At 50.5% G+C, this 270460-nt stretch overlaps 4 protein-coding genes and 4 long non-coding RNA genes across 29 annotated transcripts; 4 read left to right on the top strand and 4 right to left on the bottom strand.

Annotated features, from left to right (window-relative positions):
- Positions 1-20000: 20000 nt before the first annotated feature.
- Positions 20001-25861, bottom strand: LOC309842418 (chymotrypsin-C). The gene is made up of 8 exons (XM_082686554.1): positions 25722-25861; positions 24524-24615; positions 24331-24428; positions 23360-23485; positions 22412-22548; positions 21527-21672; positions 20561-20713; positions 20001-20063 (listed from the first exon to the last, which is right to left on the bottom strand). Exons 1-8 carry the CDS (start codon positions 25759-25761, stop codon positions 20049-20051), a joined length of 807 nt encoding a protein of 268 aa, XP_082542680.1. The 5' UTR covers positions 25762-25861; the 3' UTR covers positions 20001-20048.
- Positions 25862-30684: 4823 nt separating this feature from the next.
- Positions 30685-46599, bottom strand: EFHD2 (EF-hand domain family member D2). The gene is made up of 4 exons (XM_082685489.1): positions 46207-46599; positions 34498-34645; positions 33519-33653; positions 30685-32449 (listed from the first exon to the last, which is right to left on the bottom strand). The coding sequence occupies exons 1-4, from the start codon at positions 46512-46514 to the stop codon at positions 32318-32320; spliced, it is 723 nt and encodes a 240-aa protein (XP_082541615.1). The 5' UTR covers positions 46515-46599; the 3' UTR covers positions 30685-32317.
- On the top strand, positions 39641-46303 carry LOC309841904. 2 transcript variants are annotated; one of them, XR_014299394.1, is made up of 3 exons: positions 39641-39859; positions 41842-41964; positions 42987-46303. It is a non-coding gene; the product is annotated as an uncharacterized lncRNA (long non-coding RNA). The 2 variants fall into 2 exon arrangements; XR_014299395.1 differs by having other exon boundaries at positions 41842-46303.
- A 12172-nt stretch (positions 46600-58771) lies between the features above and the next one.
- Positions 58772-187971, bottom strand: FHAD1 (forkhead associated phosphopeptide binding domain 1). 14 transcript variants are annotated; one of them, XR_014299377.1, is made up of 35 exons: positions 169148-169343; positions 162741-162947; positions 145539-145806; positions 136175-136284; positions 132494-132712; positions 130387-130510; positions 126683-126813; positions 124999-125088; positions 123746-123850; positions 119281-119388; positions 116609-116692; positions 115710-115862; positions 114610-114805; positions 103716-103786; positions 101960-102112; positions 99833-99940; positions 99487-99594; positions 96159-96266; positions 94223-94330; positions 91516-91623; positions 87265-87438; positions 85111-85336; positions 83856-83940; positions 83209-83315; positions 81256-81415; positions 79695-79827; positions 76339-76468; positions 75375-75499; positions 72745-72837; positions 72093-72313; positions 71411-71576; positions 66808-66888; positions 64224-64277; positions 60005-60217; positions 58772-59889 (listed from the first exon to the last, which is right to left on the bottom strand). XR_014299377.1 is itself a non-coding variant. In XM_082685439.1 (35 exons), the coding sequence occupies exons 2-35, from the start codon at positions 184139-184141 to the stop codon at positions 60101-60103; spliced, it is 4524 nt and encodes a 1507-aa protein (XP_082541565.1). In that variant the 5' UTR covers positions 184142-184155; positions 187831-187971; the 3' UTR covers positions 58772-60100. The 14 variants fall into 14 exon arrangements, 13 of the variants coding, with proteins under 13 accessions (XP_082541565.1, XP_082541562.1, XP_082541556.1 ...); XM_082685439.1 differs by lacking the exon at positions 169148-169343 and adding exons at positions 184049-184155; positions 187831-187971 and having other exon boundaries at positions 58772-60217; XM_082685436.1 differs by having other exon boundaries at positions 60067-60217.
- On the top strand, positions 81462-90560 carry LOC309841906. 2 transcript variants are annotated; one of them, XR_014299398.1, is made up of 5 exons: positions 81462-82053; positions 85689-85796; positions 85890-87138; positions 87627-87689; positions 87773-90560. It is a non-coding gene; the product is annotated as an uncharacterized lncRNA (long non-coding RNA). The 2 variants fall into 2 exon arrangements; XR_014299399.1 differs by lacking the exon at positions 81462-82053 and having other exon boundaries at positions 85356-85796.
- Positions 99647-102181, top strand: LOC309841907. Its single transcript, XR_014299400.1, has 3 exons — positions 99647-99779; positions 101161-101346; positions 101853-102181. It is a non-coding gene; the product is annotated as an uncharacterized lncRNA (long non-coding RNA).
- Positions 187972-204541: 16570 nt separating the features above from the next.
- TMEM51 (transmembrane protein 51) lies at positions 204542-259768 on the bottom strand. 2 transcript variants are annotated; one of them, XM_082685488.1, is made up of 4 exons: positions 259524-259768; positions 258832-258906; positions 207779-208327; positions 204542-205674 (listed from the first exon to the last, which is right to left on the bottom strand). In XM_082685488.1, the coding sequence occupies exons 3-4, from the start codon at positions 208120-208122 to the stop codon at positions 205260-205262; spliced, it is 759 nt and encodes a 252-aa protein (XP_082541614.1). In that variant the 5' UTR covers positions 208123-208327; positions 258832-258906; positions 259524-259768; the 3' UTR covers positions 204542-205259. The 2 variants fall into 2 exon arrangements, with proteins under 2 accessions (XP_082541614.1, XP_082541613.1); XM_082685487.1 differs by lacking the exon at positions 258832-258906 and having other exon boundaries at positions 259524-259765.
- A 454-nt stretch (positions 259769-260222) lies between these two features.
- LOC309841903 lies at positions 260223-268468 on the top strand. 6 transcript variants are annotated; one of them, XR_014299388.1, is made up of 4 exons: positions 260223-261204; positions 264872-265016; positions 265495-265690; positions 266196-268468. It is a non-coding gene; the product is annotated as an uncharacterized lncRNA (long non-coding RNA). The 6 variants fall into 6 exon arrangements; XR_014299389.1 differs by having other exon boundaries at positions 260408-261204; positions 265518-265690; XR_014299390.1 differs by having other exon boundaries at positions 260408-261204; positions 265487-265690.
- The last annotated feature ends 1992 nt before the right edge of the window (positions 268469-270460 follow it).

Here is a 270460-nt window from a genome sequence, read left to right as displayed (position 1 = left end):
GTTTGCCGCCTATGTTCTCTTCAAGGATTTTGATGGATTCCTTTTTCACATTGAGGTCCTTCATCCATTTTGAGTCTATTTTTGTGTGTAATGTAAGGAATGGTCCACTTTCATTTTTCTGCATGTGGCTGTCCAGTTTTCACAACACCATTTGTTGAAGAGACTATCTTTTTTCCACTGGATATTCTTTCCTGCTTTTTCAAAGATTAGTTGACCATAGATTTGAGGGTCTATTTCTGGGCTCTCTATTCTGTTCTATTGATCTATGTGTCTGTTTTTGTGCCAGTACTATACTTTCTTGATGATGACAGCTTTGTAATAGAACTTGAAGTCTGGTATTGTGATGCCACCAAATTTGGCTTTCTTTTTCAATTCCTCCGGCTATTCGAGGTCTTTTCTGGTTCCATATAAATTTTAGGATTATTTTTTCTATTTATTTGAAAAAAATTGATGGCGTTTTGATAGGGATCGCATTAAACGTGTAGATTGCTTCAGGTGGCAAAGACATTTTCACAGTTTTTGTTCTTCCAATCAATGGACATGGAACATTTTTCCATTTCTTTGTGTCTTCCTCAATTTCTTTCATGAGTACTTTATAGTTTTCTGAGTACAGATTCTTTGCCTCTTCAGTTAGATTTATTCCTAGGTATCTTATGGTTTTGGGTGTACTTGTAAATGGGATTGACTCCTTAATTTCTCTTTCTGTCTTGTTGGTGTATAGAGATGCAACTGATTTCTGTGCATTGATTTTATATCCTGACACTTGACTGAATTCCTGTACAAGTTCTAGCAGATTTGGAGTGGGTCTTTTGGGTTTTCCACAAAAAGTGTCATATCATCTGTAAAGAGTGATTGTTTGACTTCTTTGCTGATTTGGATGACTTTAATTCTTTTTGTTGTCTGATTGCTGAGGCTAGGACTTCTAGTACTATGTTGAATAGCAGTGGTGATAATGGACATCCCTGCTGTGTTCCTGACCTTAGCGGAAAAGCTCTCGGTTTTTCTCCATTGAGAATAATATTTTCAGTGGTTTTTTCATAGATGGCTTTGATGATATTGAGGTATATGCCCTCTATCCCTACACTTGAAGAGTTTTGATCAAGAAAGGATGCTATACTTTGTCAAATGCTTTTTTAGCATCTATTGAGAATATCATATGGTTCTTATTCTTTCTTTTATTAATGTGTTATATCACATTGATTGATTTGCAGATGTTGAACCAACCTTGCAGCCCAGGAATAAATCCCACTTGGTCGTGGTGAATAATCCTTTTAATGTATTGTTAGATCCTATTGGCTAGTATTTTGGCGAGAAGTTTCACATCTGTGTTCATCAAGGATATTGGTCTGTAATTCTCTTTTTTTGATGGGGTCTTTTTCTGGTTTTGGGCTTAAGGTAATGCTGGCCTCATAAAATGGGTTTGGAAGCTTTCCTTCCATTTCTATTTTTTGGAACAGTTTCAGGACAATAGGAATTAATTCTTCTTTAAATGCTTGGTAGAATTCCCCTGGGAAGCTGTCTGGCCCTGGGCTCTTGTTTGTTGGGAGATTTTTTTTTTAAAAGATTTTATTTATTTATTTGACAGAGATCACAAGTAGGCAGAAAGGCAGGCAGAGAGAGAGAGAAGCAGTCTCTGCACTGAGCAGAGAGCCCGATGCGGGGCTTGATCCCAGGACCCTGGGATCATGACCTGGGCCGAAGGCAGAGGCTTTAACCCGCTGAGCCACCCAGGCACCCCTGTTGGGAGATTTTTGATGACTGCTTCAATGTCCTTAGTGGTTATGGGTCTGTTCAGGTTTTCTATTTCTTCTTGGTTCAGTTTTGGTAGGTTTTACGTCTGTGGGAATGCATACATTTCTTCCAGATTGTCAAATTTGCTGGTGTAGGGGCGCCTGGGTGCCTCAGTGGGTTAAAGCCTCTGCCTTCTGCTCGGGTCATGGTTTCAGGGTCCTGGGATCGAGCCCCATGTTGAGCTTTCCACTCAGCAGGGAGCATGCTTCCATTCCTCTCTCTCTGCTTGCTTCTCTGCCTACTTGTGATCTCTGTCAAATAAATAAAAATCTTTTAAAAAAGATTTGCTGGTGTATAGTTGCTCATAATATGTTCTTATAATTGTTTGTATTTCTTCAATGTTGGTTGTGATCTCTCCCATTCATTCATGATTTTATTTATTTGAGTCCTTTCTCTTTTCTTTTTGATAAGTCTGGCCAGGAGTTTATCAATCTTACTAATTCTTTCAAAGAACCAGCTCCTAGTTTCATTGATCTGTTCTACTGTGTTTTTTGTTTTTTTTTTTTTTTTTGGTTATTATTTCATTGATTTCTGCTCTGATCTTTATGATTTCTCTTCTGCTGGGTTTACGCTTTCTTTGCTGTTCTTTCTCCAGCTCCTTTAGGTGTAGGGTTAGGTTGTGTATTTGAGACCTTTATTGTTTCTTGTGAAAGCCTTGTATCGCTATATATTTTCCTCTCAGGACTGCCTTTGCTGTGTCCCACAGATTTTGAACAGTTGTGTTTTCATTATAATTTATTTCCATGAATTTTTTCAATTTTTTAAAAATTTCCTGGGTAGGAAGAGCATCCTTAGTAGGATGCTCTTTAGCCTCCATGTATGTGGGTTCTTTCCAACTTTCCTCTTGTGACTGAGTTCTAGCTTCAGAGCATTGTGGCCTGAAAATATGCAGGGAACGATCCCAGTCTTTTGGTACTGGTTGAGACCTGATTTGTGACCCAGAATGTGATCTATTCTGGAGAATGTTCCATGTGCACTAGAGAAGATTGTCTATTATGTTGCTTTGGATGGAATGTTCTGAATATATCTGTGATGTCCATCTGGTTCAGTGTGTCATTTAAGGCCTTTATTTCCTTGTTGATCTTTTGCTTGGATGATCTGTCCGTTTCAGTGAGGGGGGTGTTAAAGTCCCCTACTCTAATTGTATTATTCTCGAGAACGTCAGTAGGCTTTTATAATATGCTAATCCTCATAGCAAATATTTATTCCTCTTTGACAGATGGGGCATTGAAGCTGAGAGAAATCTCACAACTTGCCCAAGACTACTCTAATGAGTAATTAAGATGTATAATATTTTACCACGTAAAAGCATTTTCACATCTCTTTGGTCATCTCTTTTAGTCTTTACCAACTGTCTTTCCATTTTACAGATGAGGAAACTGAGGCTCTAGTGTGGCTTGCTCAGGGTTACATAGCTAGTGGCTAACAGCTGGGACCAGAAGCTGAACATCTGGACCCTTCCCTGGCTGTTGCTGCCTCTGAAGAAGTATTTTCTGCCCCAGTGTTTTCTGCATAAATGAGCAAGTGTGCTTGCTATGCTTGTATCTTGATAAAGCTGAGACACCTCTCCCACTTCTTACTTCTGCTGAGTTTCCATGTGTCTTTGCTTTTGCAGATAAGCTAGTCAAGAGGGTGATATTAATTTATTTGTATGCATGCAGGTGGATATACTTCTGGAAAAATCTGATGATCAGAAGGGGTGGTCTGGACAACAGCCGCAGCAGGCCCTCCTCCTGGCCCCATCAGTGAGGGCCAGGAGGAACCTTCCAGACAATGCAGCCCAGCCCCCCCCCCCACCATGTGTCTGTCACCTCACCAGAGACCCAGAGTGAGAACCGCCCACTTTAGCCCACTCAGTTTTTTTTTTAATTAATTAATTTTTTATTTTTTATAAACATATATTTTTATCCCCAGGGGTACAGGTCTGTGAATCACCAGGTTTACACACTTCACAGCACTCACCAAAGCACATACCCTCCCCAATGTCCATAATCCCACCTCCTTCTCCCAAACCCCCTCCCCCCAGCAACCCTCAGTTTGTTTTGTGAGATTAAGAGTCACTTATGGTTTGTCTCCCTCCCAATTCCATCTTGTTTCATTTATTCTTCTCCTACCTACTTAGAGCCCACTCAGTTTTAAGTCATTAAGTTTTGGTGTGATTTGTTACACAGCAGTATGTACCCAGGAGGGTGACACAGGTGGATAGGACAGATAGTGATGGTCCTTTGTGCTGATGGGCTTCTCAGTTGTTGGTTTTTTTGTTTTTTTAAATTTTGTTCGTTTATTTGAGAGAGGGGAGCAAGCAGGGGGAGCAGCAGAGGGAGAGGGAGAAGCAGGCTCCCCACTGAGGAGGGAGCCCAACTAGGGACTCGATCCTGGGATCATGACCCGAGCTGAAGAAAGGTAGACACTTAACGGACGGAGCCACTGAAGGGCTTCTCAGTTCTAATGTCCATTCTCAGCCGTCCCTCCCACAGGGTCACTTTATGTAATCTCTGTTCCCGCTGGACTGCTCTGCTCCTTGCCCCAGGACCATGGTCCCTGCTGTGACCAGCCCCTTATCTTGGCAGTCCTCCTGACCTGAAGAGCCCCCTCTCCACTCTCTGCCCCCCACCTCCTCCCCATCTCTCAAGGCCTCCCCTGACACATGCTGTGTCATTTCATAGCATTCCAGTGTCTTGTCTGTATGTGTCTCACCTATTTGACAAGTCCCTTTGAGGTCAGGGGCCAGCTCGTGCCTCAGAGACCCCTGTACTCTCTGAGCCATTGTGAGCGTGGATTGCAGCGGGCTGACCTGGGGAAGGGACGCTGAGGGTTCCGGCCACAGGGCGTCCTCCTGCTCTCTGTGGGTCTGCAATGACGCGTCTTCTGGGAGATCCAGCAGAGCCGGCTCTCTGGGCAGCCATTCACGAGCGGCACTTTGGGCAACAAAAGAGGTCGTGAGTGTGGGTGAACCCCGCAGATCTGAAGGGATGGCTGGAGGTCCTTCTGGAACTGCAGACCTGCTCTCTGGCCTGGGAGGGCAGGCGTTATAGGCACCTCTGGGTTCTGGGAAGGGGATGTGGGAGACCTGGGAAAAGGGATGATGCTTAAAGGTATTGAGGGCCCGCTGAGATCAGGCTCTCGGCCAAGTACATCACACCTCACTTAAGGCTCCATTCTACATCTGTTACTTCGGGCAAGCTCTGTAACTTCTCTAGCTCACGGTTTCCTCATGTGTGAAGCAAGGATAATGACAGTACTTATGCTAAGTGTGCTTGAGGAGTAAGTTAGCTGGTTTACTAGCACAGGGCCTGGCATAGGAGAAGCACTGAGCGTTAGTTTGTATGATTGACAGCGAACTTACTGGAAAGGCATCCGGGAGTGCAGGGTTTCTGGAGGGTTGGCGACCCCTCCCCCCCAACATTCCCATCTATCCCAGTGGAAGACCCAGTTGGCTGGGCACAGATGCCAAGGTCACAGGGGCGTGGGAGTAGAAAGGGACATCCCCCTGAGCTGCAATGAGCTGCTCAGGTTTACGGGTGACCCTAAACTCACAGGGCTGGGGGGCTTGTGTATCTCCCTCACGGCTATCTTCCCGATGCCTAGAACAGGGCCTGGCACATAGTGGGCGCTCAACAGGTGTTTGCAGAATGAAGGCAAGAATAAACCCATGGGTCCCCATTTTGTTTAGTGCCACCTGGATCTCAGGATTAATGATCACGGAGGAAGCCTAATGGTCCAGCTAACATCCCTTGGCCCTACTATGTGCCCCTCCCTGGGCTGGAGCTAGAGACTCGGGGCTGAGGCAGGCACAGCCCAGTCCTTGCAGAGTCCTGGCTGCATCTCTAGTGCGGTGAGCCAAGTGCCTCAATGGGGCTTGTAGCATGACAGTGGGAAAGGGCAGGAGTGAGAGGTTGATTCTGCCCAGATTCTCTCTTGGACAGACGACCTTTCCCCTTCTCCCCATCCATCCTTTTCCCCACTTGTTGGGGGTCATTGCCCACTGTCTCGATGGCTCAGACGCACCCCCCAGTGCCCACACACCTGTACTGCACTCTTGCTGCACCAGCACCCGCTCCTGGGGACCCACAGGATTAGCGGGCAGGAGGCTCGGTGGCTCTGACAGTCTTTGCCTCTCTCTCTCCTGGTTCCTGGCCCCACTCCCACTCCAGGTGTCTTTGGGGTTGACTCTGCCTCCTTCAGAGAAGGTCAGAGCTCCTTCCCCCTCCCTACAGAAGAAGCAAGGGAGGGCAAGAGGTTGCACTCACTGCCTCCTGCAAGAAGTGTCCTCCTCCCCCCAGCCTCTCCTCCACATCTGTGCTCCTGGCAACCTAACCTACAGGTGCACTCAAATAGAAGGTACCCTTTCCACAACTGAGGGCAGTTCCAGTCCTCTGAACACTCCAAGTTTGGGGACCTTGATGCCAGCGAGCTGGGCTCATCAGTGGAGAGGCTGTGCCTGCCCAGCCCCAGGGGGTGGGGCCCGGAAGAGGTGGGAGAAAGGGGTCAGCAAGAGGGTCAGCTCCCGTGGTCCTTTGCTCTCTCTGGGCCCCCGTGGGCAGGGACACTCCAGAGACCCTGCTTTGGACAATGTTGGGATGGGTGCAGTAAGTCTGGGGATTTTTCTTCCCCAGGGACTTTCAGTTCAGTTCATTATAACATAATAATTCTAACTACATAATAATTATAACCACATCATACTAACTATATACTGTAACAGAAAATAAGATGACAATAATACAAACTCTCTGCTATTATGGGGAAATGAATTGGACACAAAGAAAATAGGAGTCATTTGCCCTCAGGGACATTTTCTAATTGAATCTCCGACCTCTCATTTTTAGGGGGGAAACTGAGGCTCGGGAGGAGTAACTGGTCCAGAGTCTCACAGATAGTTAGTGAGAATCCAGAACTAGAAGCGGGACTCCTTACTCCTGGCCTCTATTCTTTCCCTACCTGCTCCAAGAGCTCATAAATTAGGTGGGGAGAAGGGGCGACTCCGGCAGTTGGGGGGGGGGTCGCACTGACGTAGGTAAGCAGAGGTCATGGGGGGAGGAGGACAGGTGAACAGTTAATGTCGCAGAGTCTTTTCTTTCCCTTTTGGGTCTTTTTTTTAAACTTTTTTTTCTTTTTAAGATTTTGTTTATTTGTTTATTTTAGAGATTGAGAGAGAGAGAGTACAAGCAGGGGGAGAGAGAGAGAGACAAGCAGACTCCATGGTGAGCACAGAGCCCTGTGCGGGGCTGGATCTCACGACCCTGAGATCATGACCTGATCCGAAATCAAGAGTCAGATGCTTAACCAACTGAGCCACCCAGGCGCACCCCCCCTCCTGTTGTGGGTCTTTGTAATGGTGACCACTCACTTTCACTGAGCCCTTACTAAGTACCAGACCCCTTAATGCATCATCGCATTTAATCACAAGGGATTGTCTCAATTGTCTGCTTTTTTTTTTTTTTTGGCCAGGGATGACATCAACTCTTGGAGAAATCATTCAAATTGTTCACAGGGACCTATTTCTAGATCCAGAGACCACACCTAGTACCCTCAAGAGGACAGGACATGGGTCTTCTCCTAACAGTCCCCTCCTTGCCCTGGCCAGGCTCCAACTTGCAGAGAGGCGCACTGACTGGCGGGACCATTAGGCCGGTGTTTGGGGAATAGTGGTCCGCTGATGCAGCAGGCAGCTGTCAGGGCCCAGCTGTCGGACGGCCGAGACCTTGGGCAGGTGCCATGTTCCCACCACTGAGCTGAAGTGCGTGCACTCTGGCAGCCCCAGGGCGGGGGCGCTCTCAGCTCATTTGAAAAGATTATTTGTGGGCAGCAAAGTGTGGCCAAAAGAGCAAGAATTGAACCAAATGTAAAACCCCCACTTTCCTTCAGGCTAACTGGGTGATTTGGAGACATTTATATAACTTTTCTGAGCCCTCGTAACCTTATTTGGACAATGGAGCTCCTGACACCCACTGTGCAGGGCTCTCGGGATGATTAGTAATCACAGCTAATGCTTTGTCTCATCATTTGAGCCTGACCATGTAGGAGACACTATTCTGAGCTCAGGATGGGGATCAGCTCACAGCATCATTGCAGCAATCCTGGGAGGTGCTATTTTTGTTCCCATTTCACAGATAAGTAAACTAAGGCAACCCACGAAAATTTACACGATACGGTCCATGCTCTAAAGGCTGTTAGATATATATTTTTTAAAAGATTATATTTAGGGGCGCCTGGGTGGCTCAGTGGTTTGGGCTGCTGCCTTTGGCTCGGGTCATGATCTCAGGGTCCTGGGATCGAGCCCCGCATCGGGCTCCCTGCTCCGCAGGAAGCCTGCTTCCCTCTCTCACTCTCTCTGCCTGCCTCTCTGCCTGCTTGTGATCTCCGTCTTTCAAATAAATAAATAAAATCTTTAAAAAAAAAAAAAAAGATTATATTTAGTTGACAGAGAGAGCTCACAAGTAGACAGAGAGAGAGAGGAGGGAAGCAGGCTCCCTGCTGAGCAGAGAGCCCGATGTGGAGCTTGATCCCAGGACCTTGGGATCATGACCTGAGCTGAAAGCAGAGGCTTCAACCCACTGAGCCACCCAGGCACCCCTAGATATTTTTAATATAACCCACTGGGAAAGTTAAGTTGAGTTGCTCTGGTCACACAGCTTGTGGAAGAGGGATTCAAGCCCAGATTGTCTGGCTCCAGAAACGTGGTTTGGAAACTCTACATGTTACTTTAGTTCTAAAGCACTTAGCACCTATTTTTCGAGTGCCTGGTGGGTTGTAACCTAGGGCCACAACCCTGGGTGAGTGCAGAATTGCTGAACTGAGTTATATGAGTCCTGGCCTTGCTTAAAATCTTGGTATTTTGTTCATTGTTATGCCCCAGTAGTGGGTCCGTGATTAAAGGAGCGAGATTGATACAAAGCGAAGGTCAAGCAAAGCTTTATTTCACGCCAAGCATTAAGAATCTAACCGAGGGGCGCCTGGGTGGCTCAGTGGGTTAAAGCCTCTGCCTTCAGCTCAGGTCATGATCCCAGGGTTCTGGGATCGAGCCCCACATCGGGCTCTCTGCTCAGCAGGGAGCCTGCTTACTCCTCTCTCTCTGCCTGCCTCTCTGCCTACTTGTGATCTCTGTCAAATAAATAAATAAAATCTTAAAAAAAAAAAAAAAAGAATCTAACTGAATGTTCAGGGCCACACCTCTTACAAGAGAGGGCGACCCTTCTCTGTTTCACAGACTAGCTTTTAAGGGCAAAGGCCATGCAGCCGGGCCTGGCCACGCACAGGTGGCCAATGAGATTGTAACACAGGCAGGAAACTCCACAGTGATGCTAGGTGACCAATTGAGTTACAATTTACCCTAGTAGACATCTGAACCAGCCTATTACACCTTGATTGGGATTGGCGCCCAAAAGGCTCCCAAAGGGCGGGGCCCATACTCCTTGGTAACCAGGGAGACAGTATGTACCCCCCCCCCCCACTGATGGATGTCTCCACCTGGTCTGACCCACCTTTGTATCTGGGCTTTGTTACCTGAAGCTGGTTTATCCCCTGGGGGAAGGGGAGCAGGGACAGTTTCTAAATAGGTCCTTACATTCATCATGGGTTATTTTTGCATTAAGTTTGATTTTAAAATTACAGTAATATAGTATTAATTTTAGTTACTGAGTTGTGTGGTACCCCCTTAAATTTTGCCCCAAAATGAGTATCTTGCTGGTCTCATCCTGGTCCCCACCTTGCTTGACCTGCCCACCCAGCCCAGTTAAAAAAAAAAAAAGTCTCCCAGGGCAGCAGAATCAGGGAATAGAGAGAGGCTCTTCCAAGACTAATTGGTTCCCAAGGCAAAGATTAATTTGTATGAGCCGTGCCAACTGGTCCAGAGGGTGGGGCAGTATTTTCTTGGGCAGCAGTGGCTGGTTCTCAGCACAAAGGTGACCTCTGCTATGGGGGTGGTGGGGCAGGTAGATGGCTCCTTTCCCAACTTCCCAGAGAAAAATTACTGTGGGAGCCTGAGAAAAGGAAGAGCGCGGGCACACACCCAGAGCCAAGTTCTGCATTGTGAAATATCGAGCCTCATTCTGGGGCTGAGGCCCTCTCATGGAGAGGCTGGCCTAGAGGTTGTCCACTCACCCCCTTTCGGCTCCTTTGTTCCCAAAGGGCTCCCACTGTCCTTATGTAAATTGAGTAAGCATGTAGCCAATGAAACGGGAGTTCCAAAAGCGAGTTGTGATTTATGCAGAAACGAAATGAAACGCTTGGAAGAGACTGGATAACTGTGACCTTAAGAAATCGCTACCAGATTAGGTGTCTGTGAGAAAGCTGAAAGCCTGGGAAGGAAGGTCGTAAAAACCTGAAAGAGCTCATGCAGATTGCTTTACGAGGGTCTCAAAGTCATGGTGCTACTTTAAAGAAATGGAATTATGGGGGCGCCTGGGTGGCTCAGTGGGTTGAGCCTCTGCCTTCGGCTCAGGTCATGATCTCAGGGTCCTGGGATCGAGTCCCACATCGGGCTCTCTGCTCAGCAGGGAGCCTGCTTTCCTCTCTCTCTCTTTCTCTCTCTCTCTGCCAGCCTCTCTACCTACCTGTGATCTCTCTCTGTCAAATAAATAAATAAAATCTTTAAAAAAAAATGGAATTATGGGTGACGTATGACGGCAGTGGTTTATAGAAGACAGAAAGCGAAGAACTCAAAGGATTGGCAGACGCATCTATTTATGAGTTTTAAATTAAAATAAATGCTTAATTGTAATAATTTGTAATGGGTGATTTGTAATAATTTCTCTCCAACCAACTTTTCACTTACACTGTGTCAATCATATCAGATAAGAGAGATTTTCCTGTATTTGTTTATGTCAATGTCAGCCTCCATATATCCTTCGGGTATCCCACCAGTAACAGGTCCTAGTAACTTGTGTCTGTGCCGCACCCAGCATTTTCGTCTCAATGTCACTATGATTATTTCACAGCAAGGAAACATTTAAGTTCATTGGTTTAACATCAGTTAGCCTATAGTTGAGAAGTCATTTGCATAAGCAGCACTGATTGGTTCCTTAAAGCAAGGAACATTTGCATCGGTGGTGTGAATGGTCCATAGACTAATAGTACATTTGTAAGCCAGTCTGTGGTTGGTCACCAGGGTAAGACTCTACTTGTGAATTTATGCCTCATGGGTAGTGGAGTGGGGCCGTTCCTTACCCAAGATGGAGAAGGCATCTCTTCCTCCAACTCCAAGGTTGACCAAGGCCACAGAAATGTATTTTATGGGTGAACTTTCCTGACCTTTGCCAGTGCCGTAGACCCCGTGGTGGCGGGCAAAGAGGTTATGTGAGGTCATTAAGTGCAGGGAGGGGAGAAGTGGAGTGTGGGTTTACTCATCTTCTAGGGCCAGTTGTTGGCTCATTCCCCATCTTCACTTCCAACCACCCCGGGCGGTTGGGGCCCCTGAATGGGGAGCCCACAGCTTAGAGTTCTAAAAAGAGAAAAGGTTTTGGGTTTAGGAAGTAGTGACCCATTCAAACAATATAACCTACACTTCCTGCATTCCCAAACCCCAAAGAAAAAAAATCCTTGCTCTGGAAGGATCCTAAGAAGTCATAGAGTCCTGCTTTGAAACTTCCATCCAGCTTTCTTTTAACCACAGGACTGAGTCCAGTGTGGGCAGGGAGGGCTCCAATCCACTGGAGGACTGGGAAGGTGTCTCTGGGTGACAGGGCTTACCTCCAGCCACCAATGCAGACAGTGGTAGGGGCCTGATCACGGAGTGTCTGTAGGAGTCCTATAAGTGTGGTTGGCCCAAGACTCTGGCGTTATGAGTGGGCTTGGAGGCCAGAGATATATTAGGAGTACAAAAATTGGGGATTTTCTCAAAGCCAAGTGGAACAAAGGGCCCGTGTGTGCAATTTTTCCCCCCATTTCTCTTCCTACCTGTCATCTTGGAAATACTTTGAAAAAGATGCCAAAGGTGGATATTGAAATATGGGTTCTATTTGCTATTAAGAGATTATTTGCTAAAAAAAAAAAAAAGGAAAAATATTGGTTGTCGGTCCTTGGGGTTTTGTTTAAAAAAAAAAAAAAAAAGAGGGGCACCTGGGTGGCTCAGCGGGTTAAGCCGCTGCCTTCGGCTCGGGCCATGATCTCAGGGTCCTGGGATCGAGCCCCGCATGGGGCTCCCTGCTCAGCAGGGAGCCTACTTCCTCCTCTCTCTCTCTGCCTGCCTCTCTGCCTACTTGTGATCTCTCTCTGTCAAATAAATAAATAAAATCTTATTTATTTATTTATTTATTTATTTATTTATTTATTTATTTGACAGACAGAGATCACAAGTAGGCAGAGAGGCAGACAGAGAGAAGAAGGGAAGCAGGCTCCCTGCTGAACAGAGATCCTGATGCGGGGCTCGATCCCAGGACCCTGGGATCATGACCTGAGCCGAAGGCAGAGGCATTAACCCACTGAGCCACCCAGGCGCCCCAAAATCTTAAAAAAAAAAAAAAAAAAAGATACCTCTCTTAAAAAAAAAGATCAGGTTTGCATGCTGAAGAAATGGCACCCTAGGCGATTCCCAGTGGGGCTGACATTCCCCACCAGGGAACATCCAGCCATGTCTGGAGACATTCAGTTGTCATGGCGGGGTCTGGGGCACTCCTGGAATTTAGTGGGTAGAAATGAGAGGGGCCCACAATGCACAGGGCAGCCCCTCACAGGAATTATCCCACTCCCAATGTCAATGGCGCCAAGGTTGAAGATTTTGTTCTAGGCTGAGCCCGGGCTCGCCGTGTGACCTTGTGTGAGTCACAGAAGTCTCTAGGCCTGGGGCCTGCCCCTTGGTGAAACAGAGAGAGAAAGAAATGTTGCAACATTATAGCAAGGATTTTAAAAACACAGGGAATGCGTTTACATGAGAGGAATATAACATAGATTTGCACAGTTGGGGGTTGGCAGCGCCAGTCTTGGGGTAAAAGAGAGCGTGCTGGCAGAGGAGGGCTGGGTTGGGATGGATCAAGGTGTGTTTCACTGTCTGCTCCCACCACAACAGCAGTTTTGCTCCTTCTCTGATACCTTCATCTGCCAAATCGGGTCAAAGCAGGACTTTCTTAGAAAGGGAGCTGACACTTGCCAAACACCACATACAGATGTCAGATGTGTTTGCATGTCTTATATAAGCTTTACAAAACCCTGCAAGAGGGTTCCATATATGAGACAAGGAAGCTGAGGTTCAGAGAGGTAAAGTGACTTGCCCAAGGTCACACATCTCCTAAGGCAAAACAGGAAAGCCATCCTAGGCTGATTTGTTTTCCGAGTCCCTTTACTTGATGCCACTGGTGATGGCTTTCTGAGTCGTCCTGCAATAAGCCCCTTGTTTTTGGTGGGGGAAGGGTGTAGAGCATGAAGGGTTTCCTCACTCTTCCTTTTAGACTCTCAGCCTCCTTGCTTGTGGTCAGAGCCTGGTGCCAGGCAGGCCAGTGACCATAGCCAGAAAGTAAGTAGACGTCAGCAGTGAAGACCTGGGCTTGTCCTCACTGAGTCAGATTTGAATGTTCTATCTTGGACAATTCACTCATCTTATGGGCCTGAGTTTCCTCAGTCACCGTCTGGGTCCCATTACCCGTATGAAACTCCTCCGCCCTCTGAGCTCAGGATGGATCCCCTTAACTCAGGACTGACCTCCTAAGCTCAGAAAGTCCTAGAGACTTCGACCTGTCCGTGTCATCTTTTAGAAATCAACTAATGAATTGCAGGAACAGGAAAAGAAACGTTTAGGGAACACACCTGCCCATATGAATCACAAATTCCCTGACAATTACCTCAGCTTCGTTAGAATGTTAAAACCCTCTCTGAATATTCATCTCAAGCCCTAATAAAAGGAGCCTGCTGGGGAGTCCTGGCTTTGGAAGCTATTCCCCAAGGACCTCCTTGTTTGTACAAATAAAGTGACCTCTGCCTGGTGTAGTCTTGGTCTCCAGAGCACCACGGAACGGGCCCACTTGGGGCCAGCAACAGCCCCAACTGCAGGATTGCCCTAAGGCTGAGAAAACCTGTGTGTTTTGTCATCACGCAAGGGTCACCTGAAGGTGAGGGAGGCTGGGGTGCAGACTCCCGCTGGACAGGAAATCAGAACACCGGGGTTCTAGTTCCAATGCTACCCCTAACTCCTCCTAACAAAACCCCAGGCTTCGAGGGAATGGAAATTAGGCCAGTGGAGAGAAAGTGACCCCACAACCCGCTTTCCTCTCTGGAGCTCACTTATTTACATGTTGTTGGACAACAAGGCAATCCAGAAACTTCTGAGCTGGGCTGGGTCCTTGATGTCTCCCTGTGGACAGGCAGATGCAGAGGGGACCTTCTCATGGGGTTTATGACTCATTCAGAAGGGTTCCTCTGAGAAGCCTATAGTTCTGTGGGTAGGGACTTCGGTTTACGTCCCCCATGCTTCTGTGTCCTGACTCCGTGGTTTGGATCCTTGCTCCTCAGAGAGAGTGGTCTGGACCACCACCAGCGGCAGTGGCGTAGTTTAGGATCTGGTGAGAAATGCAGACCCTCCCCCACTCAGACCTGCCGATTCAGCATCTGCCGTTTTTGGAACAAGACAGGGGGTTCTTCTGCATGTTCAAATGTGGGATGGGGGCACCTGGGTGGCTCAGTGGGTTAAGCCTCTGCCTTCGGCTCAGGTCACGGTCTCAGGGTCCTGGGATCGAGCCCTGCGTCGGGCTCTCTGCTCAGTAGGGAGCCTGCTTCTTCCTCTCTCTCTGTCAGCCTCTCTGCCTACTTGTGATCTCTGTCTCCATCAAATAAATAAATAAAATCTTAAAAAAAAAAAAAAAAAGAAAAGAAATGTGGGACGAATCAGGTTAGGGCAAGCAAATGTGTACTAAAATGTTCACTCTCCAGGATTTTACAATTTATTTATTGTTTGAGAGAGAGAGAGAGCACACAAGCGAGTGGGAGGGGGGAGGACAGAAGGAGGGGGAGCGAGAATCTCAAGCAGAGATTGCGGCCTGACGCAGGGCTCCGTCTCACAACCCTGAGATCATGACCCGAGCTGAAGTCAAGAGGCTTCCTGACTGCATCAGCCAGGCCCCCCTGCAATGTTCCCTCTTAAATTCTCAGACCTGCAGGCCTCAAGTGTTAGAAGAGCACAGCATTCCTCAAACTGTTTCATCAAAGAATCCTAGTAGATCGGGGCTGGCAAACTTTCTGCAAAGGACCAGATCGTAAATATTTTAGGCTCTCGGACCATACGGTCTCTGCTGCAAGCAGTCGGCTCTGTTGTTGCAGGGGAAACGCAGCCATATGGCGTAGCTGTGTTCCAATAAAACTTTATTTACAAAACATACTTGGTTCGCAGGCTCTCGTCCTAGTGGAGCAACGATTTGGCGTCTAGCGCTCCGCAGTTACGTCCCAAAAGTTCTCAGAAGTCTCGTCTCTCATCTGGAAAGCTGAATCTGAATTTTGTAGCTGGCTTCATGGCATAGCTGGGTTTAATATAGTTTTTTTTTTCCTTCCTACCCAATCTTCATAGGAAATTGATGCTTTAGGAAGAGGCTTTGCCTTTATTCTCTGCCTTTATATCCCCCGCCGGTCTGCCAAGGAGCAAACATTCAGAGACGCTGGCCCCACACGCCTGCTGGGAGTGAGGCTTTGTCTCCTAAGGAATGAATCCTGATTGATTGATTAAATCGTCTTAATCCTGTCTCCTAAGGATTGAAAGCAAGAGAGAAGAGCTGCTCACAGGGCCCAGGTGTGCAGTTGGTAGTACTAATGATGCTTATCACAAGCCTCTGTTATTTAATTGGCTTTTGACGGGGATGGAGGGCAGAGGCCCATTTTACAGATAGGGAAACTGAGGCTCTGGGCAATTAAGTGACTCAGCCACTGCCCCTCCTTGTCAGTGGTACAGTTCAGAGCTCTGGCCCAGTGAGCGCCCTTCCTTCTGCCCTGTCACAGTTTGTGCTCTTAATTTGTGCCAGAGATAATGTGGATGGGCTGAATTGCCTCTCTGGGCCCGATTCTCAAGCCTTCCCTGTACTCATGGCTTTGGTCTTGTCACTCTGCCGTGTCCTTCTGGGAGGAAGGGGAGAGACACGTGGAGCTGAGCTGCCCCAACCAGACCTGCTCAGCGGCCGCAGAGCCCTGACTTGGAGTGATTCCAGCCAACGTCCCCAGGGCCACCTGACTCCCGGCTGACCTCAGACATGTGAAAAAGAAATGCTTGTCATCGGATGCCACGGAGGGCCTGTGGTTGGTTGTCACACAGGGCTGTTATTCACACCAGCAATAATTCCCCTCTCGAGGGGACGCCTGGGGGGCTCCGTCAGTGTCTGCCTTTGGCTCAGGTCCTGATCTTGAGGTCCTGGTATTGAGCCCAGAACAGGGCTCCCTGCTTGGTGGGGAGTCTGCGTCTCCCTCTACCTCTGCCCTGCTTGTGGACGTGGGCACATGCGCTCTCTCTCTCAAATAAGAATAAATAAAATCTTAGGAAAAAAAATAAATAATTCTCCTCTCGATTTTCTATCAGGACTCTGCCAGCTTCCTTGAGGCTTGTCAGCACACCCACGCTGCACCTGTCCCCAGCAGGGCCACTAGGGGGCTGCACTGTGCCGGGGTGGGGGGCTGGGGGCACAGTCCTTTAAGTCTGGGCACTAATGGCAGAATAACATAGTTGTTAGCCACCCAGGCTGGGCTTAGGTTGTGGCACCCGCTACTTGCTGTGTGACCTTGGGAGAGTTTTAAAACCTCTCTGAGCCTCAATTTCCCCATCTGTCGAGGGGGAGAATAATCAGAGTTGTCGTGATTATTAAGGGAGTGTGCACCTGAAGCCCTTGAGTGGCACTTGGCGCACAGATCGAGGCTCAATACCCAGTGACTGCGTTATACTCCCAAGAGCACTCAGTGGTCCTGGGCCTGTGGGGCTCTGGGCCCTCGGGGCCGGGGGTTCCGCTGCTGAGGTGGAAGGTGAATGGGCGGGTCAGCGCCTCAGCGCCCACTTTCCCTCACTTCCAGCCATTGGTTTGTGGCCTCTTGACAAAGTCCCCAGATCCTTGCTGTCACCCAAGGGAGTCCCTCATGACCCCTCCCTTGCCTCTCCTTGCACTCCCATGGCTCACTCCAGATTCTGCCGGGAGGGAGGAGGGACGGGGTAGTTATTTCCTATTGCTGCCTTAACAAATGATCGCAAATCGTTTACTGGCCTAAAACCCGTAGAATAATTATCTTGTAGCTCTGGAGGCTCTCGGGGAGAACCCTTTTCCCAATCTTTTCCAGCCTCTAGAGGTCGCCTGCCCTCCTTGGCTTGTGACCCCTTCCTCCCTCTGTAAAGCCAGCAGCGGAACATCTTAAAATTGCCATCTGACTCTGACCCCCTGCTCCCAGCCCTATCCCCCCTCCGCCTCCAAACCGCCTGTAACACAGGACTGGGTAATGGAGGATACTCCCCCCATCCCGAGGCCACAGAGCAATCACGTCTGCCAAATCCCTTTTGCAGCAGGAGGTAACACATTAGCAGGTCCCGTACATGAGGACGTGGACGTCTTAGGAGGGCTGTTACTCTGTTTGCCACAGATAGACATGCACACGGCAGTGGCTCTTGTCCCCAAGTCTGAGAATTGTACACTCTCGCTGGGTGAACAGAGCCGTGGCTTGTGTTTTATCCTTTATTAGCTAATAAAAAGCAATCTGGATAATTCAAACACATTCATGAAAGTTTATATAGATTTTAGACAGGAGGGGGCAGCTCAGCGACACAACTCAGATGCCTCTTATGTCAGCACTGAATTATTACTGAGCTACTAAACCCCTCTCTCTGTCATTGCCTAGGTCGGGCCATGCTGATTTTGTCCCGGTTCATTGCATTAGCCTCCTGGCTGGCCTCTGTGCCTCCACTCTTGCCTGCTCCAAGTCACCCTGCATACAGCTGTCAGATGCATGCTTTGGGGGTACATATCTGAACCCAGGGGTCCTTTTCTATCCACAACCTTTCTCTGGCTCTCTACCACCCTCAGAATAAAGTCCCAACAGTCCCTGCCACAGTGCAAGGCTGTCCTTGAAAGACTTTTGCTCACTTTCCAGACACATCTCTTGCCGTTCCCTGCCTGGGTGGCCAATCATCCCAGTTTGCCTGGGACTGTCCCAGTCTTAGCTCTGAAAGTCCCTGCATCCTGGAAAACTACCCAGTACCGGAATTGCTGGTCCCTCTTTCCCTGCCCCGCACTTTATGCTCTAGCAGCACCCGTTGCTTGGAGATATCTTCCAAGTAGCTGCCGTGATTCTGTTCACGCCCTTCTCTCAGTTGGGAAAGCCATCCCTTAGGTTATTCCCCCCAGGTACCACAGAGGGGTGTGCCGAACTGCAGATAACTGACAACCTCATTACGGTGGTTAAAACCAGTGCAGGTTTATTATTATTATTATTATTTTCACATAATAAGACATTCAGAGCCTGGTTGCTGGCATTGGATCTGCAACTTAGTGATGGTGGAACTCATGGCTGCAGTTTTCCTGGCTACAAGATGGCTGCTTCAGCTCCATGCATCACATCCATATCCATATTCTTGCAGGGCAGTAGAGTTGTGGTGGTCAAGAGCATGGGTTCTGGAGCCAGATTACCAATGCCTGGATCCAAACCCCATCACCTCCTAGTTAAATCACCTTGGGAAGTCACCAGCCCTCTCTAGCCTCAATTTTCTCATTGGTGAAAAACCTCATAGGGTCGTTTTGGAGATTCAGGGAGGGAATGCATGCAAAAACCTGTAGAATAGGGCCTGGCACATTGTAAGTGCTCAATATGTATTAGCTTTTATTTTATTAATAAAATTAGCTGCAAGGGACCTGAGGGCAGCAAGTATTTAGTGTTTGTAAACTCTAATAGACATGGAGACAGGCACAAAAGGAGGCAGCTAGAAATGAAGTTTGGGTCAAGCCACCAGCAGCATCTTCTATACTTGGGTACCTTCTATTCACATTTTAAGACTCAGCTTGGGCATCACCACCTCCAGGAAGCCATCCTAGACTTTTCCTGCCAACCAACACTGATTGCAGTGTTCCCTTTCTATGTTCCTGCTCTGTACTCTCCAACCTCCATACTCACACCAGGGAATTCAGGAATCTGTTGGTTCATCTCTTGCCGAACAGAGATCTTGTCTGAACCATCCCTGGATTCCCAGGACTGAGCAGATGCCAGGCTGCTTGAGGGCCTCTTTGCTTGTTGAGTAACTAAAATCTTTCCTGAGAATCGCCCTGGCCTAGTAAGGTATGGGAGGTGTGTCTGGTCCTCATCTCCAGGAGCCAAACTCTGATGGGGGGAAAGCGGACGGCTCAAGGCCAACCAGAGGCTGCTGTAGCTGGGGACTCTCCCAGCAGGGGTCCAGACCTCGGGTGGGAGCACTCCCTCCATAGATGAGTGCATTCTCGGGAACACCATGGTCAAGGGTCTGGGGCCCCACTTGGACACTGGATCACCCTCTTTTTTGGCCCCGCTTGCCCTCTTGTTGGCCTCAGGAGGGCTCCCTTCCTTCCCTAAGCCTCTGTGGCTCCTGCATTACTGGTCATCCTGAGCTGGCTCAGCTCTGTCTTCTCTCTGGGCCTCAGTTTCCCCACCCACCCTTCTGGTACAGTGCAAGTTTTCCAGCTCTGACCTGCTGGGATTACGGGTAGAAATCACTCTTTTCCTCAAACCTATGCCCCCTGAGGGAGGCTCTGGGGCCTCATCTACCTCACGATGCCCTGCACAGGGCTGGCATAAGGACAGGGCTCATGAAACACTTCCTGGCTGAGAGAGCCCAGGCTAACAGCGGCTACGGGGTCTGCTGCTCCAGTAGGGGCCTACTGGGGAGCCTCTTTCTCCGGGACCCAGTGTAATGGGCACCCTCCCATGGCCAGCATTTCCAGGCTGGGGAGCTGCTCTTGGGGAAACCCCATCCCCCACCTGCAGTGGATGGGGGCGGCCTGAGGCCCCACCAGACTCCTCTGTGGAGGAAGGATCAGGAAGGTGGTGATCTGATCAGGAGACTGTGGGTCACAGCCTGTGAGATGCTGGGGCGAAAGCGGCCGGTGTGTCCTAACTCCTAGCCTCTCAGGCCACCATGGGGCTTTCTGAAATTCCCCTTCCCGTAGCACCCCACCGGCTTCCCCCACAGTCTCACCAGGCTGGCAGAGGGGGGCTCTCTTTGCATCCCTGGTGTGGCAAGGGGCAGCCCCTACAGAGCCCGGGACCCCCCAGGGGAGGCACACATCAAGAATGCAGGCAGCTTGAGTGGGGAAGGAGGTTTATTGGGGTTGCAGGCTCCCAAGGATGAATCACTGCTGCATTTTCTGGAAGAGAAGAGAACAGAGTGAGGACTTGGTGGAGGGGAGTGTGTGTGTGTGTGTCCCCTTCCGGAGAGAGCACCACCCTGGACTATAGAAACAGGGGTCACGGCAGGCAGCCATGTCTCACCTCTGCCCAACGGGTCTGAGCCCCCTCGACACTTCAGACCACTGGGCAAACGGGGCTCAGAACACACCCTGCCCCCAAGCACGAAGGCCCGGAGCCCAGGGTGACCTCGGTTCCCCCCACTGTCCATGCTGACCCCATCTCCCCTGTTGGGCCCTGCTCTCACGGGGGCCACGTTACCCCTGGGGCCACGGGTGTGGTGTCTGGGATGGAGCCGTAAGGAGCTCCTAGGCCAGCGGATGAACGTAGGACATCCGTGTCGGTGCCCCTCACCGCCGCCAGCTCAGCAGCGGGTGCTTCCGGGAGGGGCGCGTGCCTGCGCAAGCGCATGCGCGGGCCGGTGGGGCGGGGGCGGGGGCTGGGGACGGGCGCCCACCTCGTTAATCCAGTCGATGTAGGCGGACACGCGGGTGAAGACCGTGGGCTTCTTGAGCGTGTTGCAGCCCAGGCCGGAGCCGAAGCTGACGATGCCCCGCACCTCCCAGACACCGTTCTCAGCCTGGCAGTTCAGCGGGCCGCCGGAGTCCCCCTGTGCCGGACCGGGTGGTCATTAGCCGCGGGGCCTTCCCCCCCCCACCCCCCCCCAGGCAGGCTCGTGAGGCAGGGGCGAGCGGGTCACGGTGGGGGAAACGGGCTGGCGCCCCCTGTTTTGGCCTCCGCCTGTCCATGGTGGAGGGTGGGCAGAGGAGATGTGGTTTGGGGGTGCCCGACTAGCTCTTCGGTTGCTGTGGGATCTTGGGACAACGATAGCCCTGTCTGGGCCTCGGTTTCCCTAGCTGTTCAGGTCACCGTGTCTAAGGCTCTGCCCAGAGAGGTCAGGCTGCCGGGAGCCCAGAGAGGTGTTAGAGACCTGAGAGATGAGGAAGGTGGGAGTGGGCCAAGGGGCTGTGTTTGGAAAAAGGACAGTTTCTGACGGTTCTCGATGTTTCTGTGTCAGACTCCCTAAGTCCTGGGCCTCCCTGGGTGGATGGAGCTGATGGCGTGAAGGAGCATGGCTTGTCAGACTCGGTCCCCACACCAGCCCTGTGCTCGCTGCGCGTCTGTTTTATAGATGGGAAAATCGAGGTGCAGAGAGGGTCAGCGGCCTGTGCAAGATGGCGCGGCCGGGCGTGGTGGGGCTGGGACTCCAGCTCCCATACTCGTGCTCCTTGGTTACTTCTGCCCTTGCCACAGTGCTGAGGCGTGGGGGGTGACAAGTTGCCCCTAAGCCTCCTGGGCCCAAGCAGGGGAACGGCTCGCTCGTGTGGGTCACCCACTCCCACCCTCCTGTGCCTCCTCGCTGCCCCCTTCGGCTCGGGCCCCCTGGAGGAGGAAGGGACGGACGCAGGGCCCAGACACTCACGTTGCAAGCCGAGATGACGCCGTCGCCCCCGGCACACACCATCGTGTCCTTCACCATGCTGCCCCACCAGTCCCTCTGGGTGCACGTGGCGTGATCTACCACGGGCTGCAGGCCCTGCTGCAGCTCGTCGGCAATGGGGCCGTTGGCTGGGGGGAGAGCACAGACAGGGGTTCCCGGGTCAGCCAGGCAGGACCAAGCCTTCAGGAAACAGAGGGCTGCCTGGGGCTGGGGCAGGACCCGGTGAGCTCTGCCTAGGCTGTGTGGGACCCACATGTGCGCCCCTAGTTGAGAGGCATGACTCTGTGCCTAGGGTCCTAAAGTGTGGGTCAGGACCCCTCTTAGGGTGGGACGGGGGAGCCCACCGGAGGCAGAACCGATGTGTAGAAAAACCTCGAGGAGTATCTTTAATTTTGATTCTGCGGTTTCTCTCGTCCGTCACATCGGTAGGTCCTTCCCATTCCAATATTGTCCAAGTATTGACCCGCATTTTCATCGAAGTCTCCTATACTTCCACTTACTTGCATGCAACCTTTTAACTTAGACATACGGTTTACCATAAGCTCTACTCCCCTACCCGCAGTGGCTCATTTAGGTTATTTTGTAGTCTCTTAGATGGCACTAAGTACGCGTCAAGCACTATTCTAAGCACCTGACCAGTTCTAATGCGTTTATCCTCACAACAGTCCTTCTGTGTGCTTGTCAGGGCATCTTTCCCGCGCTGCATGCTTAATAAATATTAGCTGTTATTATTACAAAGTTAAAAATGGTGAGAAGTTTAGACAGGAAAAGTGGTGGGCGAATGTGGGTGGCATGCTTATTGCGGGAGCCGCTTCCTCCAGGAAGGCTCTCAGGATATGCCGGGGAGGGAGGAGGGACTGTACTCACTCCAGAGGCGGCCCCAGCCAGTGACGTAGCAGGGGTAGTCTTGAGGCAGCAAGGAGCCCGCCTCTGGCAGGCAGGCCACCTGGATGGTGTCGCTCAGCTGCACGGGCTCCGCCAGCTTGATGAGAGCAATGTCGTTGCTGGAAGCCCAAGTGGAGGTGGTGAGTGTGTCGGAAGGTCTAGGCTGCACAAGCCAATGCTAAGCCGCCCGGACTGTCAGCTGGGAGTCAAGCCTAGGGTGACCAGGAGTCCTCCGGTCTAGGATATGCACGGAGGACTCCTGGTCACCCTAGGCCTTCTAATGCCGTGGCCCTCCCCTCTGCCTCCTGTGCCTTCGGGTCCTATGAGGCCTTACAGCGGGGAGGTTGGGGCTTTCCGAGACACTGAAGGCTAGATATCAACCAGAAACTAAAGCCAATTGGAAAGGATTAAAGAGGGGCCCTGGCAGATGCAATTTTTAATATTTTCATGTAAACAGAATGAAAGCTGGTGACCCTAGACAGACCAGTTTGATTTCCCGTTCTGCCACGCACCGGGCTGTGTGGCCTGGGGAATGTATCTTACTTGGCCTCTCTGGGTCTTAGGTCCATGTCTAGGGGTGTCGTGAGGATTAAATAAGTCACGGCATATGAAGTGCTTATTGCCCTGTGGGTATATAGTAGGCACTCCATAAAGGTGAGTCCCGGCTCAGAGACTTCAGGCCAGACACCGTGGGGGCTTCAGGGTTTTATTCCCTGTGTCCCTTCTGGGAGCCGTTGGCCAATGATGGAAATGGAAAAGGAGTCTGTCTACTTGGCCTTTTCCCATTTTGCATAAAGGGGTCATCTGCTGGCTCTTCAGGGTGGGGATGGGGTCCAGGCCCAGGTTGGGGGCAGACTCGGCAGCTCCATGTCAGGGACCCCCTCCTTCCTGTGCGCTCCCCTCAGGGGCAGGGGCACGGTCGGCACTCACCGCACCAGGAAGGAGTTCCACTTCTCGTGGACGACGATGGATTCCACATTCGCAAACACGGAGCCTTCCTCATCCTCCACCACCAGGTTGTTCTTCCCCAGGGCCACGCGGTAGGTCAGGGTGTTGCTGAGCAGAGGCAGGGGGCTGGGTCAGCGTGGCTTCCTGCCCTCGCCAGCCGGTGGGGGAGGGTGGGAACTCAGGGCTTTGGTGACCCAGCCCTGTGGCCACCGTGGGAATCATTTGTAGAGGGTGTGGGAGAAGGGAGCATCTCTCTGCTCTAAGCCTTTCCAGGGCTCAGGGTAAAGACCCTGCTCTTGGAGTCAAGTCGATTTCGATTCCTAGGTGGGTGGTCTGGGGCCTCATTTCCCTCATCCGTACAGTGGAGACAGTGTTGGGGTCCCTTCCCAAGGCAGCTGCGAGGTGAGCTGGTCCAAGCCATATGATCTCTGTCACCCACTTCCGGTTCCCCTCACACACTCCCTCCTGCCACCCGCACTTCCTTGTTACTTCTCCAACCTACCAAGTGGGTTCCCTCCTCTTGGTCTTTGCACTGGCTGTTCCCTCTGCCGGGGACACCCTTCCCTTACTTTCCTCGGGGCTTTGCTCAGATACCCCCTTTTCAGAGACATTTTCCCCTGGGCACCTCATTTAAAATAGGACCCCTTAGGCTTTTTATCCCGCCTTATTTTTCTTCCCTGCCACTTGATACGTTATATATTTACTGCTTCAATGGCCTGTTGCTCTTTTGCCGGAATGTGAGCTCCCTGAGAGCACAGCCTTGGTCCTCACTGCCGTGTTCCCTGGCACACTGGGGGCGCGCGATAAATACGTGTTGAATGAACTAAGTTACTGGACGTGAGTAGCTTATTTAGCCCAGGGTCTGGAGTGTAGTCGATGCTCAGTCAAAGCAGCTTTTAGAGCTGCCCCACCCCAGGGCAACAGTGGGGCCCCAGGGCGCCAGCCCCGTTCACCTGATGCAGTGGGCAGCGGTGAGCACGTAGTTGTCGGCAATCAAGGTGCCGCCGCAGGTATGTCTCCACTCGCCGTTCTTGAGGTACTGGAGAGAGATCTGGAGCAAGGTGCGGGAGAGCCACGCATCAGCCCCGGGGCCACACCCCGCCACCCTCTCCAGCCAGCCTCCCCCCCCCGCAGCGGTGTGCTTACCTGCCAGGGCCAGCTGTGAGGCCTGGCATTGTCTCCTCCCACCACTCGGGCCGATAGGTTGGGCTGGAAGGTGGGGGCCCCGCAGCTGGAGGCTGGGGGGCCCAGGAGAGGAAGTACACAGGTGAGAGGGGCCCCCCCGGCATCCCCAGCAGGGAAGGGACAGGTGGAAAGAGCACAGACTTCGGGGGTGGGGCGGACACAGGTTCAGGCTTTACTGCATGGCTTTGGGGAACCTGTCTAGCTCTCTGGGCCTCAGCTTCCCTTTCTGTGAAATGGGAAGAATGGCGTCAACCTGGTGAGTTTATCCTGAGGACTCAAACTAGACGATGTATAAGAAGAGCCTCGTGTTTAACACATCGAAGGACGTACAAAAGCCGGGGTGGGTGTGTGCCCACGGGTCTGGCTGCGTCCTTCACCCTTTGGTGGTCCCTTTTTAGACCTCAGCGTAATGGGGATGTGAGAGCACTGAATCCTGGGGTCCAGCCTGTCCTAGCTGTGCCACTGTGTGCAGCGGTCAAGAACAAGTGCTCTGCATGAAGACAGACCCGGAGTCAAACTCCGGCTCTACCACTAACCAGTCACGTGATCTTAGGCGAGATGCCGAGCCTCCCCGAGCCTCCCGCCTGTCTGTGAAGTGGAGATATTCATAGGCCCTGCCTCTTGAGGATCATATCAGCTCCAGCATGTAAAGGGCTTAACACTGTGCCTGGCACATAGTAACCATGGAACAAACAGGTGCTGCTATTATTATTCATGATTGTTGTTGTTGGCCGGAAGGACTCTTTGTCAAGTGCTCTCATTTGTCCTAAGAGCCAGTGGGGCTTAGAGAGGTCACGGGGCTAGTCGAGGGCCCGCTGAGAGTAAGTGATGGTCAAGCCAAGTACCCCGATTCCTATCTGGGGGAAGGCCCCCAAAATGCATGAGCACAAGCATCAGTCCCCGGGGCAGAGATGCCGACACCAGGAAAGCCGAGCCGTTACGGTCCCTGCCGCTGGGGACCGAGGCTGGCTGGTTACTGTGTCCCCAGGCCACATCCTCAGCCCTGTTCTACAGATACGGAAGCAGAATTGCCCAGCAAGCAAGTGTCTTATCTGACATGCTTGTCTGGTCACCCCAAAACTCCTTTCCTAGGCCCCCTGCTCCCCTCCTTGTCCCTGGGAGACAGCAGGCTGCAGCCAGTCCCCAACCCAGAGCTTACCATAGGCCAGGAGTGCGGCGAGGACAGTGACACCCAGCATGCTGCTAGCGGGACTGGCTGAGGAGCGAGTGGCTGTTGAGACGGGTTGGAACACACTTATAGGCGGGGATGGGGGTGGGCGCACCTGCTCAAGGTTGAGCCGCCTCTTGGAAAGCAACCTGTTCGGACAAGGCCCTTTCCCTGACCTTGGGTGGTTACTGTTTAATTTGGGCAGGAGCTGGGGTTGGCTCAGTGGTGTGGATTCTCCAATCTCCTGAGACCGCAAATTCTGAGGCTTTCAGGTTTGGGGGACCCCCCCACCATCTCTCTGCCTGGAGCCTGTACTCATCCTCTCTCCCTAACTCACTCTCTGTAGTTACCATCTATTAGGCATTGGGCTTGGTACTCCTTGAAGTCACTCAATTGTCCTAGCAACACGAAAGTCACGTTTTTTTGTCCGCTCAAGAGAGAGGAGGAAGCAGAGACTCAGAGGGTCAGCACTGCCCAGGGTCGCGCCGCGGGGCAGCCCCAGAGCCGAGGGCTGAAGTAAGGACTTCGGACACCGGGCTGGGGTTTATCCTGTCGTGAGACGCTGTTTCCTTCTCTCTCTTCCTCTCTTTTTTCTCCCTCATTCGACTAATAGTATCCGGTCCTGGGGTGTCGCCTGCCTTCCTGCCCTGGATGGAGTCTAAGGTCCAGGCAGCCCCTGAAAGGCGCCCAGTTGGCCAAATTCCTCCCCAGAGTCAGCCCTGTCAGAGTCTCCCCTCCCTTTGCTTTCTATTCACCGATGCTCCTTGGAAGTTGTTTTGTGAACGGAGCCCGCAGCTCACCTTAGGAATTATTTTCTAATAAAGCAATTCAGAAAACTACGCTCTGCTGTTAGTGGTGGGTGTCCAGGGGTAGGGGAGGACTCTAACCTAGGTACCTTGCACAGCTCGGATTCTTTAAAAAAACAAAACAAAACCAAGCCTGCTTTACTTTGGTAATACAAAAATCAAAACCATTTTAATAAAAAGAGACATGAAGACGGAGTGTAAGGGTCTGGTTAACGGGGTCTGATCTGCTGTGATGATCTCAGGCCCCAGGCCTGGGCTGTTGGTATCTCAGACTGTGAGGAGCTTTCTGTTGCATTCGGGAGGCCGGTCCTGACAGCGGGGGCTCTGTGGCTCCTGCTGGCCCATCTCAGACCCAGAGCACATGGTGGGCACATGGGTCTGCCTGGCCTGCAGACGGATGTCAGACACAGAGATGGGGACTGAGCCTTGTGGCAGATTTGGGGGTGAAAGGGCTCGGGCAGCTGGAGAGAAGGCTCTAGGTTTCTGGCTCACTTAGGGACCTGGATCTTGGGCAGGATCTTTGGGCCTCAGTTTCTCTCTCTCGCTCTCTCTTTAAAACTATTTAACTTATTTGTGAGAGAGAGAGCGCACTCAAGCAGGGGGGGCGGCAGAGAGAGTGAGAGAAGCAGGCTCCCCCCTGAACAGGGAGCCCGACGCGGGGCCCCAACCCAGGACCCTGGGGTCATAACCTGAGCCAAAGGCAGATGCTTAACCAACTGAGCCACCCAGGCGCTCCCGGGCCTCAGTTCCTCTTGAGCAACCTGGGGAAATGATGAACCAGTCTTCCATGTGTGGGACTTTGCTGCTTTCTGCTCGGAGACAGAGCAATCTCTTGTCATCTCAGTCACGTGTGTGCGCCCATAGTTTCACAAACACCCAGGGACAGGCAGACAGACAGATAGACACGCACGCACACCTGCCCCACCATCCTCGCAGACGTGCACACACCGGGGTGGTACATAGGGAGCGCTCACACCCACAGATGCGTGCAGAGCCACGTGCCCCACGTTCAAACATGTGCCCAGACGTAGAAACAGCCGCAAACGCTCAGGCGCACGAGGAGGGAGGTACCAGACAAAGAGTCGTTGATTTTTTTCTTTTGGGGAATGTTCCCAGAGAAACTGACCCTGTTTGGGGAGAGAGGGAAGCTGCTGGCAGCTCTGAAGGCATAGACAGCACCAGCTCTAGGGGTGCTTCTTGTTTTGAGGGCTTTACCCGGTGGGCCTTGACATGAGGCAGTAAAGGCAGTAGCAGCAGTGGCCCTTGGAGAAAACCTGGGTCTCCTTAATCTGCCTCACATGCTGAAGATGGGAGGTTGCATGCTTTGCCAACTGTTGGGAGAGGAAAGCCTGTCTGTTCTGGCTGTGTGACCTTGTGTTAGTGACCCAACCTCTCTGTGCTCTCATCGATAAAAGGAGGGGAGTGCCTGGTATGCGGCAAACTCTACGTGAGTGTTGGCTGCCGTTCCTGCTGTTGTCTGGTTCTTACGAGAAGGCCTGAGTCTGGGCACCTCTGGGCCCTTTGCCCTTCCTGGGCCCCTTCCTCCATGAAAAATATTTATAAAGTACGTTTTCTGACTGCATAGGTATAAAGGCTAATGTAATCCAAGCTGATATAATAGAAGACCTGATTGTATTCATTCTTTTCCTGATGATTTCATAAGAACCCATAAGATTTTCTTGGGGCCTAAGGGTGTTGTGGCCCCAGCTCTGTGGCCGCAGTGTGGATGGGTCAGCCAGCCCTGGCCATACCCCCTCATCCCAGGTTATGTGCGACTAAGTACCGGAGTGAGGTTTTGAGGGATGTTTTGTGGCTCACCGGAACCACCTCTGGGCATTGGAGGTGCTTCGAGCTGCGCCTTGGATAGCCAGGGAGAAACCTGTGTTCTCACTGAGAGCAGGTGGGCAGCGGCAGTGGTTGGTGCCAGTCCCTGCTGACCTGGCCCTGATGCAGGGCGCCTGGTCTGGGGATGCCATGACTCCAGTGGTCCAAGCTGCCTAAGTTACGGTGCCGACGAGTGGGTGGCTGACCTGATTCGCTGGCCGTGGTAGGTCACCAAAGCAAGAGAGGCCGCCATGGGTGGGGGGCGGGGGGCTGTGGGGAGCCCCATTGGGTGGATGTCCTGGATTAACTTGTTTAAAAACTTGACTATTTTGTTTGCCTAGTCTACAAGGTGCGGACCTACGGTGGACCCAGAAACCATCCACCTGTCCATCCGTCCGTCCGTCCGTCCGTCCATCCATCCATCCATCCCTTCCTCATCTCGCATTGGCAGGGACCATATGCCCAGGCTGGAGCCGCAGAGGTGAGACCCCGCTCAGCACCCCTGGAGCTCCCTGCTGGGCCTGGCAGCGAGGGTTCTGGGTCAAGGCCTGGGACTCAGTGGGGTGCAGATGAGAAAGGATTACTTTTCACTTCTCGACAGATTCCACGTCCTCAATGAACTAGAGGATTTGAGGGTGTGAGACGGCTGGGCTCCCCATTCTCATCCCTTGGAATGGGGGCCTCCCAGGGCCTGGGCTGCACAGTCTCCCAGACACTCAGAGCCAGAATGTCCTGGAAAAATAATCAAAGGTGACTTGGCAGAGGCTGAGCTGCTGGGGGTGGGGGGTTCCTTAGGAGAAGCAGTGCCAAGGTTGCGAGCGCGAGGGTGGTGAGAGCCTGAGAAACAGGGCAGGTGCCGCTGACTGGGTCCCATGGTTTCTAGCGGCTGGGACAGAACTCTCAGGTGGCAGCTGTTTCTTGGGTGAGAGCCACTAAGGGGCCAGCAGGGGTGACGGGGAGGGGCTGGCACTGCTTCTCCTTAGAACCAGATGGAAGTGTTGGGGGTTCACAGGAGCTCTGGGGGCTCACTGGGGGTTTCAGTGTTTTGCAGTGGGGTCCCAGAGGATGGGTCCTGGGGGGGGGGGATCAAGGAACTATATACTTTCCCACCCCTGGGGCCTGAGTCACTCGGCCTTTCCATTCCGCAGCCTGACGCCTCTGCTGGAGTGCGGATCCCGTGCAGGCCGAGGCTGAGGGCCCCCTCCCAGCTGAGACCTGTGGGTGTGGTGGAGGGTCCTGGCGTGGGACAGCTGTCTGTCACAGCTCTCACATAGGATGGTGTCAACCAGAATGGGGACAGCTGGAAGGCGGGGCTGGAGAGCTTGAATTTTAGTCCTTCCCCGAGTCCTCTATCCCTTTGTTCTAAGACCCTCTGAGCTCCGATGTCAGGGTTTCTGGTGTTCTTCCCTTGGGGAAGGTGTACCGAGAACGACAGTGCTTAACCGAGCATGCTGTGTTAATGATGGTGACGTCTTAGGGATTGGGCAGCACACGGGGGTGGCATTTCACAGGAAACACCCTCCCAGGACAGCGAGCTGTGCTCCCGTCGCCTGGCAGGTGAGGGAGCCAGTGGTTGCTGCAGTACCACGCATGTCCACCTGGGGGCAGCGATGCCCAGCCTAATCCCATACTCCCCGCACCAAAACCCAGGTTGCACCCTGAACCTGCAAACTGCAGGGCTGGGAAGACCCTAGAGACCCTCGCTTTGAACAGACGGGGAGACTGAGACCCAAGAAGAGCCTGATCTGTCCCATGCCACACAGGTAGCACCAGTCCTTCCTCATCGTGCTACCACCCCAGCCTGTCTTGTGTGCGTGGTGGTGGGGGAAGGCTTGAGGGGCCTCTGTATGGGGGAGAATCTTGGGGTGCTCTTGGGTACATGCATGCACCTAGAATGCCCACAGTGGTGGTACCACTTCCGGGGCATGCCCTCCTCTGCACTTGCCTGGGGGGGTGACTGGATGGGGAAGGGGACGGGCTGCGGGGTAAGGGTCTGGGTCTGTATCCAGTTCCCCACCTGGCTCCGTCTCCCCACAGCGCATGTGCCATGTGCCTTTCTGGGAAACAAAACAGCACCCCCTTATGTGCTGGTCGTGAGGGTTACCTGAGTAAGTATATGTAAAGCACTAAGAGCAGCCCCTGGCGATAGGGCGTGGGCATCCCGCTCAACCTCCCCGGTTAGGAAGAGTCTCTCCGCCGGGGGCCTCTGGCAGGAGGGGGGAGCCACCTGAGCAAGTGCTGCTCCAGCACCGGGTGACCACGTCCCCTGCCTCCCTCTCCCCGCCCCTCCCCTCCCCCACCAACCAACAAGAACCACACACACATAAGAATATAGACTTTTATCTTATTTTAGTTAAAAAAAATAATTGTACCACCAAATGAAGAAGTAGCTTTCTTTGGGGGAAGGTGAGAAGGGAGGGGGGAAAAAGCAAGAAGCCAAAGAAAAAGCGCTTTTTATATTCATCTGTATAAACACATCCGCTAAGGCAAACGCAATCCGGGCCAAGGCTGCCGCACTGGGGTCAGTACCTCCTAGTTTCTGCAGATTCTAAGGCCAAAAAAATAAAACCTCTGCAAATCCGACAGGAGTTTTGTGGACTCTTGGGGCATTTTACTAAAATAAAGAGTTATCAAGTTTAAAAAGCAGTGACGTCATGACACACACGGAAAGTTGCATAACTGTGGCCTCGGCGGCCATTCACTTGTTTGGCTGAGTGACGGGCACAGTTTCACGACACGGCAGCGGACACAGACGCGCACACACACGGACACGCACGCACGGAAGAGAGCACACTGGGAGCTGCGTGGGACTGGGCTGGTGGCACAAGCGTGGCCACCGCCCGTCTTCAGATGGGCACAGGGAGGCCTGGGGTCCCCATGCTTCCTCGGCTAGGGGGGGTGTGTGTGACGGGACGGGTCCCGTCGCTGGTGACAAGGCGGTGCCCATCACTTGGGGGAAGGATGGCTTGAAGGGGCCCAGCAAGGCCCCTGCTCCCCACCGCCTGGTCCGTGCAAACCACTTAAAGCACTTCTTGGATGCGTCCTGGAGAATGGAACCAGGCGCTGGTTTCCTTCCCGTGAAGGGGCCGATCCCTCCTCCTCACCCTGCTCTCTCCAGAGCCCCTGGGACCCCCGGGGGGTTGCAGGGAGACTGGGGAGTGACCTTTCTGCCCCCGGAGCCTTCCCTGCCCATGATCCATGGCACGGCCGGCAGAGTGTGGGCCCGTGAGGTAGATGGGCACAGCTGCCCCTCACCCTTGCCTGGCCGGGTCCCAGAGTGCCAGGGTCTCCATGTGAACACGGGAGACCGGGGCCTGGGTCCCTCTGCCAATACCGAAGCCCCCCTCTCCAACCCTGCCCCCAGCAGAGAGAGGAGGCAGGGCTGGAGGAAAAGTCGTCGGGGATGGGGAGCCCCAGTGCCTTTGCTTAGCCCCTTCCGTCCCGCTCTCCTACAGAGCTGGCGCCTGTCACCTTCTTGCTGTCCGCCCTCCCCCAGTCTTGGAAGCTGCTTGAGGGCCCCAGGGGCTGCGTGGCCTGCAGGTTAAGGGCAGGCCGCCGGGCGGGGAGGACGAGAGCGCACGGGGGGCAGGCATGGAGGGCAGGCACCCGGAGCAGGGAGGCCCTCAGGGCCAGGGGCTGGGCTCGGAGCAGCTGCAGCGCTGGTGCAGGCAAGGGGGGCGGCCGGGGGTGAGAGACGCGCAGGAATCTCCAGGGAGGAGGGCTGGGCCGGGCGAGGAGCCGGCACGGGTGGCCCGGCCTCAGGAAGAGTGGGAGGGAGCAGGGGGACCGGGCCACCTGGGGCGCCCCTCGGCTGGCCCCGTTCACAGACTTGGTAGGTTTTCAGTAGGGTCCCTGTGGACAGAGCCCAGGATTCAGACTTGGCCTCCAGTCCGCCCGCCCCCGCTGGCTGCACTGGGCGCCGGGGCCGGGGCCAAGTGGTCAGGCCGCAGCCCCTGGCTACTTGAAGGTGGACTGCAGCTCCTTGAAGGCTGCCTTCCGCTGCTTCATCTCCTCCGCCTGCTTCTTCCTCTCCTCCTGCTCCGCCTTGATCTCCTCCTCGAAGCGGCTGGACACATTGATGGCCTGGACCTGCAGGGGTGGGGGGGGGGAGACAGGGGTCAGGGCGGGAGGGGCGTCTGTGCCGCCACCGTGGGCTCTCGGACCCCTGCCCCCTGCCAGCCCACAGACTCTTGCTACCTCTCTGAGCCTCAGTTTCCCATTCAGAGCCTGCTGCTCTGTAACTGACTCATGGATTCGTTGAAGGGATTGGAAACTAGAACCTACACTTGGTAGCGGCTGCCTAGTGGGAGTCCCGGAAGCGGGGGCTTCTTTATTTTAATTTTTAACTTTAATTTATTTATTGTGGGGTGGAGAGCATGAGTTGGAAGGAAGAGCAGAGGGAGAGGGAGAAGCAGACTCCCCGCTGAGCAGGGAGCAGGACACAGGGCTCGATCCCAGGACCCCGAGATCATGACCTGAGCCCAAGGCAGACGCTTAACAGACTGGGCTGCCCAGGCGCCCCTGGAAGTTGCTATTCCTATCTGCTTCCCGTCCTGGGAAGCCCAGATACAAACAAGTCCCACTGAGGAACCCTGGGACACCCCATCAAGCCCAGAAGCCCAGAGAGAGGAGGGACGCGGCCTTCAGAAACAATGTTCTTAGTTAACATGCGGAGAAGGAGAAACCAGGAAAAGCAGGTGCTCTGGGAGGTCAGGATCCAGGAGCTCTGTGGGTCCCGTCCATCAAGTGCGTGCGGCACTGGAAGGGTGCTGTGCACGTGGGTGCCTCTGGGACCCATCCTCCCTCTGGGCGAGGGCTGCCCCGGTTTCTGGGCCTGCCCTGCCATCTCTGGCACCCCATTCAAGGACTAGTCCTTTGTGGGTAGTGGTTCTGTGGGCTGGGGAGAGAAAGGGGGAAGCTGGAAGGGACCCCAGCCTGGATGGAAGCGGACAGAGCCAGGAGTGCTGCGGACCTCGCGCAGTCCGGCCCTCGCATCAGTGCCGCGTCTCCGATCTGTGGCCCCAGCAGGGACACGAAGGGTGAGCATAGACCCTGGGGCTAACTCAGGGTCCTGTCCTCCCCCCCGGCACCCTTGCCCTTGAGCCGGGGGGTCAGGGTGCTCCCCACCCCGGGCTCCACACAGCCTCGGGTTCCTCACCTTGGCCTCGAAGAAGCTCTTGGCCCCCTTGACGCCCTCGGTGGAGACATCGATCTCGGAGAGGCGGGCGAGCACGTGCAGCCCGCTGTCTTCCTGCAGCTCCCCAGCCGCCGCCTTGCGGAAAATCAGGAGGAACTGCGGGACGGAGAAAAGCACGTTGTCAGGGAGGGACGAGGGGCCTTGGTGTGCCCATCTGTCCAGTGGGAGGCCAGGGGGCCCATCTCCCGCTCTCCCAGGATCCGGGGCTACTGCAGGCCCGTGTGCCCACCCTTGGCTCCCAGGCAGGGCCCCAACCGACCTCGTGTCTTTGTTCCCACTGTTCCCCCAGCCAATTTACTGAGTCCCCAAGGTATAGGATTGTGCCCATTGTACAGACTGTGGAAGACTCGGAGACCAGGAAAAAGCCCTGCCCCGAATCTTAGCAGCAGCAAGTGACAGAAGGGGGTCGGAACCCACGTCCTGACTCCACACCATCACGGCCCGCGGCCCGCATCTCCCTCCCTGATGCCTCCTCCCCACTCCCCTGCTCCCGCCCTGCCTCCTCTAGGCTTCCGGGGAGCTTGGCCAGGGAGGCCACCGCTGTCTTTCACCCAAGGCTGCCTGGGGTCCAGTACCATTGTTTGCTGGCTGTGGGCCTCCATTTCCTCCTCCAAGGAACAGGCTTGATCATGGCTCCTGTTCCAGAGTGAGGACGGAGACCCGGAGGCCCCCAGCGCAGAGCCCAGCCCCTCCCAGATGCAGTGCCTGTCACCCCCTCCCTGTCCCCTCATCTGAACATCACAGCACCCTGTCCCTTCACTGTCTAGGCATCTCCCCCTCTACACACCAGGATCCTAGCAGCACAGGGCTTTCCTCCGGATTTCCAAAAGCCCCCCAGGGCTAAGTATACAGCAGTCACTCAATAAGTGCTGACCGTGTAAAGGACAGATGTCCCTCCTCCCTCGAGGAGCCTCAAGTCCCCTGCGGGGAGCAGACTCACCTCCCGGAAGCTGAGCTTGCTGTCCAAGTCCTCATCCACCTCCTTGATCATGTTTTTTAGGCCCAGGTGGGTCTGCGGGGCTCCGAGCTTCTCCATCATCAGCTTCAGCTCCATCAGGTCAATGAAGCCGTCCCGGCCAGCGTCGTATCTGGAGGAGCCAAGGCAGAGGCTGAGGACCTCCTGTCTCCTCCCAGCTCACCGGTCAGAGCACCATGGGCTGGCCCGTGAGGCGCTGGTCACCCTACTGAAGCTGGAAGGGACCCTGGTCCAGGTGAGGTCCTGAGGTGTGACTGCTGCTTGGTTACCTCTGGTAATGAGGAGCTCCCCACATGGTCTGTGGCCTCTGACACGTTGAACAGTGCTAACCTTTGGAGCAGTGTGATGCGTAAGGAAGCTGAAGCCACAGCCTGCCTGGGCTGGATGGGATGGGGACCAGCAGGGACAAAGAGCTCATGACACCATGCGGGTACAGGTTCTTGGGGGCGGGGGCAGCCGATGACTCTGATGTTCTCTCCAGGGCCAGCCTTGCATCCCTACCTGCCCTGCGTCTCCCCAACTCCTGCTGCCACCCAGGAGGGAGACAGAAAACAGCACATGTCACAGGGCAGGGCCTCAGGAGGGAGGCCCACTTCTAGTTTGCTGGGAGGCGGCCTGGGGTGAATTCAGGGAACAGTGTTACAGGGCGCGCCTGCTGTGGGATGGGCGGGGCGGGGCCCGGGGAGGGTGATATGGCTCTGTGGCTGGAAAGGGCCGGAACGATGATTTAGGTGATAAAAGTGTAACTGCACATTGCGGGTCCCTTTTCTACCACCAACTGCCCAGCAGACATGGGGGTGTGGGGTAGGGTGTGGTGTGTGTTGTCGTCTAAAGGTCCCTCTTGCTGGCCTCTTTGTGGTCAGAGCTTGGGTCAGAGATGGCCTCGGGGCCTGGTCCCCGCTGGGGAGGTGCTGCTGGTGCAGACCACGTCCCATCAGGACGGATGTGCGCCCTCTCATCAGGCTAACCCAACACCTGCGCAGACTGCCTCCCGCAGGGAAGGCAGGGGGGGCTCTCAGGGCTAAAATGGGCTAAAATGGGCTTTCTGAGCCTGGAGAGGCCTGCGTAGCCCCAGGCCTCACGCTGCCTGGATGAGTGTTGGTGACAACAGAGTGACACAGAGGGGCTGAGCTGCAGAAACCCCTATTGCCCTCTTGGTGCTCCTGTGTAAACACACACCTCGTCTCTGTGCCTTCCTCCGGGCTCCCCAGCTCCCTTCCCCCATCTCAAGCTCTATATAAGCCTTGCATGACCTTGAACAACGAACAGAAACCATTTTTTTGAAATCTGTCTTTATGCTGGGAACCTCACATCATTTATTGTATTTAATCCCTGTAATAACCTTATATAATGGAGGCTCAGAGAGGTTAGGCGACCTGCCCAAGGTCACAGAGCAGTAAAGGAAGAGGGCAGACGCCCAGCTCCCTGGCCTGCACATCTGCTCTGAGCCAGCCTGCTTCCAGGGGTCCTGGTGAGGCCCCAGCACAGAGCTGTCTGCCCTGAGCCGGGAGCAGTTGGCGTGAGGGGTATAAATAGTTCACAGACAAGTCAGTGGTTGGGAGTGACGCAGCACGGGGAGGATGGGGTTCTGGGAACCCTGCAGGGAACATGGTCCTGAAGCCTTTCTCCCCATGGGGCTGGGCTGGGGGGGTGGGAGCAGGAGCAGATGGGCCGGAAATCCCTGTGGGCAGTGCTGTGGCTGGGCTGTGAGCCGCCGTGAGAGGGTGTGGTAGCGGGCTCTGGGCCTCCGGAGGGCCAGGCAGGCTCACGATCCCATGCTCCAGGCTCCCCTTCAAGCCGGAGGGGCCCCGTGGGGGGCACGGCAGAGGCCCCTCCTTCTACCTTTGGAGTCTGGGAAGGGGGCTGGGTGGCTGTGGGGTGCCAGGCCCGGTTCTTGCTGGGGCAAACCATGTGGGCGCTGCCCTTCCGGGAAACCCCACTGCTTTCTGGATGGAGTGAAAGTCATCAATGAACAGGGCTGGAGCAGACCACCTGGGTTCTGGGAGACCCTGCCTCTTGAGCCTCCGGACGAGGTGTGGCGGTGACTCTCTCGCAGGGTCACTGCGAGGACTGAGCCCGCTGCTGCACAGGGCGCGCTTAGCCAAGGGCCCGGTACACGGAGCGGACTCCAGCAGTGGCAGAGTGAGGTCCGGCTGCCTCCATGAAGCTCCTTCTGTGTGCCAGGCAGTTTGTTCTTTACAGCATCTGTGCGCGGCAATCCTGGGCGGATTATTTCCCCGTGTGACTGTACGTTCCCCCAGGCAACAAGGATGGTAGGGGTGAGGGCACCGGCCCGCTGGCCAGGACTCACCCCCATCCCGCGGGTTCCCACACTCTACTCTCCTGTCCCAGCTGCCTCTCCTGAGCCCCAGCTTTATTTACTGCTCACGTGCACGGGTTTCTCCCGCAGCCGGGGGTGGCTTAGTTTCAGAGGAAGTGCACGGATCAAGTGTCCGAACTTGGACAGAGACTTTGGCTCTGTGTTTGTGGGTCTCTGGCAGCTCCCGGACCTGGCCGGGCTGCAGCTTTATGCGCGGCTTGAACCGCTGCCTGCGTCAATCAAAGGTCAATCAATTACCGGGCCTGGGCTCTCTCCCGGGCGGGCTCTGGCCCCCAGGGGGACAATGCAGGGGCTGGTCACAACGCCAGCAGATCAATTGCCACGGGAAGGCGACAGAGGTCAGGAAGAGGCCAGGTGCTGGGGTGGGAGCGGGGTCCCCCAAAGGAGGGACACTACGGGGGAGAAGGGCTGTTCCCACAAGGCTCCGGGGGAGCAAGCAGCTACGATGTCCCCTGGGCTTGGGGCACTGGATCAGCCAGGTCCCCAGGGGGAACATGGCTGAAGATGACTTTGAAGGTTCTATGCCCACATCAGGTCTGCTGAGACGGACTGAGGCTCAAACCCCCAATCGGCCACTTGACTGGCTGGCTGGCTGATTCCGGTCAAGTCACCTGACCCCACACACCCCAGCGTCCCCATTTACAGCGTGGAGATCAAAGGACCCATCTCAGGACAGAGGCAAAGGTTCAAAGAGACCAGCCACGTCAGTCCCTAGCACAGAGCCCGGCCCACTTAACGGGCACCCACGGACAATAACGCCAACGGCCATAATGATCAACAGAAGCACCGCATCGCTAGCAACCCTTAGGATTGGAGATTAAAAGAGATGATGAACATAAAATGCCTAGTACATAACAGGTGCTTAAAGCCTGCTAATTTCATTGTAATAGAGGCCACTGAGCACTTTCTGTGTGCCAGACATTACGTTAAGTACTTCGCACATAGAACATAAAAATGGCGCTGATAAGAATGATAATGGTAAAAAACACAAGGGCGGGGGTGGGCGAGGTGATCTATCGCTGCCCCCAGCCTCTCCCCTTCCTCTGAGGCTCCCACTACTTCCCCCGCTAGGCCTAATTCAAAGACCCCCCGACTTGGGGAGGTGGAAAGACAGCAGGACGGAGCCTCAGCCCGGATTGCTCTGTCCCTCCTCTTGTGGGAAGGAACTGATAAGGGGGGTGGGGGGGGTCATCGTGCCACCAGCAGGTGGATGACCCGCCAAAGAGGAGATGCCCCTGGCTGGGGAGCCCCTCTCCTCCATCAGCTCTCTCCCTGAGCTGGAGCTGAGGGTTCAGGGGCTCAGAGGGACCCGGAAAAGAGCATCAGTGCACAAGGTCTGTCCTCATAGCCTGGTCTACTTGCTTCATGTTATGTGATGGAAACTGTGGCCCAGAGTGGGCAGCAGACCAGCCTGGGGTCACACAGCCGGTGGACTGCAGGATCCCCAAAGCTGAGACGTTCCTTCTTCCTGCCTGTCTGCTTCCTTCTTCTTCCCGGTCCCATGGAGGGTCCCGAATTCTCCAGCCTGCAGGGCTGGGGCATGCTGGGTTGAGAGCCCGGCCTGGGGCCTGCCTGGGAGGGCCAACGGCACTGGGCAGGAATGGCAACAAAGCTCGCAGGCTGGGAGCTCAGCACTTTTCTCCGGCACTGGAGGGAGGCTGCTGCACCTGGCATTGCGCCCACATTCCTACCCTCCTCCCCCCGAATAGTTCCCGACAGGCAGGGCTCGGCAGCTGCCGCCCCGGATGCCGGTGACAGAGTCCCTCCCATCTAGCCTTGAGAGGGGAGCAGTCCGCCACCACCCAGGCAGCCTTTGCCCCCTTGGGCCCGGCAGGTCCCACCCAGCTGGCGCTCCTCCTCCCCTTGGTTCTGATAACCAGGAGTCATGGGGCCCGGGCAGTAGCCGGGCCCGACAGCGTGCGGTATCAACACCTTGTCTCGTAACAATATTACCCTCTGTGGCTACTTTTTGCTGAACACTCTGCCAAGTAGACCCAATCAGGCCTTCCCAAGAACCCTCGGGAGCAGGCCTAAATGGCCTCATAGGACAGCTGAGGAGATGGGAGGCTCAGGGAGGAAGTGACTTGGCCGAGGCCGGAGCCGACAAGGACAAAGCCAGGACCCGAACCCAGAGCTGATGAAACACACACACACTCTAAACTGCTACGCTGTGTCCTGAGGCCCGCAGACCCTGTACGAGTCTCAGGTTGGGAGGGATACTGGAGGCCACTCATTCAGCCATGTGTGAAGGTCAGATTCCCAAGGCAGCTTTTCTGTATGTTTCTGGAATACCTCTGAGCACAGGAGGCTCACTGCTTCCCTTAAGGCAGCCCGTGTTGGCTCTGGAACTACTAGAAGGTTGTTCCTTGGGCACGAGCCTTCCCACCCACCTGCCGTGCTGTGGAGTCTGATGGCAGAATGAGTTACTACGGCTGCTGCACAGGGGCAAGGTGGAGGCATGGAGACCCCGATTCTGTCCTCGAGTTCCTATCCCAGGCCTTTGCAGCTGACCCCTCAGCCCACGGGGGTCCAGAAGCAGCTAGAGAGGGTCGTGTTTATGGATCAAGGATCCCGCCAGCCTTACCTGGCTTTGGACCTGACATTCACAGACCTGGTCCTCCCCTCCCCTGTCTCCCCCAGTGGCTCCGAGGCTTCTCTACTCTTTGTCCTATGAACTGGGAAGGCAGGTCCCTTGGGGTAGGAACGTTCTGGACAAGGGAAAAATTCTGGCCTTGTTCGCTGGTGCGGCCCTACCCACCTCCCTCCGCAGGTGGCCACCCACCCCCCACACGCGCTGTAACCATTGGCTGGGCGGGGTGGGCCGGGTCCCACCCCCCAACCCCCAGACTGCCTGACTCATGTGGCGAAACCCAGTCGCTCGCCACTTCCTCCAGTTCTATCTGCAGATCGGACGCTGGATCTGTTGCCGTCAGCCACGGAGAGGGTGTGCGTGCATGCGGCTCACGGCTCCCCCACAACTTTGCAGTGAGTCTAAGAATCAAGTGGGAGCCCCCCGTCCCCCCAAGCTGATGGCACTCTGCTGGGGGGCTTGTCTGGGCTCAGGACCTCCCCAGCTTGGGTTCAACCGCACGCTGAGCACCAGGCCAGGGGGCACGTCCCCAGGCCTGTGATGTTGGCGACGAGGGTCCCGCCTGCTCTTAATAATACGGATCGTTACAGCAGTGATGGCCAAGAACGTTCACGGAGTGTCTCGTCCAACCTAGTCATTATTATTAAACCTCATCTTCCCCCCTTACTGCCCAGACGAAGGAACCTGCCTTACCGGAAGGAAGTGTGGGGGGACAGCTGTGCGTGGCCGGCTGCTGCGGACACAAGTGTGAAAAATGCGGATTCGGACCCAGTAGACCCGGGGTGGAGCTGCCTTTCTAACAAGCACCCGGCGCTGCTGCTGCCCTCTTTGGGGCCCTTGGGAGCCAGGGACTTGGAGTCAGACAGACCCAAGTTCACACGCTGTCCCTGTCATGTAAGGTCTGTGAGACCCGGGGTTCTCCTTTGCAACAAGAGGGACGGTGAGCTCACAGCATGCTGTAAAAGGATTAAGTACGAGATAAAGTGCCCAGGATGGGGTAGAGGCAGACGGCGTCTGGGCCACAGGAGGGTCCTCATGCAGCTCAGGAACCCCAGGCCTGGCTCCCCTCCAGCCGCGTCCCGCTGGCCTGAGACTCTCGCTTCTCTGCCGTCCTTGAAAAGCGGAAGGCAGCCAAGGAGAAGGCCGCGCAGCACGCAGAGGGAGCTCACTGCTGGAGGCAGTGGGGACTGTCCCTGCTGAGGTCTTCCGTCTCCTCCTTTCCTTCCTCCTCTGCCTAGGCCAGCCTTGCAAGACGGCCTCCCCAGCGGGGCCCGCTTGAAGCCAGGCCTCAGACCCAGAGGGTCCAGACCGGAGGAGAAGGCAGGAAGGTGCAAAGCCAAAGGGGAACCAAAAGTCCCCAGGCAGGGGGGCGGAGGGGAGGGGGGAGGCGACTCAGAATCAGAAGGGAAGTAGAAAGGGCAGAAGGGGAGCACTGAGTTTGGGGAAATCCTCCCTCCGCAGGGGTGTGGCATCTCCCCAGAAAGCCAGGCTCCTGGCTGCTGCAGGTGGAGGGACCCAACCTCTCTGCCCTCCGAGAAGGCTTCCCCTCCTGAGGCTCTGAGAGCCCCCCTTCCCCAAGTCCCCCATCCATAAACTCTGTCCTCTCTTGGCCTCTGGAGCTCCCTGCAGGCCAACCTGCCTCTAATCCTGCCGCTTATTATAACCTTCGGACATGACTCAATCTCCTTGAGCCTCAGTTTCTTCATCTGGCCAATGGGGGTGAGGATTTACCCACCTCACTGCGCTGTTGTGGTCAACTCGACCTGGGGGTTCCAGGAAATGAGGCGAGGGCGTGGGGGCAGGGGCCGGTGGAGGAGGGTGTCTGAGCGCGGGACCCTCATGAACGCCCTGGGTCCTCACGGCGGCGATAAAGGAATGGAAGTTTCCATTTCTAGCCGCATGGGCCCATCCCCTCTACCCCCAGAGACCCCTCTATGCCACTGCTTTTCATGAGACTTTAAGCTTCCTGAGGGCGGGAACTTTCTTCTTCCCTTGATTCTCTAGAACTTGCCCACAGCAGAAACTTAGTATGTGTCGGGTGAATGATTATATGGATGGATTTTATGTTTTTCAAAAGCTTCTATGTTTTTAACAGCCCACGGGCTGGACATGATGGTGGACTCTTTGCCAAGGTCCAGGACTCTTTACAATGAACCCTCAGACCTTTACCAGGGAAGGTCTTCAGCCCAGGGTGAGGCCGCAAAGCTGAGCCCCCTTCCCCGGGGTCTCCCGGCTGCCGCGCGGCGGCTGGGTGCTGGGGTCCCCGTCTGGAATCACCCCGGGAAGCTGTCGCTTGCTCTTTCCTTTTTCCTTGCCACCTGCCTTCCACGTAATTAAGTGATAACGAATTCGTTTCTCCATTTTTGTTATTGATCAGAGCCATATATAGCTGCCAACCGGAGTGCCGTTCAGCGGGAAAAAAGGGGGTTTCTCATGCTGGGTCCCCCAACAGTTGAACCCAAAGCATGAGGTTTTCGCCAGCCGGGCAGCTCCCTAGGGGGTAAGTGGAGGCAGCCAGGGGCTTTGGCGGAGTAGGCCGGGGGATGAGGGGACGGAAGCTTCCCAGGGCTCGCTTCGTGCTGAGTACTCAGTTAAGTACCTCACAGCAGCCCTGTGAGCTGGGTGCTGTAACTCTGCCTGTTTTGGGGTGAGGAACTGAGGCCCAGAAGGTTTAAGGGCCTTGGGATTCAAACGCACAGACTCCAAAGGCCCTGCTCGTAACTACTGTGTCCTCCTGTCTTCCAAGAAGGATGCTGGGGGAGCTGCAGAGGGGCAGGGTCTGGGGAGACACGGCGGCGGCGGCGGCGGCGGAGGAGGAGCGAATGGAGAAGAAGGGAGGGCCGAGGCGTCCAGAAGGAGAAGGAAGCCTGCCGCTCTGACGCACGGGGTCATGAGATGCCGTGTCTGAGGCCTCAGCCGGCCAAGCAGGGAACTAGGGCATCTTCCTCAGATTCCCCGGCAGGTTCAGAATTACGTGGCTGCCGACCTCGTGGGCAGGTCTCGACTTACAAAACCCTATAAAGCCTCACACACGCGGCTGCCAGCCCAGAGTTGGGCCCCCTTGAGGCTCTGTGGGGGTCACACCATTCCCCCTTTGGCTGGAAGGTTCTAGAGAGAGCCCTGAATGGATGGGCCGACAGAGGTGGGGGGAGGAGTCAGAAGTGCTGGGGCCGCCTGAGGCCGCCTGGGGAGGGAGGGCTGAGGTTCCGCGGGGGCCAGGCCTCCAAATGCTGGGCACGGAGTCTGAGCTCTTTGACACCCCCCCCCCCCCCCCCGCCCAAGCCCTGCCTGATCAGTCGTACAGACAAGGGCGCTCTGGTTCGGCCACTGAAAACTTCCCGGTGACCCCAAGCAAGTCACCACGCCTTTCTGGGTCTCAGTTGCCTTCTCTGTAAGATGGGGAGACGGGCTGGAGGTCTCTCCCGGCTGGAAGGGGCGCGTCTGATGCCGAGGTCAGGGACGGCGGGCGGCCTGTCTTGCCTCCCTCAATCCCCTTGATTTTCCTTCTACCTCCCTCCTCAGGACGGATCCGCGGACGGACACTGAACGGATGAGCCAGAAGAGCCTGGAAGGCAGCCTGTCATCCCCAAGGGTTCAGGACCCCTCGGAAACAAGGCGGCCATTCCTAAGTACAACCTGCTCATTTTATACATGGGAATTAATTACTAAATAATTCAGGGGCAGAGGCAGGACTGAGGGGCAGGCTCTGTAGCTCCTGCCTTCCAAGGCAGGCCAGCTCCCAGCTCCCTCGGCCCTCCCTATCTCTTGTGCTCTGCTGCGGGGGATGACTTCCCGGAGGGCTGGGCGCCCCTCCTCCCTGCGGGAGACGGAGCCCCGGAGCCCTGGGTGGAAGTCCGTCAGCAGGGCCCCGCTTGGACCCAGGAGGTGGCGGCCCCATTAGGACAGCAGAAGCAGAACAGGGTTTTGTCCTCCCAAGAGGCTGTGTGTTGGCTGTTCGCAGCCGGGGCTCGGCTGGGTTCGGCTTGGCTGGCACAGTGAAGCCTTGTTTCCTTGAATACAAAACCTGCCCCTTTCTGTCCTCGCCAGGGCCCCGGCGGGCGGCACTTCCTTCCCTAGAAGTCCAGCTCCCTGGCTCCTTCCTGCCCCCTACGCCACCCCTTCCAAGGCAGCAGCCGCTGTGGTGCCAAGAGGTGGCCCGCAGGGGTGTCCGAAGGGGTTCGGCTCCCCCCAAACTTCACCGGAGTAAACCCTGTCAAACCAACACCCCAAACAGCCTCCCTAGAAGGTGAATGTTCCCGCAAATGCAGCTTCCAGGCCATTCCTCTGGTCACACGCCCCTTCTGATCAAGCTGCGGCCCCCCAAGTCCCTACTCACTCGGGGTGCCTGCATTCTCCCAAACAGCTCTATCGTTTTTTGTTGTTGTTGTTGTTGTTGTTGTTGTTTTGGCTGGGTGTAGCAATGCCGTGGAAGCCCAGGAGAAGGAGGATTCTGGCAGAAAGACACAGGCCACTGGCGGGTCTGTGAGGTGGGAAATCAGCCGTGAACACAGAAGTGGGTATTGAACGAGTGCGTCTTCCCACGTGGAAGCAAGTGTCTGTGACGGCTTTTGGAGTCACAGACCTGAGTTCAGATCCCGGCTCCATGGTTTCCTAGCTATGTGGTCTTGGAGGGTTAAATTTAACCTCTCTGTGCCCAGACCGCCTAACTGTACAATGGTGATGGTGAGAGTTCTACGTCATAGGGATGCTGGGTGGAATCCAGGAGCTCCTTAGCACCTAGATATCATCAGTGCCTGGACTCTATCAATCACTGATGCATTTGAACAATCTCCCCGGCATTGCCTCCCCCACTCCAGGGTGTGTGTGTGGGGGGGGGGGGAGGGCAGACTCTACAAGGAAGTTCCAGATGGTGAAGCTGTCTCTACCTAGCCCTGGGCTCAAGAAGCTTTCCATTTTCCATCAGTCTGGGCTGGAATCCTAGAAATCCTGCTCTCCCAAGGGTGACAGTCTTTGGTGGGGAAAGAAACTTTACAACTCCCAACAAAGACCCTGGAGCCAAAGAGGCAGGCTCCTCAGGGCTTAGGGACTTCCACACAGTGGCGCAGAGGAGGGTTAAGGACTCAGTTTCCCCCCAGGCTGACCCTTGGAAAAGTATGGGGCTCCCAGCCGTCCAGGTCTGGGAAACAAAACCTTCTTCCCCTGTGTGGGGGCCGCAGGCAGAAGCAGCAGTGACAAGAAGTGGGGAAAAGCCTTTCTCAAGCTGTGGGGTTGCAAAACACCCCCTTCCTGGGCTTCCTGATTGTTGCTTGGGTACACAGCCCCATCCCGCCCTGTCCTCGTGCCTCAGCCAAGGTGGGTCAGCACCTCTCCACTCAGACCACACCCCTGGGCTGTTCCCCCTTCAGGGGCCAGGGGCAAGGGCATGGGCAACAAGAGGTGGCGAGGGGTACCACAGGGAAGGGGGCTGTGAGCTTTAACACCCCACCCCCCAGCCTGCCCCCTGCACAACCGTGGTTGTGAAGAGTTTGGTTGTCCATCGCAGTCACAACTTGGTGGACTCAGGGATGGACCCGAAGGGGACCATTTAGTCCCCATCACAGAGATTTTAAAGGTTTTTGGTAAGGGTGGGTGGGGAGGGCTGAGCCACAGGCCTGGGGGTGTCTGTCCAACCTGCTAAGACACAGAATATGGAATTGCACAGAGGAAAAGGTAGGGGTGAGAGCAACCAGGCAGATCAGACAGGGAGGTGTGGGGTGTCAGAATCCCGTGTGGGAGGAAAGGGGGCACATGGTGGGGGTCGGCAGGGACTGTAAATCTACTGTCGTGGGGGGGCGGGGGGGCGGTTAGGGCAAGAGGAGGGAGGAACAGTGTGTGGAGGGAGAAGGGGAGCCCTGAAGGGGCGATGGGTGGTATATACCTGCGGGGGGGGGGGGGCGGGCAGGGTAGAGGGATCTCTCCCTAAGGAGACCACCTGAGGGTCAAGGATTGGGGACCTGGCTAGCAGAGTGGGTAGGGGTAGAGGTAGGGGTGGCAGGGTCTGGAGGGTCTTTGACCACAGTTTGCTAGCAGATGCTTTATAACTGAAGGGGAAGGGGGGGGGTCTTTGCCCAGAACCTATGTTGAGGGGAATGTGAGATAAGCAGAGAAAATGAAAGGATCCTAATAAAAAGAATGGGTACAGCATAGGGTACAGGGAATGGTAACCTTTGTTGAGGCGCTGGGGGTGTGTGTGTGGATGTTTATGACCAGGGTGTTTGGGTGGGGGTGGGGAATTCGAGTAGCTAGGGAGAGGGAAAGGGAGGCCCCGGGGTCCTCAAATCTCAGGGTGCGTGGGTGTCTGGTGGGTGGTGGGGGAAGCTTCACTAACACAGGGATCCGAGGCCAGAGCCCCGGAATCTTCAGACTCATGCGTATGGTGGTAGTGGGGGCTTGAGGGGCCTTGGGGTTACCTGGAGGGGCCGCGCGGTCCTCCACACCGAGAGTGCGCGCGTACGGTGTACGGGGGGGGTAGGTGGGGGGGGAGGCCCGTCACCGTGAGGTGGGGTCGCGTGTCAGGGGCTCGGGGTTGCCAGACTCACACGCGTGGTGGGGAGGAGGTCCTCAAGCCTCGTGATTAAATGAAAGGGGCCGCGGGGTCGCCCACCCCCTTGGGGTGCGGGGGTTCAGGGGCGCACGGCTGGCGGCAGGGGTCCCGGGCGGCGCGGGGTTCGGAGGTTCGGGGGTTCGGGGCCCGAGGCCGGCGCGCGGGGTGGGTGGGGGGCCGGGTCGGGCGGGCACTCACTGCTTGAACATCTTCTCCATGTCCTTGATCTGCTTCCTGGAGAACTCCTTGAACTCGGTGTAGGGGTTGAAGACGCGGCGGCTGGGCGACTGGGGCTCGCCGATGCCCTGGTTGAGGTCGGCGCGCCGCAGCAGCTTGGCGCTCAGCTCGCAGTCCGCGCTGCCCAGCGCCTCGGCCGCCTCGTCGGGCGCCCCGGCCGCCGCCGCCGCCGCCCCGTTCAGCCCGGGCTGCTCCGGGGCCTCGGCGCCGCCCTCGTCCTCCATCTGCAGCCGCCGGTTCAGCTTGCTGGCCAGCTCGTCCGTGGCCATGGTGGCCCGCGCGGCGCTCGCCTGGGCTCGGCCCCTGCTCGCCGCGCGCCCGCACCGCCCGCCTCTGGCCGCGCTCTTCCTCTTCCTGACACTCCCCGGCGCCAGGCACCGCCCCCGGGGGTGGGGCTTAGGCCCGGCGCGGGGCCCGCCCACTGCCCGTCTCCGCCCCCGCGCCCGTGCGGGTGCCCGCCCCGCGCGGCCGGGGAGCCCTGGGGTTCCGCCGCTCCGGCTCTAAGGCGCGGGTGGGAGGCGCCCACCACGCCGCCATCCCCCGCCGTAGGGCTGGGGGGCCCCGTTAAAAATCCAACCCCTCCTCCGTGCTCGCTGTGGCCGCTGAGCGGCAGAGGTCGGGCTAGGGGTCGGGGACCCGGGCGGGAGCAAGGGGATCCATCCCTTCAGTTTGGGTGTGGGTCAGGGCATCCAAGGGACGCCGCCTCCAACCTCTTCTCTGGAATCCCCACGCCGAGGAGTCGTAATCCTGAGTCTGTGACAACCTGTCGGTTGCCATGGAGACGACTCGATGTTCACCGGCCTTCTCAATGAGGGTTGCAGGGGTATGAAGGTGGATCCGGTGAGCGGCACCCGCCCCCCGCCCCCCTGTTTAGATCTCACTGCGGCTGAAGCCGCAGCAGCTTTTGGAAAGGGCTGGACCTGCGGTTGCGAGGGAGATGGGGCGGGGCCTCAGCTCGGACCGATCTCGGTTCGGATACGGGAAGAGCTGAAGTGGGGAAGGGGCTTGTCCTCACCCCTGGGCCAGCGCATCATATGAATGACTTGGCAGAATAGCTGCTGGGCCACGGCTGTCCCCTGAGACTCTGCCTTAGGGGAACTGGCAGGGAGCTTTGATGCTGTCATTTCGGCGAGGGCCCCAGGGGAGAGAGATCCTTTCCAAGGCCCCATGGAATCCGGCTTCGGGGAAGAGGCCCGAGAGGGTTTCTCTCTGTGGTCTGGTGTGTCACCTTTACACTGCAAAGCTGTGGACCTCCAATATCACAACCACTGTTGGGGAGGGGGAGGGCTGGCGGATAATACAGATTCCCAGGCCCGCATCCAGACAGATCTCTGCATGGGCCTCAGAAACCTGCATTTTAACAAGCACCCTGCATTTTAACTGCTCCCTGAAGTTTGAGTCTCTAATCCAGACGGAGGACTGTGCTTTGTGCTTATTCTCTAAAATGTTAGGACAATGCTGAGGCTCTTATGCAGAAACTGCTCTCACCCGTTCTTGCAGAGAAAAGGCGGATGCCGGGCTTAAAATCCCTTGGTCTGAGGCAGAGAGCGCTTGAGAATGTAAAGCCAGCAAGCTGTTACAGACTGATTTGCATAGAGCAGGATCCTCATTGGTATTTGTCCGTTTGCTATAGTTCAAGAAAATTGTTAAATTAATTTAAAACGTATTTTAAAAGGAATGAAATGGAGGGACAAAAATCACTTTAGGTTTCGGAAAATGTGATGTTTTCGTTAACTTATTTTTGAGAGTGTTTTTGAGTCTAATAAAGATGTTCGGCTTAAATGGCATGATTTTTTTTTTTTTTTTTTAACCTCAGAATTAAGTTTCTGTTTGTCTTGGGCAGTTTGGTTCAGCTAGTTGCAAAAGGCTGGTGTCTGTATCACGCGTATGTGGTCTTGAAGGACCCAAGAGAAGTAAAATAGTCTGTTTTTTTATTGAATGCAAAAGACTAGGGATGAGGTGTAGATGGAAACCTTAAAAATTCTGTCTGCCAGGGATGTCTGGGTGGCTCAGGTGGTGCAGCTCCCCACACTTGATTTTGGCTGAGGTCATGATCTTGGGGTCATGGGATTGAACCCTGCATCGGGCCCCACGCTGAGCATGGAGTTGGCTTGTCCTACTTTTAAAGATCTGGTGAACCTCAACCTGCCCCAACCTACGATTTAGAATGCGCCTGCGTGAAATAGGGCTGCCTTCATTATGCTTTGGATCTCCTTGATGTGGGAGCAAACTTTTAATAGTAATGAGATTATGTGGGGGTTTGCCTTCTTAAAAAACAACTTTCCATATATGTGAAAACCAGATACGGTTTTGGTTTGCATTATTCAGGTGGGCTGTGTCTATCAAACTCCCCGGTTACTTACCCCTTTGGCTGATGCGGGCACAGCACTCAGGAGGCTGGGGAGGTTCCATGACACAGTTGGGGAATCCTGGTTCACCTATTGCGTCTTATTTTTTTTTTTTTAAGATTTTATTTATTTTATTGGAGAAAGAGAGAGAGCATAAGCATGGGGAGAAGCAGGGTCCCTGCTGAGCAGGGAGCGCAACATGGGACTGGATCCGGGGACCCCAGGGATCATGACTTGAGCTGAAGGCTGATGCTTAAGGCCAACACTTAACCAACTGAGCCACCCAGGCAGCACACCTATTGCATCTTCTAGAAGGGGAACAGATTGCCCAATTCTTGTTGCTGGGTTATACTCAGGCAGAGCTCAGGAAATGCTGCCCTCATGGGTGAGCCCTGTTAACACTTCTTGGGCTGATTTTCTCACAGGTTCTTGGGGTTTAAGACAGGATGAGAGCCCATGACGCTCCGTTCTCTGCCTCTATTTCTGGGCCCTGCCTGTAGACCTAGCTGTCGATCTGCTAACCCCTGAGATGCATGCCGGGGGCTGTCTTTTACTTGAACTTGTTCCTGGCTGCTGGACTTGAGGAAAGGGAACCTATTCAGAAGTGAAGCAGGGGAGGAGGAGAGGCGGGGATAGCCCATGAGCCCTGATGGTGAACCTTCCAGGAACAGTTGCCAGGAACAGTTGCCTGTTTGTTAGGGGGAATTATTTCTTTTTTCTTTCTTTCTTTTTTTTTTTTTTTTTTCAAGAGGAACACTTAACATTTCTTTTTTTTTTTTTTTAAGATTTTATTTATTTATTTGACAGACAGAGATCACAAGTAGGCAGAGCAGCAGGCAGAGAGAGAGGAGGAAGCAGGCTCCCTGCTGAGCAGAGAGCCCCATGTGGGGCTCTAACCCAGGACCTTGAGATCATGACCTGAGCCCAAGACAGAGGCTTTAACCCGCTGAGCCACCCAGGTGCCCCAGGGAGAATCATTTCTGAATGACCCTGAATACTGTGCCCCAAGCATGGATTTGGGCAGAAGGAAATAATCTGGACTGGTTACATATTACAGCATTTGGTCATGTGGAAAGAATGATCTTCAGGAAAATCACACCCTCCGCAAAGGATTTTTACAGAGGCATGGTGAGCCAGAGCCAACTCTGACAATATTCCAGCGGCAAGGGAGTGAGGCAGACTTAGTCACCATTGACTTATGTTTCTCTTCTTCCTCCCACAGAGACTTGTGTAACTATCTCTCGGGGAGGGGCCCAGTAATATTAAGAAAAACAACAGCACTTGGAAGAAGAGTGGGGGAGAAATGGGAAAGGGTTGGGAGGATCTTTTGGGTTTGGGGGGCCAGTATGGAGTGGACAAGGAGAGGCATTCCAGAGCCTCGCAGAGCTGGGTGGTCCCTGAAGCCTGAGATGCTGGGGAGGAATTAGGGAGGCTGTCAGAGATAACGTTGACTCATAAACCGCACCACTCACTTAGCACTTTATAAATACCTGCGTACTAATTAATCATCACAAACGCTCCAAAAGCATCAGGAAACCCTTGATGGATTGAGAAAGATACACTGAGGTCAAGGTTCAGGAACAGCCCAAATACTCATTTGAGTGATTGGGAGGAGTGAGGGCAGAGAATGGGGTCACAGCCTGGTTGGTCTCAGGGGCTTTCTTGCCTCCTACAAAGTCTGGAAGCTGTATACAGGACACACTGTGGGGTCGGGACTGGGAGGGCATTTGAAACAGGTGCTCCCGGGGCTGCGGAGGACAGGGGCATCGGACACCAGCTGTGGGTAGACCCATTTGTAGGTCATTAGGACCCAACCTGTCTATCTGTAGAGCTCTCTTTTTGTGGTTATCTCGGATGTGATCGATCTATTTGAAAACCAAGATCGTCTTTCAGAATAGTTACGGATGCCCAGCTGCGCAGGCTGGGAAAAAACACACAAACAAACGGAACAGGTTTCCTGCTTCTGTGAAACCCCAGGCAGTTCAGTGTCCACCTTGAACACCGGACAGGCCTTCGTGTTAACCCTATTTCAAACTCTCAAAATATGTGTGTGTGTTTTGTGGCTTATACTCTGGCAATGCTGCAAGCCTAGTGTCCTCCTGGACCCTTCTCAAAGATGGTAATTGTATGGGCTGCTGATTTTGACTTTCGTCCTACTTTGGTGAAAACTTTGTGAATCTGCATCCAGGCAGCCAAGATGTATTTATCACGTATTTTGGGAATGGGGCTCTGGTCCTGGACTTCTTCTGGTCAAGGGCTAAGACGGAGGGGCAGGAGGAGCAGCACTAGCCAGTTTGAGATTTGCTGGACCCCATGCTGGGGGACAGAGAAAGGACAGCTGTCATAGCTAGTCTGTAGCACTTACTACCAACGCTGGGACTCAGCACTTACTACAACCCAGAGAAGCTCTTCATAAAATATCGAAAACCCCTTTTCCCCTTCCTACTCCTGAGACAACTTCCTGGAGGAAAGGACCTGTCTGTCCGGGTCCACTTTGGCTCCTTAGTACCCAGGGTCGTCCGGGGTCCAAGGTACTGCTGGAGAAATCCTTGTGGAATGAATGCATGATGGTCTGCGCTGCCCAAGGGCTCGGGATGGACTAGGTATTTTCTCAGTGGCCCCTCTCGAGCATCTGGTGGCCCATTTTTAGGTCTCAAGGTCACTGCCAAGAAAGAGAAGCTGCTAAAATGACACCTCTTTGCACCGACATGACTCAACACAGAAGTTAACAGGAGCTCTTAAAAACAAGGCTCTCGAGTGTCTGTCCCCTACTCTGCTGAGGACAGCATCAGCGGTATCAGATAGGAATTGGGGCCAGGCGACCTGCTGGTCCTTGGGCATCAGTGTGGCTTGGAGGTCATTTAGCAGGTCTCTGCTCAGCAGACAAGGTGGAAGAAACAAATTGGAAGGGACCGATCAGCACAGCGTGGGACCACTGCAGGGACACCGAGGATTTGGGAAACTGGGGAGGGGAATTGTGAAGTTAGCACCGTGCAGAGGAAAGCTGGCAACGGCAACTGAGAGAGAGAGAGAGAGAGAGCACAGTAGTTAGGGCAAGGACACCAGACCTAACATATCAACTGAGGGAAGCAGGCGAGTCTCTCAAGAAGGGGCCGGGAAACCCAAATGCCTGGAGCAAGGGCTGTGTCCTGAACATGTGGTTCTTTCAGTTTCGGTCCTGCAGACAGCAGGCTTTCTGGCCTCACCAGCAAAACTCCTTTCTCTCTAGCTGCAGGGTACTGGTGGCGAAAGGTGATGTGGTTTGGCCTTTAGGAACTGGGTTTGAAAATCCCAGTGAGGTGACCTTCGGTAAGTTACTCTACCCTTCTAGCCTCCCTTGTTCTGTCTGTAAAATGACAGGAAATATCTCCTCCCACGGTCCTTGAGATGATAAAAGGAGAAAATTTGTGTAAAGTGTTTAGTGTTGTGCGTGGTGCATAGCAAAGCTCAAAATGCTTTCCGTGATGGTGATGATGATGGTGTGACTTCCTGGGAGCCAGGTGGCAGGCAATAGCCGTGCAGATCTTAATAATCTGGTGTCGGTGAGCGTTGAACAGAGGGACTAGCAAATCTGGCCCACTGACACTTTTCCCTTAAAGATTTTATTTAGCATACGGCGCTGGATCTCATGACCCTGAAATTCGGACCTGAGCCACAATCAAGAGTCGATGTTTGACTGACTGAGCCACCCAGGCGCCCCACCACTGTCATTATAAATAAAGTTTTATTAAGACACAGCTATGCTCATTTCTTTAGATATTATGCTACAGTGCCAGACTTGAGTAGCGGTGACAGAGATCCCATGGTCCCTGAGGTGAATGAATGGCTCTTTATAAGAAAATGGTTTTTACTCTCTGGCCCTTTGTAGAAAAAGTGTGCCAATCCTATCCTCATCGAGTCGTAAATAACCAGCTGGCTTCTGGATTTCCCAGAGGAAAGTGATCCAGTAGAGAAGTTAAGGGTAAGAAGTCTGAGTTCTGACGCTCTTGCTCGTGGGCAAGTTCCTTACCTACTCATGGCTTTCACAGGTGACGCAGGAGTGATACACAGAGTGAGGGCGAAGTGGGATCGTGTCTGGACTGTGCTTGGCATAGTGGGTATTTGATGTTCGGCAAGGACACTATAAAAAGTTTGCTATTATTAACTATCAAACTTCAACCGTTGAGAGGGACAAAGAAACTTCCAGAAGAGGGTCACCACTGCTGCATGCAGCGCTCTCTACAGAATGCCCAGCAGTAATCCCTTAGAAAGCCCAAAAGGCGGATGTGAGCATCAAAGGTGAACTCTCCCACGCAACATACCCAGTGAATTAATGAATCCAGCTCCTTTCCAGGAGAGCAGCAGATCGGAACATGAAAGCGGAGCAGAGGTCAAGGCCATGAGGTCCAGCACAGTATCATTAGTCTTTGGCACATAGTAGGTATCTGGTATTTGTTGCCTGAATGAATGGCTGGTTCATTCATGGTTCATTATGGTTCAAACCATAAAAGTGATTTTTCAGTCAGAAAGAGAAATTAAGAAAACAAACCATTTATAACTGCAGCAAAAGCAATAAAATACCTAGGAATACATGTAACCAAAGAAGTGAGAGACCTATATTCTGAAAACTATAAAACACCAAAGAAAGAAATTGAAGATGACGCAAGGCTATTCCATGCTCACGGACGGGAAGAACACATATTGTTAAAATGTCCGTGTTTCCCAAAACACTCTACAGATTCGACGCAGTCCCTATCAAAATACCAACAGCATTTTTCACAAAACTAGGACAAATAATACTAAAATTTTCATGGAACCACAGAAGACCCCTAAAAGCCAAAGCAATCTTAAGAAAAATAAAGCTAGAGGTAACCCAATCCCAGATTTCAGACCATATTACAAAGCTGTAGTAATCAAAACAGTGTGTTGCTGGCACAAAAAACAGACCCATAATCAACAGAATAGACTAGACTAGAGAGCCCAGAAATAAATCCACAATTAAATGGTCAATTGATCTATGTCAAAAAAGCAAGAATATCCAAAGGGAAAAGATAATCTCTTCAATAAATGGTGCTGGGAAAACCAGACAGCTACATGCCAAAGAATGAAACTGGACCACCATTTAACACCTGACACAAAAGTAACTCAAAATGAAATAAAGACCTAAATGTGAGACCCGAAACCATAAAAATCTTAGAAGAGGGCACAGCCAATAATTTCTCTGACATCTTCCATAGTAACATCTTTCTAGATACATCTCCAGAGGCAAGGAAACAGAAGCAAAAGTGAATTATGGGGACTACATCAAAATAAAAAGCTTCTGCACAGTGGAGGAACCAATCAACAGAACAAAAAGGCAACCTACTGGTTGGGAAAAGATATTTGCAAACGACCCATCATTTAAAGGGTTAGTATCCAAAATATGTAAAGAATTCATACAACTCAACACCAACCAACCAACCAACCAACCAACAAACAAAAAACCCTATAAAATTAAAAAATGCAGAGGACCCGAGCAGACATTTTTCCAAAGAAGACATAGAGTTGACTAACAGACCCTTAAAAAGGTGCTCAACATCACTCATCCTCAGGGAAATGCAAATCAAAACCAAAATGAGATATCACTTGGCACCTGTTTGAATGAATAAAATAAAACAAGGCAAGAAATGATAAATATTGGTGAGGAGGAAAAGGAACCTTGGTACGTCATTGGTGAGAATGCAAACTGGTGCAGCTGCTGTGGAAAACAGTAAAATCCAAAAATTCCACTACTGAGTACCTACCCCAAGGAAATGAAGACACTAGTTCAAAAAATATTAGTACTCCTATGTTTATTGCAGCATTATTTATAATAGCCGAGATATAGAACAACCTAAGTGTTCATTAATAGACAAATGGATGAGAAAGATGTGGCATGTGTATAAACAATGGAATATTATGCAGCTGTGAAAAGGATGAGACCATGCCGTTTGAGACAACATGGATGGACCTAGAGGGTGTTATGCTAAGTGAAATAAGTCAGACTGAGAAAGAAAAAAAAAACATATGATTTCACTCAATAGTGGAGCCTAAAAACAAACAAATGAATAAAAAAACCAAAAATCCCAAATAAACACAGAACCCCCCCCAAAGAAAACAAAAAAAGCAGAATCAGCCTTATAAATACAGAGAACAAGCTGACGGTTGGCAGAGGGAAGTGGGTGGGAGGTTGAACAAGATGGCGGAAGGGGAGTGAGAGATCCAGGCATCCACTTATGGACTGAATAAGTCGTGGGAATAAAAGGCACAGCATAGGGAGTACAGTCACTGATAAGGTAATAGTGACATATGGCGACAGGTGGCGGCTACACTTGCAGTGAACACAGGCATAATGGATAGACCTTGTCACATCAGTATGTTGTACACCTGAGATTGATCTAACATGATGTGCCAGCTATACTAAAAAAATGTGATTCATCAGCCAAAGGTCACCTCTGAGTTCTATGATGATAGACCAGAGTCAGCCAGAAGATTAAAATTTCTGCCTCCATTATCTTAGGGTCTTAGGAATGAAGTCATGTGCTACAGAGAGAGGACATTCAAAAACAGGAGCTTTCAAAGTCTTCCCGCCACAGGGTGCAGGCAGAGGCGTTGTGGTGGATTCCTGGGGAGCAAAAGGCTTAAAAACAAAACCAGGCATGTAAGGCCACGAATCAACCCCCCAAAACCTGGGACACTGAGCACACGGGTGCAGGCAGCACATCTTGATGGGAATGAGGCCAAGGCTGCCTTCACCCTGTGCCCCACCTCCTGCTTCAGGACAGCCTCAGCTCAAAGAGGAATTCATTAGCATTAGCAGGTTTTGGGTTTCCTCTCATCGTTAGTGTATTGCTTTCATTCCTAAGACCCAGAAAAATTGGAAACCACTCTGGCTTACCAGGAGCACACTTTGGAATGCAGATCTGGAAGCTATTTTTTTCTGCAGACACTCATGACTCTGGTTTTCACAACAGCAGGCATTGGCGTCTGTGCCAAGCTGCTAGAGAAGGGCATCTTATCTGCAAAGTCACGAATCCAAGAATCCAAATAGGCCACCATTGGCAAAGGTGGAAGGAAGTTGTTTGTCTTAGCTTCTTGGGGGATCCGAAGATTGGGAGGCCTTGGGGGCCGTAGGTACCTTGTTGTACCTTGATACCAACCCAGGGAAAAGGTTGCCGGCAGGTTTGCAAAACTACCCGGAGAGGCAGTGTCTTAGTAAAGGCCATTTTGGTGGCAAATAACAGAAAGTCAAACCAGTGGAAGCGAAAAGGGGGCATGTATGGGGAGGGAAAGCCGTTTTCTGACTGTCCTGAGCTCTTCAACTGTGCTTGTCCTTTAATTCTTTAAGCTTTCTCATTTCCTTTGAATAAACTGCCTTTGAGCCACAGGAGGTTTCTGTTACTTGCAACTGAAGAATCTTGAGTGATACAAAGTGTCCTAGTGGAACCCAGGGGCGGGCACTGAAACTGGCCTTCCCAAAGAAAGAAACTAGGAAGCAGAAAGTCCTCGGGAATCCAGCTAACTCATCTGTGTCGCTTGGAAAGGCTTCTGCTTCCAATAACAGAAAACGGACCGTGGATAGATTGTAAAAATTTGGAATCCTTCCCAAAATGTCTCTGGCCGCGTGATTTGCTTTGTTGATGGGATATCAACAAACACAAGGCAGGGTCTGCCTTTGGCTCAGGTCATGATCCCAGAGTTCTGGGATCGAGCCCCGCATCGGGCTCCCTGCTCAGCGGGGAGCCTGCTTCTCCCTCTCCCACTCCCCCTGCTTGTGTTTCCTCTCTCGCTGTGTGTCTCTCTGTCAAATAAATAAATAAAATTTTAAAACAAGCGCGAGATTGAGAGACTTGGTAAGTGTCTGTGGGTTGGGGCTTGTTCTCTCCTGCTGCTCTTGGGCACCTGAGCAGACCGCCCTGGGAAGGAGCCTGGTCTAGCCTGCTCCGTGATGAGAGGCCATGCTTCCCAGAGACAGACCGTCCCAGCTGAGGCCTCTCTAGGCCAGGATTCCTCATTCTTGGTACTACTTACATTCCAGATCACATGAGTTTTTGCTGTGGGGAGCGTATTCTGTGCATGCTAGCATCCTTGGCCTCTATCCATGAGATGATCATAGTACCCCACCCCCCAAGTTGTGACAACCAAAACTGTGACTGGACATTGTCGAGTGTCTCCTGGGAGGCAAAACTGTCCCCGGTTGAGAACCGCTGCCTTAACCCAACTTGCTTACCAGTGACTGGGCACGCAAAGGCGGCCGGCCACCTTAAACCATCCGGCCCCAGCCAAGCCAGCCCAGACCAGTACAAGTGCCGTGGGATCATGAGAAATACTAAATATTTGTCATCTTGCATCACTTGCATGTTACCAGGTCATTTTGAGGGCTTTGTTCCATAGCATAAACAGGTACCCCTGGCTACAGTGGGTTAAACAGGGGTTTTTACACAGTAAGAAGTACAGAGGGAGGCATTTCAGGGATGCTGCCAGACAGCCGCCAGGTCTGTCATGTCTTTAGTTCCATCGGTGCCTGGGGAATACTGAGGACGGCTGCCCCGGCTCCAAGCCTGAGCTCCTGGCGTGAAATAGGAGTCTGGTCAAAGGACAAAGGGCAAAGTACTTTCTCCTACTGTTGAAGACTTGCTTTCTTCTTCCTCCTTTTCTTCTTCTTCGTCTTAAAGATGTTATTTATTCATTTATTTTAATCTTTTTTTTTTTTTTTAACAGAGATCACAAGTAGGCAGAGATGCAGACAGAGAGGAGGAAGAAGGCTCCCCGCTGAGCAGAGAGCCCGATGTGGGGCTCGATCCCGGGACCCTGGGATCATGACCTGAGCCGAAGGCAGAGGCTTTAACCCACTGAGCCACCCAGGTGCCCCTATTCATTTCTTTTAGAGAGAGAGAGAGATTGAGAGTGCGAGTGTGGGGAGGGGGAGGGACAAGGCGAGGGAGGGGGAAAGAATCGTAAGCAGACTCTGTGCTGGGCACGGGAGCTTGATGTCAGAATTCTGAGACCATGACCTGAGCTGAAGCCAAGAGATGGGCACTTAACGCACAGAACCACCCAGGTGCTCCAAGACTTGCCTTCTAGTAACAGAAGGTAATCCCTCCCCCCATCTTCGCCTCCATGTCACTGGCAGGAACCGAGTAACGTGGCCAGCTCTAGCGGCAGGGAAGGCCGGGCAATCAAGGCGTTTAGGCATCAGTCCATACAGTAGAGGAAGGTGCTGACTAAGGGGCTTGTAGTGTGTGCTGCACCGTTCTCTGGGAATCCCGGTCTCTTGTCTTTCTTGTGCAGTATCTACCCCGCGCTTCTCTTTCTGAAGACTGGCTTTTGTTTCTCCAGCACACACGTGCGGGAACCAGCCACCCCAGCCCTGGAACCGCATCAGGACTCTCAGCTCCAGGACCACCAAATACCTGCGTGGCATCCTAGTGGCAACCTTTCAAATGCCAAGGGCGAAGACGCTAATTAGCCCAGCTTGAGTTAGAAGAGGAAGCTGATTGGTCTGGTTTGGGTTGGGTATGTACTGCTCAGCCAATCAGGTGTGGTCAAGAGAGCAGCATGAGGTAGGGCAAACCGGATTGGTGGAGTAGGTGGTGGTGTATTCTCAGGGAAAAGGGGGCGTGGCTGAGGAGACAGCGTTAAAATGATACACCCAGTTGGAGGAGCGGTGAGAAGAAATTGCCATCATGGGTTATAACATTAATAGGATAAAAATGGACACGTCCGGAGCACCTGGGTGGCTCAGTGGGTTAAGCCTCTGCCTTTGGCTCAGGTCGTGATCTCAGGATCCTGGGATCGAGCCCGGCACTGGGCTTTCTGCTCAGCAGGGAAGCTGCTTGCCACCCCACTCCCTCCCCCAGTCTTCCTCTCTGCCTACTTGTGAGCTCCGTCTGTCAAATAAAATATTTTTTAAAAATTGACATGTCCTTGGAAGATGTAGAATATAGTGGAGTAACATGGGCATTGTATTTGACTTATCCAAATGCAAAAATACAACAAAAAACCACCTTTCCCACATGATTTGGCTTTCAAACATGAGCCACTTACCTGAATGGCTGCCTACCTAAGTGATCTCTTCTGGTGCTGGAGAAAAACTTGCGGTTTTGGACTTTGGGGATATGGTATGGTATAGGTAATACCATGATGTTCTTTATAGATATTTTCCAGGATTTTCAAAAGTATTTTTTTAAAAGATTTTATTTATTTATTTGACAGACAGAGATCACAAGTAGGCAGAGAGGCAGACATAGAGAGAGGAAGGGAAGTCTCTCCCCACTGAGCAGAGACTCCAATGCGGGGCTCGATCCCAGGACCCTGGGATCATGACCTGAGCCGAAGACAGAGAGGCTTTAACCCACTGAGCCACCCAGGCGCCCCTCAAGAGTATTTTTAAGGTCAGGTAATGCTCACTTTCCCCACTGACTTTAGATCTTAGCCCTGGGTAAAATGTACCTTCAATGAGATACCACATCAAGAACTTTTCCTATTTCCTTCTAGTTTTAATCAGTATAAAGCATCCATTTGGTTTTAAAATAGCAAAATAGGTTTATTGCGGCTTTTTAAAAATAAAAAAGCAATGATATTCATGACTTTTGGGTCTTCCTCCCATTTCATTCGGCAGTCCTGGCCACACCAGAAAGGCAGGAAGAGGACAGGTGGACGGGGTGAGAGCAGAACAGGGGAGAGAGGAGGAGGAGGGTCTCTACAGACACGGCGAGGAAAGGGCGTGTCCACCTGGACAGCGCGTTTCCTTCCGGGCCTGGGTACTTGGGTCCGGCCTCCTCGGGAGGCTGTCATTGCTCCCCTCGTGCAGTCAAATGGGCAGGAGGCGATGGGAGTCCGAAACTGGGTTCGGGACCCAGTTTTGAATTTAGTAGCTGCCTGATTTTAGACAGGCAGTTTAACCTTTCTGGGCCTTATCTTCTTCCTCTGTAAAATGGGGATCAAAATACTATTAACCTCCCAGGGTCTGGGGGAGGATTAGGGGAGAAGCATTTTGAAGACTGCAGAGTGCCACATAAATGTCAGTCATTATTACGGAAGCGATAAGAGGACTAGGTGTGCTAAATTTATTATAATAAACTTAGATATAAATGTGCTTCACCATGGCCTCGGCCTCACCCTGAGGTTGCCGTTCCATCCGGCGGCCCCAGGACACGTCTCGGGTTTTGCCAGTGGTGGGTTTCTTGCAGCTCCGCGGGGGTGGATGTGTGGGTATGCCACAGCTCAGGTGTGACGCCACATCATCGTGTCTACCAAGCCTGGGAGCCTGGGCTTCAACCGTACATTCTTCATATGCCTGAGGATGTAAACATCCGTGAGTCAGTCTAAAAAGAACCCCTATCCCTGCATGCTCCGTGATACAGCATTGTGTGAACACCAGTCTAGGTCTAGCAACATGCTAGGATAACAACCTTTAAAGTCCTATGAAAGCGGCTTAGAATTTTGACACGCGAGAGTCACACACGTGACTCACGGAGGATCACGCAGGGCCGGACAGGATGACGTTTCTAGTTCCTGTCGCCAGGCTTAGAAAACAGAAGGCTCTGGCTGGATTTGCTAGATGAGTCTCTCTTGGGCATCTCCCTCACTTGGTCCATCTTTGGGGCGGCTTTTCTGGTTCCAACCTTCAATGAGCAAGAAGAAACAAATGCACAAACTCTATAATTGTGGCAGGATCCCAAAATGGTCCACTCGGATAGTTTTTTTTTTTTACTCAAAATAAAATGTTTGCTGTAAAAAAGAAATTATATATATGTGTAATTATAGAGAGAGAGGAGGAGGGAAGGGGAAGAGAGAGAAAAATGCGTAAAAAGAAGCTAAAATGATCCACAATGACCACTATCACCCAAAGGTAAGCACGCTGCCAGATACACAAATAAGTTTCCCTTTTTACATTTTTGTGCTTTTGAAAGCAGGCGCTTCTTATGATGGGTGTATTCATTGTAACAGAGTATCTTTCTCCTGGAAAGCTCTTACTGAGCGTGTCTTCCATCTAGGCCTTTTCTGAGCACCGCCCCTCCTCCCGGCTGCCCCCCACCCCCCATGTGATGCTGCCCCTGGTCTCAAGTGATTGGATGCTTGGCACAGGCTGTGCTTTGCAGATGATCGCGCCCAGGACTTGGGGTTACAGGCTCTGAGATGCTACTGGGTCCCTGGGCGGGTCCTTTAAATGGCGGGATGGTGAGGTCATCTCTTCCAGTGAGATCACTGGAGAGAGAAGAGATGAGCAGGTGCAGGGAGACCCAGAGAGGGTATATGGTGTGTGAGCTTGTGCGTGCGCGTGCGTGTGAGGGAAGGGATGCCTGGGACCGTGGGCTTACCAGTTCTCTTTAGAGGCAGGACCACTTTCAATCCTTTGTTTTCATGAGCCAGGGGCTCCTGTACCCCCTATAAAAGCGTCCCTCCCTGTTTCTGAGCAGGTTTCCCTTAGTTGCAGCTCAAAAGAGTCTCCTTCTCACACGTGCCCATACTGTTCATGGGATCATAACTCACATGTTTCTTTCCAGCAGGCTCCAGATCCAGCCCGACTTCCTGCAAGTGTCAGACTCCAGTCACAGAGTCTCGTACCCCTGGGGGTACCCCTGGGGATGGTGGAGAGGGCTAGTGGGTTGCCAAGTTTGAGCTCAGCCATTTACTGCATGACTCTTAGTTTCCTCATCTGTCAAACAGGGACCAGAATATCCATCCTGACTTCCTCAGGGGCCCAGAGAAGATTCTGGGTAGATTTTATTTTATTTATTTTTTTAAAAGATTTTATTTATTTGTGTGTGAGAGCGAGCGAGCGAGCGCACAAGCAAGGGGAGCGGCAGGCAGACGGGGAAGCAGGCTCCCACTGAGCAGGGAGCCCGATGCGGGGCTCGATCCCGGGACCCCGGGGATCATGACCTGAACCCAAGGCAGACACTTAACGGACTGAGCCTCCCAGGCCTCCCTCTGGGTGGATTTTAAAGGAAGGGACTGCCAGGACTGTCTCTTGAGCCCCTTTCACTCAGAAAGTATAAAAATCACCTTCTGAGGCCTGTGCCAGCAGCTGACAGGGGGCCTTGAATGTGCTTTGAGACTGCATCCAAAATCATTTGAGGGTGAGAAGGGCTAGCTTCTCTACACGAGCCTGCGAAATCAATCTTGGTTGGAGTGCCCAGTGAAAATGAAAACAGACAGCGAAGGCCAAAAAACCTCCCCCAAATCACCCTTCCTTCATATGCCTTTTTATTCGATTTTCCATAAAAGGGCTGGCTACGGATGACTCCCAAATTCCAGTGCCCTGACCAGGGGAGAAGCCGGCCTTCAGAGCTGGAGCCAGGGGGCTGGTTAAAAATAAAGAGTACCCAGGCCCAACACCCTGAGCCCCCAGGTCTGCCAGGAGCATGGGGTGGGGGGTGGAGGTCACAGAGGGCAGAGGGATGACCTGGGAAGAGGAGGACGCGGGGGGGGGGGGGGGGGGGGCGTGTCAGGGGAAGGGCTGGGAAATCCCGCAGCTAGGGGCTGATCAGGGGCCAAAGGGGAGTGCCAAGCCTTCGGTTTCTGCGTCTGGGAGCCACACGCCTCACCCCTGGAATGGAAGGGCAGGGATGGGGCGCCTGGGGGGCCCAGTCTCAGCTTGTGATCCCGGGGTCCTGGGATGCAGTTCCGCACTGGGATCCCCGCTCAGGAGGGAGTCTGCTTCTGCCTCTCCCTCTGCCCCTCCTCACCACTCGTGCTCTCTCGGGCTCACTTTTTCTCTCTCAAATAAACAAATTAGATCTTAAAAAAAAAGAAAGGTCAGGGATAGAAACTGGGTCATTACACGTGACACCCAGGTGGGAATGGACTCAGGAAGCACCGGAGAGGCTGCTTCGGGGACTGCGAGGTCCAGAAAGGCCCCACCCAGCCTCAGGGCTTGGTTTAAGCCGCTCCTTCCGGGGAGGCCTCTCCTGGCCTCTGGACCGAGTGTGTCCCTGTGAGATCGGCTCCTGAGCGCAGGCAGCTGACCTTTGGTCCCAAAGCATCGTGTGCGATGATTAATTCATTACTGTATTTACTGGAAAAAAAAATGCCCAATAATGGAAGCTAGAAAGGCAGGGCATTTTCCGTGTCTCTCCTCTGATTTAAGCCCGCATTGCTCCCCCTTGTTCTCATTATTGTCCCAAACTAAGGAGCCTCCTCAGACTCCCATTTCCTGTTGCTCCCGTCCCTATTAAATTTTGACAGATACGTATGCTTTGCACATTACAAAAATTATTTTCGTCCTCTCAGGGCGGATCCTGCCCCCACTGAGAATTCCTGATTGAACCCAACGCCGGGACAGTACCCACCATGTTGCAGGCGCTCAGTCACTGTTCCTGGAATGAATGAGGGCTGGGACAGGCCCGGTTTTGTCCGCTCCTCCTTCCCCCGCCCATGGCCGGTGGCATGGACTAGGCAGCCAACAAATACAGGTTAACTACAAGATGTCCTCTTCAGCATACAACACCCCCAAACCACTATAAACTCCTTTTAGCTGCCTTAGAAATCAATATACAATCACTGAATGGCATTAGGAAGGACAGAAAACAGAGACCCAGAGCCTTTCACGGAGGAGGAGGCTTGCCAGGCATGGAGACTCTTTCTCTGAGAGGCAACAGTGAAAAGCAGATTTTACGTGTCCTGTCTTCTCCAAGGGGCTCATGGCGACCGCGATCCTCTAAAGACTCCAGGGACACTGTAGAGGAAGGGGAAGCCGAAGCCGCACTGGGTCAGGACCATGAAGACCCTTCCGTACCGAGGAGATCCTAGTTACCAAACCTCTCAGCGGTTCCTTCCTGCTCCCGGCTCAACCCTACTGGGTGGGTGAGTAAGTGACAAACCTGTCACTCATTCCCACCTGGCAGGCTGGCGAAGGTCTCTGAGCTAGGGGAGCCCTTAGGACCCTCTCTCCTCCACATCCTGCTCTGGGTGGTCACCACCTCCCCGAATTAGAAAAAGAATGTTGGCTGAGAAGAGGTTTCTATTTTCCCAACATGGCCCTTACCTAGAATATCTTCAGGGTTTTTTTACTGATAATTTTGTAGTCTCAGAATTATCGTGACCTTTTTATCTAATGCGAATGTGGCTCCTGCTTCTTATTTCCCTGCCGCGTGGTTGGCTCTCGAGCCTCCTGAGCGCTCACCTCCACTTTCTGCGACTTGGGAATGCGGTTGGGTCAATTCCAGCTCCAGGGCTGGACTGTGAATGGCAGAGTTTCAATATGTTTAACATTTCAGAGTCTTGATTCCCAGCTCTTAAAAAGAGAATGTTGTACGGATCCTTCCTTGCAATTCAAGAGACAAGGCGCCTGAAATGTATCAGGTTTATTAACCAGAGGGCGATCACCTAAAGGAGGGGAGGCAGGGCTCACCTGGGTGTTCAGATCAGCAACGAGTTCCAGCTCTCCTACCTAGCTGTGCGGCTCTGGACGAGGAACGAGAAGTCTCTGAGTTTCGGACACCTCCTCTGCTAATGGGGGACTAACACAATGCGTACCCCTAGTACTGTTGTGAAGACTGAGAAGCGCTGGTGCCTGGCCGTACGTACTAAACGCTCAGTGCGTAACGGCGGGTGTGTGTGGGGGTCTTATTGTCAACCCGGGTTTCCCGCGGAAGTCCTACTGCTTCCTTTCTCCTCCCGGCTCACCTGGGGACTTGAATTCTGCATCTTGCTCTTCACTGTCTCTACAAACTTTCGTCTCTTGAACACAGAAAGAATATTGACAACGTTTAGCTTGTTTTCTTCTTTCCCTTTTGCATCAGAGGAAAGTGGTTCCCCCGCCCCCTCCACTTTCAGATGTTGCCCATTTGGATGGACTGTTGGGCCTTCCTAGGGGTGGGGCATGGGGTGAGCATGTGCCTCTGAGGAAGGAGGCCTGGTTTTCCCGTGGCCACACCGTCCTGCTGGGCTCCTTAGGGATGTCTGTTCCGGATTCCAGAGGATTCTGAGAGGGGGAGCCTTGTCAAGCAAGGTTCCCGTTCCCTGGAGGATGACTGCCATCCTCCTGGGGGGCAAGTCAGCTTTGGGTAGAAGCAGAGCCTTCTAGATCAGGGGAGGGGATGAAGACGTGGGTTTCTAGCTAGGATCCCAGCGGCCCCGGGCATGAGGAAGCCGCAGTGGCTGACCTCCCTGTCAGGGGCTGCGGGCGCCTGCTGGGGAGTCAAGTCTCCTGGCGAATCTGGAGCTCGCCCTTTCCCTGGGGTTTCATGACTGCTGCTGACCCTGGTCTCCTCAAGACCCTGCACCTCAGGACAGTTCGCTGAGAAAGGAGCGTGTCCTAGGCGCTGGGCACCCGACAGAGCGCGCGAGCTGGGGCCTCCCTCGCAGACCTACACTCCAGTAGGTGCTGGGGCAGGGGTGTGGGGAAGGGGGTGTCTCTCAGAGAGTCCTGAACCCCGCGGGAGGCTCCAGCCAGACGCCTACAGGGGCTGGGGAACTAACAGCCGTGGGTGGAGTGAGCTGGGCGGGGCGGGCGGCAAACCCACAAGCCCAGGGCCTTTCTAAGGGGCCTGGAGATGGCGGCGGTGGGACTGCGGGCCTAGAAGCCCCAGATCTTCAAAGTTGCACAGAGAAGCCAGAAATCTATTTTGTGAAAGTGCCCTAATTAGAAATATTACTTAAAAAAAAGACCCCCCCCCTCCAAAAGAAAACCCATGAGCCAAATGAAACGCCTCTGTGGGCCGCCATTCTGTGGCATCTGCTTCGGAGCCTGCCTCCTTGGCTTCCAGGGGGGGCTCCGTCAGAGCGGCGGGCCGACTTGCCAGATGAAACACAGGGTGCCCCGTCAAACTTGACTTTCAGAGTGCAAAGGGATCATCTTTTTAGTCCAAGTACGTCTCATGCAGTATTTGGGGTATACTTTTACTAAATAACTATTTGTTGTTTATCTGAAATTCCAGTTTAACTGGGCGTCCTGTTTTGTTTTCTTGCCCCTAGATCTGGCAAGTCTACGGGGTATTCACAAAAGTCATGGAGGAAGTGTGCAGGGAGGCCCCAGCTCGCCATCTTTCGGAGAGGGCATGGGGACTTGGAAGTCTCTTCCATTCCCAGAAAAAGGGTGCCAAGTTGCCCTTAAAGCAACTGTCTAAGAAGGCTCAGGGGCTGTATTTAACTGAGTCGCCCTCTGGCCTGCAGCCACTCAGCATTCATCACAGGCTCCACTGAGAGGAGCTAAGCTTAGAAGACAGTCACCAACCAAATCCCCAGGCAGCTGTAAAGCAGGGATTTTTAAACCAGCAGCCTCCCTTCCTTTTTTCCATCCCCACCCCCAGCAGAACGCTTTAAGCAAAATCCCATGAGGAACTTGGCATATGAAGCAGGTAAAGGAGAACTTTTCTGGGGGAAACAAGAACAATGTTATGTTGGGGGGTAAAGTGGGGGGGGGATGCTGAGAATCACTCTCTTCTATGGCACCCAGGGGCTCTAGGGAACCCCACTTTGAGCACTGCTCCAAAATGTTTTCCTTGGATTAAGTCTAGCCAGTGGATGGCTGGACACTGAAGGGCAGATCCTGGCCCCCCTGGACACTTGCTTTTCCTGAACTCACTGGGCTCTAATGACATCAGTCTGCCTCAAGAACTGTCCTCAGACATGGCCCCGCCAACATGACACCGTTCTTCTCAGGGATGTTGTTCCTTATATCATAGACTGTCCTCTCTAGGGGAAAATCCACCCTTATTCTAAGAACACTTCTGAGCATTGCCTCTGTGTAGCTCACGGACACCGCGAGCTCGGGGTCTGTGCACTCCAGCTCCCACTGGCTGCCGGAAAGCCCAGTCAAGTGCAGCCTCCCCCTTGGCAGGTAAGAAGGTGGTTCGAGTTGGCACCTTCCTCCTCACTCCCGGCTCTATTTTGTGCCCACTTTCCTCCCCTTCTTGCACCAACTTATTTCATCCTAAGGGCAGAGGGCTTCCTGGGACTCCCCACTCCTCTCTTCTTTTCTTATGACCTGGCTCCAAGTCCCCGGGTCACTTAGTGCTCAGGGAGCTTGCTCTGCCAAAACCACACTTGACCTTCCCCAGGCCTTACCTCCAGATAGTGGGCTGGAGGCCTGCCTGTGTCTCAGGTTCATTTGCTCAGACTGCAGGCAAGGGAGGGGCAGGTGTGGGGGAAGGGGAGGGGGTGGAGGTGTGTGGCACAGCACAAGGGGCTCGTACCCCCACCAGGTTCTACGCTGTGAACATGCTGTATCTACCTTGTGTCGCTGTGAGAGCAGAAGACCTTTCCATACCTGCCTCTCTTTCTCTTTGAAGGAACAGTTGCAAGGTGTTGATTCTTTTGCATTTCTCTGTTCGTGATCCTCTAAACGTTCCTGAGTGAAAATAGCAGGTGAGCAAGAGAGCATTCAATGTGTCTGGTCCTGTTCCATTCTGGGACGCACCTCCGAGGTTTCTGGGAGACCCTGGGGCTCACTGGAGTTGGGGCAGTGAATGAAGGGTGGGAAGGGCCCCCACCCCCTATCCACCCGCAGTACCGCCCTAACCACGTTTTACTTTCTCGTCCTCGCCTGGGCCAAAGGGTACCACCCCTACCCCTGCCTACCCCGGTCCCCACACTACACGCGACCTACCGATTTCTAGTTCTTGGTCAAAATCAAGCAAGTGACACTGAGCTAATCTGGGTCTTGAGGATGCCTGGGCCCAAGGCAGTTTTGGAGGATCCTGATTTAAATAAGATAGTGATGACATCGATGACGCATGTTGAGTAGTTCTGTGTGCTAAGGACCTCGTACCCACTCTCCCCTTCAAGAGAACGCACTAAGCGGGATGCCGCCTTTACTCCCACCTTCCAGATGAAGGATCCGAGCTAATTAAGCACAAGGAAGGTCCAGCCCCACCAACGTTTTGGCCACGCCCCTTGGCCAGGATCTGATTGGCTGTAGGCTTGATTGGCAGGAGAACTGAGGAGCTTCCGCAGCCAGACTCCAGCCTTTCTCACACTTGAAGCCCTAATAAAGGGCCGGGAAGGGGTTTGTGTACTTCCAAATGGCAACTTCTGTGCATTTAAAAATTTCCTCTTGAAAATTCCAGCTTTAACCCCTTCATAAAAAGGATCTGAGCTTTTCTTGGCCGTGGCCCTGGCTGTATTCACCAGTCGTAAAGGAGTTTCGCAGAAGAGCCGCTGGCTCCAGGCGGCCAGGGAGAGGGCCTTGGGGTCTGTGGCCAGTGTCTGGGGCAGGAAGCTCTCGGACAGAAATGCGTCCGAAATTGTTTCTCTCCCCCATAGTAACCATGCTTGCTAGCACTGGGATCTGTCGACATTATGTCACTTAACCCTCTCCATCCAGTTGTTATCGTTTTTGGCGGTGGTTGTCCCGGACTCTGAGATCCAAGGGTCACTCCGGGCCAGAGGTGGGGCTTAAACCCTCTTTGTCAGACTCCCGGACTCCCGAGGCTGCCTCTGAACTGAGAGTCACAGCTGCCTTATCTAGTGATGTGGGAAGTGGAGGAGACTGAGCATCGCCTGGGCCACTGTCATTCTCCCCCTGTCGCATGGAGGGAGCTCGAGTTCAGAGTGGGTGAACGCAAGGTTCTCTGGGAATGCCCAGCCCTGAAGCTTTCATATCAAGGCTCACCGCCACAGCCAAAGGTATGAGCATGGAAGTGTGATTCCAGAAAGTTCAGCTTGGTGAAGAGATGTTCAAACATGCAAACTAAAAACTGTATCTTACTTTGAAAAACATTTTTTTTTTTTTTGAGGGTACTGGTTTGGAACTCAAAGGGAGTAATTTCATTACCTAGTGGTTCAACCACAGCTTCTCTATGAATGGGTGAACTTTTATACATGAGACTGGAAACATTAGGGGTCCTTGTGAAAATGTTGGGCGTAAAACTTAAAAAGGAATCCTATTTTCCTTGAACTTCCATTTAAAGGACGGCTATACTCCTTGGCAGGAACTGCGGCCAAGACAGACGTATACAAGTCCCCTCTCGAATCCGGACGTATACAAGTCCCCTTTATGGGTTTTTATTTCCCGACACACAGGAATTTCTGACAACGTATTAATAACAAACCTTAAGTTCGAACCCAAGTGCTGGAATGAAAAGTGGAGGGTGAAGGGGGGGCGCGCAGAGAGCACCAGGTGTGGAGAAGCCCCTGGAGCTGGGGAGGGCACGTGGCGCGGAGGTAGTCCCCTTTCTGTTGCGGGGTAGCGAGGTGACGCTGCTCTCTGCCAGCCTCTCTGAATGGGCGGCTGGGCGCCAGCATCCCTCGAAGGGTCCATGGGAGAGATGAAGCGTGCAGTGTGGGGCAGGTGCCCGCCACTCGGGAAGTGCTAGTGAACGGTGCCATCAGCGCGGCCGTGATTGTGGCTATAGTTTTCGTAATGTTTCCCTAAACTGAAGTCCCTGAATTTGAATGTTCCCAGGTCCAGCTCTTCTGGGGACACAGAGGCAGGTTCAACTTGGCCATCTTAGACCCTCCCGCACAGAAGGATGTCTAGTGTCCGACAGGCTGGCAAGGCCCTTGCATTGTGTATGAATGAGGCAGCTCATGAATAATGCATGCAGAGCCTGATTATGTAAATCCTCAGGTTTCCTTACATTTTTAGCCAGCACATGACAATGGCCTTTTTTGGGCCCTTTGCTGTCCCATTCTGTGGTCTGGTGTTTCGCCTTTGGGGACTAGCCTGCCAAGTCCTGGGGAGGACCGGGATGGGGAGGGAGACTGAGGGAGGGGTGACCTCTCCAGAGTGCACATCAAAGGAAAAGTCAGAGCTCTGTCACTGGCCCAGCTCTCCCTGACTTTGCGTGGTGTGAAAGGAAATTGTCCTTGCCTGAAGCCTGTGATGTTTAATTCAGAGCCATGGATGCTAGGAACCCCGCATCTGGGGCTCCCTGAGAGCAAGGTGGCTGCTTTCATTTCCAGGGCTATAGGCCAGGGAGCCTGTTGTCTGGAGGGTTTGCAGGATAGAGGAGGGCAACTTCCTGCAAGGAACTGATCTAACCGGAGCCTCCTGGTTGTGGGGGAGGGCATCCTTCTAGAGCCTTCTGCGGCTTGGCCTCCTTAGAGCTTATACAGGCAACACACACATAAACATGCACACATGCAAACGCACATACAAATATACACACAGAAACACACAGCGCATATGCGTGCACACTTCTATACTCTTGCCCACACGCCAGCACGCATGCACAAATACACAGCCCTGAGTCAGGAAAACCAACATTTACAAGAAGAATGGAGAGAGGCCAGCAGAGAACACAGGAACTAGGGTCAGAGGTCCCGGGGCTGGGTCTAGCTCCACTTACCAGCTACAATGTGAATTTGGGCAAGTCTCTTAACTTTCCGAGGCTCGGTTTCCTCATCTGTAAAAGGGGGGGGTCCTCAGAGCAACCCGGCCAAGCTACCAAGGCATTAGTAACCCCGATTGGGGCTGCAAGGCCCAGGGAGCCCATGCCTTTGCATGGTCATGAGATGGCAATTGTGGTAATTTTCCTTGTTTGCCTGATCTTAGCCTTGAGACCTGCTCTACCTCTGGCAAGAGTTAAGAATGAGGGAGAGTCTGGTTGGGAAATGGGTGCAGGAGTGAGGGCTCCTGGGTATAACCTGCAGAGAAGACAGGAGAGCCACTCTGCCAACCACCGAGCCGGCCCAGGTCTGCTGGGGCACTTCCAAAGCGTTTGTTTGGGGGCAGGTCATGGTGCCTGGTTGTCAGCCACGACTCTCCTGGGTCTGAGGCAAAGCCTGCCCCGGCCACCACAAGGGCAGGCCTCTGGCCACGTGGAGGACAGCAGCGTCCACCTGCCAGGGCCAAGCCCTGGGCTGATGCTTTAGAGGCAGCACAAGTGTCCCTCAGCTTCTGAAACCACATGGCCTGTGAGTTCACACTGCAAGAGCTTGGACAGGGAGGGTGCCTGCCTCGTGAGCAGCCTTCCCAACAACCCTGCAAGGCAGGTGCCCTCAGCTCCAGTTCCCGGTGAGGAAGCAAGGCTCAGAGAGGGGACTGGATTTGCACGAAGCCACAGGGTTAGCGAGTGGGGGGATGTGAACCCAGGACTGACTCTCCTGTGCCGTGTGAGAGAGGAGATAACAAGGCAAGGGGTGGAGGTGGCTTGGGCGGGATCATCAGCCTGAGTCTCGAATCTTGGTTTCTCAAGGCGATGTTTCTACCCAGTTCATGTTGCGAGACAGATCTCTCCTCCTCCTGTCTTTCCTCTGGGGTTCCCAGAGCCCGGAACACATACCCGCCCATGCCTCTGGTACACACACTCTGACTCTCCTTTGCAACTTGGTGTAGGAGTCACCACTTGGAAAGCACGCGTGGAGTGCTCTGGGCTGGATGGGTGCCCGCCTCTGGGTGCCGTAGCCTGAGCACCCGTTAGGCAGGGACTTTCAATCCTTAAATCATCCTGAAGTCAGCTCTTTACCTGTCTGTTCTGCACTAAAGGATCTGGTCTTCAAGGACATCCATCCATCATCCCCCCATCCTCCATCCAAACATCCGATAGTTACTGGATGCCACCGACGTTCCCAGCACTCAGAACAGTGAACCCAAATCTTAATTCACAGATCTCTTGTTCATCTATGTATCCCTACCACCTGGAAGAACCTAAAAATTCAAACAATAGCTGCGATTTAAAAAGATACAGATGAGCTAGATTGTGAGTTTCAGAGAGGTTGAGGAACCCACCTGGGGTGACACAGTAAGTGGTAGAGCTAGGATCTGACGCTAGGTGCATCTGAGATGCTAAAGCCATTCTGTCATCTCCCTTTGCCTTAGTAGATGCGTTCTGTGCTGCCCGCACCCCCTGGGCCCTCCCTTCGCTGTTTCTAAAGGGAGCCAAGGGGCCGCAGCCTCTGAGGTTCGGCCCCAGGCCAGGAGCCCTCACCTTCTGCTGCCGGATGGCCCTGTTGATCCGCTTCTCCTGGTGCAGCTGGTGCTCCGTGCGCTGTAGAGCCTCCTTCAGCAGAGCCTTCTCCTCCGCCTCCTTGTAGATGCTGTCCTCCAGCTTCGCCATCTGCGACTGGTACATCTGCACGGACACTTTGCTCTGCCTGAGCGCACGGGACAGACACAGTTGGTTTTCCCCTCCTCTTTCTCAACCGTGTCCCCAACCTGGGAGGGTCTCAGAACGCTTCTGTCTGCGGCTAACTTGGTGGCTTCATGGCGAGCAGATGTGGGGCGTAGATAGTAGAACGAATAGCCCACTGGGTACCTAGTGTAGCAGGAGGGTATGCTGCCAGACCCCCCCATTTCCCAGGGAGGGCACAGGGGAACTGCGGCCACTGGAATAGGGCGAGCTGTGGAAAGTACCTAAGGGGAGCCCTAAGTCGAGATTCATAAGAGGTGCAGCTAGTTTGTAGAGACAGAACGAACACTGAGCACCTTGGCCGCCGCTTTCTCATGGACAGACTTGCCTCTGTCGGGCCCTAGTCATCGCCCCCCGCACCCCCAGCCTCTGCTCCCCTCCCCCAAGTCCTCTGCCTGCCCCGGACCTCTGTCTGTCCCTGCCCTGAGGTTCAGCCGTGAGAACGGACAGTTGGCCCTTTTTGCGCGGTCACCGGCAGTACCTGAGCTGTTCAATGTCTTTCTCGTATCCTCTCAAAAGCTCCTCTTTTCTCTCCAGCCGGTTCTTGAGTTGGGTGATCTTATCGAACACCAGATCGAGGTCCCTTTGTCGGAGCTGGTTGACTCTCTCTCTTTCTTTGGCGGAGAGGTATTTCATGGATATGTGACCGGACATGTCCTTGATGTTCATCAGACTCCCGAGGGTCTTGCTCATGTCCATGTACTGTAAGGAAAGCGTCGGCTGGTAAAGGGCCTGGCCCAAGGCTGCTGGTGGCTGCTTTGAGGAAGCCAACATCTAATTCTGTGTTGTTCATTCTCTACAACTGCCGAGAACACAGCTGTGCTTGGAAGCCAGAGCCACTGGGCTTTGCAGTAAGTCTTTCATTTACTCCACATCCCTTTACTCTATGCCTTTTTGAGAACCAGGAGGAAAAGTGACAGCAGGCGTAAACATTCATTCTAACTGCCTAGTTTTTCAAGGAATTGGACTATGCCACGTCTGACCCATGCTGGGAGAGTAGATAGGTCTTGCGGAGCTATTATTACAACTAAATACACGTGTGAGGCTGCTGTTTAGTTATACTCTCCGGAGGTTAACAGTGACTGCGGGGGACCCAGCTTGGGACAGGAGGGGACAGTGCTGTAGGTACCTACCAGCTTTTCACTGAGATCTAAAGCCTCAGCCACATCCATTTTCCCTGACTTTTCCATGGGCGGGATGGCTGAGTTGGCAAGGCCACTCTGAGGCTGAAATGAAAAAGAGGTGAAACTCCCTTGGCAAGCCATTGTGAATGTCTCTATCCTGGAGCTAAAACACCGTGGTTACCAAAGAATGACTCGAGAGAGCTGATTTTCGTTTCACTTCCTGACCAGCCTGTCTGATTCCTCTGTCAACTGCTTTCTGGTAACTGTGCTCCCACCCTTCAGAGCGGGAGTCTCACTTGCCTTGTTCTCTGGTTCCTTACTGTCTGTCTTCCCTCTGGACCAGCAGCTCTCAGTCAAGGGTGATTTCGTCCACCCTCCCCTGCATGCCCCAGGACCTTTGTCAATGCCGGGATACATTTTGGTTGTTGCAGCTTGAGGTGGGGAGTGCTACTGGCATCCAGAGGGTGGAGGGCAAGGATGCTGCTAACCATCCCACAGTACATAGGATGGCCTCCCAAACAAAGAATTACCTGCCCTCAAATACCCATAGTGCTCAGGTTGAGAAGCCCCAGTCTAGATGACAAGCTTCATAAAAACGGAGGTCATGTTGCTCCTTGCTCACTATTCCATTTCTTGTGCCCAGCATGGCACCTGACACAGAGTGGCCGAGAAAATAGCTTTCCTCCTTTTATTAAAGGAATCTCATTTTTTAGGCAACAGAAACTATACTGTCACCAAATTTGGCCAAACCTTCTCCCAGTGCTGGAAGCTGCCGGCCAAGCATCCCTTCAGACCCACTCCAGAAACAATGCCCAATGGTGTTCCCAGCTGTGCACTCACAACCACCCTCTCAGCCAGCTGGCTGCTGAAGGTCCCTACTGACTGGACGGAAAAGCCACCAGACCGATCAGGGAGTCTGAAGGACCACAAATAGCTATAATAAATCTCCCTAAAAAGCAAACTGGGTTTTAAGTGCTTGCCACGAGCATCTCTTGGCCCACAGCATTTGCTGGCACTCTACTGTAAACCTCTGAGATAAAAAAAACCCAACTACAAAAATGTAAAGGCTCAGAAAGTGATTATGACAGACAAGCGTGGGCTATTTGTCTCTATGTCTGTAGCGCTGAGCATGAAGGAGGGGATATGACAATGACAGAGCATGAACTACCACTCAGCATCCCCACCCCTGGGTAGTGTCCTCTGTACCCCGCTCTGGGGTCCCCTTCTTTTCCTGGTGGTGACCTAAGGCAGAGTCTGATCTACAAGGTTCGATCACACAGTCCCCGTGCCCTTCTCTGCAGACTAGCAGGGAGCTAGACACAGGCCTGGGTCCATCAGACATTATGCTGTGACCTTGGGTGACATTCTTGGCTGCCTGAAGTCTTAACTTTCCTTATCTGTAGAATGGGCATTATGATAGTAACCCCAGCACAAGGCTGTTGGGAGGGCCGAATGATAAATGATGGCTTAGCCCAGATGTCAGCGAGCCTTCCTCCTACTCCTTCTCTTCTTTTAATTTCCATTATTGGCAACCTTGGAGGATTGAGGTCTTCTGAGCAGGTTGGGGGCTCTCTTGTTCTGTGGTGTTGGTCGTGGCATAGGGTCAGTGCTAGGCGGGAAGGTAAATCTTGGAAGCAGGTCAGGATATGAGAGCCTGCTGAGCTCCCACCTGGAGACTGCTCCTCTACTTCTACCTTCAGAGAACGAGAGCTTATCCAGAAAGCCAACACATTCCTGAAGACCCACATCCCTACAAGTGTGCGGAGAGATTGTGCAGGGGAATGCTGGGACAGCATGATGACTTTGTTACGGCTTCTGAAAGCCCCTGCCCGGTTTAGGTCCCGCTGCGGCAGCAAGCCAGGCCCAGCGGGTTCTGTGATTGACGCTGACCTGAGGTGTCCATTGTCAAGTGTCAATCAATCAGGCGCCCATCAAATATCCAGTTAGGGTACAGGGCATCTTCAACATAACAGTCAAATCACTTCTGAAAATCCTAGCAAATAAAACTATTTCCCTTAAGAGAGGAAGCTTTTCTCAAGGGACACTATTTAAATACCATTAAACAATCCTAACAGCTATCACTTATTGTTTGCTGTGAGCCAGACGTGGGGATAAGCACTTAGCTCAGACACCTCTAGGTTCTCAACAGTTCGCAGCTGGGAAGGGGAGGCCCAGGAAGGCTAGGAGCCTGCCCGAGGTCACGCAGGTGGCCAGGCTAGCATTCTGACACGGGTCCCTCTGTCTCTACTGCTACTCTTTATGTGTTCATGTTTCTCAGTTTGCTGTGAAAAGCAAACTTCAGGCAAACTCATGGCATAACGTTAAAAATCAGCCTGTTGAATATTTCCTGCAGGATATATATATAACACATCACGTGGAAAGGAGGGCCCGCCAGACTCGGGACCACTGTCAGTACAATGATTTAACACGCTGGGCATGAATGGAAAGCAACCTCTCTGTTCAGACCTGGGGCTGCTGGTTCAGCAAAGCCCCGAGCAGGCGGTGCAGACACTGGGCTCCCAGGGAGGCCTGGCCCCGAACCACTGACGTGCACGGCCGTGCCAGGGCACCCGGCTAGCGTCTGCCCTCGCGCCCACCCTCTCCACGTGTCACTGCAGAGAGAAACGTTCTTTGGTTACCGCTGCGATCTCTATTCTTGAGAGAGTTGGCATATCAGGTTTTGCGTCCAATAATTTCTGGACATTTTTTTCCATTCTGACCGTCTTTAAGTCTAGATAGGATTCAGTCAGCGGGTCCTTATGATCTATAAAATAAATAATTGAGAGTCAAAAGAAAGGGTCAGGAAGAAGTTATTGCATGTAATAATCACAGTTGCCGGGGCGCCTCGGTGGCTCAGTGGGTTAAGCCTCTGACTTCAGCTCACGTCATGATCAGGGTCCTGGGATTGAGCCCCGTGCTGGGGGTCCCCGCTCACAGCCGGGAGTCTGCTGCTCCCTTTCCCTCTGCCTCTCCCCTCACCAGTTCATGCCCCCCACCCCTCTTAAATAAATAAAATCACAGATGCTGTTTCCTGGACCTTCCTGCAGGCCAGCGCTGATCTCCCTTGGCAGGTGAGAAATAGGCCTAGACGGGTAAATGGCTTGTCCAAGGTCACACATAGCTAGCAGGCGGTTGGGGCCTCTCAGGAGCCAGTGCTGAGACATGGAGGGTGAACTCTCAGCCACAGGAACAAGGATGGAACTTGAACCCCGGCTTCTGGGTCCTAGCCCAGCACTACCCCCAGCAGCAGGTGCAGTGTCTTGAGAATGCTATCCCTTCTAAACAGAGTATTCTAGGAGGTTCCCCAAGGCTGATCCTCGAACTGTTAGTCCATGACAAAGTTCCCACCAGGCCACAGCGAAATAAGAAAAAGGACAATGTAGTGAGTTTTTCACGAAATCCCATTTATTTAAGATCAAGGCTTGCCCTTGACTCTGAGATCATGCCTGCCATCTTTCCTTGTATTACAACGTCCTTTCGGTTATGAAGTGATGGGACAGAAGACGGTGGTCCTGGCCGAATGTCAGTGCCCAGAGTGACCTCTAGAGCCTGGGGCTCAGGGATCTGAGCAGGGAGAAGGAGACCAGCAGGGAGAGCACTTACTTGATGAGCAGGCCTTCTCGAGCTCCTTAATTCGTGCACGCAGTTCAGACAAGGCCTTTTTCTGACGCTGAATGATTTCCTCATGTCGGGACCCTTTGCACTTGGCCCCGAGATCACTGAAGGATTGTTCCTGTAGCCAGAAAGGTGCAGAGGACAGCTTTGTTAGGGGTCAGAATCTCTCTATCCCTTATATTCCGAGAAACACGTACAACTCATGACTAGCAGAGACCCTGTCACTTAGTACCTTGGAAGCTACTGTAAGGGGAGTCAGCGCAGAAGGAATTTAAATTTTTCATTTCAAATATAAAGTCACATCTAGGAAGATTTCCAACTCTCTTACCTACTTAGCATATCTATGAATAAATCCATTCTCTGTGTTCCCTCCCCGTGTTTTATATTTTCTTCTAATATTCTTCTAAGCTTGGGTTTCCATTTGTTGTCCTTTGGGTCTTGCCTCAGAATAATCACATCAAATTCTGCTCCAGGAGGGGCATTTTTAGATAAGAACACATGGTTACTTTCTTCTTGACTGCCAATAAGGATGGCTCTTTAATATTTGCTAGGGGGAATTTGATAGATTGGCTCCCGGTTGGTCTGGAGAAAGGGAGACCTTCCTTTGAGACTTCTGGACGTCCTACTGTCCAACAGAACTTTCCGGGATGAGGGGCGGGTTCCACTTCTTGCACTCTCCAATATGCCGGCCACCAGGCACAGAGCTAGCATAGAGCTTATGAAGTGCATAGACAAGGAGAGGTCTTCTCTCTCTTTTAAGGGTCATGTGCACCTTTCAGATTTAGAAGAATGGAAGGTTGCAACTTTTGGAAAAATTCCCAGAGTCACAAAAATTTGCATATAGGGGTGTCTGGGTGACTCAGTTGGTTGAGTGTCTCACTCTTGATTTTGGCTCAGGTCATGATTTCAGGGTCCTAGGACTGTGCCCTGCATCGGGGTCCTCACTCAGAGGGGAGTCTGCTGGAGGATTCTCTCTCTCTCTCTCCCCGCTGCTCTCTCTCTCTCAAATACATATTTAAAACATTTGCATACAGATTCTGGAGGTTCAGGGCCTCCCGAAGCCCAGTAATAGACTCTACGTGTCACATGGGCTCTGTGAGAGCCAAGTCTTTTGTCTCCATTGGAGACTGTGGTGTTCCCAGGGCCCACACTGTGCCCGAGCTTAGTAGTTGGTTAACAATTATGGAGCCTGAATGAAATGAGGTCAGAAACAGGAGTGGGAAGGAGCTTGTTCCGGCTTTCTGGCTGGGACCAGGGCTCAGCAGCAAAAGGAAGGGGGTTCTCCACCCGTGGCTGCATTCAGTAGGACCTCACTTGACCCTGACACTGTCTTCGGCCTGCTGAGAGTCTCCGTGGCTGGTCCACTCTTCTCGGGTTGATTCTACACAGACCCCGCTGTCTTTGAGGATGTATGTTTGCCCCAGAATGGGTGTGTGTGTGTGTAAGAGTGTGGAGGGGAGGGGAGGGTCCACTGACCTGTGGGTGGGGCAGCCACAGCAGCAAGGCTCGGTGATGGCTGTTATTCTATCTGCAGATTATGCCTGAGCTTGATGTGACCCTTACTCAGGGCTCTTCTGGGAATTTGTTTATTTAGAGAAGAAAATGGAGATTCTTTCCCATACAACTCTGAAGCCCTCTGACCCACTCTGGCTTAGGAAGGAGGAAGTGGCCTGAGTTTGGAAAGCCGATCTGAGAAAGAACAAATACTTTTTTCCTTTTATCTTGCAGCCTCCCTCCCCCATCCTCTCTGGTCAATGCTGCCTCATAGGGAAGCTATCATCTCGGCATCTCGTGGACAGTCCGTTCTAGCAAACTCGTGCGGAGTTGGAGGGAGTCTGGTGTGAGCAGGAGCCCTCTGCGGCCTCCGCTGTGCCCAGCCCTGGGCCTGGCATACAGCAGACACTCAGTGGTTGTTGGAATGAACAAGTATGGGCTGGGTCCTGCGCAGAGAGCTTGGGAATCCGACAGGTCTGAGGCAGGGGCGAACCTCACTCCTGGCCCCGCAGAGCGCAGGGCTCGGGACCGCTGGTGCTGCCCCGAGCACCGTCAGCTTCTGTGAAGGTGCTCTGGACAGTGATGGTGCCAAGGACAGCTGGCGGGGCCACCATGCCCTCTCATTCATGCTGCGTGCAGCCCCGGCTCACTGCTGTTTGGCAGGGGAACGGCATCTTTGAGAAAGCAGGAAGGCAAGCTGACACATTTGGCCCTGTTTCCAAGTGAAAATCCAAAGCCCATTACTGAAATGCCCTGTTCTCCAGTTTCATAAAGCAAAGAGGAAAAGGATGTCCCTGGACTCCAGGAAAGCGGAGGCCTCGAGGAACCACTGCCCCCCGCAGTCAGCCTTCCTGGGACCACGGGAGGCATCACAGCCCCCGCTGCAGGGCAGAGTGGGAGGGCCACCTTCGGGTGCAGCGTGGAGAAGGCTGCTCTCACTCGGAGACACGCTCCCTGGGTTCTGTGTAGTCGAGACATCCAGGCGTGCAAAGGCTTCTGGGCAGGCGCCCCGAGAGGAGCCACCGCAAGACAGGCATGGAGCAGAACTGGTACGGTTCTTTGGGAAGATCGTCTGGCCCTGTCATGCACAATTTGGGATGCCCTCTGGACCCAGCATTTTCACATCCGGGAATCTGTTCTACATACACACCTGTAAGGACGTTAACTATAACAGCATGGAAAGTAGACACAGCATCATCAATGTCCATCAATGGGGAACCCGGCGTGGACAAGAGGGAATGCAGTGAAATTCTATGCACCCAATTAAAAGAATGGCTCTTTGGCTTTTATACAGTGTTCAGTGGGAAAAAAAAAATCACGTTGCAGAATATATGTGGCTTAATACCATTATTTTGCAAAAAGTTCTATTGAATAAACATGCATACATAGATTATGTGTGTTTTGTGCATAAATAAAATTTCTCTCTCTACAGCCCCACGTGGTGGTAGCTGACATGACTCCCACTTTCCCCGATGAGCCAGCCAGCGTACCATGACCTCCCTGGGGTCAGAGTTTCTGGGTGCAGGAGTCCCACCCCGGGATGGAACCCAGGCGGCCTGGAGCGGAGGCTGACCTTTGCACACTGCAGGGTCACGCCTGTGTGAGGAGGGTGGGCGGTCTCTGTGAGGAAAAGGACTGCTGGTGCATAGGCCGAACTGCCGATAGCCGTGACCTCCAGTGGCTGTGTGTGTGTTGGGGGTGGGGACTACCGCTGTTACCGTGCGTATTTCCCATAAGCAAGCCACATTTTTGGAACTTAGAATGAAAATACTTTCAGAAGCAAAGACAGGCACAGTCAGGCTCTTTTTTAACGCCACGCCCCTGTGTGGCCAGGCCCCAGCGGCGCTCACCTCTTGACTGCTCAGGAGAATTTCCGTGTGGACCGGTTCTATCTGCACTGAGATGTCACACATCTTGGCCGCATTCCTGGGCTTCTGTTCCTTCTCCTTGTACAGCTGGACTCTGTGTTTCTCTTGGGAGGCCCTAGGGGAGAGAAGATGAGTCACTGGCCAGCAGAATGGCCAGCAACCTGAGGTTCCAGGAACCGCAAGCGACCTTTGGAACCACTGGCAGAACAGAAAAAGGAATTCCATTTGTATAGGTCACTGAAGCCTTCAGGTCTGCGAGTGCCCTGCCCACAGATTTCTAGAGAACTTAGTTTCAGGGGACTTCTGAAATCCTGGCTAGGGCAGCAGACACCTGTCCACCCTTGTTCCCACAGTAAGCCTGCGGGACACCTGCTGGGGCATTTACTGGGGTATCTACTGTGTGTCTGTTCTTTCTAACACTTTGTATGTGTTGACACATACAACACGAACAACACATGTGTTGTATGACAGTCCCATGAGCTGGGGGCTCTTGTTGCCTCATTTCACAGGCAAGAAAGCGACACAAGCAATTTGCCCATGGTCACGAAGCTTGCCAGTGAAGGTGGGCTGGCTTTGAATCGGGGCAGCCTGTGTCTTTAACCACCATGTGAATCTGTCTTGGCCAGGAGCCATGAGGCATATGAAGCTGCAGGGTAGTCACAAGATGTGGATTTTACTCAACCTTTCTTGGAGAAAACATTCCTCTTATGTCAAAATAAGGATAAGTTGTCGATGAAACTGCAAAGTCACATACAGTTTTTAGCCTAATCCATGAATGACAATGAAATTTCACATTTATTTTAAGCTGACTTCTTTTACCCCAGTTTATACATTTGTTCAATCAATATTTACAAAGTTCCCTCTGGGCCTGCCAGGCACTGTGTGAATGCTAGGGAGTCAACAGCAGGCAAGGTCTCTATGGGGGTCCTTACAGGGAAGGCAGACAGCTAACCAGGCCACAGCACCCCGGCTGTGTGAGAGTGTTGGAGTGCAGGGACTGAGAGACCCCGGGCAGTGTCGGAGCCCTTGGCTGTGTTTGGTGAGGGTAAGTGATGACGGGCTTCCTGAAGAAGGGGCATTAAGCTGAGACCTGTCCTCTGGAATACTCGGCAGGAATGCTTGAGAGGCACAGAATTAAGCAAACTCTGTTTTTTTTTTTTTTTTTAAGATTTTATTTATTTATTTGTCAAAGAGAGAGAGCGAGTGAGAGCGAGCATAGGCAGACAGAGTGGAAGGCAGAGTCAGAGGGAGAAGCAGGCTCCCCGCGGAGCAAGGAGCCCGATGTGGGACTCGATCCCAGGATGCTGGGATCATGACCTGAGCCGAAGGCAGCTGCTTAACCAACTGAGCCACCCAGGTGTCCCAGCAAACTCTGTTTTAAATGATAAATGAAACACATGCTGTCCGTCCATCCGTCCATCTGTCTGTCTGTCCATCCATCCATTCATCCCTTCGCCTTTTACCCAGTGACCTCCATGTGTGAGGCTCCCTGGGCACTTGGGGGTGTCTGGGCTCCCTACACCAGGAGGGCCTTCCCACGCACCTGAGCGTCTCCTTGAGGACCCCCAGCTCCCTGTCCTTCCTTTCCACCAGGCTGGTCAGCTGCGCCATCTTTTCCCTGAGCGCTCTCAGCTCGCTGCTTTGCTGCTGGACCAGCGCCACGTTCCGCTCCAGTTCCATCTTCTGCTTTTCATTAAGCTCCCCTGGGAGAGAAGGAAAGCTGGTGGGGGGTGGGGGATGGTCTCCTGCCCCGGGGCTTTGCCAGGGCCATAGCCGATTGGCCAGGCCTATAAGAACCATGCGGTGGGTCCCCCATCCAGGAATTCTCATGGTGGTGGGCGGCGTTAGTGACAGCCATGGGGATCTTCCTGTGTCTTCACAAATGACAGCAAATCTCTGCCCGACCCCGGCGTTCCAGAAACTGTCAGGGCCCTGCCTCTGCATCTGTGGCATTTCGGGGCTCCCTGGTTGACCTTCGGCTGTCTGCCTCTAGGTCTATTTGCCTAAGGGTGTTCTTTCTATGGCCTCTGGGGTCTGCTCAGCTCCTGGGTCTGCCAGATGCATCAGCCTCCACCTGAGACAGGTGAGACTGGAATTCACAGCCCGGTTCCCTCACCCCTGCAGAATTCAGCTCCAGCTGCCCGCTCTGCCCCTGCCGGACAACATAGCTCTCTTTGGCTTCGTCCCTTTCCTGCCTCTGGTCCATTTCCACTGCTGCTAGTTCCCGGGATCACCTCTCAAATACACTGCCGGCAGCAGCAGCATGACCTCAGGGTCAGCCTCTGGCAAAACCCAAACGGAGATACCTGCATCACCCCAAATTTTCACAGCAACCCTACAGGTGAGCTACTGGCCATGCCCCCACTTCCCAGAGGCAGAAACAGGCTCAGAGATGTAAAGGCACTTGCCGAAACTCATGGGACTAAAAAAAATAGCAGATCAGAAATCGGGTCCAATGTTTCCCAATTCTAGAACTGGACCTGCTAGCCTCTCTACTCCACTGTTTCATACTTTAGTGTGAAAATCACTCTTTGGGGCACCTGGGTGGCTCAGTAGTTAATTGTCTGCCTTCTTCTTGGGTCATAATCCTGGGGTTCTGGAATTGAGTCCCGCATCGGGCTCCCTGCTCAGAGGGGAGCCTGCTTCTCCCTCTCCAGCTCCCCCGCTTGTGTTCCTCTCTCGCTATCTCTTTCTGTCAAATAAATAAATAAAATCTTTAAAAACAAAACAAAACAATCAATCTTTGAAAAACTCAGCCATAAATGTCCTGGGGGCATTGAGAGTATAGCCACAGGGGGAGCAAACACCAGTGAAGGTTTGGGGGTGCACAGGGGTTGAGACGGGCACAAGAGGAGTCTCCTCACCCTCCCTCCACTTCCCCAAACCGAGTTCTGTCTCCTGACTTCCGCCTGCCTGTGCCTTTTGGCTTGATGGAGGCTGGGGTTGGGAAGGGGAAGATGGCTCTAAGAAGCAAAAGAGGGGAGGCAGAAACAAAAGGACAGGGCTGGGTGGGGAGCAGAGAGAAAGAGCAAAGTGGGAACCTTCAGCTAGACTGGTTCATGGTCTTTGGTCCCCAATGTAGGTGGCTGCTGTGTCCAGCCAGCTCTAGGAAGCAGGCGTGTTGTAGGTGGTTTTATACCAGAGGAAGGGGAGGCGAGGAGAGAGTGCCTTGTTCTAGGTCCCAGAGATGGGGGGTGCTGGGCTTTGTGCCCTCCCTCCCAGACTTTGCCTCCAGAGACAAATCCTCTGAGGCAAAAGGGGATTTTTCCCAAAAAAGAAAGTTGCATTTCAACGCAGAAGTCTGAACCCTCTGAGAATGGTCCCCGTGGCCCCCTGATCGGGCATCTGTCCTGCTGACTGAGGTACAAATGCTCCAATGCTGTGACCACCCAGGAAAGCAGGTCAGCAGGATTTTTAACACTAAGCTTTCTTAAGCCTGTTCTTTCCTTTCTCGAAGCGGGTCAGGAAGTCAAGAGATGCGGGCAATCATACAAACCTCTCAGATCTGACATTCGGTTGTGAGCTTCTGTGAGGTTTTTCCTTAACCTCATGATGACCTCCTGCTGAGATAGGATTTCCTTCTGAGCGGTCAGCAGATCCCCTCTGAAACTCACAAAGACAGGCAAGTCAGCTCACCTCAGGCCCTGGGATGTCCCCAGTGCCTGGAAGGGGCCAGCTAGAATCACCAAGTGCTCCTCCTTCAGTGTGGGGCCTCGGGATTCCAGTCCCAGCAAGGGGGAGAAGCATACTCTTTAAAAATTCTCAAAGCAAAAATTCATTTCCATGTCAAAAAAAAAAAAAAATTACAGGGAGATAAGACAGAGGATCCCAGCTGGGTTCAGTCTGAGGCTGAGTGATGACAAATAGTGGCTTACTTCACAAGCGATTAAGTTAAGGTGCACCAAGGGGGTGTGACTTGCCCAGAGCCACACACCTGCAAGGGGCTGAGTTGGCATCTGAACAAAGAGCCACCCAGATCTTTCCATGACACCATCTTGACCTTCTAGAGGATAGAGAAATTCAGATGACAGTGAGAAGACCCCAGACTCGACTCCTTTTTTCCAGGTTCCGATTACGTGGCCGGAAGTGGGGGTTGGGGGGCTGGTCTCTGGCCCGGTGTGCACACACCCCTCAGGTACTCACATCAAGGTGTCACACACTTCATCTTTGACACTGCTGTCCACTGGAGGCGTCGGTGGGGGGTCTCGCTGCATTACCTCCTCCTGGGCTGAATCAGAGGAGCCCGTGAGGGTCATTATAGTCTGCAAGCAGCCACTGCTCTCCCTCCCCGGGGCTTATAAACACATCTGCGTCTTTTCCAACTTAGCCACCCCCGCTACAGCCTGCCACTTTCTCTGCCTAATGAGCCCCACCATGGGTTCTGTGGGACAGGATGGGACCCCCAATGCAGGAGCTCATGAAATCTTTCCAGCTACTCAATGAACAAGGGATCATGAACTCCACTTATAGGGGAGGAAAGGGGGATAGGAGAGACAGAACCTGGCAGTTCTGGGAAACTGAGTCTCGCTCCATGCCTGGGCCATGGTGCCCTCTTCCTCCTGGGTCACCTGTCAGGGCCATCATTTGATGAACAGCAGGGACCCTGCCTGGCCAGTCCATACGGAATCCCCAGTGCCTAGAATAAGCTTGGGACCTAACAGATGCTCAACAAAGAGTGACAAGTGAATGAAAGCATGAAGTGAGCCCTGCCAGCTTGTCAGCTGGCTGGAGACCAGGACCATGTTTCTCAATCAGGGCTGATATTGCCTCCCTACCCCCAAGGGGACACCTGGCAATGTCCGCAGATGTTTCTGGTAGTCACACTGGGGTGGGGAGTGCTGCTGGCATTTGATGCCGTGGCTGAGCAACACTGGCCCGAGACCTCAACTTCCAGAACTCTTCCCCAAGAGCTCAGCATCTCCGCAGTACATAGCGTCGCCTTGGTCATTTAGGGCAAGTATGTGCTCACAACCCTGAGTTCTTTTCTTAAACCCTTTTGGATTTCTTTTTAAAGCTGGTTATGAAAAGCTGTTAGACGAAGTCGCAAACTCCAGAGGGCAAAAAGAAAGGCCCTGCACGGGATGTTTTCATGCGGAAAAGACACTCGGTGGCATGCCGCTTTGTCGCCCCTCGGCAGCCTGGCAGCCTGGGCGTCTCTGCTGGCTCACTGGCTTGGCACAAAGGACATCCCGTCCGGTTGCTGTGACCTCTGACTAACCTGGGCCTCGAGGGCCCCAAACCTTGTTGTGTAATGGGAAGAAAATGGTGTCCCAGGGGAAAATGGAGCATTCAAGCGAGGTGTGGCCTTTTCTGGCCCATCATCAGCGTGTGGGGACCCACGGGATAATCAGAACCTGCCCTGAACGCTATGATTTCTGCAGCTTCTCTTTGGACTGACCTGGGTCGCTGTCCTTCAATGTTGCAATCTCTCCTTCTATTTTTTTATGGTGCTCGGTCACTTTTTGGAGTCTTTCTTCGAGGCTCACGATCGTCTGGGAGTGCTGTTTGATTTGCTCCTTATATTCCCTGATTTCTGTTTCAAATCCATGTTTCTGGGAGTCCTGTTCTTCCTGGAGGGCCTTCACTGTCTGCTGTTGCAGCTGTATCCGCTCCTCCATGACGAGCTGGGGAAGCAGGGAAGTCATTAGCATGGTCTCGGGAGCCGGGCATGATGCCAAAGGTGACAATACCAGTATGCCCCCTTTGCACCTACAGGCATGGAACCGGACCCATCTCAGGGCCTTTGCACATACTGTTTTCTCTGCCTGGTACTCTCCTCCCCCCAGCTCCTTGCATGGCTGACTCCTTCTCGTGTTTCATGTCTCAAGTCCAATGTCATCTCCTGAGAGAAGCCCTTCCTGGATTGCCTATCTAGAGGAGAAGACTGAGACACTTTCTATTCCATCTTCTGCTTTCTTTTTCCATGACGTGCTTATCACCATCTGAACGATCTTATTTATTTACCATTCCCACTAGAATGGGAGCTCCAGGAGAGCAGAAACTTACTTTTCCTTATTTATCAATGTACCCACAGCACCAGTGCCTACATCCCTGCCACAGTATCTAGACCTAAATGCTCAATAAGTATTTGTTGACTTAAAGAATGAACACCTTTAAAAGAAACAGAGAATGAATTTGTATTTCTTTCTTTAATTTCTTTTTATTTTTTAAAGTCAGTGCCATGCCCAGCTTGAAGGCCAACACAAGGCTTGAACTCATGACCCTGAGATCAAGATGGAGCTGAGATCAAGAGTCGTATGCTTAACCGACTAAGCTACCCAGTCACCCCAAATTTCTATTTCTTAAAAGTCAAAATTCCCAATCATCACCAAGAGGGGAGCTGGACCCCTTCCCGCAGCCGCCCTGTCCTTCCTGAGGCTCTTCTTGGGGCTTCTCAATGCCTCATCCTTGCTTCCCTCCTGCTGCTCCGACCACTCATTCCCGGCTCTCCTGACACCATACTCCTGCTCCTTATTCCTGGATGACATATTGGGCCGCAGCCCCAGATCCTGAAACTCAGGCCCACACACCGTTTTAGTGATCACGCCTCCTCTACGTTGAGATGTCGTATCTTGCTTTCTCCCCCAAATCTACTGGACCACCAAAAGTTTGGGGCACATTTGGACTTTGCTGCCCCACCCTCGCCTCAGTCTGAATTCTTTCCCCAGAAGACAGACCCTCCCCGATAAAAGCCACTCTGACCTCCATAGTCCTGTCACCATGTCACCCACAGGCCATCCATACCCTGGGTGCCCCGGCTCGAAGCCCAGCCCCTCCCTCTCCTTGGTGCTCAAGTCCCCTCCATCAGCTTTCAAGTCCTGCCATTTCTCGTGTCTGTCCTTATGGCCACTCCTTCCTGCCCGCTCCTGTGCCACCCCGAGTCTGCAGCTCCTTATGACTCGGGCTATAGACACAGCCACCATGTGCCACAGCCCAAGCTGGCCTCCCCAACTCCAGTCCCTCTCATATTCACTTTGTGCATTTCGGCCAGATGAGTCCTCATGATGTCCTTGCCCACAGACCTGTTGGTTGAATGTATGGATGATAAATGTGTACAGTATTGAGCCCTGATGGTGGAGGGCCTTGAATGCCGAGCTAAAATTTTAAAACATTATCTTAAAGTCTGCGGAATAGTCGCTGATTACCAAGGTCTGGGGCTGCTCAGCCCCTCAGTCTGATCCTGTGAGGACCCTGTATTACAACATCTTAGAATGCCTGGAGAGAGAGCACTGTAGCCTCTGTTTGCCTTTCCTTTGAGACCAGTGCTTCTCAGTAAAGGGTGATTTTGCCCCCAAAAGGACATCTGGCGAAATCTGAAGACACCGTGGGCTGACAGGTGTGGAGGGAGGATGCTACTAGCATCGAGCAGGTAGAGACCTGGGGCGATGTTATGCACCCCGAGCTACACGGCTGTGCATGAGAAAGGGTGAGTCAGCCTGGGGTACCAGCAGCAGCCGGGCTGAGAGCCCCTGGGCTAAGTCCCGGGTCCTCCTGGCATTGTGATCCTTCATTGAGGGAAAGACTCTCCTGTCCCCGGAAGGCACCAACTCACCATTTTTGCCTTGGTGGTTTCCAGTTCAGCTAACGTTTCATTTAATTTCATGCTGAGGTTCTCTGCTCTTAGGCTCTCGGCTGTCTTGCTTTTCTGAGTCTCTTCTACCATGGCCAGTGCATCATTTAATTTATTATTCAAAACGCCTTCTTTTTGCACTTTTAAATCTATTTCCTGGACAAACAGCAAACATCAAATTAGCAGAAATTTGGGAATGAGTATTTACCCTAGCTGTCCCCGTCCTGGCCCCCCGTTTTCAGAGAGGAGGTGAATTCTATTCTGTTAATGTCCCTTTTTCAGCGCAAAGTCCATGTTTTCTTCTGGAAGGTTCCAATTGTCACAGAGCTCTCTTTTCTCTCCAGCTGAGGCTGTCTCCTTGTGATTTCTGGTCTCTGAGCTCAGTTCTGTCACCTGGAGTGCACTGAGTAAGTTTTATTTCTCTTTTATGAGGCAGCCCTTTAAATATTTGAGGAGGGCTGTCGTGTCTCTCTCTAAATCTATTTTCCAGGATAAATGTGCCGAGGTTCTTCACCCTTTTGCCCCAGGATCTGCCCACAGCACCCTTCCCTGCATCCCTCCCTGGCTTCGGCGGGAAGGCCTCCCCGCTTCCCTCTGGGCTGCAGCAAGGTCGCCCTTGCGCACTTCGTCCCTCCTCCTGGATCCACTCTGCCGGCCCTGGACTCCCCAGATTCTACTCTCCTCCACGAGCCCTCCTCAGACCACAAAGAATAGAAGCTTTGTGACTGGTCCTGGGTGTGGGGGGGGTTTCATGAACTTTCTTTACTTACTTGACTTTATTTTTAAAAAAGATTATTTATTTGAGTGAGTGAGAGAGAGCACGTGTTCATGAGCGGGGTGGAGTGTGGAGGGGCAGAGGGAGAAGCAGTCTCCCGCTGAGTAGGCACCCCGATGTGGGGCTTGATCCCAGGACCCTGAGATCATGAGCTGAAGGCAGACGCATAACCGTCTGAACCAGCCAGGCGCCTCTACTTGATTTATTTTGAAAGAGCAGTTTTGGGCTCACAGCAAAATTGAGAGAAGAATACAGAGCTCTCTTATTTGCTCTCCCCCCACAATGGAAGAGTCCCCATCATCAACATCCTGCACCAGATACCTTTGCTCCCACTGATAAACATGCACTGACATATCACAGTCACTAGAAGTCCACAGCTTACGCTAGGGTTCACTCAGTGCTGTACACTCGACAGGTCTGAGCAAATGTACAATGACACATTTCCACCCTTCTAGTATCCTGCAGAGGAATTTCACTGCCCTGAAAATCCCGTGTGCTCCATGTTGTCCTCCCTCCCCTCCACCAACCCCTGGCCTACTGTCTCCATAGTTCTGCCTTTCCTAGAACGTCACAGACTTGGAATCATACAGTATGAGGGTTTTTCACAAACATTATTTCATCTGATGTAAAATAGTAGTCCATGAGATGTAGTGCCGGGTCCGCTCAGCCTCGGCTGCTGGCAGGGTAAACCGGTATGACCTTTTTTGGAGGATCATTTGGGAATGTGTGTCAAGAGGCCGAACAAGTTTACACCCTGTGACCCAGCAATGCCACTTTTGGGAATCCTTCCTAAGGACGTAAACTGCATACTTTCATAAGGACTGATACGCAGGGCTGTCCAGCCAAGCATTTTTAACTTGAGTGAGAAACATCCCCGGGGCCCAAGCATAGGGGACAGGTCAACAAATTGGGGTCCACCCCACACAGTGCAAACCCCGGTCAGCCAGCCGTCCAGGGCAGGTCGTGGAAGAACGTTGCATGCCGTGGAGACGTTTCGGTAATGCATTCGGTTAAAATAGAGCATCCAGGTCCGTGTGCACAGTGGAACAGGGTCAACCACTGTCATAAATGCAGGTGCTGATGTCTGTAATAAGGATCAACGTGTAGATGGTCTGGGAGGAAGCAGATGAAAATGTCACTGGGGGTAACTCTGCTCAGTGGAAATCAGGGAAATCAGTTTTATCTTCTTCCAAGCGATTTCCTGTAAACGGTTGCTCCTTTTATAATTGGGAAGGGAAACGGATTTAAACACGAGAAAAAGCTATTTCGTCACTGGCTTCCTGTAAGCCTCACCTGGGAGCGGCTGCGTTCCCGGTGTATCACCACTGAAGTCCATCTGGTTCTATTTCGGGGCCTTCACGTCACCGTGGCTGCGGAGAAAACCTGGTGCAGACCGTGGGCAGCCCTGGCCAGAAGGTGCCCCTCCCCCGCCCCCGGGGACGCTGGCAGGCATCCCATGGAGCCGCCTGTCACCTGCAGCACCCAGTGGAGCCCTCCAGCTGTCCCCGAGAATCCACAGCAAACAAACGGTTTCTTTGATGGCCATGAAGCTGCCCAAGGGCAGAACGCACTGCCTGGGGTCCTCGCTCCTTGCCAGCAGCTCAGCCGGACTGACTCAAGGACAGGACACCCAAGTGGGCTGTGCCTGCAGGCCGGGTGCGTGTTTCTCTCCCCGCTCTCCCCCTCTTCTCCCACGCCCATTGCTCTTCCACGCAGAGGAGCAAAACAGCACGTGAATAAGCAACTCTCTGTTTTTTTTTTGGGGGGGGGGTCCTTGACCTTGTCCTTCCTCGGTCTTTCCTGGTATATGGGGACTTTCTGGGAGGGGGTCCCCATTTCTCCTTGTCTACTGTGATGCCCCTGGGCTGCCTGGAGGGCTGTCACAAGACCTTGCGCTCTGATGGCATCTGTCTTCCCTGAGGCTGTCCAGTGCACAACAGAGCCCTCTCTCTGGTGCTCCGCAGGAGGGATTCTCTCTGGGTGGAGGACGGGAACAGGACTAGCCACGAGCCACCCATCGGTTCATTTCCTCTGCAGAGCTGCGAAGCCACCCGAGCACCCCACCTTTCACTGTGACCGTTAGAGTGAAAACTGACTGCTGATTTCAGTGACAAACTTTTTTGGGAGGGGTCATTATTCTCATCCCTGCTCCATCACATGTCCTGACTACTCCACTTTAAAAATGTTAATGTCGCCGTTCCTCCTGCCCGACTGAAGTATTTTATGGAAGATCCACGGTGAATCATTTGGGGGAACAAGGCTGTGTGTGAACAGATTGTGCCCTTGGGGCTACGAGGACCCGCAGCACTGGCTTGCCCTCCCTCAGTGAGCCGGCCTCGGCTGGCAAGTCCGGCATCATGTCCCCCAGCTCCGACTCCGGCCTGCCTTCTCCCGGCATGCTCCAGCTGGTCAAGGTCCCTCAGAAAGCGGTGCCTGGGGTTGATTCATAATGCAGACCTGGTTTGCTGACGCTCATCTCTCCGGGGCAGCAGTGTTCCAAGCATCACCTGGGCTGCTGGTTAAAGATGTAGATTGCTGAGTCCGACCCTGAATCTGAATCTTTGGGGGTGAGGCCTGGGAAATGGGCATTTACATGCCACCCCACCACTCCTGCTCCATGCACGCTAATGTTGAGAATCTTGTTTTAAAGAAAATGATCTAAGATTGATGGGAATAGATGCAAAGAGCTTTCTTGTCCCATCTGGTCTTCAGAGTCCTCTGAAATTGTATTTACCTGCATTGAAGTTTAACCCCCTGTTGTCAGGTTGTGCATTTGATCCCGTGACTTGACTTTCATGATATGAGCCATTGTATGTGTGTCCCTTGTACTGTCGGGACCAAGGAGGAGTGAATTCTGTCCTATACAGTGCAGAGGTTCCTAAGACAGGGTCCCGTACAACAGCCTGTGCTCCTCTGGTGTCTGCTCCTTCCAGGAACAACTGTAAATGCGGTTTGACTGGGCAGGTCACAACACCCATGGGGACAAGTTCTGGCGGAGACGCTGCGGTCCAGGTGATGAGAAATTCAGGCGTCCACCTCCTGAAATCCCCTCTGTGACCCCAGGCAGCTGAAGCCATGCACTGTCCAAGGATAGTAAGGAGAGGAGGGGGACAGTGTGGGGTTCGATTGTGCCTCCACTTCCCAGCTGTTTACTCATAGTAATAATAATCATAATAATAACAGCAGGCAACACACAGAGCATTCACTGACTGCTGGACACTTTCCCATGTGTTTTATGAGCTTGTTAGCAATCAAGCCTCACCACTCAATTGGGTTGGTCTACTGTGTCATCTGGATTTCATAAGCAGGAAAACACAGGCCCAGAGATGGTAAGACACCTGCCTCAGGTCGCATGGGCAGAAAGCAGCAGAGGTGGGATTCGAACCCAGACCACCTGTCTCCAGAGCCCTGCTCTTAACCGCGCCAGGCCCCTCTGTGGCTGCCCCTGAGACTCTCACCTCCTTCTGCTTGGTGATGTAGTTCTCCAGATCTTGCACCTTCTTCTTTTCCTGCTCTATGGCCTCTTTGGCTTTGTGTTTCTCGTAGGCGAGGCTGCTCTCTGAAATCTGGAAGCGACAACTGGTCTGAGGGAGTGTAGCGAGAAAGGAAGGGAAGGGGCACCATGGGGGAAGCCAGGATTAGCAATCATGGAGACCCAGGATTAGTAACCACGGAGACCGGTGAGTCAGGGTTTGGAGCAAGGGCTCAGGGAACAGGACGCTCACGGGAGAGAGGGTGGGCATCCTGGCCTGCCAGCCACGACGACGCTGAGAACCTGAAGGTCATGTGTGGTTAGTCACCGCATAAAAGAGAGGATTATTCATCGTTCAGGATTTCGGGGTTGTGTTCGGGAAGTGACGTGCTGGTGAATGTTCAAGTCAAGGCATTTGGCACTGAGCCAAGCTGGAATGCGGGCCTTCCGTTGGGAAGTACCTGGCTTCTTGGGAGGTGGGGCAGGAGAGTCAAAGTAGAGAGGAGAGGCCTCCTGTACCGGTGGACCTGCCATGCCTGTGGCTTCAGGCTCTCTCCAGCCCTCAAAGGCTTGGGTCCAAAAACTGATGTCTGGGACAGTTTGGAACGGAGCACATGAAGCCCTCAGGTCTGGTGGCGTTGAGATGGGAACTGAGGACCAGCCTCACCCACACAAGGTACCCCCAGAAGGTACACAGAGCAGGGCGATTGGAAAACTCAATTTGCAGCTTGGAATCCTTGTGGTGACACTCCCATACAAACACAGAGTTCACAGGCACATATTTTAAGTATATGCGTGTGTGCACAGACAAAGGCCTGAAGAGATACGATCTGAAATGTAAGTATCGGTTATTTCGGGGGATTGGAACTATGGCAATTTACATCTTCCTCTTCTTGCTGGTCTGTGTCTTTTACATTTTCTTGAGTGAACACACATTATTTGGCAAAAAGAAAAATGAAAATTATGCTAGGGAATGCGGTGCTGGGGGTAGGATGAGTTTTTGGGGCTGCGTGGCCCTGGAGAAAAAGATGGTCTTCCCAGCAGCCCGGCTGTTGGAGCCCAGTGTCCATGGCTGCCACCCCCCTTGCCCTGTTCTGCACAGGCTGCCTGCCCCACCTGGGCTCTGACTCACCTCCCCACACGAGTCTGGCATTTACCTGCTGCCAAGTCTGCTAAGACGGTCCAGCCCCAACCCTGCCAGTCGGAAGGGGCTGCCCCCTTCTGCCTGTCCTGTGGGATTCTGTGCTGCTTGGCGTGTCGCAGCTGAAAATAATGCTTGTGACACGTGCACCGGGCACCGGGCACCGAGTGCGTCAGCGCATCTCAGCAGAGCCCCAGAGCGTGAGCCCAGCAAGCTGCATTCTGCCGGGGAGGACACGGCAGCTGTCACCAAGGCAGTATGAGGACAAATAATGTATGGAGGTTACACCACACCATTGCCCAGCCCTAACCATGCAGCCACTGAGCTTCCGGACCTCCTCATTAAAACCTCTACCCTCCCCAGAGGCAGAGCCCTGCTTCTATGCTCTTACTTAGTTGGGCACAGAGTCCCCTGCACCATGCAGGAGCCCATGCCTCAAGACCCTACCCCCCGGCCGTCTATATAAGGGACCCTCTGGGCACAGCTGCTGACAACAGCTTGACCTCACTCCTGCTAAGGCTGACACAGTCCCACTGCCAAGGTCTTTGCTGGACTGTCTGCCATGGCCCCGCCGCCACCCCTGCATTGGACACACGCATTCTCCCCACCTCACCTGGCCACTGCCCTCACCTGGGCAGGTACTTGATAATGAACACCGCCCCTCCTCTAAGGGAGTCTATGTACACTAATGTTTGAGAATCTTGTTTTAAAGAAAATGATCTAAGATTGATAGGAGTAGATGCAAAGAGTTTTTCCATCCCATCTGGTCTTCAGAGTCCTCTGAAATTGTATTTACCTGCATTGAAGTTTCACCCCCTGTTGTCAGGTTGTGCATTTGATCCCGTGACTTGACTTTTGTGATATGAGTCATTGTGTGTGTGTGTCCCTTGTACTGTTGGGACCAAGGAGGAGTGAATTCTGTCCTATACAGTGCAGAGGTTCCTAAGACAGGGTCCCGTACAACAGCCTGTGCTCCTCTGGTGTCTGTTCCTCCCAGGAACAACTGTAAATGCGGTTTGACTGGGCAGGTCACAACACCCATGGGGACAAGTTCTGGCGGAGACGCTGCTGTCCAGGTGATGAGAAATTCAGGCACCCACCTCCTGACATCCCCTCTGCGACCCCAGGCAGCTGAAGCCATGCACTGTCCAGGGATATTAAGGAGAGGAGGGGGACAGTGTGGGGTTCGGTTATGCCCTCCACTTCCCAGCTGTGAGCTTACAGTAATAATCAATAATAATAATAATAATAGTAATAATAATAACAATAACGGCAGGCAACACACAGAGCATTCACTGACTGCTGGACACTTTCCCATGTGTTTTATGAGCTTGTTAGCAATCAAGCCTCACCACTCAATGGGGCTGATCTACTGGCATCATCTGGATTTTATAAGCCGGGAAATGTAGGCACAGAGATGGTAAGACACCTGCCTCAGGTCGCATGGGCAGAAAGCAGCAGAGGTGGGATTCGAACCCAGACCACCGGTCTCCAGAGCCCTGCTCTTAACTGCGCCAGGCGCCTCAGAGTCTGCCCCTCTGAGGACTCTCACCTCCTTCTGCTTGGTGATGTAGTTCTCCAGATCTTGCACCTTCTTCTTTTCCTGCTCTATGGCCTCTTTGGCTTTGTGTTTCTCGTAGGCGAGGCTGCTCTCTGAAATCTGGAAGTGACAACTGGTCTGAGGGAGTGTAGCGAGAAAGGAAGGGAAGGGGCACCATGGGGGAAGCCAGGATTAGCAATCATGGAGACCCAGGATTAGTAACCACGGAGACCGGTGAGTCAGGGTTTGGAGCAAGGGCTCAGGAACTTGATAACGAATATGTTGACTTCTCCCAACAAACCTCTAGGTAGTTCAGTTACTAGACCCATGTTACAGATGAGGGCACAGAGACAGCAAGGCACTTGCCCAGGGTCAAACAGCACGGCGGGACAGAGCTGGGGTTTGAACCAGAATCAGCACTTTTCGCCTACTAGGCTTTCATGCTTTACCCCTTTGCACCTCCCTCTGGCTTTCTTCCCCGGACCCCTCATCCGGCTTCATCTTGTCGCACTTTCCTTCCTTCCTCACACTGCTGCCCTGTCCCTGGGGCTAAGGGAGGTCCTTGGATTCCGCAGCTGGGCTACTTTACTCATTGGCATTTTCTCACCCTAGATGTTCCCTTCAATCTTCTTCTCCCCCGCAGGTCTCACTCCAAGGTCACCTCCTCGGAGAGGCCCTCCTGCCTGTGGCCACTCTCTAGCCCACCCCTTTGATCTTCTCCCAGGTTTGTGGCCCTGGAGTTATTGTGGGCACCTGATTCTGTGGGGTCTGTCCCTCAGCCTAGAGTGGGAGCACTGAGAGGACACAGCTCTGGTCCTTCTTGTGCACTGTGGTGTCCCCAACGCCCAACAAGGCCTGGCCCATGCTAGGTGCTCGGGCGCATTTGTGGGTGGACGAATGAAACAGAAGTGAAAAATTCACGGAGTCAGTACTGTGTTTCTGGGAGTTCCCTGAGGCCAGGCCAAGTCTGCGCCGCCTGCGTCCTTGGAGCCCAGCTCATGGAGCTGCCGCTATAAGTCACTGAGTTCTCTCCCTGGCCTCCAGCTCCTGAGAGCCCTTTTTTGACGTCTCGGGAAAGGGGCGGTTGGCGTGTTTGGGTTAGCCTGAGTGACACCTCTCCTCTCAGCCTTGGGTCTGCCTTTCATGGCGGCTCCAGGCCAATGTGGCTGGTGGGCCCAGTCCCTAGGCTGGTGGAGGTGGCTAGAGGTGGATGTCTCCAGCGTTCCCCAGGCATGGTGCCCAGGCCTGCCCAAACCACTGTCACCCTCTCCCCAAGGGCATACTTCTTCTCATCTACTCCGGACCTCGGGCACTTACCCGTGGAACTGCCACGCAAGCTTATGTACCGGTCTCTGCCATCTCGCTCCACAGCTCTTTGTGTCTCTACAAAAAGTCTATGAAACCAGGAGACCAGAGCTGGGAGCGAGGGTCTTTCTACTGTGCCCGTGCTGGGTTGTCGTAAATACCTTTCAGTGAGGAGGAGGGAGAGGCTGGCTGGGGGACCAACCCAGACCTGGACCCAAGGGTTCTCTCCTGGAGCGCATCCCTCTGCCTTCAGTGGCTGAGCGGGGAATGGTTATGTAGAGGGCCCTCCAAGTGCAAGGTGTAGTTCTAAATGCTCTGTCTTTTTTAATTCATTTACTCCTGCCAGGCAGGGTCTGTGACCACACCCATTTTACAGAGGAAGCAACTAAGGCCCAGGAGGTCAAGTGACCTGACCTAGGTCATTCAGCTAGTGAGTTGTACTTGACATTGGTCACTTCTCATGGAAGTGCTGCTCAACATTGGCCAGCCATACTCTCCACAGGGGCACAGAACCTGCTGCCCACTGGCCAGCCATACTCTCCACAGGGGCACAGAACCAGGGCCTCACGTCTGACCTTGGAGTTCGTTAGTTCGTTCCATAGGGGTTTTTGGCTGCTATGGCCCATTTCTCTGCTCCCCATACCTCCTTCTGTTGGGTCAAGTGGTTCTCCAGATCTTGAACTTTTCTCCTTTCTGTCTCTAAAGCTTCCTTTGCTCTCCTTTTCTCATAGGCCATGCTGTTCTCCAAAATCTGAAAATCAATGACCAGTCTTTTTGGTTGCTTGTGCATTTCAGGGGGAGACTGCTCATTCTGGCCATATTACTGATAGTGGTAGCAGCTCCCATCCTGGGGGGTGGTAGGGGTGGGGTGAGAATCCCATGCTGGGGGCCCATGGCCAGCTTGTCACACACAGTGAACCCTATCACGGTAACCCTAGCGGGCGAGTTAGTGTCCCCCATTTGTAGATGAGAAAACCAAGGAACAGAAAGTTGCACAAGGCCCAGGGGTCATGCAGTCTGTTGGAGGTGAGGTTAGGATTTGGGCCCACTGCGGAGGTCGCCCCACTGCCTGTGCCCAGAGGCCCTCGCCCAGGACCACGTGAGCAGAGGGAATTGGTTCGGTCTATTTTGGAGTCTGAGCTCTTAGCACTGCACCAGGCAGCCGCTCTGATAAGAAGAGAGAATCTCATTAATAATGGATACCCTATTATTAAAATAAATCTCCTACAGAGAGTCAGGTTTCAAGATGTGGACAGTGTGTTGAACTCATGAGCCCCAACGTGGCAATTTCTAGAAGGGGGGGTGAACCTCACACGTGGAGCTCAGAGAAGGCATATGGGGGAAAGTGTGGTTCAGTGCTTGTGCTCAAGGAATTTTATTTAGAAATTAAATGGCTGACGCCAATCCCAAAGGATCGGAGTTGCCCACGAGGCCCCTGTTTCTAGTCACTGCAAGAAAGGGCACCGTAGCTTTCAAATGGGTTGAGTTCTAAGCACTGGCTTGATGGTAAGATGTCTGGAACTTGGAGCATGGTTTCCATTGTAACCCATGGTTAGGGCTCAGATTAGACTGCCCAGATGAGCCTGGCTGAAGTGCTAACTATTTTGCAGTGAAAAGTCATTAAAAAAAATCCCAACGCTCAGCTGCTCCAGTAGCAGCCCCGAAGAAAGCAGAAGGGCGGCATCACAGGCGGCGGCACACTGCTCCTGAACACTGGGGGGTCGGGGTTCCCGGAATTTGTGAAAGAGACTTCCCAGCACTTCAAGGTGATTTAGGGTGGGCTCCACCGCATTGAGCTAGCATCTACACTCACGACTTTGCTCTCGGCAGCTCCTTTGCAGCGGAGGGGGCACTCAGGGGAAGACTGTCCCTGTGACTCAAGACACACGGGCCCTGGCCCTCTCTCTGCTGCTCTGCTCCCAAGTTCCCAGGCATTCATTACCTAATGGGAGTTCACCTTTCACGTCACCTCGAAACCTGCAATATGATCCTTTTCCTTAAAGATTCATCTGATAATGTGACAGAAGGTCTAATAAGGACAAAAACCCAATAGCCGTTTGAGGTTGATTAAAGTCTGTGTCTGGGACTTTTATCTCAGATTTGCCCGTCAAGAAAACACAGAGAGATTCTGCTGTAGGTAGGCTGCCGTTTTCCTAGGCTTGTGGTGACCTGGCCACAGCTCCTCCCTGCAATGAGGCTGACCCCATCATGCCTTTTTCCTTAAATCTCTCTCCTGACGTCCCCTATGACCTCGACATCTCTAAATTCAAGGGCCTTCTCTGGGCCCCTGAGCTGAGCTATTGACCTCTCGGTGGCATTTGGCCCCTGTGAACCCTTGGGAGACTCTGTTCCTCGTCAGCACCCCTGGAAAGACAACTCAGGGCAAGTCCTCAGTGACACTGTTTACATGGGTCGCCGAACACAGCCATGCAGGTGACCCCAGGTAACACCCGGCACATAAACATCTTCCCTCCTTCGATCAGATGGCATCACAGAGGCTCTGCCTGGCCCAACTTCTTGTCTCTCCCGCAGCAGTGGGTGGGCGAGGACATCACTGAGCAGTGAGGATGGGGAGGTCTACACGGGAGGATGTACCTGTTATCAAAGCTATTCACACACAATTCTGTGCCTATTCCAACAGCTACACGGGCTGAGCAACAATTCAGGGTCAAGCACTGCACTGTGCATGGCTGCCGGCCCTCACAGCCACGCTTAAAGTCAGGAGATCCTGAGCGATCTGCTGAGGCCCATATGTCGTCAAGCCAGGATTTGAAACTGCGTTGCACGTGGCTACAAGGCCTGAACTCTTCAGCCCTCTGAGCTGCCTCAGGGTGCAAGAGCTCATGTTAACAGTATGTGAAAAAGACTTTGAGGTCCAAGGGAGACCACAAATTAAGCTTGTGCTGATGATGTCATAGAGCTCTCCCCAAAGCTGGTTTGGGAGCATCAGTACAAGCACAAAATCTTCAACAGGGGAGAAGGGTCCTGCCCTGGGTCTGGTTTTGGCTACAGCACTTCGGGAAGAAAACAGAGTTGGGATTGCCAACCCAGATGTCTACAAGGGCTCGACAGGGGCCAGCAAGGAAGTGGGCTGGGATGAACGCGACAGGGAATGGTGGGGACGGTGGGAAATCGCTGCTGCTTGTGTGCGCTCCCGTCGCTTCTGCCAAGTGGAAATGGGGCCAGATTTTCCGACTTCTCAGGAGAGGATGGAAATCTGGATTTTTAAGTAAATGTTATGAATTCAAAATAAAATGCTTGGGGACCAAACATAACATGCCCCTGGGCCCTTTTAAGCCAGGGAGCTGCCAATCTGTGCCTTCTAGAGAGCAGAGCAGGCCAGAGGAGGGGACCAAGGCCAGGCTCCAAGAGAAATAAGGACATCTGGATCTGAAGAGGAGCAGGTATCTCTATTTTCAAGCCTCTAAAAGTTATTATGTGGACGAGAAGGTAGACAGGACTTGCAGGAGCCCAGGAGGCCAGTGGGGGATTGACGTCCTTCTGGGACAAAGAGTTTGCTTGTGCTCAACCTAAAGGAAGAATTTTCTGCCAGCCTGAGGCATCACCAGTGGGTTGGACCGGCTTGGCCTGCAGAAAATTCCCAGATGGCAGAGCTGAAGGCTGGATGGAAGGATATTGCTGGAGGACTGACACAGCCCTAAAGTCCCAGAACTCTGTACCTCCTCCACGTCCGTGCTTTGGCACACAATCTCCATGCAGAAGATGCTTGTGTCACCAGCCCCAACGTGTCTCTCAAGTCCTATCTATGTTTGTACTTTTGCTGTTTATAATTTTTCCAACTGGGTTGTCCAAGTTAGGACTCCAGGGCTCTCACCTCGAGCCCCACTACTTCCCAGAGTAGCCGAACCCTCTGCCACACTCTTCCCACTCATCCGTGGTTCAGAGCTCACTGCCACATGGCCCGCAATCCGGATTTCGGCTCTAGCCGACAGTCCCCCTCAGCTGCATACCTCCTTCTGGCGGGCTAAGCGATTCTCCAGCTCTTGGACCCTCTTTTGTTCTTCTTCTAATGCTTCCTTCACTCTGCTTTTCTCTTGCATAATGTTTTCTTCCCAGACCTGCAATCCAAAGGCCATTGTTTAACAGACATTGTCGCCATGGTAGGAACCCAGACTCTGTGCCAGGAACTGTGCCGGTAGCCCTTCGTTGCTCTCCACTACCCACGGGGGAGACCGCAGGCAGCAGGGGCAAGGGATCCAGAGCGGGCAGCCTCGGATTAGAGCCCCAGGTTGGTCCTCCCAGGGTGAGTGACCCCGATTTGGGTTCAGGCCGACTCTGTCTCCCCCAGCTGCCTACCTTCTTCTGGCGGGCTAAGCGATTCTCCAGCTCTTGGATTCTGTTTTGTTCTTCTTCTAATGTTTCTTTTGCTCTGTTTTTCTCTTGAGTAATGCTTTCCTCCAAAGCCTGAAAGTCAATGACTATTGTTTAATAGACAGAGTTTCCATGGCAGGAATCTGGACTCCTTGCCAGGCATTGCACGAGCTAGCTCTTTGCTCCTACCATAAGCCCACTGGGGAGACTGCGCGTAGCTAGGAGCAAAGGATCCAGAGTAAGAAGGCTCCAGATCAGAGCCCCAGGTTGGGCCTTTCTGGGTGCTTGACCTTAGGAAGGTGAGAAGCAATAGACGCCCAGTCTCCCTATCTGTACAACAGGGAGGGTAACAGTGCTTCCTTCACTGGGTGAATGTCGGGGGCAGATGACAGGCTGAACACAGACCACTTGGCAGGTGACCATCGTTCATTAATAAGGGTCGGTCATTTCTTCTGTGATCTCCACTTTGCAGAGGAGGAAACAGACTTAGAAGGATTAAGGATCCGTCAAATTTCCTAGCAAATCACACGAGCAGGGATTCAAATCCTGGTCCATTGACTCAAAAGCCTCTTTTCTAAGCCAGCAGTTGGCAAACCATGGCCTACCAGCCAAATCTGGCCTGTTGTCTGCATTTTGTAAATAAAGTTTTATTGGGACACTTCCCTGCTCACTGTTTGTAGATTGCCTATGACTGCCTTTGCACTTACAATAGCAGAGCTGAGCAGTCATGACAGAGCAGCGTGGCCTGCAAAACTGAAAATATATACCATTCGGCTCTTTATGAAAAAAGTTTGCTGACCCTGATCTACACCATGAGTGTGCACAAGTCAAGTACATGTTTACAGCTCATATTAAATAAGGGTTAGCTTGATAAAGCAACTTAGAATTTCTTACTATTCAAACAGTCCTCAAATGAGCTGGGATTCATGAGGAGGAGTTTAATTAATGAGTTTTGACACATGTATTTTTTAGAAAGGGTGAAGGTGATGGTGTATTATGGTCTAAGGAAGGTTCATTTAAAATTGGGACCCCCACGGGGCTCCTAGGTGACTCAGTCAGTTAAGCATTAGGACTTTATTTAATCTCCTAAATGACAAAAGGACATCCAAAGTCATGAGCCTCTGATGTAGGGTGATGGCAATGAAGTACTTAAAAATTCATGGCAATCCCTGAATACAAAAAAGGGCCAACTCTTGGACAAAGATGAGAATGAGTTCATTATATGCAGTTTCCTGGCCTTCTCTAGAGATTCAGGTGTAGTGGTCTGGGCTGGGGCCAGAGAATCTGTTTTTTTTTTTTTTTTACAGAGAAAGAGAGAGAGAGAGAGGTAGGGGCAGAGGGAGAAGCAGACTCCCTGCCGAGCAGGGAGACCGATGCGGGGTTTGTTCCCGGGACCCTGGGATCATGACGTGAGCCGAAAGCAGCCACTTAACCAACTGAGCCACCCAGGTGCCCTGAGAATCCGTATTTTTAACAGGAGTCGAGGTCGTGCTTATCAGGCAACTCTGGGAAAACCACCCTCTAAGATTTGCTGCTGAAAATGTGGTCTGCAGACCTGTGCTGCCAGCACCAGCTGGGAGCTGGTTGGAACGCAGGAGGCCAGTTTCTGCCCCAACCTTACCGAGTCAGAATCTGCATTTTAACAGACTCCCCAGGGGCTTCCTGGGCACTAGTAAATTTGAGAGGGGCTGCTGTAAAGTGTCTTGTAACTGGTTTCGTTTTTAGAAAAGCAAGTGGCAATCTTGGCCATTTGTTTCCTATGATATGTATCGAGAGAGAGAAGACGAAAATAATGTGAGGCTGGTCTTGCAAGCACTGAGAGTCTGTCAGTTACAAACCAGGACCTCAGTAATGACTTGAACTTGGCAAATTGACTGTGGCATTTGCGCTAATAAGGTACCATTTCCAGGAATTTCAGTAACTTTGCTGTTTCAAGTTGAGTTTTAGAATTCAAGCTTCGTGTTACTTCCTCTGTTACTCACCTATTTAATTAATTTACTTCCAGAGCATCAAACAAGGAGTTGCTGAGATTTCTCCTCCCAAGTACATGCCTGCAGAAGAGGCCCTTCCATCAGCTTCCAGGAGTAAAGAAAATGACAGGGACCACCTTACCGCCTTCTCATCCATAAGCCGCTTGATTCTGGCTTTCAGCCTCTCCTCTTGCTGCAGTCTGTCCTCAGTCAGCTTCTCCTTCTCTGCCAGATGCTCCCGCAGCTTCTCTTGCATGAAAGACTGCTGAGTTTCCTGAGAACTGTGGATCTTGATCTGAAATGAGAGGAAAGGAAACTGAAGCTGATGAGGGGGACAGGATGAATTAAAGGAGTCATTTCAACACTTTTCTTTTCCAAGTTCTTTTACCTTTGGGGGTACAAAGGTTTACGCAATCTTAAAAACACAGAGAGACTATGCTTAGTCTAGTTTCTGCTAGGGAACCTGTAGAGTTGAGTTGTCAAGAACCCAGACTCTCAGTGGTCAAGAACTCAGAATCTCAGGTCTACTTCTTTCTAGATGCTTTTTCATTTAAAAAATGGGATAATAACAGTATCTGCCTCTGAGAGTAAGGATTAAGTGAGATCATGATGGATGGAAAGCTTTAGCACAGTGCTGAGCACATAGCAGGTGCTTGGTTAATGGAAGCTAGAACTGTTAGTTATTATTTGCTGAGTGGAAGAGAAAAAACAGTGAGCTAGGGTCAGAAGGCCTGAGCTTTTTCTTGATTCTTCCATCAACTAGCCTTGTGACATTGAAATAGTCACCTAGCCTCTGAGGTTCCATGTTTTTTTCTGTACAATAAGAAAAATGGGCCGATCAGGGGTTGACAAAGTGCTGTCTACAGGCCAAATCTGGCTCACTGCCAATCTTTATAAATAAAGTTTTATTGGAACAGAGCCATGCCCATCATGCTCATTTACATATTGTATATGGCTGCTTTTACTCTATAGCAACTGAGTTGAGTAGGTGTGACAGAGACTGTATGGCCTACAAGCCTAACATATTGACCATCTGGCCCTTTGCTTTAGAAAAAGTCTGTGGACCCCTGGGTTAGATGACCTGTGGGGTTGATCATGATGGTGGTCCCAATACTTTACTCTCCACCACGTCTTTGGCCATGTACCTTGCAGTGCCCACCCATACGCTGATCTGACATTGAACTCAGCCACGAGCCCACTTGGGCCAGTGGGATGCTAACACACCAGAGAACTGAAAAGCATTTCATGACTGGGCTGCTTTTTCTCTTGTACTTCCGCATCACCATGGGGACACGTGCAGGCTAGCCTGCTGGAGGATGAGAGACAGGTGGGGCAGAGAGAAGCTGCTCCAGCTGAGTCCAGCCTAGACTGACCGAGGGCCAGCCAACACCCAGACACTTGGGCAAGCCTGTCCAGGACTGGTGCACCCACCTAGTGGCTGACCCCTGGTATGTGAGCAGTGAACAGTAACTGTGGAATGCCACTGCAGTTTTGTAGGTGCTTATTACAAAGCATTGTTATGGCAATACCATACCAGAGAGGTACAATCCCTAAGAATCCTTTGCCCCTAAAATGGGGACTTTATGTGACTTTTGGTAATTCTACTCCCTACTCTGCAGGTAGCTGTGTATTTAGTAAGCATAAGCCTCAAGATCTGATGGCATTTAAAGTTTTCTGATGATTTTGATACAAGACAACAAGTATCCTGTCTTTGCCCTGGCCCTCCTGGGAGACCTTAGCCACCCTGTCTGAATCTTTTTGTGTCAAGTGAGGATATCATGTCATGTCTTGGAGAATGTGGATGGACTCGTTAACAGAGAAAAAACAGAGTTAAAATGCACAGTGGTATATAAACACTAAGGAGGAGCTGAAATGAACTTTCAAAGTCAAAGTATTACCTGAAGTTCCTGGGTTTGGCTTGTAATTTTTTTATAATATACCAGAAGATATTCCAGATACAAAGACAATCCTTGAAAAGAGAAGCAAGAAGGTTAAATATCCATTCAATTCCCTTCCTTTGCTTTCCCAATAATGTCATAACAAAGCTTGCTCGCAGGTGGACGAGGGCACCATGGCCCTCCCATCAAGAAGACCTGAGCTGGGGCGCCTGGGTGGCTCAGTGGGTTAAGCCGCTGCCTTCGGCTCAGGTCATGATCTCAGGGTCCTAGGATCAAGTCCCGCGGCGGGCTCTCTGCTCGGCGGGGAGCCTCCTTCCTCCTCTCTCTCTCTGCCTGCCTCTCTGCCTACTTGTGATCTCTCTCTGTCAAATAAATAAATAAAATCTTTAAAAAAAATAAAAGGAAGAAGACCTGAGCTGCCATCCAATGTGCGTTTTTAAAGTGGCTGGTCAGCCTTGGATGAGCTCAAATCCAGTTTCTTTTTGAAGGTGGAAAATAAAACCCATCAGCAGAGCACCTATCAACTAAATGTCCACTGTGTGCCAAGCCATGAGCTAAGTCTGGTGGGGGAGCGGGGGGGTGGTGAAGCTATTCCTCGAGGTTCAGTCTGAGACATGGGGTCTAACTGTGTGAGGAGAATAGGTAGTGGCTCCACGTGGCACGGAAGTGACTGCTGATGCAGGGCAGGAGGGTGAGAGTTTCTGAGGGGAGGTCATTCGCCTGGAGCAATCATAGGGGGCTACTTGGCCGAGGAGCCAGTGGGCACTGCTGGGTAGGCAAAAATCAGAGTTGGGGGGGAGGGCATTTGGAACGCAAGAGGTGGAAGGCCAGGCTACATGGTGGTCCCCAAGGATACCCACGTCCTAATCTCTGGAGCCTATGAACGTTACCTGACGGGGCAGAGGAACTGTGCTGATGTGACCAAGTTAAGGAACTTGAGATGCAGGGAATTAGCCTGGTTTTTTGGGCAGACCCAGTATCATCCCCCGGGAGGATCTTACTCCAGACAGATAGAGGACAGGTGATGTAAGAGAAACAGAGCCTTGAAGACGCTGCACTCCTGGCTCTAAAAATGGAGGCAAGGGCCACAAGCCAAGGAACGCAAGGAATAAGGTTTTAGAGACTGGAAAGGCAAAGAAATGGATCCTTCCCTAGAGCCTTCAGAAGAACCCAGCCTTGCTGATCTCAGGCTGTCGGCCTCCAGGACTGTATGTGAATGAGGCGCCGTGTCTGTGCCACATGTGAGAGCAGCCGCAGGAGACTAACACGAGGGGAGGCAGGTGGGCAGCTGGGGAAAAGCTGTGCGTACCCCGTGGGGTGCTGTGCTTAACTGGGCCGCACACACGGTGCGAAGTAGGGCTCGGAAGGTGGAGCGGGAGTGGAAGGCTGGGCCCGTGTGTGGTGGGGCTAGAACAGTAGCCTAAGATATGTTAACCTGATATAACCATCTCCGAAGTGTACTGGCCTGTACTGAGTGCCAGGCTCTCGGCCAGGCTCTCGGCCAAGCGCTCAGCGCATCACCCCACTGTACCACCGGATCGCCCTGGTTGACAGGTGAGGCCGCGGGGCTCTGAGAACTGTGGCGGCCGAGTGCCACAGGCTGGCAAACAAGTCAGTGTGACGCCAGCATTGGAGTCACTGGGACTTTAGTTGCTGTTGGAGCAGAGAACTGCCCTGATAAAGAGTGTTTTTTTCGTTTAGCTTTTTAAAAGAATATTTTCAGAAAAATAGCTGGGATGAATTAGAGGTGGAGGAACTAGCTGGGTTTCCTAACCGCAGCTCTATTGCTAGGTTGGGCTAGGCAATTCTTTGTGGGGGGGGGGGCATCCTGGTGTGGCATCCAGGTGTGGCAACCAGAATGTCTCCAGACACTGCTAGGTGTCTCCCAGGGCTAAATCCCTTCCTGTGAGTTAAGAGGCTGAGAGCCCATGGATGTCCAGATCTTCAGGGGTGAAGCCCTAAAGAAGGCTGGGAGACATGGGGATAGAAAGGAGAGAGAGAAAGCTCTTTCTAGGGACTGGATGGTAGTCCCAGTGTCAGACAGAAGAGACAGGTTGGGTGGTGTGGGGGCTGGAGAGAAGGGAGGAGCTGCCAAGCTCATTTTCAGACATGTGGAATTTGAGGTACTGGAATGACTCTCAGGAGGGGTGGTCTGCAGAGAGCAGGAATAGCCCGGCTCACCCAGGGCCTTCCTGAGATTAGGAGGAAGCAACTGTCTTCTCCTGGTGGACGTGGCCCAGCCAGGCATTCCACCTGCTGCCTTACATGGCACCAAATCAGCACTACCATTCGTGGCAGCACGGACATGGAGATGTCCACTTGGCCACTGCTGCCACGGGAGGGGTTGTTGAAGTACCTGGATAGAGACTCTCTTCATAAGAAAGGAGGTAAGAGTGAGGGGAGGACCAAGGACTGCCCTAGAGGAGACACTCAGGCAGGGGCAGGAATAGGTGAAAGGGGCTGCTGAAAACAAATGGAGAAGGTCGGATGGGCAGGGTGTGTCAGTTCCAGGAGAGCCAAGGGTGTAAGAGTGTTTCCAGGAAGAGATCCAAGAGCGTTGGGTGTGCCAGCGAGAACACAGGCTCGGGAAAGATGGCGGGCCCGCCAGGGCAGGAGGGCTCCGTGTCAGTTACACGCAGGGACAAAGCAAGGAGGCAAAGACACAGTAGAACATTTGCAATGAAGACAGACGGTGTAACACGCTTCCTCAAGATCATAGGTGGGACAGGAGTGTTAGTAGTAGAAAAAGAGCTAGAGAAGCAGCAGGTTCCAGGGAAGGGCTGTCATCTTGAGAGGTGTGTTTGATGGCCAGAGGAGGAATAAAAGGAAGAGAAAGGATGTAGGTGCCAGAGAAGGAAGTCATAATTCCAGACCCTGTGCACAGGCTCCCCTGAGAGGGAGAGAAGGAGCGACATGGAGGGATGAGCTGTATCTGGAGAAGGCACTGAGAATATGGTGGGAATTTGGAGAGAAGGGAGAAAAGACGGTCGAGAGAGAGAAAACAAGAGAGCTGAATATGTTCATGCCTGGAGCCTTGATCCCTGGCAGAGTAACTTTCGGAGAATTCCCAGCAGGCAAGAGTAGGACAATAATATAATAATAGCTACTGAGTATTAAGCACCTGCTGTGTACCAGGCACCATGCCAGGAGTTTGACGTGTGATACTTTCTAATCCTTATAAACAACCCAGCAAGGAAATGTGTTTGCATTTATAGGTGAGGCAACAAAAACTCAGCAAGATGGGGCTATGGGGCTAGTTAAGTGGTAGGATCAGAATCCAGACCTCGGTCTGTCATTCTCTTTCAAGCGACTGGAGGTGTGTGAGTAAGGGTCGGGGTGGCTAATATGAAGGGTGCCCTGTGGAAAGGGGCTCTGTGGGGAGATCAAGATGGCAGGCATGGGGGGCGGTGGCCTGGGTGATGTTGGCATTAACTCTAGGAGCACACAGATATGGGGTGGCTAAAATGGGGTTCAACCCGTGACCCAGGAACCCTAGGGGAAGGAGCAAAGCATGAATAGGATCCAGAGAGAATTAAGGAGAGGAAGGACTCGAGGATGTCGAAGGGGAAGAGGGAGTGTGTGATCATGTGTCTGGGCGATGATGAGCTGTATCATAACGAGATTTTTCTCTTCCCAAGAAGACGAAGCAATTCTTCATTATATTTCTGGTGATAAAAGTTATGTGTCTCTTGAACAAATCCAAACGTTACAGACATCCACGACATGGAAAGTGTTCACTGCTCTAGCTTCCCTGGCAGGTCTGCCAGAAAGAGCTGATGAACCACCATGTGAAAGCAAAGGTCCCACGCGATCCCACCGCGCTGGGTAACACGCCCAACGCGTGCGTATCTTTTTCCTCGGCTTTTTCTTTCGGTTGGACACTGATACTTAGAAGTGGGAGCACACTATGCATATTGTATTACAACCTCCTTTTTTTCATTTAAAAATGCGTATTTTGGATATCTGAGAATGAGTGATTCTTCTGTGCATGCTGGGAAGCCTTTTATTTGTAACAAAGTCTTGCAGAAACAGACACAAACAACTGACCTTGCCAGAAAAAAAATGCAGGCCTTTCTTCCCTTTATCAAGAGAATTTGAGAAACCAGGCAGGAGGAGTGGGGGACTAATTTTCAAGGTCCCTCTTTAGGCATTCCACATCTGCCCAGCTGGACCACACAGCAAATCTCTCACCAGTCAGGTCTTCAGGGCCAACACCAACCTTCTGGTCCCCTGGGTCGCTAGCCAACAATACTTCAAATAGTTCCCCTTTACATGACTTGATCTGCAATGCCCTGGGCAATATACAGACCTAGCTGTTAGGTGTTCTTTACCTCTTAGGACAGGCTTTATGTCTTGGAAAAGGCGGGTGGTGTTGTAGTTAAGAGTAGGGGCCTGGAGGTCAGAAGGATCTGAACTGAATCCCAGCTCTACCACTTGGCTGTTGGGACACTCACCCCCTTGTCATGACTCTAGGAAGGAGACCTGGGAAGGGCTCTTTTGGGTGCAACCCAACTGAGTGCCCATGGCTACAAAAATCCCATTTGTTGCCAAGTGGAGATGGGGTTGCGGGTCGATTTACCTCGGTGTGAATAAATCAAGCTGTACCGCCCATGCGTGTACCTATCTGACTCCTGTTTAGGTCAGATTAGGTCAGTAAGTACTTCACGTTGGTGATCACGGCACCTCCCACTTATTGAGATTTAGTGTGGCCCAGGCTCCATGACCGGTGTGCACACGTCTCAGTGTTTAATCCTCACTACATCCCAATGGGCTCTTAGCCCCATTTTATGAACAGGAAAACAGGGCACACAGAAGTCAAGTAACCTGCTCACACAACTAGTCAGCACACAGTTGAGATTCAGACTTTGGCAGCTGTTCTCCAAAGCCCACGCTCAGAACCATTCCACTGGTCCTGGGCCTTCCGTGGGCGTGGCTCATGGTGGGCAATGGAGAGGGGAGCTCACCTCGGGGGGTGAGTGCTCTTAGCTCTTTCCCTGCCCAAGTTGATGACAGAACCTGTTTTCTAGGAATTGGGTGTATACCTGGTACTTCTCTGGATCTTCAGAGAGAGGGCGGGGTCACAGAAAAACACCGGTATTGGGATCACAGTGACCTGACTCCTGACCTTCCCAGGTACCAGCTGTGTGACCTTGAGCAAGTTTCTTAATGCCCCGTGACTCAGTTTCCTTACCTGAAAAATAAAGACAGTAATAGTACCTCGCTTGTTGGGATATGGGAGCATAAAAGTACACGACGCATATAAAACATCTAACACAGTGATAAGCACCCAGGAGGAGCTAGATAAACCATGGTCCCCACCCTTCTCTCAGGAACTGGGACACAGAAGGCCCTCAGGAGTGTTTGTGGAGGGCAGTGAATGACTGCGGACTCCCTGCTGGCCTCAGTAATGTGAAGTACCTTGAATCTCCTTTTCATGCTGGAATACTCACAAAAGCAGTTTTTGAACCAGTTTCTTCATTTCTTTTTTTTTTTTTAAAGATTTTATTTATTTTTTGACAGAGAGAGATCACAAGTAGGCAGGGAGGCAGGCAGAGGGGGGGGGGGAAGCAGGCTCCCTGCTGAGCAGAGAGCCTGATGCGGGGCTCGATCTCAGGACCCTGAGATCATGACGTGAGCCGATGGCAGAGGCTTCAACCCACTGAGCCACCCAGGCGCCCCAGTTTCTTCATTTCTAAAATGAGGGTAACAGTACCTGCTTCACAGAGTTGTTGTGAGGATGAACTGGGATAATGTATGGAAATGCCTGGAACAGCATCTAGACTGGGAGTGCTCAGTAGTAAAGGATGAGCACCATCATCAGTCAGCCCTGCCATTATCACCTTCACCACCATCCTCCTCCTCACCATTACCACCACCACCACTGGATCACTGCCATGATTGTCATACTCAACACCACTGTGCTCCTTATCACCGCCATCATCATCCTCATCACCACAATCCTCCCTACCATCATCATCCTCATCACCATCCTCCCCATCATCATCATCATCCTCCCCACCATTCTCCTCCTCACCATCACCATGCTAGCCACCCCCATCATCATCCTCATCACCACAATCCTCCCCACCATCATCATCCTCATCACCATCCTCCCCATCCTCATCACCCCCATAATCATCCTCACCACCACAATCCTCCCCACCATAATCATCATCACCACCATTGTCCCCACCATCATCGTCATCCTTACCACCACCATCATCATCCTCACCATCACCATCCTCATGGCCATCACCATCTTAGCCACCCCCATCATCATCCTGATCACCACCTCACCGTCCTCATCACCACAATCCTCCCCACCACCATTATCATCATCACCATCCTCCCCACCATCATCGGCATCCTCGCCATCACCATCCGAGCCACACCATCCTCCTCCTTGTCACTATCACCATCCTCACTGCCATCAGTCATATCACCATCATCATCCTCACTTATCCTCACACCCACTGTCCTCATCACCCTCACCATCTTCACCATTCTCAACACCACTACCATGGCTGCTGCCATCTGGGTGGAGATGGTTCTGTGCTAGGACTGAGGTGCAGCAGTAGCTAACACAGAGAATACAGGGAATTCTCTAGCTCACCCCTTTCTTTGAGCCCTTTGGGGCCTTGCCATAATACTGCTTCTACTGGAAGAGAAAAATAACATCAACTCCTCCTGCCAAATGAATGAAGGATGGTCCCTACTCACTGACCTTTCTGTTATTACCCTTCATGCTTCCTCTTTGACTTCTCAGAACCGAATAGTCGTAATCACAGAATATAGTCTGTGTCTCCCCCGCAGGTGTTCCAGAGAGCATTATTCCAAAAGATATTAGATGCAAGATGCAGGTGAAGACAGTCAAAAAGGAGAAATGTGTTTTGGGAACACTGCATTCTTTACCCCATTTTTCTAGATCCATAGTGCATATTAGTATAGAAGGGACTCTGCATTGAGATGGCAGGTCTGAGAAATGTTGCCTGAAGTGATTCTTTCTCAGTCTTTCTAGAATTGCTGGCCTGAAACTTAACTCTCTAATCCACGTTTCTTTATGATAACATAAATGACTACATTTATGGACATAAGCTCTAAGGACTAAAATGCTCTTGGACATGGGGATGGAATGTTACACACAAAGCTTATCCCAACTATTACTAAGACAGAGACGATGGTCTTTGTTTCAGTTCTAATCTTGGAGAACAGCTAGCACTGTGACCCACATTTTACCCAATTCCACGTTTGCTCAAGATTGCTAAGATTACAATAGTAACACTGGGATTGGAGAGCCACTGGGTGGTCAGGAGAAGGCCAGTTCTCCTGTTCTCTGTGTTATACATGAGGGGCAGATAGTTATAGAAGTTAATCTTCTTTTTGCTTTTGCCTTCTTTTTGAAAGAACTTTATACCACCTTCAGGACTATTTTGGGGGAATCATGGCTGGAGATGTTGAATAATAAGAGTTGAAAATCCCTCCTCTATTCTCATTTATTGCTGTAGGAATGTCAAATTCATGTAGCCACTATCAAGGGTGACTTGGCAAGGTGTAACAACAATCTCCAAAATGTCAGAGTTCCTCAAGATGTAGCCCTGGGCAATCTCCCTCATATACTTTCTTCCTAAGTGAGAGCATTCACACCTATGGCTTTAATCATCAACCTAGTCACCCATCCATCCACCCATCCATCTATTCATTCACCCATCTGTCCATCTGTTTGTCCATCCACCCACCCATCTATCCACCTACCCCTCCATCCCTCCCATCCACCCACCATCCATTTGCCTATCCATCCACCTACCCTTCTACCCACCCAACCATCTATCCACTAACCATCCATCCATCCCCCATCCATCCATCCGTCCATCCCTCTCTCCCTCCCCCCACCACCCCCTCACCCATCCCTCTCACAGTTATTTATTAAGCACCCACTAAGTGGCCCATGCTTTTCTGGCTTCTGGAGACACACCACACTAACTTCTACTTCCAGACTAGACATACAGGGTGATAGCCGCATCCTTGGCACCTTATCTTGAGGCACTTCCTTCAAACCTGGTCTTCACGCAGTGTTCTTTATGCTGGATTTTAGTGAAGGAAGCATTGTCTGTCCTTTTACACAAGCCAGAAACCTGGAGGCCTGCAGACCCCTTTCTCTGTCACTTCCCTTCTAACTATATCCAATTCCACAACCGAGGCCTGTTGATTTACCTCTTAAATGCCTGGGAAACCTCTCTCTTTCTCTATCCCGCCCTTGCCTTGGAGCTACCATCATCTCTTGTGACAGCCTCCTAACTGGTTCTCTGGTGCTCTGTGATGGCCATTTTCCAGAAACATTTTCCACTCACAGCCAAGAGGATTATCTCCAGAAGCAAGCCTGTTCCATCAGTTCCCTACTTAAAATCTTTTGTTGGCTTCTCACTGCTCTTAGGTTAAAGCAGACCGTCTTAGCAGGGCCCCGCAAGCCCACAAGGCACAGCCTCTGCTGCCCTTCCCTGCCAGTCCTGCCCCACCTCTGACCCCCATTTCTTTTAGTCCCTCGTGTTCTTCATGCTCCCCTCCCACTACCATGCAACTCTTTTTGCCCAGAATTTTCTCCCCACACTTCTTCTCCCCTCCCCTCTTTGGAAAATAAATTCTGTGCATCCTGCAGATGCCCTGCCCACCCTGACCAGGTCAGAGTCCTGCAGGTCTCCTTTGTAGCACTTGTCACATTCAAATTTTATGTCTGAGTGATTTTTCAATTTGCACCCACCCTCCCCTTCCCAGACCACAAAGTCTTTGAGGGCAGGAATGGTGCCTATTTTCCCTTCAATATTGTAATGTGGCAAATTTCAAACGTACAGATAAAGCTAGAGGAATTTCCCAGCTAACACGCATACACTCATGACCACGATTCCACCTGATCCAACCCACTACATCTCTGCCCCACACAGGGCTGTTCTCTAGTAGGCACACAATAAATCTTCGTTGAATGACACTGGTTCAATGTCCTTCCACCTCTAAAATGATAAATATAAAATGAATAGGTATATGTTCGATAGCATTCACTTCAGTATTATCTAGAAGTATGGAGAACTGGAAACAACCTAAATGCCCATGATAAAAAAAAATTAAAAGAAAAATGTATGGGGGAGGGCGCCTGGGTGGCTCAGTGGGTTAAAGCCTCTGCCTTCATCTTGGGTCATGATCCCAGGGTTCTGGGATCAAGCCCCGCATCGGACTCTCTGCTCAGTGGGGAGCCTGCTTCCCCCTCTCTCTGCCTGCCTCTCTGCCTACTTGTGATCTCTCTCTCTGTCAAATAAATAAATAAAATCTTAAAAAAAAATGTAAGGGTAATGCCTACTCTGTGCCAGATACTACTTTGAATACTTTACATATACCAATACATTTTAATCTTCACAACAATCTTAAGGGGTAGGTACTCCGTATTATCCTCATTTTACAGGTAAGGAAACTGAGGCATAGAGAGAATAAGAATCCTACAGCTATTTCCATGGGAAAATGCTGTGAACGTTACAACTGAACTCTATGAGTTGTGACAACATCAAATGCTGGCAAAAGACGTGGAGCAACAGGAACTCTTGTGCATTGCTGACGGGAATGCAGAATGGTACAGGCCCAATGGAGGACAATTTGGTGGTTTCTTTAAAAACTAAGCCTACTCTTGGGACGCCTGGGTGGCTCAGATGATTGGACGACTGCCTTCGGCTCAGGTCATGATCCTGGAGTCCTGGGATCAAGTCCCACATCAGGCTCCCAGCTCCACCGGGAGTCTGCTTCTCTCTCTGACCTTGTCCTCGCTCATGCTCTCTCACTGTCTCTCTCTCAAATAAATAAATAAATAAATAAATAAATAAATAAATAAATCTTTGGGGAAAAACAAACAAACAAAAAAAAACTAAGCCTACTCTTACTACGGGCTCTAGCAATCATACTCCCTGGTATTTACCCAAAGGCGTTGAAAGCTTACATCCACACAAAACCCTGCACATGGATGGTGATATTAGCTTTATTCATAACTGTCAAAACTTGGAAGCAACTAGGATGTCCTTCACTTAGGTGGACGGATAGATAAACCATGGTCCATCCGGACAATTATTTGGTGCTAAACAGAAGTGAGTTATCAAGTCGTGAAAAGATATGGAGGGAACTGAAGTGCATGTTATTAAGTGAAAAAAGCAACCAATCTAAAAGGTTGTATGATTCCAACTGCATGACGTTCTGGAAAAGGCAGAACCACGGAGGCAGTGAAAAGATCGGTGGTCGCCAGGAGCTCGGGGTTGGCGGAAGGATGAATAGGCAGAGAGCAGAGGATTTTTATGACAATGAAACCATCCTGCATGATTCTATAATGGTAGATACATGACACCTTTATTCAAACCTAGAGAACATGCAATGCCAAGAGTGAGCCCCGATGTGAAGTGTCGTCTCTGGGTGTAATGGAGTATCAGTGTAGGGTCACCACTCTGGTGGTGGGGGATGGTGATAATGGGGGACTGGGCATGTGGGGGGCAAGGGGTACAAAGGAAGTCTCTGTACAATACTTTCCATTTTGCTGTGAACCTAGAACTGCTCTAAAAAGTCTATTAAAAATTATATATATATGCATATATATATAAAATGCTAGTTGCTTCTGAGAGATAGGATTTAGCATAATTTTGCTTTAATTTTCCTTTTGCTTATGTCACATCTCATTTTTCTTCAGTAATCATGTCTCACTTTTTTTTTTCTTACCCCCAAGGAAAATCACTTCTCAAAGAAAGTCTACAGAAGGGACTACTTGGCCACATACCTAAGAAGCTTTCCTCAACAGATGTCCCATCACGATAAGATTTAACACGACATTTTAGAGTCATGCAACTACGTGAGGAAAAAAAAAGGTGACAGTAACCTGTGTCGGAACTGGATAACTGGATGCCGACGTCCCGGAGGAGACGCTCTGTTTCCTCCAGCCAGGACAGCGACAGACGCAGGATGTCCAGCACCACCTTCTGGAGCCCTGAAACAGGTGGGCTCACCTGAAGGTTCTGAAGCATGTCCACCTCTTTCTTCAGGTCCTTGCTACAGCAGGACATTTTCATGCATGCCTGGGAAGACACGAGATCATGAGGAGCCCAGATCCTGTCACTGCAGACGGCACCTGAAGAATGACGCTGTCACTTTTGCCGTGAAGCAGACCGTGCGCCAGGCTGGGCGCACTGGGACAGCTCCGCTTTTGGGGCAGCTTTCGCTCTTTTTTTTTTTTCCACTCTAATTTGGACTTTGGATGGCCAAAGAGACCCCACTTTTAGGTATCTGTGGCAAATTGCCAAGGACCTCTGGCAGCAACGGGAGCCAAGTCTGGCGACTTCCGTTCGTCAAAATTCCTGTTGAGATCAATGTCTCAGCTGGTCAGAAAGCAGGGTTTCCTGTCTCAAAAGGGTGCTGACAAGCCAGCGTTTGCGCAGGCTCCCCAAATAGTAGCTGCTTATTTCCAGAGAAAGCAGAAGCAGCTGCCTGTTCTGGAAGGCTCCATTTCGGTGTGGGAGCCGTGGGGGTTTAGGCAGACTCCTGGGCCCGTCTCTTCCAGAATCAAAAGCAAAAGAGGCACACACACACACACACACAGACCCCAAAACAATAGCCTTTCCACTGCTGGGTCAAAAAAAATATATATATATTAAATAATTTAAATAAAACGCAGGAATGTTCTTTGATTTCTCTGGAAATAACAGACTTACTTATTCATTTATGCGTGGGTCTGGGGCCTCCCCAAGTCTGTCCCAGAAGCGTGTCAGGCCTCTTTCCTTGGCCATACTAAATTCATCTGGGAGGCATTTTTTTGAGGCTCTTTGTTTTCTGCTCCCAAACAGATTTCTCCAACAAGAGAAAAGGACAAAAGAGAGCAGAGCTTTTCTGCCTGACCTGTTCCACGAACCCTGGGCAATTTCCCAAACCAGCAGCACAAGAATGAGATGAAGGGGACATTTGTAAAAAGCCGAGAGAGGCCACCTGACAGCTGTCTAAAGATGCCTTCAGCTTCTCCATGTTCTCTATGATTGCCTCCTGTTTGGAATTGCTGAGCTGAGTCTCCTTCTGCAGCGTCCACTTTTTTTGCTGAAAGTTGATGTTGTCCTCAGTGACCTGGGTAATCTTCTCTATTAGCTGGTGAGAAAAAGAAAAGAGAGATTTACAGGACAGGGTGGCTCTGGGAGGGGAGCTGGGAGCATTACTTCAAGCTCCCGGGGCCACAGGTAAGCAGGGAGGCCCTGACATGTCTTGGTGATGGCTCTGGAGGAGGATATTGGCTCTGTCTCCAGGACATGTCTCCCGCCTTTAAGAGCCAAAGATCTATAATGTTGTCATGGGTTTGTTCATGAGTTTGTTCTAGATTCTTCTGCATGGTAGCAGTGATTTATAACATGGAGCCTGATGCTGTGGGCTCGTGAATAGCAGGTCAGTGTCTGCAGCCAATGAAAGCGGCCCATGTTGGGTCTTCTCACATATGCATGGACACGAGTGTTGGAAAGAAAATCAAAGAATGACAAGGCAATCATTATGGCCAGAAGTCCACCCCCATGACCATCACTTCCCTTCAGAAGGAAGAAGTGAGAATGCCTCGTCTAGGGAGAGACAGCATCCCCCTTTGAAGGTGCTAACGAAGGGTAAATGTGTGTGTCTGGAGACCAGAAATAGGCCTGAGTGGTTTAATTTGATTTTCACAGAAACATTTCAAGGGAGTTTAACTGGCTTTTACTTTAAAAGCCAGGAAATCCCATAAAATCAAAACAAATCTTTATGGTGTAGCAACAGTGTGAAAAATATATACCACCAACAAAACACAGTAGCATATGCTTCCAGTGTCTGGAGTCCCAGGTCCCCGAAGGGGGAAGTAACAACGCGAGACAAACCTGTTGATCAGTGATGGGCTTGTCCAGGAACGGCTTCACTCGTCCGTAGGTGGCCTTGATGACTTGACTTCTGAAATGCTCCAGCTACAGCACAAAGGGAAGGCGACACAGTGAGCGGGGCTGGTGGGAGTCCGCAAGCCTGGGTGCGGTGTTTCTAGCGCCGGGGGTCCAGGAGGGAGGATGGTCCTTGCACCGCTAACTATCATTATGGGTCACAAAAATCTTCACTTCTCACTGGAAGGGGCAGTGCTGACAGAAGAGAACAGAGCAGCAGATTTTAATTACTTTTTAGGTCTGCCTGCCGAGCCCAGAGGACCCACGTGGGCAGCGTACACACGCCTCGTGCCCTTGGAAGAACCACTTGGTGCCAATTATCCAGTGGGAAGTCTGGGGCCGGGAGCGTTCTTCCCTAATTGTTAAGTTGGCTCCAGACTGTGAAATAAATATTGAAGCCGTCAGCCGAAGTAAATGGTGTCATCAGCTCGGGTGCCTGGCGAGAGGACAACATGCTCCCTTCTGCCATTCTGGGCCTCCAACCGTCCATGTCCTGAACACCGTGTCTATTGTCTTCGTCTCCCCAGAGCCTGGTACGGTGCCTGGCAGAGTGGGCGCTCAATACATATTCATCAGATGCTCGTATGCAGAGACATCTGTCCGAAAACCGGGTCCTCTACTTCGGTTCCACCGGCTTCTATCCAGTGCCTCCTGGGCGCTGGTGTTTTCAGATTACGGCTGATGAAACAGCACAGTTAAATCAGGGCACAGAGAAGTTCAAGTTCAAGGTGTCTGGTTCCCAGAGAAGTGAGAGGCAAAGAAGCCCCCTTTCTCTGAGAATTTACTAACACAGCCTGGGTTTTTGGCTCACTGGCAAAATACGGTCATTGACTCTAAAACAGAAAATTACTAAAAGAAATTACCCTGAAAATTATAAAAAAATGAACACACAAAACAAAAATAATAACAACAACAACAAGTAAAAATGAGCCCTGAAGGGAACATAAATGCCACTGAACCAATTTAAAAGTCAGAAGGTCCTAATATGCAGGGTTTACTATATTCCGTGGGCCTCTGGGAACACAAGAGTGGACTGATGAATCTCCGAAGGACCCCCATGCAATCAGCCTGCCCAGCGCTGACCAGGGTGGGAGGTGTCTCGAGGCATTCCAGGCCACTCTCTGGATCCACACACAAAGGATCGAACTAGCCCAGGAAGAGGTTATGTAGAGAGAGGGCCCTGTGGATATGCACCCCATGACCACCAGAGGCACCCAACAGCACTGCCTGGGGACAGGTCCTCTTGGTTCATGGGCTCAGTCCTGGCGCCACTTGTCTGGGGAAGTGCAGAATCTCAGACAGGCAGCAGGGCCATGGAAATACAGGGGCGGGAAGGGAAGGTGGCAGAGACAGGACTCATCCTCTATCTCCTGGGTCTAGACCTGGAGGAATCTCAGTGTCTCGTAGGGTCCTCCCAAACGACTTCTCCCTAGAGCCATAACCTGGACCTTGGTACTTGGGCAAGTGACACAGATCATGCCTTCAGGTCAGGTTTGTGTTGGGGGCTGCAGAGCACAGGAGAGGTGAGGGTCTAGTGCAGGTACACAAAGGGAGGCCCAGATTGGCAGGCTCTCTGCCTTTGTACTGTGTTCGTACCCTGCAGAGATGACACTGGGGGGGACATCTGTTGAAGGGGCTTTAAGATCTGTCCAACAGTCAGCATCAATATTTAACTTGTGTGTGCCTCTCACAAAGCCAGGTCATGCTGCCCTGTGAAGGCTTGGAAGGTCTTTGGGAACTGGGTCTCGTGGGATAGAGGTCTCCTTTAAGGTTTTCTTGGAGGTTCACAAACCCTTCTGAGAATCCAATGGGTGACATGGTAGACCTTCTTTCCCAGAAAAACAAAAGTATGCGTACACACACACACAATGTTCTTGGGTCCCCAAAGCTGTCCGAGGTTGCCAGAAGACAGCCCCTTGGGGAGAAGTCCAAGGTGGGCTTCCCTCAGAGGGCCCCATTCTGGAGGGTCAGTGCCCCCCTATCCTGGCTTCCCATTTGCTCTCCCTTAGCCTTTGGTGAAGTCTTGTTTGCATGTTCTGGACCTTGCATCTGTGTCACACATAAGAGGAAGGGCCACTGGGCCACCTGGGGCCAGGATATTAGAGAAATGGCAACCCCAGATGGGCCTGTCCGAGCTTACTCACCACCCTGCCCAAGGACTTCCCCATCCAGAGAGCGTGCTGACATTCTGGGATTTTACTTTATCTCAAGGACACTGACTGGACACTGACTGTGACATCTGCTGGTCAACAGAGGAAGTGAGATCATGGTAAATATCAGAACAAAAAATGTGAGGAAGAAAGTACTAGAAACACCATGGGATCAAGAGGTTCAAATTCCTCCCAACAGGGAACCATGAAGCAGGTTAACTGGGGCGGACATGGAGCTGGGAGGGGCTGCCTGGGTCTCAGACAGTGGGGAACTGCTTCGGTGAACAGCTTCCCAGAAGCCTGTTCGAGGTGTCCACTGGGATGCAGAAGCCACACACGGCTTCTCCCCTGGGATAAAAGGGAGAATTCAACCACGGCCACTGTCCTCATGCGTCCCCACCAGTGGCTTGGGTGCAGAAACCCCCCTGGGAATGTGGGCCTCTGAAGGGGGCTCTGGAGCTGGCCTACCTGACCTACTGCCCTTTCCAAATTGACTTTAATGAGGTTCTCTCTGTTCCCCATTTCTTGTAGCTGGAGCAATTTCCTTCTGGAATCCTCCTGAAGCTTCTCTTCAACCTGAAATGACGATGAAAGCATATCCTTGCCGCTAATGTGATCATAATGCACTCTGGGGAACTTCCTCCAAGAGGGCTAATGGCCATGGGGGAGTCCCCGGGAGGCAGGGGGTGCTGCAGCCCAGGTGGCAGGGGTCACAGGCGAGTGCAGGGTGGAGGCAGGCTCGCAGAAGCCACCCCCCAGGGTAGAGGGCCACGCTCTGCATGCCCAAGCTCAGGGTCTGATCCCCTCTGGGTCCCCGGCAAGCTGTGTGACCGCCGAACAGTGTCCTCATCTGTCAAATAGGGACGATGACCCCAGGTGCGCCTCACAGGGTTATTGCGGGGACTCAAAATGTTTCATAGAGTAGTGCCAGGACTTCCTAAGGGCTGGTGCATCAGGTGCTGTAATCTGTAGAAGAGGACAGAAGGTCCACCAGGTGGCGTCATTCTAATGCTGCTAGGAACTGCCCCATGCTGGGTACTTGATAGATGTCATTGTTACGCTTATTATCCTATTTGTCACTGCCACTTTTAGCACACTCACCAGTGGAAACCGGTCTAGAGGCTTGCTAAGCAGTATCTTTTAAGAATCGCAGATCGCAAAGAAGGCACTGACCGGGTGGGGGTTAGGTGGTGGAGAACCTGCCCCTTTATTCTCTGGTAATGTTCAAGGCCAAGTGAGCCTGCAGGTGCTCGATGCTGCCCTCTGCCGGCGATTATGCAAACCTGCAGCTGTGGCCTTCTTTTCCGAACAACCACCTTTGGAAGCACCTGTTGAGCTCAGGGCTCTGGCACTACTGGGAAATGAAGCAAACTCCCCAAAATGAACGTGAGGATTTTGTGCTGAAACAAATTCACAAGCTGTTTCTTAGGGGGCGGAGGGGAGGGGGAGTCACAGAAGTAGTACAAGCCCAGAAGAACCCCGTAGAGCTTTCTTCTGAGCAGTGTGGCACGGGGGCTGTAGCGAGGGCACCTTGGCAAAGCGATCTAACCTTAGCTTCTTCCATGTACGTCCTCCCCCCACCCCCCACCCATCTAAACATGCTCTGACGTCTATTTCAGCAGACTTTCTCATACGCTGCAAAAGCCAAGTCCAGCCTGGATTCTGCCTTTAGCTACGCTCCCCATCTAACGAACAGCTCCCCCCCACCCCTGCCCCAGCCTTTGGGGTCTTCCTGCATTGCCACTGCACTCCGTCTCTCATGCCCAGCAATCCCCAAGCCCGTGGCTCTGACCCCTCTCATCTCCAGGCCTCACCTCCGTCCTTCTCCTGGTGAGCCCACCACCCCCACCGCCAGCACTGGGGACCTCTGGCGGGTGATAAGTAGCCTCCGCCTTCTCGTTTGCTTCCTCCCACCATGTTCTTCATGGTGCTGTGCCAGTTACCAGGCTGTGGAGCAGCTCGGTCTGCCAGAACTTTCTGCTGTGATAGCAGTGCTCTGCGTCTGTGCCGAGTGGTAGCCGTATCCGGTTCTCAGGCCCTTGAAATGCGGCTGGTGTGACTGAGGAACTCAGTTTTGAATTTTACCTAATCTTGATTAACTTCAGTGTGAAGAGCCACATGTGGCTAGTGGCTATGCCCCAGTGACTGAAGCCAGACCAACACGGCTTCCGGTCTAGGCTTCACCTCCTACTGACAAGGTGGCTGGCCATGGCCTGGTTACCTAACTAGTGACTAGGGACTTGATTCCCTCATGTGTGAAATGGAGAGGATGAATGTTGGAGAGAGATGAAATATTTGGCATAATGCCTAGTGCACAGGAAATTATAGCTGTTGTTTTCATCATCATCATTATTATTTTTATAGGTTTTTACTTATTTATTTGGTCGAGAGAGCAAGAAAGAACACTGGTGGGGGGGGGGGCAGAGGGAAAGGGAAAAGCAAACTCCCCACTGGACAACGATACTCATGTGGGACTCAATCCCAGGACTGTGGGATCATGACCTGAGCTGAATGTGGACGTTTAACCAACCGAGCCACCCAGGTGCCTTTTACCATTATTACGGATCACAATGTAATCACACCAGTGCCCTGTTCAAAAGCTTTCAGCAGCTTCCCGCTTGCCTGTGTGGTAGGTCACCCGAGTGCCACACCAATGCAAAACACCCAGTCAAGGACTCAAGAAGTCCATGTGAATGCCAAACAATGTAAACAAAAATGAATCCACACCTAAATAATCATAATAAAGCTGCTAAAAATCAAGAGAAAAGAAAATCTTAAGAGTGGCCAGGGAAACAGATTACACAAAGGCACGAGAGTTAGGCTTCTAAATGACTTCGAAGTAGAAACAACAGGATCCGAGAGACAAGAGAATGATGGACCTAATGCTACCTGTAATACGCAGGGAGAGCGTCATTGCCAATGCAGAAGTCGATCCTCAGTCAAAATGTGTTTTAAGAATGAAGGTTAAATACTCATTTCCAAAGATGCATATGCAAAAATCTGAGAATTTGTTATCAGCACAGCCATGCTGGAGGAAAACAATTAAGGGTGTCCTTCAGACAGAGGAACAATGATCCCATATGGATGGTCAGAGATGCAGAAAAGAGTAGAAGGAAGGTCATGTGTGGACATGAATATTGACTATAGAGAAATAGTGATAACGCCTTCCAGACTTAGTCTATGGGACACCTGGGGGTTCATTCAGGTAAGCATCAGACTCTTGATCTTGGCTTGGGTCTTAGTCTCAAGAGTTGTGAGTTCAGGCCCTGCACTGGGTTCTATGCTGTGCACAGAACCTACTTAAGAAGAAAACAAAACAAAATAAAGGGAATAGTTTAGAAAATGACAACAATGTCATACAAACCTGGAGGGGGTGATCAAAGTTAGCGTTCCATAGCATTGCCTTACCAAGGAGAAGGGGATAATTATCAAGGAATGTCAGATCTTGATAAGTCAAGAATGCAGATTATAGCCATTAGATTGACTGTCAAAAACAGTTAAAGAATGAGAAACTCAATTACTACTGGATTTTGGTAAGTCAAGGCTGAATGCTATTGTCTTGCTATTACTAAAAGAGTAGTAAAAGAGGAAAGAATTTCCAAGCTAATGGAGAGAAAAATGGAATGATAGAAAACCACTAACTCAAAACAGGGCAAGAAATAAAAGAAAAAGGAGCATCACACAGATTGTACAGCTGGCACTGAGTAGGAAGGTAGATTTAAACCCCAGGAAACCAGTGACCACATTATATATAAATGGACTAAAAAACAAAGATTGTTGAAGTGGATTTTACAAAGATGATATGGTATTTAGAAGAGATGTGTCTAAAACTTAAAACAAAGATTTATAGAAAAATAGGAAAAAGACATGCTATGAAAATTCTAACCAAAAGAAAAACCAGCATGGCTACCAATTATATATACATATTTAAAGATTTTATTTATTTGAGAGGGAGAGAAGAAGAAAGGGATGGAGAGGGACAAGCAGACTCTCCACTGAGCGTAGAGCTTGATATTGGGCTTAATTCTAGGACCCTGAGATCATGACCTGAGCCAAAACCAAGAGCTGGATGCCAACTGAGCCAACCACATACCCCACTGCCAGAATTATATTAATGATAAAGTAGATTTTAAGGGGAAAACACTACTTGAGATGAAGAGGGATATTTTATGATGATCAAAGGGGGTTTTTCCCCCCAAAAGAAGTGTTAAATTCTAAATTTATAGGCACCTAGTAACACCGCCTCAAAATATACAAAGCAAAAGTTGACAATACTAAAAGTAGCAATACACAAATGCACAGTATATTTAAAAAATATATACACTTCTTCAATGACTGATAGAACACATAGCCAAAAACATCAATAAGAGCATTTAAGTTTGAACATCACTGGCAAATCCGATTTTATTTTATTTTATTATTTTTTTAAAGATTTATTTATTTATTTGACAGACAGAGATCACAAGTAGGCAGAGAGGCAGACAGAGAGAGAGGAGGAAGCAGGCTCCCTGCTGAGCAAAGAGCCCGATGTGGGGCTCGATCCCAGGACCCTGGGATCATGACCTGAGCCGAAAGCAGAGGCTTTAACCCACTGAGCCACCCAGGCACCCCGCAAATCCGATTTTAATGGATCAATTCTCTTCTGGATAAATTTTACCAGTTAAGAGTTGAAGTCAAGACTAGTCGAGACTGGTGGAGACATACAGGAGCACTGGAGTCGGACAGACCCGAGTTCACGTTCCGAACATGAACAGCTACTTAATCTGTGAGCACTTGGCTAACATCCTTTCCCTCTGCGAGCCTCAGTTTCTCAGCTGTCAAGCGGGTTTAACACCAGTATTGACCACACGGAATCGTTGTGAGATTCATGGAGATGATGGGTGTAGAGAGCCTGGCCCAGAGCGGGCACTGGGCCACACTGTCCTTGTCTTACCTTGCTCTTTTCTCGCAGCGTCTTGGAGATCACATTCTGTTCGGTAGAACTCTTCTTCAGCTCCTCCCTGAGCTTCTTCATTTCTTTCTCCATGTCTTGGATTTGCTGAAAGAGTTTCAACAATAGGAAATCAACATCCCTGATGGGAAGTAGGAGTTGCCTTCTGGGCTGAAAATTCTGAATCTCTGTAGCTCATTTCTTTGGGTTCATTAAGGCAGAAACCTAGTCTAGTATTAGCTTAATTACTTCCCTTGGGGGAAAATTTTATATCCGTGGGGCAAAGTAGGTATTTTTTTTCAATGGATATATGGGAAACTGGGTAAAGGAAAATGATTAGCTTCTTTTGAAAATCAGCATGGATCCTGGATTAAACAGTACAAGATATCTATCAACTCATTAGAAGCTCTTCTCCGGGGGTATATTTTTGAGATCAATCTAAATAAGGGCTCCTTGGACCAAACAACGGACGCGGTTTGGAAGGACAGAACAACAAAATTTTTCTTTTCTCCCATTTCGAGGCAGAGAACAGCAATGCTCCTGGCACAGAGAACGGGCGTCTCCTCCTCGTATCGAAGGCTCCCTACTTCCCCATGAATGGGAACTCACACCAGCTGCTGTGCAAGAGGATTCGGTGGGCCCAGGGAATGCACATTTTCATTTTAGTGCTCGTAGTTTATTACTTATTTCCAAAGTCATCCTCTAAGGCAAACGACACCTTTTCTTTTCTTTTTGCACATTTTAATTAATTTATTTTTTTAAAATAAACCTATCGTGTATTTTTATCCCCGGGGGTACAGGTCTGGGAATCGCCAGACACTTTTTCTTTTTGTTTTGTGTTTAGGAATTGCTGTAACATTGGTATATTTCCACAAAAATATTTCTGGAAGGACTCTGTGTTGTTAACTGTGCCCATGCCTTTGATAAACTCTGACAGTGGAAGATGACGCTTTGGGCACCCCGGTTTCCGGGGTGCGTCCCCCCGCCCAGCCCCAGCGGGAAGGCACCCACTGCCCAGAGAATGCTGGGAGAGTGTTTTTTTTTTTTTTTTATGGTATTTTCAGCCATCTCTTCCTTGAGGCTAGAGGCAGCATTTCAGAGAACTAGATGGCTAGGTTAACACTAAATCATTAAGCCCCACAGCTTGTGCTACCTAATGGGCCAAGGAATCCCTTCCCCGACCCACCCTCAAGAACCCCTGAAGGTCGAAGTCTAGTCGGTCTGGGGATACCTGGCAGTGAGGAGGCTCAACTCACGATTTTGCAGAGTTTTAATTCTTTCCCTTGGGCTTCTTGGTACTCCTTGTGCGCATCTTCCTTCCGTAACTCTTCTTTCAGCGCGGAGCACTGTGGAGCGAGCGGACAGCAAGACCCCGCGGGGTTGTCCGTGGGTCCCTAGTCCCCGTATTTGCCCCGACAGCGTTTCCTGTTGCTTCAGCCAGTCACTCCCCCAAATTCTCAGAAGCGAGGCCGCTTGCGTCCAAGGGACGCCCGGGACCCTGCAGCAGTTCCTAGTCACCCTTCTCACGAGTTCTGGGGGTAACGTGTGTAAATTCTTCCTCAAGGGGCGCCCGGGTGGCTCAGTGGGTCAAGCCCCTGCCTCGGGCTCAGGGCATGATCTCAGGGTCCGGGATCGAGCCCCACGTGGCGCTCCCTGTTCGGCGGGGAGCCCGCTTCGGAGCCCTCGCCTCCCAGTTCCTGCTCGCTCTCTCTCTAACTCTGCCCCCCCCTCAAATTAAATGAATAAAAACTTTACAAATATATAGTAATGTGGATTTCTAGGGTAGCATTTTCTTTCTTTTCCCTCCAGTTTTGCTTCTCAGTATCACCTACTTCTTTTTCCCTAAAATTCACACGCATGAGGGCTGCCCAGGGCCGCCAGCTTGGGGGCAGGAGCCTCTGTGCTAAGGGCGGGCACAGGCTGGCAGAGGGCAAATACCTCATCCCGAGGTCAGTGAGGAAGGGGAAACGGGGGGAAAAAGAATCCGAATGTACTTCAGGAAGCAGAACAGTCCAAACGCGGACGCTCTGCCGCATCTCTTCCCCTCAGCACCAGCTCTGCAACCCGCCCTCTCTCCAGTACGCATGTGCACGCACGCGCACGCACGCACGCACGCACGCACGGTGAGACGCACGCACGGACGCACGCATGCGCCCCACAGAGAGCCGTGGTCCGGTGGACCTAGGGAGTCCGTGTGCTGGGTACGGTCCGGGCTCCGCCAGGCGGCTGAGCAGGTGCAGAGGCCGAAGAGCCCAACTGAGGTCAGCCTCTCAATTCTCCGAAAATGGTTTTGTTATCCGCATTTCGCAGATGTGGAAGCAGAGGCCCAATACGCTACGAGAAAGGAAAGCTCTGGGATTGGCTCCTGGTCCCTCCGACCCCAAAGCTCGTGCTCTGCATCTTCTCGGTCCCACACTGAGTGTCGGACTAAGCGCCTGATGTTACTTCCTGTGCCTTTTCTTTGGAACTGCGAGTTCTAGACCCCCCACATCCCTGCAGACAGAGCTACCGGACCAGGCAGCCGCCGGAATCTCTGAGCTGCCTCCCCGAGATGACAGCTGCTGGGTTTTACCTCGACTCGTGGCAACACACAGATCACATGCATCCTGAGACGTCTTCATCTACAGGCTCAGGGTTCCAAAGTCAGGACTGAAACATCATTTGCAGAGTCAAAGTTACACTTTAAAAGTTCTTTACTTTGCAGAGAACCTGGCCCGTTGCCTTTAGTCTCTCCAGGAGGGCCTTTGGTGTTCGGGCCGCCCAGCAGCTGTCCTCCCTGTGCCTTAGCTATGCCCTTGGGCACCGGCATGGTCTTGCAGTGATGGGAGAAATGGGAGTGACATTGAAAGCCGGGGTCCGGGGTACGTGAGATAAGTCATGGGACTCTGATCTGCTTTTCTGGGACAGCTTCAAGGATGGTGAGGGCACCCCGACACTCACCCTGGAGCTGAGGGCTTCAAGCTGGTGATCCTTTTCTTTGTTCTCGCTTTTTAGTTGGTTCACCTCCTGTTTGAGTCGTTCGATTTCCTCATCCTTTGTTAACAATTCTTTCTGCAATGATGATACCATCCCTGTAAAAAAATAAAATAAAAAATAAAGACTCGCCGAGGTCAAAGACGCAGGATGGATTACTGTTGCCACAGCTGTCAGCCAACTTGAGGCCGAATCCCTTCTGAACCCAGGCTGTCCCTGGTCCTTGCTTGCAACTGAGGAGCTTGTGTCCAGGCTCCCAGAGCTGGGCCAGGGATGACAATGAAATTCGTGGAACAGTGGTTAAGACCTCAGTGAGAATAAGAAGTCAGCGAATGTTGCCAGGAAAAGAAAAGCCTGTGGGTTTGGGCTTGGCAGGAGTGTCCACACCATGGACCTGGAGAACAAAGGCTCAGTGCAGGAAAGGACCAGGAATTTTTCACCAGAGGCCATAAAAAGTCTTGTGGCAGAAGGAGGGTGTGAGAAGGGTGGCTGGATTCACACTCAGACCTGAGTTTAGAACACATTTCAACCACTTAGTAGCATGGCATTCTTGGACAAGTTATTTCTCCTGTAAGTATCTTTCACTATATCTCCCCCATGGAGTTGTTACAAGGGTTAAAGACCTATAAAGAACATAGGAGAGTGGCTGACCCATAGCATTTGTTACAGGTACCTATTATTTTTTATGGTAGCCGGCTTCTAAAATGGCCCCAGTGATCTCAGCCTCCTGGAATTCCTGCTCTGGCACAGCCCCCTCCCACCATGAGTAGGGCTGACCTGTGGAACCAGTGTGATATTGTGGAAAAGATGGACTGTGACTTCCTAGATGGGTCATAAAAGACATTGTGGCTTTCTCTTTGCTCTCTGTTGGATCACTCACTCGGGGGAAGCCAACCACCATATTGTGAGGATGCTCAAGCCGTCAGGGGAGAGGTCCACATTCTGGGGAATGGAGATGTCCAGCCAACAGCCGCGTGGACCAGCCATTCTGGAAGCAGATCCTCCAGCTCCTGCTGGGGCTTTAGATGAGGTGACAGTCACCCCCGCCAATGTGTTGACTGCCCCACATGGGAGACCTTGCAAACCAAGTCACCCCACATTCCTGAGCTCCACAAGCTGGATGAGATGATAAATAGTGGTTGTTGTTTTACCCGCTAACTTTGGGGATAACCGGTTATGCAGCAGGAGATAAGTAATACATTACTGGACTTTTATGAGTAAGGACACGTGGGAAGAAGGGTGAGAAATGCTGTGGGACTGGATGAGCTCACGTGTTTCTCTTCTCGGAAGAACGTTATGCCCAATTTTATTGGTAGCTGTCAATCAGAAAAGTATGTGAAGTAAAGGACAAGTGATCCAGAATTTCATTTGAACAGTAAGCTCTGTCATAGGACATGGTGAGGTTACTTTGAAACAGGTTGATCCCTTTGGGGCTTGCCTTCTGGCTTTGTGAGGTGGGACTGGAGCAACCTTTAGTCTAGAGGTGATGGGGCCTCATGACTAAGCCAACATCTTTTTGACTCTCTACCAGATACCCTGTGTATTATGAGGCCTCTCCCTTCTGGAGGCTGGGAAAATGAACCATTCCTAGCCTGTGTGAGCTTCGAGATGGTTCCCTCTGCTCCTGTTGGGTTTTCTTTCCCTGCCCACATATGTGTGCTGCTCGATACTCAGCTGAACACTGGTGGGGGACCCTCTAAAGATCACCGGGGCTCCCTCTGTATGGCTTCTCCTTTCTGGTACGCTGCCCAGCGCCCTGTAGCTGTGTTAGCTTCTCCAATGCTATCCCCTCAACATGGGGGGCCCTCTGGGCTCTGCCTGGGGTCTCCTTCCTGGACTGTGGTCTGGAACCCCTCTGTGGGCACTAAGCTGGGGCAATCATAGGGTTCCTGGTTTGTTTCCTCTCTCCTGGATCATGGTCACATGAAAATAATTACTGCAGATTAATTTTTTCTTTTTTTTTGGTTGCTTCAGGCAGAAGAGCCTGGAACCCAGTCTCTGTCATTCCATCTGCCCTGTACGTCTTTCCTGCCTCTCTCATTGCAGAAGCAGATGTTGTGATGGCCTCTGTGAGCCTGGTCCCTGAGTGGCTACAATGAGCAAAGCCCCGGCTAAGCCAAGATGGACACCAAGGTGGAGGCAAGACACGAGCCTGCCTGTTACAAGCCACTGAGCCTCAGGGCCCATTATTGCAGTGAAACCCAGCCCTGTGCTTCTGGAACTTGAATGTGCATATGACACCCCGGCGATCTCACCAATGTGCAGATGCCCCTTCAGGAGGTCCAGGCTGGGGCCTGAAACTCTGTGGTTCTCCCCAGGACCCAGCGCAGGAAGGGTTCAGGAAATATCTTGAGGACCAGGAAGAGCATGAACAGGCCTGGCAGGTGGTGGCGGTAGGGGCGGGAAGTTGCAGAGTGAGGCGGAGGAAAGCCTGGAGGTGAACCTGCCGGGGCCGGGCAGTCCCGGCACAGGACGTCGAATTCATAAAGTGATGGATGGCCACTCACCTGTGCCTCAGCATTACACTCGCTCGGCCTTTGCAGCTCTGGATGCGTTTCCTGCTGTGTAGCAGGTGCTCTGAGAGCACTGTGCTCCATCCAGACTCACTGCCTGCTCCCCCTTGCTTGCCTCACTCCCTCCCTTCTTTCTCTGTTAATGGCCCTATCCTTCTCAGGCATGTGATTTCTCTCTAAAAACCCCAGGGGCTCCCCATCCCCCTTAGAATAAAACCCAGACTCCTCCCTGTGACTTGCCTCCCTCTCTGACCCTGCCCTCCGCCCAGTCCCATGTTTACCCCACTCCAGCCACACTCACCTTTAGCTCCTCCCATGCCGCCAGCTGGCCCCAGCCTCAGGCCCTTTGCACTTGTGATCCCTGTGCCTGGAACACTTTTCCTCTGGCTTCCTGACTGTTCTTCCCTTTCACCTTTTCAAAGACCTGTCCTTGCCTGCCGACTAAGCTCTTCTCCCTTCACTTTCACCCCTGAGGCACTTCGCTCCCACACTGGCCAGTTTTCTCTGAAACAGGCTTATTTACCTGTTTACTTTTTTGGTGTCTCTCCCCAACTTGCAAATATGAGCCCTAGGAGCACCGGAACATTGTGCTCAGGGCTGTCTCTCCTGGCACCTAGAACAGGGCCTTACACTAATTGAGTAGGTGCTCAATTAACACGTGGAATGAATGACAGCATCTAGGGTAAGAAAGGGCTGGCCTCTGGACAGTGTGTTGTTTCCCAACCAAGGTCTATAGTGTGCAGCCCCCTCTGCTGGCCAGTTAGGAAATGTTCTCACCCGGGCCCAAGGGCACCAGGTGCCCTAATGCGGTGACCCCGCTTTGTTCACATTCCAGCTTGTACTGAAGGCAAGCTGGCTTCTGGAACTGCCTGAGCCACAGGGTGCCCTGTGCTCTCCCTGGTGAGCCCGGCGCTTGCTAGACATAACAAAGTGATAACCTTCCCTCAAATAGTTAAAAAGGCCCTGCCCTAGGAACTGGATGGCAAAAATCCTCTCTTGAGGGCTGCCTCCAACTCATAGACACAGGCCACTCAGAAGACCTCTCAGACTGCACCCCAGATCAGTGAGCAGCAGTGCGGTGGTTGATTGGTGATGTCTGCTGTGGACAGGAATTAGAAGGATGGGGCAGCTCTCAGGCCCACATCAGAGAGAGCTCACCTGAGGTGATGGCTTTGTCCCTCCTCAAGTTCTCCCCCTCGTTCTTCAGGGATGTGATTTCTGAGTTCCTCTCAGACAGCGTCTGGCACAGCACCTGGCTGTAGTTTTTCTGCAGGGCACTGATCTGTGGGAGGAGGTGACACGATCAGAGGGGGCCAAGCCCGGGTGTATGGGATACGCGGGTACTTCTCCCCGGTTGGACAACAGATTTGGATTGATCTTTGGTGGGGAGCTGGGGACACCGAGCTTTTTAGTTTTAACTGGTAGAAGGTACAGGAGAGGGGCTGTTCTTCAGCGACCACCATGTCATATGGGATAAAAGCGATCTCTAATGTGCCTTCCTACCTCCTTTGGACTCTCGGCCAGAAAAAGACCAGCTGCTGGTCCCATCCAGCACCGACCAGATGCAGAGCAAAGCTCACGAGAAGGAAGCAGGTTGTAAAATTAACTTCCTCGAATGAGAACAATGGTAGCTTGTATCTCACAGAACACTCCATAGCTCACTAAGCCCTTTTCCAGATGCTACTACTCCCATTGCTCCTCACAGCATCGCAGGAGGCTGAGGGTCCCCCACCAATGCTCCCATTTTGCAAGCGAGCAAACTGAGTCTCACAACAGTGAGGATCCCACGGCTGGCACAGATGGAGTTAGGATTCAGCTGGTCTGCAGGCACCCGGTTCCAACCTTGCCGGATGGCTCTAGGCACTGGAGTGCGGGCTGCAGGCTGTAAAGCACAGCATGGACTTGGGAGCCTGACTCTGGGTGTCTGTTGCTGCTCTTACAGCTGCTGATGAACACAGGGAGGACACCAGATTGTGTCTCACTGTTTCATTAAGTGGGGTGATGGCAGTCCCAGTCAGAGAGGATTGTGAAAACTATTTTAATAAGTTAGCTTATGTACAAGAGCTCGGATCGTGCCTGGCACACGGCAGACAGGTGGTAGCTGTGACTGTCCTCTGACCTCACTACCCAGTCAACCCTCTTATCCTGCTGGGGGTGGGGGGGCAGCCTGTGAGGGCGCAGAGACGTTTGCCAGCAGATGGCGCTCAAGGTCCTTGTTTTCGGCTTCAGTCCCTGAAAACCTTGTCATTCTCACTCTGGGAGAAAGAACAGACTGAACAGGGTTCACAAGTTCTGGCTCATTTCAAGCACCATCATTGTTCAGATTCGATGACAGCTGGGTGGGGTGGGTACACGTGCTTTTCCCCCGGGGTATCTGAGATATTGGGAAGAGGACACCTGCTGGAAGGTGGTGGGGCACGCGTGACTCTGATCCCCACCCTCCCCAAGGCTATACTTTCGCATGTTTGTGCTTTTGAAACTTGGAGTGAAAATGTTTCTTTCACCTCTTACTGTTCTCTGTGGGGGACATGCAGCTTTCCCATAAGAGGTACTTGGGATAATTTTTAAGAGTGTTACTAGCTCTTCTCAGCTTCGTGCTTTTAATTGCAATGATACCAGAGGCACAGCGCAAAGAGAAGAGCTTCTAGAAGGGCTTGTGTGGAGGATTTTTGTTTGATGAAGTTCCCTACAAGTGAGCCAGCAACTGCCTTGGGGGTTGGGTTTGGAAGACGGGGATTCCTTGTCCCCCTCCCCAGCTGACTGCCGGAGCTCTTTCTGGCTGGGGCTGGGGTGGGGGGTGAGAGTCACTGAGGCAATGGAGCTGGGTAGAGACAGCAGGCAGAGTGAAAGCATAGGGTCTGTGAGGACGAGGACGCACACCTGCGTTCAACCTGTCCCGCCCCCTCTAACTTGCTGTGCGAACTGAGCAAGTTCCCGGAAGGCTCTGAGCCTGCCTCGGTCTCCTCATCTGGAGAATGGTACGTGTCAGAGGGCCGTGGGGTTTAAGTGAGCCAATGCATCTACCAAACTTGCACCAAAGCTTGCTCCTTGTAGGTGCTTAACAAAAGTGAACGTGGTTCTCCTGGGCTGGGAGCCTACCACGCCCCTGATTCCTGGGATGTGTGCTCAGACCACGGGGCACTGCTCTGACCTTCCCTTTTCTATCTGGGTGACTCCCCTTGGTGCTTCCCTGGCTCTCCCCGACAGCTGTCGCCCTGGGTCCCGACTCCAAGGCCTCCACCACCTTGTCTCCGAGTCTCCCTACCTGGTTTTTCAAGCTCTGGATCTCTCTGTGTTTGGCATCGATGTCCTCATCCAGATCCTGCAACCGACTCTGCTTGGACGAGGTGGACTCCGACAGCCTCTGGCTCAGGCTGGCCACTTCATTCTGCAGCTTCGCTATCACCGCATCTTTGTATTTGGATTCAAGTTCAAAATCTGAGAGGCGGCTGATTTCTTTCCCCAGCAGCAGAATGATTTCATCCTGGGTGGCGGCCAGATGGGGTGTTTACTAGGTGTGGGTCTGCCGCAAGGGTGAGCCCATTTTTAAAAATGCAGGGAAAACGCGGTGCGATTCTTTTGGAAGGGTGAGGGCAGGTGGGGAGGGGAAAAAAGCAGACTTTCAAGGTTATCTCCATCACTTGGAAAACCTCCCAGAGACAAGAGTTTGGGGAAAATGATACACTTGTATCCAGACTCCTGTAATAGGTGTTTATACCTCACAGGGATTGAAAATTTCCTTTCCTGTAAAATTACACTTTCATGTTGAGAACAACCGCCCCACCTGGGAACTTTTGTTGTTAGGGAATTTATTTATAATATTTTTGTTTATAATATTCAGCCTAGCGCAGTGGGGACCCAGGAAAGGTTGCGAGGAAAACAATATTCTATTTGACCACATCCTGTGTATAGTGAAGACTATTTTTTAACTTAAAAAATTTAATAAATTCTGAAATATTTCTTTCCCCTTTCCTCCCTTACGGTACTTCCTGCCTCTTTGCATTATTGACATAAAAATTTACTCCACGTAACTGAGTCTGTAGAGTAAATAAGCAGGAGTAGGGATTTATTCGTGTGGGCTTATGTCAACTTTTAGTTGGGGAAAACAAAATTGCCGACTGACTTTACCCACAGGTATAGTTTTTTTCAAAGATTTTATTTATTTATTTGACAGACATCACAAGTAAGCAGAGAGGCAGGCAGAGAGAGAGAGAAGGAAGCAGGCTCCCCGCTGAGCAGAGAGCCCAATGCGGGGCTCAATCCCAGGACCCTGAGATCATGACCTGAGCTGAAGGCAGAGGCTTTACCCACTGAGGCACCCAGGCACCCCTACCCAGAGGTATAATTAACCCAGTTTTCCAACTACCCCCCCAAAAAAGAGCTCTGCCGCCAAAGAATTTGTTAGGCTTCTCCCCAAAAAGAAAAAAAAAATTCCTCTAACTTCTTAACAGAAATCATCAATAAAATGTCAAAAAAAAAAAAAAAAAACCCCGAAACACAAGTCCCCAGGTGTATCTGCAAATATAGCTACAGAATTTCTGCTTTTAAAGTAGTCCCTGCTCTTCCAACAATTTCCCACTGGTTGGAAGGAGGTAAATGAGTAATTTGTAGGCCAGCTCACTTCCTGGGGAGCTTTACCCAATCAGCTCCACGACCTTCCAGCTCCCCAGCCCAAGGAGGGACTGGGTTTCTGCTGTGAGGAAGCTTCTTTGGCATTGCCAGTTGCCACCAAGGATCTTTCTTTGAATCCCTGCAAATGCATGTGGCAAAATTTCAGGGCAGAGCATCAGACAGATCCCATACTGGGCAGCCGTTCCTCTTTCACCCAATTAATTCATGCAATAAATGTTTATTGAGCAGCTACTATGTGCCAGGCCCTGTACTGGGCTCTGCAGTATAAAGAAGCCTGTAAGGTGGGCTGTGCAGATACAGTTGCTGCCTTTCTGTGAGGCCCCCAAGCTCTTCCTTGAGAGAGGGGTCCCCCCTTCCATGTAGTCTTGGTAGGACTGTCAATCATGTGCCCTGCTCTTTCCTGTCCCCGCCCTCCTGCCCCTTTCGCGTGACCCAAGCTGGTCAAGCAGGGTTTTCTCAGAGATTTCACACATCCATTACAGAGGGAGAGGATCATGCCTCCTTTTGGGACACAAACTTTAAATTTATGGGCGTATGTGTCTGAGTTTTTCTTTTCCAGTGTGCTGTAGAGAGCCAAACACAGAGGGAAACAGCAGAAGAGATCAGTAGTAGGGACTGTTTTGATCTCGCTTAAGGTCCTGTATTTAGCCATCCCTGAAGCTAGTAGGCTTTTAAATTTTCAAGAAGATGAGTCAATAAATGCCTTTTTTTTTTTTTTTTCTGCTTAAGCCAATTTGTTTATTGGCACCTGCATTTGAAACAGTCCTGGAAAGTGAGGGCATAAATGGCTTATAAATAGGAAAAAAAATTATAAATGCGGTTGCGTTCTATTTCCAGTTTAAAACTGGGGAGGACTGAAAAATGACCACAAATGCTTTGCAGCTTCTGCGCTTAAGAGGTAGAATCGACTTCCCCATTCCCTAGGTCTGGGCCGGCCCTGTGTCTTGCTTTTGACCAATAAAATGTGGCAGAAGTGATGGGCAGCAATCTCCAGGCAAGTTCTTTAAGGCCATATAGCGTCTGTTCTGGCCCTCCGGGAAGCCTGGGGCCACCACGCTGTGAAGCAGTCCCAGATGATAGACCATGTGCAGAGAGAGGCCCATCACTCCAGCCAGGTTCCAGACATGGGAATGAGGCCATCGGAGTGGCTGGGCCATGCCACTGGCTGACTACAATTGCATGAACGAGGTCAGGGGACACTAGCAAAAGAACATTCCAGGTCACACTGTAGATTCTGGGAACTAACAAATTCCTGTTTTTTGGTTTTTGGGTTTTTTGGAGTAGGCTTCACACCCCATGTGGGGCCTGAACTCATGACCCTGAGATCAAAAGTCACATGTTCTACTGATTGAGCCCACCATGTGCCCAATAAATTGCCACTTTAAGCCAATAAGTTTTGGGGTAGCTTGTACACAGCAAGAGAGAACTGGTAACAGCGTCCCACGAACCTGGCTTCGTGCCTCACTGCAACACTTCTCCAAGGTCTGGTCCTGAGACACCTGCCACTTGAGGTTGCAGATTCCCATGTCTAGCCCAGACCGCAAGCGGTTCTGCTCCTCACAGACTCAGAGAACTGCTGCAGGCTCAGGCCCTGGCCTTTAAGGAAAGTAAGATATCGCGGGACTGCTTCTTTTAGGATAATTTTAGTTTGTGTCGATGCAGGGAGAAATCAACCTGGACCCTTCCCGGCAGGGCTTGAATTCACTTGCTCTGGCTCCCATTCCCGTTTCATTCTAAACCTCTCCCGTCCTTCAACAAGCCGCTGTCTTCGCTCTGTCCTCGGCCTCGTTGCTCACTTCTTCCTGCCAGGGAACACGTTTTCCCCGACACTGTCCTACCACTCATGGCTGACCAATCGGTCCCTGTGTGGGAGTTAGGAGCACCAGCTGCAAGTTAAACAGGCTCAGTTTTGAATCCCAGCTCTGTCCCTCACACTGTGCAACCTTGGGCCACTTGCTGAACCTCTCTGAGCTTCGGCTCTCTCCTTTGTAAAGTGAGGGTGATAACATTTATTTTGAAGATGGTGAAGATTCCTGAGCTGATTGAATGTCAAGGGCCCAGGACACGGTCTAGCACACAGTAGGTGCCAATACTTTGCGCTCGTAGATGTTGTTATTTGGGATAAAAGGAGCAGTTACCAAACCTTTGGTTGAATGCCCCGGGAGTAAAAGATGGTTTCTTAGAAGTAGTCAAAAAAAAAAAAAAAAAAAAAAACAACCAAAAAAGGCACTTCTAGACCATAGAGAACAAGAGGTAATCCCTTGGCAGTCTCTCTTGCTGCTGTAGCTCTGTCCTTCCCCAGAGACCCCCTCACCTTATCCTGCTGGGCTGTGTCCTGGTCCACATAAATATCCCTGGAAGGTCCTGCCCTGGGAATTCCATCGACCACTGACTGTTCCGACAGTTCCACAGCGTTGGTCCACACTAATGCACAGATCAACAGAGAGCACACAGGACATTGTGAGTGTCCTTAAGGTCTAGAAGGATCTTTCTGGACTATCTTCATAATTCTTTTCCTGCTGTCATTAAAAATGGCAAAGCAGTCTATGATTATTGTAAAGTGATGAAAAAGGCATTATAGAAGTATCAAAAAGGGAAAGAACTGCCTCCTCCCTCTTCTCCAGGGTTAGCTGCGCTGATTTGCTTTGGTGCTATTCCATGTAAGAGCTGGTGACCTTGGGCAAGTCATTTACTCTCTAAGCCTTAGTTATATAACTTACATGTTACAGTCTCTGTTACAAAGGGCACTTGGAGGATTAAATGAAGTAGTGGTGTAGAGCAGGGGTTGGCAAACTATGGCACTAGGGACAAATCTGGCCCCCCAGCTGTTTTTATAAATAAAGTTTTATTGAAACACAGTCGTTCATTTACATATTGTCTATGTCTGCTTTCCAGCTAAAAAGGCAAGGTTGAGTAGCTGTGATGGAGACCATATAGTTCACAGAACCTAAAATATTTACCGAAAAAGCTTCTCTTTACAGAAGCTTCCTGCTCCTGAGCACTATATTAACATTAAACACTAAATGTTAGCGGTTTTTACTGCAATTATATCTTTAAAAAAACAAAAAAGGATTTCTATTGCAAAGATTTTTTTCCCTGCTTTTTCACTTGACAATATATCAAAAACATCTTCCCATGTCAGTATTTGTAGCTATGCTATGTTTTTCTTTAATAACTAGAAGTTCATACTTTTAATCCTCTTCATTATTTATACTGTGTTCTTTTTTAAAAGATTTTTTAAATTTTTTAAAAGATTTTATTTGAGAGAGAGAGAATGAAAGAGTGAGCATGAACTTGGGGAGGGGGTAGGCAGAGGGGAGGCAGACTCCCCACTCAGCAGAGGCGGGGCTCCATCCCAGAACCCCAGGATCATGACCTGAGCCAAAGGCAGATGCTTAGCCGACTGAGCCACCCTGGTGTCCCAAGATTTTATTTTTAAGTAATCTCTGCACCCAGTGTGGGGCTCAAACTCATGACCCTGAGATCAAGAGTTGCATGCTGCACTGACTGAGCCAGACAGGTGCCCCTATGCTGCATTTATTTTTAATGGTAGTGTTGCAGTCCATCATGCAAATGTGCCAAACATATTTAACTTGGACCCACTTGATAGACATTTAGGACTTCCTGATTTTTTTTTTTTTTTTTTTTTTTGCTTATTTCCCCTCAATATCACAAGGGTTGTTCGTGACTTTCGGGAGTCCCGGTGTTGTTCTGTTTGGAGGCCCCCCTCTGTATCACATCAAACACACCACGATTTACTCACATTAACACTGAATATATATATATATATATATATATATATATATGCACATATATGTATATATTTATATAATTATATATATATATATATATATATATATATATATAATTTTTGTTGGAGTACAAACTTGAAAAGATTTCTCTATTTCTGTTTTTGAGATCATTTGGCTCTAAGAGGCATGTTTTAAATTTCCAGCTGACTGATTTCTGGGCAATCACTGCACATTCTCGTCTTCTTGTGAAGTGAGAAATTGAACCAATTGTTTTCAAAGGCTATGAAACATTAATGAATGTTAGCATTAACAATTAATGAAGTACACAGCATCACATTTGTGGACATTTACTCCGTCATTTATTCCCTTTGATTCTGCATTTTTTATTTATGCATTTCAGAGCCAACGATGTCCTCCCCCAGGTCTCGACCGTGTTTGCGGACTCCAGAAGCAGGAGCGGACATAGTCAAAGGCCTGTGGTGCCTGGCAAATGCGTGGCCTTGTGTGTTGGATGAGTGGCCCGGGCCACAGTGTTTCCTGGGTGCATGGAGGGAAACGGGCCTGGGCTCCCAACCACCCTCCCCACATCTGCACCAGAACAGTCTGGGATAGACCTGCTGCAGCTGGACCTTGGGTCACATCCCCTCCCTGGCTAACACCTGCCATCACTTCCTGCTTTTTACAGGGTCTCAGGCCACGTTCCTCCGGGAGTGCCTGCTTCAGCCACACTGCCCCATGTCTCACACTCATCCCACCCTCCGTCCACCCTTGCCACTCACTGTCCCTTCCACCTGGAATGCTGTACCCTCCCCTCTGCACTTCGTGAAGGTCACTTGCCTTCCAGTGCTTGGCTTGAGTGTCACCCCCTCAGGACACCTTGCTGATCCCGCAGCTAAGTCGGGGCCTTCCAGTGCTGAGCCCATGGGGTACGGGGCATCTCTGCTCCCGGGTGCTGTCCTGGTTACCACTTCAGAGATGCTGTTCTGTGATCCTTTTGTCAATGTCAGTCTCCCCGACAGAATGGTAAGTTCTGTGAGGTTGGGAACCACGTCTCAGTTTGTGCCCCATCAAATGAATTGACTAATCCCATCTGACAGATGTGTAAAAGGGTACAGAGAGAGAAAAGCTCTGCCCAAGCACACAGAGCTGGAAAGAGGCCAAGCTCCTACGCGAATCCCAACCTGTCCCCGTTCCGTGATGCACTCATGGACGGGAAAGGTGCTCAGGAGTGTTGTCTAAGAGCAAAATGCTCAGGGCCTGGCCCACTCAAGAACAATAACTCACGAAACGCTTGTTGGTCACCAGTGCCTTCCATATGTCTATCCGGGGGCTCGCAAAATCCGCTGTGAGGCGGGTGTTATTACAGCCCCATGGAGAAGCCCAGGTGTGGAGACAGAGGCCACGCATCTGGGAAGGGGCAGTCAGGTCTGACCCAGTCGGTCTGGCTCCAGAACCAGTACACACACCAGCGGATAGGAGGTCCTCCCTGGTGGTGAACCCATGAGTGAGGCAGTGAGTGAGAAATTTAGGGGCAGGTTCCCATGGCAGACCCATCAACGAGGAGCAGTTTTGCATGAACCGTGCCCCATGGAGGGTCTCCCTTCCTGCTGATTGCCAAGGACTGGATTTGGGATTCACTTGATGGAGTTTTAGCTGCTGCCTATGAAACTGGTAAAGTGACCAACTGTCCTGGTTTACCAGGCACCGAGGGGCTTCCTGGGATGGGGGGCTTTCTGTACAAAGCCAGCAAAGACCCAGGCAGACAGGGGCCAGTTGGTCTCCCTAGAAATAGTCGGGAACCAGAAGCTTCCTATTTACCCACCCACACACCCACTTGGTTTCCTGTCTCCATGGTGGAGGCCAACAGAGCTATGGACAGAAAGGGCTTAGGGAGGAGGTCCTGCTGGGGGCACTGGCCTCACAGCTGGGACAGCAGGTGTGTTCATGCCACTCCTGAGCATGGGCCTTCGTGTTCTGTCAGTATTCTGTGTATGGGGAGCGGGCTCTGGGCCTGGAAGCCCAAAACACCAAGATGGCGGCTCCCTCTTTCTGAGGAATACTCCTCCTGCTTCCTCCCCGGGAATTCTGGAAGGCAGCTGATGCTAAGGGGGTGTGGGGTCAAGTGAGGAACAGAATAAGGAGCAACAGAAGGGCTGGGGAATGTCACTGAGCAGGGCTGTCTGATAGAAATCTGATGAGAGTTGCTTTAAGAGAATTTAAACTTCTCTAGTACCAGCCATATTAAAAAAGTAAAAAGATGAAACTGACTTTGAGATACATTTTATTTAACCCAGTACATGAAAACATTATTATTTCAACCTATAATCAAGACCAAAACCATGGAGGTATTTTACATTCTTTTCCTTTGGGCACCAGGTCTTTGAGATCCTGCGTTCCTTTTACACTTAGAGCGCCCCTCGATGTAAGCTGCATTTTCAAAGGAAGACTTGATCTGTATTTGGGCCTCTCCAAAACTTGCTATTGAAGAAGTAGATCTGCATTCTCAAGACATTCCACGCATACTTTAAACCTTCCAGTAACTGAATCAGGTTTCGGTTTTGAAATTTAAGTTAGTGCAAATAAAACATTTCATTCCTCTGTCCCAGTAGCCGTCTTAGCTCAGTCTGCATATGGCTGGTGGCTACCCCGTCAGAAAGCACAGGCCTGGGACATTTCCCCTTTTGCTCTTCCTTACTTGATATCTCTTTTCTTGCCAACATCTATAACTGGACTTTTTTATTTTTAAAGGAATATGGGAGAAGTGAGATTAAAAAAAACCAAACAAACAATAATTCTATGGCATGGGCTTTGATTATAACGTCCAGCCAAGTTCTGGATGCCCCTGTGGCACGTTAGTGGCTGTCCCAAAGCCTGTGGCTTATTTTTTCAATATTTACCAGAGCCCGTTTGATGCTATATATGTGCACTTTGTTTACCTTTCAGCCTCGGGGCCATCAGTCGCCCCAATCAGGAGTCCCCATACCTGGGATGCCTGGGCAGCATTGCATTAGAAAGGCCATAGTACAGAGGCAATTATGACACCTGAGTCTTTCCTAATTAGCAAACTGAAGGCCAGAGATGGTTTTTATTGGTCAGATTGGTGGCCCATGACCTTGTACGCTCTATGTCAGAAACAGGTTCCCAATGGCCAAACGGAGGAAGGTACTGCCTGCGGGTCAGCTGAAAGTCAGTTCAAGTACGGGAGAGCCCTCCCTTGCGCTCAGGAGGAACCTGTGTCCAGTCTTGGTTTAGATCTCTGACATCTGATACCATTTCTGGGAGTAACTCCAGATGCCCCCGTGACTTTGTCCTGGCTGCCTTGAGTGAGGCTTTTCTACCAGGTGATTGCTGGAGCGCTTGAAGGACAGAGAGCCGGGACTGGATCAAACCTACAGGACAGGCTGAATGAGGTTTGGGACCCCTTTGCTACTGAAGGCATGTTTACTGGAAGTCTGCATGGGGGTAGAGTTTATCTGAGACTTGCTTTCCTTATACCCAGGCAGGGAGGAGCTGGAGCAGTACCTCCCCACCCCCCAGACGTCTATACTGGCTCCTGTTACCTTCAAAGTGAACCCAAGGACCATGCATGACCAAACCAGCTTAACTCAGTTCAAGACACACCCTCCAGCTGCTGGATCATTCGGAGGTCCCAGTGGGGAGAACCCTGAGGGAGGGATGGATGACTGGGGCAGGGGGATGGCAGGAGTGGGGATGGATGTATTTTAAGAAGCTTTAAGCTACAGCTGTCTGCCAGACGGTTCAATATTTCAACAACTGTCTGGCTCTCCTGGAACTTATCAGATAATTACCAGTCTTCACCAGGGACAGCATGTGTGTACCTGCCTTGTGTCTTTAGGATTTGGCACACTGGGTGCCTCTCATTGTGTGGTGCCCAGCCTCCAAGATGGAACCAATGCTTCTTATCTCCTGGTATTTATACCCTTGGACAGTGCTTTCCAACAGTGGATGGACTTTGCAATGGTCAGCTCAGTGGCCATGATGAAATACCGTAGCCTGGGCTGCTAAGCAATGGAATGATATTCCTTACAGCCTGGAGGCTGGGAGTCCAAGATGCCATCACGGTTGGTTTCTCCTGAGGGCTCTCTTCATGGCTTGTAGATGGCTACTTTCCGTGTCTTCTTAGGGCCTTTCCTCCATGTGTAGGCATCCCTGGTCTGTCTATCTGTCTGTCTGTCTCTTTTTCTCTTCTGATAAGGATCCTCGTGATGTGGCAGGAAGTGTTATAACACATGGCCTGTGTTGCTGTGGAAAGCAGAAAATGTTCCTGATGAACTGGGTGATGGAGCCCAGGGAGACTGCCACCTGCCTCCTTCCTGGCACTTGATGTGATCTGAGGGAGGGAATGGAGGCCAGCGGAGGGACTGCTGAATCCCAAGGAGCTGGGATTCCATTGAGCTTGAAGATTCCCTGCCTGTCCACATGACCAAGGAAATGTAAGACATAAGTTCTGGGCAAAGATCAAATCCAGGGCACTCTCAGGAAAACAGGCTCTGAAGAGGGAGTGGAGTGTAAGATTGTACTGTCCTTTGTCAAGCATGAACAACAATCTGATCCAGTGTCTCAAGAGACTGATTTGGGCAAAGAACAGGGCTTCTAAGAAGTGCTGTCCCTCCCACTCTTGGCAGAAGCCCAGGGCAGAGGAGTGCATGTGTCAAAGGAATATGTGGGCATGGTTTTTGCCCAGTAGGGTGAACCTCAATAAGGAACACTACTGATGTGGACTGCGGGAGGCAGAGACCCACGAAAGCAAAAGAAGCCAAAGAAGCCAATGCACCCCACACATCTATAGGAAGGTAGCTGACTATAAAACTATGCAGTTGCAAACATGTGATGCCTTCCCTGGAAAAGATAGGAGGACTCAGAGGGCCGATCCAAGGAACCAGACGGCAGAGGAAAGAGCCATGGAGGGTCATTTCTGGGCAAGAATAGGTCTAAGTCCTAATCAGGGAACTTCCAACACTTTCCTGGCTGGATTTTAGAATTGCTTTGGGCCAGGGACTCCTGTGTGTTTGTTTTTGCTTTTTCAACAGAAAGTTGAAAAGCTGTGTCCACAGCAGTCTGCTATGTCTGCCCTACCAGGGTATGTTGGGTGTGTGATGGACAGATGACCTGTCTCTTTAGTTCATAGGTCTTCAGATTGCTGGAAGTGGTACTTGAGAAGCTGAATTCAAGGAACTTCACCCAGTGAGCCCCATCTGTACCTAAACTTGATTTAGATGATGAGATTCTTGGGGCACCTGGGTGGCTCAGTGGGTTAAAGCCTCTGCTTTTGGCTCAGGTTATGATCTCAGGGTCCTGGGATCGAGCCCCACATTGGGCTCCCTGCTCAGCAGGGAGTCTGCTCCCCCCCCCCCTCTGCCTGCCTCTCTGCTTACTTATCTCTCTGCCTACTTATGATTTCTGTCTGTCAAATAAATAAATAAAATCTTTAAAAAAAAAAGATGATGAGATTCTGGAATTTAGGCTGATGCTGGAATAGGGTGAGACTTTGGGGGAACTTGGGAGAGGGTGAGGGAATTGTACAAGTTGGGGAGGGGTGAATCATTGAGGACCAAAGGCAGACTGTGGTAGCCAGCCTCTAAGATAGGGCGGCCAATAATTCTTGCCTCTGGCATTCAGGCCCCTGGGTCTTCTCCCACATGGGATAGAGCTGACTTGTGTAATGACAAAGTGGCTTCTAAGGCTTGGTCCTAGGAGATGTTGCAGTTTCCATCTTGCTGTCTTGGATCACTTGCTCAGGAAGAGCCAACTGTTATTCCATGAGGATTCTCCAGCAGCTCTCTGGATAGGTCCATGGGGTGAGAACCTGGGGCTTCCTACCAATAGCCATGTGAGTGCGCCATCTTGGAAGCAGATTCTCCAGCCCCAGTCAAGCCTTCAGATGATTGCAGTCCTGGCTGACAGCTTACCTGCAATCTTAAAGTGACCCTGAGCCACAGCCACCCAGCTAAGCTGCTTCCAAATTCCTGACCCACAGAAACTGATTCAAATAATACGTGTGTGTGTGTGTGTGTTTGCTTTAGGCCACTAAGTTTTGGGGGAATTTGTTATACAGCAATTGATAACTTACATACATCGCATGTTAGTTTTACACCAAAAAGACAAAAACTCAGGGCGCCTGGGTGGCTCAGTGGGTTAAAGCCTCTGCCTTCGGCTCAGGTCATGATCCCAGGGTCCTGGGATTGAGCCCCGCATCGGGTTCTCTGCTCAGCAGGGAGCCTGCTTCCTCCTCTCCCTCTGCCTGTTTCTCTGCCTACTTGTGATCTCTGTCTGTCAAATAAATAAATAAAATCTTTAAAAAAAATAAAGACAAAAACTCTTGAACTCTGGTTACTGTTATATATATTAACATATTAAGGGGGAAGACGACAGATGTGTGCAATTTATTTTGAAATACATCAAAAATTAAAATGGATTAATGAATGAGTAGAAGGATGGTTAGATGATAGGCAACAGAGTATAGGCAAGTGTTGATGAAGGAGCTGGGTGGGAGGTTCTCTGTCAAATTATTTTTACTTTGCTGTATGTTTGAAAATTTTCATATTTATAAAATGTACGGGGGTAAATGGCTGAGTAATTTCATTCAATGTTGATGGCACATAGGGGTTCGTCTGATGATGATAATGATGAACATGATATGACTGCATTTCATTTATTCCTCCGTTTGTATATTTCACAACAATAACTGTTATTTGAATGGCTGAGGGAGGTGATTAGGTGAATGGTCTTAAGGGACACCAGGGGAGGCTGTGGAGCCACAGACACACCTGAAGACTTCAAGGGGCCTGGGGCTGGGATGCAGAGGACAGAGAATGGGATCTTCACATCGCAGGCATGGAAGAAACCAGAATCATGCCAGGGACTAAGTCAAACCTTCTGGTGAGGTCAAGAGGGCAGTGACAGGCAGGAAGTCCCTTCCCCAAATGTCATGAGGCCTTCTGGGGAAGAGGGCTAGGGCAGGAAATCCTGAAGGCTGGTACCCCAGAGTGACCAGGCTGTGAGTGACAACGACAGTGACTGAGATAACTACCTTAAATTTGGCTGAAAAATGTTAGATTGGGCTAGATTGAGTATGTCATGTTTGGGAGGTAATTTTCCTCAATAAGCCTCAGCCTTCTCTTACCTGCAAAATGGTAATAAAATATTTAAAAACTTCCTAAGGCTGTTGTGGCCAAGAGGGATTTCAGGTGCCAATATTTCTGCATGAGCGAGTCGAAGCTGTAAGTTTTCAGTCCTGCTACACATTCATGTACAAGCACACACACACACACATTGACACACACACACACACCACTCACCACAGGGGCACTGATGTGTGCCTACGTGCCGAGCACAAAGTCTGAAGGGATATGCTCCCAAAAGCCAACAGGGGATATTGGGTGATGAGGGTGACAAATGATCCTTAACTATTTTCTTACCTCTGTTTATCCCTGATTTTTATAAAGATTATTTATTTATTTATTTATTTGGCAGAGAGAGAGAGAGATCACAAGTCGGCAGAGAGGTAGCCAGAGAGAAAGGGGGAAGCAGGCTCCCTGCACAGCAGAGAGCCCCATGTGGGGCTTGATCCCAGGATCCTGAGATCATGACCTGAGCCGAAGGCAGACGCTTAACCCACTGAGGCACTCAGGCGCCCCCAATTTTTTTTTTTTTTTAAGTAGGCTCTACCCTGGGCTTTAACCAACAATGTGGGGCTTGAAACCACCACCCTGAGATCAAGACCTGAGCTGAGAGCGAGAATCAGACACTCAACTGACGGAAACACCCAGGTGCCCCTATCCCCCGATTTTCTCATGGTTAAGTATGTTCTACTTTTAGAATTAGAGAAAATAAGCCAAAATCAAGACCCATCTCTGTGGCTCTAAGCCCATCCCCAAAGCCACCAGTGGAAGAGCGTGTGAATACCTTGTTTGATGACGGGAGGCCTGTGGGTACTATCCACCACAAAGGAGAACATCTTCCCACCAGCACTCACGGGCCGCCGGTGGGGGGCAGGCGGGACCATGGTGGGTCTGGGAAACCCCTGGGACCAGCTCCTCTGCACTGGGGTTGGCCGGATGCCCGGGTGGAAGGGTATCTGTGGCGGCGAGGGTGGCTGTTTCGACTGCTGTGTGCCTCGTGTTGGCTGTGCTCTTGGCCAAGGTACCGAGTCACTCATCCATGGGAAGGAGACCTGTCGGGGCAGACAAGAGGGTCAGAGGAGGTTCCGATCTGCTGGGGGTTGTCCCTACCCTTGTCTCAGCTCTATAATTGTGGCTCTAGGGCTCAGCTTATAAGTCTCTTCTGTCAGGAAGCCCTCCCAGACTCTCCCAAAGTTTGGGATGGCGGTCCCCACCGTGGGTCACATTTGCATCACCATTAATGGGAAGCGGCCTCTATGCCAGGCATCCTGTCAAGAGGTTCACGTGCATTGCCCTATTTAATACACCCAATGCTCGGTCATGAGACTGAGGCTGAGCAAGACCTCGTGATTTTCCAGATCGCAGATTTGCCGGCGAGCGTCTGAGCTGGTAGAATGTCACTTCTAAGAGAAGAGGGCTTTTGGTCTATCTTGCTCACCCCTGTATCTTCAGCACCTAGAATAAGCACCCGGCACATACAGAGCAGACCCTCAAATACTGGGTGAAAGAAGGAATGAACAGACCACTGAGATTCACACCCAGCTTTCTAGGGTCCCCAGCCTGCTTTTTTTTTTTTTCCATCCACACTGTCCATCTCTTGGGCACTTAAAAAAAATTATTCATTTATTTGACAGACAGAGATCACAAGTAGGCAGAGAGGCAGGCAGAGAGAGAGGAGGAAGCAGCCTCCTCGCTGAGCAGAGAGCCTGATGCGGGGCTCGATCCCAGGAACCTGGGATCATGACCTGAGCCGAAGGCAGAGGCTTTAACCCACTGAGCCACCCAGGTACCCCTCTTGGGCACTTCTATGCCATCTGGCCTCTGAAGCCGAGAGCTCTGGGATGGCATGGACCACAACTGTCCCCTTAAGCTTTGATCCTCAACACCTACCACATCTGATTTTTGGGAGAGGCCCCGTAAGTATCTATCAAGGGAATCTTTCAGCACCTGACCTGTGGAAGAGTCTGCAGCTGCTGTCCTGGGGAAGTACACCCAACTCCACATCCCACAGACAAGCATATGCTGAGAGGGGCTGACTCCCGGCTTGGGCCTGGGTTTAATGCCTTGGTGGTAGCTTCTCCCGGTGCCTAGCGGCGAAACAATAACACTGGGGCGGGCTGTCATTTTTGCTCTTTCCTTATGCATTCCTCACAACAGCCCTGCAGGTCTCCTGATTCCTGAGCCTACCAGGCTCAGGTAGGGGTAGTGTGGGGTGGGGGTGGGGGGACTGGGATGGAGGTCTGATGATCCCCCTCTCTGTTCCTCAATCCTTCCTTACTTCTCTTGAAAAAACACACTAAGTTCAAATGTTTGTCACCTAGGTAAGGGCACACACCTCTCCCCCACCCCCCACCAGCTCACATTTCTCCTTCAGCAGACTGGAGAGAATATGAACTCAGAGGCACAAAGAGAGAAACAGACACTTCCAAAATACGAGCACCAGCTTGCAGAACTTCAGTTAGATTTTGTTCAGGAGGAAGGTTCTCTGCTCACTCGGGCGCCTGCACCAAGCTTTTAGCTCCAGGCTTTCCCAACAAGTCAAGGATCCTCTGCGTTCCCTCTGAAGATTCTTCCTTGGAGTTGGCGAGAACAGTGTTCGGGGAAATCAAGCTCCACGCTCCAGCTGCCTGGAGACATCTGGCCCAGCATTCCTAACCATACAGGCCCACTTTACATCTGCTTCAGGAGCAGACTTGGCAGGACTCCGAGACTCTGTCACCTTCTGCGCAGTTTCGAGTTTCTCTCCACTGTCAACACCTTAGTCTCTGCATCTGTGCCTTCTTCCTGTCTTCACTGTCAGCAGCCGACGTGTCCTGCTCCTGCTCTGACTTCTCCATCCATCTTGTCCCTCCCCTTCCCCACCTCTTGCCTCGATCATTCCTACAACCTTTTCCCCTCACTTTGATAAATATTTATTGAACGAATGGGCCGAGGGTGACAAAGTGCAAATTCTACTGTGGTTTACCTCCAGCCTGCTGGAGAACAAATCTAGAGGTGACTGGTCATGGTGGAGGAATTCCCTTTCATGCTGGGGTCCTCAGGGAACCTGCTCGCTGCCAACCAACTGCAAGGATGGTAGCAAGTGTGAACACACGGGGTGGGGGAGGAGGCTCGAGTGCTCCATTTGCCTAGTGCTCAGGCCAGAACCCGCTCAGGTCTTTTGGAGACTGGGGGGGGGGGGAAGTGGGGGGAGAATCCCCCACCCAATCACTGAGCTACTTGTTGTGGGTGGGGGTACAAACTCAGCCAATCACATCCCCTGCCCATCGTGATTGGTTGAGTGGTGGGGCATGAGATCCAATCAGGGCCAAGGAGACCCAAGGGTCTGAGGCTGGGCACCAGGACCTGGAAGGACCTCCCAGGCTTGAGAAAGGAGCCCCCCATGAGGGAGTGGGACCCCGGCAAGGAGAGATGGGAGCTGTTGCTGTTTTAATTTGGTAAAGCACACATAACATAAAATGTGCCATCTTAACCATTAAAAAAATTTATGTTATGTATTTATTTGACAGACATCACAAGTAGGCAGAGAAGCAGGCAGAGGGGGAGGGGAAGCAGGCTCCCCGCTGCGCAGAGAGCCAGATGCGGGGCGATCCCAGGACCCTGAGACCATGACCTGAGCTGAAGGCAGAGGCTTTAACCCACTGAGCCACCCAGGCGCCCCATCCAAACCATTTTTAAGCGCAGGGTGCAGGAGTGCGACAGACACGCACATTGCTGGGAGACGATCTTCAGAAAGCTTCCATCTTGCAGAACTGAAACACTGTCCCCATGAAACACCACCCCCCCTTTTCCCCTCTCCCCAGCCCCTGGCGCGCCCACCATTCCACTTTTTGTCTCTATGAATTTGACTCTCTAGGTCCCTCAGGTCAGTGGAATCACGGAGCATTTGTCGTTGGGTGACTGACTTACTTCGCTGAGCAGCCCGTCCTTCAGGTTCATCCACGTTGTAGCAGGAGTCAGAATTCCCTTCCCTTTTTGCACCCATCCCATTTTGTTTATCTATTCAGTGTCAAAGAGCTCTTGGGTCGTTTCCACTCTGGCTTTTGTGACCATGCTGCCATGAACATGGACGTGCACACGGGGAAGCTGGCTTTGAGCCCTGGGTGCTGCCCTGAGCTGCTCAGCCCCATGAGGCCAGCGAGAGCAGCACAGAACCCTAACCATAAGGTCTCTAAAGGGGGAGGGGCCAGAGACACGTAAATGCAGCAAAGACTCCAATCCCAGCTTTTTGGGTTCAAAAATAAAATTATAAAGCTCCCCCCCCCCCCGCAAGCTTGTTGATTGCGATGGCTTTCGTTGGAAGTTTAAAGTTGATTCCCCCCCCCCCCCTGGTTTGCATGCTTGCTCTATAATAAGCAAGGTCAAGGTTTTCTCAGAAATTGCAGCTGGTAACTATAAGGAAACAGGCAGGGGTAAAGCAAACACAAGAAAAAGGCTCACGTTAAAAGCTGGTTCTGGGCTGTGCTCACATTAGAATGTACACAGAGCTTGGGGTCAAGGTCAGTTATCAACAAATCTGTTTTTAGAAACTTGAGTTTAAAAATACACGCTAATGCCTTTCTTGTCCTGCTCCCACTCCCAAGTCTCCGACCATATGGCACTTGAATGTTTTTTTGTTTTGTTTTTGAGGCAGCATATGCGATGGTCCTGATTTCCTCCACACTCTCTCTGAAAGAGCAGGTTGTCAGCCACCTGGATTAGCCCTGACACACCCATTGCTGAATTTATATCAGCTTGAACAAACACCCGTCAATGATTTACTCAAGAAAACACAACCCATTTTTTTTTCCAGGTTATCTACCTGTCCTTTGTGCTATGTTTCCAATATGTGCTTCTAGTCCTGTAAAAGGTAGCACGGACACCCTAAAATAATCAAGGTAGTTTGCATACAGAGTGCCTACAGGATACACATATTCTGCCAGACAGCCCTGGAGGCTGGGTACAAAGGGAAGTAGACCTTGTCCTTGGAAAGCCTGTCACGAGCTCTGCTGTTTGTAATTGCCAATACCTCTACGGCTATGAGCCACGATATCACAGTATCGAGAAGGCACACATGTGCCAGAGACTGGGCTGTGCACTGAACAAATGTGTTCTCATCTAATCACCAGGATAATCTCGGAGGTGGTGAGGCCTTTCTACCCTCATGTTGTGGATTAAGAAAGTGCAGATCAGAGAGGTTAAATGACTTGCCCGAGGTCCCACAGCCAGGAAGCAGTGATGCTATTTGACTCTAACACCCTTGTTCCTAGAGCACTGAGGCTATTTGAAAACATGATTTTATGCCTGCTTTCCATACTCACAAAACGGTCTTAAATGATTAGTGGGGAATCAGAGATTTTCTGAGTTACAAAAAAGAAAATTATAAAGAACCACAAAACGTTGCAAGAGGTACTTGATACAGGATTTTCTAGGAACACTGATAACTCTTTTATGGAAATGTTATTCATATGGTACACACTGGATGCTACTCAGAGGACACCAGCCCTGACCCAAGCGGGAGGGGGGCATGTCCTCTGTACCAGAGGTGTCCTGCTGAGGCCAGCCGCTACCGGCTCCTGAAAGCCAGTTACTAAATGCCCAGGAATTTCTTGAGCTGGTTGATAAACACAGCCATTAATAAAAAAAAATCAAATTACATAAACATACATTTAAGTGATATTGGAAAGAAAGGTAACAGTTAAAACTCATCCTTCCTAATTATTTCACTCTATTTTATTATTATCCATGCTCTTGAGGTTATTTATCTCTACATATGCATGTGCTACTGCTTGTCTCACTGTATCTCTGTATTCAATGATGTCTCACTGGTCACTTGACATTGGCCTTGGTGGAAGTATTTATGTCCCAGAAATTAGGGAACACTGTAAATCAGAGCTTGATCTTTTTTGTTTTGATGATTGTCTACACTTATGGAGGTTTTGGCAAAAGCATTAACAATGTGGGGCGCCTGGGTGGCTCAGTGGGTTAAAGCCTCTGCCTTCAGCTCCGGTCATGATCCCAGGGTCCTGGGATCAAGCCCCACATCGGGCTCTCTGCTCAGTGGGGAGCCTGCTTCCCCCACTCTCTCTCTCTCTGCCTGCCTCTCTGCCTACTTGTGATCTCTGTCTGTCAAATAAATAAATAAATAACAATCTTTAAAAAAAAATGTTAACAATGTAAATTATATAAAAGCATGTTGTGTCTAGAGCCATTAAATTATTAGTAGCATGTAAAATTGATGACATATTCTTGAGGAAGTATTTGAAAACTATTATCTGGTATAGCAAAAAGATCACTGATAAACACGTGAAGTTCTACCGTGTCTTTCTCATTTCACTTTTGTCTTACTTGTGGATGCAAACAAGATACCCACCCACGTCCAGGTTGGGAAACTGCCCTCTCGTCGGTTGTGAAGGTAAGTTGGCTGTGGCCGGGGGCACTCAGCCCAAGTCAGTGAAAGTGCTTTATGAGAGTCGATCGGTTATACGCAACTTACTTTAAAGATTTTATTTATTTATTTGACAGAGAGAGATCACAAGTAGGCAGAGAGGCAGGCAGAGAGAGGGGGGCGGGGAAGCAGGCTCCCTGCTGAGCAGAGAGCCCGATGCGGGGCTCGATCCCAGGACCCTGAGAACATGACCTGAGCCGAAGGCAGAGACTTAACCCACTGAGCCACCCAGGCGCCCCGCAACTAACTTTAAAGAGAGGTATATAGTTCATTATTATTTGCAGAGAATGGGTTACACATTCTCTCCATCAGTAAGCCTTATGCTCTACATGCACACTTTACTTTTTTCAGAGCCGGGTGGTAAACATTTTCTAGCGGAGCACGGCTGGGCCCAACACCCCATGTCATGCCTGGGACACGCGGCAGGCATCGGCTGGCTGAGCTGAAGGGGACAACTGGCAAACGGCACAAGTAGAAAGGCCTTTGGCTGATCCTGGGAGTGGGGCGGGAAAAATACACTGCGAGCCTGGCTCATCGTATAATAGCGGAGAGTGAGGAGGCCCTCCAGAGCCAAGGGTGGGGACTTCTCAAAGGACACGCAACCAACCTCAAAGAGCTCCCAATGGCAAGGCTGGGAGTTATTCCAGCAGCAAGACAGGATGTGGGATTGGATCATAACCCAAAGTATACAATGAATATACACGAGTTCATACTGATACAAAGACACGATTCAGGAAATACAGAAACAGGGAAGGAGAGACAATCTTCCTTACAGAAGAACTGAGCACCTGTAGGTAGGCTGCCTTCCAGGAGGCGGGGCTTGAGTTCCACTGTCTGCGCCTTCCTCCCCTCTCCTTTGGGGGTGGACAATACTCAGGACCTGCTTCCAAAGACTAGGGGATGGAAGGGGGAAAAACAGTAACTTTCTGATGGAGAAACCTGGCAAAGACCAGCTGAGTCAGGGAAGAAGTTAACGTCCCCAGGGAAGTCATGTGGGTAATGGGTTCCCCCCTGATAATGCGACAAGAACCATAATCCCAGTCTAATGAGAGAAGAGAACCAGGCAAATAAGAGATGAACACAATCCAATCCAGTCAGCCATCCTGGAGAATGACACCTGGCCAATACTCTTCAAGACTATCAAGGTCATGAAAGACAGACTAAGAAACTGTCACAGACCAGAGGAGGTTAAGAAGACACAGTGATGAAAGGCAGTGTGGTGCCCTGGGCTGGGTTGAGCCTGAAGTTGAGTTAATAATCACGGGCCAGGGGGCACCTGGGTGGCTCAGTGGGTTAAGCCGATGCCTTCGGCTCAGTTCATGATCTCAGGGTCCTGGGATCGAGTCCTGCATCGGGCTCTCTGCTCAGCGTGGAGCCTGCTTCCCTCTTTCTCTCTCTCTCTGCCTACTTGTGATCTTTCTCTGTCAAATAAATAAAAAAAAAAATCTTAAAAAAAAAAAATCACGGGCCAGTGTTGGTGCCTTGGTTTGGAAAACTGTACTGTGGCAACAGAAAATGCTTCAAATGGGGGAAATGGAGGGAGACATATACAAGAACTCTCTGTACTATCATTACAACTTTTATATAAAGCTAGAAGTTATTCCAGAATGAAAATGTTAATTACTAAAGCCGGGGAGGAGACTTTGAGTTACCAGGAGAAAACCATACAGAATCCTTACACAACTCCTAGCGTAGCTTACTCATGGGAGAGCTCTCGGGGACTGCTTTCAGCCCCAGAAGTTTACCAAATATAGTTTACTGAACTTTGTTCTTTCAGCTACACAACAGTAATGACCGGAAGGGACGAAGGTGGAGAAAAGAGTGACCCTGCCAGGAGCAAGGAGGTTCGACTGGATAGACTAGAAAACACAGACATTGCTGCCAACGGCCAGCAGGGGGCGCCATTTGGCACCAGGGCCAACAGCCTTCCCTACCTCAGCAGCTCCTGGGGTGCTGCGCTAACTCTAAGTGGGGTGCTAATTCTAAGTCCTCCAGGAAAGGAGAAATGGTGTCCAAGACTTCTAGTGTGAGAAATCAGGATTATACATTTGGAACAGGGACCTGACACGTTATATATGATTTTCGGAGCTTCAGAGAGCAGGTCGTTTTGTGGGGTTCAGAAGAAACATTCATTTGGATTTTTAGCAGCTGGGTTAAAAAAGAGATCAGTTCCATCGAATTTCCCCATTGTCTATAAGTCTTCTAGCCTACAGTTTCCCTCCCCCCCTTTTAAAAAAGATTTTACTTATTTATTTGAGAGAGAGAGGGAAAGCATAAGCAGGGGAAGGGCAGAGGCAGAGGGAGAAGCAGGCTCCCCACTGAGCAGGGAGCCCGACATGAGGCTCAATCCAGGACCCTAGAGGATCATGACCTGAGGTGAAGGCAGATGCTTAACCCACGGAAGCACCCAGGCGCCCCCACTTTCCCCTTTCAAGTTCTAACTAGCTTCCGGGTCAGTCCGCAGAATGGCAAATAGAGTCTAATGAGAAAAGACCCAGATTTTTGCAAGTAGTCTTTGCAAGTAGACCTAGATGAGGTCTACTTCCGGTCAGCCTTTCCAGATTGAGAGACTGAAGGGGGGAATGAATGAATGATTTCCCACTAAGTTAAGAAAAAGGAAGCAGCCACGTGGTTCTGGTGTGGTCACAAAGAGTGTGAGCAGCCAGAGGGCACTGGAAGCAGCCGAGGCTGGTTCCTCGGTTCCTGGGCTGGGTTGTTTCATCAGGATGCCAAGCCTTTGCCTGCCTCTCCCCTCTGCGTCCCCGCCCTGCCCGCCGATGTCATCTGGGGGGCCTGTAGACGTCTGATGACAACACAGAGACTTCGAGAGTCCTTTTGTGTGAGTTCTTGCTGAGGACACCCTGCCCGAGGCGTGTGCTGCCCAGCCCCTCCACTCCACGAGAAACACCCGGCCTCAGGGCACTTCATCACATCAGCGGGTCCCCACAGAGTCCTTAAAGCACAACTAGGAGATCAGGTTGGCGAGGACAAAGCTTGTCTAGCAAGACGTTCATTCTGAAGAGTTCCATTTGGTCACTGGTCCCTCAAGCCTGGGTACAGGCAAAGCAACATCGTCTCAAGAATGGGATCTATGCAAAGGTGCTGTGAAGATGGAAAGACTACCCTTCCCCAGGATGGACCAATGAACTCCCGGCTCGGTGAGCTTCTCATCACACCCATTCCCCAGAGGGGAGGAATGAGCTAGTTGGCTTCCTTGGGGATCAGCTTCGGACTTTTTAAGTGGAAAACGGAGAAGCGGATTATTCCTCATTTTCTTCCCTCTTCCCCCAAATTCCTACTCTCAGTCGTGTTAGGAACATTTGGTTGAGGCAGTGGGAATGCTTCCTAATGTCATGGATGTCTGGCGTTTCTTTGTTGTTTGTTTTGCCCACCCTGCATCCATTTCTCCATCTTCTAGATGGATACCTTAAATTTTGTGGAGCAGACAGCCTGTCTCCCCCCCACCCCTCATAATTCTGAGTCCATGCAATTCTGGTAAGGCTGATCCCTTCTGCTTCAGGGGAGAGATCGTGACCCAGGCCTGCCAATCAGACCATTCCATGTCCCTGGCCTCAGTGATAGGTTCAGGAATAGGCACATGGTCCAAGTCAAGCTAATTAAGAAATTTATTCTTTTCTTAGAACGGTGCTGGGGATGCTGGCTGCCACCTCACTACAGGTGAGGCAAAAGACTGCCTGAGATAGTGAAGCTAACAAAGGTAAAAAGACAGATTCCTGGCCATTGTTTGGGCACCTGGATCCAGCTGGGACTGAAGCTGGTTCTTTTGGCCTTTTCAGTTATAAGAACTCCTTCTGCCCCTACCCCCGCCTTAGGCTATTTTGAGTTGGGTTTCTGACACTTGCAAACAATAAAATTTCCTGGAAAATAAGCTTATTGCGACTTCACCACAACCATCAGGACTTAGAACAAGAGGTGTTATGCGAGTTGTGATATACTTGGATACAACCCACCAGACTGTAAACATGTACCACATTTATCTTTGAACTTGTAAAAGTAAAGCAATGGCCCAGAGAAGAAGTGATTTAAAACCAAGGAATCAACCATAAGACCAGTAGTGAAACAGGACATAGAGAAACTTTGAACAAATGAACAGTTCTCTAGCTACAGCAGACTTCAGACTAAAGTTCCAAATATCTTTTCAAAAGTTATACCAGGAAGAACCTTCCAAAGTTTTCAAAGAAAACTTTCCAATTGAAGAAACACTAAAATGTATAATACGCATCTGTTGTGTATGTTCTATATTAACGTCTAGCGTACTTATCAGATATATCTGAATGTGATTATATCACATGTGCAAATGCATATATATGTATCTATATATTTAGAACCACATATTTTCAGCTTTTTCAAAAAAGATGTGGTGAAAAGACTGTTCAAATCTATTTCTTCAGCTCGCCAATTTTTGTTTTTTTTATTCCTCAGTTACCAAGAAAAAGCAACTAAACGGCACAGTTCCTGGAACACAGTAGGGCTCGAGCGGTCCTTCTCCCTGTCCTCTCCTCCATTTTCAGCTCCTCTTTCACAAAACTAAGTAAAAGAGGGAAGTCAGTGGAGCATGGGGTTATAAGCAGACACTGGTCAATGTTTTCCATGGACCCAGACAGCAGATGTTTCCCGGTCTGCGTGCGGTACGCTCTGCCCCGCTCACTCTGCTGCCAAAGCACGACAGCAGGTGTAGCCACACCGTCGTGAACAGGATGGCTGGTTTCCCATAAAACTTTATTTACAGAAATAGGTGCTGGCCTGGCTTTGGCGTGTGGGCTGTAGTTTGCCAGCGTCGGGGTAGGAGCATGGGATTCAGCATTACACGGAATCAGGTGCTGCTCCCTCTTTGTCCCTGACCTTCGGTGTGACCCTGACGATGTGATCCTTTTGTGGCTCGTCTGAAAAATCAGGATGGCAACAGCTGCTTCTTCGCTGGTGAGAAGTGAACAAGCTAGTGCGTGTGTATCACCCTTAGAGTACTTCCTGGTAGGTAGCCCATGCATACTGAACAGTGTGGGTCAGACATGACCATCACCAGCAAAGAGGAAGAAGAAAGGGCGTGACACAATTTGCCCTGGAGCTGCAGCCACAGCGGGTAAAATGTTAGTGGAGGCAAGTAAGGAAGCCAATAAATGCAATTGCGTTTTCTTCTACTCTTGGTGGCTTTTGTTTTTACTGCCGTGATAATCTTTCCCATCAGCAGGAAGCATGACAGATTGGCCTGGGGCTCGCCCTTGACTGCCCACAGTGAAGGACTGTGGCACTCCAGGCACCCCATGGTTAGGAAAAGCCTCTAGACCCCCAAGGACATGGGAGAGTGGCCCTTCAGTCCCAGCACTGGCTGTAGCCTATACATAAACTCAAGGAAGTTGCAGGAAATCTTTGAGCACCATTTATACAATGACGGGGTGGTCCCAAGGGCCTCTACAGAAATCCTGAAGGGAGAAGGGGGACCTGGGATTACTGAGTATCTGCTTGGCAGAAACTGGAAACAAAAGCTTACAGAGGTGACATTAGCAGTAGCTGGAGTTTGAACTTGAATCTATCGAAATCCAAAGCACTTGCTTTCCTTCACTATATCTGCCGAGATACCCCATCACAGCGGGGAGCAGTAAGGGGTGGGGGCTGATAGAGGCGTTCTCTGTGTGGGGTAGGCTGTCAGGACTTGCAGGAAGGAAGAAGGAGGTATGCAAGTCACATGGGACAGTGTGGCTGGCCTGGGAACAGGGCTGAGCAGCTACAGGGAAGGCTAGTCAAGTTTAGCACTGTGGGGTAAACTGTGGTCAAGGTTAGCCCAGAGCCCTTTCTGGGGTGATTGCTGCTGGGACCATGTGTGGGGCGAGGAAAACTGCTGCCGAGGGCTGTCTACCCATCCACAAAACAACTCTACACATCACTTGGGATGCCTGACTTCCTTTCTGCCTTCTGGGAATTTCCATTAGACTTGCCATATTTCATAAGAGAGAAAGACACAATTTAAAGATTTGGGCGAGGTGGGGGTTTCCTTGCCCAGCTGCTTGATCAGGCCACCACCACGCCTACTAGACAGTTTGTTTCCACACCTCCCTTCCTGGAGACCAGAAAGCACTCAAAAAGGCAACCACAGACAAAACCCACAATATGGCGGACATGTCCAGCTGTGCGACTTCTACTGCTCACTCCTGGTGCTGAAATGGAGACTCTACTTCACTGGTTTTTTTTTGGGGGGGGGGGCATTGCAAATGGTCCTGCAGCTCATGCCCTGCATAGCTTTGGGGGGTGGGGAGGGGTGGTATCACCCACATGGACTCTGATGTGAATGGCAACCCTGGCGTTGTGCAACATGGCAGCCCTAGGTTAAATTTTGGTGAAAGAGTTATGATTTACAAAGCATGTTCCAGAATATATCCTTGGGGGCAGGTGCCAATGTATTTCGTCAACCAAGAGGGATTTGGGGGGCAGTTTTTCATCTTGGATGTCATCCCACAGGTAATTTATATGCATGTGTAGCCATCTGCTGGCTGGGGAGGTCTTGGGAGGTTTTCTGGCTAAAGGAACACTCCCAGAGGAGGTATCCTGGCTGCCACGCTGCTTGTTTGCTTGATTCTAGAGCTGAGAGTTACCAGGAACTTGTCAGAGGGGCAGGAGGCTGAGCCAAGGGATTTGCATACATTAAGCTCTTAATGCCACAGTAACTTCCCGTGGTAGGGACTGTTAGTTCCCTGAGTTTACGGCAGTGGGAACCAAGGTGTGAGAGTCAGGTGACGTGGGCACAAGCCCAGAACAGAAGAGCAGGGCTGGGACTGTGTTCAAGGCAGCCAGAGCAGGATGCGCACTCCCCCCTCCCCCGCCCCCGCACTGTGACAGCTTTTAACACATGTGGCTCCCTAACCCACACCCCACCTTCCCACCCCCATGAAAAGGCTGTCATATCCCTTCTGATTGGTTATGGTGACCACCCCAAAGCCTGAAATAAATGTTTTCCTTTGGGAACTCTTTGTCAGGAAGGGGCTAGTTCTGACCACGCCCAACCCTTTGGATTTCATGATGATTCTCCTTGAGAACTCCATCTCAGGGGGAAACACAGTGTCCTCACCTGGGACCCAAAAATCCAGTCAGAAACGCTAGCATAGCAATCAAGATGGCCGCACATTTCTTAGGAAGGCTGGACCTCAAAGTATTCAAGGATAGATGCCCTTCCTTCCCTTCTCTTCCTCCCTCCCCCCCTCCCCTCCTTCCAGCCCACAAGGCTATCCTCACCCCAGCCCGCCCCACAGAGGACCCCTCCATTAATACGATCTCCATTAATAAGAGGATGCTTGCATGAAAGTCCCTCAGTTTAGGAAAGCTCTGAGCAGAGAGCACTCTGGGGAGGACGGACCATGGGTGAGTCCTGTGGGGTAAGGTGGCTCCCTGGGAAAGCCTGGGAAAGCACCCTGGGCACAGGCCAGGGGAACATTTGTGCAGCTCCTTGCTGTCACTTGGGGAATGAAGTGGGACACAAATGCTTGTAGAAATAAAAATTTTAAAGAAATGTGTGTTTATTCAAGTGACCACAAAAGTGTTTTTTGCTCCCTCTGGAAACCAGTCGGGGATACTGCTCTGGCTAGCGTTAGATTAAGTTCTCTTCTCTCTGTTCCCCACAAGTGGGGATAGAGCTTAATTCTGCATTGACCAGCTGTGTGACGCTGGGGAAATTACTTAACCTCTCTGAGTTTTGGATTCTTTGTCTGTAAGATGGGGATCATGAGAGAACCCACCCCACAGATTGTGTTAAATAAGGGCGAGCAGGCAAATAGGTTAGCACAGTTAGCACAGTTTCGTTCATATCCGTGACTCCTGATACTCTACTGATTTCTCTTTTTACAAAGCGTCCTCTTCTGCTATACTCAAAGTTCAAGGTCTTGATCATTGTTTCTTTTTTTTTTTTTTAAGATTTTATTTATTCACCTGAGAGAGAGAGACAGTGAGAGAGAGCATGAGAGGCGAGAAGATCAGAGGGAGAAGCAGACTCCCCATGGAGCTGGGAGCCTGATGCGGGACTCGATCCCGGGACTCCAGGACCGTGACCTGAGCCGAAGGCAGTCGCCCAACCAACTGAGCCACCCAGGCGCCCTTGATCATTGTTTCTTACGCTTATCCGATATCAGAAGCATCTCGTAAAATGAAGTACCCCTTCCATACTTATACACCTGTACGCATCACACTCTTACTCATGACAGCCAAAAGGTGGGGGCAGCCGTCGATGGATGGATGGACAAACGGCTCAACAAACGTGAGGTAGACACACGACGGAATATTCCTCGGCTCAAAAGGATCCCCTTACTCAACATGTATGTTGAGTACATACTACCTGCTACAACATGTATGCACCTCAAGGACACAGTACTACGCAAGTGAAGCGAGACAGTCCCAAAGGGATAAACACTATTAAGATTCCACTTACACGGGGGGGCCTGGAGCAGTCAGATTCAGAGAGACAGAAAGAACGGGGGCTGGGAGCGGAAGCCCGCTTCTCCCTCTGCCTTGCTCCCTCTGTCTGTCATGAATAAATAAATAAAACCTTAAAAAAAATTAAAAGTTAAAAACAACAACAACAACAACAAAAAACCCTAAGTACCTCCCAGGTTTTTTTGGGGGGAGGAACAGAAATGGATAGAAACGTTCTGAAAGGAAGTCGTGGTGACGGCCAGCTCTGTAAACATACTAAAGCGGGTGCGGGGGGGGGGGGATGCCTGGGTGGTTCAGTCAGTTGAGCTTCTGCCTTCGGCTCAGGTCATGATGCGATCGAGTCCTGCATCCGGCTTCCTGCTCAGCTCTCCCACTCCCCCTGCTTGTGCTCTTTCTTTCTCTCAAGTAAATCATAAAATATTTTAAAAAAATCATACAAAAATGTGCTGAATCATAGGCTTACCATGAATGAAGTTTATGTTATGTAAACGGGAGGCAAGCGAACAAATGCCCTGTTCCCGAGGAAGCTTTTGCGGGCCACGAATATGGTCACTGTCTTGACCGTGGCGATGGTTATTCAGGTGCACACGTGGGTCAAAGCCCATCAGATTATATAACCTTTAAACACGTGCAGCTGATTGTATGTCAGTCATATCTCCCTAAAGTTGCTCTCTTCCCCCGCTTTTTGTAAGTTGGCTCTATGCCCAGCTTGGAGCCCAATGTAAGGCCTGAACTCACGACCCAGAGATCAAGACCTGAGCTGAGATTAAGAGTCAGATGCTTGGGTGCCTGGGTGGCTCAGTGGGTTAAAGCCACTGCCTTTACTCAGGTCATGATCCTGGGTACTGGGATTGAGCCCCGCATCCATCGGGCTCTCTGCTCAGTAGGGAGCCTGCTTCCCCCTCTCTCTGTCTCTGCCTGCCTCTCTGCCTACTTGTGACCTCTGCCTGTCAAATAAATAAATAAATCTTAAAAAAAAAAAGAGTCAGATGCTTAACTGGCTCAGTCCCCCAGGCGCCCTCTATAAAGCTATTTTTAAAAAAAAAGCAACAGTTTTCCATATACAAACAAACTCTCAGATTTTTTTTTCAGACAATGCCCCCTTCTGATGGATATTTAGGTTTCAATTTTTGTGTCCCTATAAATAATATTTCCATAAATATCTTCGTATGAAAAAAATGCAGACATTATCACCCTTTCCCCTTCTGGCAAGCCACAAAATGAGAACTTCCCAGGCAGGGGGGCTTGGGAACCTGTAATTTTGTTGGACATTTCAGAAACATTCTTATAATCAGACAAGTTTGAGAAACATTGACTCAAACTTCACAAACTTGGATTTACAGGCTTGGGCTTTGAAACTCCATTTTCTTTGGTTCCAGAAAAAAAAAATCTGTAAATGCTCTAGACAAGGGGCTCCATATTTAGGTTTTTATTCTGTGGGGGGTACAGCAGAATCACCAAGGAGCCTGGGAAAATGCATATTCCCACTCCCAGGGAGGCTGTGTAGAGTCGCCAGATTTAACATAAATAAATACATAGATTAAAAATATATATATATAAATGAAATACAGGGTATCCAATTAACTCTGAATTTCAGACAAATACCAAATAATTTCTTTAGCATAAGCAATCCCTTGCAATATTTCAGACATACTTGTACTATAAGATTATTTGTGGTTTATCTGAAATTCAGCTTTAACTGGGTGTCCTGTGTTTTTTTCTGGCAACCTTAAGTATGAATGAGTCCCTGGGCCCCGGGTGAGGCCCAGGAATGTGCATTGTTGGTCTGCTCCCCACAGCGTTCTGATGTGGGTGTGTGTGTGTTGGGGGGAATCCTTATTATCCATGTTGAGAACTCTTGATCAAGTCAACACCTTCTGGGTCAGGAGCCCCCCTCAGTGCTGCCCCAGGACCTTGGTGCGTACCATGAGCAAACAAACTTTAACGGTCTATGTAGGATAAGGCAGCTGAGCAGCAGCCGAAAAGTCTGCCCCACATCTTCAAAGCCAAATGTGATGCATGTGGCATCATGGCCCACGCAGCCTGGGGGATGCCGTCCGTCTTTCTGGGGTGCGCAATTAGGGCTGCCTATGGGCTCAAAACCCCAGGAGTCTGTCTCGATCCTCTAGACTTGATTTATTTAGACCCAGCCTTGTCCCAGAAAGGCTTTTAAGCCTTGGAGGCTCCAGTCCATGTAGCGTTCTTGGGGGCGGCGAGTAAGACAAAGACGCCATCTCTCTGGGACACACATGGCAGATATTAATTGTGTGCTCACCGCGAACCGGCACCGTGCTAGTTTTACAATTATAATCATCTCTTTCCACACTCAAGGTGAACTTGCAAGGTCATGGCTGTCATTGGCCCCATTTTGTGGAGTAAATGGGAGGTTCTGGGGGCTCCAGAGGCTTGCCCGGGAGCACTCCAGAGTACGCTGGGATTCTGGCCAAAGCCTGAGCTGCTAACCTCCCTCACCCCTCACCCCACCCCAGCCTGCCTCCCCCGTGAACGGTGTCTTCCGTGGGACTGAGCTTTAACGGGGAAGTTTTGTATTGCATTTTGCTTAAACTGGCCATATTATATAGGTCAGGATCCCAAGGACATTTCTGTTCAGGGTATGGTAACAGCTGCCGGGCCCTGAGTCTCTGCTCCAGGCCGACACTGACTTTCACGCTCTACAGATAGATCTCTCAGTGCTGCGCATCAGCGGGGAGCCTGAGACCCAGGCATATAAAGAACCCTTGCTGATCGCAAAGTAAGGAAGCTGCAGAGCGCTGATCTGAGTAAAAAAAAAAAAGCATCCATCTCTGAGTTTTCTTTCCTCTTGCCCCAACCAAGGTTTGCATTTTCAGGAGAATGCTATGGCTCTGGGTTGGCCCCTGTGCAACTCTTACATGTCATTCCAGGAAATTCCCAGAAGAGGGCGCTAAGATGCACGCCCCCCCCCCCCCCCAGAGGATCCACCTGGATTGGTGTGAACCTTGTAAGATCCAGTAGGTCAGGGTCACTTGTCCGCCCAGCATGAAATCCAGTTGGTACGCTGTGGACAAGCACCATCCTTTGGAGGTACAGAAGGCGACAGGACACCGCACCTCTGGCCCCTACCCTGCAAGGGCCTGGACTCACCGAGGGAGCGTTTTCGATGACAAGTTCGTAGGTCAGCCCTCCGGACCCGAATCTCAGGATGTCTCCGGGCAGCAGCTTCACGGCCACATTCTGAATGTGGCACTCATTGACAAAGGTGCCGTTTCGGGAATTGAAGTCCTGGAGAACAAAGCTGTCCTCGGCCTCATTATATTCAATAAGTGCATGATGGTTGTCGATGTCTGCAGACTGAAATACAGAAGGAAGACAGCTGTAGCCAGGGCCCCCACATCTACTAGGGAGTATGGGTACCAGAAGGTGCTAAGTCCCTTCCCTGGCCGGCTGGTCACCACAACCCTCATCCAAAAACGATGATGTTCAGAGTCAGAGAAGTGAAGTGGCCTGGCCAAGGCCACATGGTTAGTGTGCGATGGGTCTGGGGATGCGGTCTCTGACTCCAGACCCAGAGCAGGTGCCCACGTTGTGGCGTGGGGGATCAGGCAGCACAGAGGCAAAGGGAACTGAGGGGAGTCTGAATGAGCACACATTCTGGGCAGGGAGTTGGCCACCTGCATCTTATAAAAATAACATTTTTTAAAATATTACAGAAAATGAGAATTGGAGAAAAGCACAAAGAAGACATTAAAACCACTTAGGCTCCCATCCCCCAGAGGCGGGCACTGTCAACACTGTGGTTCACCTCCTTCCAGTCCTCTGTCTGTGCTTACAAGCTTTTTAAAAAGCTCAAACAAAACTGAGATCACACCACATAACATACAGCTTTATAACTACTTTTACAAAACCTTGGCATGCAGTGAAGGTTTTCCCATGCGATTAGTTATTTTTATTGCTTCTTAAAAGCTGCTCAGAATTTATCTCATCAGTGAGGATCTGCTTTTTCAGTAGGGGGCCGGGTGTGACTACCTGTCCAGAAAGAAAGGGACTCCAGCCCAGACGATACCCAGACGGTGTGTCTGTGAATTGGCAATGCCAGGCAGAAGGCTCCTCTGTAATTTTCTTTTTGTTAGAAGAGTGAGCAAAGGTTAGCACCCAGGAGGAAATACTACATTCCTGGGGTGTGGGGCTCTGGACTGCGGCTGCAGGGCACATGTGAAGCCTTTCTCCTTTCAGGACACTGTGTCTGTTAGATATCTACCCCAGCCAGAGATTTGGCAATTAGTTTCTAAATTTATCTTCTCGGAGTGCCTCATCTGACATTCATAGAAAGAGTATTTGCTCTTAGACAAGTGTAAAGTCCCATGATACAATGATACCAATAGCTTGTATCAATAATATAATAATAGATTATATTATATAGCTTATATTATTATATAGTAATATCATAACTTATATTAATAGAGTATATTAATTTAACATTACATGCCAGGAAGTTTGCGCTACTGCATTATTCCATTTCATCTACACAATAATCCAAAGGGATTGTTCTCTATTTTGCAGATAAAGAAACCGAGGCACAGAATGATTTAATTTGCCCAAAGTCACCCAGCTTGGCTAGCTTGTCTTGTATTCAGATTTGCTTGATTCAAATGTCTGTGTTCTTAACTATGTTGCAAATTTTTATCATACACGTGGGTACTTAGAATATTGAAACACAAAAAGAAAGCAGGAGGAACTATGTTAATTTCAGATGGAACAGACTTCAGAGCCAGAAACATGACCAGGGTAAAGAGAGGCGTTACATATGATGATAACGGGGTCAGTTCTTCAAGAAGATGCAACAATCCTTAACTGTATGTGCCTAAAGATAGAACATCAGAGTAAGTGAGGCAGAGAGTGAAAGAAGTTTAAGGAGAAACAGACAAATCCATTATGACAGTTGGAGACTTCAACATCCTTATATCAATAATGGACAGAGATACAGAAAATTAGGGAGGATAAAGCTAAACTAGACCACCATCAGTCAACCGCATCTAATTGACACGTACAGATTGCGTCACCAAATAATAACAAAATGCACACCGTGCTCAAGCTCACATAGAACATTCACCAAGAGAGACCACATTCTGAGCCACAAAACATAACGAATTTCAAATTTAAAAGAACAGAAGTCATACAAAGCATGCTCTCAGCCTATGAAAGATTCAAACTAGGAATCAATAGCAGAAAGATAGCTGAAAATTCCCGAGTATTTGGACATTAAACAACATGCTTTTAAGCAGCATGTTGGTCAAGGAAGAAGCTTTAGGAAAAAGAAAAAATGATCTAAATGAAATGAAAGCACGTACAAATTAAAATACAACTTATCAGAATTTGTGGGAGGCAGGAAAGCAGTGCTTAGAAGGAAATTTATAGCATAGAATGCATATATTAGAAAAGAAAGACTTAAAATCAATAATCTAAGCTTCCACTTAAAGAAATTAGAATGAAGAGCAATATAAGCCCAAAACAAGCAGAAGAAAAAATTAGGACAAAATGAATGAAATTAAAAAATTTGAAAATAATAGAGAAAAATCAATGAAACCAGAAGTTGATTCTTTGAAAACATCGATAAAATTGGCAAAACTCTAGCAGGTTAGCCAAGAAAAAAGAGAGAGGGTACAAACTACTAAAATCATGAAAAAGAGACCATCACTACTGATACCATAAATATTAAAAGGCTAATAAAAGAACACTATAAATAAATCTATGCCCACAAATTTGATAACTTAGATAAAACTGAGCACCTCCTCAAAAGCTACAATGTACCAAAACTCACACAAGGAGAAATAAATGGTCTGAAGAAGCCCATATCTATTAAAGAATTTGAATCAATAATTAAAAGCTTTTGGGCACCTGGGTGGCTCAGTGGGTTATAGCCTCTGCCAGGGTCCTGGGATAGAGCCCCACATCGGGCTCTCTGCTCAGTGGGGAGCCTGCTTCCCTCTCTCTCTGCCTGCTTCTCTGTCTACTTGTGATCTTTATCAAATAAATAAATAAAATCTTTTAAAAAAATAATTAAAAGCTTTTCAAAACAGAAAGCATCAGGCCCAGATGGATTCATTGGTGAATTCCATCAAACAGTTAAGGAAAAAAATAATACCAGTTCTCTAAAACCTCTTCCAGAACAGAGAAATTGAAAACCAGACACAGATATTACAAGAGAAACATCAGACCAATATCTTTTATGAACATAGAAGCAAAATCCTCAACAAAATATTAGCAAATTGAATCTAACAAAGTATACAAAGAATTGTACACCACTAGCAAGTATGCAGGAATGCAATGCTTGGTCAACACTTGGAAATCAATTAATATAATCTATCATCTCAACAGGCTAGAGAAGAAAAGTCACATGATCATATCACTAGATGAAGAAAGAGCATTTGACAAAATTCAACACCTATTCATTACTGAAAAGCAAAACCAAAAAACTTTTGGCAAATTAGGAATAGAGAGGAACTGCCCCAACCTGATAAAGAACATCTACAAAAATCCTAAAGCTAACATCACACTTAATGGTGAGAAACTAGAAACGTTCCCGTTAAGATCAGGAACAAGACAAGGATGTCCCCTTTCATACTCCTTTTTAACACAGTATGGTGTCCTAGCCAGGACATGCAATAAGACAAGAAAAGGAAATAAAAGGTATATAGATTGGGAGGGAAGAAGTAAAACTGTCTCTGGTTGCAAATGACATGATTGCCTAGGTAAAAAAATCCCCCCAAATCAACAAAAAACACTCCTAGAACTAACAAACAATTATAGGGAGGTTGCCAGATATAACATTAATACACAAAAGTTGATTGCTTTCCTGTATACCAGCAATGAACAGCTGGAATAAGAAATTAAAAACATGGGGCACCTGGGTGGCTCAGTCGTTACGCGTCTGCCTTCAGCTCAGGTCATGATCTCAGGGTCCTGGGATTGAGACCTGCATTTGGGCTCCCTGCTCTGTGGGAAACCTGCTTCTCCCTCTCCCACTCCCCCTGCTTATGTATCCTCTCTCACTGTGTCTCTCTCTGTCAAATAAATAAATAAAATATGTAAATAATTTTTAAAAAGAAATGAAAAACATAACACCATTTACGTTAGCACAAAAAAAAAAAAGAAAGAAAGAAAGAAAAGAAAAAGAAAAAGAAAAAAAAAAGAGGGCGTCTGGGTGGCTCAGTGGGTTAAGCCGCTGCCTTCGGCTCGGGTCATGATCTTGGGGTCCTGGGATCGAGTCCCGCATGGGGCTCTCTGCTCAGCGGGGAGCCTGCTTCTTTCTCTCTCTCTCTGTCTCTCTCTCTGCTTGCCTGACTCTCCATCTACTTGTGATCTCTCTTTGTCAAAGAAATAAAATCTTAAAAAAAAAAAAAAAAAGAAAGAAAGAAGGAAAAAGGGAAAAGAAAGAAAGACCAGACAGAAAGAGTTAGGTAAAGATCTAACAAAATCTATAAAGATCTATATGAAGAAAACTACAGGTTCTTCTTTGCCATCTGTGTATCTTCTTTGGTGAGGCGTCTGTTCATATCTTTCACCCATTTGTAAACTGGGTTGTCTGTTTCCTTATTGTTGAGTTTTAAGACTCATTTATTTTGGACACATGTTTATAGCATTCTTATTCATAATTGTCCCAAACTGGAAGCAACCAAGATGTTCTTTAAGAGGTAAATGGGTAGGTAAGCTGTGGTACATCTGTACAATAAAATAATAGTGATGAAAAGAAATGAGCCATCAAGCCACAAAAGGACGTGGAGAAAACATGGAAATGCACAATGCTTAGTGACAAAAGCCAGTCTGAAAAGGCTATCGAGTGTACAATTTCAACTCTATGGAATTCTGGAAAAGTAACGCTATAGAGACAGTAACAAGATCAGTGCTTTCCAGCTGGACGGAACTGGAAGGGGATGGGATTCCACAGGGTTGGATTCGTGCCGCCCAAAGTGGATGTGGGGCGGCCGGAAGCGGGGAGCACAGGGATTTGGGGGCAGCCAAACCATTCCGTATGACACGGCAGTGGTGGATACTTATTATATATTTGCCAAAACCCACAGATTATGCGATGTGAGGAGTGAGCCCGCATGTAAACTACGGACTTTACTTAATATAGCAGTATTGGCTCCTCAGTGGTAACAAATGTCCCATTTTATTTTTATTATTTATTTATTTTTAAGAAGATTTTATTTATTTATTTGACAGAGATCACAAGTAGGCAGAGAGGCAGGCAGAGAGAGAGAGAGAGAAGCAGGCTCCCTGCTGAGCAGAGAGCCCGACGTGGGGCTCGATCCCAAGACCCTGGGACCATGACCTGAGCCGAAGGCAGAGGCTTTAACCCACTGAGCCACCCAGGCGCCCACAAATGTCCCATTTTATTTTATTTTATTTTATTTTTTAAAGATTTTATTTATTTATTTGACAGAGAGAGATTACATGTAGGCAGAGAGACAGGCAGAGAGAGAGAGGAGGAAGCAGGCTCCCTGCTGAGCAGAGAGCCCGATGTGGGACTCGATCCCAGGACTCTGGGATCATGACCTGAGCCAAAGGCAGTGGCTTAACCCACTGAGCCACCCAGGCGCCCCCACAAATGTCCCATTTTAAAGCAAGATGTTAATGATAAGGGAAGCTGTGTGTGTGCTTGGGGGGCGGTGGGTATGTGGGAACTCTGTGTACTATTTGCTCAATATCCTATAAACCTCAATCTGGCCTCAAAAAGAAAGCATTTTTTTCTAATATTAAAACACATCCGTTCTTTGGGAAATGCCACTCACGCCATGGTTGTCACCATTCTCATTGATCTCTTGCTCTAAGAACCCTTGATAACCCATCAAAGAGAGGAATTCTATGTGCTGCATTTTTTTTTTCTTTTCCCAGGACTCATAACTTTCAGTTCCTCTGTAGCTGTCAGGCCATTATTAAGAAATCAAAGCAAGCAGGAAGTTTTGAATGACTCCATCAAATGGGGTGAGACCCTGCCACATGTTAGGCCAAGAGAGGGCTTCCTGGGGCTGCCCTGTAATAGCCAAGCGAAGAGCCTTGGCTTCCTTGGAAAATTACTAAAAGCAATTTTATTGGGACAGAAGCCCTGCGGCTAAGGTGGGCAGACTGTACAGGCTCCATCCTGCTGAGCTGCCCACCTTTCACCATCCACAGGTGCATTCATTAAAAGGTACAGCTCAGGAATTGGAGTGGCTCAGTTGGTTGAGCAACTGCCTTCTGCTCAGGTCATGATCCTGGAGTCCCAGGATCGAGTCCCACACCCGGCTCCCTGCTTGGCATCTGCTTCTCCCTCTGATCCTTCCCCCTCTCGTGCTCGTGCTCTCTCATTCTCTCTCAAATAAATTTTTTAAAAAATCTAGAAAGTAAAAATAAAAAGTGCAGCTCGACGAGAAAGACGGTATGGCAGTTCCTCAAAAAATTAAGAATAAAATCATCAGACGATCCCTCAAGCCCACTTTTGGGTATACAACCAAAGGAACAGAAAGCAAGGGCTTGAAGAGCTATCTGGACGCTCGTGTTCACAGCATTACCCGCAACAGCTGGAAGGTGGGAACAACCCAGGGTCCACGGCCCGATCGGTGGCTAAGCAAAATGCACCAAGTACATACAATGGAGTATTCTCCAGCCTGAAAAAGGAAGAGAATCCCAATGCTTGCGACATGGCGCAGACCTTGCAGACATGCCTCTGAGTGACATAAGCCAGTCATACACAGGCAGCCACCGTCCGAGTCTACTGATACAAAGTGTACCCAGAGTTGTCGAGCTCCCAGAAACAGGAAGTAGGATGGTGGCCACCAGGGACCAGAGCAGGGGAAGTTGGGAATTGCTTGATGGTTTGATGGGTACAGAGTCTCAGTTTTGCAAGATGAAGAAGTTCTGATTGGTTATATATAACTATGTGAACACACTTAACACTGCTAATCCGCACTCGTATAAACGGTTCAGAGGGTAAATGTTATGTGTATTTTACTACAATACTAAAAATGGCTAAGAGGCGGGCATCTGGGGGACTCCATTGTTGGGGGCCGGACTCTTGGTTTTGGCTCAGGTCTTGATCTCAGGATCAGGAGATCAAGCCCCGAGTTGGGGTCTGCGCTCAGCTCAGAGTCTGCTTGTCTCTCCCCCTCCCTGCACTTGTGCTCTGTCTCCCTCTCTCTCAAATAAATTAATAAAATCTTTTTAAAAAAATGGCTAAGGTGAAGGGCCTCAGCCAACATCAAGATGCTGACCCGTGGCACTGCAGGACCCAAATCTATATCCTTGACTTGTCCCCTATGCTTTTCAGAGTAGACAGTAGTTTAATAGGGAGAGAGGAGTGGAGTGGAACTGAATATGGGACATGCATTTTATATTATTATTAATTAATTAATTTGAGAGAGAGAGAGAAAGATCGCATGCACACGTGTGTGTGCACGGTGTGGTGGGGCAGAGGTAGAGGGAGAGAGAACCTTAGGAAGACCCCACACTCCATCTCAGGACCTTGAGATCATGACCTGAGCTGACATGAAGAGTCAGACGTTTAACCCAATAGTCACCCAGGGGTGCCCGGAACATGCATTTAAAACAGTCTCCTGCATTTTAAATATCTTTTAAAAGTATTTAGTGGGTGCATAAAACACTGAGACTTCAACAAATTTGCTAACAGCAAACATCTGCTCAGTGACTCCGGGGCTTTGAGGAAGTCTCCCTGCAGCCCTGATTATCTGGAACCCTCCCTCAGAGCCAGTTCTCAGCCCTGCCTCATCTGGAACTCAGAAGCCCAGTCTCAGGGCATGACCTTCTTCCTCCTCCCTTCCTCCTCCTCCTCCCCTTCCTCTTTGATTCCTTGTGGCCTCTGCTTCCTTATCCAGTCCCTGTGGGCACTCCCCTTCACCTGCCCAGGCCTGGCTCCCCGCTCAAGCTCACCAGCTCCTCCAAGTCCGGCTCTGTCCCCATCTCCCCCCAACCCTCACACTCTCTCCACAAGTCGGCCCAGTCCAGCCATATGCTGCTCCCTTCGCGTCCCCCAGCCGCCAGTCCCGGGTCTTTCATTCTACCTCATTAACAGCCTTCTGGGTCCTCACCTCCTGTCCCCTGCCAGACGTCCTCCACTTGCCACCCCCGATCCCCACTCACTGCTCCCCCTTGCCCTCTGCCCCAGCAGGTCAGCCCATGTGGCTTTGCCAACGGGGTGATGGGCTCCTTGCCTCTGGCATCTGGCTGGGGTTGGTCAATGGGGGATCAGAGATCCGAGCAGGGAGGAGAGAGGTTGGGGTACTTACTCCCCTGGCTCCTGTCCTGTGGGGTCACCATGGGCTGGGTACATCCTCCCATCAAAAGTCACAGCTCCTGTTGGGGATCCAGAAGATGTAACCCCTTCAGCCTTCAGGTCTAGGGTGGGAACAGTCCCTCTCTTAGTGGCTCTGGGCACCACCCCATTCTGGGGGGTTTCCTTAAGTCTGGCAGCCCTCTCTAGGAGTCCCTTTATGAAACGCACCTTTGTCACTCTATGCCCACTCTAAATGGCCTTCCGCTCCCTGCCAGGACCTGGAGTTCCAGCAGGGAGAGGCTCTCGGATATATGGCTTTCAGTGGCCTTCTCTCAGCCGCCAAGGGACTCGGGGTTGTCTTATCACCCCACCTCATCTGGTCCCAGCTCACGGAGGGTCTCCTCTTTGTATCTTCGGTCTCAGCGTGACCCCCTAACCCATGACCACGCTCACCGTCCTCAGAACGCCTCCCCTCCCCTCCCCCATTCCTTCCCTTTGTTGTCAAACTGCCCACCTGAGCCCCCAGCCCCCGGCCGCTGTCACCCATGGCCTCCCCAGCCTCTCTGCGGCAGCCCGCACTTAGTCTGGGGGAGGCACGGGGCCTCCTGGTTAAGGGGATGAAGAGGCAGGAGGGCGTGGGGCTTCTCGGACTGGCTGTAGGGGTGGGGGCCTTGGTTCAAAGTGCAGCTCTCCTGCTTCCTAGTTGGGTGACCTTGGACACGTGACCTAGTCTCTTCGTGCCTCAGTTTCCTCCTCTGTGAATACAGACCACAGTAGAAGGGCGGGGTAGTTATCGATGAGGTATAAATGAGATAACACATACAAAAGCGTACTTAGAACTTTGGCACGCCGAGAGAATACCAAGCCGCTCACTGTTTATGGCTACCGAGCAGGAGGACGGGCTCTGGGGTTAGGGAGCCTGCAGTCGCATCCCCCCCCTCCACCAGCGGTGCAGCCTGGGGCAAGTCTCTGGCTTCTCTGCGCTTTCTTTTGGGGCAAAAGTGGGTTTCATATGCTGTGTTTCTCAGGACTGACAGGAGGTACTGTTTGGAGGAATTTTCAAGGTAGTAGGACGATGTTTTTAAAATTACATGGGGGGTGTGTGTATGTGTGTGTACGTGAGATCTATTTCTTTCTTTCTTTCTTTTTTTTTAAGATTTTATTTATTTATTTGACAGAGTTCACAAGTAGGCAGAGAGGCAGGCACAGAGAGCGAGAGGAGGAAGCAGGCTCCCTCCCGAGCAGAGAGCCCGACGCGGGGCTCGATCCCAGGACCCTGAGATCATGACCTGAGCCGAAGGCAGAGGCTTTAACCCACTGAGCCACCCAGGCGCCCCAGATCTATTTCTTTTTACCTTTTGGTTCTTGGCTGTCCCAACCCCAGCCCCATCCTCCTTACCGCCTCAAGAAAGATGTGGTGCCAAAGTAGTGAAAACTGGGGTTTTCAAAAGAATAAGGAAATTGAGGAAACAGCTGGGCTCTGGTGAGACAATGAGTCTGGGAGGAGAAGGGAAGGGGAGGCTTCTCTGGCTCCCTCTGTCAGTGACACCCTCCTACCTTGGTCTCCCTGGGGGAGCCCTGTGGAGGGGCAAAGCCTCAAGAAGAGGCTGGTTCCTGAAATCAGACTGCCTGAGCAGGGTTCCCAGGCCCCAGCTCACTGTGTGTGACCTCAACTTCCTCATCCGTAAAATGGGGGAAATGATAGTGCCTGCCTCGGAGGGTCGTTGATCATACAGATTAAATGAGTTAATATACGTGGAAGTGTCCAGAAACCCTGCCTGGCACAAAGTAAACCCTCAATGTGTTACCTATATGTTACTGATGTATTCCTTGGCCCGGCCGCAGCTGGCTGGCTCGGCTCCCTCTCTGATTTCTCCTGGACCTCCGCGCTGGGCTCCTCTCCCTATGCTTGCCCCCAGATTACACAATTCCCGAGGATTCGAGTGCCGGCTCCCTTTCCTTCTCACTCCGTCCACAGGTGGGGCCACTGCACCAGCCCCAAAATCTCCGATGTGTATTTCCAACCCCCGGCTCATCTCTGAGCCTCTCGGTGCCTGCTGGCCTCCGGGGACTGATGCCCTCCCCTCCTGCCTCTTCCCGTCCCGTATCACCCCAAGCTCACCTGCCACCTCTCTTCAGGGCTCCTGACATTGTCCTTACTGGTTCCTCCAAAAAGCTCTCAAATCAACCCCTAAGTCCACACTCTCGCCACGGCAACAGTGCAGGTAAGAGGTAGGATTAACAATAGCAGGAAGGGGGCACCTGGGTGGCTCAGTGGGTTAAAGCCTCTGCCTTCGGCTCAGGTCATGATCCCAGGGTCCTGGGATCGAGCCCCGCATCGGGCTCTCTGCTCCACAGGGAGCCTGCTTCCTCCTCTCTCTCTCTCTCTCTCTCTCTCTCTCTCTGCCTGCCTCTCGCCTACTTGTGATCTTTGTCTGTCAAATAAATAAATCTTAAAAAAAAAAAAATAGCAAGAAGATGGGTCCCCCAAAGAGATCCGTGCCCTAAACCTGGGTCCTGGGACTCTGCTCCCTTACATGGCACAAGGGACTATGCAGATCTAGAGGTTACTAATCCGTGATCTTAAAAGAGGGAGAATATCCTTGATCGATCAGGTGGGGCTAGTCTAATGCCATGAGCTCTTAAAGCAGAGCACTTTTCTGGCTGGAGCTGGGCAGAGGAGCCAGTACAGGGGGTCAGAGAGATCTGAAGCATGAAAAGCCCTTGACCCAATGCTGCTGACTTTGAATAAGGGGGCCACCAGCCTGGAATGTGGACAGCCTCTCTGGGCTGAGAGCCATGTTCACGGACAGCCAGCCCGCCAAGGGGACCTCAGTCCATAACCGCACAGGCTAAGTTCCACCAATCACCAGAATCCACCTGGAGGCCGACTGTTCTTGGAGACTCTGTCAGAGCCCAGGCCCACCAGCACCATGATTTTGGCCTTGGGTGACCTGGGGCAGAGAAACCAGCTTAGTCCACCCTGACTTCCGACATGGAGAACAGTGACGTCATTCCTTTGTGGTGTTGTAAGTGGAACACAAATACAAGAGCCAATGTTCACTGGGGTTGGGACAGCACCGGGCACTGGTCTGAGCACATCCCAGTAATTCGGTTTGATAACGTGGTCACTGTAACTGTCCCCACAGCACTGACTTAGACACGGCAGTAGGGGACAGCTGCACAACTTGCCTGAGACCCCACAGGCCACCAGGGCAGAGCCGGGCTCTGAACCAGCCACCTGGGGTCAAGGTCATGCCCTTGACTGCTCTGCTGCTCTGGAGCCTCTCTGCCTACCCCTCTCCCACCCAAATAACAAAGACCGTCAGTTCCTCCCCAGCTTTAAAATCCTTTTCCTGGACGGTGGGTGGGGCAGTGGGGGAGGGGCAGAGGTTCCTCTTCCAATGCTTAGCCTGGCTTCCATTTTCCATATTGCCACCAACATGCCATTTTGTCCTCTTCTTCCAGGGTCAAGTTATTCACCAAACATCTCTGGACCTTGGCATGCGCTGTTTCAACACACCTGGGGTGGCCTTTCCTGCTTGCTCTGCCTGGAAAATCCACAGGCTTCTCTTTTTTAAAGGGGCAGCTCAAGTTTGGTCTTCTCGGAGGTGCTCCCTCACCCCCAGACGGGATCCTGGTGGGGCCTCAACTTACAGCCCCAGTGCTCCTCTAGGCTGGAAAAAGCACTGGGTCAACATTCCCTCCCCACACAAATCCCCCACTAGATGGCGCCGCCCCCAGCCAGTTTGCGGGAATGATCGCAGGAAAAAGCGCTGCACGTTTCACCTACCGTCCTCACTTTGGATTTCAGCTGCGGAATTTCCCTAGCTCAGTGCACTATTTTTTCTTTTTTAAAGATTTTATTTATTTATTTTGTGGCCTATTCAGCCAGAGTGGCCCCACCCTGGGTGAACTGCCATTTTGTTGTAAAACTTAAATGGGTCCCCCCCACCCCCACCAGGGGAACTTACTTAAAAACAAATCCCGGAAACAAGTCCCAGGTAACGAAGTCCAAGTACAAGGGTGGGTCAGGCCAGGTGGAGGTATTCAATCAGTGGGGGTGCATACTGTCTCCTCGCTACCAAGGAGTATGGGCCCCTGCCCTTTGGGCACCTTTTGGGTGCCAATTCTGAACTAGGTGATAGGCTGGTTCAAATGTCTACTAGGGTAAATTATAATTCAATTGGTCACCTAGCATCACTGTGGAGTTTCCTGTGTGTTTTACAATCTCATTGGCCGCCTGTGTGTGGCCAGGCCCAACCACAAGGCCTTTGCTCTATAAAAGTTAGTCTGGAAAGCAGGAAGGGGTCGTCCTCTCTGTAAGGGGTCCCCCTACCGGTCTGTTTGAGGGTTTGTCTGATTCCTGATGCTTGCCCTTCTCTTTGTATCAGTCTCGCTTCTTTAATCACTTACCCATTATTGGGGTACCCAATTTTGGGGGGACCCAACAATTTGACAGACAGAGATCACAAATAGGCAGAGAGGCAGGCAGAGAGAGAGAGGAGGAAGCGGGCTCCCCGCTGAGCAGAGAGCCCAATGCAGGGCTCCATCCCAGGACCCTGAGACAGGTCCTGAACCGAAGGAAGAGGCTTTAACCCACTGAGCCACCCATGCGCCCCTCAGTGAACTATTTTAATATTCCAGTGAACTCACAAGGAATTTCAGATACTTAGATTTTTTTTTTTTAAGATTTTATTTATTTATTTAACAGAGCGAGAGAGGGCACCAAAGTAGGGGGAGTGGGAGAGGGAGAAGCAGGCTTCCTGCCAAACAGGGAGCCTGATGTGGGGCTCGATCCCAGGACCCTGGGATCATGACCTGAGCCAAAGGCAGATGCTTAACAACTGAGCCACCCAGCCCCCCCCCCCCCCGATATTTAGATTTTAGATGCTCCCAGCTAAATTTGCACCCAAGGAATGAGACTTTTCCTTCTCTAGAAGCACTGAGCCAGACAGCCTGAATCTGAAACTCAGCCCCACCTCCCCTGACCGGCTGTGTGGTTTGGCGGAAGTTCCTTAACCTTTCTGAGCCCCAACTCTACATCTGTAAATGAGGATAATAATGATAATAACAGTTCCTACCCCATAGGGGTTTTTTCTTTCCTTCTTTCTTTTCTTCTTTCTTTCTTTCTTTTTTCTTTTTCTGAGGCTGTATTTTTGTAAACACACATACAGTTCACAGAATATATAGGAAGCCACGTGAGGTGCGGTAAACAGTGGAGAAATGCACGCTCTGGCTGTTTGCGATATTGTACTATCGGAGAGATGACGATCTTCTACCTTACTTCTGTTAGAATGACTTCTGTCAAAAAACTGGGTTAAAACCAGTGTCGGGGGGGGGGGGTGTGAAGACAGCGGAGTCCTTGCGCCCTGTTGGTGGGAATGTAAAATGGCACAGCAGGGGAAAGCAATGGTATGGCGGTTCCTCAAAAAATTAAGGATCAAGTTATCATATGACCCGGCGAGCCCACTTTTGGGTACACATGTAAAGAAACGGAAAGCAAGGGCTGGAAGAGATATTTGCAGTCCTGGGTTCACGGCATTATTGACAATAGCCACAAGGTGGAAACCACCCAGGGTCCACAGACAGGCGTGTGGATACGTAACAGGTGCCGAAGACACACAGTGGAAATCGCAACAATGGACGAACCTCGAGGACGTGATGCTAAGTGAAGTCAGTGTTGTAAGAGGACAAACACTGCATGATTCTACTTAAAGGAAGGACCTAGAGGAGTCAAATTCATAGAGACAGAAAACGGTGGGTACAGGGCTTTGTAGGATGAAGGGCTCTGGGGATCGAGGTGGCGATAGCTGCCCAAGGTGACGGTATTGAATGATGCCACTGACCTGTACACCGAAGAATGGTTAAGATGGAATATGTGTTCTGTGTATTTTACCATCTTCAAAAAAAAAAAAAAAGCAAGCAACATGGCATCAGCCACTTTCTATAAATTCCCTTCCCCCCCATTGGAAGCTCTCCATCTGCTGGAGGGAAGGTAGACTCATCAGTTGCTGCAGGAGGGGGCCACTGGGGTGGCTCAGTGGGTTAAGCATCTGCCTTTGGCTCAGGTCCTGATCCTGGGGTCCTGGGATTGAGCCCCGCATTGGGCTCCCTGCTCAGCGAGGAGCCTGCTTCTCCCTCTGCCTGCCACTCCCCCTGCTTGCGCACTCTCTCTCTCTGAGACAAATAAATAAAATCTTAAAAAAGAATTTTAAAAATTTGCTGTGGTAGGAAGTGACCAATGAGATCAGCTCCAAGTTCCAGCTACCAGTTCTCCAACAGGGGAGAGGAAAGTTCCCCTGGGACTCAGGAGACGAGGTAGGTGAATCCCGGAGCAACAGAGCAAAGGGAGGAGCCAGTGGGAGCACAATCCAGGTGAGTAGGGAATGAGAACAGCAGATGGACAGGCAGTTACTGCCCGTTACTGCCTCCAGGCCCCGGTCTTTCTGTGCCCTTCCCCACAGAGACTGAGCAGGGTAAGAATCCTTATCTAGCCCAGCTCATCTCTCAAAATGCGGGGGTTCACTCATAAGAGAAACACTAATGTGAGGCGCCTGGGTGGCTCAGTCGGTTAGGTGTCTGCCTCTGGCTCAGGTCATGATCCCAGGGTCCTGGGATCGAGCCCCGAATCGGGCTCTCTGCTCAGCAGGAAGTCTGCTTCTCCCTCTCCCACTCCCTCTGCTTGTATTCCCTCTCTTGCTGTCTCTGTCAAATAAATAAATAAATAAATAAATAAATCAAATCTTTTTTTTTTAAAGAGAGAAACAAATGAAAATGACATGGGCGCTGGGTTTAAGGGAAGATCCAGTGGGTGGACAAGGCGCGCCGGGCAGCGCTGTCCAGTGCTGATAACCTGTGGTGGGCAATCCCGAGTCGCCCGTCAGAGGGACAGATGTATGTGCCCTTTGGTTCAGCCGACGTACCCACACGTCTGTGAAATAATGAAAATAACGGGACAATCATAGCAGTCTTGTTTAATAATGATAAGCAAGAGGGATGCCTAGGTGGCTCAGTTGGTTAAACTACTGCCTTCGGCTCAGGTCATGATCCCAGCGTCCTGGGATCGAGTCCCACATTGGGCTCCTTGCTTGGCAGGGAGCCTGCTTCCCCCTCTGCCTCTGCCTGCCACTCTGCCTGTGCTTGCTCTCGCTTCTCTCTCTATGACAAATAAATAAATAAATAAATAATGATAAACAAGAAGACGACATGGGCTCTGATAGGTCTTTTCTAAGGGACAGCCTGGGACCGGCAGGTGCCAGGAAAAGGGACAAGAGTCATCTGGCTGTATGGGTGTTGGTGTGTCTGCTGGACCAGTCTTGTTCCACGACCCTCAGATCCCACCTGAGAAGCGACTGCCACGTGCTGGACTGTTCTAGCCAGAAAGGAGCCAGCTGGTAAGGGCGTTGTGTGCCCAGCCCGGATAAGCAGGTCATTTTTGTCCTTCATTCTTTTCCTGCTACTACCCCCCTCCCCACCACGGCGCTGTGCTGACTTGGGCTGTTCTGTAGCTCAGTCTTCGAGGGGATGTGGAAACCCTCGAAGGGTTTGAGAGGTTTTCAAATCTCTCCAGTGTGGCCCTGTTGAGTTCTTGGGGAGGGGCGAAGGTGTCAGCTCTCCACTGTGGAACTCTCGCTTCTCTTTCCCTTAAAACAGAGTATATTGAAATATATGCACCGCCCCCCCTCCCCGAAAGGGGCTCCCACAACATCAGGAGGGAAGAAACACGGGTGGTCAAGAAGAGGGAGGAAGGGTCCTCAAGGCATCGTCCTGGAAGCATCTCCATGGGACCCTGGTCCCCACCTGCGCATGAGGAATGAATATAATGTGAAGATTCCTGGTCCCTACCCAGAACCCACCGGGTCAGAATGTCTAGGGGCTCATGTTTAAGGAGCACTCTGATACAGATGGAAAGTTCTACAATCATTGGCCTTGTAGTATTTCTTTGTTCTGGAAGAACTGAGCCCCTTTCTCAGTGGGGTTTAAATAACAGCCATATCTAACTCTACAAATTACAGTTCACAAACCACAACTGATCATACCAGTTAAAATTCACAAGATTTATGTCTTAGATGAGCAAGGCTGGGGCTTTGGGCTTTGGAAAATGGGAGGGGGAGATTCTGAACAGAGCTCTTCTTTAAAAAAAATTAAATTTACTTATTTGAGAGAGAGGGAGAGAGAGAGAGAGAGCAAAACAGGCACAAATGGGGATGAGAGGGAGAAGCAGGCTCCCCACTGAGCAGGGAGCCCCTCGCGGGGCTCGATCCCAGAACGCTGAGATTGTGACCTCAGCTAAAGGCAGATGCTTATCTGACTGAGCCACCCAGGCGCCCCAGAACAGAGGTCCTGATTGCGAGTCTACAAAAGACAGCCAGAATGGTCATTTTAAAATCAAAATGCATGTCTCCTCCCTTGCTCAAAATTCCTCAATTTCTTCCCATGCCCTTCAGATATGGTGGCCGAAGGAGGCCTCCTCATCTTTTAATTTCTCTCCCTTCCCACTCATCTGGACACATTCATTTTTCTCTCAGGCCCTTGGGCTCATAATATGCTCTTCCACCCCAGGACCTTTGCACATACCATTCCCCCTTCCCCTTGTCTTATTAAATCTTCCTTATCCTCCATATTCCTTTCCTTTAGAGATCCAACATGAAGAGAACCACACATGTCTTTGTGGGATTCTTTGACTTAATGTGTCTCTCCTGGCAGCTTTCTGACTACAGGGACCATGACTTATTCTACCGTCACTTTATCCCCAGGCTTGCCTCCGTGCTGAGGTTCCAGGTAAATATTTGTGGAAGGAATGAGTGATAAAAACAGAAAGCTAGCCTGGTGAAAACGGGCTTCCATTTGCCGAGAGTGAAGCAAATTCCTTACAGGATAGAGAAAGAAGTCTGCAGGGCAAAACCCTGCAAAATCAATATGGACTTTTTCCCTGAGCCCAATGATTACGAGGGACTTTTATTTTCTTCCTTATATTGTGCTTTCTCCCAATTTTTTAAAAGAAGCATGTGATGACCTTCCATTATCGGAAAAAGTAAACGGTCTCAAAATATGATGACATCAACAATCAGCACGATACATCCGCCTCGCCAGTGAGTCTGAATCTCCGGAAATAAGACTGTCTCTTCTTTAGGATTTACTCAGGTAAATGAAATAATCCTTTTTCTTTGCTAGACATAACCTCTGGGTAACTTTGAAGATGACTTTTTATTAATATGTATTTCTGAACTTTATTTAGTGAAATGACCTCCCGGGGTACAAATAACATAAACTATAAATTGGCTGTTGAATTAGTCCTCAGCGTGCCTCGTGGCTAATCAAGGGTGATTCCTCTCATCAGAAAAGCCCAAGGAAGTCAGCAGAGAAGCAATTTTCACCTTGTCTTATTTTACAGAACTAGAAAATGTTGACACATCCACAAGTTTCAATTTTTCAAAATGGGCCTGCGTCCCTGCAATCCTTTTTAAACAAATCTCTACTCCCAAATCCATTTAAGCTTTGGGAAGAGGATTTGTCTAAGAGAAGACAGAAGCGCCCATCAAAAGTCTGTTCACAAAACATTTGGCAATTCATGTGTCATCCGTTCTCTAGGGAGCCAATGTGAGCTTGTGCTTCTGGAAATGCAGCCGATTGCTTCATAAATCAATGTGACTATGGCTGGCGGGGGTGACTTACTTCTTAAACCAAGTCTGAGGAGCAGTAGGCAGTCAATTATTTTTGTACAGTGAATGCAACTCGATTTCCGTCTATATAAAAATTGTCCTCATCAGTACCTTTTTTCCATACAGCTTGTTAATGTCAGTGGTTCCCCATTTTAATCCTGTGTGCATTTAAGGAATCTTCTCAATCTCCATTTCATGAGCCCATGTTAACAATCATGGTGTCATTTACTTAGAATCATGTGCCAGACACTTTATGTACATTTCTCACTTAAGCCTTACAACAACCTCTGAGGTCAGTGGCTTAGAGACAGGGAACATGAGCTCAGAGAAATCAAGGAATTTGCATGGAGTCACACAGCCAGCCCATGACCTAATGAAATTCAAACCCAGGTCTGTCCATCTCTGAAGCCTACAGTTTTCTAACGCCATACTTAAGTTTGAAACACAGATCTCTGTTTCTACTTTGGCCAGCCATGAAAGAAGACTACCTAAAATCCGTCCCTAGCTGTGATAAAGAAGAATATGCAATTCTTTTTCTTTTCTCCCACTTTGTGCACTGAACAGATATTTCTGTGTCCTTCCTTGTAGGGAGGCCACATCATGGATAAGAACCTCAAGGGCCGGTCCACTGGGTTATTTTTGAATTTGAGAGTTTCTGATATACTCAGAAAATTAGGAATAAGCAATTAATATAGGTTTATATTGCTTTGATCACTGCAGAGCACTGGATGTTCTGGCTAGTGCATTAAAACAAGAAAAAGGAAATTAAGGGTATTAAGATCTTTTCTGGAGCACCTGGGTGGCTCTGTGGGTTAAGCCTCTGCCTTTGGCTCAGGTCATGATCTCAGGGTCCTGGGATTGAGCCCCGAGTTGGGCTCTCTGCTCAGCAGGGAGTCTACTTCCTCCTCTCTCTGCCTGCCTTTCTGCCTACTTGTGATCTCTGTCTGTCAAATAAATGAATAAAATCTTAAGAAAAAAAGATCTCCTTTTCTGAAAGGAGAAATGCAAGTTTTTATTTGTAGATGGCATGATTGTTTATGTGTAAAATCCTAATAAACCTATAAAAGCTTTCTAGGGGCACCTGGGTGGCTAGGTCAGTTAAGCACCTGCCTCTGGCTCAGATCATGATCCTAGGGTCCTGGTACTGAGCCCCACATCAGGCTCCCTGCTGGGGGAGGGCCTGCTTCTCCCTCCTTCTCCCTCCACTGATCCCCTTGTTTGTGTACTCTAAGCTCTCTCTCTCTCTGTCAAATGAATGAATAAAATCTTAAAAATAAAACAAAAAACAAATCCTAGAAAGTTTAGTTATGGTTGCAAGGTAGCACAAAAGCATACAAAATTCAACTGTATTTCTAGATACTGTCAATGAATATGTGGACACCATATTAAAAATATAATACCATTTACAATCATTAAAAAAGATGAATACTTAAGTGTATATCTAACAAAACGTGCACAGAGCTGGTATGCTAAAACTACAGAACATTTATGAAAGAATTCAAAGACACCCCTAAACAGAAAGAGAGACATACCATGTTCATGGATTGGAAAACAACAGAGTAAAGATATCAGTTCTTCTCATACTGATATATTGGCTTAAATATAATTCCTGTCAAAATTCCAACAAGATATTTTGTATATATAGACAGGCTTATACTAAAATTCACGTGGAAAAGCAAAAGAATTAAAATAGGTAAAAAGAAAAAAAAATTTTAAAGAAGGATAAAATGAAAGGAATCACTCTATTTGTGTGAAGACTTACATAACTACTGCCATCAAGACTGTGTTGTATAGGTAGGGGGACAGACACATGGATCAATGAAACATACAGGAAACTCAGAAATAGCTCCCACACAAGTATGCCTAAATATTTTTGACAAAGCTCCAAAAGCAATCAATGGAAAAAGGACAGTCTTTTCAATCAATGGTGCTGGGACACCTACACATCCACATGCAATAAAAAAGAACCTTGACCTAAATCTCATGTCATATATAAAAATGAACTCAAAATGGTTCATGGATTTAAACACAAAACCTAGAAAACTTTTAGAAGAAAACATACGAGAAACCCCTTGGATCAAGACTCGGCGATGTATTCTTGGATAGGACATGAAAAGCATGATTCACGAAAGAAAAAAATGATCAGCTGAAGCTAATCAAAATCTAAAACTTCTGCCCTGTGAAATATTCTGTTAAGAGAATGAAAAGATAGGGACGCCTGGGTGGCTCAGTTGGTTGGACGACTGCCTTCGGCTCAGGTCATGATCCCGGAGTCCCGGGATCGAGTCCCGCATCGGGCTCCCAGCTGCATGGGGAGTCTGCTTCTCCCTCTGACCTTCTCCTCGCTCATGCTCTCTCTCACTGTCTCTCTCTCAAATAAATAAATAAAATCTTTAAAAAAAAAAAAAAAAAAAAGAGAATGAAAAGATAAACAATTGGCCAGGAGGAATGATCTGCAAGCTCTGTATGTGAGAAGGGACACATATCTAAAATATTTTTTAAAAAACTCTCAAAACTCTGTAGTGAAAAACCAAACAATGTGATTAGAAAATGGGCAAAAGACATGAAGAGGATGTGCACACGGCCAAGAAGCCCATGAAAAGATATCTATGGGGGGAATGCAAATGAAGACCATGGGGAGGCATCATGACACACCAGAACAGCTAAAATAAAAAACCAGTGATAATACCAGTTGCTGGTGAAGATGTAGAGAAACCGTGTCCCATACATTTGCTGGTGGGGATGTCAAATGGTACAGCTACCCTGGACAACAGGCTGGCATGTTTCTTTAGAAACCATACACTTCCCCTCTGATCCAGCAATCACACTCCTGAACATTTATCCCAGAGGAATAAAAACTTGCATTTACACAAAAACCTGAGCTCAAATGTTCATAAGTAGATTTATCTGTTAGAACCTCAGGTTAGAAACAATCAAAATGTCCTTTAATATGTGAATGGCTAAGCAAACAATGTTACATCTACACCATGGAAATATTACTCCACAACGAAAAAGAAACAGGCCAAAAACCTAAATGGATCTCAAGGACATTATGTTGAGTGAGAAAAAAAAAAAAATCAACCTCAAAAGGTCACATGTGGTATAATACCATTTGTATAACATTATCAAAATGTGATACAAGTCACAACAGTTTCCAAACGCCTCTAGAAAGGGCGAGAGGCCATTGCTCAAGCTGAGTACTTCAGGTGGCCCTTGGTGAAGGTCAAAGCAAAGCATCAGCTCCATGGCCCCATTTGGCTGGGGGGAGGGGATGTCAGGTAGGGCATCTGTACTCATGATCAGCAAAGGACAGAGGGTACATCACCCCTAATCTCATACTCATTTTCACTACACATGCTGGGGAGACCCAGTACATTCCGCAGGTGGTTATAGGTCTCACGTGGAGGGAAGATGTGGCTGTGAGCCAAAGGGTGGGCTTTTAAAGAGACTCAAGTCCACAGAACAGCAGGGGTGTGGAGGGGGGTGAGATGGGGAGATTGGGCGGGACCAGTTCTTACCTCTAAAACAAGGTCTGAGTCTTCATGCCTTCCAACAGTAGTACTTTTATTCAGGACAAAAAAGCCTTCTGCGCTCTTTAGGTAGGCTTTCATACTCTCTGCTTTCCCTAGAGGTTTGCAGAAAAAAACGTTGTTAGGAAAATGCGATCTTCTGATGGTTCAGTGTCACATTTAGAACGGATGAAATGCACCGTCACGTTTAAAGGAGAAATCAGCAGAGGAGAAATCAGCAGTGGATAGATGGACTTTACAGTGTGGTCACAATTTCTGCAGATTTTTAAGACTATCTTTTTGAACAGTGACATCTAGCGAAGATGAGGTTGGTCCGGATCATCACAGAGAAGACATTTTTTACAGAAGTCAGAGCCCAAACTGCCAGTAGCTGAAACACCCCAACGATGACCCTGAATTCCATGGATAATTGCTGTCTGCCTCCCATGAAGCTCAGGACAAGGTTAGTTCTCTGACACAGAAACTATTCTGAAACTTTGGGTGTGTTACTTCTTCTTTCTCTATGCCTCAGTTTTCTCATCTGTAAAATGGGGTTAATGATACTCTGCACCCCAAATGGTTCTGTGAGGATGGAATACAATCGTAAATGAAGCATTTAGAGTGGTGGCCGCTATGCAATGACCACACATTTGTCCCATTATTATTATTATTGTTGTTATTATTATAATAATTATTATGAATTTGGGGCTTATCAAACTCGGACCCAAGAAGTCGAAGCCTTCTACAGAGCTTCTGAAACTGCTGAGTCAATCATTGAGGGAATGGGCTTTAAAGGACACTTTCTTTGTAAATCACTCCATTTCTTCATATAATTAAGGGAAAAAGGGCAACCTTGAAAGGCAAACTATCAAGACTCAAGCTGGGACATACGTTCAGGACTCTGCCCATTGTTTCCCCCAACATTTTTTTTATGACAATGTCAGATACACAGGAAAAGTCAAAAGAAGTAGTTGGTGAACTCCTTTATACCCACCACCTAGATCCTACAATTGACATTTTGTTCGGTTTGCTATATCACACATCCCTCCATCTACCCACGCATCCATCCATTTTGTAGTTTGATGCATTCCAAAGTAAGTTCTATACTGGTTTTTTAAAATATAAAAATCTCAGGGACTTCAGTAGGTTCCAAAGTGTTGATAATTCATATGATGCTTGACTTCTGCTTTGAGGTATCTGTCCAGTTACACAGCAGAACATCCTCCATCTCAACACCATGTCCAAGAGCAGAAGCCTCTCTCTTTTCCTTTCAACAGAAAGGTCACTGAAATGTGAAGCTGTTGGAGTGGATAAAAACAAAGCTCATCTAGTTGTGGTCATAGAGGGTCTCGGGTCTGATTCTGCTTTTCTTTTTCTTTTCTTTTTTTTTTTTTTTTTGAAGATTTTATTTATTTATTTGAGAGGAGGACACAGCAAGAAAGGGAACACAAGCAAGGGGAGTGGGAGAGGCAGACACAGGCTTCCCACTGAGCAGGGAGCCCAATGTGGGGCTCGATCCCAGGACCCTGGAAACATGATCTGAGCTGAAGGCAGATGCTTAACTACTGAGCCACCCAGGCATCCTGGTTCTGCTTTTCATCCACATCCTCATCATCAGTGACTGAATCCCTCCTCAGTACCAGGCACTATGGTATTTTATACACATCGTTTCTTTTCCTCCTTGGAACAACCCTGTGAGGTAAGTATTGGTACTGTCCCACTTTACAGATGGCAAACTGAGACTCAGAGAGGTTAAGGACACATAGTAGCAAGTGTCAGGGAGACAGCTCTGAGCCTTTGCATGAAACTACTACACAACTGGCCCGCAGCTCAACCTCCCACGTGTTCACTGCTGCTGGGTGGGGCAGAGTAGGCTGGTGGTGGCTGGGGGGGTGGGGGTGGGGGGGAGGGACGGGGGAGGGGTGCATTGCACTGTCTCTTGACTCTTGGGACTTGTAAGAAAGTCCTTGACACCTGCATTCCATCCTCTGAAAGGAAGAAAAGACCCAACCTGGGGGTAAGAGAAATAAAAATAAGCCAGATAGTGTATTTTATACTTGTAAACTCTGAGAGCTATGGATACCTCACACGTATGTTTTCCTATAATGTGAAATACATTTTATTAAGTTCAGTGTCATTCACAGAAAGGGAGAGACGTTTCCTCTTCCCAAAGAACCATGCTCTATTGCTGTTAAATCACTTCAGTTACTCACTTCAATGGCAGAGGACCATGTTATCAAGCAACACATTCAAGCCTGATTAATCTGGAATGCAAACTTGGGAGAAATGTCTCTTCTGCAGGAAAAGCACAGGAAATGCCACTAAAAGAAACCCCAGAACTTGGATCGTGTGTATACTTGATTTTTAGCTCTCCCCCAAGATGTTCCCAAGGCTGATGACTTCTCTTTGCTCAGATGTCCCCCTGTGTGGCAACCGCCCGACCCCCCCTAGCTAAAGGCACCCTTGAGTCACTATTGGCCTATGCCACTTGCTGTGTTTCCTTCCTCGTGCTTATCAATCTCTGACATTTTCTGGTTCCTTTATTTAGTTGTGTTTGCTGTTGGTTTTCTTTTCACTGAGATATATATTCCAGGAGAGCCAGAACTGTATTGTTTCTATTAAGAGATAATTCCTCATGGTTGCCTTGTGTGGTTGCCATTATGGAGCAAAAGCATTGATGAATTTTGTCCTGTGTCTTCTGCAAGGATCTGTGAGCTGGCCAGGCTAACTTCCTAGCTTGCAAGCAAGATAAAAGCTCAGACTCTTGGGACACCTGGGTGGCTCGGTGGGTTAAAGCCTCTGCCTTTGGCTCAGGTTGTGATCTTGGGGTCCTGGGGTCGAGCCCCGCATTGGGCTCTCTGCTCGGTGGAGAGACTACTTCCCCCTCACTCTCTGCCTGTGATTCTCTCTGTCAAATAAATAAATAAATAATCTTTTAAAAAAAAACAAAAACAGCTCAGACCCTTTGCGGTTCCTCACAGCTTTGTTCATCACCCCATCTCCAGCACCTGGAGCCTTGTCTGACATGTAGTAGATGCTCAGTAAACATTCGCTGCATGAATGAAAATGCAAATGACCCGGCAAAGCAAATCTGTGCAGCCAGCTGGCTACGAATCTTCCCATTCAGTGTCTACCCTGGATATCCTTTCTGGAAACCCTAAATGCTACCTGGGGTTTTTGGGTTGGACAGTATCTCTCCATCTTAATCTTGCCCTGCGCAGTCCACATCCTTGCCTGAAAGTAATTTGAATGTGTTAAGCTCTGGAAATTGGCTTTTACTGCCCTGAAGCACCAGGCCTAGTCAGAGCAAATCACCTGCCTACCCCCTGAGCACTCTGAAAGCTCAGAATTGGACTAGAGAAGTAGTATGTCTTTTCTGGGCTACAGGTCTTCAGTGGCCGGGGAGCTGCAAAGTTTCCTCAAGGAAGGGAATCAAGTCAAGGGATCTCTGACCATTGGGTGGGTGTTGTCCCTAAACCAAGGGAACCAGAGGGTACCTCTCCTAATCTCAGCTGTGTACACCAGTGGATATCTAAGAGCCGCATGTTTGGTGCCCAGGACGGTCCTGAAGCTCCTACACAAGCTACTTCTGGAGGCGGGGCAGGAGTCTGCATTTTCGGGAGGACGCGCTGGTGTTGGAGCATCTCCTCTGGGGTGCTCCTGGAGACCCGAGCCGGGATCGGAGAGGAGCTCCCAGGTGCCGCGCCTCCCCTCCAAGCTCTTGACCTCGCAGGGCCGACCTGGTCCGGTCCCAGGTGTCCGCCCGCTACCTCCTTCCGTGCCGCACTCACCTGGCCGGAGGGAGAAGCCCACGCTCAGTCCCTCGCCGAAACCCCGGCGGGATCGGGAGGAGCCCGGCCAGCTCCCGGGCGAGGCCGCCTGGCCGCGCTCCCGCGGAGTCTCCAGCCGCGGGCCGGCACCCCGCGCGCCCGCCAGGCCTGTGTACGCGCGTCGTCATGGCAACGCCGCCGGGCCGGGGAGGGGCGTGGCCTGCGCGGCGTGGCGGGGAGAGGGGCGGGGGCGGACGCGGTGGGGAGGAGGACGGGGGGCGGGGCGGTGCGCCAGACACGCCCCCGAGGATCCCAGCCCTCTGCCGCGCCCTGCAGCATCCCCCCACCGCCCCGCCGCCTGTCGCTTAGGGATGCCCAGGCCCATTTCACAGATGCGGAAACGGAGGCTTAGAGGTCCCAGAAATAGCCGGCGGTTGTCCAGCAAGGAAGGAGCAGACTCGAGAGTCCTTCCTTCCGACTCTCCTTTGCTCTAGGCTGCGTGCGTGGAGGAGGTGGGGGGGCGGGGAAGGGGATGGAGCTGAACCAGGAGAAGCTTAGAGGTTAGAACCCCCTGCCCCACCGGGATCGCTACCCCTCTGAGTTGCAGCAAATAGAGTAAGCTGGGATGGGGTCGGGGGACCAGCACTTCTGGGGGTGGGGCCGGGAGAGGATGGGGTGGAAGAGTTTTGAAAGAATGAGGGTTTTTTTATGTGCTGGGTAAAGGACCCCCCCCCCCCATTCTTGTTCTTCCTTGTCAAAACTGACGTTTATCCGGCCATTTGTGTTTTGGTTTTTGGTTTCCCCTATCTCTACAAACATCTGAGTCCCCAGAGTTGACCCGCATTGGTCTTGTCCTTTCTGCCTCAGGGCCTTTGCACCTACCATTTCCGGTCCCTACAAAGCAGTTCTACCAGGGATCTCCTTTGCCTCCATAAGATTTTTACTTGAATACTGCCCTATTTCAAATTCTTTTAAAAAATCCAGTATGCAAGGAAGAGCAACAAGAACAACCAAACAAAACAAAACAAAAATCTCCGCGCTTTCTCGCTCTTCTCATTTGATCGCTTATTCTCTAACATCCAATTTGATATATCTCATTCATCTGTCTCCCTGCCCCACCCTCCAGAGAAACTAAGCTCCAGGAGGGCAGGGAGTTTCTTTTTTGTTTAGTTCACTGCTGGATCAAGTACCTAGAACAGTGCCTGAGTGAATGAGTTGGGGGAAGCGGGGAGCCCCTGACACTCACCCACAGCCTGGCTTCCTACCTTCTTGGGCTGCTGTGCTGATCTGTCCTGATCCCAGGACATGTTTTCTCTAGCCAGCTGCCCAGACCTGGACCTCCCCCTCCACACCCAATTTAGCCCCCTTCTTGTCCCCAGCATGAGTGGGGACAAGAGGATGCAAACTTGCTTACTGCCAGGCAGACCCTAATGGAAGCCAGGCTGGCCATGAGCCGGAGCAGCCCGTGGCCCCAGACAATTTTTGAGAGGTCCTATGTGGCCTGTAGCCCATCCCACTAAAGAATATGAAACTGAGAGCAAAGCTGGCATTCAGACCCATAGAGCAGAAACTCCTAAATCTTGATTGGACTCCCCTCCCCCCAAATGCCACACTGTTATCTCCAAGGGTGTGTACAATCCCTGAAACACAATAACATGTAATCCATCTGAATTTCAAAAACAGAAAATAAAACACCCTAATAACATATGGCTGTATGATTTCTTGGACTGAGAGAGAGGGCTGTAACTTGCAAATAAACCATGATGGGGTGTGAAAAATATTGCCCCTGAAGGAAAAAATACAGGTTTCTAGATTATATGGGCTCCTTGGTGATACTTGTCATCAGTGTTCTCAGCTGTGGGTGGCTATGAAAGCCTTGTTGTGCCGTGACTCCCGTCAGAAGTGCTTGTGTGTGAAGGACCTGGGTTCGAGTCCCGACTCTCTTGTTCCCAGAGACGCCTTGCCTGAAGAAAGTAGGGAAAGGGGCCAGGCCAAGAGAGGGCAGCTGGGGCCTGCCAGCAAACTCAGAGGTGCACACGCTGGGCTTCCTTCCTGGGTGAGGGGCTCTGCCCCTCTAGAACTTTATTCTGTGTCAGCCGCCTTCCCTGGGCTGACCTTGATTGGGGAGAATGCACCCCCTGCCCCCCCTTCCCACCCTTCCCAGAGCTGCCTGTTCCTCCCAGTGCCTTTGCATCCCAAATTGAAATGAAGGTCGGGAGGCTTTCCCAGCCTCTCTGGGGTGAGGGAGAGGCAGAGAAAGAACAGGGACAGGAGCATGGGAGAGCCGGCAGGGAGCAGCCAAGCTGCTGAGTAGGATGACGAGGGGAGAGCAGACGGGCCAGCCCACTGGAGGCTCCAAGGCCACGATAACCTGGCCTTCTCAAACGGACTCTGGTTGCTGGTTCAACGCCTTCATTTCTCCTGCAAGTCAGTCTCCAGAGTCAGGCCCCTTGGTTCCTCCAGCTTTGCCACGGGAGCGGGTGTGTGCGCCCTTTGCACACGGCTGAGTGCACAGATCCCACCGTGGGTGTGTTCTTCCCATTTCTACTGTCCTCACTTCTGCCACCCTGTCGGGTGGCGATGGCGAGGCGGGGATGCTGAGGATTCCGGGGCCGGTAAGTGTAAACGACGCAACTGTGCCCAGCACAACAGACCCGCTCTGTGAGTGTTTGCAATGACCAGTGTCCCTTTCCTTTGCTTGTTTTGGTTTCTGGATGGTATGGGAGGGCAGCCCAAGGTCACAGACACCCTGGGGAGGACTTTGATTTTTCTCAAGACTCAGTCTCAACCCAGAGCAAAGGTGACCTCTGACCAGTGGCACGTGATCTTCCCCTTTGCCACCCTGGGACCTTTCTGGGTGTGGGTGTCAGAGACGGGCTGAGCTCCCTTCCCTTATGTCCCACGCAGGGCTTCCTGAGAACCCACCTGGTCTCTCTGGGGTGGGACCTGCTGGGCAACTCCATAAATTCTACTTTCAGGCTACTGGACAAACAAACCTCTGCTGGTTTTTTTTTTTTTTTTTTTTTGCAAGTAACAATGAACCTTTATGAATGTGGTTTGCAAGACCAGGTAATACATGCCTACACGTGTGAAGTACCAGCTACTATAGCATGCACAGTTTTAGCCAGTTCTTAGCCTAACCCATTTTACAGAAATGGGCACGGAAGAGTCAGGTGACAAAGTTGTGAACCTTGTAACAGGTCGGACTGGGATTCAACTCCAGAATGCTGCATCTTTGGCAAACTGTTATCAAAAAAAAATAACACATTTTGAAATACTGAAAAGTGCACCAGTCATAAGCGTACACTTGAAGAATCCTTTCAAAGTGCTCGCTTTCACCTAACCAGAGCCCAGATCCACAAGCAGATTGCCAGCCCCCCGCCCAGCCCCAGAAGCCTCCCTGTGCTCCCTTCTAGTCATTTCCTGCCCACCACCCTGACCTCCAATATCGTAGATTAGTTCTGCTTGGTTTTTGAGCTTCGTTTAAGTGGAAATACACAGATTCCATTTTCTGTCGGGCTTTTCTCACTTTCCTAGTGTTTGTGGGATTCGTCCTTGTTGGGTGATGTCACTGGCTCATTCATTCTCACTGTTCTACTGCATTCCACGGTGGTAGTTATCTAGCCTTTCATAACAAATTACGACAGAACAACACACCCTTATCATGTCATAATTTCTGTGGGTCAGGAATCCGACCACTGCTGGGGGTGGGCAGATTTCTGCTCAGGGGGTCTCACGGCCTGCACCAAAGGGTTGACCGAGGCCAGGGGTCTCATCTGAGACTCAGACGGGGAAGAATGCACTTTCAAGTTCAGGTGGTTGTTGGAAAGATTCAGGTCCTCGAGGATAGTTAACTGAGGTCCTGAGAGCCTCACCACCTTCTTGCCTGTTAGCTGGAGGCCCCCACTCTCTGTTGGCTGGATGGACTTCTCCCTAAGGTGGCTTGGTTCATGAAAGCCAGTGAGAGGCAATGGAGGGAGAGTCCTAGTGAGATGGGTGTTGCATCTCATGTAATGTAACCACAGAAATGACATTCCATCACCTTTGCAGCCTTGCGCTAGTTGGAAATAAGGTACAGGTCCCACCTACGCTCAAGGGGAAGGGATAACCCAGAGGTGTGAACACCGGTGATAATTGGGGGTCATTGTATCTGTCTTTGGGGGATAGTCCTCCTGGGTATACACCTAGGAGTAGAACGGCCGGGCCACGGAGAACTCAGATGCCCAACTGTAGAAGATTCTGCCAAACATTTCTCCAAAGGGCTGGTACCATCTACAATCCTTGAGCGGTTGGGAATGTTCCATCCAGATCACCTGATTTTCAATACTATCCTCCCCTCCTTACAAAGGAGGGGTCCTGGGGGTTCCTCAGGACAGGAGGTCCTCAACTTGGCCCCAGATCAGAATCACCAAATTTGGGGGCCACATCTCCAGACTCATCGTTTGAGAGCGGGAATAGGAACTGAACGGCACACTCCATGAGGCAGGGATCCTAGTCCTCACTGAGCCATCCTTGGTGCCTACAGCAGGCCCTGTAAGTGGCTGGCACTCAGTAACATTTTTTAAAAAGATTTTATTTATTTATTTTAGAGAGAGAGAGAGAGAATGAGAGAGTGTGTGCCATGCAAGCAGAGGGGCAAAAAGGGGGAGAGAATCTCAAGCAGGCTTCGTACTGAGCGCAGAGCCAGACATGGGGCTTGATCTCATGACCCTGAGAAACCAAGAGTCAGAGGTTTAATCGACTGCGCCACCCAGGCGCCTCTACATTTCTTTTTTTAATTAAATGAGCAAGTTCAGGCTCTGCGGTTCACACTGATAGGCCTCAGAGAGGGTGTGAAACTCCTGAAATCAGGAGGAAACTTGGATGTATCGAAGCCCTGTGTGTTTTTCAGGGAAGAGGGCCCAGAGCCTTAACTAAAGCCTTCTCTGGCAAAGGCTGAGAGTCACTGTGATTGGATCCAGTCTGGCTCGGTTATCTGATCACTGTAGGACACAGCTGCTCCTGGGGAAGGACAGAGCTTAGAAAAGAGGAGAGGGAGTGTGCTTGCTCGGACGGGGCGCGAAGGGACATTTTATGGCATTTGGACTTCTGACCCAGGGTGACTTTGGGTCTGGCTGGCCTAGCAACTCCCTGGTCTTGTGGGGCCCTCCCCGTGTCTGCTTGTTGAACAGCCACTTCCAGAAGCCTCGATTTCCTTCTGCAGGAGCCGAGACGAGCCGCACCTTCTCAGAAAGCTTCTCGGTGTATCCAGTTCGAGATGACCTCATCCTTTGTCACCCTCTGTCTTGTTTTCTGGAGGTTTCCCAGCATCACGCTGCTGTCTGCATTCTTTCATCCTTTCAACAAGGGCTCCTGTTTTCTGCTTTTGGTCATTCCCGTCACATGATTTTAATCTTCCTTCCCGAGCAGATCAACCTCATGCCCCTCTAAGACATTTCTTCTCGGGTTTCCTCTGAATCATTTCGTTCGGGCCAGATACGGCCAGCTTTTCCTCCTTCCTGCCGGCACTTGACATAGACCCTCTCTTTTCCCCAGAACAACGGTCCTTTCTTTCTGGTCCCTCACTTAGGTCCTCGTCTTTCACCATGTTTTCTGACTTCTCCTGTGAATGGATTGTTTTTTGAAATTCAAGTCTCAAGGATCATCCCTTCTAATCTGGGTCTGAATTTGGATCACCGTCAAGAGACACCTGGGACAGGAATGTTGCTGGGTGGTTAGACTCCTCGGCAGGAGGGCTGAGCGCTGAAGGGGGTGTCAGAGGGACCTGGGCAGAAAGAGGGAGATACATTCTTCTGCTATGGGGTGGGACATGGGGTGGGGGCCCCTCAGAAAGGTCCTTTTAAGGAAAAGGAAGCATTTTACCCAAGTCTTGAAGGGTGGGTAGGATTCTAGGCAGTAGAGCAGGGAGAGAAGATTCTATGGAAGGAAGGGGCGGTGGGAACAGAGGCTAGAAGACCAGGAATGGGAGGGGCTAAGTATGATCCTGCAGAGTAAGAGGGAAGGCCAGGTGCTGAGACTGGAAATGGAGACCCACACCAGCCCTTACAGATGTTTGTTTGGCTCTCATAGTGTCGTAAAGCCTTGTAAGTAGTTGCTGAAGGGTTTGGTCTCCTTCTGTGGAGTGACAGAGAAACCGAATCCAACTGGAGTCAGCATGAAGCAAAGTCACTAGTTACCACAGACGAAAAGTCTAGAGGGAACAGCTGGGTGCCAGCCCAAGTGATGTCATCAAGCCCTGGCCTCTCTTCAGCTCTCTGCCATGCTTTTAGCCATGTGAGAATCCAAGCTCAGAGAGAATCCCTGTATCATGGGCACAAAAGGGCTGCCACAGCTCTGGTCCTTACATCTTCTCATGAATCCGACAGGGGACAAGGGAGAGTCTTTTCCTGAAGCTTCCCCTAAAGGCTTTACTGCTTCTTGTTTGCTCTGATTGGGGAACAGACCCATTCCTGAGCCTAGTGACTGAGGCCAAGTGACTGCTCTGCTCTGACTGGCTGAGGTTTGAGTCACACGCATCTCCCTGCCTCCAGAGACAATCCACACCGTCTCTGAGAGAGAAGGCTGAGACGGGGAGACATGTGGTCCCCAAAGGGGGATCATAACACCATGCTGTTTTAGAAGAGAGGACCCGAGTGATGAAAGCTGCAGATATCTCTCACAGTGGCTCATGTGTATAGACCATTTTAATTCACATTCAAATCTGGATTAATGCCTTTTCTTGGAAAATGGGAACCTGGGCTGTATTCTTGCATCTAGGTCAGCAGTCTGGGAGGGCTGAGGGGCTGCCCTCTAGATACGGTCTGCGCTCTCCCTGCCCACTGCACTGCTCACTTTCCTCTCTGGCAGCTGGGAGCACTTGGATTTTTATCCCCAGCATAATTTGATTCCGTAAATAAATCTGTTTCTCCTACCAGAATGGAAATGACCAAAGAACAGGGGTCAGATAGCGCTCCCCATGCTGCCATAAACTCCCGAGGACAAATGCCGACCGTTTTTGATAGTCTCATTCCTTGCTCAGGCTTAAATAACCTCTTTGGGAAAAGGTTTAGTACGTGATGATTTTAGAAGCTGCATCGGAGCATTCCAGGGTCTGAAGTCCTGATGGGTGGGTGTGCGTCTCTGGCCCACTCTGGCTCCCCCTGGCTTGTTTCTCAGATGTGGAGGGATTTGATTTTGATCTCATCTTGGATTGAACTTAACCTGCAGGAACCCTGAGGAACCCCTGAGGGGTCTGACTCCCAGGCTGCTTTCCTTTAGGAAATCTTTTTGTTGGTTTCAGCAGGAAGCCAGGAATGCTAACAACCTGTAACCACTTCCATTTACTCCCTTAGTCTGGAGTTTTCCCACTGAAGGCATGGAGAGGAATGTGAACCCCGGGCCACAGGTGGTTCCACAGCCTCAGGGTCTCCGGGTGACGGTCATCTTTATTATTACCGGGGCCATGATTAAATCTTTTTCCCTCCAGACCCACACTGAAAACAGACAGACTGCCTCCTAGCCTCCCTTTTCTGGTAGTCCAGGAACAAAAAAAATTTTTTAAAGCCCTCTCGTTACCAGGATGTATAACACCTTTGAGGGTGCGGGCTCAGTCTGGGCATCCGAGCCTCGGCAAAGGTCCAAGTCTTACCTTCCCATTTCTAGCACCTGTTAATGTCCCTGTTTGGGACAGAGTTGTTTATTATTTATTTATTTATTTATTTATGCTGTGCTTGTAGCTCGCTCTACCAGTGCCAAATGCTCTCATGTTCCTTTGGGGCTGCTTACGGTAAAAAACTATTTTTATTATGGGACTTTTGAAACATACAGAATAGTAGAGAAAGGCTACAATTCAATGAGCTTCCAGTATCCATTATCTAGCTTCATTATTTTCCTAGTCTTCTCTCGTTTTTTTGGGTTTTTTTTCTTGATTTTTTTTTTTCCTGGATTAATTTAAAGCAGATTGTGTTTTTTCAGCCAAGAATACTTCCTAACGGGAAGGGGGATTTCCACCCCCTCCTTTGCATTACCTGCCATCCTCCACCCCCACACATTATCACACTGAACAATAATTATAATAATTCTCCTGAATATCATCTTACACCAGTCCATGCTCAAATTTCCTTGATTCTCTCAAAGATATCTCTTCACAGCAGGTTTGTTAGAACAGGATGTAGATAAGATCCTCACATCCCATTTGGTTGTTGTTTCTGAAATCCCTTTTCTTCTGTAAAGGCAACCCCTCCTCCCACCCGACCCCCACCCCCATTTTCTCAGCCACTGATTTATTGGAGAAACCAAGTCCTTTGTCCTGTAGAATGTCCACATCCCGGATGTGGCTGATGGCTTCCTCATGGTTTCAGTTTACTTGTTTCAGTGAACTAACATATTCTAACATCTTCTCCGTATTTCCAGTGAACTAACAATTAGATCTCGAAGTCTGATTACACCCAAAGTCTTTTTATTGCCCAGACCACTTCGTAGGCGGTACTGTGCTCTTTCATCTACGTTACATAAATGTCTGGTTACAGTGGGTTAAGGCCTCTGCCTTCGGCTCAGGTCATGATCCCAGCGTCCTGGCATCTGGTTACATAAATGTCTGTTCATCCCATTTTTTTAAAGAATTTTTTTTTAAATTTGAGAGAGAGCACAGAGGTAGAGTGGGAGGGAGAAGCAGACTCCCTGCTGAGCAGAGAACCCCATGTGGGGCTCCATCCCAGGACCCCGAGATCATGACCTGAGCCAACGGCAGACATTTAACCGCCTGAGCCACCCAGGCACCTGAGCCACCCAGGCCCCCTGCTCACCCCATTTTTCATGAGCCAGAGATTGATCTATGGGAGCAGGTCGGATAGACTGAGCCACCCGCCACAAAGTCCCCATCAGCTTTTTCTCTCCCAGTAATTTTTTATTTTCATTTTTAATTGTGGTAAAATGCACCTAATGTAGAATGTACCATCCTAACTGTTTTTAAATGTATAGTTCAGTAGTGGTAAGAATATTACATTGCTGAGTAACTCATCTCCAAAACGTTTTTATCTTGTAAAACAGCACCTTCACACCCAATAAACCACAGCTCCCTCTACCCCCTCAACCCCTGACAACCACCCATCTATTTTCTGTTTCTATGACTCTGACTAGGTAGGTGCCTCCTAGAAGGTGGAATCATGCAGGATCTGTCTTCTTTTTATGGCCGGCTTATTCCCTGGAGCATCATGTCCTGAAGTTCATCTGGGTTATAGCAGATGTCAGAATTCTTTTCCTTCTTAATAATATTCTATTGTATGTAGGCACCACATTTTGTTTATCCGTTCATTTGTTGATGGACACTTGGGCTCATCAGCTTTTTAATTCAAAGTTGTAGCCTTTTTTTGAGTATCATTCTCTAGACCCACTCTTTCCTTTGGAGTTGCTAAGTTGTGATTTTTCTGATTGCTGTCCCTTAGGTAAGTATTAGCTAGAATTCTTTGAGGAAGAAGGCTCTTCCTTCACCAACTATTTGTTTATGTTTATCATAAAATAGGGTTTGTTCAGGAGAGGCAGAATAAAGGATTGGTTTTCTTTTTCCTTTCTATGGGTCAATATTCAAAGTAAGAAGCAACTGTCAAAGTGACTGATCGGTTTTTAAAAATAACATTAGGAATCTTTGACTCAAGGGGCGCCTGGGTGGCTCAGTGGGTTAAGGCCTCTGCCTTCGGCTCAGGTCATGATCCCAGGGTCCTGGCATCGAGCCCCCGAGTCGGGCTCTCTGCTCAGCAGGGAGCCTGCTTCCTCCTCTCTCTCTGCCTGCCTCTCTGCCTACTTGTGATCTCTGTCAAATAAATAAATAAAAATCTTAAAAAAAAATAAAACGAATGGATAAATCTTAAAAAAACAAAACAAAACAAAACAAAACAAAACCCTGTAGATGTGTTGCAGCCCATCAAAGCCATTATGTGGGTTGATGTTCACACATACAATCTCCGCTGAGATGGGCTTTGTGTCCTTCATCTTTCCAGGTGGAAACCACACAATATTTAATTATAACCGTCCATTTTTGTATCACCTTGGGGTGATACTTTAGGGAAACATCTTTGTCTTAGTTTTCCTTCTCTGTACAAGGAAGTTGGACAAGATGAGTTCTGGAACCATTCCTGCTCAAGACTCTAGTTTTTGTGGCATTTTCACGTAAGATGACTCATTCAACTCTCCCAGTCTTGTGACCCAAGGCGATGGTCAACATCCACATTTTACTAACAAGGGAACTACCACCTGAGCAATAATATTTTTTTCCAATTTCCCATCCTGCATTTTTTCCCATTAGACTTCAAGCTCCGGTTCTCAGACATATTTTGTATCTCCGGGGACTTGTGACAATATCTGGAGATCTTTTTATTGGCACACATGGGAGAGGCAACTGTCCTCTAGTTGGGAGAGGCCAGGGATGCTGCTAAACATCTTAAGGTGTGTAGGACAGCGCGCTCCCCATCCCACATCAATGTCATCCCGCCCCAAGTGTTAACCGTGCCAGAGGCGAGAAACCCTGACTTGCATATTCCTCTTAATCTAATGTTTCTTCAGCGAAAGGATGTATAAAAATGTACACATCTGAGAATTCAAGTACACACAAAATACAGTCTGTTCCTAACATATCCACAGAACTTAGCCATTTGGCGTTCTTCTACATTTCCCCTCCAGTCTTATTTCTGGCTCCTATTTTTCCCCTTGAGACTGTTCTATTATTGGCCTAAGGGAAGATTAATGGGCAATTTTTATTGCTTTCAGGCCAATGAGAAAACATTATGCCTTGATTTTTTTTTTTTTAACTTAGGAAACAAACATCAAAATCAAGTTTTATCCCATAGAGCAGTCAGCTTTTTTGGGTCCCATTCCTTTGCCATTTAGATCGATTGAATGGATGTTTTCCATAAACTTAGCATTACCTTGGAAAGTCATTAAAGTTATGGCTCACAGCTTCTCCCCTATCCCTTCTTCTGTATTGATTTAAAACAACCCACCTGGTGCTGGAGTGAATTTACCATTGGCAATTGCTAGAGTGGTGTGTCCTTGCCTATTTGAAAAGTCGACTTGTGAACTAGTACATTGAATCTGATTTTTTAAAAGGCAACTAATATGTCAGAAACAAAAAAAAGCAGCTTTTTATTTTATTTTATTGGTTCAATTTTTCAAGTTGAAGTAAGGCAGATGTATTTATTCGCTTGCTTATATTAAGTATTCACACACTTTCTCTTATAAACACGTATTTTACAGATTGTCTAGCTGCTATCACACTGTTACATCATCTTTCCCTCTTTTGTGTTTTGTTAAAGTAGGTGCTAATAATTTTTCTTGGCTGGACACAACTGCCAAGATGATTTCTTAAAATAAGACATCTTGGGGTCCCTGGGTGGCTCAGTTGGTTAAGCACCTGCCTCTGGCTCAGATCATGATCCCAGGGACCTGGGATCAAGTTTCGCACTGGGTTCCTTGCTCAGCGGGGAGCCTGCTTCTCTCTCTGCTTCTGCCTGCCACTTTGCCTACTTGTGTTCTCCTCTTCTCTCTCTGACAAATAAATAAAATCTTAAAAAAAAGATATAAAATAAGACATCTTGTGGGACGCCTGGGTGGCTCAGTTGGTTAAGCAGCTGCCTTCGGCTCAGGTCATGATCCCAGCATCCTGGGATCGAGTCCCACATCGGGATCCTTGCTCTGCAGGGAGCCTGCTTCTCCCTCTGACTCTGCCTTCCACTCTGTCTGCCTGTGCTCGCTCTCGCTCGCTCTCTCTCTGACAAATAAATAAATAAAATTAAAAAAAAAATAAGACATCTTGAGGAAAAATAGTAAGAACATTCAAGCTCCCAGGTCAGTGGGGATCCTGTTTCTCCCTCTCCCTCTGCCTGCTGCTCCCCCTGCTTGTGCTTTCTATGAAATAATAAATAAGTAAATAAAGAAGTAAATTCTGGAAAAAAAGTTTCCATGCACCTTTCAAAGTTTATACAGTACTGAGCCCAGTTTATCCCTGAGAAGCATGTTATATCACTGACACTGTTTTTTGTTTGTTTGTTTTTCCCTGAGAAGATTTACATCCCAGAAGTTCAGGCCATAAGTTTTGCTTCTCAAATTATATTGTAGTTGTATTATTTTGAAATGAAGCCTTCATTAGTATGCTTTTAAGTAACCTAAACTTTTTAAAAATCTATTTGAGTTTGTAAATACTGACTATTATCTTTCCCACATCCTTTAAATGACAGTTAATAAATTCCGATGGAGAGTTTTAATGCACAGAGGGGGGCGCTGCGGATGGACAAAAGGAGGAGAGATCTGTCTAGATCGTGCCGTGGGGAATCCGATTTATAGTTCTGGACTGGGGTGGGATAGGAAAATGGGATAGGAAAATGGTCTTTGTAAAAATGACAGGTTTTTTTTGTTGTTGTTGTTTTTGTTATTTTTTAAAGGAAAATCATAAATACCACACTCGGGTTGGTCTCCAGGGATGAGGTTTGACGATTTGAAGTTTTCTTGTTTTTGATGGCACTGACACAGGGTGGCCAGGCTCTATGCCCAGAGCCCCCAACTGCCCAAGAGAATGGATCTTCCTTTATCTAGGGAAGGATTTGTCAACTTTGGACTATTGACATTTGGGGCAGGGTAACTCGGTTGTAGGTAACGCCCTCTGTATTGTAGGATATTTAGTAGCCCTCCAGCCCCACTAGATGCCCGAAGCAGCGAACCTCCCCACCCTCGCCACTGTCGTATTCCAAATGGCTCCTGGGCAGCAAAGTCAATCCTGGTGGAAAACCACTGATCTAAGGTGAAGATGTCCAGTTCTGGTATTTGTGTGAATGTTTTCCATTGTCACCAGGAGCTAAGAATGTGTTGTCACACGTTGTATCTGGGGGCTGGTTGGTTTGTATCAGCATGTCATCTGTCTGCCTGCCTTCCTCCCATGTGAAGTTGGTTCTCCTCCGAGGTGTCAGGTTCTGGGCCATCTTGTGATCTTTGTGATCTTTTGCTGGGGCCCTCACTGGTGATCTTTGACCTGAATGCCACACAACAAGGAAGCTAATGGACAGCATTGCCCATGAGCTGTAGGACTTTGGACATGTCTCTTGTCTGTTTGGGGCCTGATTCTCCCCCTGTAGGATTCCTGGGTTTGGCTCAATCACCATTCCCTATGGGGTATTCCAATGAAAAAAGGACCATGGAAGAGCCTTTGTGGGGAAGAAAGGTAGTGCGGCCAAATTGGTTTGGGGAGTGCTAGATCCTGCAACATCTGCTTGTAGATTCATAACGTGCATAAGCATGTGAGATGCTTTCTAGAATTCTCTGCACCCAGATCTCCATGTACCTCACTCCCCACTTTTCTCCAATGTTACTTCCCAAGAGACTTTTCTAATCACCCACCGGCAATGCTCTAGTGTCTCATCTTTCTTTACATAAATGCTCATTTTCTAACATTATGGCTTAAGTATTTATTTCTTTGTTCATTGTCTGTTTCTCTGCACCCAGAATCTAGCCTTGGTGTTAACAGGGACTTGGTCCATTTGTTTGCAGCTGATCCATATAGCATGTGGCACATAGTAGATGCTTAGTAAAAATGTGTTGTTTCACTTGTGGATTTCCAAATGAATTTTATCAGGGACTTTTTCACTTCCACTAATTAAAGTCCAGAGAAGCAAACTTGGGAATCAACAAGGTAGACCCTCTCTAAATCCTGAAAGCTGTGGCTTCCTGACATTCACTTTCTTAGGACAAGCCACTGGGTTCTAAAGTTACCAAAAATCTGGTATTAGGCTGGAGAGCAAACAAAATGGACTGACTTGTCCACTGTCCATGACGGAAGTTGCCATCTGGTGAACTGAGGAAGAGAGCGACCTTTTGCCTCAATGATCTGATGTGGCTCCCCTTTGTCAGAACTGTAACAGGTCTGAGAAAAGTGGGGGGAAAAACCTAACAAACAGGGGCGCCTGGGTGGCTCAGTGGTTTAATGCCTCTGCCTTCAGCTCGGGTCATGATCCCGGGGTCCTGGCATCAAGCCCTGCAGCAGGGCGCCGGCTTCCTCCTCTCTCTCTCCCTGCCTCTCTGCCTACTTGTGATCTATGTCTGTCAAATAAATAAATAAAATCTTAAAAAAAAAAAACCTAACAAACAAACAAACAACAAAAACAAAAACCGGGGTTAGGTGGAGCGTCCACTATGTGCTCACACTGTTTATGATGCAAAGGCCTTGCCTGTCTTCAAGGACCTTGGTTAAATTTAGGATCAGATCTCAAAAGGGGGTTTTCTGGGGGGGGGACAAAGCATCTCTTAAAGAACCCAAGGGCTGGGCTGGGCTGGGCTTCCCAAGAAACAAAGACCAAGGACCAGAAATCTTATCTGCTTTGCTCACCTGTGGCCCATCAGGATGGGTGACTCCATCACCCAATGACGTTTCCATTCACTGCAGGACCAGTTCCTGAGGGGGCAGGGCCTAGCCCAGCTCAGCTTCTGATTGGTTCTCCTGGGTCAGATGGACAGTGCTCACGTGACACCAACATGGCTGCTGCGGTGCCTCCTCTTGGGCGGGTTAGGAGTGCCAGCTGGAATTTTGCCTCTGCTCTTTCTTGGCCCTGGGGCTATTTAGGCTCAAGAACAAGTGGGTGGTGTCTTTAATTTTCTCCTGTATTTCTGCCCTTTTATGTTTACTTTAAGAACAGTAACATGATGGAGAGGAAAGGACTACGGGCTTTATTCTGGCTTTTAGCTACCCTCCCACCTTTTTCTTTTTTTTTTTGAGTCAAAAGAGAGAGGGCCCTGATCTGGACAAGGAGCAAAGAGGATGAGCATGCCTTGGGGAATTTTGAGGGGAAGGGGGTCCCCCGCTTTGACAGGTGGTTTTGACTTAATATTGCAGATGAATTTTTTTTTTTTTTTTTTTGCCTCATCACTGTTCAGGTCTCCAGCCCACAGCCAACGTTCCCAGCTAACACTCTCTCTGCCCTCCTCTAGACAAAGATGAACCATGCTCTATATGCTGCATGCAACAAATTCCCACAGACTTGTCAGCCTAAAATAATAGAAATGTATCTTCTCATGGTTCTGGACGCAGGAAGTCCAAAACTGGCATCAGCTGGGCCACAGTCAAGGTTGCAGCTCCCTTGGATGTGAAGGGAGCAATCCCCTTGCCTCCTCCAGCTCCAGGGCTGCTGGCTGTCCAAAGCCTGCAGACGCATCAGTCTAGCCTCTGTGCGTGTGGTCACACTGCGTCCTCCTTTTCTCTGCGTGTGCTGTCCCCCAGCTCTCACTTGCAAATGCACTTGTGGGTGGCATATGGAATTCACAGGAAGATTCCAGGATAAACTCATCTCAAAACCCTTAATGCAATCACACCTGCAAAAAAAAACTTTACCTTGTAAGGTATCTTCCACAGGTCCTAGGAATTAGGTCTTGATATCTCTTAGGGGTTATCATTCAGCCCACTACCAGCCCCAAACCTTTATTCCCCTGGGGAGGGTGTAGGCTGGGCAGATTCTCTGGCAAGATGATTTATCAGAGCCCAGATTGAGGGCCCTTTCTGACATTTGTAAAACTTGCTATTCTCCTTTTCTTTTTTAAAGATTTATTTATTTATTCTAGAGGGGGTGGGGGCTAACTCCGTGCTCTACTCCGGCCTCTGCTCGGGGCTCACTCTCACCACCCTGAGATCATGACCTGAGCCGAAGTCAGGAGTCGGAGGCTTAACCAGCTGAGCCGCCCAGGTGCCCTGCTAGTCTCCTTTCTTTTTCCTCCTGTTTTGTCTTCCCACCAGGAAGCATAAAGACTCACAGAAGAACAAACCCAGCCCCCAGATACATGGAGAGTCACAGCGGGGCTGAGGAGTGGGCTGTGACCAGATCACGCCCCTGGGGTCTTAGCCACAAGCAGTTTCCTCCTAATAGATGGATTTGCATAAGGAAAGAGAAAGGTGGGAATTTAGGCCCTGCTGCCAATCCCGAATAAAGAGGTGATTTCCCTCTCTACCTGCGGCCCCTTGTCTACTTAGGAGCTTTTAGGAAACATCCAGGGCCTCAGAATTCACTCTTCTCCCAGCCATGCAGACTCTACATCATGCTCACTAGTACCAGGAAGGCACCCCTGGACTCAGGCACTTCCCAGACTCCCACTCCATGGTCAAGACCCTGGTCCCAGATGTCACAGCCTCAGCAGTCAGCAATCCCCTGGGCATCCTCATTAGCTGAACTGCTTTCCCCCGGTTCCACAGGCAGGTACTGGGTCCCCTGAATGAGGACGCGCTCATCTAGCCTTTCTGAGCACACAGCCCGTCACTCTCTCGGGGCTGGGTCTCAGGAGGGGGATGCTGGGAGGGCGTTTAGGAGGGTAGAAGCTGCTGTCTAAAGAGCCACCACGTTCTGTCGGGCATGTGGGTCGATGGGGTAGCCCTGGCTCTTGGGAAGCACAGATCCTCCTTCGAAGTCTAGAAAAGCTCTTGACATTGAATGGCACAGTAGAGCGTTTAAAGACCTCAGGCCCTGAAGCCAGACGGGGCTCAGGCTCCAGGCCGGCTGCTTGCTAGCAATGTGACATGGGGCACTTGAACCTGAGCCTCTGGGAGCTACCCTTCACATGTCAGTGATACCAGGATACAGATGAAATGGGCTAACACATGTGAAATACTCACAGTGCCTGGCAATGGAAAGTGTTTTGTGCAGATCAGCAGCAATCAAGACCATCAGGGATATTTGTCCTAAGCAAGTCAGTATTGGAAGAGCTGCTATAGTAACTCAGCGCCCAAACATACTACATATAAAATATTTTATTATAAAAAGCTCACTTGCACGGCATTTTAGAAGGAATAAAATATCTCATATAGCTCTCCTATTTCGCCCCTGAAGCAGGTGGTTCTCGGAGGGCCCGAGGCCTGGTAATGTCTAAGATCAGAGTCTATGCTTCAGGGGTTCTGAACAGCGTCAGGGGGCCTCACCCCCACACCATCGATCAGCCCCTTGTTTTGCTTCATTCATGGGACAGCCCCGCGTCCTTTCTAGAAAGCTGAGTCACATCTCCTGCCCACAGCTCAGGCAGGACTCCGGTGAAGAAAGCGAAGGCCTATCTTGTTTTCTTTTTGAAACAAAACAGTCCTAGTGGAAGCAAAACAAAATCACAACCTACACCAGCTGCTGGCATCCTTTCCGGATTGGAAAGAGAGGTATTGTCGCCAACAACTCAGAGTTGGGGAGAAACAACAGGGAAGGTGCGTACCCCTTGCCCCCGACCGGGTCCACATCCCAGATCCGAGGCAGAAGCTCCTCCCAGTGCACCTGCCACGTGAGGTCCCACGGACGTCGGTCAGTCCCTAGTGACCGGATCCCCCCGCCCCTCCCCTTACCCCCTACCCCCATCCACATCAGTCTGTGTATGTTTGGCCCCTCCGCTTCTCCACTGCTGCTGAAGTGGCTTCACTGGGGGTCCGTGGTGTGGAGGGTGAGTGACCGGAGGGACACAAATGAACGGCGCCGTCAGTCGGGTGGCCTGGCATCAGAAGCCTTCTCCTGGACTTCGTCGTACTGTGGTGGCGGAGTCAGAGGCTCGATGGAGGGAGGAGGGACGTTCTTGTCCGGCAGGTTGATCCTGAAGTCTTTAAGGTGAAGCTTTTCGGATTTAATCCTCCGAACTTTCAGTGGCTTTAGGCGTTTGGCCAACTTGGAGTTCTGCCTGTCGGGCGGATGCCCCGGGCTGGCCTCCGCGTTGGCCCTGGCAGCTGTGGGGCTCGTCTCATCAGGCCCAGTTAAGGACTCATAGGAGGGGAGAGAGATGCTCATCCTGGGGTTCTGGTCCAGTTCCCTCGCTTCTGAGTAGTTGGTGTTCATCACTTCCTCGTAACTGGGGACGTAGTACCTGGAGGAGGCCTCCTCCTCTTCCTCCTCCTCCTGGCTGCAAGGTAACAAGCACCAACAGAGTGTTAGCAGGAGCTCCGCGATATCTGAAATCACGAGGGGATGAACTCTGGATCCTGTGTCAGCCCTGGGTCCTCATATACCAGACTTGGAAAACAACCAGTGGGTTCCAGAAGTAACCAAAGCTAACACTTCAACTGTGTGCAAGGAGTTGGGTACTCTGCTAAGTACTCTGACACGGATCAACCAGTCTCATCTTCCTAATAACACAATGAGTTAGGTACTATTTTTATACCCATTTTATGGATGGGGAAACGGGTAAGTCAAGGTTATGTGACTTGGTCATATACTTGGGAAGTGGGACATCAGGAACGAAACACCACCCTCAGTCTGGAAGGACTGGAAGGTTTCACACAAGGAAGTGTGAAACCCCTTTGCTTTTAAGCCTCACCCTTAACCACGTGCCGGATGGGCTGCTCTGGTGCCAAGCTGGGTCCTTTGGCCAAAGGCCACATAAATACACATGAACCAGCTGCCAGCCTGAAGCAAAGTGGTTGTTCCCAGGGAGAGAAGGAATTTCTGCTATAAAATGTGTAAGTATTTCAAGTTATTCTGTAATTTTGTCTCCAAATTCACTGTAAAGCTCGAAGGTCTTATCCTCAGGCGTAGTCTCCTTTGACTGCTGAAAGAGAAAACCAGTAAGTCAGGGTGATTTTTTGGTTTTGTTTTTACACATGTGCAGGGAATAGTGCCATTAGCCATAGTCCAGGACTCTGCACTTGAACCTGTAGGGTGATAATGGCCAACATCAGCCCCTCCCTGTCTGTCCCCGCCTTCCTGTCACTTCAATTGGGCATATGTGTGCTCATGGCTAGGGTGGGTGATCAGGGATGACTGATTTTCCTTCTTTGTTCGTTTCTGTATTTCTTAAGTCTTCTAGAATATGCACGCGTGATCTTTTATTATCAGAAAATGGGTTTCGTTTTTCCAAACTAAAAACTACTCCCTCCCTGCTAGAAAGATGACAGAGTTGCAGAAAATCTAAACAATGCCGAAAAAACCTCAGGCAGAAAAGCACACCATCCCTTCTCCTTCCACCTGGAGACAGGCACTGTTAACACGCTGTTGTACATCTTTCCAGACTCCTCTCTAATCCCACAGCTACAACATTTGAGGTGATTAGGACCTTCCCAAAGACGCTGTACTGCTACCTCCATTTCCCACCGTGGAGCATATGGTCCCACGATAGCAAATATAGGTCAGCTATGGCTGTGCAGAGTGCCACCAAGGGGGCGTGCCATAATTTAGCCCGAATGATGGATATTTAGGTCGCTTGCTCAGTTTTTGCTGTCCTAAGCAATGTTCTGATAAACCTAAGGGCACAGACTCCTTTGTACTTGCGTGATTTTTCCTCCGAAGGGTAAACTCTTAGGAACGGAACGGAGAGGGACACACATCTTCAATACCTCCTCTCACTGCCTCTTCAGAAAGGCTGTGCCAGTCACTGCCCCCATCAGTGACCCATTTCCCTACAGCTCTCCAACACCAGGGGCAGCCTGTCCTGGCCACGAAGACAGGCAAACTATGACACCTTTCCTCGTTTGCATTTCGTGACTAATGAGGTGGAACATCTACTGTCTGAACATTCTATGAGATGCTTCCTTGTATCCTTTATCCGTTTTCCTACTGGTGTGCTCATCTGTCACATTCCTTTGCAAGGGCTTCTTCTAGTAGGGATGTCAACCTTCATCATGTATGTGTTCCCTGATGTACCGCTTATCTCTTAAACACGCTTGTGGCATTTTTGTTCAAATAGAACACTGCTTCCCAACCTTTTCAATACAAAGCATGCACACACAGCCCATCTGGAGACTCTGGCTGTCCTGGGCCCCGTGCAGCTTCCTGGTCGGTGTCAGAACCTCGATACACTTGTCGTCCATTCATACCACATTACTGGGGCAACTATAGAACTATAAAGTTACTTGGAAAATGATAAACTGCTTTTCAGAGCCCCAGTGGGGGAAAGTGGGAAGGCAGAGTGTCCTAGACTAAAATAATCTCATCAGCGACCCCTAGGAGTGTGTGTGTGTTCACGAGCATGTATCCATCCCCCGGTCTGAAGGCGGTCGGCCCGTTCTCACCTGTCTTCCTCCGGGGCGTGTGGCTCGACCCCCGGCTGGTGCTGGATGTGGACCATCTCCTCGCCTTGCCGCTGCTTCCTCTTGTCCCGGATGCTCAGGCAGATGGAGAGTAGCAAAAGCATCACCCCAGCCCCGACCAGCACATAGGCCACGGAGAAGGTCTTGCTCTTGAGAATGCCGCTGCCTATCTCCGTCTTGTTGTTCCCCTGAGCGGTCGGCTTTTCGTGGGCGCTGAACCCGGGCACCAGGTTCCACATGGCCATGATGACCCCGAGAACCAGCATCCCCAGGCCGATGGCGGTCAGTGCATAGTGGGAGCCGTTGGCCTTAGACTGGGCCATCATGCCAGTGGGAGTGGGGCGAGGCCCGGTGTAGAGAAAGAAAATAAATAAATGGGAGCAGCAACAGCAGCAGCAGCAGCAACAAAAACCCGTTCGACGCACGGAACGAAATCCCTAGTGCCGCCCTAAGGAAACAGCGGCTGACCTCCCGAGGGACGGTTTCCAGCAAATTTGAAGCATCCTGTGTGGACAGCTGCGGCCGAGAGGTCTGGAAGGAAAGCAGAGAGAGAGAGAGAGAGGAGGATCAGTTCGGATTCCGGACGCTTTTGTGAACCCAGCGCCTGTCCTCCTGAAGGAGTTACGGAGCAGGACTGAGCTGCGGGCTCCGGCCGGGCCGCTGATGCATTCCAGATGTCTTACGTGCCGCGCTCGGCTCCTTCTGCGAGCCTGCAGAAGGAGGGCTGATCCGCCCACCCCACCCGAAAAGGAAAAGCCAGACCTCTCCATGCAGGAGACCAGAGAGGTCAGGGCTCGGGGTCCTGAAAACATTTTGTGGAATTTAAGGAAGCGCAGGGCAGTCTCAGCGGGCACGAGGTCCAGCGAGGCACGCCAACGACGGCGTGCACGAGCCGTGGTCAGTAGCCCAGATGGCCTGGGCGACGGGCATCGGTCGGGGATACATCCCGGTGCACACAGCCCTAGGGGCTGGTCCCCACCCGCCATGGCTCCCCATCTCCTGCAGTAGAAAATCTGGGCTCCTGGAGTCATGCGTGTGACTCTTGCCTCTTGCCTTCATCTCTCACCTCGCCCTTCACTGCACAGCCCCCTCCAGCATTTCTGCAGTTCTGTGCGCCCTCCCCCCAGCTTCCCCTTTTGTGGGCTGCCACAGGCCACCAGTGGCTACCGTGGCCAGTGTCTCTCTTCCCATGACACATCTCTGTGCCTGGAACAAAGCAGGGCTCCAGTATGTCCGCTGAAACATCACTGAATGAAATGAACAGAGGCCACCTGACGCCACCTGGGAGACTAGTCTCCCTTCAGCCACATGGAGTTTTGCTTTTCTTAAAGGGGCAGAAGCCTCCTTATTTCCCATCTTAGCTGTGGCCCCTAGCTGGGCGAGAAACCCTCTTCCCATAAAGCAGCTCAGAGACCTTGTGCTCAAGGGAGCAGCCCACCATCTGGGGATTCTACAACCATGTGTGGGCTGGGAGAATGAGCCAGATAAACAAGTCACCTGAAGGTTTAGCTCAGAATGCTTCCAGGGGCCAGGAGGACCAGCGACCAGGGCCCTTCCGGGCGAACTGTCCTCAATACATTATTCCCAGGACAGTGACCTTTGCAGAACAGCAAAGCCTGGCGGATGTTTGGATGGGCAAGGTCCTATTTTCAATGCTGCATTCCTTCCGATCTTTCCAGAGGGACGGCTAACCAGGCCACTTGAAATCCAATGCTTCAGAGATATTTTCTCATCAAACAACGGGCTCAATCTGAAAGTGCCCACTTTGTTAAAAAATACTCTAAATATATTTGGGATAATATCCTTTGTCAGCTTGAGGTCTGTTCTTTCTTTTTTCTCCATGCCACAGATATTTCTTGCGCATCTGCTAAGCAGCATTAGGCACTGGAGGGACACCAGTGAGCAAGCGAAGGGCTAGTGGAGCTTCCTGGCCAGCAGGAAAAGGTCTACAAGGAATAACGACCAAGTGGGAAGAGAGTCTAGAAACTGTGGCACTTGGTAGGTGGGTGTCCTCACTCGGGCTGGAGGAGCTGTGGAAAGTCTCTGTGAGAAAGAGAAGCCCCACTTCACATAATAGGGTCTGCACCCGGATTGTGCTATGCTATGTGTAGACGTGCACCCCCACTATACATATACTCATGTGTGAACATGTATGTGTAGGCATGTAGGGCACTGAACAAGGATCCCACCCCACTGCAGACAGTTGCTGGGGGTCAGCTGAAAAGCCTACAAAACCCAATGAGGGTATCTGTTTCCCAAATACCACTCGCAGCCAGTGCAGGAAAGGATGAGTGGTTTAGCAGTTCTGCGGAATGGAGCGAAGACCAGGCCAGAGGAGGAAGATGGCCTGGGGGTGTGGAGGGGCAGCCTGAGGCTGGGGAGAGAAGCAGGAGATGAAAAAGCCCATGCCTGAGCCCCTACTGGGGGCCCAACAGGGAGGACTTGTCCCTGGGAGGCTGACAGTGTGTTCTCTTAACTGGCGACTGGGGCCACTGGAACCTTCTACCCTTCCTGCTCTCTCCACTCAAGCTTTGCCTTACCTGTCATGTGAGTAAAACAGGCCCAAGAGGAGAGTCACTGACAGAGATGAAAATGTCAGGATTCATACATTTGGGCCTGTTACATGGTCAGTGATGGCAAACAGGCAATGATATCCGGCGTGGGCAGTGGCGCCGGGATAAGCGATCTCATACAATTTGTCCGGATGGGAAGTGCTGCCACTGATGGATCAGAAGTTTCAAAAATCCTTAAACCCTTTGGCTTTGTAATTCCAACTTCTAAGAATTAGGTACACACCAAGGATATTCATCATAGCTTTGTAGCAGTGAGAAAATAGAAATTCTTTAAAAAGCCCATAATCTGAATCTGGTGAAATGAAATACAGTACACGTACTTGTTCAACTATGGTTTCAAGCGGGCTTAGGATACATTTTAAAGTCAAACAAACAAACAAAAAAACCAAAAACCAGTACGTTCAGTGTGATTCTAATTTTTTAAAAATTCTATATACAGATCTGTACACACGAATACATAGGAAGGAAGACCAGATAATCCTCCTTATGTTAAAATAAATAAGAGACGAAAGATTTTCATATGTACAAACACGCATGTAAAAATCTCGGACAAAGGACACATTCCAAATTTAGCCATGATTGCTTCAGAGAAGAGAGAGGGCTTGGGGAGTGTACCTGTTACTCTGTTTCTGTATTTTGGACTTGTTACAATCAGAAGGTATCGCAAGGTACCGTAACTTGGTGGTTCAACGTGAACTTCAGAACCAGGCTGCCTGGCTCACATCCTCACTCTGAACTTTCCCAGCTGTGTGCCTTTAGGCAAGTTACTCAACCTCTCTGTGCCTCAGCTTCCACAACTACAAAAATGGAGACAAAAGCCTTCTGGTATTCACTCATAGGGGAGTTATGATAAGTGAACAAGAAAACGTACATTAAATACTTAGAATTATATGTGACCAGCACATAGTAAGTTCTTCTAGAAAGGTTTGCTCTTTAGTATTATTTAAAGCTTGCATTCCGGGGCACCTGGGTGGTTCAGTGGGTTAAAGCCTCTGCCTTGAGCTCAGGTCATGATCCCAGGGATCGAGCCCCACACATCGGGCTCTCTGCTTGGCGGGGAGCCTGCCTCCCTCTCTCTCTGCCTGCCTCTCTGCCTACTTGTGATCTCGGTCTGTCAAATAAATAAATAAAATATTTAAAAAAAAAAAAAAACCTTGCATTCCTAATGCGGTGAGACCACCCATGGGGTAGGGGCAAAAATTCATTCTTGGGGATGGTGTAAAAATAGTCTTACGCATTACAATGGTTTGTGGCCCTCCACAATACATTAACAGACACACAGGATACCTGCACTTTTAAAATTTCACCGGGGCAGGGGTGAAGTAGGCAGATTACAAAAATGATGTCTAAAAAGACTCTTTAGGGGACAATACTGGGAGGGGGAAGGCTGAGAAACACTAGTTAATGTTTCATATTAAATTTCAAAACACTCAGATTATGCATTCCATGGTCGTCTTAGTTGTTTTCTGTGCGCCGGGATTACAGTGATTTTTATTTTCTTTTTCTTACTGGGAGAGTAAGAACTGGAAACACAGAAACGTGTATGTGTTGCTTTTAGAATCAAAAAAATGAAATGAAGGTTTTGGTGTTTTGGGGCTCGTGGCAGGGTCATGTGCCCAGGGGTCACTTAAACTTGTCCATCAATCCCATCGATTCGGCCCTCTCCCTCTGGCGTCCGGGACCCCGGTGGGCTCCCCAGGGTGTGGGACCCAGCCCCGAGCTGCAGCTGCTGGCTGTTTATCTCATTTTTGGCTTGTTGACCCATGTTATATTTAGTAAGGTGTTCTTTCCCTTTCAAAAATATGGAAAGAAGCTAATTTTGTGCTAGAGGATTTGGACCACATAGTTTCCAACACATCCCTAAAACAGAGGAGCCTTGGCGGGCAGACCGGGGTCCCTGCTCTGCTAGACCCACCTCTGGCTGGACGCATCAACAGCTCAGGTTTGGGGCGGCCCTAAGGGATAAGTGAGTGATCCTATACCTGGATATTCAAGGACAGTGGTTAACTAGTTAACTAGTTAACTAGCCTTAACTAGTTAAGAGAGGTTCCCTAGTTAAGAGAGGTAACTGTTGTTACCTGGCTTGGAAACAACTCTTCATGCTAAACTCTTGAGTTAAGGACCCACCTGTAAAAAACCAGAAACACAGCTTTCTAAGTAAGCTGTGAGCATTTCAACGTGAGGGGCTCATGGGGGGAGGAGTGTGTTTTCTTTTGGGCAGGGGTTGGGGGGGCATAGGTTGGGCTGTGTGGTTGGGACATATAGTGAGAAAAGTTGTATCAGAAGAAACCAGGATTCTGTACCAAAAAGTGGGGCCACAGAAGGATGACAGTCCGGTAGCTGTGTTTACCAGACCTTTCTGTGGTTTCATCCATCTTCCATAGGTGCCCCTGAGGCTTAAAAGAAGAGGAAACATTCCCCCAAGTCATTTGATGAGGAGTGTATCATCTTGATACCAAACCAAACAAGGACAAGGCAAGAAAGGAAAATGACTGGCCAATCTGATCTGTCTGCACACAGACAGAAATCCTAAACAAAAGGCCAGCAAATAGAATCCCACAACGTAAGAAAGGAATGCACCCACGTCCTATTGGAGAACATAGGCGGCAACCTCTATGACCTCGGCAGCAAGCAACTTCTTGCTAGACACGTTGCCAAAGGCAAGGGAAACAGAAGCAAAAATGAACTATTGGGACAAGATAAAAAGCTTTGCACAACAAAGGAAACAATCAGCAAAACCAAAAGACAGCCTATGGAATGGGAGAAGATATTTGCAGAGGCGTTATCAGATAAAGGGCTGGTATCCAAAATCTATAAAGTACTTATCAAACTCAACATCCAAAGAACAAATAATCCAGTCCAGAAATGGGCAGAAGACATGAGCAGACATTTCTTGAAGGACATTCCAAATGGCCAACAGACACATGAAAAAAATGCTCCACATCACTTGGCATTAGGGAAATACAAATCAAAACCACAATGAGATACCACCTCACACCCAGTCAGAATGGCCAAAAAGGAACACGTCAGGAAAGGACAGATGCTGGTGAGGATGCGGAGAAAGGGGAACCCTCCTACACTGTTGGTGGGAATGCAAGCTGGTGCAGCCACTCTGGAAAACAGCACGGAGCTTCCTCGCAAAGTTAAAAATAGAGCTACCCTCCGACCCAGCAATCGCACTCCTGGGTATTTACCCTAAAGATAAAAATGCAGTGATCCGAAGGGGCATGTGCACCCGAATGTTCATAGCAGCAAGGTCCACAATAGTCAAACTATGGAAAGAGCCCAGATGTCCACTGATGGACGAAAGGATAAGGAAGATGCGGTATATATAATATAATGGAATACGACTCAGCCATCACAAAAATGAAATTTTGCCATTTGCAATGATATGGATGGAACTAGAAGGTATTATGCTGAGCGAAATAAGTCAATCCGAGAAAGACCAGTATCGTATGACCTCATCCATAGGTCGAATTTAAGAAACAAAATAGAGGAGCATAGGGAAAGGGAGGGGAAAATAAAACAAGACAAAAATCAGAGAGGGAGACACACCGTAAGATACTCTCAACCCTACGAAACAAACTGAGGGTTGCTGGAAGGGAGAGGGGTGGGGGATGGGGTAACTGGGTGACCGGCATTAAAGAGAGCACATGATGGAATGAGCACTGGGTGTTACATGTAACTGATGAATCTACCTCTGGGACGAATACTATACTATATATACTATTAGTAGATTATGTATAGTATATAATAAATACTATATAGCATATGATAATATATGTTATGTATATGTTAATTGAATTTAAATAAATTAATTAATTTTTAAAAAGAGAAGTACATAATACACCACAATCAAGTTGGGTTTATCCCAAGAATGTAGACTTGGTTCAACATTAGAAAATCAAATAAGGCCATGCACCCGGAAAGGATAAGCCATGACAGCTTTCTCCTGTGGATTAGCACACAGCCGAGAATATGAGTCACCTATCGCCATGGGCACCAATGTGGCCCATTCTGACAAACGTGACATCGAACAGAAAAGCAAATGCAGCACGTTTCCATTTATGAGAAGTTCCAAACCAGGTAAAACCAAACAATATATGGGTGTTTATTTATTACTTTATTCCTTACACTGCACAGGTGCCTTATAGAGAGCCTTGTCACTGGCCAAATTACTTTGTAATAGGAATTTCTGACACCTACCAACACCTTTCCACCACTCTTAGCATAAATTCCAAACTCCTTTGCTGTGGCCTCCAGCCCCACCAGACTGGACTGGCTCCTGCCTTTCTCCTATCTTCTTTCTTGGCTCACCAACCCTCCATGGCTTCTGTACTGTTTTTCACCCACACCAAGCACATTCTGCCACAGGGCCTTTGTACTTGCTGTTTTCCATGCCTGAAACACTCTTCCTTCCGTCTCTTTGGTACGGCTACTTCTTTACTCAAATGCCATCTCCTCAGTGAGGATTTCCTTAACTAATCTATATAAAATGTCCCAGCTAGTCTTAAGCCCCATGCTTGGTTCCTTGAGGACATTTCTTCCCACGGATGGATGACATTACCTCACAATCTCTAATAGTATTGTTTTGCTTTCTTGTTGGCTCCGTCTCCCCCAGTGGAGTATAAACTCCCTGAACCAAAGTTCTTGTTAGGGAACTGAACAGGTGCTTAATAACTATTGGCAGAATGACTTTCTGGCAAGTTAAAAAGTTGGACTAATGTTCTGTATCAATTTGGGGAAATTCCTAGTCCACAGTTGGCGCCAAGGGGGAGAGGATGAGTTTGAGGAACTTTCTGGAGGATCCGTACGCACATGACTTGCCAGCACCATGGAGAGGGGACCAGGCTAAATGTGACCTCCATTCTGACCTGAGAAGGTGACTCGATCAACATTTCCTGGGGCACTCGGGTGGCTCAGTGGGTTAAAGCCTCTGCCTTTGGCTCAGGTCATGATCCCAGGGACCTGGGATCGAGCCCCGCATCAGGAATCTCTGCTCAGCAGGGAGCCTGCTTCTTCCTCTCTCTCTGCCTGCCTCTCTGCCTACTTGTGATCTCTGTCTGTCAAATAAATAAATAAATCTTGAAAAAAAAAATTTCCTGATGGAGTCTGAGGTTTCAGCATTCCCTGGTGTTCCCAGGCAGAAGTCGGCAGGGCTGAGAGCCCCGAGCCTCGCTCCTTCTGGGCAGCTGCTGTCTTCTCTCCCACCAGCACCCAGGGTTGACCAAAGACAGCAGGGATTTCCGAGGCAGGGGTGGACCGTCACAGCTCTGGACATTTGAGCACCCCGCCTGGCTGAGACCCGGACTGGAGTCTCTGTGAACCTAATGTGAAGACAATGCTTTGAATAACAATGAACAAAAGAAAGAAAGAAAGAAAAAATGGTGCTGTCCTAGCTGAGGCAGAGGAAAGGGTTCCAAGTGATCGTCAAGCCTTCCCTTGACCTGTTCCAGCTGAATCCCAGAAATTCTATAGGGATCATCGTCTACGATTCCTGTGTGGCCATCGAGCTTGCCTTGTGGCCCTGGAAGGTGCGGCATCAGAGGTGCCTGGCCCAGCCCTGCTATCTTTCCTGCCTTTCGTGGGAGGGCGTCTCAGCAGCCCGAGGTGCCTGGCAGCTTGACCAGTCCCCAGGACAAAGAGGCTCCTTGACTGGTCTCCCTGTGCCCAACCTCTGCCTGCCAAGCTGCATAATTGGGAAAGGGATCCCGAGCTGCATTCCCAGGGAACGAGGCCACGTTCCCATCACAAAGGAAGAACTCAGTGGGAGCCCTCTGGGCCAAGTTGCAGCCAGTAGTCACTTTGGTCACCAAGTTCTGGTCCCAGGCAGGAGAGGACGGGAGGAGAAAGGCGCTGGGCCACCCCCACCGCTGCTGCCTCAGTCCTGGCCTGGGCATTTCAGGCCACCTCCCCACCAACCAAGGGCAAAAGTGTCAGGTTCCCGTTCTTTGAGAATGAGTTCTTGTAGCTTGAGCATTCAGGAAAAATGAAGATCACCTTGCAAATGAGTCATACAGGGAGAAGGGAGGAAAGAGAGCCGCCCGGGCCGGACAGAGCGGACGGGGGTAAAAGGAAAGAAGGGATGGGAAGGAATCTGCCAGGCCCGGCGGTAGCTAGAGGAATAGTAGCAGAGGCACCAGCCAGTCAAGGAAGGATTAGCCCCATTTTCTCTGAGTCTCAGAGAGGTTATGTAATTTTTCCCAGGTCACAGAGCTCAAGGCAGCAGGCAAGATTCACAATCAAATCCCGCTGAGTTTGCAGTGCACCTCCTTCCCTCGCACCACACCCCTCCCTGGGCAGGGCCCCTCCCCGGGCAGGATGGGCAGGCCAGCGGTGAGCACCATAATTCATTCTCGGAGATACTTTGTCCCAGAAGCAGCAGGCGTACTAGCTGTGCCTTTCTTTGAAACGGGCTTTCTAGAGAATTCAACCATTCCTGGGTCCCTATTGTGTGCCAGTGGCTTTATGGGGAGACACAGATGTGTGACCTACATTCACGGTCCAGCAGGAAGACAAAGGGATTCTTCCTCCCAGAAGGGATGTCAATGTCAGGTTAAGAGTGCACGTGTGTTCCATGTGGGCTCTGTGCCAGGCCCTGTGCTAACTCCTTCCACGCACAATCCTTCCGGAGGTATTATTTCTGTTTTACAGATAAGGACACTGAGATTCAGAGAGGCAAAGTAAGCAGTCCTAAGTTACACAGCTAGTACAAGGCAGGGATAAAGCATGTCTGATTCTAAAACCCATGTTTTTAGTCACCAGGCAGTACTACTAAAATGGGGCTTAGCAGGAGGCTACAGAGAGAGTAACAAATTAGCTCTGAAGGAGGTGGAGGAAAGAAGATAAAGCAGCAGCTTGGGACTCCGGGGTGGCTCAGTGGGTTAAGCATCTGCTTTCGGCTCAGGTCAGGATCCTGGGGTCCTGGGATGGAGCCCCATGTCGAGGTGCCTTCTCCCTCTCCCTCTGCCCTTGCCCCCTGCTTGTGCTCTCTCTCTCTCAAACAAACAAATACAATCTTTAAAAGATTTTTTATAAAATTTTATTTGACAGAGATCACAAGCAGGCAGGCAGAGAGAGAGGAGGAAGCAGGCTCCCTGCTGAGCAGGGAGGCCCATGTGGGGCTCGATCCCAGGACCCGAGGATCATGACCTGAGCCGAAGGCAGAGGCTTTAACCCACTGAGCCACCCAGGCGCCCCAGTAAATAAAATCATAAAAAAAAAAAAAAAAAAAAAAAAAGCAGCTTTGCAAGGCATTGACCTCGGGCGGAGTTTGAAGGGGGAGGAGACTAAGGTGACCGGCGGGAAGGGAAGGGTTCAGCCTGAGAAACTGCACAGAGAACGGGAGAGGATGGGTCCCAGACACCTGCCACTTGCTGCAGAGAAAAGAGGCAGCCTCCCCCTCCACATCGGAAGATACCCACAATTTTTTTAAGACCCAACATCTCCAGTCCCCTTGCTGATCCATTTAAAGGTTGGAGAGACTAAGAAGTCAAACATATTCTGAAGACTCCAGGCGTCATCAACAGAAGGAACAAGTTCACCAACTGGGTACTGGGACGCCGCGTGGCTCAGTGGGGAAAGCCTCTGCCTTCGGCTCAGGTCATGATCCCAGGGTCCCGGGATGGAGCCCCACGCGGGCTCCCGGCTCAGCTCAGCCTGTTCCTCCCTCTGCCCCTCACCCTGCTCGTCCTCACCTGCTCACTCACACACACTCTCTCTCAAATAAGTAAGAACTTTAAAACAAAACCCAAGCAAACCAACCAGGTATCTAGTCTTCTGGTCTCTTTTCTCTAAGCAACTGGCTGGCGTGTGACCCTATTTGCACGGCTGGCGCTGGGAACCAATCTCGAGGGCTCCATCCAGCCATGTTCAGTCTTTCTTGGGTAAAGGTGACATCGCTGTGTGTCCCCCTGCAGGGACAGAGTCTGGTGCCCGTGAGATGCAGGGCAGCAACCAGAGCTCCTGTCACCATTCAAAGTGAGCCTGACAGCCTGATCCCTCGCCAGGCTCTGGGGATGGGCCACCAGTGGCCTCCCACTCCAGTAAGCATGGCTGAGCAACAGGCGCTGACCATCCCCCCGGCCCCAGCACGCTGCCAGCAAGGGTTATATCTGCTACTACTTCCCGGACACTAGAGTGTGCCGAGCTCACACTAAGTGCGTGGCATGCATCAGCACATACGTTCGGCCCGAGCATCCTATTAGGGAAGTGCTCTTAATCCCCCTTCTGTCCATATTATCCCTGAATACACAGAGGCACAGAGAGGTTGAGAAACTCGCCCCAAGTCACACAGCATATAAGCGGTGGCCCTGTGCAGAGGCTCCTTGTTCAGGACTCCCTCATTCCTGAGGCAGTAGGAGAGCAGCCTTTCAGCCAAATTCACCAAAGGTGGGGCACGTGACACCTGTTACGTGCCCCCCCACCCCCCCGGGGCCAGTGACATGTTGTAGCCGAACTTCCTGGGACAGGGAGCTCATGCGACTTTGCAGTTCGGGTCAGTGTGCTGGTTGCTGGCCAGGCTTGGGTAAACCTGGGCACCTTCTGGACAAAACCTGTGTCCTTGTGCAGAAGGTCATTTTGGACACCGCCCTGACTCATTTGTTCCTCTTCCCCAAGAGGCATTTTGCAAAAAATAAAAAAAATAAAAGAGGAGGGCAGAGGAGAGAACTCACATCAGGGAGCTCAGGTTTGTTGGCGAATAGAAACCCCTTCCAGCACGCGGTAGGTTCTCAGGGTGGGCTCTGGGCTCCCATCTTAGCCCGGCGCCTTCACGCTTGCCTAGAGGCTATCCCTGAGCTTTGTCCGCATCAGCTATCTCCCTGGACCGGGGAGCTGGACTAGGATCGATCTTGTGGGTTGTTATGAGTGATGGGCTCAAAGTTTGGGGGTTTGGGTATTTAGTGATTTGCTCAACAAAATATTAACAGAGCATCTACCATGGGCCGGGGCCTCTGTAGGAGCTGGGGATAGACAAATGGCTGAAACAGACAGATGACCACCTGCTGGAGGGGGAGACAAGCTGGGAACAATGACACTGACACCCCCGGATGGGGACAGGGAGTTCGGAGGTGGGGACTTGAAATGCGGTGCTCAGGGAACACAGTCACTGAGAAAGGAATCGGTGAGCAAGGGTTTGAAGGAGGCTGAGGAGGGAAGCATGTGGGTATCGGAGCGAAGGACCTTCCAGGCACAGGGAACCAAGCCCTGGCCATTTCCAGGGACAGTAATGCTGGAAAATCCACGAGGGCCTGTATTATGAGCAGAGAGTAACGGCTCCAAATGTGTTAGCTGTCATTGCCAGACCTGTGGAGGAGCACGAGAATCCAACATCTTTATAGACCCGAGGTGGAGTGGTGGGGCGTGGGGGGGTGGGCTGAGAAGCTAATTCAAGGCCACTGAAGTTGGGGGCAGAGAAGAATCTGGGGTTCAGCTCAAAGCTATTTGCCCCTTCCTCTGTTTCTCAGAATTTGGGAGAAGGTATGTGGATGGCGGAATAATCATTCCCCCTTCTCCCAAATATCCAGATCCTAAACCCTGCAATTTGTGACCGTTCACTTTACATGGCAAAAGGGACTTTTCAGATGTGATTACGTTAAGAATCCTAAGATGGGGAGATTAGCTGGGCTTAACCAGGTGGGTTCGATTTAATTACAAGTGTCCTTAGAAGGGGGAGGCAAGGGGCGCCTGGGTGGCTCAGTGGGTTAAAGCCTCTGCCTTTGGCTCAGGTCATGTTCCCAGCGTCCTGGGATCGAGCCCCGCATCGGGCTCTCTGCTCTGCGGGGAGCCTGCTTCCTCCTCTCTCTCTGCCTGCTTCTCTGCCTGCTTGTGATCTCTGTCTGTCAAATAAATAAATAAAATCTTTAAAAAAAAAAAAAAGAAGAAGAAGAAGAGGGAGTCAAGCTTTCTTGACTCAGAGGAGGAAGCAGGAGATGTGAGGTCAGAAGCCAGGGGCTGTGGTGATGAGGGGAGGGGCCCTGAGCCACGAGGGGGTGCGCTGGGGTGGGGGCAGCCACCTCTGGGGCTGGAGAAGGTGAGGAAGCAACAGGTTCCCTCAGCTTCTGGAAGGAACCAGCCCTGCAAACCTTCTGACGCGCCATGAAGCTGACCGGGGGCTTCTGGTCTTAGAAACCCCAAGAGAAAAAGTGTGTGTTGTTTTCAGCCTGGCCTCTGCCAGGCTCAGACCATTTATTTACTTGTCCAACAGTTCCTTCAACTGGGCCCGGTTCCTTGATCCCTTGGTGAATTTTGCATCTCTTCCTGGCGTGGCCAGCTAGAGGGAGGCTGGGCAGCCTGGCCCTCGGCCCCGGTTTACATTTTAACCCGAGATTTCTCTGGAGGGAAGCCTGCACTTGTTCCAACTTGGCTGGGGTAGAAACTGTGACAAAGGCGTGCATTCTCACGCCATATCAGCAGGCACCTGCTTTCCGGGTGGCTCAGACCTCTGATTCCTAAGCCCTGGGGACAAAGCTCGGCAGACGTTTATTTTGTGTGGTCCTTATATGGGGGGTTTTGAACCAAAACTGGAGGTGTGGAGAGAAGACAGGCAGACCTCCGCAGGCGGACGGATCCTGCAGGAGCAAAGCCCTCCCCGTTCCCAGGCCTTTATCAGGGCGGCCCTTGATGGTGGCCAGGACACAGTCCTGCCCATATCTGGACATTTTCTTTTTTAGCCACAGTGATGCTGCTTCCACAGAAGTGGTTCCCAAACCTTCTGCCAAGCGCCCTTTTGGAATCCGCTCAAGCTTGTCCAGCCTGCCCTGCACTCCCTCCCCGGGCTACCTGTGACTCCCACTTTAAGCCCCCAGTCTCCTCCTGCTTCCGGTTTTCAGGAAGTCCCTTCCCTGAAAGTCACACCCAATTCTTTTCCCAACTGCTACATTCTGGGATGCCACCATGGGCAGTCCCCAAAGTGTTTACCAAGTGCCAGGCACTGTGCTGGGTGCTTTCCGTGCATTTATTACTACTGTTATTAACGGTATTTAGACAATTTAGTGTATCTTATTTATTTTATATAAATAATAATGATTTATTATTTCTATGATTCAGTTAATACACTTATTTTAAAAATGTATTACATATTAACACATTTCACATTCCCAAGAACCCTGATGGGAAAGTTTCTAGAAAAATCCCCACTTCACAGATGAGGAAACAGATGTTCGGAGAAGTTAAGACGCCTGCTCGAAGTCATCCAACCAACAGCACAGCAAAGCTTTGAACTTGTAATGTCTGAGGGTAGAGCTGGCCTGCCCTCCTCACCCCCACCCAGCCTCCCGGCGCTCTGCACCCCACCGAGAGCCCTCTCCCGTCGCCCTGGATGCTTCCAGCCCTCCCTAGGCTGACCTCGGTCTCTGTGGCAGAATTCCTTGTTTCCCTTCTTGTTATTTCCCCTCCATAAAAACCAGCTTCTCCTGTGTGAGTCACTCAGCCCCCTGCAACCACTGATAGCCATCTAGACATATCGTAAATAATTGACGCTGGGATGTTTAATCATAAAACTGGAACCAGGGTTAAAATGGGGCAGCCTGTGGGAGATGGGGAGAGAGTAACAGCCCACGGGGGAGGCTTGCTTGGTGGGGCGGGCACTTCTGTCGGGAAATAAAAAGAGAACGAGCTGAGCCTCCGTGACTGCTCACAACGTCCACAGCATCACTCATGCTCCCCAACATCGTCCCCACTGTGGCTGCCAGCAGCCAAGGAGGAAAGTGCTACCAGAACTCCTAGAACCACCCCTCCCCGACAACAATACCCAGAAGTCGGGGCACAGTCCGTGCAAGGGCTGGGGTCCAGTCCCCTCTGTCCAGTAGATCAGCAGTGCTGATCTCATAAGGTTAAGGAGGGAAGGGTTAAGGGACAGATGACCTTTGGATCCTGTACTAGCTACCACCCACTGCCCCAGGTTTAGGGACTGAAAAAGTCTCACTGTCCTTTCTCTGCAGCCAGCACGTGACTCTGAAGTGGCCACACTGTCAACAGATGAGCCCCAATGAAACTCCCGAGGTGCGAAACGATTTCCACACCTTGGCCGCTGTTCCTCTTGGCCATTCTGGTCTGGAACTGCCAGTCAGGCCCCCCAGCTAAGGGCTGGGAAAGGTGACGACCTCCTTGGGATGCCCCAGAGCCAGCCGGACAAAGTGAGGTGTCACCTGGAGGGCACAGCTCACGTCCCAGCCCAGCTGGGACTTGGCATCTGATCTTGGCTTCTCTTACCTGTGCTGGAGGGAGGGAAAGAAGAGCGAGTAATGCTGACTCACGAGCCCGGTATTTTCAGCAGGGAGGTTTTGTTCTGCCAGCTCCTGGTTCCCAATATCCACTCTGTCCTTCCTCCTCCATAAGCAAACTCCTGATGCTTAGTTTTTCCAGGGCTTCTCGGAACTAAGAGCATTACCCAGCCTCCTGAGCTGTTAGCTGTGCCCCAGGACTATGTTCCACCGCCATGGGACGTAAGCAGAAGTATCAGGAAGGGGGGCATTCAGGAAGGGTTTTTAGAAGGGACATTTGGAAGGTACATGTGTGTCCCCCCCCCCCACCCTGCTTCTTCCTTCCTGTAGATGTAGATGTGATGACTGGAGCTCAGCAGCCATGCTGGAGCATGAAGTCGAGGATGGCAGAGCAGTAACAGAGAAGGAGCCCGGGACCCTGGTGATTGCTGAGCCATCCACCCAGCCCTAGACTGCTGAACTCTGGACTCCATTTACATGAAAGGAAACAAACATTTACTTTTTCGAATCTATTGTTAGGTAGGGATTTTTGTCACCTAAACCAGCCCAGGCTTGGTGAATAGTAACAGCAAATCTGTTACTATTAATAAGCCTAACAGCTATGGCAAGGATAGTGCCAAAAGTTCTACTTAGAGAGTTTATTTAATCACCCCATGAACGCCTAGAGTCAGACCATTTCCCAGATGAGGAAACTGAGGTCTTGCTTAAAGCCAAACAGCAGGTCTCTCAGACTCTAGTCTCCCATCCTACCATTAAGAAAAGATAACCAGAGGGAAAGTATGGAAGGCAGACTCTTAAAGTGGTCCCACCGTGCCTGCCCTGGTGTTTATGCCCTTCCACGACCCTCCACTTGACTGTGGGAAGAACCTGTGGTTTGCTTTGGCCAACAAAATACGGCCAAGAGTGATGGGATGAAGGTTATTATGTGAGACTCCATTAGGTACAACTGTAATGCTCACCTTCCAAGAAGATGCCCTCTTGCTTGCTGACTTTATTTAAGCAAGTGAACCTTTTGGGGAGAGACCCACATGGCAAGGACCTGAAGTAGGCTCCCAGTGACAAGTGTAGGCACCAGTTCTGCCGTCAGCCATGACAGTGTGGTAGTGGATCCTTCCCCAGTCGACTCTCCAGATGAGAACCCATCCCTGGCCTACACCTTGATTATAGACTTGCAGAGGACAGGGCTGAGCTGTGCCTGTATTTCTGACCCACAAAAACTGAAATAATAAATGTGAGTTATTTTATGCCACTAAATTTGTGGTAATTGGGTAGAAAGTAGACCAAGAGGGGAACTTTAGGAAGAAGGTAACAGTGTGTTGCCAGTGGGCTCCAGAGAGATTAGGGGAGGTCAGTGAAGGACCCCATCTCTGCCCATAGGAGAACTAGGGGTGAGGACTGGAAGGGCGGGGTAGTCTGAAGGTGGGGACCAGAGGCTTACCACGTCCGGGTGAAGCCTGGAGGCCGGCAGTGGGCAGATGCAGCTCTGTGAGGCAAAGGAGACAGGTTCCAGAGCCAGGTCTTGGAAATTGAGCTTCTTGGGGCTCAGGAAGGTGGGTGGGGAGGGGGACTACGGCCATGCAAGGCAGGACTCTGTACTGGCTGTGGCTCCTCTGCTCAACTAACTGTTCCTTATACCCTGCGGGAGCATCAGTGTCCTCATCTGTAAAATGGCAACAGCAACACCTTCCCGAAGAGATAATGGGCACAGAAAGTGCTTGTCAGTGGAGCGCTGGCCAAGAAGCCAGCCATCTGTGCAGGAAAGAGGGGCATGAGAGACTCAGTGTCTGCTCTCCGAGAACCTAAACCTGACCTGGGGAAAGGCGACAGTCTGGACAGAAAAGCTACGACGGGCTCTTCAGGCAGAGAGGCCGGGAGCTGGGAACTCAGGGTCCAGAGGTTCCGGAGGTGGGGCAGGCGGGAGAGGCAATGGTCAGCCTCAAGGACACCGATCCACCCCAGTCACTGTCTGGACGAGCATCTGCTGTCTGCCACAGCTGCCCCGCCTGACAGCAGCTGGCCACAAGGGGCTAGAGAGCTCTTCAGATGGGGCCAGTCCACCCGGAGATGTTCTAGAAAAGTGCAAGACACACACCAGTTTCCAAAGGCAGAGGAGGGGCACCAAGAACATCTCATTCACATTTTTAAACCAATTTCAGATTTATCAAGTTAAATAAAAATCACGATTTTTGCCTATCTCTTTGTCCTTAAAAAAAAAAAATGTGGGTACAAGAAATTGTAAATGACCCCTGGGGCTATGGGACAGTGCTGCTGCAGAATGGGGGCTCCCCAGGGTGGGGACTTTGGTCTGTTTTGTTCGCTGCTTTCCCTGTGTCCTAGAACAGGTCTGGTGTATGCAGAAGGAGCCGCACTGATGCTGAAGGAAGGAACAGCATGACACAGCGGTACCGTGGAAAATATTCGGGTTTTAGAGTCTGTGTGGCCCCGACAACGCACTCCACCTCTGCGAGCCTTGGTTTCCTTCTCTGTACAAGGATGATTCTGTTTCTGAGGGTCTGGTGTCATCACCTACGGCTGGGCCAGGCAGACTACTGGCGGCTGTTGTAATGTGTGGGAATCCGGATGGTTCTGCCGCAAAGCCGGTGCCGTTTTGGGTGTGCGCAGGATAAACCCGAGTCTGGTGCCAGGCCGTGGCCTCCAGCACCTGCTAAGAGGTTTATCCCCAAACAGAAGTGTCTCTACTGTTCCCCCTGCTGGAGGCACCAGCTGCTTGGAGACGGAGGCCACGGTGCCCGTACTGGCCGGGATTTAGAAACCCCCAGAAGCATGGGACACACTGTTCTGTGGGGCTTCTCGGAGTCTGTTCCAGAGAAGAAATGACTGGTGGAAATCCGTCTGCTTGTGGGATGTGCTACCCAGAGATAGGGAGGAGGAGGGGAAGGTGTCTGTACTAACACCCAGCAGGGGTCCCTGGAGGCCAGCGGGGAGGCTCTGCACCTGGGACTGTACATCACCGGCCTGTCAACGCAGGTGGAAGTCTGAAACGGACCACAGACCCTCTCCCAAGAAGGGCTGTATTGGTTTCCCATTGCTGCGGTGGCAAATCCACAAACTTCACAGCTTAAAGCCACTCCTCTTCACCCTCTCGTGGTCCTGGAGGGCGGGAGTTCTAAAATCAAGGTGTCAGCCGGACTGCGTGGCCCCTAGAGGACTTAGCAGAGACTCTCTTTCCTTGCCTTCTTTAGCTTCTAGAGGCTACCTGTGCTTCCTAGCTCCCGGCCCCCTCCTCTTGTCTCCCAGGACTTCACTCCCACCTCTGTTCCCATCAGCACACCTCGTTTTGACACCCCCTACCCCCTCTTACAAGGACTCTGGTGACTAGGACACACCATCTGGATAATGGGAATCCGCAAAGGCCTTCGATCAAGGCAGGTAATATAATCACAGGTTCTGGGATTAGGTGGACATCGTTGTGGGGAGGAGGGTGCCATCGCTCAGTAAACAACTTGCCATCCAGCCTATGGTAAGGGCTGTAGGCACCATCTTGCACCATCGCAGGTTCACGGGCCTTCCAGGGACTGTCCTCCAGGATAAGAAACCCCAGTCTGGAACCTACCCGAAAGTTTCTTGATGCTTCGGGTCCATCTGGATACAGACAACACACATCAGATGCAAAATGGGGGATTCCACGTTTTACAAAGGGCCCCTTTGTTTTCAAAAGCATGTGTCTTTACATCACGATAGGAACAGCTAACACACGCTGGACGCTTACTCTGAGCCTGGATTATCTCACCTCATCTTCACAGAGAAGCTGCTACCTGCCACCCCTATGTCGCAGATATAGACACTGAGGCCGGCAGAGGTTACGTAACCGGCTCCAAGTCTCATGTTAATAAGTAGCAGAACGAGGCTGTGAATCAGATGGTCTGAGGCCAGAGTCCCTCTAAAATCCTGCCTCTCATCTGCCCCCAAGCCAGGCTTTCAAAGCGTGAGCTTTTTAAACGGCTACGGGTTGCTTCCCCGAACAAGGCCTTTCTTTGTCCACTGTCGGCAGCCAGGGTTTGCTGATGGCACAGAGATGGAGAGAGGGCTCGGGTTTGTCCCAGGCCGCCCAGGGACCAAGACAAACACCAGTGTCTTCAGTAACCTGCTTGGAAGTCCAGGGTCAGGGCTGAGGGCTGACCTTGGGCCTCTCCGCCACCCAGGCTCGGCCCCTGTGACTCCGGGCTTCAGGCGGCTTGTCACACGTCCCAGGACTCTGCCCCTCTCTTAGACGCCACAGCACAGCGCTGGGGGTTGCAGTTCCTTTCCGGCCCTGAGCTAAACCCTTCTGCATGTCAGTTCTGTAATCATGAAAGCACTCACCGGCTGCTCCGTCATCCCCACGGCAGGGGAAGGAAGGGGACTGAGGCTGGTGTGCACTGGGGACACCGCAGGCTCTGCTCGTATCTGAACCAGGACCATGGTCTGGACCACGGACCATGCTCGGGTCTCCAGTGCGTCTGTGGGTGTCCCACCTGTGTCCCTGTCCTCTCAGCCCAGGAGCGATGCCAGATGGTCTCTACCCTACAGACGGGGCCCAGGCAGTGCCTGGACCTTCTTAACTATCTGTGAGCTCTGACTCTGATGCACACTGATCAGCCAAGGGATGGGAACTACACTTCTGGGCCTAGGATGCAATTACGGAAGCAAAAGGTAGCGAGAGTGGGTGCGGGTCAGCAAGAGTCAAGGTTGCTCCCTGAGCCAGGAGAAGCTTCCAGGCTGAACAATAACAATGGCCACGCAGTCACAAGAGGAACCACAACAGGGATGATCAATAATAATGATGATGGTGGTGGTGGTGATAACGTAGCCACTGTTTCCTGAGTACTCCGGACACGGTGGGCGCCGATGGAGGGGGCTGCCCAGTGAGGGTGGGTCCTGCGGGCAGGAGCGAGGCTGCCGACCTCTGTCTTGCAGGTTGTCTCCTGGCAGTCTGTCTGCCCACCCCCAGCATTAACTGGGCGCCCATGGCAAGCCGGGCGGAAGCCCAGGTGCTGGGGGACTGGGCGGCCAGCCCCACACGTAGGGCTTCTCCTTACAAAGATCCAGTATCAAACTGGAAAATCTGAAACAGGGAATCTGAGGGTTACTTATTCTTATCACAAAAGTCTCTGCAGGGACCCCTGGAATGAGGCACTACTGTGCTCTCCACACGGCCAAGTTGTCCTGAGCCTGGGCCACAAGTCACTCCCCGGGAGGGTCCCTAGAGGCCTGCGGTGCGAGGCTAAGCTGGGCTGGAGGAGCCAGGCAGGTGCTCAGCATCCCAGCCCCCTTCTCAGGGCCCTAAGTCTGGGCGTGACCAAGCCTGACCAATCAGATCTTCCTATTTCTCTGAGGGTGGTGCCTGGCCCGGCCAGGACCAACCAGACGCGAGTCTTCCCGGTTGGGGAAAGCCCAGGGAGGGGAACCCCTGCAGGGTTTGCGGGAGGGACAGGAGGTAGCTGGTGGCATCCGGTGGCCATCTGGTGGGAGAGGCCGTCGGAGAACGAGCCAGGAGGAAATGAGAGCGCAGATGGACAGCGAGCCCGACTCCAGAACACACCCCTCGAACCCAAGCAATCCCACCAGACTTCCCGAAGTGTCAGTTGCATGAACCAATATAAACCCTCTCGCCTAATTAAAAAGAAAATTAAAATAAATAATGACAAAAACAACCCCCCCAAAAAAACCCTCAAACACCCGAAAGCGAAGCCACACTGGCCAGTTGCCGCCCACCCTCCCCTTTCTGAGGCAAGCTTGGTGCTGACCAAGTAAGCAGTGACCACCTTCTTCCCCTAGGACACCTCCTCACACGTCCTCTCAGATGGTGCGGTCAGGCCCGAGCACCTGCACAAGGAGGCGTTCTGGAATGCAGGGCCAAGAATCAAGGCCCGACGGCAGGGTTACTGGATCTCTTTCCTTGGTCGGGATGTTTTGAGGATGACTCTTAGGGGCACTAAGAGAGGCCTGTGGCCGTGGCAGTGACTGAGGAAGGACACGGTCTGTGGGCTGACAGTGGGCAAATCTCTCCCTGGGCCACTGCCCTCGAAGGAGCCCCCCAGTAGATATTGCCGTAAATCATGAGGCTAGGAATGCCTCCAGGCTAGCAGGAATCACAGGGCAAAAAGAACCAGGCCTGCCCTTGAAAAGGTTACTGCCAAGGTTATGAGGTCCATCCAGATGACAGACACAGGCAGGAAGAAAGGAAGGAAGAGCAGAAGGCATTGGAAGGGGGTGAGGGGACAGGCAGACACGCCCAAGGGGACACCATGGCTCTACCCTGTGGGCCAGACACTGTGCTGGGCACCGAGAGAGCCATCAACAGCACTATGCCCTCAGCTTCCTGCACACCAAGAGGGGGAGAGGGAAGAAATACGATGAGAGGTGACACAGGGAATGGCCTGGGGGTGGGCACCAGGGAAAAGAGAGGCACCACCAACCCAAAGGAGAGAAAAGTAAGCAGAGATGGAGGGGCCTCAGTGGAAGAAGGAGAAGACATGGTAGCATGAGGAAGAGATAGCCAGCAGAGAGCAGGAGCAATGCGAACCTGGTCCCCAGCTGGCTGGGGAGACCCCTGGGGGGTAGGGCTCAGAGAGAGGGCTAGGATGTGGGCTGGAGTTTTTGGGAGGGAGGGTGAATCCGGTGCTGCTGGGCTCCCACGGGGAGCGGCACTGCCTCTCTGATCAAACAGCCAGGACTTTGTTGTCCTGCAGCTGTCGTGGGGGTGGGCCCAGCATCTGTTCTGTGTACACAGATAGGCCAAGGGGCACAGAGAACCCCAGAGCTGGGTTGCTGGGCAAACCTCTGCCTCCCCACACTCAGCGCAGCTGTTGCCCGAGCACAAAGGAGACCCAGCAAGCAAGTGGGGCCCTGGAGAGAGTCACATCCCAGGATGGCCCCCCGCTCCTGCTCGGTAAAGGCCAACCTCACCTGGATGTGGACCACGAAGGCCTCCGCTGGGGCCTCCCTGCCTCCTGGCCTGCCCTCTTTATGCTGCTTTCACTGGTTGGGGCGGCGGCGGGGGGGGGGGGGTCTTTCCAAAAGGCAAATGGGATCTTACCACCCTCAGTCAAGATCCCTCCGTGGCTCCCCATCACCTTCCTGGCCCCTAGTGCCTGCTGCTCCCCTCAGGCCCAGGCTGATTTCCACGCACTCGCCAAGCACAATCTCAGTCCATCCTCCCGTCTCGCCGCCCCGTTCTACAGACAACCGAGGCTGGGAGAGGCTCCATCCTCTCATCTGGGCTGGAAAGCCAGTCATCTGCGACTGCTGGTGGCTCTCCCTAGTTCTTCCCATCAGCCCCGTCATCTCAAAGGTCCATTTCTTCCTTTTCTGCTTCCACTGTTACCACTCCGGGGTACTGCCTACCACCCCGCTGTCCCTACCTGGCTTCCTGCCACACCGTCTTTCCTTTCTATCCGACTCATCCAGCATGCTGCTGCCATTTTGAGCCTTTCCTGCTCAGAAACCCTCTGTGGCTCCCTAGTGCTGGAGAATCAAAGACCGAAGCCCTTAGCTCGGTGTTTAGGCCCTTCTGCCCAGCCTGAGGGGTCTGGGACATAGGTAAGGAGCCTTCGCAGGGAGGCACCCTAATGCACCCCTCCCCCCACTAGAGGTTCCACCTCTCTCCCCACTGGCGTGCTGGGGTCAAGGGTGCGGCTGGCTACCCCAGACCAGAGCTTGTTAGCTGTACTCCAGATCCTGGAACCTTCACAGCTGCCAGAGCCCACCTCCCTGGTCCTCAGGGTTCTTGGGGTCATGCCGGGGCCCAGCATCACACTGTACACTTTGGGAGCTCTGTGGGGCCTCCTAAAGTATGGGAGCGTGAGGACAGGGTGGGGGCTGCAGTACCCTGAATCTGGAAGGTGACCGCCACACAGCTGTGGCACTCCACGAGCATTTGAGAGTGACGCGAGCCTCACCCTCAGTCCAGCCAATCAGAGCAGATGAAACCAGGACTTCCAGACCCTGGAATGCACAGACCAGTACAGTCCCTCCCAAACTTTGGAGAAGCCTGACTGTGGATACCAACCTTTCTCTTCTACCATGGAAGGGCCTTAAAGCACCACGAAACCCAAACAAAAAGCATCCTCCCTTCCACGGCCATGTCTGCGTGGTAGAAAGCCTCGTATCGCGGTAAAACCAGTCGGAGGGAATTTTGGGTAAAGGGCACACCCTTGGATGCCATCCATTTTTATTTGGGGGGAAATTTAATACGTTGTTCTTTGTTTTATAGCTCTGCTGTGAACTGGTGAAGTGCCTCTCCCTGCCAGGCCAGAGCCTCCACCGAGCACTGAGAAACAAGGCAAAACACGTCTCCTCTGTCGGCCATCTGACCGACCTCAGGTAGGGAAGTGACCAAGAAAAATAAAATCAGCACCCTAAGCCGTCACCATGCATCACATTAAAAATCGGAGATTAAAATCCCAATAAATTAAGAAGAGACCATTTATTATTATAAAAGGATCCTTCCATTTACAGAAGAAGTCTTGGCCTCAGTTTTCCCATCTGAGAAATAGGAGGTCAGGTGAGACTGTAGATTCCCGAAGTTTCTTGCAGCACTGAAATTCTCCGATTTCTAAGTCAGCCCTGCTGCAGAGGCTGTGGGCATCATCAGAGAACTCTTTGGAGAAAAGGAGAAATTTCACAACTTCTAGAGGAAATAGCTTTTAGGCCACTCACCCGCCTCCCAGCTCCCGTGGCTGGGCCATGACCTTTATCGTGGGGTGACAGCAGAATAGATTCAGCAAAATCGGCCCTCCTCCCAAGTTCTGAGTGCTTGCCTTGCATTCCTTGCTGGGTGAGGTGGTTTAAGGAGTCTTGTGTATCTGCACAGGGCAGCCCCTGGACGGTTATGCAGCAGAATTGTCATGGTGGTCATCTCCGGGGTGGGCGTGGGGTGAGAAAACGGGGTGGCCTCCTTCTGACCTTCTACATTCCTACACCAAGCTTTCTCCACCTTGGACCACTGACATGTCGGGCTGATCATTCTTTGTCATGGGACCTGTGCTGTGCATTGCAGGATATCTACCTGCGTCTCTGATCTCTACCCACTAGATGCCAGCATCATCTCAGTCCCAGCTTGGGACCACAAAAATGTCTCTAGACATGCCCAAATGTTCCCTGGTGGGGGAGGAGGGGCAGGGCGGGCGGGAGATGCCCTCAGCCAGGAACCGCAGCTCTAGATGACTGATCTAAGGTTTTTTAAAAAGAAGCACGAATAATCATTTTTATGGAGATTATTATTTTTTTAAAATATTTTATTTATTTATTTGAGAGAGAGACAGTGAGAGAGCATGAGCGAGGAGAAGGTCAGAGGGAGAAGCAGGCTCCCCATGGAGCTGGGAGCCCGATGCGGAATTCGATCCCGGGACTCCGAGACCATGACCTGAGCCGAAGGCAGCCGTCCAACCAACTGAGCCACCCAGGCGTCCCTTTTATGGAGATTATTAAGTATATCTCTATTCAACACTTTGGCAAGTGTTATTTATCCTCCTTGCCCAAAGGTGTTGAATGTACCTACTTCCAAATACACCTGCAACCATTTCCACTGCTGTCACCACAACCTGGATGACCCCGTCCACCCCCTGGTCCCCTTGCTGCTGCCCTTGCCCTTGGTTCCGACAGTGCCCTTCATTTCTGGCAATCTCCTGCCTGGCTCCCGACTACCCTGAGAATAAAATCCAAAACTTCCCACCTGCCTTCTGGATCCAGGCTCCCTCTGCCTTCTTCCAGGCTTCCAATCTCCCAACAGCCCCCTGGGGGGTGGGGGTGGGGCGGGGGAAGATGCACAACTGTGCTCATTTTACAGAGGATGAAACTGAGGCTCAGAGAGACAGACGGACAGGTCCTCAAGGTCACACAGCCATGAACAGAGTAGGGATTTGAATCCAGAAGCGACATGCCGTGCTACGTCACCACTCTGCTTACAGCCTGCTGTGGTCACACACTTGTCATTTAAAAACCAGCCCACGTGATGTCTCACCAAGGCAGCTGGATGTCACAGTTTGATTTCTGTTGGCAACCGGAGGGAAAGGGAGAAGCCTCAGAAGCCCACACTGGGATTCCCAAGATGCAGGCAATCAGTCAATCCATCACACAAAATCAACAAACAAAAGGGTTGTTTGTCCCCTTGAGCTTGGTCTTGTGGTCTCATCGGGCTCTCAGACCCGCTTGGTGGGGCAGGAATCTCTCCCAGTGGCAATGGCCTCAACAGGATAGGCAGGAAACAGAGCCGGGGAGGAAGGCTTTGCATTTTTAAAGTGAGAGAATCCAAGACAGCGTTTAATTGCAGACCTTCAGATCCCTTGGAAATGGTTCAAGAAGGCTTTTTGCTACACGTGTTGCCACAAGCCACACTGGAGCCTGTCCTGTCACTTCCTCAAAGGCATGGGGACAGCTTCCCGTGCATCCGCCCTAGAGCCCCATCTAGCCCAGTCAGGAGCCGAGCGGGGTGCTGGCAGGTGTGACGGGCTTACTGTGTACAGGGGGCTGCTCTTCATGCCTTATGCCTAGTGACTCATTTCAGCTTCGCAATAGCCTCTTAAGGTCGGTATTAGCAACCCCATTTTACAGATGAGAAAATTGAGGTGGTTAAGCAACTTGTCCAAAGTCCCGCAGCAGGTAGAGCAGGGATCGGAACCCATCTTCGGAGCTAGTGCTTACAGCCTTCCTGAGGAATGGCACGTCTCTCACTCAAGCAGTGGTGTGTACTCATTCCAGTACCGGGGGGTCTTTTATAGTGAGAGCCCCCTCCCTGCACACAAAGCTGATGGCGGGTACGGTGCAGTGGACGGCATCAGGAGTTTAATTCCAGCTCCTCCCTGTATGACTCTGGGCCAGGGGTATGGCCTCTCTGAGTCTCAGATGCTGCTCTCCAAAATAGGGTAAGGACAGCCCCTAACCCATAGGGTTGTTAGAAGGATTAAATTAGATAGTAATAATAATAATAGCCAACATTTCCTACATGTTTTCCACCCTTAAGGCAAGAAGAAAAAAGTATGGCCATCCTCTTCATTTTACAGATGAGCTCAGAGAGGTTAAGTCACTTGCACAAAGACACACAGCTAACTGTGGAGATGTGGGGACGTGAGCCCCGGTTGCCTCTAACTCAACACAAAACAGCCAGCACAGTGTCTATAACACAGTAGTTCCTCAACACGCAGCCAAAATCGTTATCATCTGGAGGGTGGCCAGGGAGACAGAACCCAGAGAGGGCCTGTCTAATTCTGCCTGATGCCCAGTACCTGGCAGATGTCTGCAGCCCCGCGTGGAGTCCTGCCCTCTGTTCCTAGCAGAGCGGACCCTGTGATGCCTGGCACATGGCCAGGACCAGCGTGGAGACTGAGGCTGCTTTGTCCAGGGCTTAGAGCTGGTCTTGCTGATTACAGGGAGGCAGCCCCAGGGCCAGACTTTGACCCTGGTTTATGCTTAAAAACAGACTAGCAGTTAAGAGCTCAACATCTTCAAAGGCTCCACTGTCTTGGCCAGAAGAGACTTTCATGATTCCAGCCTGCAGGTGCCTGTCCCAGGTTTGGGGGTGGGGGTCACCACCGGCTGTTCCCCTGGCTGAAATGCAGACACCCTGGGGTCCCGCCCAAGACCTCCCGGCTCAGAGTGACGAGGCCCGGGGCAGAGATGTCTGTTCATTTACTTACTTGTTTACTTAAAGTATAATTTATATATAGTAAAATGCACAGATCTTAGTGCACACTCTGGTGAGTTTTGACGACTGTATACGCCCACGTAACCACTGCCTGGATCCAGCACCTGCGAAAGTTCCTTGTGCGTGCCTTTACCCAACTGAGCCCCCACCCTCCCCGTCCAGGCAACCACGGATCTGCTTTCTGCCACGATGGGTTAATTGTGCCTGAACTAGAGGTTTCTATCAAGGGACTCCTACAGCACGTGCTGTCTGCCTCCTTGTCTTGTCCCCAGAGTTGCCTCATGGTTTACCGGTTCACCTGCTGACGGACACCTGCGCTGTTTCCTGCTCCAGGCTGTTAATGCAGAAAGCCGCCAGGAACGTTTGAGTAGGAGTCTTTGATGGGCAGATGTCTGCCCTTCTCTCTGTAAATACCCAGGAATGGAACTGCTCGGGCACAGGTAGAAGAATTTATTTTAACCCTCCCTCCAGGTGCTACCGCAGTCCCGTGGGGGTAGGATTCCCTACCGTCCTCTCTTCAGCCCTCTGTCCAGGTGGGAGGCTCCTGGAGGTTGCAGGACCCCCTGAGGATCAGATCAGAATCGGTTTTCCTAACCAAAGATCATTCTACGTTTTGACTCACATTTAGATTTAAAGCTGAACTGAATGTGGATGGCTTGTTCTGACTAATGGTGTCAGCTGTTCACACTAGGACTTAAAAGCGCCCACGGAGATAGCGCAAGGAATATTCTGGGTACCAAGGCTTCCCTCCCCAAGATTGATTTATTTGACAACTCTGTGTGTGTGTGCCGGAGCAGGGAGAAGGAGAGAAGCAGACTCCCTGCTGAGGAGGAGTTCCCTGGGGGGGTTCGATCCCACAACCCCGAGAACATGACCGGAGCCAAAATCAAGAGTCAGCCCCTTAACTGACTGAGCCCCCCAGGTATCCCTGGGGATCAAGGCTTGGACTGAGTTTCATGGCTCCTTCCCTTATAGTCTATGTATCGAACGTACTCATGAAAATGCACCGTTCATGGCCCTTCCTTCCTCTAAACCTCAGCAGGGCCCTCCGGGACCCCTCCAATACCAGTTTAGCAGAGGCAGTAAAGCAAGACGGATCATTGGAGTCAGTGAGGATTAAAGCCAGGACTTCCCGAGCCTCGCTCCCCTCCTGCGTAAACCGGGGAAGCCAGCCATTCCCCCTGTAACACTGGAGGAAGGATCGGACCCGCTGCCGTGTAAGCAGCAGGTGCAGCGGCTGGCTGAGCAGCAGAAGGGGGGGCCCAACGCAGAGGGAACGGTTCCTTGAGACCCACGGCTACCTGAGGACTTCTGTATCCCCAGCGTGGCACGGGAAGAGCGGGGTTTGCTCAAGAAGCCGATTCTGGGGCCCACACGCTGTCCAAGTGGTCCCAGTGCTCACAAAAGCCTTGGAACTCTCGTCCCGAGTGTGGACCCAGGCAGAGCCCGGGAAATCAGCCAGACACGAGGATGCAGAGACAGGCGGGGTGGAAGGAAGGCCACGTGAGGGTTGGAAGAGCCACAGAATGAAAGGAGGCCAGGGAGGACGGGAGACGGATTGATTCCTCCCCCAAGATGGCCTCCTGGCTCTGCCCTGGGACTCCAGCTGCGTGTGCCTCGTGGGGCCTGTGGGTCAGCTCCACGAAGCGCTAACACCTTAGCGACCGTGGCATTCTCGGGCCAGGGTTAAACGTTCTGGCTCTAGAGTTAGGGAGCCCTCGGTTCAAATCTCGGCTACCCTACTTCCTGGTTAGACGAGCCTGAGAACATTGTTTCAGTTCAGCTGGAGGGCGGTCATGGTCATGGGCGCGAGTGGGTACGGCACTGAACACCGTCCCATGGTTAGTACTGAGAACGCCAGGGCCTTATCTTGCCTCCTCTTTAGGTCTGGGGAGGCACTGGGTGACCCCTGACAACTGAGAAACTGTCCTCAACCCACATGGCCTGGGGACACCGGACATGGCTCTCAGACATCGCCAGACAGCCTCCTCCCCTCGGGCCGCATTCCCCTCTCCTCCCAGTGTTCCGAACATACCCATTTGCCTCGCTCTGTACAGACAAATAACGGGGTCTCCTGCTAGCCAGGGAGACCCAGCTCTGCAGCCTGAGTGGGGGCGGGGAGCAAGCCAGTTGGCTGCACTGGGTCTCAGTTTTCTCATCTGTAAAGTGGACATGATACCGAACCCACCATAGTGCGTCGCTGTGGGGGCTTCAGGAAAGCAAGTGAACAAGATACACCAATTAACCTGGTGCCAGGCTCAGAGTAGGTACTTAACCTGTAGCCTGTGTCACCCTCCCTACGGCCAGCGACCGTGAGTCCCACCACCACCAGGCCCTGTCAAGACAGTCTACACCCAACAGGCATTCGGGGTGTCAGGATGCTCCGTGGCAGCTCTGACCAGGGAGGGGAGCCGAGGACCGTTCTTCAGGACCCTCCCCACCTGGCTGGGAGTCCCCCGATGGGGAAAGGTCGTTTGGGGCTGGTTTGGGTGTGCTGTGGCGGAGAGAGAACAGGGGGAGGGAGAACAGGCTGCCTCGGCGGGCAGATTCCCGCTCTGCATTCCGCCTCCAGCCGCAGCGCATCAGGCTTCAAGGGGAACCTCGAGGTGGGATTCCCGGGGCCTAGGCGGGATGAGTGGAACCAGGAGGGACCCTGGCTTCATCATGTCTGTGTCCCTCATTTCAGAAGAGAAGGTGGGAGGGATGAGAGCCAGAAGCCAACAGTTTCCACCATTGCACGTAGGACATGAGCACTGGGGAGGGGGCTACGGATGCCTCCTCCCAACCCGTTAGGCCTGGCGTTCTCATCCATGACTGACAAAGACCCACAACAGCGGGGCCCGGAGGGACTCTGCTCCATGTCTCTGACAGCCAGGGGCTAGGCTGGGACTCGGACCCTACATCTCTAATACCATCTCTTATGTGGGCCTCTTGCCAGGAGCCAAATCAAGCCATCTTAAAGGGGAAAAAAAGATAAAACCCCAAAACAAAACCCCAAACCAAAAAAAAAAACCCTTAAAGAAGCCCAGGGGGCCCAGAGAGACCACCTCCACACTAGAACCCGATTAGGCACAAACAGGCCCTCCCTCTGCTCTCAAAGCCACCACCTCTGAAATTCATCAACTCCCCCATGAAGAGCTGTTCTTGCCAGGTCGTGTCCTCCTTGGTCATAAGACCATTCACCTCACTTCAACATCTTCCACTCCGCCCACCCCTCTCCTTGCTACTTCCTAATTACAGAGCAATGGCTCACTTGTCCTCCAGCCCTGGTCTCGAAATCTCAGTGCCCTTGGGCATTCCTTCCCCTCCTTACTCTAACCCCCAAAACACACACACACTCTAGGTCTCAAACTGGCAGGCTGAGGGCTGTACCTGACCCGCAGAAGTATCTTCTTTGGACTGTGGAGGATTATTCATTTTATGTAATATGGAGTGGTAGCCAACCGTAAGAGCATGGGTGTGATCTCATACATAAAACTTGAAAATCTGGTAAGCCTGGCCCCAATTTTCCCATGTAACAAGCAGCTGGTGCTGATTCAGAGCTGTGTCCTCCGGAAGGGGCCTGCCTTCCACTTTGCCACGATCCCCACCACTCCCTAATGCCTCACACCTGGCCTGACTATCTTTAACACAGCCCCAGCGGCCTCCTTTCAGACATGTGCGTTTGCAGCCCCTGTCTGCTTCCACATTCCGTTGGTCCCAAATTCATTTCTTCTCCCTTCCCAAAGCCTTTCTTTGGCCCCCGACTTCCTCCCTCCAATTCTCAGGCCTGGCTGACCATGAGAATTACTAGAACCCACTTCTCTAAGGCTGTCTCAGCCCCCATGGGTCAGTCGGGCCAGGCCAACCCTCCAGCTGCTGTGTCTATCAAAGCTTCAAAGGAGTCCCTCACAGCCTAGACAATGGGAACGCCCTACGCCCCCATTCAAGCTTACTTCCCACGCCAGTGCTCCTGGAGCACCTGCTTTGGCACCTGCACCAGGCACCAGTGATCCAGGGTGGAGGAAAACGTGCTTTATCCCAGGAGAAGGATCATGCACTGTCAGGACCGTGTCCAAGGGAGGGAAACAGTCCTGATGTCACAACTCCAGTCACATGGGCCTGCCTTCTGTCCTCTGCACGCTGTCCGGTCTCCCTGCGTTGGCTTCTCCCCTCCCCCAGCTGACCATGAAGGCCTAACCTCCTTCCACATTCAGCTCACATAACCCGTCTCTGTGCAGCCTCCTCCCACGGCCAGCGAGAAGGAGTTCTCCTCCTCTTCTCGTGCTTTGTCAATGCCGGTCCAAACCGAGCCATCCCATCCTGGCCATTTAGAGACGCCTGGAGGGTGTCATTTTCATGCTACTTTCTCTAACTACATTTGCTGTTAAGCAGGCAGGACTTAATACCCGTGTTCCTCTTATCGCTGCCTCTGGGCATTCTGACATTTCTCTGGGACTCCTCTAACGCAACCCCAAGTCTCTGAATCTCTGCTGACTTCATTTATTCATTCAACAAACGTTTGCTGAGCAATCCTGGGTGCCAGACACAAGAATGAACACAAAAATGAGAAAGACAAAGGCCTGTTCTTATGAAGCCTTTCTTCGAAGCATTAGAAGGCATGGACTAAGAGTTGTTCAGAAAACAGAACATAAGCATAAAAGGGAAGGTGGTTCTTTAGATGAGGTGATGGAAATATTTCTGCTGGGACCAATAAAGTAGCAGCACAGCCGAATGGGAAGGTGGGAGGAGTCCCAGGTTGAAGACAGCAGTGAGTGCAAAGGCCCTGAGGCAGAAACAACTTTGGAAGATGGGCAAGGCAGAAGGGCAGCGGGGAGCCAGTTGGGAGGGTACACTCCTAGCTCAGGGCAAGGATCACTAATGGAGATAAATTTTATCATGGATTTGATTGGGGAAGGAGAGTAGGGTGAGGGAGCAGATGATTTTAACCTCAGCAATCAAGGGGATGCTAGGGCACTGTAAAGAACTGAATTTAAACCCACATGTTGAAGCCCCAACCCCCATTGTCATGGTATTTGGAGATGGGGCTTTTGGGAGATAATCAGAGTTTGAGGAGGTCATAAGGATGGGGCCCTGGTCTGATGGGATTGGTGCCCCTATAAGAAGAGTCTCTAGAGAATTTGCTTTCCCTCCCCCACCCCCATCACAGTATGTCCCTAGGAGAGGCCATGTGAAGAGACAGCAAGAAGACATCCATCTGCAGACCAGGAAGAGAGCCCTCATGAGAACTTGACCATGCAAGACCTTGATCTTGGATCTCCCAGCCTACAGCACCGTAAGAAAATAAGTTTCTGTTACTAAGCCACCCAGGCTATGGCATCTGTTCTAGCAGCCTGGACCGACTAATACAGGTCCTGTCCAGAGATGAGGAAAGCGCCCCAAACAATGAATGGTTACAGATGTCTCTAAGACAAAAAATCCCAGCGTTGAGACTGATACAGTAAATGGTGAGACCACGTCACCGAAGCCTACCGAGGTGTGTCTAAGCCGTGGAACGCTGCATTGGCTCCCGGATGCGTCAGAAGCGCTTGGAGCTCTTCTCCAAAGGGCCCCCCTCCCTGACGTCTGACCATTAAAATCACCCGTTCCTTTTTCACCCTTCTAGCAGCTGAAATGCAAAACCCTCTGTTTTTCTTTATTGCTGCCTTTGCTTGCTTTGGGAATAACAGCTTCTTTAAAAGCTCACTTCAAAGCGAAAGCTCCTTTTATCAAGCAGCCTGGCCCGGGACACGCCGCTTTCATCCGCCGCGACGAGCAGACCTTGCGAAATCTTCCAGCTTTGCCTTCTTGGAAACTCGGTTCGTTCTATCTCGCAGACCACAGCAATGGACGGGGTGTCAAAATGACAGACAAGAAAGGAAGGAGATTTAGGGCAACGTTCCAAGGAAACAACAAAGATTCCAGAGTCCAGAAAAACGTTCTGAGATGAAACAGGGCTGGAGGTTGGGAGGGTCTTGATGGAATCATTTTTGTTGAAAGGTGGAATTTTATAAAATTTGCCTCAAGAAGACCTAAGCAACGGACTTTTTTGGGGGGGAGGAAATTATTCTTCTTTAAAAATTCAAGTATAATTAACATACAGGGTGATGTTAGTTTCAGGTGTACAATTTAGTGATTCGACCATCCTACACATTCCTCCTGCTCATCACAAGCCACTCCTTCATCCCATCACCTGCTTCTCTCCCCCCCACACCTTCCCTCTGGGAACCATCAGTTCGTTCTCTGTAGTTAAGAGTCTGGTTTTTTATTTTTTTGTTTGTTTTGTTTCTTGAATTCCACATATGGGTGAAATCATACAGTACTTGGCTTTCTCTGACAATTACACTTATTATCTTCTCTAGCTCATCCATGTTGTTGCAAATGTTGTAAGGTTTCATTCTCTTCTATGGCTGAATAATACTCTCTTATAAATATGTACACACACACACACACACACACACACCCCACAATCTTCTGTATCCATCCACCTGTCTTTCCATTATTTGGCTTTTGTTGATAATACCGCTATGAACATACAGACGCACGTTATCTTTCTGAATTCGTGTTCTCATTTCCTCTGGGTAAACACCCAGGGGTGGAATGACCGGATCACAGGGTCATTCTAGCTCTGATTTTCTGAGGAGCTCCGTACTGCTCTCCACAGGGGCTGCACCAGTCTGCATTCCCGAGAACTGTGCCAGAGGCGTTCTTCTTCTCCTCATCCTCGCCAACGTCTGCGGTTTCTCGTGTTTTGGGTTGTAGCCATTCTGAGAAGTACGAGGCGGTATCTCATTGTGGTTTTGATCTGCATTTCCCTGACGATGAGTGATGCTGAACATTTTCTCATGGATCTGTTGGCCATCTGGATGTTTGGAGGCATGTCTGTTCGTGTCTTCTGCCCGTTTTTTAATTGGATTATTCCTTTTTTTGGTGTGGCGTCCTATCAGTTCTTTATCTATTTTAGATAGTAACCCTTTATCAGATATGTCACTTGCAAATATCTTCTCTCACCCGGTCGGTTGTCTTTTGGCTTTGTTGATGGTTTTCTCTGCTGGGCAGAAGCTTTTCATTTTGGTGGCGTCCCAACAGTTTATTTTTGCCTTTATTTCCCTTGCCTCGGGGACGTATCTAGAAAAATATTGCTGCCGTCGACTTCAGAGACATTTGAGCCTGCACTCTCTTCTAGGATGTGTATGGCTTCAGGTCTCCCATTTCGGTCCTTCATCATTGTGAGTTTATTTTTGTATATGGTGTGGGAAAGTGGTCCCGTTTCATTGTGTTACATGTAGCTGTCCAGTTTTCCCAACATCATTTGTTGAAGGGACCGTCTTTTTTTTTTTTTTTTCCCCATGGCGCATTCTTGCCGCCTTTGTCACAGACTGAACCTCAAAGTGTGGGTGTTTTTCTGGGCTCCCTAGTGGTCTCTGTGCCCACTGTTGGGCCGGTCCCAGACTGTTCTGATGACGGCGGCTCGGTAGCCTATCTTGGTATCTGGGAGTGTGAAGCCTCCAGTTTTGTTCTTCTTCAAAACCGAAGCAACTGATCTTTCCATAAAACAATGCCTGGAGGGATGAATGGAGACGCAGGAAAAGCAAGTCTGGGTTTCATGATGTCAGGAAAACAATCCATGAAAGAATACGGCCAGGTGAAGGCCCAGATTCCTGAGAAGAAAGAGAAGACTCCGGGCCCGTCTGACACATCCCCCTGGATGGGTCTATGCACGGTTATTAACTATATGAAGCACCGTAATAGTCCAATACCAGAAGTTTGTGATACATTCTGTTATTCGATCCCCATGACCCCCCATGGGGAAGGCAGGCATTATGTCCATTTTATAGATGACTCAATAGTACCACATAGGGTAAGCAGGGGTGCCTGGGTAGTTCCGTGGGTTAAGTCTGCCTTCTGCTCAGGTCATGATCTCAGGGTCCTGGGATAGAGCCCCGCATCGGGCTCTCTGCTCCGCAGGGAGCCTGCTTCCTCCTCTCTCTCTGCCTGCCTCTCTGCCTACTTGTGATCTCTGTCTGTCAAATAAATAAATAAAATCTTTAAAAAAAGAAAAAGAAAAAGAAAAAGAAAGGGTAAGCCACTTGCCTAAGATTACAAAGCTAAAAACTATAGAACCAGAATTCCAACTCAGGTTTGTCTGGCCCCAGAGGGTCCTTTCTGCTCCACATGTCAGGAGTTCCAAACTTGGCTGGATGTCAGAATCAACGGCAGAGCAAGTGAAAAATCTGGATTCCTGGGTTCCATCGTCAGAGGCCTGGGCTGGGGCCTGGGCACCTGTTTTTGTAATCTAGCCGATTGATGCTATGAGCAGAAGATCGCTGGGCAGGGGGCACCTCTGTGTCAGCCAGAAGGTCCTGCTGGGAGAGCTGGGGAGCCCCCCCCCCCCGGGATCCCCAAAGCACCTGTGGGCTCCGGGAGGCAGCTCCATGGCAGGGACTGACTGACCTGCCATAGTAGCTTATGCTGTGTCAACCTGGTGAAGCTAGAATTGCTTTCCCCGGAACCCTCCTTCCCATCGGCCGAGGGGTCTGCGGGAAGTTTGGAAGTTGGAGGTAAAGAAGTGGCCAGCCATTATGCATATGAGGTAGATGCAGTGATGGACAGGTCCCATGGTGCCCAGCAGGTTTGAGCCTGTCATGCTGCCTGATCTGTGTCCAGCTCTTTGACTGCTGGTCCTGCTCACCCACAGTGTCCCCAGGCCTGTCACCGGACTCCAGGCTGGGCACCCATCCGACCAGAGCTGCCCACGGACTTCTCCACTAACCTCCCTGTGGTTGCGCCTTGGTGGCTGACATCCTGGTCCCTCGGTTCCCGTTCATCTTCACTTCTGCTCCCCCACCCTCATTCCAGGGTAAGCTCTAATTCTTCTCATAAATCCCAAATTCCACTGTCCCAGTGGCCCAGCTTCCCAGTTGCGGCCTGAATGAGGTCATCACCTGCCCTCTCCGGAAGCCTTTGCAATCTTCGGCAGTGGTTCTCCAAGTGTGGTCCTGGACCAACAGCATCAGCACCCTTGGGAGCCTGTGAGAAAGTCAAGTGCTCGCGTTCCAACCCTCCAGACCTACTGGAGGAGAAATTTGGGGGGAGCTTCTAGGATGTGCCGAAACTTAAGAACCCCTCCTGTAAGTCTTTCAAAAGCCTTCCTCCGTTTCTGTTTGGGATGATGAAAAGATTCTGGAACGCTACCTGTGTAAAATATGTTGTATTATTAATGTAACTTATGTCATATGAATTTCTGAGGCCTAACCTGTGAGCGCTGGCGTTTACTGAGACCCTGTGCTAAGGCTGCACAAGCTTAGTACCGTTTCCTCCTCACCCGCACCCTACAGAGATGGCATTAAAGTCTCTCTGTATGATCGATGTGGAATCCAAGTAGTCTGACTCAGAACATTTGAGGTATTTCCCTGTGCAGCAGACAGAAACCAGACATCAGCCAGAGTGCCCCTTGGCTGACACTTTAAACATTTTATTTATTTATTTGTCAGAGAGAGAGCGAGCGCCCAACTGGGGAGCAGATGTCAGAGGGAGAAGCTGGTTCTCCACTGAGCAGGGAGCCCGATGCGGGACTTGATCCCAGGACCCTGGGATCATATCCTGAGCTGAAGGCAGGCGCTTAACTGAGCCACCCGGGTGCCCCTAAATCTGAAACTTTAATACCAAGTCATGCATGGTTCTCTGCGGGAAATTTAGAAATGGTAAATATTCAAATTTCCAACTTCTTTGTATCCTTTTTAAAATGAAACAAGTGGACCACCTTTATAATCTGCTTTTTTACATTAAGAGATTAGAATTGTCTTTCTGGGTCTCTCAAGGGCTCCATCGCCACCATGTTTAACGGCCATGTGGCATTCCCCGTGTGGACGTACCACAGTCTACTGTCCTGGCCCAATGTCGGACATTTGGGTCATTTCCCTAAGAAGACACTTCAGCTGGGGAAGAAATGTTTTAACCAGGATGCTAAAACTTAGCAAGACCTCTTCTCCCTGCAACAAGCAGCAACAAGGGGCAGTCAGCTCTGCACGCTTGATGTCTCTTTTGATGTCTGTGGCGGGAAGCCCCATGGGCCAGGCAGCAACATGGCTGACGCACATTTATTTCAGGTGCAAACTGTTGGGGGGAAAGGCTTTCATTTTTATGTGCAGAAGATGAGGTAAAAATGTCCGTGAGGTTTACCCAGCTCAGTCTTTAAAAAGAAGAGTTTGATCCTGTGACAATGAGGTGCCAGTGTTCTCCAAAACGCCGTGTGTTCTCCCTACCTCCTGCTTTGGGTGACACACCGGGTAAATCCAGCTATAAGCCAGTGCTCCCTTCTCTACCTATGATGCAGTGGTAAAGAATACAGATTCCAGGGGCGCCTGGGTGGCTCAGGGGGTTAAGCCTCTGCCTTCAGGTTAGGTCATGATCCCAGGGTCCAGGGATCGAGCCCCACATCGGGCTCTCTGCTCAGCGGGAAGCCTGCTTCCCCCTTTCTCTCTGCCTGCCTCTCTGCCTACTTGTGATCTCTGTCAAATAAACAAATAAAAACTCTTAAAAAAAAATACAGATTCTGGAACCAGACTACCAGGGCTGAAAACCCATCTCTAGGGGCGCCTCGGTGGCCCAGATGGTTAAGCATCTGCCTTCAGCTCTGGTCATGATCCCAGAGTCCCGGGATCGAGTCCCACAACGGGCTCCCTGCTTGGTGGAGAGCCTGCTTCTCCCTCTCTCTCTACTATTCTCCTGCTTGTGCTCTCTTGCTCTCCCTGTCAAACAATTAAAATCTTAAAAAAATAAATAAATAAAACTTGTCTCTACAGCTAGTAGGTGGTGTTATTAGCTCACCAAGCCCTTGGAAACCAAGGGCTGAAGACAAAAGAAGCCTGGGTCCCTGAAGGACCCTGTGGAGCAAAGACCCCACCTTCCCCACCCAGCCTGGGATGCTGTGACCTAACTGTCTCAAGCCCTTGAGATGTGGGGCTTTTTGCACAGTAGCTAGTGCACTCCTGCCTCAGTTTCCCCTGTCACTGAACTGTTATGAGGATTGATGAATTATGAGGACCGATGAGTTAATATAAGCAAAACACGGCATGCATTTAAACTAACACGGGAAATACCTTGGAAGGTCAGACCCTCTCTGCATCCAGCCAGCCAGACTCTGTCTCCTCCTCCAGAGCCACCCCGAAAACAAGGATGTGGGGGGCGCTGGCTGTTCCGTACCCACCGCGCCTGACCCCATGAAGAACATCTCTCCACACTTTCATGACCGTCAGCACCAACCAGATATGGCTCTGGCTCCCAGGAATTTCCCTAAAATCTTTCCAAATGCTTTTCAGCCAGAAATCCTCTTGTCGGAAGCAAGTTGGTCTCCTCCTCTCTTACCAGTGAATGGGTAACTCCGTCCCGGGCAAGAGCCAACACACCTCCCCACAGGCAATGAGTCAGTAGAAACAGCGCAGGGCTGACGAGCTTGGTGAATGTCACGGCTGTTGGCTCAGCCGGGCACAGCTCGCCTTAGCCCGGGACAACACTGTTCAATGGCTCCATCGGCTTCTGACCGCTACGCTGGGGACCGGTGATCCATAAATTCGGAAACGTCCCCCCCCCGCTAATTACACATTAATTACACATGTAACTGCTTTTCATCGGTGAAAGTTTGCTTCTCTCATACCTGCTCACCATTTTGTGTGAGCCACATTTCTTCTGTGTGTGTTTGTGTGTGTGTGTGTGTGTGTGCACAGACCCTGGTGAAAGCTACTGATACCTCCGCCGAAAAATGCACAGATGGAAGTTTGCCATAAAATTTCAGGTGGTTCATGGACCCTGATAAGAGTGATGACAAGGGGCACCCAGGTGGCTCAGTGGGTTAAGCTGCCTTCGGCTCAGGTCATGATCTCAGGGTCCTGGGATCGAGCCCCGCATTGGGCTCTCTGCTCAGCAGGGAGCCTGCTTCCTCTTCTCTCTCCCTGCCTCTCTGCCTACTTGTGATCTTTCTCTGTCAAATAAATAAATAAAATCTTAAAAAAAAAAAAAAAAGAGTGATGACAAGTTTAAAAAAGTACCCAACAATCTCAGAACAATCTGGACAATGATAACACTTGAACATCACAGAGCGGTATTTCAGGGCTCCTCATCTACACAGAACATTTCTGGAAGCTTGTCCAAGAAACGGGGAGCCGCGGCTATCTCTGAAGAACGAGACTGGGGGTCTGAGATGAGATGCAGACTCCTGTTTCTTCCCTGGCTGTCCCTTTATACAGTGTGTGATTTTTCTTTTTTTTTAAAGCAGTGTGTGATTTTAAAAGATTTTTACCATGGGTAACATTTTTTTCTGATGAAACAAAAAGCGTTGAGAAAAAGTTATTTAAGTTACGAACTAGACACAAGCTACTGTGACTGCCTTTCCTATGACACAGGGAAGGGACAGATCAAGGCGGAAAAAGTCAACTTACTACCTGGCGGAGTAGGACCCCCATGGGGTGGGGAAAGGCAAAACCTGCACTCAAGAGGGCAGGGGTGGGGTGACTGTTTCTCCTGCGTGATCAGCTCCAGTCACTAAGTCCCAAGCTAAGGCAGCAGGAGATTCCTATTTCATTAGGTCGGTACACAGCGTGGTGCTGGCAGTCGGAACTGGGAAGAACCTTCTTAGGGAAGTGCAGGGAGACTGCACTCAACCCAATGGACTTTGAGCCTGGTGGGGGGTGATGGAGACAGTAAATGCTAGAACAAAGCCTGAATGTAGAGGGAAGACATTCAGAGCAGGCTCAACAGCCTGAGAGGCAAACCCTCTCCAAGTTCAAAGAGAATGGCTCTGTTTATCAGGTTGAAGCGAATGTCATTGCCCATTCTGTGGGTCAAGGGGCAGCACGAGCCTGTTACATCCCCGGCTGCACTGAGCACCACATGAGGCCATTCGCGTGAAGCTCCTGGCCCTCTGGGTGGCACCCAGTAGGTGCTCAGCAAGCAGTGAATCCTCCCGCCCACCTACAAGCCAGGAGGTGGACCCTCACCAGACACGAGATCTACCAAGCGAGATCTACCAAGCGTTGGGAGGGTGATGTCTTAGCTCAGGCTGCTGTCACCTCCACTACAGACCTTCATCAACAGACAGTGACTCCTCCCTGTTTCCCGAGGCTGGAAGTCCAAGGTCAAGGTGCTGGTAGACCTCATGTCTGGTGAGGGTCCACCTCCTGGTTTGTAGATGGTGGCCTTCTGGCTGTGTCCTCCAGGAGCCCCTTAAGGACACTAATCCCATCATGATAAACTCACTCTCACAACCACATTTAAACCTCATTACTGGGGCGCCTGGGTGGCTCAGTCGTTAAGCGTCTGCCTTCGGCTCGGGTCATGATCCCGGGGTCCTGGGATGGAGCTCTACGGCCAGCCTGCTTCCCCCTCTCCCACTCCCCCTGCTTGGGTTCCCTCTCTTGCTGTGTCTCTCTCTCTGGCAAATAAATACATAATCTTAAAAAAAATAATAATAAACCTAATTATTGCCCAAGGCCCCATCTTCTAATACCATAACGCTGGGCGTTGGGCTTCACCATGCGAATTTGGGCGGGGTACAGAAACACAGCCTGTAACAGATGGTTTTCCCAGGTGCAGACGAGTGCGCTGCTGTGTTCTCACCATGCTCCCCTCTCAGCTTTTTAAGTCTGGAAAGGCAGAACCAGATGCTCAAAGCTAAAATTATAAAAGAACCACCTGGACTAGGGGCTAAAATCCAATGCAAGCCCCCTACAGCTCACAAGCACATCACTTAGCAAACACCCTTGGGGGACCCACTACAACCCTGGGAGACTTAAAAAAATTTTTTTAAACATTTTCCTCTTATTATAAAAACAATACTTCTTTATTAAGCAAACATTAATACATCTAGATTAGCAGAAAGGAAATGAAAATCACTGATTACCCCACCATCCCGAACCACTGATAATATCTATGACTGCGTTCAGACTTTCTTGTATGTTCTATACCTTTTCTTTTTCTTTCTTTCTTTTTCTTTCTTCCTTTTTTTTTTTTTTTAAAGATTTTATTTATTTGACTGACAGAGATCACAAGTAGGCAGAGAGGGGAAGGGAAGCAGGATCCCTGCCAAGCATAAAGCCCTATGCGGGGCTCAATCCCAGGACCCTAGGATCATGACCTGAGCTGAAAGCAGAGGCTTTAACCCCCTGAGCCACCCAGGCGCCCTCCCCCAACACTTTTTTTTTTTTTTTTAAACAAAAATGAGATCTTACTGCAACATGGCTTGGTGACCTAACTTTTAAAATGTTGATATATAACAAACGATTCTGCACATCATCAGTATTCACCTAAACCATAACTTTCAGTGGCTGAAGAACATTCCATGGAGGCCTCATAATTTACCCAACTAACCAATCCTCTACTGCCAGACGCAGAGTTGGTTTCTATATTTATGGCTCTTTTTAAAAAATAACAGCATTGAAACTAACTCCTTACACAATCGTGTGTCCTCTGGATAAATTCTTGGTATTGAGACGGCTGCGTTTTTTAACGCTTGGCCACGCATTTCAGACTGTCCTTGTCCCCACCGTGAGCTGGTGAAAGACTGGCATTGTTTCTTTCACTTAAAGTTTTGAAACATTCAAGACATTTAAAATTTCCTGTGTGAAAGATGATACAGTTTTAAGCGTCATTTTCTTTAATACGATGGGGGTGAATGTTGGGGTTTTTTTCCCATGTGCTTATTGGTCAAAGGTATTTGTTCTTCTACTCCCTCTCCCCCACCCCCGCCCCCTTCTTCTTTCTTGAGCTCTGACGTGCTGTGCTTCGTGGTGGGATGTGATGACAACAGTACCACAGCACATATGACAGTGTCTTGCCATGAAAGTCTAAAACTCATCCAGTCATGAGGGGAGAAGCAATTAAGACCCTGGGTCCATCTCTTCAAAAATGTCAATGCCACGGAAGATCCAACAAGGTCGGGAGACTATCTTAAATTAAAGAAGACTAGAATCGATGGGCGGCCCAGGGGAGTAAGGCGTGCGCCTGTTGTAATGAGTGCCGGTGTTGGATGGAAGCACGGAGTCACTCTACTGTCCCCCGGAAACTACAATGACACTCTAGGTTAACTACCTGAAATTTCAATAAAAACTTAAGAAAAAGAACATCAATGGGCAACCCCAATGTGCACCCTGATATTGTGGGGTCTCTTGAACGGGAACGATAAATTAGACGATACCCGTGTATCGTGGTTACATGTCTTGTTTGCCTCTTGTGCTTTTCCTTTTTCTCCGCACCCATTTTTTTTGTCTGTTTGTTTTTGGTTTCATTTTGGTTTTTGTTTATTCCATTGCTTGAAGGCAGTTGACTTTTCCTCACTAACCGGAAAAGCTTGGTATGTGTTCAGAAAACAGCCCCTTGTCTGAAAAGGGTGTTGTAAATGTTGATCTAATTTATGTGCTGTACTGGTTTTTTTTTTTTTTTTTAAATTTTAGGAGCCTAACCTATCAATCATTTTCAGTCATTTCTTTGATAATTTTACCTTTTACCGTCATCCTTTAAAACCCCCCTCCCACAAGGGGCTGTAGAAATTCTACAGTGGAGAAGTCATGCAGACGCCACTTTCAACCAAATGATCAAGGTCAGCATCACCAGTGAGTCATGTGGCCCTATGTCAAGTAGATCCTGATGGGATGTAATGATAAGGATACTTCACCATCGTCACGTTCCTTCCCCGAACCCCAAATCCCAGTTGAACCATGAGACAACATCAAACAAACCCAAAGTAAGCGGCGTTCTAGAGAATACTGACCAGTACTCGTCAAAGCTTTCAAGGTCACACAATTCAAGGAAAACACTGGGATAGACCTTAAGAGATGAAGAAGACAGGACAACTGAAAGCCGTGGGGTGTCTTGAAATGGATCCCAGAGCAGAAACAACAACAAAACAACCTGGTGCCATCCAAATAAAGTCCGCCATCTTGTGAGTAATAACCTGAATTTCACAGCTTTGTTACCTACGCCATGTTAGGTAAGATGCTAACACCGGGGGAAGCTGCGTCAAGAATATAGGAAAGCTATTATTTCTGCAACTTTTCTATAAGTCTGAAATTATTCCAAAATAAATAGAATTTGTTTTGTTTTGTTTTGTTTTTTTAAAGAGTTTTGTCTAGGACTAAGAATGGTTTAGGCAGAAAAGCAGAGGAATAGAAAGAGAAGAACCATCACAGTTCATGGCTATGGGTGGGGGAGTAGGAGGGAGATGGAGGCGGCCAGGGGCTCTGGCTCCTTACAACACATCCATTGGTTGCGGGGAGCCATTGGGGCAGCAGCAATGGGTCTGGAAAGGTAAACGGAGTCTGAACTCTAAGGAGTCCAGTGTTTAGGAGACTCTAGTCTTTAGAACTTTGAAGGCTAAGGGTTTCGGCTTAGCCTTGATCCTACATGCAGTTAAGGGGATGGTAAAGATTTTCGTTCTGTGAATATATGATTATTGGTTACTTCACTTGTGTCCTAATTTACTGATTCCTTGCAGTGCCCCAATAAGGTGTCAGCTCCATGAGAGCAGGGACCATGTCTCTCTTATGGACGATGTCCCCCTAAAGCCCAGAACACCTGGCCTGCAGAAAGAACTGAATAAATATCTGTTGGATGAATGAGTCTCACTTCCCAAATGACCTTTTTTTTTTTTTTCCAAACGACTTTTAAGAAGAAACTGTATAAAGGTTTTTCTCATTGCACCATTCACATGTAGTATCAGCCCACGTCAATTAACCTCTTCTACAGCTCGGGGCCTTGGCCTAGACTGTTGCTTCAGCCAGGTGCACCCTTTTCTGGTGCCTACCTTCTGATTTCAGCATAGATTCAGCTTTCTGAAAGCCTGCCTTTGACACTCCATCCAGGTCCGGGAGAAATTTCCTCTAGCCTCTCCTGGGTCACTGTCAGCTGAATGGTAATGGCGCCTTTATATCCGGCTCCCTCCTTCCCCAAGACATAGAAGCCGGCCCTCTAGTTCACCACTGGCACACAGAACATCCCAGTACATTTGTAAAAAAGCCACAGCTTGCGGCAAGCCAAAGGTAACGTCCCCTGCCACCATAGCAGAATTTGCACCCATCACGGCTTGAACACATTGACCCAAGGACAACTCCCATAAGTAATCGCTACTGTCCAAACTCCAGTTAATGAAGACATAATATTTGGGATCCCAACGTGTGAGCGTTTGTTTTTTAATCATACCCTCTCTTCCACCAAATATCAACAAAGCATGCTTATAACCCTAACCAGCATGGGCACGCTTCAGAGATATGGCAGGCTCGGTTCCAGGGCACTGGAATAAAGTGAATATGGCAATAGAACGACTCAAATGACTTTTTCAGTTTCCCAGGGCTCACGCTAGTTTCCTAGCTAGTTTCCTAGCTCGCGCTAGGCTGTAGTCTGTTAAGTGTGCAATTATGGCTAAAAAGAACAAGGTCCATACCGTAATTGAGAAATACATTGTTACTAAAAGATACTAACCATCTTCTGAGCTTTCAGCAAGTCATGATCACTGATCACAGACCACTCTACAAAATATAATAATAATGAAAATGAAAATGAATTATTGGGAGAATTACTAAAATGTGACATAGAGACAGGAAGTGAGCAGATACTGTTGGAAACATGGCACCAAGACACTTGCTGGATGCAGGGTTGCCACAAATCTTCAATCTGTAATATATGCAGTCTCTATAGAGTGCAATGAAAATAGGTATCCCTGGGGCGCCTGAGTAGCTCAGTGGGTTCAAGCCTCTACCTTCTGCTCAGGTCATGATCCCGGGGTCCTGGGATCGAGCCCCACATCAAGCTCTCTGCTCGGTAGGGAGCCTGCTTCCTCCTTTCTCTCTGCCTGCCTCTCTGCCTACCTGTGATCTCTGACTGTCAAATAAATAAAATCTTAAAAAAAAAAAAAAAAAAGAAAAGAAATTAGGTATCCCTGTACACACCCAGCCAGTAGGTGTGGGAAAAATGTAGACAAGGATAAGGTAAGTAAATTCTCTCTCTCAATCTCTCTCTCTCTCCCAGACCAGACATGGAGAGGAAAAAGTGGCAAAGACATAAAATTCACCGAGAATTAGAGCTACCGGGTTCTATATCCTGCATCAAAGAAATACCAGAACCTTCTGGAGACATCCAGAATGTACGTCATATGAGGCCACAATCATGTAAAAAAAAAAAAAAAAAAACAAAGCTCACCTACCATGGCAAGTTCTCATCCTGGATCTGCCACAATCTGCTGGGTAACCTTGGGCCCATCACCTTTAGGACGCTTTCACTAGCAAAGCTCTGGGGCACATTCAGAAAAGAAGAAATGCCAAAATAGACTTACCAATCCTGCGATGGGTTTTAGATGCTGGCACAGAACAAATGAATGTTTTGTGCACCATGGCAATATAAACTGGGCCATTAGTGTGATAGTTATGGGCTTTATGATAAACACTAAATTCCTAGTGTACACAAACAGCACTGCCCGTGCGGGACTTGGGTTGTGTGTGTTTCAGCCCAACAGCTGTGTCTGATACTGACTTTGGCATGTCATTTGGAGAGGTGTCAGAGGTCTACACTTAGAGATGCTTGAGTGTATGGCCGGAGAGCCCATCTGTCCTATACAGACTCTCTGTTTTCTGGCCTCTAAGAATTGAGGTGGTTGGACAAGCACTGGTTTCTTTTTCTTTTTTAAAGATTTTATTTATTTATTTGACAGAGAGAGATCACAAGTAGGCAGAGAGACAGGCAGAGAGAGAGGAAGGGAAGCAGGCTCCCTGCTGAGCGGAGAGCCCGATGCGGGGCTCCATCTCAGGACCCTGAGATCATGACCTGAGCCGAAGGCAGAGGCCTTAACCCTCTGAGCCACCCAGGCGCCCCACAAGCACTGGTTTCTAACCTGCTGTTTGGTATTGTTTTTAAAGCCACAGAATTTTCTTAAAGGAATCTTTTTCACCCCTGACATCTGGAACATTTGTAGAAAGAGCTTCCTTCCAGCCGGCCTTGCCTCCCACCACTCAGCTCTGTCCCTGCGAACTCCTGATTGCTTCTGGGACCCGTCCAAAGAATTCCAAGTTTCCCAGAATCACAGTATAAAAAGCAGTGGGCTGTTAACACCATACATAAAAATCAACTCACAATGGACCGAAGACTTGAATGTAGGACTTGAATCCACAAAACTCCTAGGAGGAAACAGAAGCGGTAAGCTCCTGGACATTGGTCTTGGTGATGTTTTTTTGGATCTGACTCCAAAGGCAAGGAAAACAAAAGCAAAAAAACCCAAAACAAACAAACAAAAAAACCACAACCAATTGGGACTATATTAAACTAAAAAGCTTCTGCACAGCAAAGAAAACCATCAACAAAATGAAAAGAAAACCTACAGAATGGGAGAAGACATTTGCAAATCATATATCTGATAAGGAGTTGATATGCAAAATATATAAAGAACTCACACAGTTCAGTAACAAAAGAAACCCACAAAGAATCTGATTAAAAAATAAGCAGATGATCTGAACAGAGATTTTTCCAAAGAAGACATCCAGATGGCCAGCAGACACATGAAAAGATGCTCAACATCACTCATCATCAAGGAAATGCAAATCAGAACCACAATGAGGTACCACCTCACCCCTGTCAAAATGGCTATCAGCAAAAAGATAAGAAAAAAACACGCGTTGGAAAGGATGTGGGAGAAAGGGAACCCTTGCGCACTTTTGGTGGGAATGTAAATTGGTGCAGCCACTGTAGAAAAAACTGTGGAGGTTCCTTGAAAACTTGAAAATAGAAAAAAATAGAAAAACTTGAAAATAGAACTATTTTATGATCTAGCAATTTCACTCCTGGGTATTGACACGAAGAAAACAAAAACACTAATTTGAAAACATACATGCACCCTTCTGTTCATTGAAGTGTTATCTACAACAGCCAAGAAATGGAAACAACCCAAGTATACATCAATGGATGAGTGGGTAGAGAAGACATGATATAAATATTTAAATATATAAATAAATACTACCGAGCCATAAGAAAGAATGAAAATCTTACCATTTGCAGCAACATGCATAGACCTAGAGGATTCATGCAAAGTGAAATAAATCAGACAGAAAGAGACAAATCATGCAGGATTTCAAAATATGTGTAATTTAGAAAACAAAACGAAACAAACCCTAGACTCATGGATACAGACACCAGACTGGTGGTTGCTAGAGGGGAGAGGGCTTGTTGGGGGCCACATGGGTGAAGGGGATGAGGAAGTACAAACCTGCAGTTATAAAACAAAGAAGTCATGCGGATGTAACTTACAGCATGGGGAATATAGTCCATACCATTGTATTAACTTTGTCAGGCGACAGGTGGTAACTAGACTTACTGTGTTGATCATTTTGCAACAGATACAAATGTCAAATCACAATGCTGTCTACCTGAAACTCACATAATATTGTACGTGAACCGTACCTCATTTTATGAAACTGACGCGCTACCTACTGCGCTAATGAGGCACCTTGCACCTCGTTTTAAAAAGAAATCCAACGGACTGGGGCAAGGACTGACCAAGGTTTTTACCATGCAGATGAAAATATATTTATCTGATGACTCAGTGCATAGAGAGATATAGAGATAATTGAGATGAAAGTTTTACTAAAGGGTGCTTCTCACGACAGGAGATACATTTTGTCTCTAGTCTGCTTTCTTCTACATCACTTTTTAAAAGCCGATGGAAAACTACTTCACTGATTTTAAAACCCACTAAGTTGCTGCCCACAGTCTGTAGACATTGGCCTAAGGAATCCTCTGAGATCGCTTCTAGCATTGACAATTTATATGGCGTTAATGAAGCTGTGATACTGTTAGACCAAGAGAGATGACACCAGGTGACCCTGTCCCAAAGGTGAAGTTACCAACCTGGGTCTCCTGAGTAGCCAGCAAATTCTCTGCTCAGGGTTGTCATTGAAATACTCGCAGTCCAAGAGGCAAGACTCGGAGACGAGCAAGCCGAGTATGTTACTGATTTTCCTAGGGACCCACACTTGCCACCCCAGTGCCCAATCCTGGGGGGATTCAGGACAAGAGGTGGTAAGGGGGAGTGGGAGCACTTGGCTGGGTTAAAAACCAACCAGCAAACAATCAGAGGAAATGAACACTTCTCTTTCCCTCCTATACTCTTTGGATCATACCCATCGCACGGAGATGGCTAACCTCCTCCATTTCTAAGAGGCTCACTGAGAATCGATCTTTGCTTCAGACAGTAAACACAGCCCTTTCCCAAACACCATGGCGGTGCAGAGACATGGCCCCCTGAAGCCCCACTCAGTCCATAATCTGCATAGCATGTGCTGGAGTGTTCTGACATAGCCACAGAAAGCTGGCTTCTTAAGAACCTTCCAGCCATCAGAGGGCACAAATGCATGAGATTGACAGGTCAGAACCAGTGCACTGTCACACAAGGGAAAATACACATTACGACGATGAACCAGATATTAAACAGCAGCAGAGCAAGCAAGCAAACAAAAAATCTGCATTAAACATGGAACTATCAGCAGTGGTGGCCTGCATATCGTGATGGGTTCCTCCCAGGTTTTCTACATGGAGCAGGTACTGCCTTTGTAATCGGGGGTGAAAACATTAAACACCCGCCCATGCCCAGGTGCATTGTCAAGTATGCTTAGAAGAACAGCAGACAAGGTTGGTTAATCACTAGCTTACTCCCTGGCATTCATACCAGTCTCAACAGACAGGATCTGAAAATGTCAGGATATATACGCCTTGACGTGCACCCCTCATCTTCCGGGTCCTTCAGCACCTGCCAGGAGGTGCGTGGAGAGAAAGAGGGTTCTGAGGGGGCTCTCCTCGGTTTTATTGTTTTGGTTTATTTTCAAGAACCACCCCTGAAATCAGAAAATGGGGTCTAGTCCTAGCTCTGAACTCAGACGAGTGCTTTCACTTCCCTGAGCCTCGGTTTCCCCATTTGTAAAATAAGCAGATTAGATATTTTCCCTAAGTTTCCCTTTGGTTCTGAAACATGAAGAGCTGAAAAGACCAGCATTCAGGTTTTAAGGGCTGCTAGGTCTGATAAATCTAGGGCAAGAGAGAATAAGAGACTGTTGGCAGCTTAGCCCAAGTAAACAACACTGGATAGAAGGCAGGGCCAACCAGCCTCAGGAGATAAGGGTTGGGGCGGAGGGGAGGGAGGAGTCAAGAATCAGTCGGAGGCCACAGCTAGTCGGGGAGACTGCCACAGAGACTCTCAGGGGGCTGCCTCTGGCTAGTGCCCTGGGCAGTCTGGCATGAAGCAGGGAAAACCTGTTTCTTTGGGGAGCCACAGCTCCCCAGAGAGGCAGCCGGTGTACCAAGGGCTCAATCCAAGGGGAGGAGAACAAAAATGCTGCCAGGCTTAAGCTGGGCCACCTGTCCAGGCTGGGGAGGAACAAGACTCTATGAAGTGGCCAGCAGGGCAGAGATCCTGAGAAACCACCAAACCTGTACTAAACTGGGTTCTAAAACGAGTTCCTGACCTGAATGTGGCCAGGTCTCCTGGGAGAACGCAGAGTAGTCGGGGGCCGGGGGAGGGGGGCAGTCCCAGTTCTGCTGCTGACTTGCTGTGTGCTCTTCCCCTATCTGAGTTTTATTTGTCAAATGAGAGTGGTCCCTTCCACCCAAGACATTCTGGGGTCCTCCTGTGGCTGGTCCTCCTTCCAAGCAAAGGGAAACTTCCGACACGGAGAATAGTCTTAGAGAGCTATCAGTCGCAAGAAAGGCCCATCCAAGCTTCCGAACAAAGTGAAAGCAAAAGCCAGGAGCCAGAGGCAGACCCCTTGCCACATCCCCAACAGAAGACATCTGAGCTTCTGGAACCTTCCCAGCACTTCAGACTCTGCTCAGTCCCTCGAATTCCACCTTAATTTGGAACGGGAGAAAGAGAAGCCCAGAGCCAAAGCCCTTTGTTCCAGCCCGAGGGTCCTGAGGGGTTTACTGCCAGCCCCATGGAGGAAGAGAACATTTACCAGAACGGTGACCCAGGAAAACAGGAGCCCTAAAGGAGGCAGGTTGCCCAGGAGATGGGCTGCTGGCTCTGTGTCCAGCTTTGCCCTTCCTCACACAGAAACTCCTAGGTTGTGTGCCTTCTGGAGTCAGGGAGCAGGAAAGCCAGAGCTGGAGGGGCTTGGGCCCTGCCAAGTTCCCAAGCATTTGCCTGCGCTCTCTGTCGGAAGACAGGCTGGCAGTTTGGGCCTCACACCAAATCCACAAACCTCACCCTTGGGCAGTGGTCACGTGTGAAGACCACATGGTAATCTCTGCCTCCTGCGCGGGGCTCCACTCCAGCCTGCCCCCGCCATTTCATTCCCACTGCCTCCGGCCCGCCGACCAGCCTCCTCTCTCCCAGCAGCCTTTCCCAAAGTCTCATCTGACATCCACACAGAATTATCTTCCTCACATACCAACAGGATCAAATGACTCCCCTCCTTAAAGAACTTGAAAGGAATCTGTGTCTTTGTCTTTCTTGTCCAATGATCCATCCTGAGCACCTAGAACACGGCCGGGCCCTTGGAAGGCACTCAGTCAATATCCACATGATAAAGCCCCACGTGACCAGCCCCCATTCTAGACCCTCCATTCCCTTTACTTTCCCCACCTTCCCACAAACCATCTGCCACTGCCTGAGCGCACTCCCTGCCAGGCCCACCATACTCTGGGTGTGTACCTTTGTACCTCCGTGCCTTTGCTTATGCTGTTCCTCAGCCCAGACACCCTTCCTCCCCCTCCACGAGGGGCTCCAATACACTGCTATATATTCCAACATCCTTTTCCTTTCGGGACCTCCTGGCGCACCTCAGCCCGAGTTATCTTCTCTCTCCTGTTCTCCCCTAAGCCCTGTAACAGAGCTTCCTGCTAGGCGTCAAGGTCCCACCGAGAAGATTATCACTCCCTTCCTACAGAGGAAGAAACTGGAGGCTCAGTGAGGCAGGTCATGAAGCCAGCCAGTGCTGGGGCCTGACTGTATCACCACCTCCAAGGAACACTTGTCATATACCATGCAAGAGGCTTGAGGTCCCCAAGGCCCTGTATCCCTGGGGCAGGCCTGGCCCTGCTTGATGCCCAGGAGGCCCTATCATCCAACCACCCCCCAGAAGAGATGTGCCACCAGCCTCCTCCCCTCCCTCTCTTCTGCCTTTTGTCCCAATCTGGGCAGTACCTCTGGAGGGAAGCATATGGAGGAAGAGGGGCTCCTTCCCAATTCCATTCATTCCTATTAACTTAGGACAAGATCCTTGTGTGACAAATCTCCAAAGTGTGAAAGCCGCTCACAGGTCCCAGAGGCGATCTTCCACTAGAGAAGCCATACTCGAAGACCACCACCACGTCGATCAAAAGCCAAAAGCCAGCACCAGAGGGAAACCCCTCTCCAGCCGCTCGGGCTCCGACTCCGCCCCCGCTGCTCCGGCCCCGCCCACCCAGGCTCCGCCCGCTACGCTCCAGCGGTGCGGGGGTTCCCGGCTTCCCGACCACCCGCACTGCTAGCAGGGATCTGGCCCGGGCCACACAAGCTGCTACCGGCCAGGGAGGGCCCAGACAGGGCTGGGGAACCGTACGGACATCCAGGTTTCCTGTTTCCCCCACGCCCTGGTTAGGAAAACTTACTTTCTGTAAGTGACCATCCCTTGCAATTTGGCACTCCCAGGCCACACGCCTCCCATGGGGACGCAGACAGGAGATCTGAAAGGGATTTCAAGCTCTGGCTATGGGCTCGGCTCGAGCGCCCCGCCTCATCCCAGGAGGTTATCACGCCTGTTTCACAGGGAAGAAACTGTGTCTCCCTACTTTGCTCACGCCCGACTTCTTACCGTTTTTTGTTTGTTTGTTTGTTTTCTTTTTGCCTCTGGCACGTTAAACATACACTCGAATCTAAATTCCCCAAAGCCTCGGTTTCCAGAAAAGAGTTAGGGTTGGGGGACGAGGGATCGACTGGGCAGCGCCAGGGTGGTTTCCGGGGACTTATTGGGAAGTTCTGCTCCAGGCACCGGTGGAAGGTGCCTCTCGGTCGAGGCCAAGGGTTCGAAACCCGCCTGGCGAATGGCACCTGACCTCGCCAACAGAGGGCCCCGGAGGCTGGCTGCCTTCCCCGCGCCGAGGTCAGCGCGCTGCCGGGGACGCGGGGTGTCCCGCACTGGCGGGGCGCGGCTCCAGTGGGTGCGGGTTCAGAGTCCTCCCGGCGGCGGACCCGGGACAGGAAGCTCCCAGACGGGCGGACAAACAGACCCCGACAGCCCTCGACTCCCTCCACGGCCCTGCCAACAGTCCGCGGGACGGAGGGCGCGGCGGCGCAGACTCACCCGGGCGGCTGCGGGTCCAGCTCCGTCACGGTCGGGCGGCCGGGGACCGGGGACTCCACGACCCGGTACCCCCCACCCCCACCACGGGCTTCCTCCTTCGGGGCGCTGTGATCGCAGGGCCGGAGGTTCGGGGTGGGGGTCTCTGTCGAGGGAGGCGGCGGCGGAGAAGGCGCACCACCCGCTCCGGGACCGGGATGGGGACGCAGGAAGCTCTGGCTCCGAGCGCCGGCGTGCAGGAGGGAGGGACCGCGAGAGACAGAGGGCGGCGCCCGCCCGGAGCGGCCTCCAGCCCGGAGAGGCGCCGCCCACCAGTCGACCCTCCCTCGGCGAGCTCAGCGCCACCCCCAGGACTGGGGCGCGGACCCGAGCTGCGGACGCAAGGGACCCGCTCTCTCTTGTCGGATTAGCGGGTGGGGGGATGCTGGGCCCTCGCCCGACCCCCGCCACTCCGAGTTGGCTAAGCAGGGATGGGGGAACGGAACAGAGCCGAGACATCCCCACCCCCGGGCCGCGGAGTTGGATGTGACGGTGGAATGGGGGACGGCGACTTGGCCCAGGAGTCCAGGTTATTGAAATGTTAAGTTGAGCTGGGAGACCGTCCCTCCCTCCCCAGACCGCACTCTCAACTCCGGCGCGAGCGTGCAGGAACAACACTGCGGACACAGCTGCCGCGCCTTTACCTGGCCGGGCGCTCACCTGGCGGAGCGGTGCGCCGGCCTCTCACCCCACTTTCTGGGGAGGCCACCGCTTCCCCCCTCACCCTTGGGCGCGTTCGCGGCGCTGGGACCCGCCTGCACCGCCCAGGGCTGGTGGTTTGCGAGGTGACTGATGGGTGGAGGTAGGAGAGGAGGAAGCAGGTGTTTTTTTGTTGTTGTTGTTTTTTTTTTTTTTTTTTTTAAAGCAAGTCTGCTCCTGCCCTCGGCCGGGCGCCCCACCCCCACCCCTCGGTCCCTCCCTGGTCCCCTGAGCGCCCCCTGCGGATTCCCGGTCGTACCGCACGGGTGGAGCCCATTTCGGGGCCCCGCTCCTGCAAGCATCGGGATGCGGAGGCCCTGTCCAGAGAATCCTGCCTACTGGGTGCTTTCATTCCCGGCTTTCCGGAGAACTTTCCCAAAGAAACACCGGCTGTCGTCGTCCTGACCGCCAGGTTGCGGAGGGGTGGCCCACCTCTGCTTAGAGCCCCAGAGCTACTGCCTGAGGCCTGGCTCTGGGGAGGGTAAAGCCGAACTGGTGAGGGTGCCTCTCATCGACGGCGGCTCTACCAGTGCCCCCCACCCCGGAGTTTTGCCCTGGAACCATGCCTCTCTGGCGCCCAAATGAATCTGATCTCTGCCAGACCACAGAAAACCTGAATTCTAAACCTAGAGGGAAAAACAGCCCGCAGCCTCCCCCAGTCTTGGATTGTTTTGAATTGCAAGAGAAGCCTGGTCAGGGATCCCCTTCTCCACCGCCCCCTCCCCCCCCCCGCCCTCCCCCGCCATGCTCCCCTGCAGTTCTTTGAAGTTCAAATCCTGAGAAAAGCCAATAGGCGGCTGGCCGGGTGTCAGACAATCCAGCTGACGACAGAAGGCGCCTCCTACTGGGAATCTGCTGTGTCCGGGACAGAAATTAGACACCCTGGTGGGACCGCAGTCAAGTTCACTGCCGAACTGCCAAGTTCATGGGTACACATCATCCAAAGGTATGTATACCCATGTCATCCCACGTGGGTGTTTACTCCCACTGTTGCTTTTTAACTTGGTGTCCACAGATTGGCAAATTTGGGGCTGACCTGTGATTTGGGGATGAGGAAAGCATTGAGGGAAACAGGGATGAGTCTTCATGAATATAACAATAACAGCTTATTCCTCACATCCTGGCAATGGACCCATCATCAGGTTGCTACTCACTTCCCAGCCCATTGAATCCTTATAAAACAAAAACCCCAGGGATGTTCTTTGGCTACACCCACTTAATAGAAGAGAAAGCTGAGGCTTTGGGAAGTGAGGTCATCATTTGCCCAAGGTCATACAGCCGGGAAGTATCAGCAATTAGACCCCAATTGGTTGGCTCCAGGGCCTGTGCTGTCCCATCTTTGGAAGAATTCCTTGTCGCTCTGCATCTACTCTCTCCCCCGAGACAAGGTTCCCTGCTTCTCCCTCTCTTTCAGGAAGGGAAGTCACTTTTATCTCACTCTACACAGTGACATAATTTTTTACAAGTCTGCCTCCTGCTCTCCTTGAGGTTAGGGACCCCTTCTCCTGGCTCCCTGCAGGTGCTTCATAAATACTTGTTGGTTAAATGAAAGCCCCAAAGAGTAACATTATCTTATTGAAGGGGGGGAACTGTTTGGCAGGCAGGTGACTAAACAAGTTCACGTTGGAGAGCTGTGTGTATTCCATCACAACATTTAGACACCGAATTTGGGAACCTTCCAGTCTCTAAATGGTTGATGAGAAACAGTCATGTAGCTCTCAGATAAGACCCAGAATCTGGCTTTCCTTTCACTCTGCAAGACCAACTTCAGAGAGGCCTGGACTGGGGATAATCATTTCAGACAGCGGCTCTAGCTCCCACCTGGAGGCAAAGAGCTTCAGTATTTTTCCATGCCAAGATCCAACTCCAGATCCACCCTGCTCTGCCACAAGCCTAACTGGGCAGGTCTCGTCTATCTCAGCAAATCATCTTCAGAGTGTTCCCTGTAGGCAGGCTCGCCCTGGCTAATCTGGGAAGAGGCTGGAGAAATTCCCATCCGAAGTGGAGCCACAGGCAAAACTGGAAACGGACAGAGGCAGTGTGTTTCTCCCTCTCCCTCCACCATGGTATGTTTCTCTGATTCTTCCCTGGTTCCCTAAGTCCTATTGAAGAGCCTGACTTCATTTAACGGCCAACTTCTCTGTCAGCTCACAAGGGCCTGAGATGTGTCTGTGTCCTTGGGGAAAGAGCCAAAGAAGTAAATCTCAAATGGTGGAATTTCTGTTACCTGTTACTATAAGAGGCAGCAGGGGAGATGACAGTTCTCATTTACTGAGCACGGTATTTCAAGAGCTCTGTAAACTTTGTATTATTTTGTTTAATCTTCCCAACAGCCTTGGAAGGAAAATTCTATTATTTCAGTGTTTCAGGTCGGGCTAGCTGAGACTCAGAGAAATTACACACTTCCATCTGCCGGAAGACGGTAGGGCCAGGATTTGATCTGACGTATGTGCTTGCTCTTAACCACTATGCCAGGGACCGCACGAGATAGGCAGAACAATGGCTGCTGAAAGATGTTCATATTCTAATCCCCAGACCTGGTGAAGGTGTTACGTGACATGGTAAAAAAAGACTTTGAAGATGCGTTTCAGGGAAGGCCCTTGGGATGGGGCAGTCATTCTGAATCATTGTGGGTGATCCAGCATACTTCTAAGAGGGAGGCAGGAGGGTCAAGGTTATGATGGTGGAAGCAGAGGGCAGAGCGATGTGGTTCCTGTAAGGGGCCATGAGCCAAGCATCGGGGGGAGCCCCTAGAACCTGGAAAAGGTCACTGATGGATTCTCCCCTAGGCTTTCCAGAAGGAGCATAGCTTTGCTGACTCCTTAGTTTAAGCCTCCTGAGACAGAGACTGGTTGGACTTCTGACCTCTAGAACTGTAAGCTGATGAATCTGCGTTGTTCTAAGCCCTGAAGTTTATGGTCATTGGTCCCAGGAGCTCTAGGAAACCCGCAGGGAAGGCAAATTCAGCCTGTAGACAGATGTTTGCGTCACCTACCTTCTCAGCTAAGCGTCCACCCTACGTCTCTTCTCTGAGAGTCACCGTGATACAGCCTGCACCATGGGTTTAGAAAGAAGGCAAGAGTTCTTCAGATCAGTCTCTCCTTTCTGAGTCCTCTGCTGCTTATGAGCTGTGTGACCCCGGATAGATGTCTCATCCTCTCTGAGCCAGAGTCAGGTGAGACAGGATGTGGCTGCGGGCCTTGTCAATGGCCCAGTGTTGTCTGAGCACGGGTCACTTGGCATGTTAGCCTGACCGTTTCTGGGGGTCTAGGTTCTAAGAGGCAAGGAGGTTGCTCTGAGCCTTCTCCTGGAAAACATTTGTATTCACACTGGCTGAGTAACTAAGTAACTAAGTAACTAACTTGAAGTATTAGACAGTCTCTGCTTGGTGATTGACCTCGTCTCTCAGGAAGTGAAGCTGGAAACTGACTGGGAGGAACAGGTCACCATGTGGAACTCACACAGGTGCATGTGTTCAAGGATTTTCACTGTTGATTATTTAGAACGGGGAAAATGCTGAACGCTGCTGGCAGAAGTTAGGTAAGTCACGGTGCAGGCTTGTGCGGGGAGGCTATGTGGTCACAAAAAAGGAGACAGAGCAGACAGGGAAGAAGAACCAAGATGCATCATGAATTGAGAAAGGCAAAGACTGGGTATTATGATGCCACACAAGTGTTTTTTTCAGACATAGATACACATGTATTTGCTTGTGCATAGAAAGTAAAAGTGAGGGGCGCCTGGGTGGCTCAGTGGGTTAAAGCCTCTGCCTTCGGCTCAGGTCATGATCCCAGGGTCCTGGGATTGAGCCCCACATCAGGCTCTCTGCTCAGCAGGGAGCCTGCTCCCCCCCCAACTCTGCCTGCCTTTCTGCCTCCTTGTGATCTCTGTCAAATAAATAAATAAAATCTTTGAAAAAATATTTTTTAAAAAGAAATAAAAAAGCAGTGTGCGTATGTGCAAAGAAAAAAAGAAAAAGGAGACCCCCCCCAGGAGCACACCCTCCCTTGCCCTCTGTGTCTTCCCCATCTGCCACTCTTTGGCTCTGTCCTGAGTAGGTGACCCCCTCTTCCCACTTCGCTCTTGACGAGGGCTCCCTTCTAAACCCTTGAGAAGCTGAGCAATGTCTCCACGGTGTGACTGTTGCCCGAGTCAGCAGGAATCACATCCGTACGTGCTTGTTCCATGTCCCTCATCTGGAGGAGTTCCCATTAGTCACCGGGAAGGGCTGTGCCCACATGTAGGTTTCACGCGTGACAGACTGGCCCAGCCTCTTGGAAGGTTACATCAGGTCTGGGTGGCAGAGAAGTTGTGTTCATACACTGCAAAGTGAAACTGGGTAGTTTTGGACTATTGGTTTAGATTAAACCATTTTGATCCAATTTCCCAAAAAATGCTTCAGAAACGGTGTCTCTTCCTCAGTTACCATTGTAACTGGGCCTGTGTAGATGAGTCAGGCAGCCCAGAATGGAGCTAGTGAGGACCTCCTGACTTTAGGGTACAGTTTTTGAGGCCTCTGAGCTCAGAGAACCAGCAAGTGTCTCTACTCATCGCCCCTGTTCTTCGGTGTCTCATCCCCTAGAACCTTCCTGTATGTCCCATCTGTATTCATCCAGGTGCTTCCTAACTGGTGTCCTGCTTCCAGGCTGTCCCCCTGGAATGCATTCTCCATGCCACACAGTCAGCGTTGTGACACAGAGACCTGAGCCACGGTTCCCTGCGGACCGCAGCATCGAGTCTGACACAGGACTTCGTGACCGGGTGGGACCCTCTGATGTGCCCAGCCTTGTTACTCATGGCTCCCTTAGGCTCCAGGCCCTGTCACTCTTCCGTGGTCCCTTTTCCATCAGGGATCAAACGTTTCCCAGAAGCTCCCCGTAAACTTCCTTGATAGCTCCCTTGTTGGAACCGGGTCACATGCTCATTCCAAAACCCATGACCAAAACCCGTGACTGGTATAGACCCTCAGGAGTCCCTGGAGTTGGCACAGATATCCGAATCAGATGGAGGCTCTGCCAATAGGAGGAAGAGGCTGGTGCACCCAGCAGGCACCTAGAGGCCCCGCCCCCACCCCAGGTGCAGGGAGCCTGCCAGGTTCCACTGAGGCAGGAAGCCGGCTGCAGAGAGAACTCAAGAGGGAAGCTCCCTGGTTTGCTGTCCACCTTCCTTCCTTCTTAGTCCTGAGCAGCATTCCGGTTTTTCCAATGAGTTTCCTTTCCTACTTAAACTAGTTTGGTAGGTTTCCATTTCTTGCAATGAAAGGCTCTTGAGAGAAACCCTCTGAGGCTCTTGCCAGCGGCTGGGAGAAGTGCCAGAGGACGGGCATAGGCGTCCTGATCCTCTCCTGGTGAAGCGACTGCATTGAAACCCCCGGCAGCAAACACTGGGGCCCCATGTGACTTGGATTCCAGGAAACCCATTCACTTCCAGGCTAGGTGGGTGACAATAACAGCAGTCAGCCCTCCGACCTCGCTGACTACGTGCTAGACAGCCTTCTACACGGTTTACAATTTCTGTTTTATTAATCACCCTCATAACCACTGGGAGGAGGAGTTACACTCCCCTTTTACAGGCGAGGAAACTGAGCCCCAGAGAGGTTAAGTGACTTGATCAAGCTCGCTTGGCCGGTGGGTGGTGACGTGTGGCTGGGAACCCAGGCTGACGTGGTCCGGGCACACACACGCTCCTCTACCCTAGCTCTCCTGCTAGTGCAGCTTGCGATGCTCTTAGGGACTTCTGATCCAGGTTTGGAGGATGGGAGATGAACTTGGGGACAGACATTCAGCTTCTCCTGGCTGGGAAGGGCCCAAAGAAGGAGCATGAATGATGGTGTCTTCCGTTCATTCCACACACACTGTTGGGGTGAACTAATACTTCATGATAGTGATGAAAGGTTTTTTGTTTTTGTTTTTTTTCCCCCTTTCCCTTTTACTCTTTCAGCCGGTGGATCTTCTTATTTCAGGAGTAAACCAGATTCAGCAGAAAAGCAGAGATAACGTTTTTGACTTTGAAGAATCAAGACTTTGGGGTTGTAAGAACCTGAGCTCTGAGTTTCAAAAGTGGGAGCCCTGGGCATAAAATCTATGTCACTAACAAAAGGTCTGGGGCTAAACAAGGTCCAACAACCACTTGGCCAGACCCAGTTACCATCCGGTATTTCTGAGCGGGGGGTCCCTGCAGAGGGGAAGAGGAGAGAGGAAAGAGGTACAATGATGTGGATCTCCAGGGAGGTGAGTGGTGGCCAGTGCAATGAGAGTGGGTGTGGGCAGGGGGGGGGCCCCAGAGAGTGTCTGCCCCCACCCAGGATGGTACGGGAGGGGATGGTCGCATGGGGGGTGACAGCCCTGCAGCAATTTGCCTGACCATACCAATGTCCCCTGTATGCCTCAGAGGAGGGCAGAAGAAGCTGAGAGAAGAAAGAGGGAGAAGCTGGGCGAAGAGAGGGCATCCAGGAGGCGAGGAGGGCACGTCTGCCATCCGGAAGACAGAAATGAGGCCATGTTGGCAGGTGCCAGAGAACACCAGATTGCTGCTGGCCCCTGCCCAGGTCTTGGCACTTTGTGAACTCCCTTCACCAAAAAAAAAAAAAAAAAAAAGGGAAGAAAGAAAGACAGACAGACACAACCCAGAAAAAGTATAGGGAGACCCTGATTAATCGTGATTTTTTTTCTTCCACCCAGCAAAATGGGGACTTGAATAGAAATGAAGCCTAGTTCTAAGAACTGAGGTTACGTTTCTTGCATACTCTGCAATGTGGACGGAGCATCCTGCCTGCTTCCCAGCTGTTTCTAAAAAGGCTTTGCACGTTCAGCTCTGCTCTCCTGTACGTTTCTGCATGAAGGAGGTTAATAAGGTTCTTCAAGAGAAGCAGAGGAAGAGAGCATGGAGCAGAGGAGCAATGCTCCCGCATGCTCTGCGTCTTCTTCCAGGCAGCCTGCCAGGCTCTGTCTTCTACCATCCCAGCTCCCCCTGTGCCCTCATCCCCTGCAGAAAAGCCGCCCAGTATTGATATAGTGGAGGTGACAGTGCTTTGTACTTGATTCATAGTGACCCTCTATCAGCCAGCCCCCGACCAACAAGGTGCTACCTTCCCCATACTGGTCATGCAAATAATTGTGTCTCCTGGGGTGGAAGATCTATATTACACTGTGCTGTCTGGGGAGTTTCTGTCTTTGTCCATGACTCTTAGGCCTCTTTACACCAGAGTTTTACAACCTTGGCACTAGTGACATCTGGATGGGATAAGTCTTTGTCGTGGGGGCTGCCCTGAGCACCATAGGGTGGTTCGCAGCTTCCCTCAACCTCTACTCACTAGATGCCCGTAGCAACACCCCTCTCAAGCGCTGACAACCAAAAATGACTCCAGACACTGTCCAGTGTCCCTGGGGTGAGGGAGGATTTACCCCCTGCCCTTAAGCAAATTGCATAGCCTCTCTGAGCTTCAGTTTTTTCCAATGAGTATTGGGGATAACCAACGAGAAAGGGATTTGAGTCTGTTTTGTTCACTCCTGTATCCCCAGTATCTAGACTAGTACATAGAAAGTGCTCAATAAGAATGTGTTGACTGGCTGACTGAATCTCTGGCCTGCCTCCCTCCCAGGGCTTTGGCAGGGTTCAAATGAAAAAGGCTATGCCCACCTCCATGACTGGGGATCACGGAAAATATCGCACCATCTCCAAACTCAGAACATGGATGCCACTGGCTGGCATTTTCTGAACTAATTTTATAAAAACATAAGGATTCATGAAAGCCCAATACTGGAAGTAACCTTCATGTCCTTCGATGGGTGAGTGGCTAAACCGTGGTATGGCCACACGGTAGTAAAATACCACGCAGAAATAAAGAGGAACAGATCCTCCAGGTATGAGGTAGTCTGGGTGGCTTTCAAGGGAACCAGGCTGAGTTTAAAAACCCAATCTCGTAAGGTCCCACACTGTATGACTACATTCATAGAATATTCTGGAAACCACCAAATTATGGAGATGAAGAACATTGCCAGGGGTTGTGGCTGTGCCAGCCTGGGCGTGGCTTCCACGGAGCAGCACGAGGGGGCTTGTGGGAACGGAACTGTTCTGAATACTGAGGGGGAGGGTTCGGTCACATGAATCTAGACACATGATAGAACTACATAGCCCTACACACAGACACACACAGACATGAATATACATAGATGGGAAATCCAAATAAACTCTGTGGGTTGTACCAATGTCAATTTCAATGTCAATTTCCCAGCTACAATATTGCAGGAAAGACTGAGGGAAGGATGCACAAGTCCTCCCTGCGATGCGTGTGTGTGTGTGTGTGTGTGTGTGTGTGCAATTTCCTGTGAATCTGTTATTATTTCAAAACAAAGATTTGAGGGGCGCCTGGGTGGCTCAGTAGCTTGAGCCTCTGCCTTCGGCTCAAGTCATGATCTCGGGGTCCTGGGATCGAGCCCTGCATCGGGCTCCCTGGGAGCCTGCTTCCTCCTCTCTCTCTCTCTCTCTCTCTGCCTGCCTCTCTGCCTACTTGTGATCTCTGTCTGTCAAATAAAACAAAAACAAAAAACCAAAGATTTGAACCTGAAGAAAATAAATACGTAGGGACAAAAGAGAAGAAAGAGTTCCCCCAAAACATGTGCAGCATAAAAACAGTTAAATTCCCCAGATCACTAGAAGAGGTGAGAGACAGACTACAAACTGGAGCTGGCAGGAAATGGAACTATGTTTCCATGACTCAGCTTGATTTATCTTAGGAGCCCCTATTCTGCCAGGTGGCAGAAATGTCCTCCCCCCCACCCTGCTGCCCCTGCTGGGGTTGCATCTAAATTCTGAAGCCTGTGTCATGCTAAAGCCTCCTAGGGGCACATCTGGAGCAGATGCCATCCATTCCTGTTCCCACATTGGCTGCTCGGCTGTTGGTCCTGGCAAGTCCATGCTGAGCCTGAGGGAAATCTAGCAGGACAAGTCACTACCTGGTAACCTCTGACTCACGTGTCATCCACAGATAGGTTCATTTGTCCCATATAGCATTTTAAAAGATCAGTCGCCAATATTTGAAATGGGAATTTTCACAGAAGAATCTAGATATTTGAAAGAAAAACAAGATTTTCGTGTCTTGTAAAAAATATTTTCATGTTTTATAAAAAAAAATAATAAAGATGTTCATGTCTTGTCATGCTCACTGTTGGCTTGCCATGGTCCCCACCATTCCCTATTACACGGGGCCTGCTTCACTCATTTGCAAAATCTGCCCAGCCCACTCTTTCCTATTTCTGTGTCACTTGTGGGTCCCGGGGGCCCATTTCTCTCCTGCTCCTTGCTGGGGGACAGAAAAATGCTATGACTATGGTGCTCTGTCTCAGACTCATCTGCCTTCATCTATCAAATGGCCATTCAGCCCCGGGGTCTTGCTGTCCTCCCTGGCTCCACACGGAAAAGGAACACAATGGGACACAGCCCGGAGCCCTCATTCTCAGTTTCCCTTCCTTTCAAACTACACCCTCCTCCTCCAGATCTGGGAACCTTTGTCTGCGCTGAGAGGCAGGAAGCCTTGCAGGTCCAGCAACAGTGCCTCTCCCCGCCCTGCCCCCCCCCCCCGCCCCAGGCTATTATCTAAACACACCAGTCCTTTCTATTTCCCCTGATGTCCTAGGCTTTCCAAATCCAAAGCCAAGACTATTGGGGTCTTTTTATCGTTGTGCCATCCCTTCCTGGAGACAGATGATAACAGCTGCCTGAATTTTGGGGGTGGAGAGGATCTTGAAGCAGTAACAAAAACTGGAAATGAAAAACGCATCAGTTAATTCAAGACGTCCCCCTCCATCCTCTTTCTGCACGCCAGGGGCTGCGCTAAGCTCTCCACGTGCGTTCTCTCATTCCAACCACAAATTGGAAGTGGGGCTGAGATGAAGTGTTTGTCCAAAGTCAACAACTAGCGAGGGGCAGAGCTGAGACTCGAACCCAGAGCAGATCATCCCAGCCACCTGGGGTCCCCAAAGGTGTGGTTTTAATTCAGCTCTACCCTCTGGGTTTCGAGCGCTCACGCTACTGACCACCTAGGCAGAGGCCGGTGGGAATCCTTACCTGGGTGAAAGGGAAAGGCCATTGGTTGAACGTTAATTAAGCCCCGTCCATTCTCCCAGCTGATTGGCAGGGTGGCCGTGACTGACAGGTGGCCTACCCCTGGCACAGTGCAATATATTGACCCCCACCGCAGGCCACGG

The sequence above is a fragment of the Mustela nivalis genome, assembly GCF_964662115.1.
Source record: "Mustela nivalis genome assembly, chromosome: 10".
NCBI lineage: Eukaryota > Metazoa > Chordata > Mammalia > Carnivora > Mustelidae > Mustela > Mustela nivalis.
The sequence above is the reverse complement of the archived record's forward strand: the minus strand, read 5'-3'. Positions and strand labels throughout refer to the sequence as shown.

What these genes read in the sequence shown, in the direction of transcription:
- LOC309842418 (XM_082686554.1), bottom strand. Translation starts at nt 25,761, where the DNA reads ATGCTGGGTGTCACTGTCCTCGCCGCACTCCTGGCCTATG. An exon ending in CGCCGCACTCCTGGCCTATG is followed by an intron (nt 24,616 to 25,721) that starts GTAAGCTCTGGG and finishes TGGGCCCCCCAG; the next exon opens with CCTCCAGCTGCGGGGCCCCC. An exon ending in TGGAACTCCTTCCTGGTGCG is followed by an intron (nt 22,549 to 23,359) that starts GTGAGTGCCGAC and finishes TTGGGCTTCCAG; the next exon opens with CAACGACATTGCTCTCATCA.
- EFHD2 (XM_082685489.1), bottom strand. Translation starts at nt 46,514, where the DNA reads ATGGCCACGGACGAGCTGGCCAGCAAGCTGAACCGGCGGCTGCAGATG. An exon ending in ATGGAGAAGATGTTCAAGCA is followed by an intron (nt 34,646 to 46,206) that starts GTGAGTGCCCGC and finishes TGGCTCCTCCAG; the next exon opens with ATACGACGCTGGCCGGGACG. An exon ending in AGAGCTTCTTCGAGGCCAAG is followed by an intron (nt 32,450 to 33,518) that starts GTGAGGAACCCG and finishes CCACCCCTGCAG; the next exon opens with GTCCAGGCCATCAATGTGTC.
- FHAD1 (XM_082685430.1), bottom strand. Translation starts at nt 169,324, where the DNA reads ATGACTGGCTTATGTCACTCAGAGGCATGTCTGCAAGGTCTGCGCCAT. An exon ending in TCATCGAAAACGCTCCCTCG is followed by an intron (nt 145,807 to 162,740) that starts GTGAGTCCAGGC and finishes CTGCCCCGACAG; the next exon opens with GTCTCCTTCCCATGGATGAG. An exon ending in AATTAAAACTCTGCAAAATC is followed by an intron (nt 123,851 to 124,998) that starts GTGAGTTGAGCC and finishes AAACTCTTTCAG; the next exon opens with CAAATCCAAGACATGGAGAA.
- TMEM51 (XM_082685488.1), bottom strand. Translation starts at nt 208,122, where the DNA reads ATGATGGCCCAGTCTAAGGCCAACGGCTCCCACTATGCACTGACCGCC. An exon ending in CACGCCCCGGAGGAAGACAG is followed by an intron (nt 205,675 to 207,778) that starts GTGAGAACGGGC and finishes GTTACCTTGCAG; the next exon opens with CCAGGAGGAGGAGGAAGAGG.